The 288,358-nt window shown below is 37.6% G+C and overlaps 1 protein-coding gene across 2 annotated transcripts; it reads left to right on the top strand.

Moving 5' to 3' along the window:
* Nucleotides 1-49,530: 49,530 nt before the first annotated feature.
* LOC131049847 (uncharacterized) lies at nt 49,531-180,360 on the top strand. 2 transcript variants are annotated; one of them, XM_057983940.2, is made up of 6 exons: nt 49,531-49,955; nt 107,857-107,985; nt 108,118-108,238; nt 108,359-108,440; nt 179,021-179,174; nt 179,746-180,360. In XM_057983940.2, exons 1-6 carry the CDS (start codon nt 49,683-49,685, stop codon nt 179,842-179,844), a joined length of 858 nt encoding a protein of 285 aa, XP_057839923.1. In that variant the 5' UTR covers nt 49,531-49,682; the 3' UTR covers nt 179,845-180,360. The 2 variants fall into 2 exon arrangements, with proteins under 2 accessions (XP_057839923.1, XP_057839916.1); XM_057983933.2 differs by having other exon boundaries at nt 49,537-49,955; nt 179,348-180,360.
* Nucleotides 180,361-288,358: the final 107,998 nt, after the last annotated feature.

Consider the following 288,358-nt stretch of genomic DNA (forward strand, 5'->3'; position numbering starts at 1 on the left):
AGATGCTAGAGTTGGGATATGCCACATTACCGACTGTGCTTGCCAGATTTATTAGAGGCTTCCTTTGTCCTAATCACAGGTCAAAGGGATTATCTGTTGGATGGGGTCATCTACTTGAGAAGATGGTGATAGAGGGGACCCGCCTTGCATGGGGGTCATGTATGTTGGTGCATTTGTATCATAACTTGCACCGAGTTGTGTATTAGGGATCAACTGTCTTATCAGCAGGGGTGACCGTGCTTCAGATATGGGCTTGGGAGCATCTACCTATCACACGACCATTGGCTGATAGAGATAGACCTATAGGCAGGCCTTATGCTGAGGGGTATCTAGGTATTATTGTCCAGCGAAAGCTGGGCAAATTAGAGTATTGGTGACGGACCTTGGATGATCTGGATACTGTGATATGGAGACCATATAGGGATTGTGAGATTTGGCCTGAGGATGCAGTGGAGATGTCGTATGTATTCATGACATGATATCTGATTGCATCGACACCCTATGTCATCGAGTGACTCCTTTGTATGAGGGTGTTGAGATATTATGGCAGGATACAGGAGATGTCACAGGGTACAACTCATTATGCTCGTCGGAGATTGGATGTGGCTACTTGGGGGCCTTCTATTTCATATGACCAGGCCTACCCAGAGTATCGATCATTGGAGCCAGTTGATTGGGATCATCTTCCAGGCGTGATGGATAGCGGGATGACACATGAGCATGCCATGCACTGTACTGTACATAGATTTCCAAGGCTGACATGTCCGGATGAACCAGAGCTAATTTTTTATGAGGATGATGAGAGGCTATGATGCAGAGCTCCTAGACGATGGAGGGATGGTGAGGGGAGATATGATAGCGGAGATGGGGATAGATATGGAGGAGATGCAGGAGATCATGGTGCTAGAGATGATGAGGGAGGAGATGATGATGGGGAGGATTGGGGAGATGATGATGGGGGAGATGGTCAAGTAGTGGCAGTGGCAGCGATAGGCACACCAAGAGCTAGTAGTTCTAGATCTGCCTAAGATGTATATACAGATTGGATGGCCCGAGTGGTCAGACGCAGGAGATCAGGTCCAGGGGATCAGGGACATCAGGTTCCAGAGCAGGAGGTACCCCCAGTTGAGCAGGTACCTATGATAGTATCACGAGCTGAGCAACCATAGGCAGAGGTACCTCAACGAATCCTCATTAGGATGTCGTCGCATTAGCAGCGGGCTCAAATTACAGACCTATAGGCTCAGGTTCAGCAGCTAGAGAGTCAACTAGTAGAGAGGGACTCTCAGATGGCCCAGCTAGAGACTCAGATGGCTTCTCTCCTAGTCGAGAGAGATGCAGCTATGGATAGGTGTCGGTAGGCCGAGACATAGGTACAATTGTCAAGAGGGTCTACTTTAGGGAAGAGTGCCTTGAAGATGATGTGCTAGGGGTTCTGAGACGTTGAGTATTATAGGACCTTATACTTTACTGTTGTTCCTCCTGATCAGAGGGCTCCAGGATTTCCACAGCTGAGGAGGAGAGCGGGGCAGAGCCAGACTGGGAGTCGAGGAGTGACAGGGCCTCTTCAGAGAGCTCCCCCAGGTGGAGACTCAGGTACAAGGGTACCAGCTGGTGCTACTCTACCTGCCGCATCAGGACAGAGTTCCGCTCCGTGTCCGAGTGATCACACTGATATGGGACATTGATCTATTTATGTACACACCTTTTTGTGATGAGATATTGATGATTCCTGCGATGTATATTTGTGATGTATCTCATATATTTTGTAATATCATTGTACCTTGGACATTGATCTTGTTTTGATGATATGATATGCAGTTGATTCTATTTGCTCTACATGACCTATGAAATGATGGATGCATTCTATTTAACATATGATTATGATGTGCAGTTACTTTCATGATGTATGCTTGATGTATGCTTTAATTTTTATATGCTTATGAATTCTAGATGATAGATATATGATGATGCAGTATTTACGTGATGTATGCAAATATGTATGATGATGCTTATAATTGTTATGCAATACTTGTGCAATGCAATGCTTTCTATGTTTATGATATTTTATGATTTTCTCATGCATGTTAATATGAGATGGATGCAATGCAATTGAATGGTGTTATTTTATATGATTTGCGATTTGATGAATGCCATGCAATGATCTTACTAAATGAATGAATGATTTGATGCTTTATATGAATAATGTCTTGGTATGCAATGGTTATATGAAATGAACTAACTTATCATGCAGGATGAATGAATTGATTATTTTTGTTATTGTCCAATGTACTCAATCACATAATAAGAGAGATAACACCATGTTAGCTTTGGCTTTGGAAAAAATGAGCATTGTGATCCCATACAAGTTGAAATGAAAATATATCTTAAAATGCAATGCAATGCAGTGATCGGATCGATCATGGATTCATTGCTTTGTTTCATCATTGAGCCTTTAAAATGTGGGAAGTGAGTGCAAACATCAATGGTATAATTGAACCATGATGACCTGAGTACTACTTTCTTGGGTTTTGATATTGCAAGTTAGCACAAGCATCGAGGTATAATTGAACCAAGATGACCAGAGTGTTGCTTGCGTAAAACAGATAGTATTAACCATTTCTATATGCAAGTCTGAAATGTCTTCCATGATACTCTGATGATCATGCCCTTAGATAACTTTGCACAGATTAATGATTAATTTACAGACAGTAGACAAGAAAAATATCATTTTCCTTCCTTGTTCCTCTAGTCAAAGACATCCTGGAGTTACTCAGAAATCATGATAGCAAAAATCAAAATAAAATAGTTGAACCATTATTGCCAAAAAATCATGAGTCAAGATATATCATCCATTGATATGTGTTTTGTCATGTTTAGATTGATATGTGATAGTTAAAGGTTGACAATGTGATCTTATGTTCAATGTTGGATGTATCTCAGTTTTTTGCTTGACAAGTGTTGTCTGACTGTTGTCCTACCTGCTTTGATTAAGCTCAAAATGATTGCAACTTTTTTTTGCCTCCAACCAGGTTCAGGATTTTTCCCCCAGCCTAGAAACAAGCCTTATTATGATATAGTCAATGATCCAAACCACAACGAGAAATCACCTGGGACGCCCGCGTGTGTACAAAGATTTTTTGATGAATATGAACAGCACTGATGGAAAAGAATGCAAGCAGAAGAATGTGCAAACCAATAGATGGCAGAGCTAGCCGACAAATAACGCCTGTTTGCCAGGTTTTCACCATCTGTTTTTATTGCACTTTTTCTCATTTCTGCTTTTTGACTGTTTTTGGATTTTCTGCTTTTTCACTGTTTTGGGATTTTTCTGCTTTTTCACTGTTTTTCGATTTTTTGCTTTTTTACTGTTTTTGGATTTTTTTGCTTTTTCACTGTTTTGGATTTTTCTGTTTTTTCACTGTTTTTGGATTTTTTGCTTTTTCACTATTTTTGGATTTTTTGTTTTTTTCACTGTTTTTGGATTTTTCAGATATAAAACTTCTTTAAATGCATGTTATTGATGGGTTCCTCGAGCTGATCTTTGTCTTGTGTTGATAGTTGATATGCCCCTGACCCAAATACTGTTGTGACCACAAATGGACCTAACCAGTTTGATTCAAATTTTCCTTTCTTTTCTTGATCTGACTAATTTTGTGGATTTTCCTTTAGTACTAGTTCTCTCACTTGAAAGATTCATGGTTTGACCTTGTGATTATAACTTTGGCATATTCTTTGTTGATATACCTTTAGATGATCAAAGGCATTTTGTCTTCTTTCATGGATCAGTTCTAACTCTTGCAGTCTAGATACTCATTCTTCATCTGGGATAAGTTCTTTTAGTGATACACGTAGAGAGGGTATCTCTACTTCGATTGGCAATATGGCTTCTGATCCATATACAAGAGAGAAAGGTGTGGCACCTATTGGTGTGCGGATACTGGTGCGGTAGGCCCAGAGGGCGGGGTTTAATTGAATATGCCAATCTTTCCCAGCATCATTCATTGTCTTTTTGAGGATTTTTAGAATAGTTTTGTTAGATGCTTCTACTTGCTCATTCCCCTGTGGATAATAGGGTGTGGAGAATCTGTGATGGATCTTAAACTTCTCACATAGCTCTTGTACATCCTGATTCTTGAATGGTCGCCCACTATCAGTGATAATAGTCATTGGTATTCCATAACGACAAATGATGTAATTCAAGATAAATGCAGCAATTTGTTTTCCTGTGATATTTGTGAGAGGTACTGCCTTGATCCATTTTGTAAAATATTTTGTAGCTACAAGGATGAATTTGTGACCATTAGATGAAGAATGATTTATTTTTCCTACTAGATCAAGACCCCATTGGCAGAAAGGCCAAGATGTTGCCAAAGCATGAAGTTCTTGTGTTGGTGCATGGATCAAGATCCCATGGATCTGACATTGTTTGCACGTTCTAGCTATCTGAAAAGAATCTCGTTCCGTAGTCGGCCAATAATAGCCCAAGAATATGAGTTTTTTTGAAAGGGTAAGACCACTTGAATGAGTGCCACAAATATCATTATGGACTTCCTTTAAGGCTTTCTCAGATTCTTCTTGTTCGATACATCTTAAAAGAGTATCATCTAGACCTCATTTAAATAGGTTATCCACCACAAGAGTATAATGGGAGGATTGGTGAATAAAGTTTCTCTTTTGATTTTTTGATAAGTCGGGAGGTAAGATGTTATCTTTCAGGTATGTGTAAGTTTGGCCATAGTGGGAGGAATCATGTCCACTAAGTTGACAAATGGTTTGGGAATCAGGACAATTATGAGAAGGGTAAAACAACTCTTCAACCAGGAATTCATAACGCTCTTGATTTTCCTGTGTTTGTAATAGAGAAGCAAGTGTTGCTATGGCATCTGCTGCTTTGTTATCATTTCTTGGAATTTGTTCAAATGTGATTTCAACAAAATATTTCTTGAAGTCATCCACCATATTTTTGTAAGGCTTGAGTTTGTCATCTTTTGTTTGATAGTCATCATTGATTTGATTGCTGATGAGCTGAGAGTCTCCAAAGACCTGAAGTTGTGCAATGTTGCATTCTACAACCATTTTGATACCTGTAACCAAAGCTTCATACTCTACAGTGTTGTTGGTGCATGGGAAGCTTAATTTGTATGCTTTCAGAATTGTATGACCTTGTGGTGTGATGAATAGAATACTTACTCCTGATCCATGTTGTGTATATGAACCATCAAAGTATAGTTGTCATGCTTTTGTTGTGACCGTTAGGATATCAGCGTCAGGAAACTCAATCTGTAGAGGATGATCATCTTGAAGTGGTGCCTCTGCTAGTTGATCTGCAATGACTTGTCCCTTGATAGTTTTTCTGTCTACATACTCAATATCAAAATCACTTAGGATCATGATCCATTTTGCTAGTCGTCCTGTCAATGTTGCCTTGCTGAGCAAATATTTCAATGGATCGATTTTAGCTATCAACTTGATGGAGTGAGACAATAGATAGTGTCTTAATTTTTGAGAAGCAAAAACTACCGCCAAGCATGCGTTTTCTGTTGGGGAATAGTTGAGCTCGTATCCCACTAGTGTTATGCTGATGTAGTAGATGGCTCACTCTTTTCCTTCATTATCCTGTTGTGCGAGCAAAACTCCTAATGATACTTCGGTGGTCGATACATAGAGAAATAATGGCTTGTCTAGAATTGGTGACATTAGAACGGGTGGTTGCATGAGATATGCCTTGATCTTGTTGAATGCATCCTCACATTGATGGTCCCACTTGAAATGAACATTTTTATGCAATAGATGGGTAAATGGTTGACACTTATCTGCTAGTTGAGCCACAAATCTTCCGATTGGCTGCAGTCTTCCTTGTAGTGATTTGAGTTGACTTATATTCTTGGGAGATGCCATTTCCATGATTGCTTTGACCTTAGCTGAATCTACTTCGATACGTCTAGCTGAAACAATGTATCCCAATAGCTTTCCTGAAGTGACACCAAAGGCACATTTCTTAGGATTTAGCCATAGCTTGTACTATTCTAACCAATCAAAGATCTTTTCCAGTATTTCGATATGTTCTTCTTTGTTGTATGATTTTGCCAAGATGTCATCCACATAGTCTTCCATGAATGTATGCATCATGTCATGGAATATCGTAGTCATAGCTCTCTGATATGTGGCACCTATGTTCTTTAGTCCAAAAGGCATGACGTTCCAGCAGAAAGTACCCCACGGACATGTGAAAGGTGTCTTTTCTTGATCTTCAGGTGCTATTTTAATCTGATTGTATCCGGAGAAACCATCCATTAGCGAAAACATGGAGTGTCCAGCTGTTAATTCTACAATGATGTCAATGTTAGGCAAAGGAAAGTCATCCTTTGGACATGCGTTATTAAGATCTCTGAATTCTATGCATACTCTGATACTTTTGTCTGGCTTTGAAATAGGAACAATGTTTGATACCCATTGAGGATATGTTATAGGTCTAATGAATCCTACATCCAATTATTTTTTTAGTTCTTCTTTGACAAAGAGAGCAATATGTGGATGCATCTTTCTTAATTTTCGTTTGACTGGTTTGGCTCCTGGATTGACATTTAAGTGATGCATAATAAGCTCTGGATCTAATCCTGGCATGTCTGCATATGACCAGGTGAAATTGATTTGTCGTCATTTAAAGAATTCCATATATTCTTTCCTTTCTTTTTATAACAGAGAAGTTGCTAGATGTAGGATCTTTGGTTGTTCTGTTGTCCCAATGCTAAGTGCTTATGTTGGTTCGATCAAAATTGATGACCTTTCTTGATAGTACGCAGGTAAAGTGTCAAATCTCCCATCTTTCGGTGCCTCGAGGAGGTTTTCACTATTAGATGCATCCTTTCTTTTTACTTTTTCCTGATCTAATGTTACCAAAAAATGGTTTTCAACATTAGACCTGATATTGTTTTCTTTATTTTCGCTTTTGTGACTAGGAGATTTGGCACCCACTTGACTGGAAGACGCGTTGCTGAAATTCCTAGTGGAAGTTGTTGCAGGTTCGATTGTATTAAGATATACGGATATGGCATAGTCATTTGGAAAGATATCAATGGCAGTTTGCCCTTCATTTTCCCATTCAATAAGTTCAGGGTGGATTAGAGGTAAAGGATCATCAGGTTGAGATGTTTCGAGAGTATTTAGGGTCATGATTGAGTTATCAAAGTTTTTGATATGTATGTCAATGTCTAGAATGGTACCCTCATCAGAATGACCTCGCCCAAGAAGTTCTTGATCGTCCTCAAGTAAGTCCAAGTCAACCGAATGTGATTCTAATTCAGGTGAACTAGTTCCTAACATTTTCCCTGCATACGTGTGAACTACATCGACTCCTACATCTTCTTTAAATAATTTTTCTTCAGCTAATTCTTCAAAATCTGTCTCACTTGCAGCTTGCAATCTATAAATTTGTTCGTATAGCTTTTGATGTGTTTCTTCTATTTGTCTTTCTATAGCTTTCCTTCTTTCATATTCAACTTCTTCTGGACTGAGATTGAGTTCTATCAACTTTACTATCAGCTCTCCTTGATTAGTACTAGGTTCATGCTTGTTTTGATTGAGAGTTAATGCTACTTGGGAGGTATTATTGGTTTGTTTCTCTTGTTGATTTGAGGATTGTTTCTTTTGCCATTTCATTTTTGTTTGTGCTTGTTTCTTAGCAGATGTTTCTTCCCTTTCAATTGCAAGTTGTTCTTATCTGTTTTCATATTCTTCTTTTTGTTGGTTAGAAAATGTGTCTTCTAGTAGAGGAACTTGTCCATACCCTAAGCCTTCTTTGTCTGTAGCTTGCTGAATATGAGGCTGGATAGGTTCTGAGATACCTTCTTTTCTTTTTCCTATAGGACCTGTTCCAGTGTATCCCATCTTTTGAAGAATGTTAAATCCTTTTCCATATTTTTCTGTAGGTATTCTGACATTGTTGACCTTTTGTTGAACTTCTTCATCTTTGTATAGCCACTATAGCACATCTTTGTCTTCTATCTCCTTTGATAAGGTTCCAACACTAATGAATGCTCCATCAAATATCAGAAGATGTTTCACAATTGGTTGTTGTTTAGAGTTTGATGGTTTTCCAAAGGATTTAGGAGAGAGTGGTAATTGTGATATTGAGTATTCTTCGTTTCCTCGATCTCTTAGCTGCATTTGTTTTTCCATACTTGATAAAATAGAGGCAAAGGATTTTTCTTTGGATTGTGTGTTCGAAGATGACGCCTCCCTGTTATGAGGAACAATGACTTCTTGAGCCATTTTTAGATTGCTGCAATATTGGAATGGATTTGAATCTATAGATATTGTGATTTCTTGTCCATTATAGGGAAATTTGACACACTGATGATAGGTTGATGGGACAGCTTGCAAGTCATGTATCCATGGTCTCTCTAGGAGTATATTATATGATAAGTCCAAGTCAAGAACTTGGCATGTTATATTTTTCAGTAAAGGTCCCACTCTGATGGGTAGTATCACAATTCCCTTGGAGGAACGTTCTTCTTCATCATAGGCTTTTATGGTGATCTTTTTGCGGGGATCAACTACATCTTCTAAATATCCTAAGGCACGAACAAGACTCAATGAACAAATATTTAGGCCAGCTCCACCATCTATTAGAACATGTTTAACTCACGTTTTGTGAACGAGGACTTCAATATGCAAAGGAGCGTTGTGGGGATGTTGCAAGGACATGACGTCTTCTTCGGTAAATGATAAGCAATGAGGAGTTGTGAGGTGTCCCACCATGGTTTGGAATTGATCAATATCAAGATCTTTGGACACTATGGTATCTACTAATGCTCATTCCAGAATCTCTTTGTGTGCAAGTGAAAGCTTTAACAGTTCTAAGATGGATATTTGTGCAGGTTTTTTTTGTAATTGATCCACTAGATTGTATTGTTTGGTAGTGGATGACGTGTTTTTTGTATGACCCGGAAAAACCACTTTGGCTTTGCTTCATGTGATAACATGAGCAGGTTCATGATGTTGTTGCTCTTTAACCATGATCACATTTACCACATTGTCATATGTATGAACATAGTTTACCTTTGCTTTACCTTTACCATTTTGCCTCGTTGATGATTCACCCTTCTCATAATTAGGAAGTGGAGTTTTGAAAGTTGTGTGAGATTCATTTTTTGTATGTCCATCGACGGTTATTATGCCATTATCAATCAAATCTTGGATGACATGTTTTAATCATTGACAAGCATCTGTTTGGTGTCCTTTGTTTCGATGGAAATCACAATAATGGTTGTCATTCCACCAAGCAGGTTTTACCTTGGGTTCAAAGTTTCTTTATTCTGGTAAAGTAATCAATTTTTTTGCGATGAGTGTTTTTAATGCGGACCCAAGTGGTTGACCAATGTTTGTAAATTGTCTTCGAAAGAAGTTTTTGATAGTTGCTTTTTAGTGATTGTTGTTTTGTTGAGCTGTTGTTGAGTGATTGGATAAATTAAAAATGGTTGCTTTGGTTTAACATTGTTGTTATCCACTATCCCATCATTGACGATATTATGATTTTTATTCTAAAACTTTGGTTTATCATTGTGATTGTTGTTGTTAGTGTTGTTAGGAGGGTGAACTCCTTCTTTGAATATTTTCAACTCACCTTTCTTTATCATGGCTTCTTCCATTCTGATTCCATTATCAATCATTTTTGCAAAACTTTGATTTCCTTGCATTTTTAAGTAATAACTCATTTGATCATTTGAGTTGTCGATGAATATGTCCATTTTTTCATACTCTGGCACTGTACGAGGATACCTCGAAGCTAATCGCCTCCATCATTGTAAGAATGTCATGAAGGGTTCTCCACTCTTTTGTTTGGTGTTACATAGGTCTAACTTTGTTACTTCATGTTGGATGTTATAAGAGTATTGTGAAACAAACTTATCCACCAATTCTAAGAATGATCTGATTCCAGGTGTAAGTTTGGAGAACCATTCCATAGCTAGTCCAGTTACGATTTTCGGAAATAGTTTCATTATGTATCCTCATGTGCAAACTCCATACTCATTGTGCAAAATTCCCTTATATGATCTTGGGGGTCAATGCTTGCATCATATTTTTCATATCTAGGAGTTTCAAAACCTATAGGAAATGGTCTTATGTTTAGGTTTCTGTCGAATGGATAAGGACATATTTCTCAAAGTGAGTATCTTCTAACATTTCCTCTTTGCATATCTTGAATTTGTGTTTGTAGTGTTTGTATTTGTTGTGCGAGAGTTGTGATAGGATTGTCCACATGATTTGTTCTTGCATAACCATGATTTTGCATTCTAGGAGGATCTTGATCTCTTCTGATATCATCTCTATCCCTTCTTGTATCCTCATTGGATTGAACGTTATTTAGAATTTCTACTTCATCCCTTGTGGGAATGTAAGTTTCCTCATTGTTTCTAGTGTTACTAGGAATTGACGTGTCATTGAGTTTGAGACCAAAAATATCCTCATATTGTTCATTATTAAGGGGTGGGTCATTTCTCTTTTGTGTCAATTTGTTCACATCAAAATCTTGGGGGAGTTTAGCACCAGATTTTGCTAACATTAGGAAATATTTTTCTTTTTCTCCCTCCAAAATTTTCTGCATAAATTTATCGAATTGAGGATCTTTTTTGATATCTCTGACATGTTGTTCTGTTATTTCCTCTTCAACTTGTATTTCATCTTTGTGTTCCATGTTTCTATAGTCTTCAGTTATTTCAAACGTTTCTATTTCTGTTTTTGCAATCTTTCATCTCTGAGCCCTGGTTAGAACGGGCATACACGTGTCTTGAATATTTTTCGAGGTTTAAATCTTGTTTAATGTGTTATAATAAGTGATCAATTATTCAGGTAGAAGTTGTAGATGGATAGACACGAAATGATCTTTTCAAGTATTTGCTTGTTTGCAAGTTTTTCGATCTTAGTTTTGGAGTGCAGATTTTGTGATTTTTGATATGACCAAGTTCAAATAGGAACGATATATCCTATGATAAAGAACGAGGTTATTTTGATCAAGCGTTATAGTTTCGTGATTAAAGGATGATAGATCCTGATGAGAAACTATGTTTGAACGATCACTTTATCAAAGACAATGTGGTGTTTCCCTTTAAGGTGTTTGATCTTTAACTTGTTTGAGGTGAATACTTGAGACTTTTGTGTGTCTTGTTCTTGAATCTGTTTTGACAAAAGATAACTTGATTGAATGACCCCACAAGATGACCTACTCTCTATGTTTGACTGTTTAAGAAATGGGTTGTTTTTGTTTTCTGATTTTGATGCAGTTTACCAGAAATGCTAACAAAATGAGCAGAAACTCTACTATACTCACCAGAAACGCTGACACATTTACTAGAAATGTTGCTAAATAGACTAGAAATGCTGAGAAACAGACCAAGAATGCTAACAAATAGATCTGAAATGCTGATAGACAGACCAGGAATGTTGTTCTGTATACCAGAAATGCTGACAAATAGACTAGAAATGTTGACAGACTGACCAGAAATGCTAACAAACAAACTAGGAATGCTAACAGAGAGACTAGGAATGCTGACAGACAAACCAGAAACGTTGTTTTGTAATACAGTGACTCTAAAGTTCAAATGATAATGTGTAGACTTAGCAAATTAAGTTTTTGAACTTGGGAGGTTTCAATTTTGACCCAAATTTGTGATTTTCAGACTCAGAAAATGGATATGTAGACCTAGCAAGTACAAACTAGGAGATTTGATGCTGCAACATGAGCAATTTGACATGCAACTCACAAGAGTTGTTGATTACACCAAGGGATGTGACCTTTAGACCAAGAGTGCTACTATTTAGACCAGGAACTCTGCTATACTGACCAGAAACACTACTAAACTGACCAGAAATGCTGGCAAATTTACCTAAAACGCTGGAAAACAGACCAAGAATGTTGATGAACGGACCAGAAACTCTAATGTTTAGACCAGAAACTCTGATGTTTAGACTAGAAACTCTAATGTGCTCAACCTTGGAGAGTTAATGTTAAAATATGAGAAATTTGACATTCACACCAAGAGAGCTGACGTTTGGACTGGAAATGTGACTGTTTGGACTGTAGATGCGACTGTTTGAACTGTAGATGCGACTGTTGGAATTGACAATGCTAATGTTTGGACCCAAAAGAGCTAATGTTTGGACTGTGAATGTAACTGTTTGGATTGATAAAGCTAATATTTGGACTAAAAGAGCTAAGGTTTGGACTGTGAATACGACTGTTTGGACCGTAGATGCGACTGTTTTGACTGAAAGAGCTAACCTGCTATGAAACTTGTGAATTTGACAGTTTGAAGTTTGAGTTTTCAATGTTTGTTGTATTTCAATGGATGATGTCTTGACTTTACTTACAAACATAGAATTCAGATTGTATTTTTGTTCCAAAGGACACATAAAGTGTATGTTCAAGAAGCTTTAAAGAAAGCCCAAGTTTTCACAGGTTTTGAACAATTTGAAAACACATCAATCAATCTATCCTAAGGAGATTGGCTTCATTATTAGTTCTTAGCCCACAACTTGGTACCCTGTCAGCTCACACATCCTTGTCACCCCCTAAAGGGCGCTCGTGTTTTTGCCTTTGCGAGAGCTAGTGGAGTCTCGTTATGAGCCTAGCAATAAGGTCTCAAAAGGGGAGTTCACACATACGCTCAAGAGGGACATATGGTGAGTATCTTAAGGAGAGATTCTTCCCCCTCCATGCACTAAGAATTTAATAATGTTTGAAGGTAAATCGGGTAGCTTCTAATTTACTTGGAACTAGTAAGGGATATGTTTGGCGCGTCAGGGTATAAACTCAATTAAGAGGTCTCCCAGCCTTGAAAACCAAGGTTTGATATACCCGAAGGTACGGAGGAGAGCTATTCCCGAGTACTATCGTTGATTTGATTTTCATCAAAAACATATTTATTTTATAGCGGGTTGGAGTACTTGGCGTTAGTCATTCCCACTTAGGTCGTTCCCCTCTCACCGGCCTTAAGGGCTAAGAGTTAATAACTCCTCGGGAGGGCAGGCCTACTAAAGAAATGCACTATTGAAAGCAAAGGATGAGTTTGGTTTTCTAATCACCTAAGAAAGGTGAGAGCATACTCGCCTATCATCAAAACACGTACGACATGTTTGTTCATTTCCATTGTAATTAGTCTATGTGCCTAATTTAACAAATATAAGTGCAAAATCTCGCGGCTGCAAACAAAGTTAGTAGTTTATATTGCATTATTTGGCGGTGAAATAGTTTATGACTCTGGTCTTTCACAGCGAAATAAGTACCTGCAAAACCAACAATCTGCAAATTAGGTTCAGGAAAATGATAGTCCAGAAGCAGAAATGAGGAATGCAACATACAATATTTGTAAAATTAATTAAAAACTGAAAACACCATCAAATTGACCAAGAACGCCATCATATATGCCAAGAACGCTGCTCTGCACATCATAAAGGCTGCTCTGCACACCAAAAATGCTATTCTACACACCAGAAATGTTGTTAAATAGACTAAAAACGCTGACAAATGTGCCAAAAATGCCACCATACATACCAAAAATGCTAAAGTATAGACTGAAAGTGCTAAAGTACAGAAAAGCAAAAAATAGAGTTGAAGAATCTCCCATAAACTCCATTTGAGGTGCCGGAACACCACAATAGAGACCAAGAACATGATTCAGGAGCCCAAGAGAGCTAATCTACACTCTAAAAGAGCTAATCAACCTGTCAATGAAAAATCCTGCAAGCAAACTTGTTAAAGATCAAAGGGGCTAGGCCCCACGATGGGCGCCAATTAATGTGATGCTAAAAATGTGGTATATAAGATGCATACACATATAATGAGACAATAAAAACATAATTGAAAAGCTTAATTGAAAACTAGATTAGAAATGCAAACCATAAGCCTTCCTTGAAATGTCCCATTTTCCTCTACTCTTGAGGACCTTGAAGGTGTTGGATTGATGGGCTCTCAGCGGAGCAATGACCTCCAAAGTGACAACTCAAGAGTTGAGTAGCTATTTGATCATGATTGACTATGGAGATGATATGAAATGCATGATTTAAGAAACTAGATTAACATTCTATGATAAATCCAAAAGCTAAAAGCTAGATAATTGAAATGCAAATTGCCTATAGTAATGATGCCTAAATTGATATGAGATGGGATCCATATGGCTCCAAAATGAGGGATATTTATAGGAATTCTAAGGCCAAAGCTGAGGTGGCAGGAATCGACAGTCTAGATCTGATCTGAAGATATCAAGGGCCAAGATTGAGGAAGTTGGAGAAGAGGATGGAGGAAGAGACACTTGTCATCTCTATGGTGACAAGTGTCAAGGAGCCTTGCTCATGAGAGGGCAAGTGTCAAAGGGAGGAGACATGTGGAAAAAGTGCCATGTGTCTCAAGGAGAGAATATCCACACCATGGGAGGTTAGGATAAGGAGGTTAGAATGTGCAAGATAGGATAGGGTTAGTTAGACCCAAGATTAGATTGAATGGGTTAAGCTAGGGGATGGTTAGGTTAGGTGGTTAAAGTTAGGAGCCATGTGTTCATTTGAATTTAGAAATTCAAATAATTGGAAAATGGTAATTATTCTCAACAAACTTGAGTTTGTTAATCTTAATTAGGGATTAGTAGAATTGATTAATATGGGGAGACATTAATTAATTTAGAATTAATTAATCAAAGGGGGATATGAGATGAACTATATAAATAAATCATTTAGATTTATTTACTAGTAGATGAATAGAGAAATTAATTAAATTGCTTGTGAATTCAATTAATTGGGAAGCGGAATTAATCAAATAATTGCGTATTTAATTAACTATCTTCAGACCATTTTTAGGTGTATACACTTACAACTTGACCATCCTCATTCAATTTATTCCTAAAAACCCATTTAGTTCCAATAACATTCTTATTTTTAGGCCGGGGAACCAAAGTCCATGTGTTATTTATATCAATCTGATCTAATTCTTCTTCCATACCTTTCAACCAATATTCATCTTTACATGCCTCAATTACTGATACTGGTTCAACTTGTGAAATTAAGCATACCTCATTAGTTGTTAGTCTTCTTCTTGTCATTACTCCATTGTTTATGATCTTTTGAATGATTCAATCCCACATACCTAGGAGTCTTCTGACTCACTATTCCTCTTCCAGGTTCTTCAGTTATTGTAGAATTGTCTGATACTGCCAGAGTAACTGGTCCAACACTATGTTTCGGTAAAGGTGCTATCGGTTAAGATATAATCATTTTCACCGATGGTTCCTTTTCATAAACTATGATTTGACCTCTATCAACTCATCCACTTTGACATTAGCACTTTCCACAATTCTTTGTAATCTATTGTTATAACATCTATATGTCTTTCTTTCATTAGAATAACCAAGAAATATGCCTTCATCGCATCTAGGATCAAATTTGCCAATGATATCATCTCTCTTGATATAACATTTACTACTAAATATTTTGAAATACTTAACTATAGGTGTATTGTCAAACCATAATTCATAAGGTGTCTTACCGGTTTCTCCTTTGATATGTACTCTATTGAATGTATAAACCGTTGTTCTCACTACTTCTCTCTAGTAGATATGAGGTAGACTAGCTTCCATCATCATTGTTCTAGTAGCATCCAAGATAGTTTTGTTCTTCCTTTCCACAACTCCATTCTGCTGAGGTGTCCGTGGAGCAGAAAATTGTCTTCTTATACCATGCTTCTTACAAAAGTTATTAAACTCATCGGATGTGAATTCTCCACCATGATATGACCTCAAGCATTTAATCCTCAATCCTATCTCATTTTCCACTTTAGCTTTACAGATTTTAAACTTTTCAAATGCTTCAGACTTTTCCTTTAGAAAAGTAACCCACATCATTCTAGAATAATCATCAATGATTAGCATGAAATATCTATCACCTTGAAAACTTTTAACTCTAGCAAGACCACACAAATCGATATGAATAAGATCAAGAACATCATTAGAGTCATCTTGTATACTCCTAAGAGAGGTTCTGACCTATTTCCCCATTTAACAATCTTTACATACCAGATTATAGGGCTTCATAATCTTAGGTATATCTCTAACTGCCTTAGTTGAACTAATCTTCACAATGCAATCAAAATTCACATGATACAGCCTTTTATGCCATAGCCAACTCTCATCAATTTGTGTAATCAAACATGTCTTCTCACCAGAATTCAAATGAAATATATTACCTTTTGTTAGTGTACTAGTTGCAATCTCCAAACCAGATCTGGTAAAGATTTTGCATTTTCCATCCTTGAATTGTAATTGAAATCCCTTATCCACCAATTGTCCTACACTCAAAATATTATGCCTTAAACCTTCAACATAATAAAAATTGTCAGTATTGTTCTTACCATCCAATGATATAGTTCCTTTTCCTTTGATCATACATGCTTTGCCATCTCCAAATCTAACTAGACCGTCATCAAAATCTTGCAAAGATAGAAACTTCCCTTTATCTCTAGTCATATGATGTGAACAACCACGGTCAATTACCAATTCATCCTTCTCTTCAATTTTAGCAGCAAGTGCCTTCTCTTCAGGTACATTCTCTTCCAGTACCGAAACATCTTCCTTGATAGCCAGGAACACCCATTCCTTCCCATTGTTGGAACCACTAGCAAAGTATTTTGTCGGTTCATCATCAGAATAAATAATACCTTCCTCATCCACTATGTAGCATGATTTGTCTCTGTTTTTCTTGTACTTATACTTGTTCTGATATCTAGGGTTAGGCTTAAAAGATCTTCTAACTCTTTCTTCAAATCTTGAATTCCTTTCACGACATCTAGATGCAAAATGACCAATCTTATTACATGCAAAATATTTAAAAGGTGTTTTTCCTTCATACTTACTTCCTACCGGTCCTTTAGGTACTCTTCTAGCAAATAATGCTTCAAGTTTCTTGAACTCATCATCTTCTCTCTTCATATCATCCAATTCCTTTGCATACAAAGCTTTCCAATCTTGCTTATTGGTTGTTGATGTAGATGCATGAAAAGCAAGTTCAGACTTTACAGCTCCGGAAGGTCCAAATTCTTCAAGCTCAAAAGTAGATAATTTCCAACCAAGGTATCTCTGTTGATAGATGTATTAGCCATGGTTCTCAATTCATTAATAGCAGTAGCCTTAATTTTGTAAGTCGATGGTAGGGCTCTCAAAACTTAAAAAACAATTTCATCTTCGCTCAGAGTTCCACCACAACATTGAATTCCTATAACAATCTCATTTACCCTTTCCATGAATGCAATAATCCTTTTATCTTCTTCCATCTTCAGGTTTTCATATCTCACCCGATAACCATCAAGTTTAGCAATCTTCACTGTAGGGTCACCTTCATTAAGAGTCTCCAACTTATCCCATATAGCCTTTCCAGATGAATTGTCGGTTAATCCCATTATTTGTTGATCAAAAAGTGCACACGTGAGGGCTTCTCTTTCTCTACAATCATTCTCAAGATCCTTATCCAAGTTTTCCAGAGGAGGATTGCTAGATGTCGGATTATGAGGTGTGACACCACTTTGTGTGATCTCCCAAATCTCCTTGCCAAGATATCTCAGATGAGTCTCCATCTGAATCTTCCATACTGTGTAATTTATTCCATCAAGCCTAGGAATATCCCTCTGAAAGATAGCTCTAGAAGAATTGGATGAACTTGAACTGTTAGTCGCCATAGGATCTTCCTCAAGCGGTTAAGCTTTCTGCACAAAGGACCAAGGCTCTAACACCAATTGTTAAACAGTTCAAATAACCGGAAGACAATTGAGGGGGGGGTGAATTAGTTGTCTCAGATTACTGGAACCTTAAGTAATTAAAAATTTAATACCGAAACCCAAAACATTGTCGGAATGCTTAAACCAAATATCGGAATAGAAGTTAAATCAATTAAGCATAAACAATAATCACATAATAAATACCATCCATATGACACCAAGATTTATACGTGGAAAACCCAATAAAGAGAAAAACCACAGTGAGAAGCCTACCCACAGTCAGATAATACTTCTGCAATAAGTATGTGAATTACAATTGAGGTGCCTGCAATTGTAGGAAGGCCAATATCCTAGAGCGCACTACTCATCACAAAAGGAGCCTCACTGACTACATAGAAATCCAGACCAATCCGGAAGAAGTGTTTGAGCTGTAAAGATAGCATCTCCTATGTCTGAGTACAGTTTCGGTTAAGCTCAATATCGGAGGGCTAAATCCTCTTACATAAACCCAATTCGATCTCCAATGATCAACTAAATCCTTTACCTGAATGATATTACATTATTCACACATTACATATCCTCACATATTTCCAGACCTTATACCTATCATAATCTACAATGAGATCATGCATCTATATATACAAACCCTCAACCATAAACAATCATGTCATCCACCAGCCAATAAACCAATTACATAATTACAAAACATGTCGGCCTTAGACCAAACAAATAATATCCAACACATAAGACATCCCAAAAACACATTGAGAGGTCCAATCCACACGATAGATTAAGTCAGTCCATAACCTAGATCAATCGGGACCCAATATAGATCCACACGCTAAAGCAATGATCTCCATCCGCCAAGTCTCGAACATGATCACCAATAGCATCCTGAATCTTCACCAAAAATTGCACCAACACCACTTATGCAATTCATCAAAGATCTTCATAAAAAGCTCTACCGGTGAAACCCTCGCCGGAACCAGAAACCAAGCTTCCAAGCAAGCAGAAGAGCATCTGATCACTAGACCAAAACCAACTAACTGAATATGAACATGAGTATCATGAATAAGCCAATTCCATAACCAAACCATACTGGAGCCTACCAGATCCAAACCAACTAGAAACTACTCAACCTACCAAGACCAGAAGAGTTCCGATAAAGCATCCAAACAACTAGTGTTGACATCAATGACAAAACATCAATGCAACACATAATCAATTCCTCCAAATGGCCAACAAAAAAAACAATGGTTATGATAACATTCCATTTTTTTGTTTCATTCCAAATTTCCTTAGGATACCAAAAGTGCATTGTTTTACATTTCACATTCAAAAAACAATTTTCAAAGAGGTTCTTTCATATTATATATTTTTAATGGACATTTTATTTGTATATTTTATCAATTATTTGAATCAAACAAAGTTACAAAAATATCTAATGACTAGAAAAAAAAATCATAAAAATAGATTTGTGGATATTGCGATTTATTTTGAATGACTAACACTCAAATTAACTAACACATCAAATAAAATTGTGATTACCATAATAAGATACTAAAGTTCATACTAGAGAGGTTGTGGTAGTATCAATCCTTTGCTGACTAGTGCTTTCATTTCTAAGAAATATTTTAGAATGGGTTATCTTTCAAAGTAGGAACAACAATATCTGATGTTGACTTATTTCGAAAGAAACCTAGTCTAGAATAACAGCAAGGGACAGGGTACTGAAATAGTATTGGCTTTATTCTTCTTTTGAAACTAACAGTTAACATAGTGGTTTTGCAGAAGAAAGTATTGAAAAAAAATTTGTAGGAGAAGGTTTTAAAATTTGTTTTGCAGGATAAGTAGAGGGTGACTATGATGACAAAAGGGAACTCGGAAAGCTGGACAGAAATACACCATCTCATGTCAAGCACATATTCTCCATATGAAGGGATTTTCTTACAAGCATGATTGTAGAACCTATAAAAGGTCATTTGTAATTTAAAGATTGCTAGTTTAACTGGACCGATGGTCCTGGGCAAGGCCAGAGGTTTTCTCCTCTCCGCTCTTTCCTACCGGTGCTCGCACTGAGCAGAGATTGTAACGTTTTCTATCAATAAAATACAGCTTAGGCCTTTTTACCAAAAAAAAAAAAAACTAACACATCAATTAAATAGTTTCTTATTATATAAAGCATTTTCTAAATATTTCCACAATATCAAAATGTATAAGACCTCACAACTTAGGAAAGTTAAATAACCAAAATTTTGACCAAGCATTTACCTAAGATTATCGTAAAAACACTCTAAAACTATAAGAATTTCAAAACCCCAATAAAAAATACAAGTTAACTAAAAATAAATAAGCATGCACAAAACAAATATATTATGTGTTTACCCACTACAATATATACCTCTCTCTCCCTTCCTCTTCTTGTATATTTCCATCTCTCTCTTTTGCTTCATCTCCATTTCTATCTCTACCTCTCACTATCTCTCCCAATATCTCTCTTCCTCTCTCCATCGCTATATATTTTCAGCTACTTCTCTATCTTTGTCCCTCTCCCCCTCTCTATGTATCTCCTCACATCTTATCTTTGTATCACTCTATCTCACAATCTATATATATATAGGAAGAGGGATATATATATATCTAAATACTTTTCTAACATCTTTTTCCCTCTCCATCTCTATCTCTCCATATTTCTTCTTCATCTATCTCTCTCTCTACATATCTTTACCTTCCTCTTTAACTATTGGCAGGAACATGACGCATTAGGTCTCTTGTTCAATTCATCCTTAGCTTATTTCGTAGAAATTAAATATTTTTTCATCCAATGTTATGAAACTCATAAGTTATTCTAGAGATGAAGCAATCAATTTAATATTTTTCATGAGAAGTTATTCTTATTTTTTATCACACTATAATCCTTTATGGTTACTCTTTCTTTTTTACTATATCATGTATTTTTCTCATATTCTTTGCAGGGATCTTTGAATATTTAAAAATAGTTAGGAATTAAACCTTTAAATCGTTCCACTCTTTGTTATGTAGAAAGTAATCTTTTATATATCACTTTAATCCTTCAACCTTCAATGTACCAACAAAATCATATAGTTTTATTTGGTTTTCTCTTATTTCTAATCTCCTCCATATGAACTCTAGAACAAACAAGTATTTTTATGTTCATTTGGCTTCCTTCCCAAAGATGGGATGATTATGGTTACAACCCATTTATAGAGAAGTATTTTCTTTTGATGTCTTTTTATTTTTTGAAATTTCCTCTTTATTCTCCTTGTTTTCAGTTGTTTTCCTCTAATTCCCTCTTGTGCTATTTGAAAGCACAAAATACTTTATTGATTGTTTTGAGGTGAGATTACAATGTAATTTGCAAATGCATATAAAGCATTACATTCCCGTTATCAATCATTCATGACCACCTTACAAGGATAACTTCCCAACTAACCTATCTACTACCAACATTTATTTTATTTTATCTAACTAAAAACTAACTATAAAATCCTATCTAATTAATCTAATACTCCAACATCCCCCCCCCCCTCCCTTATTACATTAATCTAAACAAGAATTGAGCATTGCAAGGGTTGAACACAACCCTTTTGGAGACTTTGATGAAGCGCCTTCACCAATCCTTCTCCCTCACCTAAGAAACATCAAACTGACTACATAAGTGGATCTCCCAAATGTAAAACTTGCAACCATCTGCACAACATGAGAAAATGTAAGTGTTCCCACCCTCCATACATAACAAGACACATTTCTTTCAAAATTTCACATCTCTTTTGAGTGTGTCTAATATCTTCTTTAGTATTGCACATGAGACACCTTTCCTCCAAAAGTCCATATCTCCTTCAAGTGTGTCTAATGCCTCCTCAAGTGTTGTGTAAACAATCCCTCCTCTGTTGTACAAATTACCAACAAAAAATCTCCACATGAGACACTATTGGTGTAATTAAGGTGTTTTATCTTGGTCATTTTCCACCTAGGTCTTAATTACACATCACTTGAGATTACTTATGGAACCACATAAGAGTAGTTGGAGCATTTCCACTATAGGTGGCATTATCATGTTGTCTTTTCCACTTTATGTGATGTCTCCACCTTTAGTGCTTTTATCACATAATCATATCCACCTTTAGTGCTTTTATCACATAATCATATCCACCTTTCATGGTTGCACTTTTCCACCATTCATGGGTGATCCACCTTTAGTGGTGTTATCATGTGATCACTTTTCCACTTTAGGTGGGATGATAGGTTGTCACTTTTTGTCTCATATCACAAGATTATGACACCTGCCATAATCTTATGCACTCCTATGTTCTCACCTTGGCTATATAACCAAGGGGTCTCTTATATAATAATATTCCATTTGCATATTCAATCTATTGTAATTCATGGAATTAGTTGATCCATTTGTATTGCATTGTTGATAGGAATACAATTTATTCTTGTTACATTCTTTCTCTCGTGTTTATGTCCTTTCCATTTGGTCTCTAGATCTTGGGTGGCTACCTTCATGGCCAATTTTTACATGGTATAAGAGCATGGAGACACATGTATGAGCATAAACTAGATGCTCAAACTACATACATTCTCAAATGGAGACATGTACCACGTCTCTTAAGATAGACCATAATCTATTGAGTACAAGAGGATTACATCAAATATGTCATCAACTGACAAAGTATAAAGAGGTGTGTCACTTTATATTAGTGTGATACAACATAGATCATGCAAGATAATACAAGAAGACATGACAATGATGCAAATTTAGAAAAATGAAGATGATGCCACCAAAAAGATGCCTTGTAGAAGATTGCAGATGAAGATGCCTTCAATTATTATTTCGCCAAGAAAAATGTAGGAGCAATTGTTCCCCCCTAGTTGTCGGTTGGAGGATGCTACAAGACAAGTATGATAGGTGGACACAAAAAAAATTTCCCATTTTTTCTTATTTATGAAAAAATTGTTTTTAAAAAAATTAAAAAGTTTAATTAAAATATTTATTAAAAAACACATGAGAAAAAACTTTATTAAATTTAATAAAGAAAAATTGTTTTTTTTTTCCAAAAAAAAAATTATTTAGAAAAATAAAGAAAAATACTTATTTAAAAAAAATAATGTTTTTTATTTAAAAAAGAACTTAAATATATATATATATTAAAAAGTAAATAAAACTTTTTAATAAAAAAATTATTTAAAAAACATTTAACAAAAAATATTTTCTTTTTAAAAAAAGGGAGGCCCAACCCTGCACACATAGGTCGATACCTGCATGTGTAAGTCAGTACATGCATCGTATACCTAACTTGTGTGTGAAGACCCAACCTACGTCGTAAGATGGTAGCCACCCACGCAGACTGGTACTTGCATACGTAGGTACTTGTCTGTAAAAAAAATTATTTAAAAAACAAACAGAAAAATCCCCACCCCTCCCAAATGTAAAAATTCAGATTTAATTTGAATTAAAAAAACAAAAAAAAAAAAAAAAACAAATGAATGCCCAAACAAAGATTTTGATTAATTGAAAAAAAATCGTATTAGTCTACAAATTCTACCACCGTCCATATTGCTAAGGGGGGGAGAATCTTTCTCAACTCTAGGTCAATTGTTTAGATTTTGGCAAATGATTAGGTGATCTTGGGGTTTTTGGGCCTTCTAAATGTAATGACTATGTTGAATTTTGCCCAAAGTGCTCCAAAATTGTAGATCACTCCTGGGATAAGTAACCACCCTCCACCTTCAAACAGCTATAAATTTGGCCTCTAGTATCAAGTTTGGACAAAATAAAAGGCGATTTTGACTTTCTCGAACTTCCTTAATCCAATGGTGGCCTTATATTTGACCCAAAAAGCTCCAATATTGACCTACAATGGAAATCCTCAAAATGCAAAACCCCAAATTGCACCAAAATTCTCTCAAATAGCAAACCAATGACACTCTAAAAGCTCTGATACCATGTAAGAATTGGCTATGAAGATAGCCACCCAATATCTAGAAACTAAATGGAAAGCACATAAGCAAGAGAGAAAGAATGTGACAAGAATAAATTGTATTCCTATTAATGATGCAATAGAATAAAATCAACTAGATTCCATACAATCAATATGCAATTAATTTACAATAGGGACCCCCTTGGTTATATAACCAAGGTGAGAACATAGAAGTGCATAAGATCATGACAAGTTTTATAATCTTATGACATGAGACAAAAATGACAACCTATCATCCAACCTAAAGTGGAAAAGTGATCACATGATAACACCACTAAAGGTGATCACCCACCAGAAGTGGATATGATAATGTAATAAAGGTACTAAAGGTGGAGACGCTACATAAAGTAGAAATGATAACATGATAATGCCAATTAAAGTGGAGAGCTCCAACAAATTCCTATGCGGTTCCCTAAGTAAGATTAAGTGACATGTAATTAGGACCTAGGTGGAAAATAACCAAGGTGAAATATCTTAATTACACCAACAAACACATCTCCTCCAAAATTCCACATCTCCTCCAAGTGAGTTTAATGGCCCCTCAAGTGTTGTACAAATCACCAACCAAACATGAATACACCAAGTGTACCCAAAAGAAATCTAGCCCCTCCTTGCTCTTTGAAGGAATACATAATGCCAAGCCCCCTCTTTTCTTTAGGGACACAAATAGAGTGCTTCGCGTGCAATGAATCATCCTTGAGTGAGAAACTAGCTCAAGATAATTAAACACCTCCTACTTCCATTGCCTCCAGTTTCCAAGAGTATTCAATTACACTTTTTCCATTCAATGTCGCATTAATCTCTTTGATAATACAAGCATGTGAGTCTTTGAAGGCCTCATCATGTGTAACAATGATGGCTCCAAAAACACAAGTAATTTTTGAAATATGCATAGTCATAATTAAAAAAAGGAGAATATTGATTTCAACCAATAATGGACCCATCAACTAGTCAATCTTATACCTCCAAAAAATAAAATACACCCTTAAATATGTTGCAAGGTGTGCACCTTTGGTCTCCTTATGTTGTGCATCACAACGCTCAGGTTTGTGACATGGCTTAACCACCTCCTGTGGATTCTATAAGTCTAGTGGTTGTATCGGGCATTAACAGGTCAATCTTTGGTGCAATGACAACCGCACTTGTAACAAGTGGTATCAGAGCTTGGTCACAGGTTTAAAAACCCTCGCTTGCACTGGGGGGATTGTTGCAAGGTGTACACCCTTGGTCTCCTTGTGCTGCAAAACACAAAGCTCAGGTTTGTGACATGGCTTAACTGCCTCCTATGGATTCTATAAGTCTAGTGGTTGTATCGAGAATTAACAGGTCGATATTTGGTGCAACGGAAACCACACTTGTAACAAAATATTCACATCCAAATTTAACATTAGAATAACTTATAACCAATCCTTCCATATGACAAACTTAATTCAATAATTGGCATAAAAGGAAACAACTATCTTAATTACAAAATCCTCTTATAATTGCACTTGGGATGATCATTCCACTTAATAACCCCTAACAAAACTTCTTATGTCTCCCAGAATACAATATTCAAAGTGAAATTAAAGATATGTTATAGTATGTGACTTTACACTTTGATGTCTAAAATATAGTTCAATTACCAATTCTCTATATACCCTTATATCAATTTTTAATGTCCCAGTTAGCTATTCCCAATTCTCACAATAACAATTTGAATTTATTGGCTCGACCTTACCTAGATGCTCAATGTTGGAGTACTTAAGAAAACATTAATAAATTGATAGTATAATTGTTTAACATCATCGTAACTATTCTTTCACACACATTTGCAAATACTATGCAATACTACCTTCTCCTTCATATTTTGATTTCAACTATACGCCAAAATATACACAATAATTTGTATGATTTCAAATACTCTTCCTCACATAATTTACATCCAGACGAGAAAGATAATAGAAGGAGCTAATTGTTCTTCACACCTAGCACAACAAATGAATGAGATGCCTTTATTCTCAAGGCACCCTTCCATTCTTATGCTTCATGATTTTATAATGATTTAGTAAAGGGTTAAATATTCTATTTATGTTCCATTACCATTGCACCTGCATCTACTTCCCTTTTGAAGGCACTCTCTGCATCATACATCTCCAAGTGTGAGATTACATGCATTCATTTCAAATCCAGGAATAACTTCTCCTCTATGTCACTACCAGAAGATCACATCACTCTAGTCTTCTTTTTTAACACCTCCATTTCATGAGGACTCACACCATCTACTCCAATCTTCATTCCATTATATAAACTTCAACACAACAAAACAAACATAATGCAGACACAAGGATAAGTGAAGCTCTGATACCATATGAAAGTGCAAATACTTTATTGATTATTTCAAGGTGAGATTGCAATATATGAGTTACAAATGCTTATAAAGAATTGTATTCCCATTATCAATCATTCACAACCACCTTATAAGAATAACTTCCCAACTAACCTATCTATATACTACTAAAATTTATTTTATTATCTAATCTAAGTAAAAACTAACTATAAAATCCCATCTAATCAATGCAATACTCCAACACTTTCTTTATGAAACTATTTATATTCATAACAACCTCATATTGTATTACAAGATTCCTTTTTCTACCCTTGTCTTTGTGTAATACAAATTCAAAGAATTTTATTTTTTTCAATATATCCTCACACACTCTTACAAATTATTTTCTAATATCCCCTTCATTTATCAAGAAGCCCATCCACTATATATATTCTTTACGGAAACTCTCCACACTTTAATTGGCATAGAGTCACCCTCTCGGTTTGGGTATCTCCTATTCTCATGGGGTCTTCTTGGTCTTGTTTATGTATAGTTTAATTTTTCATTAGTTAATAAATTTTCATCAACCAAAATTAAGTTGTTACATCTGCTTCAAATTCTTTTAATTATTTATATGGTAAATTTAGGATTATCAAAGGTTTCATTTGTTAGGCCCAATATGGAAAGCTAATGTACTGAGAGGGGAGGGGTGAATCAGTACTCCAAAACCTTTCTTGAATAATAACCTTAATGTTATGCATAAACAAAATAGTGCAGTAACATAAAATAAAGTTAAAACAAACAGATAACAATCATACATGATTCACTCTATAACACATATTTTTTGGTTATGTAGAAACTCTTGGTTAGAGAGAAAAACTACGGTGGGGATGGCACCCACAACTTCACTACTTCAATAATAAAGAATGCTTGATTAGAGCTACATTTAGCAATTTCTGATAGCTTACCCTGTTAGGAGTAACAAGATCTGTTAGATCTACCTTGCTAAAGGATTTTACAACATTTATTCTGAGTGTTGCACCTGGTTAGAGGCTTTACAATTTATAGACTTGGTTAGAGTCTTTTACCCTGTTAAAGGTTTCTCTTTCAAATTCACAATATTACAATAAAATCATTACAAACATCTGCAACTTTACATCTGAAATGTTATAGAAAATTCTATGTTCTCAGGATAAGATTACCTTGCTTATAGCATACCTCGGTAACCCATATAGTAACTCGGTAAACCCTTCTGTTTACTCTGTTCTTCGATTGTTCTCTGAAAACCTTCTTGGTGACCTCTGTGTCTCTGTAACAGTCTTCCTTCATGCATACATACACTTCAATAATGCTATTTATATAGATCTCTTAAAACGGTGATCCAATTCATTGCTTCGATCTTACAAACAAGATTCCTCGAATGATTAACTAAACAAAATATTTCATTGGTTAGATTGACCTCGCAATCATACACAATCTTCTAGTGCAATTTCCAATGTAATAACGGTTAGATGTGCCTTGATCTTGTAACACATTTTCATATGCATGTCCAGGTTCAATGTATCTGGTAACACGTTTCACTCGGTGAATATCAACTCGGTGTGTTAACTTTACTACTCGGTAGCCATAAAAAGATACTCGGTAGATAGCTCAGTGTATACTACGTTCTGTGACTACTTTCTTCTGTAACCGACTAGACTATGCATACCGACTTCTCTGTTTATACCGACTTCATGATTCGGTAGTGCTAACTGACTAGAATATATAGTATGACTTTGAATATAAAAAACTAATGGCAACTTGATAAGTAGTAACATCATTATATTTTATTCTTCTTGGAATTGTAAGGTTTTTATTATCTTATCCTTATGTATATCCACATTACTACTCATTACAATCATTCAAATATTCCATATTGAAATTTGAGGTTTTAATTTATAAAAATTATGGTTAGTAATATTTCAAAGCCTCCAGGTGTAATAGATATAGATTATAATTTACTTATATAATCTAGCAATTTTAGTGAGTGACATTCTATTCGTTATTCTGTTTGATTCAAGCCTTTCCAAATCCTTAGTAACAAGCCTCCTAGATAACTTCAATAAGTCTTCATGCACCTTCTCAATCCTCATGTGGTACATTTCATCCATATCTTGGATTGGTTTTAATTGTCTCTCTTCATCAATGTTCATTTCACATACAATCTTAATGTCCTCAACTATCTCACTTAGCTTCTTGATATCTCTTTTTTTTCACATTTAGTGAAGTTTAACCACCCATTATCTCCTCTTATTAATCCCCAATTTTTTAACCTATTTTGACTCAAAATTACATCTTTTAAGGATTCTCCCCATTCTATAGCCACCCCATAGGTACCTAACCCTCTGAGAGCTAATACCTAGTGTGTGATATTGAAAATTGTAATAATTTCCATCATCATATGTATTTAATATCATTGAATATTCTCTCATCGCACCAATACATGTGGGTTCAATCCTCTCTTTAACTCCAATAAATAAGGTCTTGACAATGGAACCAAATGTCGACAAGAAAATATAGACCAATGGTATAAGTTATTTCTATTTTAGAGTTGTGTTTGACCCTATTGTGGTGAATAAGAGATATAATTTTAACATATACACTATGATTATAAAAGAAAAAAAGAAAAATATACATATACACTTATACATCATACAAATGTTAGGCCTCCATAAAAATTTCAAATATTTATTAAATCTTATATTTCCTTAATATGCCCCTCATTACATATCACATTTTAGTATCTCTTCTATTATTTATATCATACACCATATTATATCACTTATTTCATCTATGTGATATCTCATATATTCTAACTCATATCTAAGTGTAGCATACATATGTTATTGATATAGCTTTATTAGGCATGATATGTGCCCCTAGTCTTATTCTTTTATAGTCATATATTGTTAGAGTCGCCCCATAGCAATTTATAGTACCACAATATTGTCTCTTAATCCCATGGCAGATTTTAATTGTTCTTGCCTCTAGGATATGCTCTTCCCAATTTTATGTTTTGGTTCCCTTTTGGGTTTTCAACATTGGGATCCATTAAGCTACTTTATTGGGTTTTCAACAAAATGAGAATAACTTAGTTGCCTTTAATATTTTATTTAAGATATTATGAGTTGATTCTATTCCTTACTAAAAAAATCAACTTGAATGAGTTGAACTCCTTAAAGTCAAACTGAACTTAACCCATTTAAATGAATAGGTATCCTATTATAATGACAACACCAAATTTGATATTTATTAAAGCATACGACTAATTCAACTCAATATAATAAAGATATACCTAAAATAAAACTTGATCAACATAGGTGACATATCTAAATAGATTAATTGACCACACCCTAATAAATTTAAATACCATACATTCTTTTGACCTTCCAAAATTAATAAGCCATCAAAAAATTATCATCATTTGATTAACTATTTTAACAAATTACTAGTCACCTCAAGATTCTAACTTCTACTTACTTTTATGAGGTAAGTGCACAACCGAGTTTAATTGGATAAAAACTAATGCATGTGAGGTTGTATGAATGAAAAAGAGCTTAAATCAAGGTTGGTGCTAAGGTTGACACAAGGGATTATTGATCATGAGATAGGGGTGCTAAAATTAACATCTACTAAAAGCATAGGGTGTGCAAGACACCAAAACTTACCTAGACACAACAAAAGAACACATGCACACAACTTAAGAAAACACATAAATAAACTACAAAAAAACAATGCATATACACAAGTTAGGGTCATGTGAAGAAGAGTACTCAAAGGTAAAACATCATCAATATCATGTATATCACTATCACTAACCTTGGGAAGAGTACAAGAAACATGAAACCCATGGACAAGGAAAATAAGTATGTCTAAAATATAAGGATAAGTGAAAGAAAAGACTATAACAAAGGAATCACACAATTGTGAAACAATACCCCCATAAATTCACATCCCATCCATAGGATAAAAAGGCATGAAGACATAAAGACTGAGGGTATCATATAAAATAAAGTGTATGAACACATCAAAATTGGTACGAATGCATGAATATGATAAAGGAAAGGGTCTATGCAAGACCATCATAACATATATCAATAATACATAAATATGGGTAGGTGGGCAATAATCAAAGAGATATCATGTAATGAATACCTAAAACCTAATATGTTAATCAATATGAAACAAATAGGGTAGATCCAAATCTTAGTTATATTTGAAAGAAAGGTGCAAATATCATCAAAAAATAGATTTGAAACTGATGTAGGAGCATCCTCAGTTCATAGCAATCTTGCATCAGCCAAAAACATTTTCCTTTCTATTTTTCTTTTTGTTTGCAGTCTCAGTTTTCCTTTCTGTGTGTCTTGGTTTTGGCTCATCGGATCCTGTGGAGTTGGATTCTACTTGAAGACTTGATCATCTTTCTTGCTTCCAGACCACATCGCGTTTGGATCATTTTCCAGCAAGATATCGTTATCAGTTTTCATGACAGTATCCTGTTACCGGTTGGTAGTTCTTGTTACCAATTGCCTAGACCTATTTTGGTGATCTACCAAAACCCCTTCTGAAGCTCACGGACCCTTGGGCATTGATTCTGATGTTCCTTGGCGTGTGGTCAACTGACTTGATCCTTTGGATCAATATGTATAATTGTAATTGCACATTAGAATGTAAGCAATCAGAGAATCAAGTAGCTATATTATGCATAGAAGATAGATCTCAAGATTCAAGATCTCAGTTGTGACCTATTTTGTATGTTCTACCAAGCCTGTGAGCTGGTATGTTGTAACTCGGTTGTTATCAGTTAGTTGTAATCAATCTTCATGCAATAAAACAATTTGTTTTGCATTGCCTCCATCATGTCTTAGTGATTTCGTTGTGTTTCCTCTTGTTGACCGATCTGGATTGATCTCTTTGAGGTCCCTCCTCATCGATGACTGATTCAAGTGGTATCAGAGTGAAGTTTTATTTTGCAGGTTGCGTGTCCTGAAATTTTTGTTGTAGGATGGTGGATTGCGGATCCGACCTGTAGCTGCATAGGACTAGCATGAACGATGGCACAAAGAAGAGCTAGGAATGGTGGAGTGCGAAGAGCTAGGAATGGTGGAGTGCGTGGGAGTGCAAACCCTGTTGTGATGGAGATGTTGCGAGGTATAGAAGCTTGATTGGAAGTCGTGGAGACAGCCTAGAGAAGAGGCCGACATATTGAAGATGTAAGTAAAGATGAAGGAGAAGAAGCCCTGACAGAACAAGCAAACCTATCGGTGGTTGATCCGGATGAGGAAAGGTTTTGAGGTTTTTGAGTAGGGTGAAAACTAAACCTCGTTTTACCCCACCGAAATATGATGGGAAGTTAGATTCAGATGAATTGATGAATTGGAACTCGAAGATGGAGAAGTATTTTGATTTTGAAAACACTGCAAAAGAGAGGAAGGTGAAATATGTCTGTCCTCGGTTGAAAGTTCATGCATCTCCTTGGTGGGAGAATTTGCAAGTTGATAGACAAAGAAGAGGTAAAGAGAAGATTAAGACATGGGATCAGATGATTGCTAAGTTGAAATCGAAGTTTATGCCAATTGATTATCAAGTGAATCTGTTCTGGAAGCTGCAGAATTTGAGACAAGAGGAATCTACTGTGAAGAAGTACACCGAAGCATTTTACAAGTTGAATATCAGATCCAGACATGTTGATGATGAAGTTGAACAAGTTACAAGATATTTGAATGGATTGTGGATGTCTATACAAGATGAACTCAGTTTGATCAAATTGGAGAGTGTTGAAGAGGCTTACCAGTATGTCCTAAAGGCATAAGAGAAGTTAAACAAAAGACATGAGCAGAGGCAGAGAGGCAGAGGTGGAAGGTTTACCAGAGGAAGAGAAACCGGTATAAATCGGAGCAAGGACAAGGAAGTGAACAAAGAAGGTAATTCATACCGGAAGGATGATAGAAATTTCTATTGGAGGAGAGAAACGGATGGTTACGAAATGAGAATTTTGGAAGACAATACAAGAGGACATTTAGAGGAACCTGCTTTAAGTGTGGAGGATAAGGACATTGTGCGTATGAGTGTAAGAAGACAGAAACTATCGGAAGAGCAATAGTGGTGGAATAAAAACCCACCGGATCAGACAATAAACTGGAAGATGGAGAATTTTTGGTGATGAGGAGAGCTTTGTGTCATATGAGAGGAGATGAAGAGCCCTTGCAGAGGAAGAATGTGTTCAAGACCAAATGTAAGGTATCTAGTAAGTGTTGTAAAGTTGTTATTGATAGTGGTAGTTAAGATAATCTTGTTTCAGAAGAGATGGTGAATAAGTTAAAATTGGAGAGATTGAAACACCCTAAGCCTTATAAGATAGCATGGATTCAGGATGAACATAAGTTATTAGTAAGTGAACAATGTTTGGTGAAATTGAAAATTGGGAATTATCATGATGAATTATTGTGTGATATTATGCCTATGGATATTTGTCACCTTTTGTTGGGTAGACCTTGGAAGTTTGATAGACATGCAGTACATGATGGGAGAAAGAATGCATACATTATTGTGGGCAATGGGATGAAGCAAACCTTGTTACCCTTGGAGGAACCTTTGAAGAATGAAGTTTGTACGAATGCTAGAATCTATTTGGTAGATGGAAGGAAATTCCTGGATGGATTGAGACATGAGAATGTGTGTTTTTCCTTAATTTCTAAGAAGACTGAGAAACCAGAACCGGAAGGAGAACACCCGGAAGAGATAAAAGATTTGCTGACAGAATATGAGGACATCATTTCAGATAATGTACCTGATGGATTGCCACCTATGAGAAGCATTAGGCATTGCATGGACTTGGTTCCCAGAGCTAGTTTTCCTAACAAAGATGCACACCAGTTGACATCGACAGAGAATGAAGAAATCAATAGACAAGTGCGGGAGCTGTTAAAGAAAGGTTTGATCGGGGAGAGTTTGAGCCCTTGTGCAATACCAACAGTATTAGCACCTAAGAAGAATGGAGAGTAGAGAATTTGTACTGATTCCAGAGCAATAAGATCACAATGAAATACCGATTTTCTTTACCTAGGATGGATGACATAATGGACTGTTTGAGTGGAGAAAAGTACTTAAAAAAGATAGATTTGAAGAGTGGATATCATCATATTAGGATTAGAGAAGGTGATGAGTGGAAGACAACATTTAAGACAAATGAAGGACTGTATGAATGGTTGGTGATGCCTTTTGGATTGACTAATGCACCGAGTACTTTCATGAGGCTGATGAATTGGGTATTGAAGGAATTCTTGGGTAAGTTTGTTATTGTGTATTTGGATGACATTATGATTTTCAGTAGGACAAAAGAGGAGCATTTTGCAGTTAAGACAAGTTTTGCAGAGGTTGAGAGAAGAGAAGTTGTTGATCAATATCAAAAAGTGTACTTCCATGAAGGATGAGTTAGTCTATTTGGGATTTGTGACATCTTAGGATGGTTTGAAGATGGACCCTGAGAAAGTGAAAGCAATTGTTGAATGGCCTACACCAGAAAGCATTAGAGAGGTAAGATCATTTCATGGATTGGCTATTTTTTACCAGAGGTTTATCAGAAATTTCAGTTCACTTTGTAATCCTATGACTGAGACCATGAGAGGAGATTGGAAGGAATTCAAGTGGACCACCGAAGCAAACAAAAGTTTTGAACTATTGAAGCAGAAAGTGATAGAGCAATCTGTGATAGCTTTACCAAATTTCAATAAAGTATTTCAAGTGGATTGTGATGCAAGTGGAACAACAATAGGAGCAGTCTTGAGTCAGGAAGGGAGAGCAACAGCTTATTTCAGTGAGAAATTGAATGATGCTTAGAGGAGATATTTAGTGTATGATCAAGAGTTTTATGCCATAGTTCAAGCCTTGAAGAAGTGGAGACATTACTTGTTGCTTAAGGAGTTTGTGTTGTATATAGATCATCAAGCTTTGCAGTATTTGAATAGTTAGAGTAAGTTGAATCAGAGACATATTAGATGGGTAGAATTGTTGCAGAGTTACACCTTTGTGTTGGAGCATAGAAGTGGGAAATCTAACAAAGTTGTTGATGCATTGAGTCAGAGAAGGAATTTGCTGACAGAGATGAGAGTGACAGTATTAGGATTTGAAGATTTGAAGACCCTGTATGATGATGACCCAAATTTTGCAAAACCTTAGAAAGCATGTAGAGAACCGGTTATGGTAGATAGAAGCAAGTGGTTGTATTACTTCATTCAGGATGGGATGTTAGTCAGAGGAGTTCAGTTGTGTATTCCTAAGAGTTCTATGAGGGAGAATCTAATAAAGGAGAAACACAGTGGAGGACTAGCTAGACATTTTGGCATTGACAAAACAATAGCATTCGTGAGTGAATAATACTTTTGGCCCCAAATTCATAAGGATATTAAGAGATATGTGTAGAGTTGTAGAGTTTTCCAAGTTGCAAAGGGTAGTAGTCAGAATGTGGGACTGTATAAACCTTTGACAATACCGGTAAGACCTTGGGAGGATATAAGCATGGACTTTGTACTTGGATTGCCTAAGACACCGAGAGGGAATGATTCTATTTTTGTGGTAGTGGCTAGATTCTCGAAGATGTCTCATTTCATACCTTGTAAGAATACAATAGATGCATTGCATGTAGCAGACCTATTTTTCAAGGAAGTGGTGAGATTGCATGGATTACCTAAGAGCATAGTTTCAGACAGAGAGACTAAGTTTGTTGGCTATTTTTGGAGAACACTTTGGAAGAAGATGAAGACAGATTTGAAGTTCAATTCTACTTTTCATTCATAGACTGATGGATAGACATAAGTTGTTAACCGAAGTATGGGAAACTTGTTGATATGTTTAGTGGGAGATAAAATCGAAAGTTGAGATTTGATCCTTGCACAAGCAGAATTTGCCTACAACAATTCAGTGAATAGAAGTACCGGAAGAACACCTTTTGAGATTGTTATCGAAGTGCATCCTAGAGGTATATCAGAATTGAGAGACATTAACAGAGAAGATCAGAGAAGTTCAAAAGCAGAAGACTTTGTAGATCACATGGCAGCATTGCATATTTAGGTTAAGCAGCATTTGGAAGACATGAACAACAAATATAAGGAGAAGGAAGATGAGAAGAGGAGACATAAGGAATTTGAAGTTGGTGATGAAGTGATGGTATATCTAAGAAAAGAGAGATTCCTGGTTGGAACTTATAACAAGTTGCAGATGAAGAAGTTTGGACCTTGCAGGATTTTGAGGAAGTTCAGTTCTGGAAATGCATATGAAGTGGAGATACCGAATAGTCTAAGTATTTCACTCGTGTTTAACATTGCAGATCTTCATGAGTATCATGAACCATAATTCAGTGAGGACAATGTTGCAGACTTGGAGAAACAGTTGCCCCAAAAGGAACTGGATCAGATTGAAGAGATTTTGGATAGTAGGATTGGACGTAGTACCCAGAGCAATCAGTATAAGGAATATCTTGTGAAGCGGAAGGACAAACCAGTTGAAGATTCATCTTGGATTTCTTAGGCAGAGGTAGACCGCCTTGGTTTCCCTCTAACCCTAGCAAATTGAGAGGCTCACTTTTTCAATAACCCCGGATGTCTGATGCGGGAACATCCCCGGTTCATAGCAATCTTGCATCAACCAAAAACATTTTGCTTTATATTTTGCTTTCTATTTGTTGTCTCAATTTTCCTTTTTGTGTGTCTCGATTTGGCTCACCGGATCCTGTGGAGTTGGATTCTACTTGAAGACTTGATCATCTTTCTTGTTTTCAGACTGCATCGCATTTGGATCATTTTCCAACAAGATATCGCTATCGGTTTCCTTGATAGTTTTCTATTACCGGTTGGCAGTTCTTGTTATCGGTTGCATGGACCTATTTTGGTGATCTACCAGAACCCCTTACGAAGCTTGTGGAGCCTTGGGCATTGATTCCGATGTTCCTTGGCATGTGGTCAATCAACTAGATCCTTTGGATCGATATATATAATTATAATTGTGCATTAGAATGTAAGCAATCAGATAATCAAGTAGCTAGACTATGTGTAGAAGATAGATCTCAAGATTCAAGGTCCCAGTTGTGACCTATTATGTATGTTCTACCAGGCCTATGAGCTGGTATGTTGTAACCCAGTTGTTGTCGGTTGGTTGTAATCAATCTTCATGCAATAAAACAAGTTGTTCTGCATTGCCTCCATCATGTCTTTGTGTTTCCATTGTGTTTACTCTTGTTGACCAGTCTAGATTGATCTCTTTGAGGTCCCTTGTCACCGGTGACTGCTTCAGAAACCCTAAAGGAAAGAAGGAGAAACCCTAAGGACAAAACCCCAGGGGTGTAGGGAAGTTGAGTTCATCATTTTATATAAGAGAAAATCAAACTCACATAAACAATCTATACTAATTAAATACGTGTAACCAATTAGCAACAATTAGCTTGGAGTTAAGAGCTATGATTGATAATTAAAAAAAATTAAAAAAAATCTTAAATAAACATGAAGTTTGAATAAATTAAATGCATGGGTACTTATGTATGTTTTTAAGGCAAATATATTTGTCTAGGTATCAAGGAACCATTTGCCAAGGTTATGTTTTTTTTTATAATCTATTGCTAATCTATGAATTTTATTACACACTTTCTAGCTTCACTTTCATGAGTGTAGAAGGTGATCTCTATGTGTGTAAAATTGAGCCAATCATGAATTTATATGATATGGTATGATTATATAGGTTGGAACTTATTTATTTTAATTTTGGTGTTTGAATATTCTTAAGGATAGACACTGTTTAAAAATGCATTTGGGAAATTTATCAAATTATGGGTGTTAATTTATCCTCAATCAAACCTTAACAAATTGACTTTACAACTTTAAGTGAAATATCAAAGATAACAAATGAACATGTAATGGACCTATGATGACATGTGCTCATGTGATTCTTTGACAATGCTTCTAGATTTATTTTTGCAAAATGAATTCTAGATGTATCAAAATGAATGAATGAATATCCTTAAATTGAACCAAGCACATAAATAAACACAAATTGCACTAAGTTGGATCACAATGACTAATAGGAGGTGGCCAAGAGGATTTGTTTTGAATTTAATTTTTATAATTTTAAGCTTTAGACTTACAATTATGGAAGTAGCTTGGGTCAATTCTACACTTATAAATTTATAATAGAGTGATGAAAAATATATTTAAGAATTAAGATCAATATATGAAATGAAATCCAAATATAATTACTATAATAATTCACGTAAACAAATCTCACTTACACTTATTAGTTGGTGTTAGAGTTTAGGTAGACCATAGCAATATAGACAATATTAAACAACTGTCTACTTTCTTTTTATTATCCAATGAAGAGAAAATTACAATCTGATGATATTTCACGAGCCAAAATTTAAGTCTAACAACATGATCAATTGCCACATACTAACAACTGGTCACAAATGAGCCAATGTGAGTAAAACTAAAATAATTTGACCAAATTTTCTAATGTGTATTTTTTCTTAAGTTCATTTTAAAATAGCTAAATTACTCTATCTATCATTCTATTGGATAATGATTGTGAACATTCTTATTGGTTTGGTGTAAGTTTGTGGGTTAATAATTAATTCTACTATCGATGTATTTCTTTTAACACTATTTATTTTGACTATAGAAAATCAATAGTGTAGCTAGTTATTTTTATCACTTAAAAAAAACAAAAACTTTGTGGATGACTATAGCTATAAATTTGTGAGGCCACAAACAAATAGACCTCATGATTTAACCATCATATTATGCCATTATCAACTATTTTCATCACTTTTAATTGTATTTGTTGTCTCATTTAATAATGATCATTTTCTATTTAAAAGATTATGACAACATTACAAAATGCAATTTTTTGTATGTTATATGGGAAGAAATTTTAATAAATTATGTTGAAGATGAGAATAAATTATCAATTTTAATTTTATCGTAATTATATTGAAGTCAATTTAAAAAAAATTAACAAATTAGAAAAATAATATTTAATAAAAGATAATGAGTAGTTTTCAAAAACACTATTTTAGGATATTTTGCATTCATTGCTTTTTTTTCAATTAATTTAACCAATGATTGTAAAGAATTAACAATTTTATAAAACATTCTATAGTTTAAATTTAATTTTTATTTTATATGATTAAAAAATATCAATTTTTTGTATTTTTATTGATTTGTGTGAGTAAAAAATTTAATTTTCTAAAAAAATAAAAATTATTATACATAGAAGACATTTATTACTATTATAGTTATTCTCATTAATCATTATTTTTTAGATGACACTTGTTTAATAAACAATTTATTTATAAATAATATTATATTATATATGCTACTTAATCGTACGTTTTGTATATTACATTTATGAAATTTCTTAACTGCTATGATGTTGCTGCCAACTATTCTGAATGACAGCATCCCTCTAATATATTGGAGGGGTTTGGGTTTGGGTTTGGGGAACTTGGTACAAACATTTCCCATTTTATATGAAATCAAATTAAACACTTATTGTGGTAGCCCTCATTTCAATCCGGTTCATACCTATTAAGGAATACAAAGAATAGTTTTTATTTTCAACTAATGATTACGAACTTGTGGAATACTCTCGATAATTAGAATTATATAGATAGAAAAAATTAGTACCTCTAGAACAATTATATAGATATACAATATATAATATATATAATTCTTTTTGCTTTGGACAATTATATAGATAGAGAAAATTAGTATTTTAACATTAAAAAAATATTATATATAATTTTCAAATTTCATCTTTAATTTTAGTATTTGGACATGATTTTCAATTAGTTTTTTAATATTATATTAAATTATTTTGAATTTTGAATTTTTAAGCATTGATGTGAGAGTATTATAAAATTAAATGAATATTAGATTTTTTATTTAAATTTGTTCAAATGTAATAATTATAAATGGATTTGATTTTTTTTACTTTTAAATCTTATGTTTTACAATTTTAATTGGGAAAATGTAATAAAAAGTAATAGTGTATATTTATTAATGTTTATATGTATGGGAGAAAAATAATGGTTGATAAGAAATTAAATTAATTTTTTTTCTTGTGTCTAGAGATATAATGGCAAAATTGATAAGTAATGATGACAATTTAAAATGTAAGCTGATAAATAAAATATCTTAGTATGGAATTACATATTAAAGTTGGTAAAATTGGGAACAAAATAAATATGACTTAGAAAATGGAAATTCTTACAATACAATGAACATGTGATCCCACAAGACAAACAACCATCAAATTACTAGTTTAGTAGAATATGAATAAAGCAATATCGATAATGTTGCAATGACAACACTAGTACTTGGAAGGTCTTGTCCATTAGGTTTATCTTATTTCTCATTAAAAAAACTAGCAAAAGCAACATTACAACCTCTCTCTCTCTCTCTCTCTCTCTCTCTCTCTCTCTCTCTCTCTCTCTCTCTCTCTCTCTCTCTCTCTCTCTCTCTCTCTCTCTCTCTGTATATATATATATATATATATACTAACTATACTATTGGTGAGTTCAAACCCAAGAGATTCAAATATGAACCAAAACAAATTTTGAGATTGCATAGAGCTTGTGTTATCCTCCAAATGGAGACCATCAATTGTATTCTTGCAAATGATTCTAGCTTGAAATTAGTAGTGTCTTTTCATTTATGCCCAAAGGTAAGTGTATTTATCCTACTATTTAATTTTTTAATATTGTTATCACGTATGGACCCCTCTCTCTCTCTCTCTCTCTCTCTCTCTCTCTCTCTCTCTCTCTCTCTCTCTCTCTCTCTCTCTCTCTCTCTCTCTCTCTCTCTCTCTCTCTCTCTCTCTCTCTCTCTCTCCATCTACACATCTCTACTTTCCTCTCTAATTATTGGCAGGAATTTGATGCATTGCATACCTTGTATCTATATGTTTTGTAGCTTAAGAATTGTTGCATTTGTGTAAATTCAAAGGTCTTTAGTCAAATTTAAGTTAAGTGTATTTATGTTCAATTGTAATAATTAATTGAACCATATTTAGAGCTTTAATTCTCATTTGACATTATTTCTCTTTGATTAACATTTATAACATACTTTTATTTTTTTGTTGAGATAGATTGTTTCATTTTATCTTCTAAACATCGTTTACAAGCAAAAGTTTGAAATTTAAATTGGACTATTTCTTTTAAACTTGTAAACACCATTTAGAAGCAAAACTTAAAGTCATTCGACAATTTCATGCTATTATTTTTAGTATTGACAAATCAATTATTCTAACAACTTAATGTTTTAACTAATAAATATAGTACACATCTCATAATAAAAAACTAAAAAGCATAATATAAAATTATATTTATGACACTAATTAAAAGAAACCAAAAAAATAACATAAAAAGATACAATTTTCACCACTACAACCCTATTTTTTATTAATTTTTAATTACAATAATTAAAAAATATTTAAAGAGAATTGAACAAATGAAAATAGGTAGATGGCCTAATGTTGTTCTTGATGATATCTTTAGAAAAGGGAATAGGAATTGAAAGAATCAAAGCAACAAATGGATGAATAAATGGAATATCTACTCGAATGCTTGCCCCACAAACAACAAAGAGATAGAGGCTTTTGTTACAGATAAATTTCGCAAGCATACATGGGGTAAAATGATAGGGAGGAATACAAAATATATATATTGAGGTGTTCAATCACACATATGATCATCATAAATAGTGTATATAGGAGTTAATATTATGTGGAGAGCCAAACTTCTTATTCTCCAATTAAGAATGAGCCCTCATTGACTCCAATGTGAAACATGGCAATGGAAGAGGTCAAAAAAACTTAGGAAGAAAATTTTCTTTTTTTGCACTTTGAATAGTGGAATAAAAAGAACTTCATTTTGGAATAAGAACATCAAGACAAATATGTAAATATCTTGAAACTTGGTTCTTGATATAGTCTATTTAATGAATAAATGAATGAATTAAGGAACTTTAATAACATCCATGAGACAAGAGTTCTAGAATTTATCACTATTTTAGATTTCTCTCTATCTTTTGTTATGTATCTTGATCAAGAAATTTGCAGTTTTGTTATGTTTGGGCTCCTGAAACAACTTGCTAAGATAATCCATCTTTGAATTGTTTTCAAACTGCTTATGAATATCCTTATAAACTGAACACTCTATGATGAAATGTGTAACAAAGGAAATTTGTTACCTCGAGGATGATGAATCCTAGAGAACAAACTCACCCTCCAATACCTCACTCTAACTGGCACTAAGATGAGCCAGGGGATGAAAGTTATCAAACTAAACTAATAAACTGTAGGGAGGACTTTCGTATGGCTCTATTGAGCCTCTGTCCCCAGGATGAGTGCGCAGATCTGGGACCCCAGCATGATGCACTATCGTCCTGTACGAACGAAGTACAAAAACCATACAGAAAGCTCCAAATGCGATTGAAATATAATTAAGGTACAAAAAGCAACAAAACTAAATTAACAGATACAAAATATGAAATAGATAAAGCAAAGTGAATGAGATGAGAAAGTCTCACAACCGGTCCACGATTAAAGCCTCTCGTGAAGTATTGATTCGTCCACAAACAAAAATCTACACAGAAGCGAGAAGGAAAATGTTGGGGATTGTGTTTTGGAGTCTGCCTAAGTTAGACCTCGTATTGGTGTTTCAACCTCCACAGACAACCCAAATGGAAAGACACAAGGAAAAGAGATGATAAAGATAATTGTAAAGTAACAATAAATATAGAGATATGAAAAGTAAAAATGGGAAAGAGAATAAGTAATCTCCCCTTTCCAAAGTGCTCGCGAAGATGATGTTGTAAACTATTTTGGAGAGCTACAACAATGGTGGTCTTGGTATAGGAAGCTATAAATGTTGTCCAAGAAATCACCGAAAGCTCCAACCTGCAAAGAGTGATTTCAAAAATGCCAAAAGATCCCCAAAATGCCTTCAAATTGGGGAGATATAGGCCCTGGATGAAAAATTGACGTCAGTGGGTGCATGCAGGGGCGTTACGATTCCTTCTAGGCACAGGCGTAATGCTCAAACAGTCACCTGCAAACTGTCAAATTTGCGGGATGCTTACGTGTTGTGCGGATGTCTCTGCGCCACGCCCTAGTCCCTGAAGGTGATAGGTTGGCGGAGTTGGCAAAATACCTACTTGGAGCTGACTGGGTGATCCGAGTGGACAAAAGGACAAGGGTGGCGATGCCTGGCCTCCAATGACATGGAGGAAGGCATCATTTGTTGGGTTGAATCTCAAAGGGAGATATTTTTTACATTTTGCCCCCACTTTAGCGAGCATGTCTTTGTCAAGAGATGTGAAGCTAAAGTAGAGAAAGATAGAGAGTCACAGTAGGGAGGCAGATTTTTGTTGATTAGACGAGGTTGCCCCTAGTGAGATGAAGCTTAGATTTGGAATAATTATTTATTAATTGATACATCACAAACATGCTAGTTATAGTCTAGCATATTGGATGGTGAGATAAAGGATAGATTTAAGATTGGTAGGATAGCATAACAGAAACGAGCCTCGCTTTGGAGGAAAGCCCCTAGTTATGAAAAAGGTACAAGATAAACGACTGATGTGATATAAGATGCACGGGTATGGATAGCAAAGCATATTATGCTAGATAGCCATACGATAGGGTGATGAGACATGTCGGTATGGATAACCATATGATAGGGCGAGATATATGCCAATATGGATGACCATATGATAGGGCGATAAGATAGATAGATTTTTGTCGGCATGGGTAGCGATACACTAGATAGCCATGCGATTGGGTGATCAAAGATAGATTTGGTAAGTAGTAGATTGGCCCCTACCAAGACAAACAAAAGAGATAGATCAAATGGTTTGGCCCCCATCTAGGCAAAAAGGATCAAGTGGTTTGGCCTCCACCTAGGCAAGCAAGAGCTGAAAAAGATTAAGTGGTTTGGTCCCCACCTAGGCAAACATGGAAAAGAAAAAGATCAACAAGAAATGCTAATGCAAAAGAATAAATGACAAAGGTAAATTATGCAGATATGATGCCCCCCCTTAGAATGGTATGCATGAAAGGCATGTCATTCTAAGGAGAAGAGCAGTTGTGGCATGTCAACATAGCGAGATGTTTTTGTGGAATGTCACCATTAACTAGTGACACAATGATATCCACAACATTAAAAAGGAAAGGCAATAGGACAAGGGGATCCGATAGTTTGGCATCATAACCCATAGCAGTGAGAATAGATATCCAATATAATTGCAAGATGGGTATATCGTGATAGCGCCAAAGTTCTCGTATCTGAAGAGGAGAACATGAAGACAAAGATAAAATAAATATTTGGGTCAACATGGAAGAAGGGTAAAGATACCCCCAACACTTTGCATCGTCCTCAAATAGCAAAAAAGAAAGATACGACAAATAGAGGAAGTAGAGAAACAAATAGAAGAAGATATACGACATAAAATCTTCCATATCCGAGCACCTACGGAGTAACTCGGGTCCTTTGGGAGAGCACAATAGATAAAGACAGTCAACCTCTCGTATCCAAGTACCTACAGAGTAACTTGGGTCCTCCAAGAGGGAACACATATTTAAAGCAAGTACGGGGGAACACAGTCAAGTACACACACACAAAAAAAAAATGGAGGGAAGAGATAAACACCCTAAAGGTCATCCCGTAGGAAATCATCGTCCTCCCAATCTATATCATAGGGAAAAGGAGGATGATCTCAGAGAAGGACATCAACAAAAGCTTCATCGAACGCCTCACCAACAATGAGGGCAAGGGACGAAGTAGCAGCAACATCAGCATCCACAGGCTCGAAGGAGGTAAGGGTCAACAATCACGTGGAGATCGTAGACAAGGCCAAGATGTCCTCCAAGGAGTCAACCATGCAAGCCTTTGTAGAGGAAGCATGTGAATCACTCGAAAAAGATGAAATCACAACAGGACTGCCAACTTTTGGAAGAGGGGCAGTGACAAACTCAGGAGAAGGCAGGGCCTTCTCAATCACACACACAGAAACAAGCAAACCAACGGGCATTGAAATAGGCATAGAAGAGGGTGAGGAATATACCTACGAGGATTTCTATCTTCGAAACTCTAGAATGAGGCCTTGTTCAAGCTTGCATTTAGGTTAGACAAGAGAAGTAGGTCTCCTATCAACCGGAGCAGGCTGAAGGACTCTAGGAAAGATCTGATGCTGGAATAGTTGCGAGACATGAGGATCAAATAGAGTTGTGCTAGACACAACCTGTGTGTGCAACATATCAATGGGTCGACACAATAGAGGCATGTTCGACAAAGAAGTGATGAGGGGCGGCTTTAGAAAAGGAGCAACGAATATTTGCACCAGTTTAGGGGGAGATTCATCAACGAGCCCCGAAGCAACATGAAGCAAAACCAAAGAGGTTGCAGAGATGAGAACATCTAAAGAAACAGGCTCCGAGACAACAAGATCGGGTGCCTAAGAGGCCCCAACAGACTACAGAGTGACATCACGTTGTCGAGCCATGGCCCATTAAAAGCATTTATGCTCACATGCACACTGATTATGATGGAGATGAGGACCACCGATCGGGGCTCTAGAGGATTAGGCCCGATTGATGAAATAGGAGGTGCATCTAATATTGGTACTACATTCATAGCAATAGCTGCCCTACCTCACTTCGTTCGAGGAGCAGTGGGAGTAATCGAGGATGCTGATGCAGGTTGTGAAGCAGGAGAAAGCAGTGACAAACACACATGGGAAGAATGCCTCTCTCTCTCATATCCAAAGCGTCGAGGGATATCGACCATGATCGGAAGCTCAAAGGGAGAGCGGGCCATAGACTTTGACAACATAGGTGTCTTTCCCTTGTCCGCACTAGGTGTAATCATAGGAATAGAAGACACCACTCCAAAGGCTATGTAGTCCTAGGCGGATGCAGAGGTCTATTCCAAGGAACAGGATTAGCCTCAACCCTCGATGATGAGGGGACATGCGGTACCACCTACTCTAAGACCAGGATAGATGGAGCAAAGGTCGATGTAGGGAGAGGCAACAAAAAACTACGTTGCGTTGATTTAGGAGTCGACTCCCCCGTCTTATATTGATAGTATGCACGGTACATCAAGTCACCATGGGGAAGTATGGGCCCCACTAGAGTAGGCCAAAAGTGATCTAACAAAAAATCTCCACGAGCTACTAAGGGTCGATATCCAGTGTCCTAGATGACATGCATCAAACCCTCATGGGGAAACTTGATACATTTATGAATGAATGAAGGGACCACCTCCATGGTAATCAACCAGGGAATGCCTAGCTTAACTCGAAATAGGTTTGACTCAAGAATGATCACAAATGTGGAAGATACAGCCTTAGGCCCTACAAGGGCTATTAAGGTGATACTACCCAAAGGAGGGATAGAAAACCCATCATGTGTCCTCAGGGTCGCTTGACACTCATTGTGTGTGGGCCTATGCCAACCGTTTACGAATAGAGTCTCCTCTATAATGACATCTACTCTGCAGGTTGGGTCAACCATCACACTTGTGACAGTTTTCCCATTCAACTTGGCAGGGATGTATAGAGGAGTAGGTTCTCCACAATACGGGGCATCCAGAGGGGTGAATGATAAAGATGCGTCAGACACCTTGCCCTTTTGGCTAAGAGGTGAGCAAACGGGAGTGATGGTGGCCATGTTCACGAATGGACCATTATCTGAAGAAGGATCCGATGCAGAGAAGATTTGTTGAATGCAGAGGAAAGAGGTTGGTATAGATTTGCAAGTTATTGTTGGTCTTGTCAACAACCTTGTTCGCCTTGTGTTTCTGTGCATCAACTTTGATTGCACCACTGTCGATGTGGTCCTAGACAATGTGTCGAAGACGATAATATTGCTTCGTGTCATGGCCAAACACATGATGGTAATGACATAATTTGGATCCATCGTACCAACGTGAATAGGGTTGGCTATTGGACAACGGTCTAATCTCAGGAAGGGTGATTAGATTGTCTTTCAACAATCATTGCATTATGCTCGAATAAGAGTCATTCAATTTTGTGAAGACCCTATTTTGATGCGAGCCTTGTCCAGTAGTTGTTGGAGGGACAACCATGACATTATCTACTGCCTTATTCTTCCCAGACCCTTCCGTAGACGTGCCTACAAAGGACCCATCGCGAGGGTTCAAAGTAGAATCTCTGAACTGCGACATGGCGTGTTGGTAGCTTGTAAGCGCAAAACACATGTTAGCAAAGTTTTGATATCGATTGAGAGATAAATTCTCCCTTAATGTTGGCTGCAGATTGTCGATAAACATCCTCTGCAGATCGCTATTTGGCAAGGCAAAGGGGATTCTAGTGGAGATCGACTGATACCTTGAGATGAAATGTGTGATCTTCTCATTGGGCTTCTACTTGAAACGAATGAGGTCAGCGATGGTGAGCCTGCTACCAATGTTAGCTTGACACTGTTTGAGGAAAAGGTCCTTGAGTTGATCAAGGTCCAAATAGAATGATCTGGCAAAGAGTTATACCATTCTAACACGATACCCTTAAGGGACCATGAGAATAGTTTAAGCAACATAAAGTCCAGGCTATGATAGTCGCTGCACATGGTCATGAAAGAATCAATGTGCACATTAGGGTCCCCATCACCATTAAACCTATCGAGTTCAATGACTTAGTGGCGGTAGGAAGGATAGTGTTCAGGATGGTGATGTTGAGGGGACTCTTCCTCTAATATGCAGGCATGAATGGTTGACTAGAGGCGGAAGCCAAGTTCATGACTTGCAATTGCAACTGCCCCATGTTTTGTAAGATAGTGTTCAAGATTGGATTGCTAGGAAGAGGAGGTGAAAGTGGGCTAGATCTGCCACCACCTCCACCAGAACCTTCAGAAGGATCAGTGCCACCGACAGATGTAGTGTTAGTGGTAATCATAGACATATGAGTTGTAGTGGAGGCAAAGGTCGAGCCACTAAACATACCGTATAGCCCATGGGGATAAATGAAGCAGTGATACTAGGAATAATCATAGGCCCGAGATCAACCAAGTGAATTGTCGAACAATGCATAACGACACTCTGAGGTCCATAGGTAATGGATTGACCATCCTAAGGAGGAGCATCAGCCAAAGGTACACGATTCCTAAAAATCATAGATAATGCCCTCAACATCTCCAGGCCTCTCTTGTCTTAGATCAACATGTCTCTCAAAGTGTTGACAACATTTCCAGCCTGGGGGAGGACATTCTCCCAATTTAGGAAACCTTCAAAGTCTCTTAGATTCTACTCAAGCATGTCAATTTGTTCAAAATCAACAGTGAGAGTAGAGTCGTGATCAATAGCAAGAGGGGAAGATAGAGTGGAATTTCTCAGAGAATTAGTCTGAGAGTTGGATTGCGAACCAGGTGGAGAGAGGCCCCCTATCAAAATGGACTTAAGGGGATGATAAGCCAATAAATCATTTGGATTAGGAAGTTGACAGTTAAACATCGTGCTGGACAAAGGAGGACTATAATGGTTAGGAAGAAAGCTCTACCTGGATGATCTCCTGACTACAACTCTCATAGCAGTCTGGGTTGTAAAACTCATAGATGAGTCTTCCGATGCTAAGACTACACTACAGGGACATGAAGGATCTTGTCTAAAGTTTGATATTCAGAAAGATGAAGAAGGTAATATGAATGCTAGAACAACGATGCAAATTATGTTTTTTTTTTTTTTTTTTCTCTCTCTCTTTTTTTTAAAATTAGATTTTGTAGATTTATGAAATACACTTCAATGATAAATGCATAATGTGAAAAAAACAATCGTTCACGTCGGGTTCACTAAAATGCAATGGAGGAAATTTGTTACCTCAAGGATGATGAATCCTAAAGAATAAACTCACCATCTGATACCTCACTCTAACTGGCACTAAGATGAGTCAAGGGATGAAAGTGATCAAACTAAACTAATAATCTACAGGGAGGACTTCCGTATGACTCTACTGAGCCTCTGTCCTCGGAATGAGTGCACAAATTTGGGACCCCAACATGGCGTGCTATCGTCCTGTACAGACGAAGTACAAAAACCATACAAAAAGCTCTAAATGCGACTGAAATATAATTAAGGTATAGAAAGCAACAAAACTAAATTAATAGATACAAAATATGAAATAGCTAAAGCAAAGCAAAGTGAATGAGATGAGAAAGTCTCGCAACTGGTCCACGATTGAAGCCTCCTGCGAAGTATTGATTCGTCCATGAACAAAAATCTACACACAAACAAGAAGGAAAATGTTGGGGGTTGTGTTTTGGAGTCTGCCTAAGTTAGACCCTCGTTTTGGTGTTTCCACCTCCGTAGACAATCCAAATGGAAAGCCATAGGGAAAAGAGATGATAAAGATAATTAAAAAGTAACGATAAATAGAGAGAGACGCAAAGTAAAAATGGGAAAGAGAATAAGTAAACTCCCCTTTCCAAAGTGCTTGTGGAGATGATGCTGTAAATTGTTTTGGAGAGCTACAACAATGGTGGTCTTGGTATAGGAAGCTAAAAATGTTGTCCAAGAAATCGCCGAAAGCTCCAACCTGCAAAGAGTGATTTCAATAATACCAAAAGATCCTCGAAATGCCTTCAAATTGGGGAGATATAGGCCCTGGACGAAAAACCGACGTCGGTGGGCAAATGCAAGGGTGTTACGATTCCTTCTAGGCGCAGACGTAACAGTCAAATAGCCACCTATGAACTATTAGATTCGTGGGACACTAGCACGCCACAGGAAAGTCTTCCCGCTGCACCCTAGTCCCTGAAGGTGACAGGTTGGTAGAGTTGGCGAAATACCTGCTTGGAGTTGACTGGGTGATTTGAGTGGACAAAAGGACAAGGGTGGCGATGCTCGACCTCCGATGACATGGAGGAAGGCGCCATTTGCCACATTAAATCGCAAAGGGAGGGATTTTTGATATTACAAAATGCCATTTGGTTTCAACTGCTCTTTTACTACAAAAGATATAAGTTCTTTCTTCCTGCTCTTCCTTGAGAGTTATCCATCTACCATTTCACATCTAAGATCAAGTGAGACCCGATCCTCAACTGTGCTATTAAGGTTTTAGCTTTTACCTTGATTTCAACCTTCAAATAAGCCTTTTCATTGTACATCCATTTGAAGTTGAATTCTTTGATCGAGTGTATTTTGTTTTTTGCCATTTTGTATAATCCACACGATTCCTAGCACCCAATTTTTTATGTCAATAAAATTTAAATAAAAAATTGAAAGAACGGTCAAGAACTTGAAAAAACTCATCATTACCTTAATCATAAAAACATATTGAAATGCATAAGGTCAATATAATATAACAAAGCTGACTACCCTATAGACTATTTTTAGGGAAGGAACGAGAGAGGAAAACGTGGCTTAACCGCTCTATATTAATACACTGAAAGCGTGGTCAAGTTTGACGACAGACCTTTACAAACGGGAGGAATTTTATGCGCCGATTATCTAGTAAGCATTGCCCTCGTTGCATCTATCACACTTCGACAATTGTCTGAATTACAAGTGTTTGTGAAAATGGCAACAACAGAGATTGAGAGAGAAAGAGAGAAAGAGAATGAAAAGCAACAAGAGCAGAGCAGGGTGTGGGAAACCTGCGGGCAGTGGGTGGCTCTTGTTCTTCAGGCGGTGGCAACATTTATTGAAAATGCAGCGAGCATCTCCATTCTCATCACCCGCTTACTTGCATTCGTTGGCCTCGAACCATTGCTCTGCCACGCTTTATCAATTCCTCGTCACTATGACCACTTACTTCCGCCGCGTAGCGCCCATGACATGGACAAACTCACTGTAAGTCTCAACTTTGAATGAGGCTTCTGATTTTTGAGATTTTCATTTATTCATTTTTTTCATTTTCATCATTTTTGAATCGTGGAGGTTTTCATTCAACATTTTTATTTTGCTCTGTTCTTTTCAAATTTTTTTGGGAAAAATTAAAGGGGAATTTATGTGTTCAAATCTGCATTTTTGATATCAATCTTTATGCTTGCCGTACCTAGGTGATCAACAGTTCCAATACTTCACTGGCTGAAGACCTCCACCATGGAGTTTTTTCCCAGTCAAACACGACCCTCCTAACTTCTGGCTATAAAGAAAGGATGTTCCCTCCTAACTTCTGGCTATAAAGAAAGGATGTTCAACATGACCCTGTATCCAGTCCCAAAATAAGCAAGTGCCATAAGTCAATCTTATTGATCAATTAACTTAACAATAGAGCCTTTTATTTAGGTGAAAAGTATTAAAGGACTCTGAGTAGTATTTATATAAACCCTGCCTGTGGAAGAGTTCAGTGTTGTGGATATAGGCCTTTTCTGATTGCAACGATCGCACAATCCATTGTGACTATATTTTGTCTTGTTCAGTTTTAACCCGTCCAAATGGAGATGGCACACCAAAATTGCAATTTCTTAGGACAATTTGGGTTCCATGCTTTGGTTTTCTACATCCGACACGTGATGATGCCTCTTTTCGCATCTAGGATTCAACTGACTAGATTGTGAACCTCATAGCCCAATCGATAAGGCTTTCTGGATGGTCTTTTGTTCAAGTTGATATTCCAATGGAGTCGCATGGTTTCAATGTCACTCAATGTAGTTATTCGTATATGGAATTGTTCAAGTCAACTGTTTGTTTGAGTTCCTTTTATGTCTTTGTGTTTTGTGTGTCCCATATTTTAGAGTCTATTTAGTGTAAAGTGTCTTATGCCATGCAAAGCTGCTAATTTTAAATTGTAATTGAATAAAGGTGTGTCTGAACGAGTTGGGTTAATGTGGAGTTAGAACAAAGGGTCTAGAGGATAGGTTTTGTTAAGTGTTAGAGGTGGTTAATCAGCCACTTAGACAATGAATAAAAAAAGTGTCAAAATTTTAATGTACATGTCTTTTCTCACTAATTTGGAAGTGAAATCTACTGTTTGAAATAATATTGTACACAGGACCTGTGTAATTGAAGGAAAAGGCTGAAAACACACACGGATTAATATTGATACATTAACCTTTATGTCATTCATTTATAGTGCATTCGGTTACATTTTGTAATGCCCCCTTTTTTATGCCATCCTATTCTGCAAGCGTTGGCTAGTTTGTAGGGTTTCTTGGAGGTTTCCAGTTTTGCTGGGAATGTTCCAATGTTCTTGGTGAGCTTATTTCTCAGTTTAAGTGGGTTTCGAAAACAATTGCTATTTATAGCAAGTTCTTGCATGGTGCTAATCTTTTTGGGTTTTTTTGGTATGTTCTTGGTGAGCTTAGTTCTCAATTTTAGTGGGTTTTGACAGCAGCTGCTATTTATATTGAGTGTTTGCATGGTGCTAATCTTTCTGGGTTTTTTTTGGTTTGTTCTCATTAGTTCTTGGAGAACACTACTATTTGTCGTAAGTGCTTGCATTGCGCTAATCTTTCTTGGCTTTTTTGGGTTTGTTCTCTTTGGTCTTCGGAGAACACTGCTATTTATAGTAAGTGCTTGTATGACACTAATCTTTTTGGTATTTTTTGGTTTTGTTCTCTTTGATCCTTAGTATGAGCTCATGTGGGCTTTAGTTGTCACTTGATAGATTTAGTTGGTTCTCGCAGTGTTACTATTTTGGGATAGTCAGTGATTGCATTAAATGATCTTGGTGACTTATGGTGTTTAGAGACATCATTTTAAATGACGTTAAAATATTAAAATTAATATTTAACTTTACATTAATTAATTTAATAAAATGACTTCATTTTTGCGCCTAGGGAGTAATAAGGTTTTAAATTATCAAATAAAGTGCTACTTTCTTGAGGTGGGTGCCAACATAGGGAGACATAAGGAGTTGATAAAGTTAAATTAAAAGATTGCAAATCCCTAATTAGGGTATTGTACTTGGAGTAAACCCTGTGTGGTTCTGGAGATTGGACTTGGTTCATCTCAGCCTTCTTGAGGACGAAATCCCTCTTGGAGAAGATTGGCTTCGGTAGTGAAAGATCTACTTTGACTAATGTTTGTTGGAAATATCATTCAGTATTTCACCATGCATTCGAGGATTGAGTTTCAAAGTTGCGTGGTCTCTGTTGGAGACGAAATTGTCGGTTGGTGGTTATATTGCAGATCTTTGTGGAGGAGAAATAGGGATGCCATATCTGGTATTTCATAGACAGATTTCCAGAAGTTTGGATATATATGCAGTCAACTGTTGCAAGTATCTTGGATGCCAATCCTGAAGCGATTTGATATTGCTGTTCCCTTTCTTGGCATGAAGTCACTTGAGGTTTATGCTAGCTGTATGAGTGTTTTGCTGGTGGTGTGAGGGATATTTTATATTTGCTGGCCGCTTGGTTGTTCCTTGCAAATCGTGGGTCATTTTAGATTGGGGTTTGATACCACATCGCTGCTAGCTAGACGTTTAACCCTAGCTGTGGTCTTTAATCTATTTATGGCGTGGGGATTCTGGAAAAGCATGGCTCATGTTGTAACCTATTCTGGCATTGACATTACTTCCTTGATCTTTTGGTAGCTGGGTGCACAGATTAGAGGGAAGTTGAGTTCTTTGTCAAAGAAAATATCAAGTATTGGAAGCCTAAAGTTCTGCTGTGCAGTTCTGAGCACATTAGATGTAATTTTCAGAGTGACATGTGCATTTCTTGATCAATTTGTTTGCTGCTGTTTAACTCAGATTTATATCTGCTACTGAGTGTTGCTGTTGTATATTTGTACCTGCACATGGTTGCTGTCCCTTTGTTCTGGTAGAGATTTGCTAGCTGGAAAGTGCAAACAGCTGCATTTTGGGAGGTATATGGTTTGAATATTATGTTCAGAAAAAAGTGACTGAACTCTGCATTCAAGGTTAGTTTTTTTATTGGTTTTTGTTGTAATCTGAAACTTAACGTCAGCAGTCTGTTGAATGGATATTAATGGTATCAATTCTTGATGTAATCATTGATGTTGTTGTTTAAAAATTATCACTGCTTTAATTAATATTCCTGTATGAAATCAAGTTTATGAATGATTTGTGAAAATCAATGCAAACCATCAGCACTGAAACCTGCAAACAGAGAATCAATACATTCACACAAACTGTTTGATATTATGCCCGATTACTAAATCATTGGATAGTGAAAAAGAGAAGTGCAAAAAAATTTGGTTGTAAAAAGGGGTAACATATTACACATTTATTGCACATTCAACCTTGATTGTCACTTAAATGTTGACACATTGCACTATTACACTAAAATTTATTACATGTGTGTTAAATCCACACTGCAATATTAACATTTCGACAGCACCCCTTTATGTCAAATTGGAGATTTTACAACACATTCATTGCAACATAGATAATACATTGACAAGTAAGAGAATATGATGATGACAAGCCTCCTTCATGACAAGCTCTTTGAGACACAAAATGTCTTTGTATCCTTTGTTAGTTTAATACCGAGATCACATAGAGTTTTGACAACTTTTCCGTCCTCCATCCTAAATCTGGTCAACAAATATGTGGCATACTCTGATTGAGAGACAAGAAGCATTTCACGTTCTTGCCAAACATGCAAAGCCAGAATCAGATCATTGACATAGAGAACAATAATGAGAATATTTGGGAATCAGAAGTGCAAAACGGATATAATAAGAAGCGCAGATCTGATTGTGAAAGGTTGTGTCCCTTTCAAAGTGCAGAAATGATGAAGAGTTGCACTCTTCTAAAGGGTGCTAATGGTGAACGGGTGCGTCTCTTGCCAAAGGGCATCTATGATGAAGAGGTGTGACCTCTCCCCACATTGGAATATATAAAGTGGTGAAGTTTTCATTTGAGAAGGAAGGATCCATGGAATAGAACAAAATATCTGAAGCATTAAAAGCAGATTTAGGAGCAAACCTAAATCAGAATTATAATAAAATCTGGAAGAATGATATGAACATTTATCTATGAGATCAGAACACATACAGATCTGCAAACAATAATAAAGCAGACATCAAAGGAAAAGAAGAGGAAACATTAAATCATTAAATAGAGAATGAGACCTGATAGAATAGAAAGGAACACACACACACACACACACACATATAAACAGCACACTTGTGCATTTAAAGAGGGAAACAACATTAAATTGAATTTGTCCAAATTACCATAGCAGACTGAAATTACATAACCTGCAATAATTCTACAAGTATATTGGGCAAGATTTAGTGTCCTCCCAAAAAGGGACATTACATTGCTGCATGAATATCTGTTCCTTTAAATTTTCATGAATGAATAAGCTCTTCTGCAACTGTATGGGTTGCCCTCATCATAGTTTTCAACTGGAGCAAGCACTTTATTGTAGTCAATGCCTCTAGTTTGTGAGTGATGGCAACAAGTTGAGCTTTGTGCTTCTTATCTTGTCCTTCAGAGGTGAACTTGGTCCTACAACCAATGACATTCATACTTTTCAGTAGCTGACAACTCCCAAGTCCGATTCTTCATGAAAGATACTTGTCTTGCATGATTTCTTCCTAAAGCAGATTACTCTTGGCTTCCCTGTATGTCTCTAGATCATGCAAATCTTATCTTACTTATCAAATGCATGGTTTGCAAATGGATATTTTGCCTTTGTAATACCAGACATCAACCTCTACTGAAGCATTATGATGGGTCTGCTTGGTCCAAAGAGGCATTCTGTTGCCACTGCTAAAGGCTCTGTGGTAGAACATGCATTAGAAGAAGGTAGATTCAAAACCAAGTGTAATTATTGTAGAGTCCACTTCTTCCCTTTTTCAAAAACCACATCTCTGTGAATGAGCACCTTTTTCATCATTGGATCCCATAATCTTCAGGCTTTTGATTTTTTGTGAAATATTGGCCATAACATGTTCAATACTTCAATATTGATGCCATGTTAGCAGATGAAGATTAGGCACAACAGCAGATTTTCTATGTTTTGTCATTTTGTAGTTGTAACTTGTAGCCTTTGGGCATTTTTTTATAATTATTATAATATATATGCAGTTTGACAATAAAAACTACGAAACCCGGGGACGCGTCCCCTACCTGAAAACCCCCGTCCCAGTCCCGGGGACGTTTCGGGGACTTTGGGACGGCCAGGGGACGGCCCCCCCCCCCCGGTCCCCAAATTGTCAGAATTTTGAGGGGACGTCCCCGAAACGGGGGGACAGCTTCCCTGGCTGTGGGGGACGTCCGTACGTCCCGGGGACGGCTAGGGACGGATTGGGGATGTCCCGTACCCCACATCTAGGGCTAGGGAAAAATATTAAAAAAAGAAAAGTCGTATTTTCAATTTTTCTAACATGGGCCCTCTATATTGAAAAAATTTAAAAAACGACTATCAATTTTTTTATTATTGAATTTGAATAGTTATGAAATCAAAATACGACTATCTATATTTAATTATTTTTCTAACATGGGCCCTCTATCAAAAATTAAAAGGCAACATTAAGCAATTTTAGTATTTACTTAGTACTATTTTGATTTCCATATCGCAATTGACAATGAAACAATATGGCAGCAGTGTGGCCTTTGGGCATTTTGTATGTTATTTCTTTAATATCTATTATGATATGCATATTGACAATGTGAATGAATTGAAATTCTGAATTATGAGTGCATATTGAGTATTGAGTCTATTGATAATGTTGTATGTTCGATGTTTGCATTCTAAAATGTTTTCATAGTATCATACACATGCTATATCCATGTTTTCATATGAATATAATGTATAGATGCATGCTTTATCCATGTTTTCATATGAACATTTAGAATTTTCCTATATATTTTAAATTTTCCCTATGTTTTATATAGCCGTCCCCTTTGCCGTCCCCCCCGTCCCCAAATTTGGCAAAAAAATTTGCCGTCCCGAAAACTCATCCCCCTGCCCCCCCGTCCCGGAAACTTGGGGTAACGTAGAATAAAAACAATGAAATTTTGTTAATTTGTGTGTTGATTCTCATGTGAATTTTCAATATAGCTCTAATGTTATATAATATGGCTGTATAATGATTTGATGAATGCCTTATATATGAATTATTGAAATTTCCTATTTTTGAAAAATTCTCTTTTTAAATTTTTTTAAATAGCCATCCTCTGTCATCTAAGAATTTTCATTTTCTACCATCTCTGAAATGCATTATACTATCCTTGTCTTGGAAATGATGTCAAACATAGATTTTCTAGCATCTTTGATTCCCTCTAGCTTAATCTTTCATTTCAAGCATTGGAAGTAGATAAAGCATAATTTTGTTATTGCAAATAATTCAGAAGCTTATTCTTGATTATCAGAGATACGATATGGCTAACCTGTTTAGCCTTTGGTGGTTTTTTTGCTGTGCTTGTATGATTCAACAATGGCTGATCACAAACACACACTATCAAGGTTGTTCCATCTACAATTTGGCATATCTTGCAGGATACTCTTAGTTTCTGATCCTTCGTATGAGTGAATTTGTAGGACTTTTCCTATCCATATTTCTTGGTCCTGGGTGCGGGTTTCTTTGTTGCCTTGCAACATCTTTTTGGCCAGGCTGCAGCTTTGTTTGCTGACTAAAGGCTCTATAACACAATCTATGACTTTGGTTGTTAACTTTCGGCTTGACCTTGCTGGATTCTCTTTACACCCTCTTGTTCTTTTTTTAATCCTTTTTGTGCTTTGTTTTGTTGTGTGATTTTTTGTGGAAATCTCAAAAAAAGTTCCCATGTGACTAGTCTTATATTTCTATTTGGAATTATTAAATTATAAGTTAGTGGACGAGTTTAGATATTTAAACCTATTTTTAATTGTTAGTAATGTTGCTGGGTTAAAATAATAGTTTATTACGTATTACTTACGTTTTTTGTATTGTTGTGAGTTTGAAACAATACCTACATAGAATACAAACGGGTTGAAAGAATAATGGGATTGTTTCCTAGAAAATAGGGTGATAAAATTTGTATAAATATTTCTTAAAATTGAACAAAAAGATACTGGTATGTTGGTTTGTATTACAGAAATTTAATATGGTAGAATGGTAGATGAGAGAGGTCAAGAATTTGTGAAGCTTATGAGACTGGTGGAGAAACTATCTTATGATGGAAGAATGGCAGCATTATGTTCGCACTAGACAACCTGATTTTTATTATCCCATCTGATGGCTACTTTGTTTGTTTAATTTGAATATGAGCAATAATTCAAATCTATTAGTTGTTTTTCCTTTCTTTGTTTGTGTGAAAGAGAAAGAATTGCTCTATCTTACTTTGATTTGATCAATAACAACTCTACTCTAAGGGCTTAATCCACTGAAAAATTGCACTCAAGTCTTCTGATTTTGCATTTCTTTTCCTTGCTGCAGATCACTTGGATCATTGCCAACTTCTTTAAGTCTTAGGTGCACTTTCCTAATGGCTGAACCATAGCTTTTGTGTGCCTGATTTATAAAATATGGCTATTACTGCCCTATCGCACACCAAACACCTTTTATCTGTAATATCCCTACATAAATATTGATATATAATCAATTATTTTATTTCTCATTGTAGCTAGGAAATGTGGAAATCATCACAAGCAATAGCAAATTGGACTAGTTCAATCACGAAAACTAAAATGCAGTGATAACAATCCTAAAAACATTCAATGAAAACATGAAAACAAGACATTCAACATGAAATCCAAGCAAACCAAATGCAGATGTCTCCTTCATGTGGCTCCATAGTCCTTCTTTCTCCTTCAAATAACTTTTGTTTGTGGATCTCACCTACTAGTGCATAAGCATGATGTGAAAGCAAGTAGACAAGACGAGACGACAGCATAAGGGTACTAGAAGCGTGATTGATTCGACCAGGGGGTGATGATTGAAGAAATTCATCCAATTTATAGATAAATTGGAGAAAAGACAAGATTAGCAATTGATTTCAAAAATGGCACAATTGAGTGGAAAAAAGAAGGTTATGACACCTTCTATGTCATGAATTATGACATATTGCCAATGCAAAGGTTAGAGGACTAGAAGCTTATGAGATCTTGCTATGCCAAAAGTATGACGCATGAGAAATTCATGCTTCCACCGAAGCACAAAAATAGGGAGAAACTAGAGAGAAATTAATTAGGTGGAAATTGAAATTAGGAAATTAGAAAATGAGGAAATTAGGAATTAGGAAAATTAGAAAATGAGGAAATTAGGAATTAAGTGAATTAATTAACAATTTTTCATTCATCAATTAATTCACACAGAGAGGGAATTAATTAGCCAATTAAATAAATATTTAATTGTGACAAGAAGACTTAGGATAAATAAATAAATTATTTAACCTAGAGGAAAAATGCCAAACAAGATTAAATGAATAAATCATAAAACCTTAGAAGATGAATTAGAAATGCAAGGACGACAATTAGGTCTTGACAAAAGATAATTAATGTCGATTCGATTTGATCATGATTTTGAATTGATAAATGATTTGATTGATAAATGCGCCAATTAACGAGGAACAATGACTAATTGATCCAAATTGACATAATTGAGAAGGACGACGATCGATGTCAAATCGATCGCATAACGACAAGATTGAAAATGACAACGATCGATGACAAATCGATCGCAAAACCACAAGATTGAAAATGACCACGATCAATGAGAAATCGATCGCAAGATGACAAGATTGAAAAGGACAACGATTGATGAGAAATCGATCGCAAGATGACAAGATTGAAAATGACAAGGATCCTAATTCGAAAGCGATAAAAATGAGGAAATGCAGGAGAATGACTTGATGCTCGCAAATGATAAAGACCAAGTGTGCAACATGAAAGAAATGTTAATGCGACGCAAAAACCCTAAAATAAGGCAATGTGCAAATGTTAAAGTACGACTCCGCAAGCGTTGACCATTTTTAGACGTCTACACTCATCTTATTAATTTCTTTCTTATATAACCGATTTCTATCTGATATTCTTATATAATCAATATCTAAATATTAATTTATCAACAATGTTTAAGATTTTAATATTAATTTATAATCAATAATAATTAATATTAAATAATATAATAAATAAATCCCAAGTATTGAAGTGCTGTTTGAAAAGGCACGATTCCATTAATTCTTAACAACAGCTTATTAAGAAACTCATGATGACGGAAGGGGGTGCAAGGAAAGGGTGTTGACTAAGAACCACGTCCTTGCACACAAGACCATTGAAAAAGGTTATAAGGACAGGATTCCCAGGGGGAAGAAGGCATCGAATGATAAGGAAAGAAAATAGAGATCGGTGGATATAAGCAGATTGCTTTATCTTGCTGCCATCTGTATGTTTTATTCATAAATTGTTGTAGTATCGAGGCTTCTTTCTGAGAACTGTTCTGCAGTTATGTATTTATAATAATGTCTGAAATATATACACATATATGTCTTGATTAGAAAAAATAATAAAATTAGATTGTATATCAGAAAGAACTCTTAAGGTAATAAACATTAAGAAGAATATGTATATAGTATTCATTCTTGCTGCTATTATCAGTATTTATGAAGGCGGGGAAACTCTTGGAAATTACAAGTGCAGATCTGATTTAAATAAGAAGTGCATGTATGCCCTCTCCCTCACATTGAGAGATATAAAGAAAAAGGAATCAAAGCATCCAGTAACATCACCATAGATCAGATCAGATCGAAGCTGTTATTAAGTTACAGGCAGTAACATCCTTGTTCTTGGTGGTATGCATGGGATGTGTTTAATGAGTATGCTTAATATATGAAGCCCAATAATGTTCTTATGCGGAATTGATAGTAATATTAATATGGACTGCAATATGTATGACAGTCATATGTAATTTCATATATATATTCATAATACATAAGAAATATTTATACTTATAATCTAAATCATGTTATTACTGTCCGTATTTAAGAAGATGGGAATGAGATGTTCCAAAGAGGGGCAGTCTAAATCCAAGCAATAGGTTAAGTCCCAAAATAGTGTGGGGATCAGCGGCCCATAAGCCTTGAGGGTATAGACCCAAGATAGGTAACGGCTTGGATTTGTAAACTTTGAGGGAACCTGTTGTAGTTGGTCTCTAAGCGCTTTGGTAACATACGTAAACCCTTCTCCCTTAAAATTGAAGTAGTAACAGGGTCTGATATCTATATTAAGAACTATAAATAACGAAATTAATCATCTAATGAGGAAAATAGATAAGCACTTGATAATAACTAATTGAAGAATATCAATCAATTTTAATATATTGAAATAGATCAGGTAGGGGACATTACATTATCCTTATTTGCTCACTATCAGTGGAAAGAACGTGGCAAAGCCACTCAAAAGGTGCGCTCAAGTTTGTTTAGGCAGAAATTTATCTGCTGACTGCTCACTTTACGAGTTTGGCAGAATTTTGTTGTGTCCTAAAAATAACGAAAGATTGCCAGCCTTGAGAAAGGCAGAATATTGTTTGACTTGAGCCAAAAACAGGAACTGTGGGAGGAGTTCACCAGCCATTAAACCTTGAAAATATAATTTTTTGATGGTTTGGCTATAGAGAAAGTGTGCCACCTTTGTATTTTGAGTGTCAGGTGGAGATTTTGGCAGATAATGCCCCTGAATGTTGCCACTTTTCTTACCTTGGCGGAAAAGACCTATGCATTCTCCATTTTTGCTGATATTGGCAGAGAAATTTTATGGCTAGGCCATCCAAAATGTGCACCAATAATTATTCATTTTTTCTCAAGCCTTCAGGCCTTTGTCATTTCATACTTCTTCATTCACACAGTTGTATCAATCAGGAACCTCATCAGAATTTTATCTTAGAATAGCTGCAACCTCAGTCATCCTACAAGAATCAGTAGTTGAAAAACAAGACCATGGCATGACATCCTTGCAATTTGATAGGGGGAAATATGATAACTAGCAACAAACCTGCCAAGAGGTAAGCGTGAACTAAGTTTCACAGGGTTACCAACAATGGGCTCCTTTTGGGGACCGAGGGACAAAGTGATGGTGTTTATTGCATACAGATGATATGAACCTTATTCTTAAGCTGAGGGACTATCTTGATAGAAAGGTTGATCAAAAGAATGTCACAAACTGGAGTACAACTATTATGGATTGCTTGGAAATGATGGGCATGGATGACCAAGTCTACATTGCTCTCTGCAGCCTTTAAGAACTGGTGAAGGAGTTTTGCTCGCTTCTTTTACCAAAGGCTTTTTTCTTGTCACTTCAGAATGTTTGGAATCTAGTTACATTGCCAGTAGGCCCCTTTCATGCGAATGCTGGTTTTGTGCGTGCATACATTGTGATTCCTGTTAGGAAAGACCTCTTAATCTTTTGGGTTAGAATCTATCAAAGAGGTGATTGCCATGGAAATGCATGGAAGGCAGCAGACAACGATAATTCTCTGTTTAAAGATAGAATCGATACCTCTTATTCTAGTGGAGGTGAAACACAAATATGTTGAATGCTTAGAATGCCACAAGTTTTTCTATGCTAATGGTTTTATTGATGTCATTTATCAAAGAGTTGTGAAGAAAATTAGTGCCCAGCAATGGATGTAGATTATGGGCACAACAGTTTTCATTAGGAAAATGATCATGAACTCATAAGAAGTGATGAAGGGTCAGAGACTCCCAAAGTTGCATTGCTCGATGGCGAGCGATTTCGGGAATTGCAGACTGTTTTGTTCCTTTTTCAAAATCAATATAATAGGGGGACCCATAGCCCATTTTTAATATCTAAGTGAGGGAAAAAATAGCAATAATATCTAAGTCCAGTCTTGATAAAAAATAAATAAGTGGATTAACAAAAAGATAAATGGGACCACTTTTAATAAAGCCTCAATTTAGAGTGTTTCCCAATAACAATTGCATGCATTTTAAAGATGGAAACAAATGGAAGGGAAAAGGATGAGCAAAAGCAATTGAGGTGATATATCAACAGCTCCTTTTCGTTGTAACTTGTAAGTATTCCATTTTTTATATTATCGATATATCTCAATTGATTGAGATTGATTGAGCTTTCTTGTTCATCAGTTTACAACATAAGGACAAAAACCCTTATTGTCGGCACAAATTGTGATGGATGAAGACCGTTATTGTTGGCACAATTTATGAGGATCAAAACCCTCTCAACCTTGAGGTAATTTGATCTGGAAATTACAAAGTGGCTACATCAAAATTTACAGCTAGGGTTTCAGCAGTTTCCAGTAGGGTGCTAGGGTTACAAGCCACAAATCATCATTTTGGTGTGGGAATACATATTGCAGGGTATACTATTAGTATTAGGGCATAGCAGATTAGGGTGCAACATTCAATAGTAGTGCCAATCTATTTTTTTAATTAGATTCAACTAGGGTTTCTTTTGATGCAGCTCCTAATTTATGAATTGCTAATATATTTTTGTAATGTCCCCTTAGTTCTAGATTGATGGATGGAGTCTTAGCCTATTTTGGAAACCCGTAGGCTAACCAGAGACTAAATTAGGGTTTCTGTATTCAGGAAGGTTTTGAGAGGGGTGTTTGCAAGAGTTTTATAGTTTGCTCTTTGGATTCTTTTTGAGGTTTTTCATGAGCTTCAGGATGGTATAACATGCATTCCAATCAGAGAGAAGATTTCTGAATTTACTATTTTTAGTAAATTGCGATGACTGTTTGCTCTCTAGATTCTTTCTGGGTTTTTCATGAGCTTTAGGATGGTATAAAATGCATTCCAAATAGAGAAGATTTCTGAATTAACTTTTTTTAGTAAATTGCGACAGGCTGACGACTGTTTGCTTTATAGGGTTTTCTTGGGTTTTTTGAGAGCTTGAGCATGGTTTGCCATGCAAATTCTTCGGAGATGATTTCCTGGACTTACTATTTTTAGTAAGTCACGATTGCTGCTCAGGATAATGTTCAAATGGAGATTGGAGTCACTTACTATTTTTAGTAAGTGCTATTTTTAATAAATGCTATTTTTAGCAGTATAGTTGTGCATCAAAGTAACATTTGGGGTTCTATTCTCAACAATCTTGTTCAACAGTGATCTGTCCAAGATTCTTGGAATCTATTTTTGGTAAATAAATTTGGTTATTTATTTAATATTATTTTCATGACTTTACTTGGGCTATATTTAATATATTCTTGTGTAAAGTCAAAAAAAGGTGTTTTTGGGTGTCCAAGCTAGACTTAGAGATAAGGAAATATTTTATTGAATGAAAATTCATATTTGGCGTCCAACTTTGGGAAAAAATAAAAAGAAGCAAAAGATATAAGTTATATTTCATTTTCCTAATGAGGCGTCCACTTTGGAGGGAAAAGTGAATTCAAATTTCTGGGGCTCAAGCCTATAAATAAGACCCTTCTCTCCTTCATTTGGTTATGCTAGAATTTGATAACGAAGTGCTGCTGAATTGCTTTTAGAGACTTGGCTTCGGGGTTGCCTCCTAGCTCATCTTCAATTTCGAGTTTGAAAGATAACTCCTAGTTGACAAAGTGATCTCATTCAGAGATTACCAGTGGATTTTAAGGTTTTTGGTGTGATAAATTGGTGAAGAAACCCTACAACTGATCTACATTTCTGCTTATTTTGGTTGGAGCTTTCATTCAAATTTTGTAGGTACGGATTCAAAAGTTTTGTATGCTCTTGGCACCCATTTGCTCATACTTTGGTGGTTTTTGGTGGAGTGGTTGAATTCTTTTTCCAAACCAAGTTGCTGCTGTTTGCCGTAGTTCGATTTGCTGATTTTTGGGTTGGTAACTTGGTCATTGCATTTCTGCTTTTAGTTTTATCTTCCTTGCACAGTTAGCGTATGTAATAATTTGTTTAGTAGTACTAAACAATATTTTGTACTCATTTTCTGGAAGCTAACTTTCCCCACTGTGCAAGTGGAAGTGGTTGGTTATACCGCCAAGTCTTTTGTTTTCAAGCTAATTTCAGTATCCTTGTATCACTCGCTGAAAAGTGGAAGTGGCTGGTTATACTGCCAATTCTATTGTTTTATTTCATACTTTGTATTCCCACTATACAAGTGGAAGTGGCTAGTCCAACCGCCATCATGTAGTATTTCAATTGTTAAAGTTTTCCTCCCACTACATAAGTGGTTGAGATGTTATTTTGCTAATGGTAACGGGTGTTGAATGTTGTTGTGTAAAAAATCGAAAAAAATCAAGGGGGACATTTCAGTGGTATTAGAGTTGGTTTTCTTGCTAGCCTCTGAGTTCTGTTGATTAATTTCTCCATGAGTGATAGAGAAATCAGTTATTCCTGCCATCCCGTGCTTTCAGTAGAAATTCAGAATTTAATTATGGGTTCATACGAGCAAAAGATTAGAGAAGCAATTCTTGGCGTGTTTGAGGAATATGATACACTTCCTCCAGTTCTTAGGAAGAATTACCTTTCAATAGTCTCATGAACCACCATCCGAATTATGCTACAAGACTGAGTTTGCAAAGAAAAAATACGATATGATAGCTCTTGCTCTATTTGCTCAAGAAGAGGAAAGAAAAACTTCAAGTGACGAGCTTGAGAATGTTGATGATGATTCCCATGTCATGCATGCACCTACCATTGACGAGGTTGTCATTCAAGAAGAAGAAAAATCAGTAGTTGAGGTTGTGCATGATGAGTTCCTTAATGTGTCTTATGGAGCTAGTGACGATGTTGAATGCACTCATGTGCTTCCAGAGGAAGAGAAGATGAAGATTAAAGAAGGTACTGTCGTTGAGATTATAGAACCAGCTATGATAGATCAGCTAAAAGGAGGTATGATTTCTTTTGGTTCCTCTCTAATTGAGTCTAGCATTGTTTCATCACCTTCACCTCATCTCTGCAAGGAGTCAAACCATAGTTTGGGATTTGTTGAGTATGATGATATTTACCAATTAGCTAAAAATGATGATGAAACAAGCTTTGAAGATGAGGTACATGAGACTTGGGGCAGCCATGGGATCACTGCTGAAAGGTATGACAAAGATTCTGATTTTGGTATTCATCATAGCAGCAGTTCACTTTCTTTGGAAAATAAGTTTGTGGTTTCCAATGATAACCCATTGTTTGAGATGGGTATAGAGAAGACATATGACAATCCACTTTTTGAGTGGGAAGATGGAACATCACTTGGTTCTAGCATTGCTCTTGGTGAGAATAGCAATTTGTGGAAACCAAGAGAAGATTCAAGATCTAAGTTGGATGATAGTTGGAGCTATGGTGAGCACTTCTTAACTGAACAAAGTAATCAACCTTTTAGCATTTGGGATCCAGGTGTAATAGAAACTAAGTATGAAGAGGATCCAACATGGGATGAATTTACTTTTGATCAGAGAAATGGAAATCGCCCAAAATTGCCTAGACTTTGCGAGTCCAAGGGGCTCGGACTCGGACTCGGCCGAGTCTGGGGTCCAGGCTCGCCCAGACTCGCCGAGTCTGGCGAGTCCCGACTCCTAGACTCAACCGACGGCAATGAAATATAAAATTAAAAAAAAAACAACTTACAATATGTTTTCAATTGATTTTTTTTTGTTTATATTATGCTTTTAGCCTAAAAGTGAACTTCATTTCACTCATTTGGCCAAATAGGAGGAGAAAGGTGAGTTGTGAGGAGAAAAAAGAGTTAATTGAAGGGAAAACAACAAGGAGGAAGCTCAAGATTTCGTCCATAAATCACATTGGGGCTGCATTATACTTTCATTTGGTGCACCAACAGTTGGACATGAAGAGTTTGCATCTCATTTCGAGCTTGTTTGTAAGAGGTAAGATTGATTTTTTGAGTTTTTTTTGTTTCTTGTAAGCAAAAATTTTATATTAATTTGTTTGATTAATTTTCTATTCATTTCATTTGAAAGTTTTATATTTTCTTCCAAAATCTAATGTAGGTAAGCCATAAGGTTTGTAAATTTCTTTAAAAAAAAAAGTAGGGCTTGAAATTTTGATCAAACACTACATTTCTTTTTAAAAAAATTTACAAACCCTACCTTAGTACCTACATTAGTTTTTTGAAAAAAATGTACAATTTTTTTGATATTAATTTATGATAATGCACAAATTCTCAAATATTAATTTTTTTGTATTTGTAATAATGTCTTATTGCAGCAACCTTGACTTTTTTATTTGCTTCAATTTTCACATTACAATCATACAATGTCTACTTCTAAACTCCTAGTTAGAAAGGACCCCGCTTGGAAATATCATGAAGATTTTCCTGGACAAAAAAAAGGATAGACAAAGTGTAAATTTTGTAAAACAATATTCCATGGAGGAATATATAGATTAAAATGCCATCTTGTCGGCATACGTGGCCATGATGTTGAACCATGCACATTAGCAACTGTTGAGGCTACACGTGAGTGCTATGTGCAACTTGAAGTACTTGAAGAAAATAAGGAAATGGTGAAGAAGCAAAAGGAGGATTTGGCGGGCATTGGTTGTGTTGGAGGGCCTTCTTCCATGCCTCCATATCATCCCAGTGCTAGTGCTTTTGCTTCTGTTAGTGCTCATGGTCTTAGCACTGCCAGTGGTAGTGGGAGTATTAGCATTGGTCCTAGAATTCGTAAATCTAGGCTGGATTACTATTTTGAGCCTCACACTACTCTTGGCTCCCAACCGTTGCTTGAGAGCATGGGTTGGAACAAGGAAGTCCATGACGCAACTAGATTGGCAGTCGATAGGTTTTGGTACTACTGCACTATTCCATTCTTTGCAGCTAGGTGAATATTTTTTGTTTGATTGTTTAAATAATTATAGTTTGATTCTTTGTTTGATTTTTTGTTGTACATAGTACATACTTATCTCATTTAGTTTATTTGTGACAGGTCTCCTTATTGGCAGGAAATGGTTGATGCCATTACCATATGCGGGGAGGGGTTCAAAGCCCCTTCTGAATCTGATTTAAAGGGACCAATTTTGTCAGATATAGTGCATGATGTGAAGGGTAAATTACATGATCAACGCCAGATATGGAGTAGGACAGGTTGCACCATCATGACTGATGGTTGGATAGATAGGAGAAATAAAACTCTCCTTAATTTTCTTGTTTCTTCTTGTTGGTGTACGTTTTATCATCTACCAAACATTAGAATAAGATGCCCAAAGGTATTCTATCCTCTCCTGAAAAATCACTGTTGATTCCAAGGTCTATATGTGCGAACAAGCGACTTTAGTGGGATAGCTACTTGGGTAGTGTATGCTGAAAATCTCAAGGGGGACTTACGTGTACAAATGTCTTTCAAGCTTTTGGACTTACATAAATTTGTCAATTTCAGGCTCTCTCTTTTTTTGGATTTTCCGGGATTTAGACTTTCAAAAGGGAAAAAGGGGAAAAGGTTTAAGAAAGCTGATCTAAACCTACAAATTTTGGAGACGGTATTAACTAGGTGTGCTTGGGAAACCGCACTTTGCTTCGCCACACTAAGGACAACTACACAAAGCGGGTGCAATCTTCAATGGGTTGTGCTTATGATCGAAGTTTTGGCATACACAGGGGATAGGCTCAGACTAACTTTGCACAGTGAAATGGAAATCATCCATTCACCAAAAGTATGAGCAGAGATACATCGTTAATTAATACAAATCAAATCCTTCATTCAATTTTAACAACTTTGAAAGCAAATCTAAATTAACTTTTTATTAATGTGTTGAGGAAATTGAAACCATGCTAATCACTCAAATAACAGAGATTACAAAACCTTAAGAGAAAGTGCACATGCAATGTATTATTTGAAAAATGACCTTCATGCAACAATATATCAAAAACCTCACTCTCTCCAAATGAGAGGAGGTAGCCTTATATAGTTTTCCAGAAAACAATGAACGACTGAGATCAAACAGTGATCAAGGGCCCAGATTGAAAGATAAAACCCTAATTAGGGTTTCCCAAAACTAACTACCCCTCGACCAATGAGAAAATTACATTTGGGGACATTTCTCCTTCTTGCTAAATATGAACCAACAATGAAAATAGAAGGTTGTTGCATCGTGAAGTGTGCCCTTCTAGAAGCTTCTGGATAAGTCTGGACATGTTGACTTGGCACAATCTGACTGGTTGGAAGAGGACGAGGCGCCACCTCAGCGTGTTGGATGTCTTTTCTGAATTCTCCAAATTGTGTGAAGAAATTGCCTAAGTATGGAAATTTGATTCTTCTTGTCACCATCTGATTCTGATTGGGAGCTTGTTTTTTTTTAACTTCTTCAGGAGATGAAATCCTTCAAGAAGTTGGAAATTTATTTAACTTTTCCATAATTTCACCAAGTCTGAGAACTTTTCTTTCTTGATGCCTTGAGATTCTTTCACGTGCCTTGAATTCGGAGAAGAATTCCTCTAGGCCTTCGTCATGATAGGTTTTCCCATACTTAGCCAAATTTTGGCCATCTTTATGCATGGACGAACCTTGCTCGTGGACTTGTCTTCAATTCTGAATTTGGCTTGAAACTCCATTTGTGCTTTCTGCAATGATCCCGCCTTCAGCTACCAATTTATGTTGCATGGGAGGAGGGTAAAAAGCTCTGGATAACTCTTCACAAATATGAATTGATGTGATCTAAAGTTCAGCTTTTCAGACACTCATCGCGTTCAGCCATCATCCAAAACCTTGATCAAGGGCAGACTTCCTTGATACCATGTTATTCTCATTCACTCGGGCGGACTTCATGAAGGTTGTTTCTGTTTGCACTTGAGGTAGGGCGGACTTCAAAACCTTTCCTAACAGCTCCAAGGTGGACTTTGCCACATTCATGATCTTTTTGTTTGAGCGGGGTTGAGGAGACTCGTGCACCATTCTTGTTATTGCTTCACACCCTAAGGTGGACTTTGTTGGACTTATTTCAACCTTTATCAAAGATAAGGCGTGTTGGCGATAATATTGTACGGGAATCAACACGGGAATAAACAGTAATTAATTAGGTAGTACTTTGTTAGTAATGTAACCGAGGGTTGGTAGTTACGAGTGTGACGGTTGTCCCTTGCACCCCCTCGGTACCTTTATATACCATGTAAGGTAACTTGTAAGGGGACATGATTATGAATGGAAATAGTATCGTTTTTGTTAGCTTGATATTATCATTTGGTATCTATGGCATTATCGTTTCTCGTTAAGCATTCTGTCTGTATGTTTTAAACTGTTCACCTAGAGGGTAAACATTTGGCGTGGTTGCCAAATTGAACTTGGAATGACGGGAACACATTACATGGTACGACGATAATGGGGCAACCAATGAGTGAGGGAACTAGTAGCAATCCCGAGGAAGAGCCAACAGAGTTGTTCGAAGGAGAGGGAGCACTAACAAGGGATTTCACCGACATTCTACAGGCATCCATCGAAACTTACATACGGAGGGAGGCCACGACCGAGGACGTCCCTGAGAGCGCAGTGTGGAGTGCCCTTGGCGTAAGTCCGGCCGTAAATCGGTTGATGAACAACTTGCCAAGCTTGTTGGCACAAGCGTTCCTTGCTCTCCAAACTTGCCGGGAAGAAACCTACTGCGAGACCCGTCAACAACAAATTTTGCAGCAATTTGAAGAAAGGAGTCGACGAGAGGAGGAACGTGACGGAAGCCGTCGACGAACCTTCAACCCGACAGAAAGAAGGAATTGATGCCCGTGACACTAAATAAGGATTGAAACCGTGTGCCGAGGGAGGAAGAAGATGCGCACGAGGCAGCAGCGAGGACGCTGAGGTTAGAACAACAAGCAGAACGTTGGCGACGACTGAAGAAACTTTCGGAAGAAAGCACAACTGGCAATGATGGCTCGGGTACTGAGGGCCAAGTTTCCGTACTAATAGAAACCACCAGGAAACGGTTGGGGGACCTTTCCCTGACATTGGAAGAGATTGGTGACGGGAGTACGGTAGAGCCGTACATGCCATACAGAGGTACTGAGACTAGGAGGGAAGAGGAGACAGAGACCGAGAATAGAGAGGTGGAGGATACCGATGCGACCGAAGGTGTTGGAAGGACACAAGGTCACGGTAGTAGAAACAATATGTTTGGTGCAGGCTCATCACACCCTGGCAGTCAGAGCAACTTGGTGGGACCCAACGGACCAAATCTCGATGGAGTACCTTTGGGAGGACCAGTGTCTGGAGGAGGAGTTCCTGGAGGGTCAAGTTCAAGTTCCAGAGGGTAGACTGGGCCACCGCCAAGGAACATGATGGCAAATCGGCAAAAATTGCCTAAGTTCACTGGAGACGGGAAAGAAGACCCCGTACGACATTGCTGTACATGTGAGACAATCTGGTCGACCAATGGCATGTCCGACAAGGCGGAATGGGTGGTGCAATTCCCCGCCACCCTACGAGTAGCCATCGATTGGACTCGGATGTTGATATAACCAAACTGACAATATGGGATGAATTGCACAAAGCCTTTGAAACAGAGTTACAACTCCTCAGAGACGATAATGAAATCGTGGCAAAAATCCTGAGCACCAAGCAAGGGAAAAGTGAGACCATTCGAGCATATTAGCCGACGCTTGAAGGAATTGCTGGGAAGAATGGACAACCAACCCGGCGATGGATTGAAGAAAAGGTGGTTTGTGGATCGTTTAAAGTCGTCACTCAGAAGGAAAATGAAAATTGTACCCCCCACATCCTATGAAGATGCCTATAAGATGCGTTTAAAGCGTTTAAAATTGTACCTAGAAAGTGAAGGGAAGACATCCGGGAAAAAGAAGAGAGATCCTCTAGAGAGGACTCCTCCGACGGAAGTAGCAGCAACGAGGGGTCGAGTAAAAAGGCGCAAGCCCTTCAGAAGGATATGCATCTCATGATGAAGGAATTCAAGAGCATGAAGGGAAGCACCAACAAAAATGAGGAAGTGTGGTGCGTGGAATGTAAGGAGGAAGGTCACACAAAAGGCTCCTGACCAAAAATGGCCTTTTGTGATATTTGCCAAGTGTTGGGACACTCCACCAAAGAATGTCCCTACAACATGAAGATACGGGGAAATCAGGTGCTCTTCACCTAGGAGCAGCCGTCAGCCTCCACGACAACAGGCACATTGCAGCCTCAGGCCAACACCACGACATCATTTGGCGATTACAAAGGTAACCGAAGGGGATGAAGAGGCAACAGTAATAATAGCAAGAACCAGAGTCGAATGCAGTATGATGCCAAAGGACGGCTGATGATTTAGTGTTGGGCATGCAACCAGTGGGGACACTTTGCGCGGGATTGCCAGAAAGAGGAGACACTGCAGAACTTGTGCAGATGGTGTGGTCTTGGAGACCATGATGAGACAAATTGCCCCAAGCCAGGGGTTAATCTTCTCAATATCGAGAAGACTGGTGATAAAGAAGTACTAGCAATCACCCGTGCTTAGACCAAAAAGGCCACTTATCTTGACCCTCGTACGAAGGAGGAGAGATTACGGGAGGCAAAAGCCAACATTGAGCGCGAGATGACGACAGAACGACGGAACAATGCAAAGGTGGTGAGTACATCATCTCGCACTGAAGCTCAAAAGAACATAATTGGGCAAGTCTTGCAGATGGAGGTGCTGATAAGGGTGAAGGACCTTCTAGACACAATGCCACAACTGAGGACCGCCATTTTCAGTTCCATACAAACCACTGCACATGCACCTTCGGATGTGACCCAGGCGGAAGTTCCGGTCAGCCCTTCGGCTGACCCAATGTTGTTGGCCTTAAACAATGGTCAGCATCCTGTAGTAGTGGAAATGGGAATCCTCGGGGCTATCCTCAAGGACACGATCATGGACGGAGGTTCGGGGGTGAATGTGCTGCCGGAGGATACATGGAAGAAGCTCGGGAAGCCAACACTATGGCCACCCACATATAACTTGGTGGGAGCAGACCAACACGAAATCAAGCCACTCGACACCTTGATGGCCCAGCGGGCAACCATTGGCACACAACCCTTCCTACTGGATTTTGTGGTAATCCCACTTAAGAAGAAGGGGTATGACACCATCTTAGGGAGAGGGTGGTTGGTTATAGCAAAGGTGAACCACAACTAGAAGAAGAACACCCTTTCCATGGAGAAAGGGGGGCGGAAGTACATCATTGACCTAAGGACTCAGGTTGTCGGCGAGGAGCTTGCATCATCCGACTCTGATTTTGAGGACTCAAATAGATGGGAGTGGGATTCCTATGAAGGCAAAGACGAGATGGAACCAAACAATGAAGGAGTGCTTGAACTTGATGGCTGGTCGGAAGATGACATCTGCTCATTGAATGGACTCTTCCACTAGCAAATGGAAGATTATGAAGTGTTTCACCTTGCTTGTCACATGTTGCGAATTGAAGAAGAGCCAAGCGAGAAGGAGGAGTTCCCGCTAGAATACAGGGAATATAAAGAGGGAGACGCCAAGTAAATGATGTTCTGGCGTACGAATTTTCAAAGGACAGACCAATGAGGTACGAAGACCCCACCGTGAAGGAGACGAACTTAGGAGACACTGCCACCCCTCGAAATATATGGGTAGGAGACGATTGGAGCTTGGTGCTGAAGGCCACAAATTCAAAATCTTCATGGAATATAAGGACATGTTCGCTTGGTCCTACAAGGATCTGAAAGGGGTCTCGCCAGAATTGTGCGTCCATCGGATACCATTGGTCTCGAAAGCCCAACCGGTACTTAAGAGGCCGTACCGAATGAATAAGAACTATGCTGCCAAGGTGAACGAAGAGATTGAACGGATGCTGGAGGCCGACATCATATTTCGGGTGGAGACAAGTGAGTGGGTCTCGCCAATTGTGATCTCACTAAAGGAGGCCAACCAGATCCGCATCTGCGTGGATTTTCAGCGCCTCAACGCAGTCACCATCAAGGATCCGTTCCCTATACCTTTCACAGACAACATCCTGGAGGAGGTGGCTAGCCATGAAATGTACTCATTTCTGGACGGCTTTTCCGGATACAATCAAATTTCGATAGCTGAGGAGGACAAGTTGAAGACCACCTTTGTGGTGGAGGACGAAGTCTATGCGTACAACCGGATGCTATTCGGGTTGTGCAATGCTCCGGCAACATTCCAGAGGATAGTCCTTCACATCTTCGATAAGATGTCTGTGGGAAACTTTAAAGCCTTTTTGGATGACTGGCCGATTTTCAGTAGCGAAGACGCTCACTTGGTGGCGCCGAGAAAGTGTATGGAGAGATGTCGAAGGGCCAGGCTCGCCTTGAATCCGCGGAAATGCAGATTTATTCTACCACAAGGAAAGTTGCTGGGCCATATCGTTTGTAAAGATGGACTGAAAACTGACCCGGATAAGGTACGGGTAATTGTAGAGATGGAGTCGCCCATTGATGTGACGGGAGTCAAGTCCTTCTTGGGACATATAGGATACTATAAGAAGTTCATCAATAACTTTGCTCAACTTTCATTCCCACTGGACAAACTGACAAGAAAGGGCGAACTGTACATATGGGGACCGTCACAAGGGGAAGTATTCGAAGAACTCAAGAGGAGATTGGTGGTAGCACCTATTTTGGCATATCCAAGCTGGGACCGAGAATTCCATGTACATGTGGATGCCTCGAACTATGCCATTGGGGCTATGCTAGCACAAGAAGGGGGACATGGGCTGGATCATCCCATCTATTTTGCCAGTCGGTTGATGTCGAAAGTCGAGAAGAACTATAGTACCACCGAGAGGGAAGCCCTCAGAATGGTCTATGTCGTACAAAAATTTCGGCACTACTTGCTAGCGACACCCTTCACTTTCTATGTGGATCACCAGGCATTGATGTACATGGTAAATAAACCCATTATCCAAGGCAGGATAAGCAGGTGGTTACTGCTCCTTTAGGAGTTCACTTTCACAATAATTGTATGGCCAGGCAAGAGCCATGTGATCGCTGATCAGTTGTCTCGGATTAGGTCGGGAGAGCTGCCAGAGGGGGTGAATGATGAATTTCCAGATGCTCACCTGTCCAAGATCGCGGTACTGCCATCGGGGAATATCTCTCCACCTCTGTGTTCCCGCAAGGTATGCCACTTGGAGAACGGAGGAAACTTGTGTTGAGAAGCCGCGCATTTCAGTTGATTAATGGATTGTTGTATAAAATGGGACCCGACCAGGTGTTGCATCGATGTGTGATGGAGGAAGAGGTGCCAAGCGTTCTAAGGGAGGCACATGAGGGGCCCGCGGGAGGCCATATGGGACCGGACACTACGGCAAGAAAGGTACTGCTAGCGGGCCTATGGTGGCCCAAATTGTATAATGATGCCATAGAATGGGTAGTAGGTTGTGATACGTGCCAGAGAGCTGGGAAGCCGTTGAAGAGGGATTTCATGCCCCTCAACCCTTCGCATGCTCAGGAACTATTCAAGCACTAGGGGTTGGATTTTATTGGGCCACTCAAGGCCAGACGTGCCAGGAGGTGCCGCTACATTGTGGTAGCCACAAAATATTTAACTAAATGGGTTGAAGCACGAGCCCTGCCTGATAGATCTTTGCTGTTAACCTGCTGTAATTTTTTATTTTTAATTTTGTTTTCCTGTTTATTTAAGTTTTTCTTACAGAACTAGACAGAAGTGCAGAAAGGGTTGTTTGTTTTTGTGTTTTTGATTGTTTTATAGCATAGGAAGGAATAGATAACAGCAAATATGAAGCAATACTGAAATAAATGAGGTATACAGCAAAAGTCAGAATTATTGCAAATCGTACCAGGCAGATTTGTCTGAATTACAAAGCCAAACAATGAATCCAATGTATTTCCCAAGCTCTCATACAAATTCGAAGTCAAACTGGAAGATGAAGAATGTTCTCCAACCCCACATACACTGGAAGTGAATACAAGCAATACCCTATACACCACGTGGTGTATTTGCTGCAAATGGCATTCCTCCAGCTGCAATGAACCACGTCTCCACTGGAAAGATGGTAGGCTACGCTGAAACCCTACTGTGAATTGATGCCTCTGTCCTTAATCACCACGCACAATGCCTTATAAGTCCGGTGCCAAAGATTGCTGAGGGCTACGTCCCAGCCAATCCTAATCCTGGGGTTTGCGTCCCAGTCTAGAAATCGCTCTCCAGAGCAAATTCATACAAGTTGTCAAATATGCAAAAGATAATCATAGAATGAAGCTCCTATCCCCTTATAACCCCTCTCAATTGCAAATCGAACCCTAATTGTCTCCAAGTGGCGTGGTCTAGTGGAAATGTTATAATTTCTTATTTTAAAGTGGTCATGTTACTAGAAAATGACCTTTTTCCCCATAGACAGAAATCCGCTCACTGAATTGCCCTGAGACCAAAGAGAAAGATTTAAAGAATTTCAAGATCTTTCCAACGAGCTATCACACAATAGGATGCGCATCCAGATGAGGCCAAAAATCCCCTTATTACTCCAAAATGGCTAACAACTTAGCCTTATTTAATTATTAAACGCTAACTTATGAAATATTAAAAATATAACCCAAATAGCCACAAAATGCCCAACTGACATTACAAACCCTAAAATCATCCTGTCACCTGTCTGTGACTGAAGTTGGAAATCAAGGATTCACTGGTAGTCTCATCCCTAAAATCTAGGGATGCTCCTAAAATTTAGGAAACAAGCCCAATCTCTCTGAAACTGAACCCAAAGAGGCATCTCATGGAGACCCAACCTTGGGCATGATCAAACCTCCTAAAAAGTAGGAACTGCCTCCTAAAAACAAGGAATGTCTCCCAACTGATCAATAACTGCTAGAACACCAAGTCTCCAACACTGAATAACCAAACCGGGTCTCTGTCCAACCCTGTCAGCCTACAAGACCCCATAATAAGCTGACTCACATGTCTCTGCTAGACTGAGCTAGAGTGGGGACATGACAGTCCTCCCCTCTCGGAGATGCTTGCCCACAAGCAACTGTAATGCTGGATGCTGTAAAATGCTCTCACCTTCCCAGGTGGCATCCTCTATGGGAAGATCTCTCCATCGAACCAAATACTCTCGAATCACCCGGCTTCTCAGCCGTCGTTCCCTCACCTCAAGAATCTCATCAGGAACCAAAATCAATTTACCCTCCTCATCCATAGGAGGTAACTCGGGTGAAACTGTAATATGCTGTCCAAGTGCCTTTTTCAGGCAAGATACATGAAATACATTATGAATCCTGCTGCCAGGTGGTAACTCAACCTCATATGCAACCTCTCTCACTCGCCTGAGTACCCTGTATGGACCATAAAAACGTGGTTTGAGCTTCTCAGCTCCCCCCCTTTTTAGGGTGCTCTGCCGATATGGTTGTAAGCGCAGAAAGACCATATCATCCACCTCAAATGCTCTCTCAATCCTGTGCCTGTCTGCGTATATCTTTTGCTGATTCTGGGCCTGCTGTAAATTCTCCCTGAGAGATCTCATGACATCCTGGTTCTCCTGTAACCAATCCTGAGCCAAAGGAACTCTACTATCACTAACTGCCAAATCAGTGAAAGATAATGCCTCATATCCATAGAGAGCTCTGAAAGGCGTCATGCCAATGGACATATGGTGAGTGGTATTATAACAATACTCACCCAAATACAACCAACGTACCCATGCTTTTGTTGCCCTGACACATAGTTACGCAAATATCCCTCAACCCACTTGTTGACCCTCGGTCTGTCCATCAGTTTGAGGGTGGTAACTAGTACTAGGTGTCAACTCAGTGCCTGTAAGCCTGAAAAGTTCCTGCCAAAAGGAACTCATGAACCTGCTGTCCCTGTCACTCACAATGGTCTTGGGAAGACCATGGAGTCTAAATACCTCCCTGAAAAATAACTCAGCCACCTGTGATGCTGTGAAATCCAGTGCAATGGGAAAGAAGTGGGCATACTTTGTTAGCCTATCCACAACAACATAAATACAATCTTTCCCCTGAACCCGAGGAAGACCTGTAATGAAATCCATTGAGATCCCTGTCCACTTCTGTTCCGGTATAGGTAAGGGTTGCAACAACCCCGCTGGGTAGGTATGCTCCGACTTGTTCTGCTGACAAGTCATACACTCACGGACATGGCGTAAAACATCATCTTTGAGACCCTTCCAAGAGAATCTCTCACGAACCGCCCTGTAAGTCTTACCATATCCTGGATGTCCTGCTGTAGGAGTATCATGGAGAGCATGCAAAATTTGTTCCTTCAACTGAGAACTCGGAACAAGATAAACCCTACCGTTGTAGTAGATAATATCATCTACCACACTATATCTGTCATCCACTATCAAACCATCCATGATCTCACAAGCATGCTGATCCTTGGAATACTCAACTAAGAGTTGAGCCTTCCAATCTGCTGAAATCTCGCTCAATGAGCAAAGGGCAGCCAATGAAGGTTTCCTAGAGAGTGCATCAGCCACAGTATTATTCTTCCCCTTTATGAATTCGATATCGAAGTCATAAGCCTGAATTTTGCTAATCCATTTTTGTTGTCTATCATTAAGCTCTGTTTGATTTAGGAAGTATTTCAGACTGTTGTGATCAGTTCTTACCACAAATTTGCTGCCAACAAGATACTGTCTGAATTTGGCTAACGCATGCATGATAGCCAACATTTCCTTGTCGTAGGTAGAGTACAACCTCTCATTAGTTTGCAACTTTCTGCTCTCATAGGCAATGGGATGTTTGTTCTGCATCAACACGGCTCCTATACCAAATCCTGAGGCATCACACTCTAGAACAAAGGGCTGCGAGAAATCAGGTAGTGCCAAGACAGGACAAGTGCTCATCACCTCCTTGAGTCTATCAAAGACCCCCTGCGCTTGTTCTGTCCATCTGAAGGCCCCCTTTTTTGTAAGATCTGTCAAAGGTGCTGCCAACTGAGAGAACCCCTTCACAAATCTCCTATAATAAGCACACAATCCAAGGAATCCACGTAACTCCGTAATGTTCTGAGGGACGGGCCAATTCTGAACTGCCTGAATCTTCTCCTCATGCACCTTCACTCCATCAGCACTGATCACATGTCCCAAATATAACACCTCCCTCAATCCAAACTCACATTTGGAAAGCTTAGCAAATAGAGACTGATCCTCCATTATGCCAAGTACCTCCTCAAGATGTCTGAGATGATCCTCCCAAGTACAACTGTAAATCAATATATCATCAAAGAACACTAGAACCGACTTCCTCAGCTGCTTGTTGAAGATATGGTTCATACAGGACTGGAAAGTAGCTGGTGCATTGGTAAGGCCAAAAGGCATTACCAGGAACTCATAATGCCCATAGTGACAACGGAAAGCAGTCTTGTGTACATCCTCAACGCGTACACGAATCTGATGGTAGCCTGAACGAAGATCAATCTTAGAGAAATAAACAGCCCCATGTAACTCATCCAACAACTCATCTATGCGCGGAATAGGATATCTGTTTTTTATTGTCTTCTTGTTCAAGGCTCTGTAATCAATACACATCCGTAGAGTCCCATCCTTCTTCTTAACCAACACTACGGAAGAAGCAAACGGGCTAGAACTCGGCCGAATGAAACCCATATCTAATAGTTCATGAATTGTCTTCTCAATTTCATCCTTATAAGCTCTAGGATGACGATATGGGGTAGTAATCACTGGCTTTGCTCCCTCCTCCAACTCTATACCATGCTCAAAACCTCTATCTGGTGGCACTCCAGGAGGTATATCACCAAATACTCTACCATGACGATCCATCACTGACTGAATGTCCACATGAAACACACGGCCATCCTGGGGTGTGGGTGTTTTGGACTTAACCAAACAATGCGTAGCCCAGAGTACATCATTATGCCTGAGGATAGTCTCCATCCTGCGAGAAGTCACTTCCCTAGGTCCACCATCTGAAGCTGCCCTCAAAATCACTTTCTTCCCTCCAGACAGAAACTCCAACTGCATACGGTGGTGATCAATAATGTAACGCCCAATACCCTGTAACCATTGCATGCCCAAAACCACATCATAATCCTCTATAGGAAGCACATAAAAATCATCAGTCAAAGTATAATTCCCCATCTGAATACTAAGCTGTGGAATCCGTTTGGTGCAACCCAAAACTGCACCATCTGCCACCTTCACTCCAAAACCACCAAACTCCTCATACTGCAAGCCACGCCTCTCAACTAATTTCTGATCAATAAAGTTATGCGTAGCACCTGTGTCTACCAAGCTGGTGACCCGCTTACCCTTAAGTGTACCTTTCAACCGGAAGGCATGAAACTTAGGATAACTGGAGAGAGTAGCCATAGCTACTTTGGCTGACGCCAACGGCTCAGGGATGTCTAGCTCCAACTGTGTCTGAACCTGCTCAACATCCTCTGTATCATCCTCAATATCAGTATCAAGAACCTCCTCATCTCCTAACTCAGAAGTCACCTCAATCAAATGAACCTTTCCTTTACCCATGCAACGGTGTCCTGGTTCCCAAGGTTCCTTGCAGGAAAAACATAACTTTTTCCTCCTCAATTCATTCCTCGTTTCCTGATTCATCCAAGGGGTTTTTGCTGAAGTCCCTTCTTTGTTCTGGGACGTATTGGCCTTCTGTGCAGGCCGTGAATCTCTAAATGGTTTCTTATCTGCCTGATAAGAAGTGGGAACAGTATCTAGTCTCAATGTCACCTCAATAGCCTCCTTAAGAGTTGCTGGTTGGAAAGCACGCACTAGTCCCTTTAGCCTATCCTGCAAGCCCTCAATGAACAACATCACACTACGTCTCTGGGGCATATCCGGTACCATCACTGCAATACGTTGGAACTCATTAATATAGGCTTCTGCATGACCGGTTTGTCTAAGGTGAGCCAACTCCCTGTAATAAAGTTCTGTATCCTTACGGTCAAACCGTGCAATGAGACGCTCAGTGAACTCAGTATAGGAGTGAACTAAGGTGTGATCCTGGGTGACCAATCCATGGTGCCACCAATCATAGGCAATCCCCTCTAAATGCAATACAGCAAACTGAATAGCCTCACGCTCAGGCATGGGCCTCAATGAAAGATATATGTCCAGCTTGTGGACCCACGCCCGTGCGCTAGTGTCTCCTGTGCCATTATATGGGGCCAATGTAATCTTCCCAGTAGCTCTATTCAAATCATAATTCTGCTGCTGCTGGTGTGGTCTATTACCACGATCTCCCCTGAACCTGGTTGTATCTCTATGCTGTGCACAATACTGGGGAAGAGGGAAAACGTCCCTAACCTCAGGGGGTAGAGCTCAACACTCAGCTGTGGCTGCTAAAACTGACTCCTGGAACCCAACCTCCGGTGGTTCCACTTGTGCTGGTTGTTCACCTGGTATGAACTGAGGAAGCAATGGCCTATTCGTAGTAGGTGTACGATGGCGGTGCCTCCTGCTGGAATGACGGGAGCTCCCAACTGAAGATTGGGACTGATGGCTGCGGTGACTAACAGCCACTGAAGGTGACCTACCACGCCTACCTCTGTGTCCATCCATATCCAAACGATCCAAGGTATCTTGTAACCTATCTAATGCCTGGGCGATCCTGGGCTGAGTAGTGATAAGAGTCCTCATCATCTCTCTCTCTTCCTCATCCTGATTTCTTCTGCCGCCCACCTGTTCCTCAGCCATGACTGGATCCTGTTCTATCCCAAACTCACGCTCGTACTGAGCTCTTCTGTGTGTGTAATACCTATTTATATCCGCTCTACCCGAATGCATAGAAATAAAATCTGATTAACCCCACAGGCTGGCAGAATACATAGCTCTGATACCACTGAAAGATCCCCGATAGATCTTTGCTGTTAACCTGTTGTAATTTTTTATTTTTAATTTTGTTTTCCTGTTTATTTAAGTTTTTCTTACAGAACTAGACAGAAGTGCAGAAAGGGTTGTTTGTTTTTGTGTTTTTGATTGTTTTATAGCATAGGAAGAAATAGATAACAGCAAATATGAAGCAATACTGAAATAAATGAGGTATACAGCAAAAGTCAGAATTATTGCAAATCGTACCAGGCAGATTTGTCTGAATTACAAAGCCAAACAATGAATCCAATGTATTTCCCAAGCTCTCATACAAATTCGAAGTCAAACTGGAAGATGAAGAATGTTCTCCAACCCCACATACACTGGAAGTGAATACAAGCAATACCCTATACACCACGTGGTGTATTTGCTGCAAATGGCATTCCTCCAGCTGCAATGAACCACGTCTCCATTGGAAAGATGGTAGGCTACGCTGAAACCCTACTGAGAATTGATGCCTCTGTCCTTAATCACCACGCACAATGCCTTATAAGTCCGGTGCCAAAGATTGCTGAGGGCTACGTCCCAGCCAATCCTAATCCTGGGGTTTGCGTCCCAGTCTAGAAATCGCTCTCCAGAGCAAATTCATACAAGTTGTCAAATATGCAAAAGATAATCATAGAATGAAGCTCCTATCCCCTTATAACCCCTCTCAATTGCAAATCGAACCCTAATTGTCTCCAAGTGGCGTGGTCTAGTGGAAATGTTATAATTTCTTATTTTAAAGTGGTCATGTTACTAGAAAATGACCTTTTTCCCCATAGACAGAAATCCGCTCACTGAATTGCCCTAAGACCAAAGAGAAAGATTTAAAGAATTTCAAGATCTTTCCAACGAGCTATCACACAATAGGATGCGCATCCAGATGAGGCCAAAAATCCCCTTATTACTCCAAAATGGCTAACAACTTAGCCTTATTTAATTATTAAACGCTAACTTATGAAATATTAAAAATATAACCCAAATAGCCAAAAAATGCCCAACTGACATTACAAACCCTAAAATCATCCTGTCACCTGTCTGTGACTGAAGTCGGAAATCAAGGATTCACTGGTAGTCTCATCCCTAAAATCTAGGGATGCTCCTAAAATTTAGGAAACAAGCCCAATCTCTCTGAAACTGAACCCAAAGAGGCATCTCATGGAGACCCAACCTTGGGCATGATCAAACCTCCTAAAAAGTAGGAACTGCCTCCTAAAAACAAGGAATGTCTCCCAACTGATCAATAACTGCTAGAACACCAAGTCTCCAACACTGAATAACCAAACCGGGTCTCTGTCCAACCCTGTCAGCCTACAAGACCCCATAATAAGCTGACTCACATGTCTCTGCTAGACTGAGCTAGAGTGGGGACATGACAGCTGGGAAGCCGCTGAAGAGGGATTTCATGCCCCTCAACCCTTCGCATGCTTAGGAACTATTCAAGCACTAGGGGTTGGATTTTATTGGGCCACTCAAGGCCAGCTGTGCCAGGAGGTGCCGCTACATTGTGGTAGCCACAAAATATTTAACTAAATGGGTTGAAGCACGAGCCCTGCCTGATAAGTCGGTCGTAAGTACAACAAGATTGATTTATGTGTAGATCATTACACGGTATGGTATCCCTATACAGTTGACCAGCGATAGGGGTGGACATTTTGTGAACCATGTCATCAAGCTCCTCACTACTGAATCCAAAATTTTTCATTCATTGTCCAGCCCCTATTACCTGCGAGCCAATGGGCAGGCGGAGGCAACCAACAAGATTCTCGTGGGAGTGATTTACAAGTCTTGCGGTATCGAGGGAGAAGACTAGGAAGAAAAATTACCTTTGGTCTTGTGGGCCTACCGCACAACCTACAAGGTGACCACTGACTAGACTCCATTCCAATTGATGTATGGGCAGGAAGCTGTTGTGCCAACTGAGTTCATGGTGCCAAGCCTTCGCATTGCAATCGAGAACAGACTAGGGGATATGGAGAGCCCGAGGGAGAGGCTTTATGTCCTGAACGAGTTGGATGAGAAAAGAATGATGGCCCAGTGGGCTACTTAGGCAACCCAACAAAGGAGGAAGTTGTGGCACGACAAGCACTTAAAACGAATGAGGTTTGCTCCAGGACAACTGGTACTGAAATATAATGGGTGTAGTGAGATTAAACCGGGCAAATTCAAGGTAAGATGGTTAGGACCATATAAAGTCCGAGAGGTGGCCGAGAACGAGGTAGTCAAGTTGTGGACACTGGATGGACGGGAGGTTACAGGCAGCATTAATGGGTCGAAATTAAAACCATATCATGAGCAGAGACGATTGACTGACCCCGAATCCTCCCGTAGAGGTACTTAGAGAGAAAACATAAAAAAGAAGAAAAAAATTACAAGAAAAAATAAAAAAGAAAAAATCGGTGGAAAAATAAAATCGGCAAATTGAGGGGTAGCGTTTGGAGGAAGGGTCCCACGTTTGGAGGAGATTAAGCACGTGCAAAATTTTGTTACACTAACTCTATTTTTTTAATATTAAAAGGGAACAAAAGACAAAAGCAATATCATTTAATGGACCCCAGCGGTGGAAAGAATTGGCAAAAATAGTTGCGGCAGTTATCTGCTACAATGTCGTCAACCTTTGCGAACAAGAAAGCTGTTCGGATTCTGCCTTCAGGTGTGAAAGTTAGGGGCGGCATGGCTGATAGTAGCAAAAGCAAAGGTAAAAAGGTCTAACCCATGTTAGCGGCATTATTGTACACAAACATAAGACTAGTTAATTATGTGTAATTGTTTTGGTTAGTTGGCAATCAAGGGGTGGTCGTTGCGGTGCGACGGTTGGTGCTTGCACCCCCTTGGTATCTTTATATACTTCGGAATGTAGCTTGCAACACACAATCATGAATGGAATAAGATCTCTTATACTTGTTTGATATCTATGGCGTTATTATTCTGCATTGCGTGCTTTATGTTTTAAGCTATTCACTCGAGAGGGCAAACATTTGGCGCCGTTGCCTAGACGTACTCGGGAACGGAAGATGCGGATGGCGCACAGACACGATGGGCCTACCCGTTGGTGAGATAAACCCAGAGGCCAACGACGCGCGAACAAAACTTTACACAGGAGAAGACACGCAACGCAACGAGAGAATTTTCAATTCTGCTCCAGGTAGCCATCCAGACGTATGTCCGACGAGAGGCGATGGAGGCAGAAATCCCACCAAGTGCCGTGTGGACAGCGTTGGAGGTGAGTCCGACAGTAAATCGGTTGATGAACCATCTTCCCCAGTTGCTTGCACAGGCATCGCTGGGGGAGATTGCCCAGGAAGAGCAACGCCAACAGATCCTTAAATAGTACGAAGATAACAACCGACGGGAAGTGGAACGGGATGGCGCCAGGCGAGGAAGGAATTGAACCTTGAATCTTCTATATTCAAATAAAAGTGTCATTGACACGAGTTGTATTTGAGGAAATGAATTAATAAAGACGTGTTTTGATTTATGTATTGTGAGTTATGGAAATGTGCGGCAATTAATGCCCAACCTATTGAATAAAGATAGAAATAAAAAAGCAGAAACAGACGAGTGAGAGGTCACGCAGAGGGCCTTGATTCTGGAGCAACGAGTAGAATGGAGACGGAGGCTGAGGCAACTTGTTGAAGGACGACTTGCCGAAGGGTGGCCCGAAGGGAACCACGAAGGTGTCACGGAGGGTGCAGAAGCCGACGGAAATTTCTATGCGTCTCCAGAGCACTGTAGGGTGCGGAGCCACGAAGAGTTTCTGGAGGAAACAAGGTTACGATGGAACCTAGTCGAAGAGACTCGGGATTAGTTTAGAAACTTATCCCTTACACTACGGAGTGAGGATCACCAAAGGGAGCCAGGAGTGGGCGAGGGTGAGAACGAAGGGGAGGACAACCGTACGGCTGTAAGTGTGACACACGGCAAGCAGAACACCGTACCCCCAGTCGCCCACGCAGGACACACCACGGGCGCCGGAGGGAGCGGCGCAGGGGCTCAGACACAGCAACAACCACCTCAGGGGAGACGACCCCAATCAATGGCGAGCAAACAGAAACTACTGAAGTTCAATGGCGACGGGAAGGAAGATCCTGTCCGCCATTGTCGAACGTGCGAAACCATATGGTCAGCAAACGGTGTTATCGATCAAGATGAATGGGTAACACAATTCCCAGCAACCTTGAGGGGAGTGGCCATAGACTGGTACTCAGATATGGACAAGGCCAAAGTCGGCACATTGCCCGACCTGAAGAAGGAGTTTGGGATAGAGTTCCGCCTCCTGAGATATGACAACGAAATAGTCGCCGAGATCTATGGAACGAAGGAGAATAAGAACGAGACAGTGTGAGCTTATAGTCGGTGGCTGAAGGAACTACTGGGAAAAATGGACAGTCAACCAGCAGATGGGTTGAAAAAGTGATGGTTCGTGGAGGGACTAAAGCATTCCCTCTGAAAGAAGATGAAAATCGTTCCACCTACATCGTAGGAAGACGCATACAATAGAGCAATGGATCTCGAGAGCGAGACCAAGACATCGAAGAAAAAGAAGGATAACTCGTCCAAGGAGGATGACTCGTCACAGGAAAGCAGCAGCAACAACGAGGTTGGCAAACGGGTGCAAGCGCTCCAAAAAGACATGGAGTGAATGAGGAGGGAATTCAAAACAATGAGAAGCACCGGTTGGACCGAAGGAGACATATGGTGCACTGAGTGCAAAGAGGAGGGGCACACAAAGGGTACTTGCCAGAAGAAGGCATTCTGCGAGATTTGCCAAGTGATGGGACATTCCACCAAGGAGTGCCCATACAACATGAAAACCCGGAATACGCAAATGAACCAGGTGCTGTTCACGGAGAAGGCCACAACGTCCACACCAGCGGGTACGAGCCAACAAACAAACACAACGACATCATCTGGAGGATACCGAGATAACAGACGCGGCGGTGGAAGAAATAATAACAATAACAATAACAATAACAGAAACCGGATCCAGTATGACGCCAAAGGCCGGCCAATGATCCAGTGTAGGGCCTGCAATCAGTGGGGACACTTCGCCTGCGATTGCACAAAGGAAGCCAACCCTCAGCTCCTCTGCTGATGGTGCGGGCCAGGTGACCATGAGGATTGCCCGAAGCTTGGTGTAAACCTTCTAAACATAGAACCCACGAAGGCGGAAGTATTGGCAATCACCAGGGCGCAGGCTTAAAAGAGTGCATACCCAAATCCCCGCACGGAGACCGAGAGGGTTGGGGAAGCAAGAGACGAGATCACAAAGGAAATGGCCGCACAAAGGCAGAACAACCACCAGACCGCAAGTCCGCTACGGACGAGGGGAGAAGAGGAAATCTTACGGCAAATATTGCAGATGGAGGTACCCGTGAGAATTCAAGACCTCCTTGAGACCATGCCGCAGCTAAAAACGGCTATCTTAAACTCTGTACCTTCACAGGTGAAAATGAGGGAGGTCGTGAGCCCCACAGTCGACTCTGCGTTAAGGGAGGTCCTAAGCCCCATGTTCGACCCCATGTTGTTGGTAGTCAACAACGGACACCAACCGACGGTAGTAGAAATGGGCATACTGGGGCCTACCTTGACAGACACTATTGTGGACAGAGGGTCGGGAGTAAATGTGCTCCCAGAAGCGACATGGAAAAAACTGGGAAAGCCTACGTTGTGGCCCCCCACGTTCAACCTACTTGGGGCAGATCAGCATGGGATTAAACTCCTTGGTACCCTCATGGGCCAGCAAGTGATGATTGGCACGCAGCCCTTCGTGTTGGATTTTGTAGTAATTCCCCTGAAGCAGAAAGGGTATGACGCCATCCTCGGGCATTGGTGGCTCATTGCAGCAAAAGCGAACCATAACTGGAAGCGTAATACTCTGTCCTTGGAAAACGTGGGGAGGGAGTACGTGATTGATCTCCGTACGCAGATGGTGAGTGAGGAGTTGGCATCCTCCTCCGACTCGGAATCTGAGGGAGACCAGTTGGCGGAGGGTGGAGACGGACGCCGCATGGAGCCTAGTGACGAAGGGGTGTTAGAACTGGAGGCATGCTCAGGGGACGACGGGGATTCCTTGAATGGCCTCTTCCATTGGCAAATGGGAGATTATGAACTATTTACACCCTCGTGCAACGTATTGAGCATCAAAGAAGAACCAGATATATTTCCCTGCAAGTACAAGGAAGGGGAGGCCTCGGTGAATGAGACGCCGGCACACCAATTCCCGAAGGGGGAGCCCATTAAATATCAGGAAGCCAATTTAAAGGAGACAAATCTCGGGGGGACGAGTGACCCCAAGATCATCCTTGTCGGAGATGACTGGAATCCAGTGCTGAAGGCCGCAGCCTTCAAAATTTTCCTTGAATACAAGGATGTCTTTGCATGGACGCACAAGGACCTGAAGGGTGTGCCCCCAGAGTTATGTGTACACCGAATAACATTGATACCGGGAGCCTAGCCGATGAGGAAGCGGCCTTACCGAATGTACAAAAATTATGCTGCACGGGTGAACGACGAAATTGAGCGGATGTTGGAAGCGGGCATAATCTTCAAAGTGCAGACAAGCGAATGGGTGTCTCCCATTGTGATTTCCCTCAAGAAAGAGGCCAATCAGATCGGGATCTGTGTAGACTTCCGGTGTCTGAACGCTGTCACTATTAAAGACCCGTTTCCCATACCCTTCACCGACAGCATCTTGGAGGAAGTAGCTAGACATGAAATCTATTCCTTCATGGATGGGTTCTCTGGGTATAACGAGATATCTATCATGGAGGAAGATAAGTTGAAAACAACTTTCGTAGTGGAAGACGGTGTGTATGCATACAACCGAATGCCCTTCGGTCTATGCAATGCACCTGCCACCTTTCAGCGCATCATCTTACACATCTTCGACAAGATGTCGATGGGGAACTTCAAAGCCTTCCTGGATGATTGGTCTATTTACAGCGGACAAGACATCCACTTAAAAACCCTCGGGGAGTGCTTAGAGAGATGTCGGAGGGCACGGTTGGCCCTCAACCCGAAGAAATGTAGATTCATGGTACCACAGGGAAGATTGTTGGGACACATTGTGTGTAAAGAAGGATTGAAAACGGACCCGGACAAGATTCGGGTAATAGTAGAAATGGAACCTCCTACGGACGTCACGGGGATAAAGTCCTTCCTTGGTCATGTGGGGTACTACAGGATGTTCATCAAGAACTTCGCTGAGGTGTCCCACTTGTTGGATAAGTTGACACGGAAAGGGGAACCATACATCTGGACAGAGCCACAGAGCAAGGCCTTTGAGGAGCTGAAGACAAGGTTGATGGGAGCACCCATACTGGCATACCCGAATTTGGAAAAGGAATTCCACGTTCACGTGGATGCCTCAAACTATGCCATCGGGGCTACATTAGCCCAAGTAGGAGGACACGGGTTGGACCACCCCGTTTATTTTGCCAGCAGGTTGCTCTTGAAGGCAGAAAAGAACTACAGTACCACAGAACGTGAAGCCCTCGGTATGGTCTATGTCGTATAGAAATTCCGTCATTACCTCCTGGCCACACCATTCACATTTTACGTAGACCACTAGGCACTCTTGTACTTGGTAAACAAGCCTATTATCTAGGGGAGGATAAGCCGTTGGCTATTGCTACTACAGGAGTTCACATTTTTAATTGTGGTAAGACCAGGGCGAAGCCATGTCATAGCCGACCAGTTGTCCCGGATTGTCGGGGGAACCTCCAGTGGGAGTAAATGATGATTTTCCAGATGCACACTTGTTCCAAATAGCCGTACTCCCTTCGTGGTACAGGAAGATTGGAGAGTACCTGTCGATGTCTCGATTTCCGGAGGGTATGCCTCCAGGGGAACGGAGAAAGCTCGTATTAAGGAGCAGGACTTTTTCGCTCATCAACGGGTTACTCTACGAAATGGGGCCGGACCAGGTATTAAGGCGTTGTCATGGAGGAAGAAGTCTTGAGTGTATTAAGGGAGGCACACGAAGGACCTGCAGGTGGACATATGGGCCCAGACACTACAGCCTGCAAGGTGCTTCTGGCAGGACTGTGGTGGCCAATCGTACATCACGACGCCAGGGAGTGGGTCGTGGGGTGCGACACTTGCCAACGGGCGGGCAAACCTCTGAAGTGGGACTTCATGCCCCTCAACCCGTCGCACCCACAGGAACTCTTTGAACGATGGGGACTCGACTTTGTAGGTCCTCTTAAGGCCAACCGCACACGACGGTGCCGGTACATTGTGGTTGCGACAGAATACTTGACCAAGTGGGTGGAGGCGAGGGCTCTCCCGGATAATTCGACAGTAAGCACGGCGAAATTTATTCATGAACAAATCATTACGCGATATGGTATACCTATTCAGTTGACCAGTGACCGGGGGGGCTACTTCGTGAACCATGTCATACGACCGTTGACTTCAGAGTTCAAGATTTTTCACTCATTATCGAGCCCGTACTACCCACGTGCCAGTGGCCAGGCGGAGGCCACAAACAAAATATTGGTATCGGTAATTTACAAGTCCTGCAGGGTAGAAAAGGAAGATTGGGAGGAGAGGTTACCCTCTGTACTATGGGCCTACAGAACGACTTACAAACTGACCATGGGTCAGACTCCGTTCCAACTCATGTATGGGCAGGAAGTGGTGGTGCCAGCGGAATTCATGGTGCCAAGCCTTCGCATTGCAGTAGAGAACAGACTCGGGGATATGGAGAGCCTGAGGGAGAGATTGTATGCCTCAAGTAAGTTGGACGAAAAAAGAATGCCGGCACAATGGGCCACAGAGACAGCCCAGCAAAGACGAAAGGTCTGGCACGACAAGCACCTTCGGCGAATGAAGTTGACTCTTGGACAGCTAGTGTTGAAATTCAACGAGAAGAACGAAATCAAACCAAGAAAATTTAAAGTGCGATGGCTAGGGCCCTTCAAGGTACGCAAGGTCAATGCCAACGGGGCGATGAAGTTGTGGACACTCAATGGGAAGGAGATACTAGATGTCGTCAATGGGTCGAAATTAAAGGTTTATCATGAACGAAGGGAACCTGGACCCTCCAGTCTGGATGTTTGTCAGTCTATTAAAAGATAACGAAAAAAAAAAAAAGAAAAAGAAAAAGAAAAAAGTAAGGTCCGTACGACAACTGTACCATACGGAAGAAAAAAAAGAGAGACGTGGGGCCACTGTACGGTGACCACATCGAAGGTGGAACCACCGTGCGGTGGTCACACCGACGGTGGATGCCACCGTGCGGTGGACAACTGCACACCGCACACAAACCCCCGTGCAACATTAAACGCAACAAGAAATAAATAAAAAGAAAGATGCGCCCGCACAACCCCTCACAGCCCCGCACACACCCTCACGAGCATAAAGAAAACCATGCAGCCCACGCTAGAAGTAACCACACAGCCACGCAAGGGAAAAAGGACCGCCACACACACAAGTAGACCACGTAGCCCACGCAAGGAAAAAAAAGGGAGAAGGAATGCAAGGGAAAAAGGAGGAGAAGGTCGTTACGAAGGTGTCCAACGACCGTACAATAGCAAAAACAGCTGTAGGCTTCCTCCAATAGCAGCCAGAGGGATAGCAATACCAGGGTTTTATCATCAGGCGTACGTGTTGCAGGCAGCACCATGGATGCCAGTGCTCAACATAAGCAAAAGCAGACAGCACCACAGGCTGCCCTACGTGCAAAAAATACATTAACAGCCCAGAACATCACCTTTGAAGGCTTGAATGGGTCGGAATACCGGAAATGGCGGCAGGACACTCCTGACAATGGTCTGGTGAAGCAAAACCTCCATAAGGCGGAAGTAGAGTGGGCTATTCGGATGCTCGTGTTTCCTATCCGCGAGTATGAGGGTGCCCTACGGTTCATGGTGGACACCTTCGACAGACAGACATGCACCAACACTTTTGAATACCTCGGGAGGGATGTTACGATATCCTTCAAAGCGAGGGACTTCACGAGGGTATTCGGCATTCTAGGTAGACAGGGCAAGAAAATAGAATTGAAGGCTAAAAAGATGAAGCGGGAGGAGCGGTGGATCAAATTAATCTCTAGGAACTTGACGACAACAGAGCTGGATAGAGTGGCTAATGCCACGAAGGGTCGGGGAATGCGTAAGACCTTTGTTGCAGATGGCCACTAGCGGTGCATTATGGATGTCATCAAGAGCAGATTGACAGGGTCGGGTAGGGCGTCGGACATCGCCCTCCCTCAAATTATGCTTATGAAGGGGTTGATGAATGACATCGTGTATGATTGAGCCGCGTTACTCGTAGAGCACATGTATGAGTTTTTGACGATGCAACATCGCACATTCTATATGCCGCACTATGTTATAGGGTTGTTCTTGGAGGCCACGCGGGAAGTAGTGCCGGAGGCAGAGTTGGAGGTACAGCCACAGGGATCGTTGGTAGTAGGTGAGCCTCCAATAATGTATTGGAGACACTTGGACATTGGGCACTCTTCCGCGAAGCGGAAATGGGCAGTAGATATGGCCTCAGCTTCAGGGGAGCCTGACAGCGAGAGGGATTCCAGTAGCACAGAGGAATCAGAAGCGGAAGAGGAGGATGATAGCAGAGCAGGGCGACGGAGGAGTAGGTCCTGTTTGCCCCACCCCTGCTACCAATGGGCACGTCGATGCCATCATCTGGAGTAGGCGGCACCTTTATTCCGGCCTTCGGACAGAGCCGCACGCCAGTTACACTTGGCCCCCTACAGCATCGGGTAGCATCACCGGGCCCAACCACGGCGGCACCTACGGAGGACATGGCAGAGTCAGGGACGGAGGAGTCACCGCATCGGGTAGCAGTCGCCGAGGAGCAGGGACTGAGGGAGGTAGTGGATACGGAGCCTCAGGTGCGGTTGGATGTTGTGGGGATTGAGGCTGTGGTGATTGTTTCGGCATCTTTGTTGGAGGAGCCGATGACAGCGGCCCATCCCCCGGTCGTAGAGATGCGTGCCAACCCGTCGGTCGTGGACACAGAGATTTCAGATGACTTTGGCACAACAGGAGGGAGCTGTTGTATTCTCATCGTGTCAGGAGACTAGAGCAAAGGTAGTCGACTTGGACGATTCCTCTAGCGAGACACATGTGCCAGCAGTTGGGCACGCGGCAGGAGAGGTCGTCTCTGCCATCCAGACGCCAGGGGAGGGTACACCATTGGTGGCGGCGGAGGTACCTTCACAGCAGGATGCAGTTGTGTCAGCTCCGCCAGAGACCTCACAGCCTTCGGAGCAGGATGGGGAGGATATTGAGGCCTATCTAGCAGACATGGTGACGAGGGGTAGGCGGGTAGTGGCCACTACCCAGTCGCACGCATTGCAGCAGGTTGTGGTGGAGTTGGAGAGGGCCCTACGGTTTATGCAGGTGGGCTGTTCTGCAGCCTTTACTACATGCTTTGAGTCTCAGGGTTGGCCTACTACTGAGACGGAGGAGATGCTCCAGGCTTGGCGTGTGCGTCAACCCATTGTGGAGAGTTGGGTGACGGCAGTTGTCCGCGAGATGGAGCAGGTCTACTGGGACACCTACTATGCCTTAAGGCGTGCCTAGCATGAGTCGAAGATCCGCGAGGCTGCTAGAGTCGCGTTGGAGAGGGATGTGGCCACTCAGCAGGCCTCCTGGGCTGCAGAGAGGGCCCAGTTGTTGGCTCAGGTAGAGATGACCTGTGCAGAGAAGGCGGAGGTAGAGACTCGCCTGTCGGTAGAGCAGAGTGCGAGGAGCCTCGTGCAGCAGGAGTTAGCGGCAGCCACTACCGAGAGGAGCCTGTTGCAGACTCGGTTGGTCGATATGACAGCGACAACGGATACCAAAGAGGAGCTGCTGGAAGCCGCGCATATGGTGAAGACGGCTTTGGGGAAGGTCTTGGTGGCGGAGTGGGATGTGACTGCCCGTACTCAGCAGGTGTATGAGCTCCGCGCCCGCTTGGCGGCCCAGACACTAGCGTCAAAGCCTTCTACTTTAGGGACGCTTCGCCAACTCCCTCCTTAGTTTTTTTCTGATGTATATATTGTATAGGTTGCATTGTCTCTGTTTTTGTTGTTAGTCGCCTGGAGACGACTTTTCTTTTTGGGGGGATGATGTTAGTGGCATTATTGTACACAAACATAAGACTAGTTAATTATGTGTAATTGTTTTGGTTAGCTGGCAACCGAGGGGTGGTCGTTTCGGTGCGACGGTTGGCGCTCGCACCCCCTCGGTATCTTTATATACTTCAGAATGTAACTTGCAACACACAATTATGAATGGAATAAGATCTCTTATACTTGTCTGATATCTATGGCGTTATTATTTTGCATTACGTGCTTTATGTTTTAAGCTATTCACCCGAGAGGGCAAACAACCCATAGTTCAGCAGCAGATAGCAGGGAAGAATGATGTGACCATGGACACCATTACCTTCGAGGGTTTGAGTGGAGCAGATTGTAGGAAATGGTAGAACGAGACCCCGCATGATGATCCTTTGAAGGAACAACTATGACATGCACAGGTACAGTGGGCCATCCAGATGCCCATCTTTTGCATTAAGGATTTTGAGGTTGTGCTGCGGGCCATGATTGGTGCCTATGACCCACAGGTGACAGTCGGTATTTGATTACGAGCACCACTAGGTTACGGTGTCCTTCGCTTCCACAAAATTTATGAGAGTTTTTGGTATCCCAGGAGCACAGGGAAAGAAAGTGGACAAGGGGCAGAAAATATCCCTAGATTTAAAAGATAAACTCCTCAAGTTGATGTGCCGCGACGACCTCACACAAGCCGAACTGGATAGTCTCCAGCATGCCAGCAAGGGAAGAGGTCTGAAGAAGTTGTTCCTGAGAGAGGGGATATAGCGGTGCCTTCTGGATGTGTTGAAGAGCCGCTTGATGGGAGTGAGTAGGGCTTCAGACATTGCCATGGCGTAGGTGGTGTTGGTGAATGGCATCCGCAATGGTGTGGTATACGACTGGGCATCAGTACTGGTAGATAGGATGGAGGAATTTATGACCCTCCAGCATAGAACCTTCTACATGCCCTACCATGCGATTGGACTCTTCCTGGATGCGGTACGCCTTCAGTGTTCACTTGACACACAACACTTGGCACCACAAGGCCATGTACACCCAGGTCAACCGCCTATATTTTATTGGGTTCACTTGGATATCATGGCACCTAGTGGAGATACACAATCAAGCAAGAAGCGAAAGCGGCGGGTAGTGGTGTTTGAGTCAGAGACAGAGTCGGAGTCCGAGACTAGTGACCCGAGTGAGGAGGCCAGTGCAGAGGAGGACTCCGGTGATACATCACATGCCACCGAGAGTAGTTTCAAAATGGTGGGTAGAGGCGAACAGCAGGTGGAGGACGACACAGGGGCAACATCTTCTGCAGTTGCGTAGACAGCCACACCTCCACCTCTCATAGTTGTGCCAGCAGCAGCCACACGACCCTCGGGTGAGTTATCCCAGCAGACGGCCTCAGCAAGTGCCACTCGGACTTTGCTTGGAGCGACAGTATTGGCAGTGCCAGTTCCTAGTTTTGGGCAGGGCCGGGCACTAGTGATTATGGTTCCTCCACATGTAGCCACGACATTGGTAGCCTTACCAGAGCCTCAGGTGGTCGACGACAGGAGTCCCACGACAACAGTAGAGGCTGGGGCCAGTGGCGGAACAGTTGGTAGGGAGGTTGCGGTACCAACAGAGCATCCTGGAGGGAGTGATACGCCTTCTCAGACAGATATGAGTGTGTGGCTGAGTCGGTACAAAATGACACCAATAGCACCGGTTGGAGCAGCGGTCCTCTCCCCAGGGCATGAGTCGAGCCCTCACGAGATTGTGGACTTGGTTGGAGACAGTTCACCAGAGACTTCACGGATTGTACAGAGAGACCACTCACTCATTCGTGAGTTGGTGCTAAGTCCCAGGCAAGAGGAGGAGTTGATCTAGAGCCCCCCTCATGACGAGCCACTGCAGAGCCCTCATGAGGATGCCCAGGAGCACAGTGTCCTGGCAAATCTGAGAGTGGAGGGTGACAAGGAATTGGAGCAGTTTCTTGCGGATATCGCTGTTGGAGCCTGGAGGATGGTAGCCTCTGCAAGATCTCTAGGAGATGCCCAGACAGATGAAGAGTTGGAGAAGTTGCTGGGGTTTATGAAGGGCAGGTGCACGATACACTTTGCGCAGTGTTTTGAGTCTAGAGGGTGGCCTACTACGGAGACCTTGCAGATGTTGGAGGATTGGGGCCTCCGGGAGTAGGTTGGCCAGACCAACAGACAGTCACTGTTGCGGAGGATAGAGCAGATTTTTCGGGAGACCTACTATGAGTTGCGGAGGACGCAGTATATTGCTGAGGGTACGGAGACCCAGCGCTAGGAGGCTGTGTTGGCATGGGAAGAGTTGGCTGCTCGACTCCAGTAGATGGAGGAGTCGCACAGAGAGCAATTGGCTCGGGAGAAGGCCTCATGGGATGTAGAATGCGCTACCTTGGACACAGTGTTAGCCGAGGAAAGGTCAGCGAGGGATGCCTTGGGGGCACGGTTGGAGGAAGCCCGTGAGGACAAGGCTATGTTGGAAAGCCGCCTAGGTAGTGCCTTAGAGATGGTGGAGTAGAAGGATAAAGAGGTCTTGGAGGCGGCGATGATGGTGAAAACAGCTATGGAGCGCCAAATGGTTGCAGAGCAAGACCTCAAGCTGAGGACTGAGCAGGTCTATGAGTTACGGGCTCGCTTGATAGCCGCACCTCGCGCATCAGCACCCTCCTCACCTGGGACTCTTCCTCCACCCCATTCTCAGTCCTGAATTCTATGTTGTTAATCATCCCATTTTGTTTTTTAGTTGTCAGGAGACGACCTTGTTTTTTTTGGGGGGATGATGTTGGTGGTAATATTGTTGTACAGGAATAAACACGGGAATAAACAGTAATTAATTAGGTAGTACTTTGTTAGCAATGTAACCGAGGGTTGGTAGTTACGGGTGCGATGGTTGTCCCTCGCACCCCCTCAGTACCTTTATATACCATGTAAGGTAACTTGTAAGGGGACACGATTATGAATGGAAATAGTATCTTTTCTATTAGCTTGATATTATCATTTGGTATCTATGGCATTACTGTTTCTCGTTAAGCATTCTGTCTGTATGTTTTAAACTGTTGACCTAGAGGGTAAACAAGGCGGACTTTTGAGTGTTGGGAACCATCATTTATCACCTTGGACGGTCTTTTTTAAAGGTTGGGAACCATCACATGCTGATGTAGGGCAAACTTTTTGAGAGTTGGGCACCATCTTATATTCACCACCTTGGGTGGACTTCATCCATCTTTATGGCTCATTGCTTGAGGGCGGAGTTTGTCATCTTTGAACCTTTCATCTGCAACAGGGCGGACTTTATCATCTTTGAACCTTTCATTTGCAGCAGAGCGGACTTTGCTGAAGTTAAGCACTATAGACCTGCAGGTTAGGCGGACTTTCTTAACTCCAAGAACCAAGGAGGGCAGACTTTGTTCATCTCTTCGTGACCCATTGCCATCACCTTCAAGGTGGACTCTATTCCTCTTATGCACCATATTCCTTGACCAAGGGCGGACTTGAATGGCTTCTCTCCTTCTTGCACATGGCGGACTTTGTGAGTCTTGTCCTCCATCATGGGGCGGACTTTCCTTGCCTTATGCACTTGGTCTTTGTAGGAGGGCGGACTTTCTCATGTTCACACACCACTTACCATCTCCTTAGGCGGACTTTGTGAGACTTATGCACTTTTTACTTGCTTCTTATCTCACCTTAGGGTGGACTTTGGAGGGGTTGACACTTTGCCTCAAGGCGGACTTCAAGAGGAACATGATTATGCTTTTGCTTTGGACTCACCCCTAGGGCAGACTTTGAGAAACTTGAGAAACCTTAATCTTTCATTGCAAGGCAGACCTTATTTGATCCATGATCTTAGGAGGGTGGACTTTTTGTTTCCTTGCACCATGGCTATGACCTCCAAACACTTAGAAACTTCCTTCAACTTTGACAAGGCGGACTTTTTGGAGTTAGGCACCCTCACTCATCACCTTGGGCGGACTTTCTTGCCTCCTTGGACCTTCTTCATGGGCGGAGTTGCTTGGGTGGACTTTGAGAAGGTTTTGGAAACCTTGGAGGGCGGGCTTTACTACCTTCATGCCACATTGCTTGGGCGGACTTTGTAGGGCGGACTTTGTGAGTCTCCATCATGGGGCGAACTTTATCAAACTTGAGAGCCATGGAGGGCGGACTTTGTTGACTTCCTTGCACCATCTCCGTCATCCATAGAGCGGACTTTGTGAGTCTCCATCTCCATAGGGCGGACTTTGTGAGTCATGTTCCAATGTTATCCAGAGTAGGGCGGACTTTGAGAGTCTCCATCATGGGGGCAGAGTTTTGGAGTTCCTGACATAACATTAGACACCAAACATGATTAGCCAGACTTAGAGAAATACTCGAAAAAAACTTCAAAATTTGATAACTTCTCCAATTTTAGCCAGATTAACATGATATTTGAAACCCATACTCAGGTACCCATCTGAAGCACCATGACCCCTAAAATGTAGGAACTTAGCTTTTTGGGTCAAAGCTTGAAAATTTTTGATTGCGATCGATGTAGGCCATTGGTACCAGTGCAAACCCTAGGTCCCTACTCCGAAAAAGCAAAAAGCAGACGTCCCTAAAAAATAGGGAAAACTTTCTAAAAATAGCCATCCTGGAGATCGAGCTAAAAAAGCCAAAAATGAAACTTCCTAAAAAATAGGAAAAAGCAAAAAAGCAAACTTTCCAAAATTAGAAAGTTGTTTGAATTCACTCAAATCAATTGTGTTCTGCATCCTTTGGCGTTTCTGGTCACTTTGACGGTGTCCAGACTCTATGATCACTTTGTTTGCAAAAACAGACTTTCAATCCTTAAGACTCAAACCATTTAAGACTTGACAAAATTGAGCAAAACTGAAGCGGAAGGCCACGTGACACTAACAAAAACTCTAGAAAGCAGGAAAAAGGGAGGGTCCCCATTTGCAATGGGGTGATGTGTGAAAAAGGTCACAACACTTCCGTAGGTGATTGATAAATTCTAATTTCATTTAGTCATTAATTTTTTTGAATTTTTATTTAATGATTTATTGAATGATCATTGATCTTGCTTTATTTTTAATTTCAGGGGGCACTGTTTTCATCAAGTGCATTGATGCCTCCGCACACTGCAAAAATGCCACATTCCTATGTGAGGCAATAGAGGAGGTGATACATGACGTGGGTGAGGAGAACGTGGTGCAGGTAGTCACCGATAATGCAGCAAATTATGTTGTTGCAAGTAGAATTTTGATGGAGAGGCACCCATCTATATTTTGGTCTCCATGTTTTGCCCATTGCATTGACCTAATGTTGGAGGATATTGGGAAACTCCCATGAATTAAGAGACGTGTAGAAAGGGCAAAATATGTTTGCAACTTTGTATATAATCATTCATGGGTGTTATACGAGGCAATACACGAAGCAAAGGGAGTTAGCTTGTCCTAGAATCGCCTGATTTGCCACTAATTTCATTACATTACAGTCCATGCTTCAGTGTAAGGGGGCTTTGAGACGTATGATTGTTAGTGAGGAGTGGGCTTCCGCATCCAATGCTGCTACCGCTGCAGGGATAGATATGCCGAATTGCATTTTCGATGAGAGAGGCTTTTGTACCCCTTATGCTGAGATTGTGAAGTTAAATTTTTTATAAATTCTACAATTTAAGTTTTTGTTTTATAATTTATTCATTATTTTCTCTTATTTGCTCATTTTTATAAATTACACAATATTTGTAATTTTGCAGTTTGTTGAGCCCTTGGTGGTTCTCCTGCGAGTTGCGGATGGGGAAAAGCCCGCAATGGGCTACATATATGAGGGCATGGATAGGGCCAAGGAGGTCATCAGATTCGTGTATAGAGGAGATGAGAGTAGGTATCGTCCCATTTGGGATATCATTGATAAGAGATGGCATAACTGGCTTCACAGGCCCATCCATGCAGCAACATATTATCATTTCTGCCCTACTTTCAAGGCAGATGAGGAGGTTCTTAGTGGGCTGTACTTAGTCATAGAGCAGATGGCACTTGCTGGTTGTACCTTCGAAATTATGCGAGAGATACACTTGTTTTCTAGTGCTCAAGGGGAGAACTTCTCTCGTCCTATCTGCAAAGAAAGTAGGACAACTATGATGCCAGGTAAAAATACATTCTAAGGCATAATTTTAATTTTATTATATATTGTTAAATGAGTGTCGAGAGTGAGTGATTTTTTTTTATTTTTCTCATTTCAGATAATTGGTGGAACCTTTTTGGCCCAAAAACAACAAATATTTAGAAGTTGGCCATTCGCATTTTGAGCCAACCATTCAACACATCTGGTTGTGAGCGCAATTGGAGTATGTTTGAGCATATACACTCCAAGAAGCACAATAGATTATCTATGGAGAAGTTGAATGATCTTGTCTTTGTTCACTACAACCTCCGCCTCAAATAGAAATGGAGTGCACAAAATGACATCTCCCCTATCATTCTAGAGGAGGTTGATCTTGAAGTTGAGTGGACCACTGAGGCTATAGAACCTGTCTTTAGTGACGACGACATTGATTGGGTTGACCAGGCAGATAGAGAGGCTGAGACTGTAGCCATGGCAGAGTACGAGCAGAGCTAGAGGCAGATATAGATATTCATATACCTGATGTTGGTGAGGGTGGCATGGTGTCACAGGTAGAGGCTATGGCTGCCGAATCATCCAGGAACTACCTTAGACGCCTTCGTAGGAGGGATGAAGGCTCCTTTGAGCCATAGGCTTGTAGTTGTTTTTACTTTCGATATTTGTATGGAACATTTGATCATATGATGACATGGATTTTTTATTCCATGAGTTTTGTAGTATTGTATACATTTGACAATATTTATATATCTATTTTTGTTATTTCCTTCAGCTACAATTTGCGTTTATGCTTATGTGATTGATGTATACTTGTGTATGTAATCAAATTAGCTTCAATTTGATGATGTTATTGTGTCTTTAAGGTGTATTTAATAAAGGGTGCATGAAACAAGTTTTAAATCTTTAAAAATCTCTAAATTTTTTTAGTTTTTCACTTTGCCTTGTCCGGTCGAGTCTGAGCTGATTTTTTTTTTGCCGAGTCCGAGTCTCGAGTCGAGTTGGCCTCGCTGAGTCAGAGCCGAGCTGAGTCCGAGTCTCGTTTCTGTGCTTTTGATCCTAATATTATTTTGGTTTTAAGGAACAATCTTTACATGCAAGATGGTGTTGATGGTACTGATGATATGAGTGATTTATCAATGCATGTTGTTGAACTTGAGCATGGACATAGTGGCCTTGTTGATCTAGATTCATAGTTCATTGTTGAGGGTGATAAAGAAGAGGCACATGTGATTTGTGACAGCCTAGAAGACTTTGATGCCAAGTATGATAGTTGTGATTTTGGTATTCATTATAACAGCAGTACATTTACATTGCATGATTATGATTGGAAGAATGAATTGTTGGTTTTTGTTGAAAATGAAATACACACTTTATCTAGATTGGATTACATTAGAAGCCTAGTTGAAAAATTCATCTCCATGACACCAAGAGAGCAATGTGAACAAAATGTTCCCCTTGCTGATTTGCACATGATCAAGAACACAATGGAAGGAATAAAATTGGTTCTCACATGATGCATGATAGAGATGTTGCCACCAAGTTTGCAAATGACACTTTGTCCTTGAATAAGCAATTGAGGGGAAAAGTTAGTGAGCTCACCATTGAGCTTGATTCCACTAGGCTTTCTTTCAAAAGGTGTCCAAGAGACACTTCTTGAAGCAAATGATCAGCTCTATGAGGCCAAACATTTAAGAGAGCAAGAGAATAGAGAAATGGCCAAGGAGATCAATCAGGTAATGGAGGAGTTTGATTGCATCAGGAGGAGTATGATCTTGTTCTTTGTCCCCTAAGATCATAAAAAGTGATTTTGGAGTAGAAGAATGTTTGGGTGGAGCATGACTATGATAGTAATCAGCAGGTTGATAATCTGTTAATTGATACAGATGCTGATTTGACATTTGTTAATCCACTTTTCAAGTTGGATGTGGGAATTCCTTTTGACTTTAGTGATGAGGGTGGATCACATTGCAGAGTTTGGGACCAAGGTGCAATTTGCAACCATGAGATATTATTTCAAAATTGGAGCATTGATCAAATGTATACTCTTGGGCATCTTCTTTGGAAGAGAATGGATCAGATTTTCAGATTTGGGCTTGTTGATTGGTTGCAGATTAGTCACTTCACTTTATGGTTTGCTCTCATTCAAGGGAGTTGGTGCAATTTTTTTGGTCATGCAAGTAATGGTTTTCAATTGGAGATTGCTTGGAGGTGTTTTCCAGCCACTTTTGATTTATTTTCAAGCATTGGAATGCTCAACTTTCATGCTTATACCTGGAAATTTCGCTAGTGCTATTGTTGTCCTCTATGTAGAGCACTTGAATCAGATTGCACTTCGTTGATTTCAATCATTTACAACAGTAGTTATTGTTTATTTCGGACCTTCCAAACTCAAGGAGTTCGCCTTATGAGGGTTTGTGTTGTAAACTTTGACAGCTTACCTCCAAAGTTGGTTGAGGACAGTGAATTTTTTTATGCTATGGCTCATCTTTCAGAGAGCCTTGGAGTTGTGACAATGAGCGTTAGCACTACTGTCTACTTTCTGATCAGCTTACACATGAGTTCAGATTCTGATCAGCAGATGTGTTGGATGGTTCCTGCAGATGAGCTGTTCATGGTTGAAGATTGATGGTAGAGATGGATTGATTAGAGGAGTTGGCTTTCCAACTACTCCCACACTCATGTCTCTTATGCATTAAGTGAGATTTCAGATCGTTTATAGCTGTCCGAGTTGTTCCACATTGTTTATGGTGACCTTTGACTTTGGGCAGTTTGATTTTGAGCACTTGCACACGATTATGCAACTAGCTGCGGGAGATCCTTTGGGTATGGTTCAGTTATTCTCCACTTCCACATGGGAGAGTTTGGGTCATTGCAGCTACTTCATAATGATAGTATGCATACTTCCAGATGATGATTGGTTGACTATAGTGAGTTTGGTTTGTTGGGGTACTCGAGTTTCTTCCAATGAGACATGGAGGTTAAGTGCTAGTGATACAATTTCGAATGGTGACAGTAGAGGCATTCCTTGGTTGGTAGATTTCAAAGTAGTAACAGTGATTGATCTTCTTCATTTTGAGGACTTCATGAGGAGGTATGTGGATGATTATGGTTTCGAGTTGAGCAGATATATCTTTGAGTTTCCCAAGATCATGTTAGTTATTGGGATTGTAGTTATGGATCTTACTGGGTTGCCACAACAAGTGATGTTTCATGTTGTGATCAGAGTGGCACAATGTTAGCATGGTGGGTCCCTTCTGAGATTGATTTGGAATCCTGGGATCACTTGGGTTTGTAGTTCAACAGTTGAGGATGAGAAAGCAAATGTTGGCTTACTTGGGTTTACTCCTATGATGTTCTAGTATAGTTCTTTCAGAGAGCAATTTCTTGAGGAGTTGATGGAGATTGTGAGTAAATGTTTGGAGGGTTATAATAGAAACTATGTTTCAGAGCAGCAGAAGGCTTGGGTGAGATGACTTCATTTGGGAGAGTATTGTTACAACTCTTCCTATCACATGTCAATTAGGATGTCTTCATTCACAACTTTGTATGGATATGAGGCACCTAGCTTTGCGGATTTGACTTTTGGCGAAAGTAGAGCACCTCAAGCGAGGGATTTGTTACAAAAAAGTCAAGATGTCCTGAGATCCCTAAAGCATAATCTTCAACATGCTTAGAATCAACAAAAGATGTATGTTGATCGACATAGAATGGAACACACTTCTGAGTTTGGAGATATGGTCTACTTGAGTCTTCAACCTTACCGATAGTCCACTCTCAAGAAGAGTGGAGCAGAGAAGCTTAAGCCTCGCTTCTATGACCCTTCAGAGGCACCAGGAAGGTTGGTGAAGTGGCTTATGAGCTGGAGTTACCTGAAACCGACAAGATGCATAATGTTTTCCATGTGTCATGCCTCAAGAAGGCACTTGGAAATAATGTGGTAGCTTCATTAGATCTACCTCCCTTGGATGAGGAGGGACAATTGGTGCTGATTCCGGAGGCCATTATTGACTCCAGGGAACGTTCATCGAGGACTCTTATGGAGTATTTGATCAAATGGAAAAACTTGCCAATGGAGGATGCGACTTGGGAGAATGAACAAATTTTGTAACATCCAGCCTTGCTATTGCTTGAGGACAAGCAATTTTGGGGAGGGCGGACTGTAATGTCCCCTTCTCAGTTCTAGACTGATGGATGGAGTCTTAGCCTATTTTGGAAACTCGTAGGCTAACTAGAGACTAAATTAGGGTTTCTGTGTTCAAGAAAGTTTTCAGAGGGGTGTTTACATGAGTTTTATAGTTTGCTCTCTGGATTCTTTTTGGGTTTTTCATGATCTTCAAGATGGTATAACATGCATTCCAATTAGAGAAGATTTCTGAATTTACTATTTTTAGTAAATTGCGACAACTGTTTGCTCTCTAGATTCTTTTTGGGTTTTTCATGAGCTTTAGGATGGTATAACATGCATTCCAATCAGAGAAGGTTTTTGAATTAACTATTTTTAGTAAATTGCGACAGATTGACGACTGTTTGCTTTATAGCTAAGTTACCGGGTTCGCTAGCTGGGTAGCCGGATACTGGTCCGGTTCGCATGGGGTTCGTGCTATTGGTCCAGTTTGCACACTGGTCCGTATACCTGCTATGTCATCCACAAAAAACAATGGCAGTCATCTGTCACTGTAACTAAACAACAACTATTTGTAGCCTGAGAAATAGAAGTTCTGGTAGAATATAGGCACCGAGGGAAATTTTTAATTGTTTAAATTAATTTTCACCCCACGGAAACAATCATTCATCTGTTTATATAGGTTGACTATCACATTTTAAATATACGAATGCACCATGGTCATTGAATTATATTAAATTATATTATATAATAAAAAAATAATATTGCATATTAATATATATAGTATTATATTAATATTATATTATATAATAAAAAAATAATATTGCATATTAATATATATAGTATTATATTAATATTATATTATATAATAAATTAATAATATTATTTAATATATATTATATTATATTAATAATTAATATTATATGATAAATTAATAATATATTATATAATATTATTGTATATTCCTATTATAATATATAATATGATATTATAATATACTATATTTTTAATATATATATATACAATATAATTATAAAAATAATATTGCATCTTAATATATATAGTATTATATTAATATTATATTATATAATAAATTAATAATATTATTTAATATAATATAATATATATTATATTAATAATTAATATTATATGATAAATTAATATATTATATAATATTATTGTATATTCATATTTTAATATATATTATATATTATATGATATTATAATATATTATATTTTTAATTATATATATATATAATTTTTATTACATTGTTTTTGTACTAACAAACCCGAACAAACCCAAACCCCTTATCAAAATTTTGCCGTACTGGCGTACCGGTTCTTCGAACCCGAACCGGTGCCCGAACTTGAACCGACAACTTAGATTTGTAGGGTTTTTCTGGGTTTTTTGAGAGCTCCAACATGGTTTGACATGCAAATTATTCGAAGATGATTTCTAGACTTACTATTTGTAGTAAGTCACGACGGCTGCTCAGAATATGCTCAAATGAAGATTGGAGTCACTTACTATTTTTAGCAGTACAGTTGTGCAACAAAGTAACACTTGGGTTCTATTCTCAACAATCCTGTTCAACAATTATCTGTCCAAGATTCTTGGAATCTATTTTTGGTAAATAAATAACTTTGGTTATTTATTTAATATTATTTTTCGTATGACTTTACTTGGGCGATATTTAATATATTTTTGTGTAAAGTCAAAAAAGGTGTTTTTGGGCATCCAAGCTAGACTTAGAGAATAAGGAAATATTTTATTGAATGGAAATTCATATTTGGCGTCCAACTTTGGGAAAAAATAAAAAGAAACAAAAGATGTAAGTTATATTTTATTTCCCTAATGAGGCATCCACTTTGGAGGGAAAAGTGAATTCAAATTTATGGGGTTCAAGTCTATAAATAAGACCCTTCTCTCCTTCATTTGGTTATGCTAGAATTTGATAACGAAGTGCTGCTGAATTGCTTTCAGAGACTTGGCTTCGGGGTTGCGTGCCCTCCTAGCTCATCTTTAGTTTTGAGTTTGAAAGATAACTCCTAGTTGACAAAGTGATCTCATTCAGAGATTACCAATGGATTTCAAGGAGTTTGGTGTGATAAATTGGTGAAGAAACCCTACAGCTGATCTACATTTCTGCTTATTTTGGTTGGAGCTTTCATTCAAATTTTGTTGGTACGGATTCAAAAGTTGCATATGCTCTTGGTACCCATTTGCTCATACTTTTGTAGTTTTTGGTGGAGTGGCTGAAGTCTTATTCCAAACCGAGTTGCTGCTGTTTGCCCTAGTTTGATCTACTGATTTTTGGGCGGGTAACTTGGTCATTGCATTTCTGATTTTAGTTTTATATTCCTTGCGTAGTTAGCGTATGTATTAATTTGTTTAGTAGTACTAAACAATATTTTGTACTCATTTTCTGGAAGCTAACTTTCCCCATTGTGCAAGTGGAAGTGGCTGGTTATACGGCCAAGTCTTTTGTTTTCAAGCTAATATCAGTATCCTTGTATCACCCGCTGAAAAGTGGAAGTGGCTGGTTATATCGCCAATTCTGGTGATAAATTGGTGAAGAAACCCTACAACTGATCTACATTTCTGCTTATTCTGGTTGGAGCTTTCATTCAAATTTTGTGGGTACGGATTCAAAAGTTGCGTATGCTCTTGGCGCCCATTTGCTCATACTTTGGTGGTTTTTGGTGGAGTGGCTGAAGTCTTATTCCAAACTGAGTTGCTGCTGTTTGCTCTAGTTTGATCTACTGATTTTTGGGCTGGTAACTTGGTCATTGCATTTCTGATTTTAGTTTTATCGTCCTTGCACAGCTAGCGTATGTAATAATTTGTTTAGTAGTACTAAACAATATTTTGTACTCATTTTCTGGAAGCTAACTTTCCCCATTGTTCAAGTGGAAGTGGCTGGTTATACCGCAAGTCTTTTGTTTTCAAGCTAATTTCAGTATCCTTGTATCACCTGCTGAAAAGTGGAAGTGGCTGGTTATACTGCCAATTCTGATGTTTAATTTCAGTACTTTGTATTCCCACTATACAAGTGGAAGTGGCTGGTTATACCGCCAAGTTTTTGTTATTCGAACTTCAATAAATTTGTAGCTCTCCCACTGAACAAGTGAAGTGGCTGGTCCAACTACCATCATGTAGTATTTCAATTGTTCAAGTTTTCCTCCCATTGCATAAGTGGTTGAGATATTATTTTGCTAATGCTAACGGGTGTTGAATGTTGTGCTAAAAATCGAAAAAAAAGCAAGGGGGACGTTTCAATTTTCCAGCAACCTCTGTTTTGGCTGATTATGAGGGAAGAAACAAGCACTAGGGTTTGGAAAATAAAATCTAAAAGTTTCCAAGAGAGAATCAAAGGTCTAAACTGCAAATGAGGCAGAATTATCTGTATAGCATACCATAACTTTCTGGGTATCGCAGATATTCATATTGCAATCAAATGCAGTTTTACTACAAAAATTATAGTTACAGGGCAGTTTTTATAGTTACAGGGCAGTTTTTAGACACCAACACTATTAGCAATAAATCAGAAAAATCTCTTCAGCAAAAGAGTTTTCACCAGGTGCAGAAATTGCTGCTTGTATCAGCCCCAATACAATAATGCTCCTACCACATACAGTCTCAGTAAGGCATAAGACTTTACCAAGGGTTTGCTAAATTTTATCAGCCAATCAGTACAGAGATCGTAGCTCACAATAGGGTTCCCAGATGCTGACCAGGGGTTTTACTTTTGGTTAATTTATTATTGTATTAAATTCCTCTAGCTTATAGCACTTTTTGAGAGATTGTTGTAAGCGAAGTCAAGATGGATAGAAGACCTTAGTAAATTGTAGTTGGGGGCTCCAAAGACTAAGTAAACGTCACTGGTGCAGCTCCTATTCTTGAAATCTTCAAGACCTCTTATGTTGATTTGTCTTCTGCACTCTAAGCTTCTCTACCTTAAATCCTCTCCTTCTGAATAGCAGAGAAAATGATGTGTGTTATTGTTGTTGAGAAATGATAAAATGTGGATCCTATAAATATGAATTTAAACTTTAAAGCTAAATCTTAGCTTTAGCCGATGTCATTTGCTCAATTGATGGCATTCACTAAAACAAAGGTATTGCAAAATTGTAATCCATTGCGTTGATGATGTTGGCTACAAACAGGCCAAAGGGAAAATAGAGGGTCAGAGGGACAATTGGGGCCAGGAGGACAAATCTGTTATATGATGGATGATGGCTGATAAAGCATCTTTCATAGAGTACTGTAAGCTGGCCCACCCTAATTGTAATATATATATGAACATATGCTTAGGATGGTTAATGCACCAATGATTCCTGCATAAGAAGAATGCCAATAATGCAAAAATAAGATGTATACACTAGCAAATCAAAAACCACTATGAACATGTGGTGTGTGTGTCTGTATCCAAAAATTTAATTTATGTATCTATTGCTTAGACATTTTTGTGTTTCTTGTAGCTGTTTCATCATTATATATCAAGGAAAATAGCTTGTTTTGCATTTGTTTCTGTAGACAAGTGTAAGCAGCTTTAGGGAATAAGTCGACAATATTTGTGAATGAAAGCTATTGCACTTGTCAAGGAGTACAATTTTCTACAATTAGATTTGCTCATGTTTGGTAATTAAATACAAAGGAAATGGCCATCTTACATACTCTTAGATTATGAATTAATGTTCTTGCAGTTGTTTTATGCACATCATTACACCTTGCTATGTAAAATATTGGCTTTCTGTGAGCTGCCTCCAGAAAGAATCTATAGCATCTACTCGGATTTACATATTGTCAATTAACTTTTTCAAGGGTTGTAGTTCCTCTTTGTTATTTAATCTGAGAGAACTAAAAAACATATACTAACTGCAGGTAGTTCTTGATTTGGACGAGACATTGGTGTGTGCCTATGAATCTTCAAGTTTGCCTTCGTTTATCCATAATCAAGCCACGCAAGCAGGAATCAAGTGGTTTGAGCTACAATGTGTTTCTGTTGATAAGGTCAATCAGGGATTTGTTGATAGCAATTTTTTACTCCATTTTCTAAGTCATAAGTTAATTGCTATAGTTTGTGGGAGTATTTATTTTATATTCTGTGCTTTACTCATTGTATTTCAATCTCTTCAAAATTAGGAAGATGAAGGAAAACAAAAAGTAAACCATGTGACTGTCTATGAACGACCTGGCCTGCAAGAATTCTTATCAGAGGCCAGCGAGTTTGCAGAACTTGTCCTATTCACCGCCGGACTTGAAGGTTGAAATTTCAACAACTAAATTTGTCTTTGCTGTGCTCTCAGAATTTATTAATATGCAGATGATTTACATATTGTTAATCTTTCCTTGTTTGGGTGGCTATTGAAATTTGACTCTAAAGGTTACGCGAAACCTCTTGTTGACAAGATAGATTCAGAAAACAGGATTGCTGCTCGACTTTATCGGCCTGCAACAGTTACCACGTAAGTCCAAGCATAAGAGCACAAGTCTTCTTTACTTTCTCTTTTTATCTAATTTGTACCTTTCACTGGTTTTGATTGTGCTTAAATTCAATATCTCGGTCATCTCCTATTTCAATTTTTCTTTTAATGTATCTGTAAAATAATCTAGTTTATTTTGGAGCAGGGAGTCCTTAAGAGTGAATGATTCTGTTAATACATCCATTTGTTTATGACATAGTTGAATTATATTATACAACAAATACAATGAAAATTAGGACAAAAATCATTGATGGGAAGAAAAATAAAAAATATGATATGGATACTTGGCTGTTGGAAGACATTTATTTCAACTTTTTTCGTGCACTTGTTTTGCTCAAATTACATAATTGAAAAAATATCAATATAACTTCATTGAGTTCATACGATTCAAGGGCTTATTAATAAAACACTGCACAAGAATCACAGCAATGGTGGAGATTCTAGATATGCCAATAATTGTGGTGGAGCTTGCTTATACTGTGTAAATTTAGAGTTTACTCTTTGGAATATTATATAATTTGGTCAAACTAACTGGACAAAACTTTAACTTCTATGTAAGTGGCACCCTTATTCTTTCGTCTCGAGTCTTTTGTGGCTAGAAACTGGTTTGGTCATGGGGTAGACTCACAATCATGATTTCAGGAACATAGGATTAGCTACAGTAGCCTATTTGTTGAAGGAGTGAAGTGTAAATCAAGGATAGATTTTTCTTACTTTTGCTTAGACCTGCCTCAATTTGAAGAATTGTGAGGCATGTTTCATCCAAGTCTGTTGGAAGAAAGTTAGATCTTATTAGTGTTAAGATACAGATCGTGAACAGTAGATTTGAAAAGCTGCTAGGATTACAAATATGGAATTGGTGCTAAGGCAAACATTTTGAACTTCTTAGAGTTTTTTTTTATGTTGCTAATCATAGCTATTTTGATTCATGTATATTATATGCAGTTAATAGCATCAATTCATGCATGGTGATTTTGTCAAACACTTACGTAAAACTCTTTAAAAACATGCAAGGAGTCAAACATGGTAAAAACAGAAAGGAACCGATAAGGTTTATTACATATATGAAATGATGATTGATCAGCTGTCATCATTATAGAAATTTATAGATTACATATTTCTCCTTTAACTAAAGCTTTTCAATATGGTAGTGCTCTCGAATTGGATGATAGATATTCCTTCTTAGTATAAACATCATTCTCAAAAATATCGTGATCATCATCCCGTGAAACACATTCTGATGCCTACACTCTACTTGCGCTTAAGTTTGATTCGGAAATAGGGTCAAATGTTGTTGGACCAACTATGTCATTGCAAACCAATCAGTCAAAAAGTTATCTTGTGACTTGAAAACATGGAAATGTCGTAAAAATGATGTGTTTTGATGCATGACAGTTTGTGATGATGTTTGGAGGGTAGTTGAGGTGGTCCTGAACGTCTTGGAGAGTATTTGACAAAGTAGCAGATTGTGGAATGTCACGATCCCACCACAAAGAGCCCTTAAATAGACAATATATATCAGAAAATTGTCTTATGAAATAAGACTTCACTATTTTCTGCAATCTAGATAAAAGGAATTACTATATCAGGCAGCAATGATCTTCATAATAGCAACGGTTTTATCACATCAAAGAATAGCAATCTAAAGTCAGCATCAACTTGTCTATATTCAGCGATCCCTGTACGGAGACAACAATACAACGATAAGATTAAGGCACACATTAAAGATTTGTGTTGAAAGAGCATTGATTTGTGTTTATACTAATATGGGTGTTATTAATCATTGATGGGGAGACATACACTTAAGCAAACAGCGGTTAAGTAATAAAGAGGCATGCGATTAGTCTTGAGGAGGTAGCGGTTAGTTTGAAAAGACACCTCTCTTAGGAAGAGGTAAGAGTTGTGACTCATCGTCCTTCCTTGAGGTCTATATAAGGAAGAAATTCATTTAGTTAAAGGCATCAAAGAAGCAGAACAAATTTAATTACTGGCAATCATTATTGTAACAGCAGATTGGTATGCTGTATCTTACTTATGAACTAAGTGCCTATGTACAGTAATGTTACATTTGAATTCTATTAGGAATCATGGGCAAGTATATGGCCTATGATATAAGCTATCTCATTTATCTTTATATATATACATATAACAGAAATAATGTCTATATGAGGAAGAAATTCATTATTAAAAGGCATTGAAGAAGCAGATCAAATTGAATTACTGGCAATCATTATTGTAACAGCAGAGTGGTATGCTGTATCTTACTTATGAACCAAGTGCTTATGTACAGTAATGTTATATTTGAATTCTATTAGGAATAATGGGCAAATATATGGCCTATGATATAAGCTATCTCATTTATCCTTGTATATATACATATAACAGAAATAATGTCAATACGATTTATATTTGTTAATAATAGGGAATTCAGATTTATATGGCAGTTATGCTTAATTTCATTTATTTAAATATACATTCGTAATACATGAGACATTAGTATATTAATGACCTAATTCTTAATCATTCTCTATTGCCCCTCATGAGGATTGGCTGGATTTGTTAGGAAGAGGTGGTATTAATATCTCACAAGGTAGGTGAGCCCCAAGAGGTGGTATGGGCAGGTGTTTCTGAAACCCCTGGGCATACTTGTTGAGAATGGTTTTCTAGTGTCCTAACATAGTTATTCCCCATCCTCCGTTAGGGTTGATGATTAGGAAAGAAGGAAGGATTGGGCTTAAATATAGTAATTTTTAATTGTATTACGAATACTAATTGTTCTCTAGTTTTGATAATCTGATTTAAGGCATAATAAGTATGATGGCGTATGTTTAATTATGGAAAACAGGCATACTCATAGTAAATGGTTTCTACATTGTTTTGCAGGGCTTCAATCAGGTGAAAGATATTTCTAACCCAACTTGTTTAATTGAAATTGAGAATTAGGGCTAAATTAGGGCATTCCCAATTAGGGGACTTTACATGGAACTAAGTAGTAAAGCAAGAATGGTGGAATCACTGCCTTGTATAGGTGGTAAAAACATCACCTACCATGGCAAGTCCACAAAGTACTACACCGAGTGCACAAAATACGAGGACAAATGATTGGATACTATGCTAGACTCGCAAATTATGGGCAAATGTAAGACTATTGGTTTGGCGAAAGTGCAACTGCCAACTGCCAGCACAATGAGTAGACTTCAGAGGGCTTTGGAACGTGAATTGATTCATTTGACATTTGCTCTTCCTTTTTGGTGCCATGGAAGGATAGAGGAAGAATACAACCTACATTTTTGTTGCTCGTTGTGAAACTGCATGTGTAGAAGCGAAGGTTTTTGAATTTTAGGGGTTGTAGAGCAGTTGTGAAGGAGTTTCAAAACATTGTAATGACTCCATTTAGCCCTATTAGCATTGTAATCCTTGTCTGAATGATTGAGATAGTGGTACAAGGAGCAATATGCTTACTCTTGTTGAATTTTTCATCCTTTAGGATCTCCCTAGGTAATGTTGTGTTTTAGTTTTTATGTTTGTGTTTCCTTCGATGCGTATGCTACTAGCATATGCATTTTAAGAAGATTTTAAAACATAATTTTTAAGGTTGTTTGTTGAGTTGGTGTTGGTACTCATAGGAACTTGATTTTTAAATTGCTTTTGATAAATTTGTCATTGTTAATCTGTAATAGGCTGCCCCTATTTGCTACAATTACTTCCCAAATGGTCTTGAAGAATTTTGTCAAACAGTTGCCATGCATTCCTTCTGTGTACTGATTTTTCCTTCTTAAGCAGTGGACTGTTGTTAAGTTGGTACCTGGTGTGTTTAGGTGTGTAATGTCTTCTCAATTCATAAGTAATGTCAACGTACATAAACAATCCATAAGCAAACATATAACTTATTTGCACCAAATTGGAAATGTCATTGAACAATTAATACTGAATAATTTCCAGGTTTCATTACATTGATTCATTCAAGAAACTAAGGAAATCACAGCATGATTTAGAAGCCTAACATTAAGAGGTGAAGTGCCCAGAACATTTAGAACCTGGAAGGTACCCTTTGTGATAATATTTGTCTTCAATGGCTGCATAAATACAATCTACAGCAGTAGTAATAATGTCTGAAATCTCCTCTCAGCAGCAGCTATAACAAGGTAAGTTCAGTTTGCCAAGATTCAGTCCAGTCATCTCCACCAGCTGTACAAACCTTAGCGACTATGTATTACGCCCAGCACAATAATGAACCTGCATAACTCCACGCCAAACCTAGAAGAATATAACCCCAATGTTGCAGGTTTTAATCCATGTTGACAGTGTGTCCAAACAGACCCTTCATATTGCCCAAACGTCGCATATTCCAATCTGCAGCCAAGGATGGTCTGGAAAAATAATACGGTCAGCTGAGTGTGAAGCCTGCTCTTGGTAATAACCTCCACGTTCAGCATCAAATATAATGGCAGCTACAGGTGTGCACTTTCAGTCAGGGAAATCTATTCCAAAAGTGATACTTACGGCAGATATAATGTGCCCATGTCAGCAAGTACGGCCCAGTCAAAACAAAAGCATGGACCAGGGAAGGAAGAACTGCCCAGCAAGATTAGAACTGCAACCAAACTCTAAATACACCTCCAAACGATTTTTCCCAGCCTCAACAATGTTGGCGAATTAGCTTCCAATCAAGCTGTGATATCAATTAAAGCTCAATCTGTGTTGCCTGTATGGAAACACCAGTAACCCTCCAGACTATGTCTTTCAATAGCGTGGAAAGTGTTGTTTATGAGGGTGTACGTCCCCACAAACCATGAAAGAACTCCTGCAATACACAGAAAATCTCTTCAATTCAAAACTGATGCCTGTAAGAAAGCTCTCAACTTCATTTTATAGCTTCATCTTAGAAGTTGCTCAACCGCCCTATGAATGTGTGATAAATAATTTCTTTTTAAAAATATCACTTCTCACTTAAGTGAATAAAGTGTACCTTTTAAAATAAAGTGACTTTATAAATGAATGTACTTTAATTTTTTAGTCACTTTATTAATTTAAACTCCCTTTTTCTTCTGAAAATGGCCCTTTCAATAATATAATAATATTTTGACACTTAAGGTCACTGTTTTATGTGCCCAAGATTTAAAAATTTTCACCCCAGTTCCAACGAGCTATGACACTAAGGTTGGAATTAAATATTTTAATTAAATTTAAGCAACCTTAGTAAAATAATTAAAATAACTCATTAATGCACCAAATTTGCGAAAACTTGTCAAAACACATCGGAATCAAGTTCCGATCGCACCAAAGTGATCTTGATAACGAATAATAGCAAACGAGGTTGATCGGGCGACTTACTAAAAATAGACGGCTTCTCCAAGATTCTTGGAGACCAATCCAAAGGCCAGAAATCACTTTGGAAAATGGCGTATAACTCCACTAAACCAACTAAGCTAACCGGAAACATCAGATTACTCATCTGAACAAGGTGATGTGAACCCAAAGTCTCAGCTACTAAAGCTTGCTAGAGAACCTGGAAAATGGGGACATTACATAATCAGGTTATCCTTGTGTTATTAATGTCAATTGAATTTCTACCTTTGTCAAGTAGTAAAGTTGTTTGTTCATGGTTCAATTTTTCAATTAACCATTCTTGTAGATTGCTTGAGGTTAAACGATTTTGGCAGAGGATGACAAGGTTCCTAATTGATGATAATACCAACAATGGAAAGAAGAGGTAGAGATCGCAGAGGCTTTCATTTGAAAACAACATTGGCAAATGGATAAGTGAAATCCTTTAGCATGACATCTAAGCGGCAATGTTAGCACAATGTTAGCGCAAGGCAAATGAAGACAAGTGAAGAGTGAAGCTCACTTTTCTCAATTACTTAACCATTAGAAAGCTCCATCTAGATAAATTCAAATGTGTCAACTCCATGAATTTTTTTCATCTAATGGTGTCATTTCCAATTCTAAATCCCACCTTAATAGATAATGAGCAAATTGACAAGCTAGACACTATTTCTAGTTGGCAAAGCCTTGATAGGGTCATGCTAGTTTTTGAAAAAGTGGCAAAGACAAGTGGAAATTCTACTAAAGAAAAGGAAGTTAAGTGAAACCATAACTAAGGCACACGTTAATAGTGGCCAATCCAATGTAAGATGGTGCTTGGAGTGGCATGAAACCTAGTGAATCATTCCTTGACAATAAACACATGTAAAACAGTCATGTAAGTGCATTTTTGGTGCGGGAAAGCCACCATAAAGTTCTCCCTTATTCTTAAAAAGTGGCATATTCAATTCAAATTCACGCTTAAGCCTTAAGTCTATAAAAAACAAATTGGCACACTTTTAAGCGCTTATTGCTAGTTGTTCATATCTCAATGTGTTTTTAACATGGCGAGGCTAGTCTAAAGTAGTGCTAAATGAAAATCAATTAAAGGCAAGTCATAAAGAGCCATTTTGGATTGGCTTAGTCATCTAAGAATATTGCTTGACACTAATAAAATAGTAAATTCTATTTATAGTTCTAGTTAGGTCTTAGGGAGCTTCCTCTTATAATTTGAAGAATGTCCCCCTTAGTTTTTTTCCCTCGTAATTCTATTTATTGTTTTAGTTTGAGTTTTTTCATAAGAGACAAATTAGAACACTAAAAATTGACTTTGGATATTTGAAATGTCCCCCTTAGTTTTTTTCCCAATTTCAACACAACAATTTCACCCATTAGCGTTAGCAAAGATGAAACATTGAGAAGCATTACATGTTGGCGGTTGGACCAACCACTTCCACTTTTACAGCGGGATAAGAAAATACTGAAAATTTTAACAACTTGGCAGTATAACCAGCCACTTCCACTTATTCAGTGGGGGAATTACAAACCAAAAGAAAGCTCAACCACTTGTGCAGTGGGAGCAATACATTATTAGCTGAAAAATACAATGCTGGAAAGATAAAATAACTATGCTAGGCGGTAAACCAGCCTCTTCCACTTATGTAGTGGGTAATAAGGAACTAATCAAGGTGACGTTTGCTGTTAGTACTACTAATCAGCGTTACATTATGAAGCATGAATTGCAAATCAAGTAATATTGCTGTCCAACAACTGCAAATGATATCCAATATTTTTTTTCCAGATTTTAAGAGGCTCACAACAATGGAAACCACCCCCCTGTCACGCCCCGCCATGAGGCCCAAAGGACAAAACATCTATGAACATGAAAATGCTAATAATTTTTATTTATTTAATATAGCATATACAAATGCTAAAAGATACATTTAACAAGATACATAATGAATCAACTAACAAATGTCCTCAAGGCCCCATAACAATGCAACATGAGGTTATACATCTTCTCAAATAATTAACAAGGAACTGCTATACAAATTACAATATAAATCATTACATGGGTACAAGATTCTCATTACATTACTTGAGTATTATACATAAGAATTTCAAATACATAATGATGGATCCTTAATATACAAATCTCCAAGAGTCCCATGAAGGGAAGAATACATGAATCTGGTACAACAAAATAGTCTTCAAAACTTCTCCGAGCCATCACGATCATGAAACTGAAGGAGCCAAACCCAATGGATGCGAAAAGCACTCCACCCAACCATGTGCCACCATAAGGTCCACCCCCTGTGCTAGGAGGTATCAGCCAGACCCACTAGGCGGAAGCAAGGCATACAAGGGAACCAACATGTCTCTCAGGAGAATTAACATGACAATACTCACAAAGAACAATTAGTCTAAATGTACAAGAGGCTCACAAGAGATCACCACATAAAACATATAAGAATAACATCCAAACTCCAGAGGCCCCAAACAAATTACAAAAGGTCAACAAACATGAGAAAACCAACCACTTCCGGAAGCTCAACAATACACGGAAGGATAAAGATGCGGGTTACCACTAGGTAGCAAAGGGAGGAGTGTCATCACTAGGATGTCATGAGTTACCAGGTCTTCACTAGGTCTCGACCCCCATCCTGGGTTACCCTAGTGACCTCTCCCGACCCCCATACATTCACTAGTGGACCACACCAACCTTTCGAGTAGACAAGATAGGTGGAAGCCATTCCAAGCCCTTCTCCACTTACCCTCAAACCTATACGAGCGTTTGCGGGCAAGGAGGCATCAAAGAATTATCTTAATTAATGTGAACTAACTACCCACCCAAGTTTATTAATTAGGTTATCACTTGATTACAAAACTTCCATTGAGTTACCTAGGCAACCACTTTGGGTCCCGACCCCCAATGAAAGCCACTCCCCCATACTTGCACCTAGGAAACAAATGATAAAACACAAGGCCATGATATCCAAAACACAAAGAGGCAGGATTCCAACCATAGCATGGCTTAGTACACATGCTAGAAAAGACCCCCCAAAAGGAGTAATAACATCAATAGTCTAGGAATGACCATCTAGCACGCAAAATTCCACTGATTCAAAATATCAAGAGAAACAGTACATCAATGACCAACAATGAAGGCTCGACTAACAAGGAGGTCTAGCATGATGCCAATCCATAACATTCATGGACAATGAGTAACATGCACAAAAGAAACTCTAACACTGTCCAAGCCTCTGGAAGCTAAATACAATTAAAGCATCATAATCCGAGTATCCAACTATGATGGGCAAAGCAAACTAATACCGTGGACTCACAAAACCAAACGTAACGAGTACATTTCTACTATAAAACCAAGGAGTTCAAGATAACACCTATAACTTCATTAATTCAAATTTAACATTAAGTTTTCAATATTCCAAAATTCAAAACATTAAAGTTCACAATAAAACTAACTTTTCAATGATCAATCGTTTATGATAACTAAAAACATTTCTACCAATTCCACAATCATGATTGAATTCAATAACAATAAGAATGAACGCAGAGCTCAAGAATAAAATATACATTTATTTATACAATCATGTTATGACTTGAATAAAACTGGATTTTAAACCCAGTTCTGAAATCTGCTATATTCCAAAATCGAGAGACATGAATGAAAACCTTTTGCATATATATATATACATATATATATGCATATACATGTATATCTATATAAATGCATATACATGTATATCTATATATGTGCATATATATAGATATACTTACATATATATGCAATCACTAAACAAAACTGGATTCACTAAACAAAACTGGATTTTAATCACAGTTACTGAAAACTGTTATATTCCAATATCAGAGAGACATATATATAAAAATCTTTTGTATATAAATACACACACACACACACATATATTTATCATACACTTAAATAAAATTGAATTCGATAAACATATTGATAGAGCAAATATCATAATTATCGCACAACACAACATATTTTTATTGCAAACCAAAATCGTAGCACAACGGCCGTTGGAGGAACACAGGGGGAGGAGGAGGGGGCTTGCAGGGGTTCACGATAGAGATTTCGATATATATATATATATATATATACATGTTTATTTAAATCCAAACTTAAACCAGAGTTCTTGCACATTTCACAGAGATAAATTTTTTTTTTTTAAGAGATCAAAAATCTAAATTCCCAAATTTTATTCTATCTGTAGATGTTAAATGAAAATAAATAATAAAAAGAGCAATTTTAGAACTTGCAAAGACCAATAGCCACAAAAAACATTAAGTCTTTTTGAAAAACAAATTCCCAAAACACAAGATCCAAATAATCCTAATTTTAAATCCACTTTCCTGAGTTCTAACCCAAATTTTTAAAACATGCAAGGAAATAACCAGATTTCTTACCTTTATTCGCTTTCTAGGAAGAAAATAGAGAAGAAGCAGTATTTGCAGGATATCAAACAATGAGCTCCAAACCAGATTTTACAAGCAATTCTTCCAAAATCCCTTCCCAAAAATTCGTTTTTCCAAGAGCCAGAAATATCCCCAAGTTCTTCCTCTCAAAACCCACAAGCCAGAAAACCAGAGAGAAGACAAAAATGGAGAGCCATATTTTGCAAAACTCATTGCTTCCAAAAAGCAAGCCACCAAAATAAAAACACCCTTTTAAAAAAAAATGTAACTCCCAACATGCAAGATTCCTCCATTAAATCCATTAAATTATTTTGTAACCCCCACATGCACATGCAAGTTGTTAATTAAAATAAATAATAATTACTTTCTTTTTAGATTTAAGTTTTTTTTCAAAACAATAAATGGTAATAATATATATATTTTTTAAAGCAATAAGTGATAATAAGATTATTAAAGGAATATTTAAGTAAATGTTTATAATAGATCAAATGAGACAACAATAATAAATTATTAATTTACTAACCTTTAAATAAATAGTTGTTATTTTTTATTTATTTTTAATAAGTAAATAGCTGCATAGGGGTAACACCCTTGTATTAAACAAAAAGGAGAATACAAGGCCTGATTCAAAAAGAGCGGTAGGGGGAAAGAATCAGGAAGAAAACCCCCTACCTTAGCTCCAGTCTAAGACAAGAAAGACAACCCTGAAGGCTGGAAGAGTACAAACATAAACCAACCTCTTACAGATACAAAGGTTTTAAGATAAAATCATACAAACTCAAAAAGTAGAGAGACCAGAGGGCCTAGTGACAACCGGAGTCAGAGAGAGTCTTCATAATCGTCATCCGCTAGCACATTAGCCGCATCCAGAACAATGGGACATTCTGTGCCACAATTCGAATGAGCAGCCGATTCTGCCTTCTCCTTTGGGAGTTGGTAGTTGTTTGGGAACCACTCTTCGCCCAACCCAAAACCCTAGTCATTTCCATCCACCAGATCTCCGTTCTCCAAAATCCCAAAGTCATCGATTCCTGCTATATCTTCATCACAGAGAAATTTTGCCTGCCATTCCGATGTGAAACCGCTTTGTATGCCAGTCGCTTTAAGAAGGAAATCAATGTTCCTGGAGATGCCAGGCAAGGTTGCTTGGAGAGACTCAAAATCTAGAGAATTAACAATCACAAGCTTCTTTACCTCCGCTCCGTTGCCTAGTGACATAGTAATTTTGGGGTAGCGGAATACAAAGATTGACATCAATATTGTCCAATACCGCATCTATTTCCCCCAGCAGGCGATGCTTAAACATCATTTGCGTTAACAATTTTGCTTTTTGCTTACTAGTACCCATGTAAATTATCATTGTAAGAAAAAAAGCTGGGATATCGGCGTTGGCTCTGTACCTATGATACGCCATGAGGAATTCCTTTCCTAGAATCCTCTTAACGCTGTGGAGAATGAGAGGATGCCGAGAGAAGAGGACCTCTTGCAGACGTTTGTCCGTGATTTCACCCAGGAAAGCCATTTGGTGACAAGTAGCTTCAAGGAGGATTGGGGTCTCCATAGCGAATCACCAAGAAAGAAAAGCAACTGTTTAATGGAAAGGGTATACCATTGTTAAATAGCGCGGCATCAAACTAGAGAATACGACACCTTGCAAGCAATTCATACCCAATAAATATCCACACGTGTGAGCTGCCAATATCCAAAAACCATCTGCGCCAAAGCTCCTCAACTTGGTGTCGATCGACTTTAAGCATCAAGTGATCATAAACAAATCTTGAGAGAATCTAGTCGTGACTAGATATTAATAAAGTACACTTATATTTAATTGCCCCGAGGCCAAAACCGACACTAATCAATGATGCCGGCAAAGCGTCACATCACGATGGTAAGAAGAGACCATAACAGGTAAAAAGGGCAAACGGTCGATCTCTCCACCGGAAACCATGACCGGGGGTAAAGCGGCTACTGGGGAGCAAAGCAACAATTTGCTCCACAGCCGGAAGTTGCGGAATGAGCTAGAGAGCGTGCAACCATCAATAGACCCAACCGGAGAGCGACCCCCTAAATGCAGAGTGAGGGTAGCATGTCAACCGGTGGAACCAATGCCATATCACTAACCGGCCCCAAAAAACATCATCGGTGAATATTCAGGTGGGGTCACCTATGGTTATAGCCAATTTAGAAAGTCTATTAGCTTCACCATTACCTTCCCTGTAGATGTGGCTAACCCGAAATTCATCAAAGGTAGCTAGCAGCGCCAAGATCGGTTGAAGCCACTGGTTAAGACGCCAACTAGGGATGTTATTACAGCGGATCGCATTAATAACATTTAATGAGTCTCCCTCCAAATGAATTCTTTGCACCCCTAGCTCCTTCCCTAATTGAAGGCCTCTGAAAGCTGCTCTGAATTCCGCTTCATTATTAGTGGCCACACTAATCTTTTCAGAGATTTCTTTTATATAGAGACCATCAGAGTCCCTCAGAATACAACCAACTCCACTTTGACCCGGATTTCCTGCAAAAGCACCATCAAAGTTTACCTTGCTCCACCCAACCTCTGGCGCATCCCATTTCACCCCCACTCTTGGATTGGTTTGATCCACCGGGGTACCCAGTCCGAAGATCGGAGGGATGAGGAGGTTTGGAAGAACCAGCTTAATCTTACAATCCTAGTCCGTGAACAAAATTTTCTTTAATGATTTGGATTGGGCAGCCTCATTCAGGAGTTCAGTCAGGTGGTTCTCAATTTTCCCGCAAAGAGACAATAGACTCATTTCTTTACCTTGGAAGATTCTGCAGTTCCTTTCTTTCCAGATTTCCCAGATCAGAAGAAATGGGAGTATAAAAAGCAAATCAGCAAAAACAGCCTTACATGCCGGTTTAGGCCATTGCAAAAACCAGTTATCCAGCGCTGCTGGGAAGGGGCCGAAGATTCTCAGTTTACCCATGAAATGCCACCAGCAGTGATTGGAGAATTTGCAGTGGAGAAGAAGATGATCCACAGTCTCTTCCTGTTCCAAACATAAAGGACATCTGTTGGGTCCATTGATACCCATTGACTGGAGCCTTTCTTGAGTCAAGATTTTTCTCTGACATGCCAGCCAGGGAAAGGAGCCCGCTTTGGGAAGGAGATGTTGATGCCAAAAAAGATTACAAGGCCAGTCTTGTTTATCGATAGCAGCTTCTTTCAGTTTGTAACCAAAACATACTTTGTATTTACCATCGGAGGAACCGCACCACCTAATAATGTCCTTATCAGGGGAAGGGAAAATAAACCTTTTGTTGAGAATGTCAGTAAACAGGTCCTTCTGATGCTGATCCAAGTCCAGCTGATCCAAAGAGTTCCATTTCCATATGGCAATGCCATTTTCTTGGATCGGATAACCATAATCACAGATATTGTGCCCCCAAAGGCAATAGGTTTCTGCCATAATAGGTTGCATAGAGGGGTTGTAGCATAGGGCAGCTTCACCAGACCAAGAATCAAACCAAAAGGAGGCATCCCTGCCATTCCTGACATCCCAGGTAACCTGATCACTTATGATTTCCCTGCTGTCCAAAATGAAATTCCAGATAGCCGAGCCTCTGGGAGGATTGTTGATAGTCAGAATCCTTTTAGGCTCCAAGGAATCCAGATATTTATGTTTCAAGAGCCTTACCCATTTTTTCTTCCCGCCGCTACAGATCTCCCAAACCAACTTAGCACCCATTGCTAAATTCATAATCGAGATTTGGCGAATGCCAGCACCTCTTGCCTTTTTTGGTTGGCAGATCTTTTTCCAGGCTATCAAAGGGAATTTACCTTTGTCATCCGAACCATTCCAAAGGAAGTTTCTCATTAGAGAAATCAATGTATCTTCAATTGCCACCGGTAGTCTCAGGTAAGCCATGGAAAAACCCGGTAGCGCTGAAAGAACCGACTTTATCATAGTAAGCTTCCTAGCAGAGGATAACCACTTGCCTTTCCAAGTTGCAAGTTTGGATTTGCACTTATCAACAAGATGCTTCCAGTAGTGAGATCTGTTGCTACCAATGAAGAGGGGAGTACCAAGAAACTTCCCAGGGAAGTTAGCGACTCTGATATTAAGAATCCTTGATAATACAGCTTGTAGATTAAGCGAGGTGTTGACAAAAAACACTTCAGATTTGTGCTAGTTGATTTTCTGCCTAGAAGCCAAACAGTAATCATCAAGGCATGTTTTAATAGTTCTAGCTTCCCTCCTACAAGCCGAACCAAACAAAATGGTGTCATCAGCAAACTGAAGTCGAGTCATTTTTTCAACCCCTGTTGCCACATTAACTCCAACCCAACGATCATCGTGCTGAAGAGCTCTTATAGATTGACCCAGAGCTTCAACCATTATGATAAACAAAAATGGTGATAATGGATTCCTTGTTTGATTCCTCTTGTCGAAGAGAAATAACCATGGGATGAGCCATTGACCAGAACAAAGAATTTGGGGGAAGAGAGACAACTCTTGACCCAAGTGAGCCATTCCTTGCAGAAGCCAAATTTATTAAGAACATCAAAAAAGAAAACCCTGTCCACCATGTCATAAGCTTTCAGGATGTCTAGTTTTAAAATCATACAGGAGTCCATGGTCTTCCTGGCTGTGTGAAGCGTTTCATGAGCAATGATAATGCCTTCCACAATGGATCTTCCAGGGGCAAAACCGCTTTGTTCATCTGATATGATGTGATTAAGGAGGGGCTTCAATCTATTAGCTATGATCTTTGTTACAATCTTATATACATTGTTGCATAGAGCAATGGGCCTAAAGTCACTCGTCTATTGTGGATTTTGCTTCTTTGGAATTAGAGTCAAAAAGGTGTGATTGAAAGCCCCTAACATAGTCATCTTCTTTCTTGTTTCTTCTACTGCAAGATGTAGATCTTGAGCAATGATATCCCATAAATGATCGAAGAAAGCAGCAGGGAAGCCATCTGGGCCATGAGTCTTATCCGGTTTCAGCTGGAAGGTGGTAATCCTTACTTCATCAATTGAAATAGGAGTACAGAGAGCTGTATTTTGATCACTCGATATAACAGTTGGGATTGAGTTCAGAATTCTGGTTCTTGCTTCACGATCGATGTGATGGACCCCGTTCAACAAAGAGTCAAAGAATCTTACAACTTCCTGCGCAATGTCCTCATAATTCCTGACAGTGACTCCGTCCGGTCTCATAATCTCCGATATTCTGTTTCTATTTCGATTGGTAATGGCTGACTGGTGGAAGAATTTGGTGTTTTTATCACCTTCCTTAAGCCACAACTCCCTTGATTTTTGACGCCAGTGAATTTCCTCACACCGAAGGATTTCATTTAGGTCAGACTTGAGAGAATTTTCTTTGATAAATAGATCCTCAGTCATTCCAGAAGTGATAATAGAGCTGGTTAAGTCTGCCAGTTCAGCCTTAATTCTTAATTTCTCCATGTGAATATTCTTGAAATGGCTCTTATTCCATTCTTTGATCTTGACCTTGATATACTTGAGCTTTTTATTGAGAATGAGAAGTCTCGAATAATTCCCAAAAACTGGTTCATTCCACCAAGCGGCTATAAGGTCATATAGCTCAGGCACTCTGAACCACATTTTCTCAAACCGGAACGGGGTACCCCCCTCCGCTTGACCCAAGGCGACCTCCAGACAGATCGGGTAGTGATCTGATCCGATAAGTGGGAGAATTGACGATTCTAAGGCTAAATCTTGTCCTAACCACTCACCAAAGACAAGAAACGGGTCAAGCCGTTCAACAATATTTGTAAAACCTGCTCTCCGATTCGTCCATGTGAAAATACCATTTTTCGGAACAATGTCTAAAAGGTGATTCTGCTCAACAAAATCCAAAATGTCCTTTTGGGACGAACCAGTTCTCTGGATACCCCCACTTTTCTTAGAGCCAGAGATGATCGCATTGAAGTCCTTGGCTACCACACAACTACCATCGGTAATATTGTTTAGTTTGCTGGATAAGAGAGCCCAGAGAGCCCGTTTATCACCAGCAGTAGATGGTTCGTACACATTGAAAAGATTGAAATTCTCATTTCGTCCAAGAATAGTAAGCGAGCAGTGTTGCCAATACTTATCTTCCCCTACAAGTGAGATCTTAACAATCATGGGGTTCCAAATGATTCCCAAGCCACCAGAGGCTCCATCCGATTGCCTAAAAAACCCATTCCACTGTTTCCAAACTCTCATTTTAGCAGCAACCTCAACCTTGCTCTATTTAGTTTACTGAAGTAGCCAAATATCTCCTTTAGTGTCATCAATCTGGCGCTTAATCAAGCGCCATTTGTCAGGAGCATTGATGCCCATTAAGCGCCATTTGTCAGGAGCATTGATGCCCCTGACATTCCAAGATAGGAGTTTCATTGCTCCTGGGGAAGGGTATTTCCCTTCCCTAAATTAAGTTTGGTTTGACCACAGACAACACCAGCCACTGCTAGCATAACTTTTTTGGACTTGCGCCCTTGCACACCTTTTGGCTTAAAATTAGGTTGTCTTCCTCCCCCTCCGAGGCGGAGGTTTCAATTTCACCATCTTCCAGCTCAATGCCTATAGAGGAGCAGATCTGCCCTCCCATCTCCCTCATAGTGCCAGTCTCCATATCGTGAGAGTGAAGATTGCCATCTTCAATTACCAGTTGATTCCTGGGCACAAAGGGGGAGGGTGGAAGTGAATCCACTAACTTGGATTCAATGTCTGCCTGTAGGGTTTTGGTCTTCTCCAAAAGTGTGAGAAGATCTTGTTGACTCTCGCATTGACTAGAGGAGGGAGGAATTATGATCAAAGGGGTTGCTTGCGTTAGTGGAACATTCTCATTGTCAAGAGTATTGTTGCAAAAAGCTTCCTTGGTGTCAAAGGCAATAGGAGGTTCCGGTTGCAGATTTACCTCAATAGGAGATTGCATACATGAATAACTTCGCTGTATTGTAGCCGAAACATCACAACTAATACCGGTATGATCTAAGGAAAAGCATTTAGGACAAATATGTAGTTGATCATCTCTATCAATCTTTTGGATCCAGATCTTCCTTGCCCCAATAGTTCTGACTTCGTTGGGGATCTTGGTGATTTGATCCGTGCTAATACAAATTCTGAGGAAGCTTCCCCATAATTTATCCTCCAAGATATCATCTGCCAATACAAAGGTGCCAAGGTCTTTGCATATATCCTTGATGACATCAATGTGCCAATAATCCGAGGGACAATTATATAGTCTTATCCATACCTTGCTGTCCGGCAAAACATACGTTCGGGGGTTGAAATTGGGCTGTCAATTAATGGTGTGAACTTCAATGCCATTAAGACGTATGGACCTTTATTTTTCGCTTGCCATTTATCCTTATTGCCCATAAATTCAATCATATAAAAATCATTCGGAAGGATATTAATGTTAATATCCTTACCCCACTGCCCTCTACACCAGGACTCAAAGCTGTCCTTAACCCGCTTTCCACCACCCCACTTGATGAAAAGGCAAGACTCAAGCAAATTTGACCTAGCAGAATTAATTTTATTCTCATCCAAAAAGATAGTGGGTCGTGAGGTTTTTCTTACCGGTTTATGAAAACGGGGTCACTGAGGGAGGGAGGCGGCTCTTCGAAAGTCAGGGCGTCTTTCTTGGCTCGACCAAGGGTTTCGATTGTTAGGGCGGAAATTGGATCTCCAAAACCTGGCTTGGTCCGCCCTTGAGTTGTCTTGCCTGAAGCGCCCATTCCGCTTGTGGGGATTACCGTGATCAATCGGGGGAACCAAAAAAGAGTCAGTGTAAGGATTGCCTCTCTCGGGTGCTGCACCGGAAATGCTAGGTTCAAGCGGTGGATACCAGTTTCGAGGAGCCTCGGATGCGAGATGCTTAGCCTTACGAAACCAACCTTTGTTATTCCAAATGAAACCATTCTCCTTCCACTTATGCAGGATAATAGGGCACTGGTTGCCATTTGAGTAAGGGTTTCCATAGTTTAACCGCAGTCTGGAATGTCTATTGCCCTGGACCATATCTGCTTTCCCAGCATTAATTGGTTTCTGAACAGCCTGCAATCTACCTGTCTCGATGGGGAAGGCAATGTCCACTTCATCGCTCCAAGATCCAACCTTCGTAGACTGAGCGCTAGAGTAGCACACATCAGTAACCCTGCTCCTATCGCCAGTGTCGATCCTGCTGCCATCCAGTGCTGCCATCTTGCTCGTAATAGATTATTTTAAATTAATGGTCCAGTTTATTAATCAAATAGTTATTATTTTTAATTCCCTTATAAATTCTCTTTTCGAAATAATTAATTGATTTAAATATTTTAAAGCTTTAAGTACCACAATCACAATTTATTAATTAATTAAACAACCATATCCCAAATACGAAGAGAGATAAAATACTAATCACTCCACAAAAAATATTATACTATAAGCATGAGTAACGAATTACGACAAACTCAAAACACAGTGAGCTAACAAAGGGTGACGACTGATAAACCTGACGAACAAAGAACTAGGGTGCCTGACAGGGGTCTGACTGATATCTCCATTGTCCACTTTACCATTGGGTTGGAGAGCATGCTCAGACCTGAAGATTCAGGTGGAGTCGATGCTCGATACCTGTAGCTGCATAAACAAACTGTCGAACATATATATAATCCACAAAATATCATAACGTGAATAGGGAATGGAAGCGATGTAGCTTGCCCGAAAAAGAGCAGTGCAACGCTTTTCCCTTTCAACCAAGCACATCAAACATAGAAGCAGTGTACATCAAGTTAGTATACATCGAGAATTGTAAAGAAACTCATAAATTAACTAGCACAATAATGATATCGTATATGAATAACATCTAATAATCACATCATAAACTACTTCATATGATTCCATTGAAGACATTGACATATAATTATCAATCGCAACCACATAACTACATCAAAGATAATAAGCAATGTAAGATCAAGGCAGATATACATCTAAGAGCATCAAGATAAAATTCTAACATCACAAAAATATTCCATCTATAATCATCTAACACACACAAAGAGCGAAGATACATCATATAACATCATTATTCTAACCATCCACATATCATGAAATATCATAGTCACATAGAAATCTAGGAAGCATAGACAAGCATCACATTCCAAAACCAAAATCGACCAACATCAAAATAAGGGTCGAACCACATAGAACACAAATCACAAGGTCTAACAAGCCAAAAGAGGGAGGGGCACCACACCCCCAAACACCAAACGCTAAAGTCTGATACACTTACCTAGCAAACTGAAAATACAGACCAACAACACAAGACACACCAAAATGTTCCTATCTCCTCCAAAACACAACGGATTGATTTGGAATAAAATGCTAATGAAGCCTAGAGATGAGGCGACCAAGACAAGATCCAAACCCAGCTGCAAATCTGATCTAACAATTAGCGCATGCTTCCGAAGACAACCACATGCATGGTACGACTTGGGAGGAAGGGGCGATTTTCAATATAAAATTCAAATCTGTGAATTAGAACCTGAAAATCAGCAGGAAGGGGCACCTAGACCATAGGAAAATAATGGGAGATTGCCCAAAAGCAACCAACAATCCCTCTTAGACTTGTGAATGAAAATCACTTTCAGCTCCACAGTAAACCAGCAACCTGGAAACTCACAAAACACCCCGAAAATATCAGAAAACATCAAAAGACACCTTAACAATGAACTCCATCTGTTCTTAGCGTAAAGAACAACCTCACAATCTCAACTAGTTGCTATCTCTCAAGCAAGAAGCCAAGAACAAGCTAGGAGGTATGCATTCCTCGAAGCAAATCGGTCTCCATTTCGGCCACACTTCGTTACAAAATATTCATGGATGCCAAAACAAGAGTCCAACACTCTTATTTATAGCCTTTGTGTCTCCAAATTCAAATTCACATTCTCTCCAAATGGACGTCAAATCCAAATGCACATTCACTTCACATTATTTTGAAATTTACATTTCATTTCTCCTTTTCTCCAAATCGACCTTCACAAAGAGGCAAATATACTTCATAAAAATATCAATAAAGTATATTGTGGCGTCCAAAGGTAATAAAGTCATTATATTATAAAATCAAACTTATTTCTCCTTAGGCGTCCATCATGCCTTAAATATTATTTCATTTTATAAAACATTTTACCTTAATAATGAAGCGCCCAACATAAGCTCTGAATTGCCAAAAATAACTCCAAGAATGCTGGAAGACCATCTACTCAAACTGACTTGCCAAAAATAGCCATCTGAACTGGCCTGCTCAAACCTTGCTAAACATAGCACTGCTAAAAATAACACCTACTAAAAATAGCATATGGCTAAAAATAGTGTGTCCAAATCCATTTTAACCACATTTTGAGCAGCCGTCACAACTTACTAAAAATAGTAAATCCGAAAAAGTCTTCAGATTCATTTGCATGTCACCATCGCGAAGCTCTCTGAAAACCCAGAAGGAATCTAGAATCAAAACTGTAAAACTCCAACATGCAAGCCACCAAAACTGCCAAAGCATCCTCCTAAAAAATAGGAAATCCTAATTATTGCTCGCGACTAGCCTACGAGTCTTCAGAATAGGCTAACAGCCAATTGAATTGATCACTGTTGAGAAGGGGAAATTACAGTCCACCCTCCCCAAGATTGCTTGTCCTCAAGCAATCACAAGCCTAGATGTTGCAAAATCTCCTCTCTCTCCCAAGTAGCATCCTCCATAGGAAAATTCTTTCACTTCACCAAATACTCCTTGATTGTCCTTATCCTCAAAGAGCGCTCTCTGAAATCAATGATCTCCTTTGAAACCAACACCAACTGTCCTTCCTCATCCAAAGCAAGCAAATCAGAAGAGACAACTACATTGTGTCCAAGTGCCTTCTTGAGGCGAGACACGTGGAAGTCATTGTGAACTTTGCTACTCGCTGGTAGCTTCGACTCATAAGCCTTGGCTCCAACTCTCCTGATGACTCTGAACGACCCATAGAAACGTGGCTTGAGTTTCTGCCCTCCACTCTTCTTGAGAGTAGGCTGTCTGAAAGGCTACAGTCTAAGATAGACCATGTCTGCAACCTCAAATGTGCGCTCTATACGTTGCTGGTCAGCGTACAACTTCTTTTGATTTTGTGCAATCTAGAGGTTATTCTTCAAAGACTTCAAAATATCTTGACACTGTTGCACCATATCCTTTGCTTGTGGGGCTTTGCTATCACCAAACATCAAATCAGCAAAGCTAGGAGCCTCGTATCCATAGAGTGCCATGAAGGGAGACATTCTGATGGACATGTGGTAGGATGAATTGTAGCAATACTCCCCTAAGTGAAGCCATCTCACCCAAGCTCGCTGCTGCTCCGATACATAATTCCTGAGATAGCCCTCCAACCACTTGTTTACAAACTCCATTTGCTCATCAGTAGGACGCGAAAATCAAGGTTTAGGAAGAAAATTTCAAAATTCAAAAAATTCCTTCCTCAAGGAAGAAATGCGCCCAAGGTGAAGATTTCAAGGCACCAGAGAAATTGGCTTATGGAAATTTTCGCTCCATGACTTAGGACAAGACAAAATTCCTTGAACATGGAAAAGGTGGTCAGTTGATTGAAAAATCTTCCTTTAGGACGAGGTGTGCACAAGAACACGAGAAAATTCCTTCAGGACAAAAATCTCTCTAAAGAAGATTTCCTCTCTCCAAGAATTCTAGGTGTGCAAAAATCCTTTAGAAGTGGAAAAGATTGTCAAAATTCTTCTAAGGTAGGAAAATCTTCCAAAATGTCTTTTGTGATCCCGGAATGGAAAGATTCTTGCAAAAGATGAGTTGGCGACATGCAAAGAGAATATTTTGTATTAATGAAGCACAACCTGGAAAATTATAAAAGTTCCTATGACGGCAGGGTCCATTTTTGCATCCCGAGAACCTATTGAGTGCATGGCAGCATGATGGCGCATTTATTGCTAGTGGACATCTTGACCAAGTAGTGGCATAATTAATGCATGGCGGCTACTATATTCCAGGAAGTGATGGTGCATTCAATGCACATTGGCTGAATTTGAAAGAAGTGTTGCATTTAATGCACAATAGACACCATTTTTGGCTAGAATGTAATTAATTGATAATGGGCATAATGGATCATTAATGCTTATTCTCACCTTGTTGCATCATGTGTGTGGAATCTTTTCAGTCAAACACTAATTAGGGTTTGCTTATAATCAAGGTTGGAGGCCTATATAAGGGGGTGACCCCTTCATTTGTAAAGCAGGGAGATTTGTATGAAAATGTTACGATAAGTTTTTGAGATAATAACAATGATGCATTGTTCACTAATGGTGTTCACTTAAGTTATTTTTCAAAACTTGCATGGTTTCACCTTCCTCACTTAGAATAGATTTATTTTCAAGTATTTAGATGAATGAGGTTGATTGCAATGCATTAAGGAAAAGATCGTTTACTCATACCTTTTGTTGCTAGCTGATTGTTATCAACAATGCAAGGTTGGAATGGGCCATTTTATGTGTGTATTTAATCCGAATCATTAGATGGATATTGTTCTCTGATGGTATTCATTGATGATTTGAAATCTTTCAAACACACCCCTTGAAGATTGTACTTGCTTCATGTAGTTCTCTCAATGTGGCGAAGTTAAGTTTGGTTGATCCTATCCTAGACATTGCCATCTACTAAGTTCTTAGGTTTAGAGTAGTGTTCCTGAACCCTTCCTCATTTTATTTTTCTGCATATTTCAATCGAGAAAGTCCTAAAAATTGAACCATTTATTGCCAAACCATTCAAGAATATTCTTGAAGTTATAAATTTGCTAAAATCTTCTTTAAGTGTGCATAAGTCCCCTTGGATTACTGGCATATCACATTGTTGTGACGTCTTTACACATTGCCCCATTGCAAATGGGAACCCCCACTTTTCGCTTTTTAGAGTAGAAGTTTTGCCTAATTTCCTAGTGTTTGCCTTTTTCTAATGTGAGGGTTTCTTGAATTATGAATAGAATCATGTGTTTTAAAATGTCAAAATATTAGAGTGATCTCAAGTTTTGTCCAAGTCTAGGGGTTGCCTTAGGGTTTTGATTTATTCTTACTAAGTGTTGAGTTTTAATTTTGCCTTGACATTTGAGTGTAAATGTGTTTAAGTGTAGACCTTTGAGCGTAAACATGTTTTTGAACGTCCTCGTTAGTGATTTTAAGTGCTAAGGTATTTTAGGACTTTTAGGGGTTGTTTTCTCGCTCCTAAGAAGTTATTCAAGTTGATTTTGCACTTTATCCCGATAGGTTTCTTTTTGTTTCGCTCAAATTTTGGTGAATTTGCCTAAGTTCCGATGCGTTTTATTGAAAATTCTAAGTGTCCAGATGATTTTGAGTGGTTAAACTGTTAAATTCCTGATGAAAATCCATGTTCTACGGGTCAAAAAGTCAATTTTCTTGATGGGAGGTGCTTTTCCCCCCACATTTCCGATGACCCATGATTTTCCCCCACTCAAAATCCTGATTGGTGGTGAATTTCCTCTGGATTTCTGATGGACCCAATTATTCCCCTACTCATTATCTAGACATGGGGCGATTTTCCACCAGGATGCTCAAAATTTGACTGTGGGGGAATTTTTCCTGACAACCCACGATTTTCCACTAGGACTGCGGATGACCTTAATGAGGACTAAAATGATGATTCTTGATGCCTATCAATTTTCCACCTGGACTTTTATGACGAGATTTCATGGATTTTTAGGCGGATAGTGATTCCAGACCTTAGGCAAATTTCCACAAGTGATGATTTTAATGATTTTGGGTCCGGATAACTATCCAGACGGGGGTCAATTTTCCCCCAAGAGGATTTTTTGAGCTTAAGTGGCGAAGTAAGTTGGATTTTTGACTCCAGACATGGATCAATTTTCCCCTGGAGACTTTTTCATGCAAATGTGATGAAATTATCATTGGGATTTTTATTCCAATAGGGAGCGATTTCCCCCCAAGGGTCAAAGTTGGTTAAATTTTGAATTTTTAAAAAATAAATGACCCCAAATTTAATTATTTTTGCGATTGCTAATGATTATTTAAAAAAACAAAAATAATTAATAAATGATTTGCAATAAAAATTAAATGATTTCACCTTCTAGAAGCAAATTGACTTTCCCCAGGCAAGTATAAGTATCAAAGTTTAATCCCACATTGCTTTTGTGGTGAAAACTCAAGGCAAAAAGTAAGTTTAAAAGAGGGAGGCCAACATTATAATATCATTATATTTGTTGAGTGTGATTGCTAAGTTGTTGATTTGGGTGATTTTTTCCAGCTGGACGATTTTGGTGAAGAGTCTACTTGACACATTTGGAGCTGAAAGTTAGTTTTGTTGTTCATTTTCTGCCTATTCCCAGCTGGGTGATATTTCTTGGCAGCCATTGGAGCAAGTTTTTGAGAGTAATTTTCAGATTTGGGAGGTGGTGCCACTTCTCCAAGTGGGGCGATTTTATATGGGAGATCATTCTTCCCCATTTTTGGTGCATTTCCTCCATAGTTGTGGGCTGTCATTGTTGCTCCTTCTTGTTATAATTTTCAGACCTGAGTTTTCTTCCATTGCTGAATATGATTTGGACTCCATTGTTGGCTGAGAACACATTTTCAAAATTATTTTTCATTGCCCAGCTCTTCCACTCTTAGGCGATTTTGCTTGGAGGTGATTTTGTGAAGTTTTTAGAGCATTTTCAGACATTATTATCGCTGTTGCAAGTCTGAGACACCATTGCTGCAGGTTGTCCTCACATTTTTTTTCATTTCCAGCCACTTGTCAACTTGGGAAATTTCACTTATCATCCTTATGAGTTTTTGGTGGAGCTTCCATTCCTGATCTAAGTCTGAAACCTCACTTTCAGATTTGCCTTCAGACTTAGATATTCATTACCAGCCCTTTGTTTGTGCCCATATTTGACAAACTTCACTTTGGGAAGGTAAAATACATTAAATACAAGTGTTTCCTATGACTGAAACAAGTTTAAATGACTGATTTATTGAAGTTGCAGGTTCTCTTCAGACATTGGGCAGGGATTGTTGGACCTTGGAAGGGTGTCTTCAGACTTTAAGAACTAAAAATCAGAATTTTCCACACCTTTTTCCAAGCATTTTCAGAATTGTGGTATACTTTCGGGCACCATTTTTGATATTTTTCTGAGTATACCAGGTTGTCTTCAGACTGAAGCTTCATTTCTAGTCACATAGTTGTGCCCAGATGTGATCACTTATGAGTTTTGAGGGTTAAAATAATTCAAATGCAAGCATGTGACATGGCTGTGACCACTTCCAGCCAATGATATTTATCATTTTTAGTGTGTCTTCAGACTTTTTGGAGCCATTTTCAGACTTTTAGAGGGTGTATTTAGACTTAAGAATCAGAAAATCAGACTTTAATACACCATTTTCAGGGTGCATTTAGACCTGGGAATACAATTTTGGGCTCCAAATACTTGATTTTCTGAGTTTACAGGGGCGTCTTTAGACTTATTTATTGCAATCAGACTTATCCTAAGTCTGAAAATCGGGTTTTCTTGAAGAGAATTTTTCAGATTTCCATCCGGACCTTCATATTTTCCAGAATTCTAAGGCTACCTATCACAAGTTAGGACAAATGTCAGGAACAAAGTCCTGATGGTGTCTGGATGTCCACTCCATCAAATGGTGATCAAATCAACACAAAATTTTCAAGGACAATGAGTTTGGATGAGGGTCGGATTTCCATTGAAGGGCGGAATTACAAAGGAAAGAAGTCGTCCAGATAGACATCAATTTTCCACCAAGTTAAAGAATGGACAAGGATAATGCAGATGGTTTTGAGGACTAATCCGTCCATATGCGGATGGATTTCCCACAAAGGTTGAAATAAAGTTTATCATGCTGGTGTTTGATTCAATGTTTGTTTGTTTTGCAAGATTGCTATGAGGAAGGGAAGCGTGATGATCAAGGCTTGAGGAGGATGCATATTGCAAGGGAACTCAAATAATGTGGATAAGGAAGATCAACACTTCAATGATTGGAAGAGGATTTCAGGACAGAGATTTCCAAAGGCGAAGATGCAGAATAGATCAATCATGAAGAAGACTTCACCTTGATGATGAACAAATGAAGGAAAGAAAGTTCAAGACATAAGCACAAAAGGATTTCACATCAATAAATCTGGAACTACATCAAGGGATTTCAGTATCCAAGTGCACCAAGGAAGGAAATATTTCAAGATTCCAAGATTGGGAAAATTTTCCAAACATAAAGAAGAAACAATTCATGGAATTCCTTAACATAGGATGAAATGCAAAGTATCACGAGGAATTCCAAGCATCATGAAGAATGTTCAAAGCAAATTAATCAAGTCTATGGGGCAAGCTGAGGTGGCGTCCTAGTCACCATTCATTCAATCAAAGGGTACCAAGTCAACAATCATTCAAAGAGGGAATAAGTGACACATGACACTACATGAAATATTATTTATTTTACTTACCCTCATTTCTTATTGGCCAATGTAATGGTGGTTGTAACAAACCCTAATTAGGGTTTTATCTTGTAATCTTGGCCGTTGATCTTGAATCAATCAGAGCCATTCATTCCTTCTGAGGCTCTATATATACCCCAGTGCCTCTCATTTGTAAGCGAGAGATTTTTGAGAATTGTTGGTAGATGCTGCAGATTTGAATATAAATCATTGTTCGACTTGATGGTGATTTTTGTTTAAGTGTTGTTTTGCATTCAAGGTTCTCAATTCCTCCAAGTTAGATTAGAATTTTAGATTAGAATTTGCTTTCAATGTTTGTTAGATTGGATTAAAGAATTGTTGAATGTATTTGTGTGGAATCTATTCATCCATACCACTAGCCTCTTGCTGATTGTAAGTGTGCCTTGCGTGGTCAACTAGAAATTTGTGCAAGCTTAACTTTGATTATTATACGTCCATTGTTATGCATCAACTTGGATGGTATCAATGTCTGATGGTAGTAATTTGAAAATCTATGAAATACGCCTTAGATGATTGCACTAAGCTTGTGTCAAAATCTGTTCGACTTGATGGTGAGACCTTGCCTAGTTTGATTCCACTAAATTTGTTCATCACTTCTTACATTCTAGGTTTTAGAATAGAATTCCTAAACACCCTATTCCTTTTCCCCCCTTTTTTTAGAAATTCTTGTTAGAATTGAGTCAAGAGCTTCATTGTTAAATCCTAAGTCATCGGCATACCTATCCTAATCTATGATAAGATTGAGCATTCATGTACAACGTAAGTCCCCTTGTGATTCCAGCATTATCACATCAAACCACTGAACTTATCCACACGTCAAGACCTGACATTTCGTAAGCTTGGAGTTGTCTCATTTGATCGCGAAGCATAGCATATGGGAGACTTTGTTCAAGAGAGGATAAGATACCTGTTAGGCAGTTCAAATAACCAGAGGACAACTGAGAGGGGGGGGGGGTGAATCAGTTGTCACCGGATTATAGAACTTTAAGCATTTAAATCCTTATTACCGGAACACATAAACTTAATACCGGAATGCATAAATCAAATATCAGATTGACTAATAAAGCATTTAAACATAATCATAAATCACAGAACAGTTACCATCCATCCATAACACATGACACCAAGATTTGTATGTGGTAAACCTGGTAAAGGGAAAAACCATGGTGGGAAGGCTACCCACAGTCAGATAATACTTCTGCTGTAAGTATGTGATTACAATATGAGGGGCCTGCACATGCAGGAAGGCCAATAGCCTAGAGCGCACTGCTCATCACAAAAGGAAGCCTCACTGACTACATAAACATCGAACTATAATCCGAAAAGAAGAGTGAACTACAAGTATAGCATCTCCTACGCCTGAGTACAGTTCTGGTTAAGCTCAATACCAGAGGCCTTAAACCTCTCTTACAAACTCAATTTGATCACCTATGATCGACCAAACCTTTTGCATGTGATTACAACATTATTTGCACAGATCATTTCATAACCTTTTCCTATCAACTCATGATCTTCAAAGAGATCTTACATCATATTTATACCAACCCAGGACCTAAACAATTAGGTCGGCCACCTAAAAGATAATACAATAGACTCATAACATAAACCCATAATCCAATGACCAACCAAGTCGTCTTAGGCTGAAAACAATGTAATCCAATCATTAAATCATGCCGATAACGCACTAGAAACATCCTCCAACACATTACGGAAACCAGTCCATAACCTAGATAACACTAGACCCAGAATAGGTCGCCATAAACCAAATCCAACACCACGGATGAACTGGAACACGAACATGATAACCATCAGCATCCTAAAAGCCATCTAGAAGCCACACCAACACCACTTATCACATGCATCAAAAGATCTTCAACAAAGCTCTGTCAGTAAAACCCTTACCGGCGACCAAAAGGCTTACTAGAACAAATGATAGCTCATGAGTCATCAAATCCCAAACCAACTGATCGTGATACACATCTGAATAATATGAATGACAGATCCACAAACCAAAGCATACCGGATCCTACCAGATCAATAACATAAACAACCACTCTACTGGAACCAATCGGAAATTGGTAAACAACCAAAACAACCGGTGTTGCCATCAATGACAAAACATCAATGCAACACATAATGAATTCCTCCAAATTGCCAACAATACCTTGGTATTTTATTCTATGTTTGCATGTGCATAAAAAACACATGTACACACATCAAACCAACTAAGTCACATCCATTGCATAATCAAAACCTTGGAGTCAATTGTTTGAGCTTATCACAATGTTAGCATACAATTGAGCTCTGATCAAGAGAGAGTAATGTGACCGTTGGAAAACTTTATTCTATGTTGCGTGTGGTCACAAAATGCACGTCAACAGGATGGTATATCTGCTCATGGGCCTAGGGTAGAGGATCTTTAAGGCACCTTATTCTAGCTTCCCTATGGTTGAATTTCTCCAATAAATTAAAGATATCTTATGATTGAGTTAATGTTCCTAACCCTTGTAGGATTTTAGGGCAAAAACTAGGTCATTTATAAAAGGGGACATATATTTATTATTAGAATTTGTAGGGATACCAAAAAAGGAAACATTAAGCATGAACCAATCAAGTCTAGAAAAGATCATCTTACAACACTTTCTGAAGATTAGACCATGTAAACCACATAACTTTGCTGTTTATTTTACCTTTCTCCAGAGGATCAATGAAGTCTGCTTCCTTTTAAACTTCTTGTATGAAAATCTTTCATTCCCTTTCCAGTTAAACTTGCAAATCCAAAATTCCTCTTCACTATTTTCAATATCATATTAAAATCCCTTCCACAGGCCCAAGCAAAGTCTCTCAAGTTAATTGACAACCAGTTCCATAACTCAACCCTCTTTTTAGTGACATAAATTGAGCATGAGTAGATGCCAAAAAATTATCCTTATTCAATTCAATTGGGACAACCCTTGTACTTAGAGAACGACAATTATTCAAAACATTAGAGCCCAAGTTAGGGTTTAAAATAAAAGAAAACCTCACCTTTCCTTTTTACACGTGTTGAGGGGAAAACTACAGCATTGGGCGAAATAACCTTTCATGCATTATCAAGCTAATAACCATTTAATTTATTTTTTGTTTGTTTGAACCTTCCTATATCAAAGCCAATAAATATTGTCTTATAGTTTCAAGGAAGGTTTGATAAAAATGACAGGGTACCCATCAAGTCTTGGAAATTCATCTAGTTGAAATGAGACCTTTATGCCTTTTATTAAGAGTAATCTATTGCATATTTTGTAATTTTCTTTGCCATATCAATATGGTTCCCATATTCAATTTGATTCTTGGTAGTGACTTTATGTTTTTGTTTGTTGAGGGCAGATTGATGGAAGAATTTTGTGTTCTTGTCTCCTTGTTTAATCCGTTGATCCCTTAACCTATGTTTCCAATATTTGTTCTTTGTTCTTTTGATTAAGAGCCAATTCACTTATAAGAGATTGTCTTTCAATTACCTAGTTATATATGATCTCTTATTTACTTTTTTCTTTTTGTCACATCCACTCCCCCCCACTAACCCCACTTCATAGAACGTGGCTTGCACTCTACATGAAAACATTGAAAGAGCAGATTAAAATAAAATAAAATGGGTATAAATTGATTGAATAAGTATGGGATGTAGGGATGAGAGAAGTGTGGACTTGGAAATTCCTTTAGTATGGTATGGGCTTGCATTTGTAGCTATTGAAATGGAAGGTTGACATTCAGTGGCAAGCGGTAAAATAGGTGTAGATGCCCATCAAAGCATAAAGGATAGAGGAATTTCGTCAAAGGGAACCAAAGTGGGAAAAAAGAAGAATAGGGTTTGAGGAGTTAGACTTTTTTGAAAAAGAAGCGATGGTAGCTAGTTTGGCCTCGAGCAACCTTCCCTTACGACTTTGTTGAAGACTTTGCTTGACTTCGGTCATGAGATCTCAACCTATTCAAAGATTGGGGTCTGTTACAGGTGAAATACGAATACCATTGCTTGGTGAATTGATGAGGTATGTGTTCTATTTGAAAAAAGAGAGAACCACCATGCTCTTACACTTCCTCCATTAGTGTTACCATCTTTAGGAAACACTTGTTATGTTCAAATGAACTAAGTTCGTCTTGGAGGTGTTATGGTTGGCATCAAAGAAGCAATAATCTACAAAAAATCACAATTATACTCAATTAATCAGGAAGTGTGGAGCCAACCTTCTTTTTCCCAAATAGATCTTGATTCATGAAAAAATTGTTGACCCAATTTACAATGATTTTATGTGTTTAAATCATGTTAAAATCATGTAAAAATCCCCCATAATGGCAAAAAAAGTGAAGAAGCTGTTGCAAAAATCTGCTAAACCCTAAAAAAACTTGTGAAATTACCGAATTGCTCAGAAATCGGGGCGATTCCATCAGTGCAAAATCGACATGGAAGCAGCTATTTGCCCCTTAGTTCTCTTTCTGACCTTTGGAAAACCCTAAATAGAGGAGTGAGAGGAGCAATGGCAGTCACCAACCAAATTTGAAAGGGCCTCAATTATCCTAAATCGTGGAGGGTATGTGAGACATTGTGAAAGCAGCTGACAAATCTTCTCTAGATCATGGCTTTAATATTACCAAAGCTCTCTGCATGCCCCACATGGATTCTGATTCAAACAAGTATATAATTAATATTATACACTAATTTTAAGATTATAACTTTTTGATAGGGAAGGAGTGAACCCCTATGGTTTATTATTAATATTATAAAGTAATTTTAAAATTTAAACTATTATAGACTATTAATATATGTTAATAATAGTTAGATAATAAATTATAAATAAAAAATAATCTAAAATTTATAATGTACATATTTAATTTTCAATATATATATATTATATTATTTTTAATTTATAATTAACATATTTGATTTTCACTCAAACAAAGACATACAATTCATTCTATGAACATAATATCGAATGCGCTCCATGAAATAAATCTGAATGATAACAAACAAGCCTACATACTTGTAATAAAACAGCTTCCAACACAATCATTAACATTTGTCTCCACCTAAAATAGTTGCAAGCTAGGTATTGCCGAAACTAGTGCTGCTAATCTTTTACTAAAACTAAATAAGTGCCTTTTGTGAATTCTACCCCATATAAAGGACTTATCAATTGCCATTATGGAATATATAGCATTACAATTGTGGAATATGATTTGATAAGCTTTCGCAAATATTTAATTAACCCTACAAGATTCCTTGCCTCAATCACAATGAAAGTCTTGGATCACTTCAAAATGGCTTCCACTTTTACTAAATGCCTAATAGCAGCTGGATCGCTGCCTGATAAATTTTGATCTCAGTTACTTCATAGACTTGGCTAATATTTGATCTCAGACTTAGACAACTATTTGGTGTGTTTGGTGTCTGCCTTCTTAAAAAGTTAACTGAATATTTGCCTATGTAATCAGCAATATGAATATAAAGAACAAAAATCTATTTTCTTACAATTCATGGGTTAAACTCTATTTTATTTGCTCTCTATATCTCTATGCCATGGAAATGCCCTTAAGTTCTAAAAAAATAGTTTTTCCCTTTTTCTACAACTTTTTACATTTCTTGTAAATCCAATTTTATCCCAATTTTTTCAAAAAATCTTATAATTTTGGTTTGCCTATTTTTCCCCAAATGATTTTTGCTGCTATGGTTGCCATTATCCTAGTAAGCAAAACACGCACATACACAATTTTGAAGGAGGACGGAGAGAAGGCCACTGCATAAAGAAATAAGAGTATTGGCAATGGTTTATCAATGGAAGAGGATGATGATGGTGGTCCTTCATGCCTCTGGGTTTGTAATGCCCATGTTTGGTCCATTCCTGTAATAGGCCACCCCTGTTGTTTGAATCTGCTTGCAACTCTGTTCCAACACTTAGCTAAAGTAATTTTGTCAAATAGCTTGCTTATTCATACCACTCTAAGAACTTCCTTCAATTTTTCAACCAGCTGTTACTAATCCCTTCCCAATTTTAATGTATTCTTGGATTCCGTGATTGTTGTAGTGTTTATTTGCAGTTTGTTTTCTATCCAATGGTTCAGATTTCATGTAATATTGCACAGTGCATAATAAATAACCAAAGAAATAACGACAGGAAAAGTAACAACAATTTGTATTTATTTTTCCTTGAAAGTCAATACAACTTTGCATGGAAAGCACAAAGACGATGAATTGTTCCTGAACTGATATAAGCTTCAGAGAACTGAAAATCAACAACTCAGTAGATATTTAGATATGAACACTGTGGAATACAAAGTATTGCAGGCTATGTCCACATAGCAGCAAAAGAAGTCTATCACATCTGAAAATATGGTCATTGCATTATTATTCACAAGAGAATGAAATGTACATATAGCAATTACAAGCATGATGTTTCCATAATGAAACAATTGTCAAAATTAGAAACAATCTAATTAAACTAATATCACACCTAATTGACCATTAAATAAATGAACAATACTTATTCTAACACCCTCCCTTAGTGGTCAATCTATCAATATCACCAAGCTGCCCCTTGAATTTTACAAACTTATTCGGGCTCAGAGACTTGGTGAGGATGTCTGCAGTTTGATCCTTAGTTGGAACATACTACAACTGAATTGATTTGTCTTCAACAAGCTGTCTGATGAAATGACAATGAAGCTCAACATGCTTTGTTCTTTTATGGAAGACTGGATTTTTGGCAAGTTTGAGCACCCCTTGATTGTCACAGTAGAGGGGTGAAGACCCCGCTTGAGACATTTGCATGTCATAAAGCATCCTTCAAAGCTAAACTGCCTCACAAACTGCTTTAACAATTCCTCGATACTTTGCTTCAGTCGAGGAGAGAGTTACTACCTGTTGCTTCTTGCTGGTCCATGTGACTGCACTTGTTCCCAAACTGAAGACATACCCAGATGTTGACTTCCTATCGTCAATAGAACCTCCCCAATCTGAGTCTGTGAAACCAATAAGTATGGGATCTTTGCTTCTGCCATATAGAATACCAAAGTCAAAAGTGCCCTTCACATATCTCAACACATGCTTCGTTGCAACCCAGTGTTCAGCTTTAGGAGCTGTCAGGAAGCAAGAGATGTAGCTCACTGGATAATTGATATCAAGTCTAGTGGTGGTGAGGTAGATGAGATTGCCCACTAGTTGCCTGAATGTTGATTCGTCCGCCATAGGTGAATCGGAATTGGTTGACAACTTCAGCCCTTTTTCCACAGGTGTAGAGAAAGGTTTGCAATCTTGCATACGAAACTTATCAAGTAGACTCTTGGCATACTTTGACTAAGAGATAAAGATACCGCCATCAGTTTGCCAAACCTCAATACCTAAACAGTAATGCAAAAGTTCCAAGTTTGTCATGTCAAAGGAGTGGCACAAACTCTGTTTGATCTACTTGATCAAAAGTGCTAAACTACTAGTGATAATTAGATCATCAACATAGATGACAAGAAAAAGAATATCACCACTAGTAGTTTTGACATACAGATTGGAATTGGAAGTGTTGACGGGTGTTTTGACACACTCACCAACAGTCAGGTAGTTTATGTGAACACTCCCCACCTCTCCTAAAAAGCGATAAGTTTTTGGGAACAAACCACTCCAAGGTCTCTATAGTCGGTTCTCGACGGTGATGGGCAGCTCAGTGGTTGATGCGGTCGTACCTGTTAAAGGTGCTTGCTGGTTGAAACAACTTCCAATAGCTTGACTTTTTTTTTTTTTTGTATTTTTATGGTTTAGATTCTCTTTCAAAATAAATTGCAAAAGATGGATCAAGGAAACAAGAAAATAACAATGGAATGAATACAATAACAACTTAAGGAACTACGCAATTAGCACCTTGCAATCTAAATATCATCAATATCATTCAAACCAGCATTTAATAACGAACCTCCAATAAACATGCAAAGTCAGGCAACCTCACAAATCCATCGAAACGAATACCACCGCAATATTGTTCTATCACATTAATTTTCATACACCATTTACGTGCGCAATATGATTCATAAAACAATAAAGCATAAAGTCAAAATAAGTTGCTGATTTCAAACAATAGACATTACCAGATTGCAAAGAACAAATTTATAGCACATATGCATAGATCATGCAATCTATAAGCTGCTTCTTGTATTAACTCTAAAGAATGTATCATAACATCTACTCAAAGTCATAAAATATGCATAAAAATCTCTAAAAGAATATCTAATTGGGCCTCAAATCATCAATTTGTGGACCCTTACAATGAATTAAATTCTCCAATTTATAGAGTTTCTTGTCCTACTTTCTAGGAAATAAACCTATCACTAGAAAAACGAGGAGTTGCAGTTGACTTGTAAGTCTCTGCCTGGAACTCTAGTTAACTACTACGAAATTGTGACTGGGTGAGCATTACGAAAAAGGTGCTGCATGAGCCAACACTTCATAATCATGCAAAACTTGCTCAATAATTCTAGATACATGCTGGAGCGGCAGTTGAAGTCCTAGTCATAGTGACATGCACAATTCTTCAAAATATACCACGCTATCATTAGCAACTGTATGTTCAACTTCTACTTCTTTTTATAACTCTTGCAGTTACTAATGATGCATGCAACTACCTCAGCAGGATGATCAACAACATGCTTGATTCTAAACTTGTACTTCTTCAAAATCTCCTCTGCATTCTTACTTCTATCTTCTAACTTCTCTATTATCTTTGAAGCCTATTGACATTGAGTTATTAAGTACGTATATCTATCCATTAACTCAATATTAAACTCTGCAGAAGTTGTAAAATATCGTGCCACATATGCATCTCACTGATGGAGTACATTATCTTCCTCTAAGCGCCCAACATTAAGGATACCAAGCCCAAAAATACCCAACAACTGCCCTACAAACTTTTCATACTTCTTTATTGCACTAAGGAGAGGAGAACGGGCATCTGTTATGTCCTTCCCATACTGCTGAAGCATCTCATTCTTTAACTCCAAAATGTATATATAAGACTGCAAATTTTCAACACTATCTCCTCCCAAGAGATCTTCACCCATTATGATATCCTCCCCGAGATTCAAAATCTGATATTGTTTATAAAAAATGTGGCGCTTTTGCTCCCACTGCTGAGAACATGAAGCTAGAGCTCCACCTACTTGTGTGGCTCTCCTATATACCTCCATGGTATTCTGCAAAAACAATCTAATCTTAGAAGCATTATTTTGTGTCCATGTTTTTGCAGTTGCTGCCACCTTTCTCACTTCAATGAGTGTCTTTATGTCGCCTTTCGGAAGTGATGAAGTTGAAGGTAAACTATCATCTAGACACATGTCCAGTGGCTTGCCCATCTCCACGAGTAACTGCTTGTACTGTTCCAACTGTGCTTTCACCTCTGAGTGAGAAATGTGTTCTTTCTCTATCCTGCTCCTCACCACACCGGTAGCCAGTTCCAGAGTATCCAATTCTCCCCACTTGGTCTGTTTACCCAATTTTATTTGTGAAACTTGGTATTTCGGGGAGCTCTGGCCTTCAACTTGTGTAAGAACTGCTATATCGACAATCACCTGACCAGAACCGGTTCTAGACAAATGATGCACGTTTTTTGCCTTCTTTGTTTTCCTGGGTTCTTCAGTGATTGCTTGTTGCAAGGTAATCTTCGGTAGTACCACTTTCTTTTTCTTCTCAAAGGTGAAGCTCAACCACTGTGGCGTGTCCTTGTCCTTATCACCTTCATGTGGTATGATTTCTGCAGTTACCTTGTGTACCTTTGATCGCTCTTCTGCTTCATCCTTCTCTTCCTCCTCTTGCTCCGGAAATTGAATACCTTGGGTTGACGTACCCGGTTGAACTTGGCTGGTTTGGAGAGCGATATCAATATTCAACTACTGTTGTTTGTGCAACTCTCCCAACCTATCACTTACTTCCTCTTCAAATCCTTTATTAGTTTTTCCTGTTCCTTCCAATTCCCCCTTAGCTGCTATTTCCTTTAACAAATTTTCTTGATCTTCAGGGGTTAAAAGCAATCTTTCATCATGTTCATCCTCGGGGTCAACTTGTTCTCTTTCTTCTTCAATTGGCTGTTTCTCTGGTAGATCCTGTTCATCTATGTCCATAGGATCCACCAGTGCCTGTTTCCCGAGCCGAACAAACTTCTTTCTTTTCTTCTTCTCAATTTTCTTTTGCACCAATTGTTCAATGGGTTGCTCATCCTCCTGATCAAAATTAGATTCAATGTTATGAATCGTGACCTTTCCAAAGCAGGAGTTAATGTTTGCATTAATGGAGGCAATGTTATTGATGTTGTAGCAAAAATGTCAATTGGTGCAAACACAGGCGTTGTTACAGGGATTGTAGTGGTTGATGATGTCCAAATTGGAGCCTGTGCTGCAACGGTAGGTGGAGGCTGAGTAGATGTTGTTGTTGTATCGGGAGGGGGTTGAGCAGATGTAGATGTTTCTTTATCAGCCTTCTCTTGCTCATCCTTTTCCGTAGTGCATTCTCCTGGTACCTGCCCAATAGCGGCCCTAACGGGATGTACTTCTGCAAGTGGCACAACTCCTAGCCCTTCCCTTATTCCAAAATATGTTGCCTTTTTCAATATCTCAGCCTTTCTCATTTGTACCTTGACCTGTTCCAAAAGCTCTCTTGTGGTTGGCTCAGGTCCAGCAGTCTCATCTGGTTCAGTGGATGTATTCTTCCTTGAACTCGACCTGGTTCTCTTGGCATACTCCCTGTGTACCCTTGATTGGGGATTATCCATGGCCGATTCTTTCTACTTTCCTTTCGAAATGCTTGGTCTAATCCTTGAATTCAGCCATTGTCTAGTCCTCATTATAACATTTTGAGTCACCGATTCTATATTTATATCCTCCTGCCCTGACCATCTTATTGGAGAGTGGGGCTTCTTATTGATTCCTTGTTCCCTATATGCTTGGTCTAATAATTCACCATCATCCCTCAATTCTTTACGGAGATTGGTCTCTATTTCAAAATTCTTTATTTGTGGGACTGAGAGCCTAGAATAATTTTTCTCTCTAACTTCAAAACTATCTTTGAGGTTGGCTCAAAAGTCCTCCAAGCTCATTTTATGCCCGTCATAAGATTTCGGCATGATCAACTTTAGTTTGCCATATGGGTCATAATGCTCCTGAGCATAATTAAACTCCTTCAAATGTAAGTCCTGAAGTTCTTTCTTAGCCGTCTTAGCTACTTGAATTTTTGAACAAGAAAAATAACCAATTGAAACAGAGAAATCCACACCGGTTTTGTGTTTTGAAGACAATAGTGATTGCAACTCGACCATCTGCCTTAACATACTCCAAGAGTATCACCCGATCATTGCAATAGCTAGGCAGCAGCATGTGATTCCCTGTGAAGCCACTAACCCTGATGTATGTGGACCGTTGATTCTGGATGAACCAACATGCCCATTCCCTTATTATTGCCATAGCTTCTGGGCTTATTCGGTAACCTGTATCACCTGTAAGTTTTATAATAACGGGGAAGAGGAAGTTATCATTTATCCTTTTAAAATGTATCTTTGCATTGCCTAGGGGGAGTTGAGTATAATACTCCCACACCTTCTTCTGTCCCTCTTCATCACCTAGTTGGCCCTTTGTCTGTAGTCCTAGAAACTTGCCTACCCGAGCAGCTACCCAGATAACATAGGAAGTAAAGAAGAATTTCTTTGTTTTGTGTACATCAATCAATTGTTTGTGTATGTTATCTGAGAGTATTTGGGCCCAATCAAAATAGTAGTCATGTATTGAAACATCCAGGGGTGAAAATCTCGACAATTTGGCTTGCCGAAGGCCTTGCTCAACATGATAATTAAGTCCCGTTGTGGCTCCTTGAAATCAACCCTTAGGATGTCATTGGCCTTCAACCCTGTCTTTCTCTCCTCTTCGAGCCAGTTTTCATTCATGTCTCTTGCAAGAGGCGGTATCCTTATCCCACACCTCTGCAGCTTCCTCCTTAGTTGTCAACAACACTTCATCCCTTGAAGGAATACCAAAAACAAACCCTAGGATATCTGCTGATAAATCAATTATTGTTCTGCCTTAATCATCTACGCACTTCCTGGTGTCTGCGTTGTAGCACTGTGCGATAGTCATGATAAATTCAGGGGCTTGAACAGATTTTGGAAAGATGGTTGCCTCCACCAGCCTCGATCTCTTAATTCTTCTATAAGGAGCCTCCAACCTTGGCTTGTCTAGTCATGTTTTGATGTCCTCTCGTTCAACATGTCTCACCTTGGTATTTGTCACCCACTTGATCTGGTCATCTAATTTATAAGCGTATGTCTGTCCTTGGTAGTGGTACTTCATGGTTGCAGGTAGCTTTTCCAATTCCTTAACTTTCTTGCTGGAGGTTGGGTCCATTTATTGCTCTAATCTGCAAGAAAGAACCACAAATTAGCCTATCTTATAGTCAAAAATATCAATAATATCACCCACTCCAGGACTCCGGGGTTCCGAGGTGAGAAACTCCTTAAAAAACAACTGACTTCAGAACTCTAGGGATCTGAGGTTCCAAGGTCAGGACAAGCTAAAACAATAAGGCCCGGAACTCCGAGGTTGCATAGTGAGACAAAACAACAGTTCCGGACTTCGGGGTTCCAAAGTCTTGAGGTAATTCGATTGAAGGCCCAAGGGATGGTCTAGAACTCCGGGGTAAAAAAACATAGCCAAAGGGGATCAACCTCAGAACTTCGGGGTTCCGGGGTAAAAAGCATGGCCAAAAGGGGATCAACCTCGGAACTCCGAGATTTCGGGGTAAAAAGCATGGCCAAAACAGCAGAGCCCGGAACTCCGGTGTTCCGGGATAAGGCAGAACATCAGAGCCCGAAACTTTAGGGTTCCGGGGTGGACTGGAAGAATGGCTCGGGACTTCGGGGTCCCGGGGTGCTCAGTCAAATGCCCAAAAGGATGGTTCGGAACTCCAGGGTTCTGTGGCAAAAAAGGGGAACAACCTCGGAACTCCGAGGTTTTGGGGTTCCGTGGTAGGAAACCAAGATAGCGGACAAAACACAAGACTTCAGGATTCCAAGGACCCGAAATCTCAAACTTAGGGCACGAGAATACACCAACGCGAAAAATGAGAAACGAGGAAACAGGAAAGAAAAAAAAAAAACTAAACTAAAAAAACTAGAAAAACTAAACAAGACAACACAAGGAGGAAGAAAATCCACCAACTTGGCGGAAGAAAACTCGCGAAAGCTCGATGACATGGAGGCACGAAGTTGAGAGGTCAGAGCTGGAAAACTGGAAAGCTTGAATGCACAAATGAGCTTAGAAAAGTTCATTCTCCCTATTTATACCCCTCGATAAGCTGTCCGTATGATCGCCTTAAACATGACCTCAGGGGTCCGGGGTTCCGGACTTTCGAGGTGACAAACAAGAAAACCACAAACACACCTTGGAACTCTGGGGTTCCAGACTCCCGAGGTGGAAAACAAGTAGGGCACTTTGGGACTCTGGGGTTCCGGGGTTTCGGGGTGAAAACACAAAACAACTTTAGGATTTCGGGGACCCGAAATTTCGAAGTGACAAACGAATAGACAACAAAACACGAAGAACTCGTAGTTTCGGGATTCTTGGATTCCGAGGCTTAAACGCAAAAGAAAAAGGCAAGACCTTGGGATCCTGGGGATCCGAGGTGAAAGCAGGAAACAAAAGCCTACTGCGGAACTCCGGGGTTCCGGAGTAGGACTTCGAAACAACGAAGAACACCTCAAGACTCAAGGGTTTCAGGGTGCAAAAGGCAAAAACTAAAAAAGGAAAACTACAAAAAAGCAAAAGGGAGGGGACCCATATTTTCAAGACAAGGAAAGTGATGGGGTTAGGTATGCAGGGCATAACAGGATGAAGTCCTCTGAAAGCTTTTATCACTGAGGTACTTATCAATTTTTATGTACCAAGCTCGAGGAGATTGTTTCAGGCCATAGAGTGCTTTCACCAGTTTGCATACCTAGTGTTCTTTATCGACAACCATGAATCTGGAGGATGCGTCATATAGACTTCTTCCTGCAACTCACCATTGAGGATTGCACTCTTGATGTCCATTTGATGGACTTTCCAACCAAACTGGGCAGACATGGCAAGGACTAGCTAAATGGTACTCATTTTGGTTGTAGGAGCAAAAGTCTCTTCGTAGTCAATGCCCTCTTTCTGCGTGAACCCCCGAGCAACTGTGATGCAACAGGGTGGAAACTATCTTTCTCACCATTCACCTATCCTTCTCATAGGGTCTTCTGACTTAACAGACAACTTTAAACTTCCATACCTAGCACATGAGGATGCTAGGTCTATCTTAGTAGGGAGTCAATTCCCTCCACTCTCTGCTGTAGGACACAAAACTACAATTAAAAGTACCCTAACATTACCCATTCCACCTGGTTATATCTTACAGCAAGGTGGAATGGTAGACATTCACATCGTAGACTCTCAATCTCATAGACCACTCGGGTTCAAACACTTCTTGTCGCAGAAATGACAGGAACTCCTATCTTCCTTACCACTTGAACTCCAGACAAATGTAAGAACAGATCAATTCATAACATCACTAACAAAACATGAAATACTTCTACTGAACGAGACCCTACAGGTCGAGCAAACAAGAACAGAAAAGAAAATTCAGGAAACACCTGAGTTGACTTGCGGAAAATGAATCGTTTTTTTTTTAATTCCTCCTTCCTTCAATCTTTCATTCACAAAGTAACATGCACTAACTCCTGCCTCATAGCTTACGAGGCATATAAAAACTACAACTTCTGGACACCAACAGTCATGGTATGACTGTTGGTGTTCTAGTTACAACCGATTGAGCGTCTTTATATTCCAAAACAGACCCTACAAGAAACATATTAGAGATAAATACAAAACGGTCATCATGGACCTTTATTCAAACCAAAAGTAAATCAAAACCCCTAAAACTCTTAAACCACACTTAGACCAAAAATGCCAAGTTGGTGCTCTTGCACCATACACCCATAGAGGAAAAATATTTCATCCTCCTGATGAAATGAGGTCTTCAACTTTGACTCCATGTTGGTTAATGTCCGCTTTAGACATCTAGGTTGCATACTCGTTTGGTAAACCGAGCCACTTGACCAAGTACTCTTTATACTCCTTCCTTCTTGTTCTTTTCACCTCTTTGGAATCTAAGATAGCTTCCAGCTGCACAGGTTGATTAGGTGGAAGATCTTTAATCCAATCCACATCAGCATCCTCTGGTTCACCTGCTTCTTGACTTGCAACAACAGATCCCTTAAAAGGGTATAAATCAACCATATTAAAGATTGGTGAGATGGCAACTCCTTGTGGGAGTTGAATCTCATATGCATTCTGACCGAACTTGTGTACTATTTTGCAAGGACCAATATTTTTCATCATCAACTTGCTGTATTTGCCTTTGGGAAGTCTTTCCTTTTTAAGATAAGCAAACACCATATCCCCAACCTTATCTTGGACATCTTTCTTTCTCAAATCTGCACTTTTCTTATACTTTTCCACATCGTTCTTTAAAGTCTCTTTGACCTGCTCATGGATATCTTTCATGGTTACAACAAAATCTTCAGCATGTGCACTTCTTTTATTCAATCCACTTATGTCTCTCAACTCATAGACTCCCCTTCGATGCATTCCATAAACAATCTCAAATGGACTTTTACCAATACTATGGTTGACTGAGTCATTATAGGCATATTCAGCCTATGACAAGATCAAATCCCAAGCTTCCTTATGTTCTTTTGTTAGACATCTCAATAAATTGCCCAAAGATCTGTTCACAACCTCAATTTGCCCATCTGTTTAAGGATGGCAGGCAGAACTGAAAGTTAAATTTGTCCCTAGTTTCCTCCACAAGGTTCTCCAAAAATGACCAATGAACTTGAGATCTCTGTCTGATACTATAGACAATGGCAAACCATGAATTCTGACAATCTCTCTAAAGAACAAATGTGCAATATGAGAGGCATCATTAGTTGTCTTACATGCAGTGAAATGTGCCATCTTACTAAATCTGTCCACTACTACATAAACACTATCAAACCCCCTTGAAGTCCTTGGTAGTCCCAACACAAAACCATACTTATTGACTCCCATGGTCTGCTTGGTACGGGTAAAGGTTGATACAAACCGGCATTGGAACTCGAACCCTTAGCTCTTTGACATATCATACAACCATCACAAACTTTTTCTCATCCAAGTGCAACTTTGGCCAATAGTAAAACCTCTTGACCTGTTCCAAAGTTTTATCACAACCAAAATGTCTCCCTAAAGTATCAGAGTGCTTCTCCTTCACCAAATTATCCCTCATTGAGCATTTAGGCACACACAACTGGGCCCCCTTGAAGAGTAACCCATATTGTATCACAAAATCCTCATAGTCTTTATGAAATGTACCTTGAAATTGCTGGGATACATTAAAAGCATCATTGAAATCTGCATCAGTAGCATACATACCTTTAAAACTGTCTATTCCCACACTTTGGAGCTGCACTTCTTGTACTAGTCCTGCTCTCCTACTCAATGCATCAGCTACTTTGTTGGCTTGACCTTTCTTATGTTTGATGGTGAATGTATAGGCCTGAAGATATTCTACCCATTTCATGTGTTTATGACTTATCTTCTCTTGGCTGTTAAGAAAACTCAAAGCATGATTATCAGTGAATACTACAAACTCCTTAGGTAGAAAGTAATGTCTCCATTTTTTAAGTGCTTGGACCATGGCATAAAGCTCCAAATCATATGATGAATATCTCTTTTTAGCTTCATTTAGTTTTTCACTAAAGAATGCAATTGGTTTTCCTTCCTTAATACTGCCCCTATTGCAAACCCACTAGTATCACACTCAATAGTAAATACTTTACCAAAATCAAGAAGAGTAAGGATTGGCTGTTGTGATACCTTTTGCTTCAAGACTTCAAAACTCTGATCTGCTTCCTTTGTCCATTGAAACCTGAACTTTTTCTCCCCCTTAATGGTGTCCATCATTGGTGCAACAATATGACTGAAATTTCTGATAATTTTGTAGTAAAAACTTGCCAAACCATGGAAACTCCTAACTTCTCCAACTGTCTTAGGTGTATGCCAACTGATTATTACTTCCACTTTGGTGGGATCCATCTTCAAAGTTCCTTGAGAGACCACAAATCCTAAATAGACAAGTTCCTCTGTCATCCACACACACTTCTTGAGGTTGATCATTAGCCTTTCCTCATTCAATCTCCTTAACACCCTTCCAAGTGTTCTTCTTTTGTCTTGCTGTAGACTAAATGTCACCCAGGTATGCTACTACAAACTTATTGATAAAATCCCTTAAGACCTCATTCACGAGTCTCATGAATGTACTAGGGGCATTAGATAACCCAAAAGGCATTACTAACCATTCATAGAGACCTTCATTGGTTTTAAATGCTATTTTCCACTCATCACCTTCTCTTACCCTTATCTGATGATAACCACTCCTTAAATCTATCTTTGAAAAGTACCTTGCACCTGCTAGGCTGTCCATGAGGTCTTCTATCCAAGGTATAGGAAATCTGTACCTAATTGTGATTTTGTTTATAGCCCTAGAGTCCGTGCAAAGTCTCTACTTCCCATCCTTTTTGGGTGCCAAAACAGTTGGCACAACACATGGACTTAGGCTCTTTCTTACTAAACCTTTATCCAACAACTCCTGCACCTGATTTTTGATCTCCTCATTTTGTTGAGGTGTCATCTTATATGCTGCCTTATGGGGCAGACTTGCACCAGGTATTAAGTCTATGTGATGACTTACATCTCGGACGGGAAGTAAAGCACTTGGCAACTCCTCCACTACTATATTCTCATACTTGTCAAGTAGACCCTACACTTCATTTGAGACTTCTTCCTTGTCACTAGTTGCAGTATTGCAGATTGGCTTAGCTACAATAGCATATCCACATCCTTCCTCCTCAAGATCCTTCAAAAACTCCTCCTTCATCAAGATGACATTAGGTCCCTCATAAGCTGCACCCATATCTTCTTGCAGTGGTTCAAGGGTATAAGACACTCCATCCTTCTCAATAACATAAGTGTTTTTATGCCCATCATGTTGGGCTTTCCTATCAAATTGCCAAGGCCTTCCAAGAAGAAGGTGGCACACATCCATTGGAACAATATCACAAAGAACTTATCCTTATAAGGACCCAAATTAAACTCTACCCATGCCTGCTCATTCACAAGTACCTACTGTCCCTTAATAGGCCATGATATCTTATAAGGATTTTGATGAGGGATTCTCTTCAGCTTAAGTTTTTCTACTATTTCTAAAGACACTATTATCTGTTGAACCTGAATCAACTATAACTTTGCATACGTTGCCTTGAGATTTATAGGCTTTTCGAAACAAAGCTTTCCTTTGAGGAGGCTCCTTGACGGTTTGTACTTTTATTAGAGTCCTTTCAATCATTAGAGATTCTCTTGTCTCCGGAGTGACATGAACAAAAGGAGAGTTCACACTCCCTTCATCTTCCTCCCGCACTAATTGATTCCTCTTCTCTCCATTATAAGAACTAGTACCAGCTTTATCAGGACACTTCCATGCTGGATGTCCAATTTGGTTGCAGTTATAGCACTTTCCTGAGAAAGTATTAGAACCCCTCCTGGTCCATTGAATCTTCCTCTGCCTCCCGGTCTCCTACCTCTAAAACTTCCTACCATTAGACTCTTGGTTTGTATTCTGCTCACCTGGATCCTTTTGTGGTCCTCTTCCACTATGATTTTCTCTGCCTCTAAAATTTCTTCCCCTACCTCTTCCTTGCTGTTCTTGTTTCCTCTTGATCTTTTCTTCTACCTTACAAGCGAGTTGATAGCATTCTTCCAAGCTCAATTCATCCTGTATGTTGAATCTCAGCCCATTGAGATACCTTGCAATCAACCACCTCATCGTCATGGTGTCTGGATCTCAAAGTCAGTTTGTGGAATTCTTCAGTATAGGACATAACATCCATACAGATTTTGAAGTTTCCTAAATGTCTGCACAACATAATCAACTGGTAGGAACTGGGCTTTGAGTTTTGAGACCATTCTGTCCCATGACACTATCTTTGTTTTACCTCCTTTTACCCTCTCTTCTTGAACAAAATTCTACCAAGTGAGTGCTGGACCTTTCAGCTTTGTTTTGGCATACCTTACTTTCTTGGTATCCTTTACCTCCTCAAATTCAAAGAAATTGTAAAGTGCATCTATCCATGCTAGGAGCTCTTCACTATCTCTTTTTCCTCCATACATGGGCACTTCAACCTTCGCCATGGAAACACTATCCCCTTTCACAGCCTTGAGCATCCTTACCATTCTCAACTCTTCAGTGTCCATTGGTGGCTCTGGCACCTGCTAACCCACAACTGGAGGGTTGTTACCGTCACCCCCTTTCTCTTCCTCATCACTTTGGCTACCACTGACCATTCCTCTTCTTTGATTCTTCTCCAAAGCTATTAACCGGGCCAAGGTTGCTTCTTGAGATTCTTTGAAAAGTTTTTCCTTCGAGAGCAGCTGATCTTTCAATTCCCGATTCTCCCTACCTGCAGAATAAATTTTCAGAGGCATCTTGGACTTCAACTTGCTAGCACCTAGTTTCATTCACTTCTTCCTCTTGGTCTACAGCTGTGATTTGATACCACTTGATGGAATATAGGGTGGAAACTATCTTTCTCACCATTCACCTATCCGTCTCATAGGGTCTTCTGACTTAATAGACAACTGTAAACTTCCATACCTAGCACATGAGGATGCTAGGTCTATCTTAGTAGGGAGTCAATGCCCTCTCCACTCTCTACTGCATCACACAAACCTACAATTAAAACTACCCTAACATTACCCATTCCACCTTGTTATATCTTACAACAAGGTGGAATAGTAGACATTCACATCTTAGATCTCAATCTCACAGACCACTCGGGTTCAAACACTTCCTATTGCAGAAATGACAAGAACTCCTATGTTCCTTACCATTCGAACTCCAGACAAATGTAAGAACAGATCAATTCATAACATCACTAACAGAACATGAAATACTTCTACTGAACGAGACCCTATAGGTCGAGCAAACAAGAGCAGAAAAGAAAATTCAGGAAACACCCGAGTTGAGCAGTAGAAAATGAATCGTTTTTTTTTAAAATTCCTCCTTCCTTCAATCTTTCATTCACAAAGTAACAAGCACTAACTCCCGCCTCATAGCTTACGAGGCATATAAAAACTACAACTTTTGGACACCAACAGTCATACCATGACTGTTAGTGTTCCAATTAAAACCAATTAAGCATCTTTATATTCCAAAACAGACCCTACAAGAAACATATTAGAGATAAATACAAAATGGTCATCATGGACCTTTATTCAAACCAAAAATAAATCAAAACCCGTAAAACTCTTAAACCACACTTAGACCAAAAATGCCAAGTCGGTGCTCCTGCACCAAACTAACTGTGCCTTGTACTTACTTATCAAGGGTTCCATCAGCATTATACTTAACTCTACACCCATTTGTAGCTAATGGGCTTCTTCCTGGGTGGTAGATCAGAGAGAACTGTAGCACGAGTCTCTCGATCAACAATACTACATTTGTTCGAACTAAACACCACATCAAGCCGAGGAGAGTGTCTCATAATCTGACTAACAGAGAGAAAGTTAAGTTCCATGCTAGGAACATAGTATATATTGAAGAAAATTAAATTCCTCCCACCAGACTGAATCTGCACGTTGCCCTTACCGACAACAGTTTACTCTTCCCCTCTTCCAAAGATCACAAAATCAGTGAAAGGTTGACATTTTGTGAACCAATCAAGTCGATGAGTGAAGTGTGAAGAAGCACCTGAATCAATATACCAGGTAGAGGACTTCACATGATTCGTAATCGACAATCTTTCTTCATATGACCATACTTGTGGCAATAATTGCATTGAATGTTCTTCTTAGAGCTGTCCTGTGATTGACCCGAGCCTTCATGCTGAGAGGATTGACTTTTCCCTTTATCCTTAGCAAAGGATTTAGCAGAAAAGGCTTGCTCAATGGAGGACGAACTAGCACCGCTTCCAAATTACTGTTTCCAGCAATCTTGCTGCAAAGGTTTGTTGCACAACTCTGGAAACTTCAACTCAACATTAGTTGAAGTAATGTTGAGCATCTCAATAAAGTGCTCATAAGACTTTGGTAGACTTTTCAGGGTGATGACTACCATGCCTTCTTCCTCCATCTCCCGACCAATCGTCTCCAATTGATCACAAATGTCCTTGATGTTTGTGAGATTCTGCATAGGCATCTTTTTAGGCATCATTATGGAGAACAACTAGTTCTTTAGAAAGAATGAACGACTCTTGTCTGATGTTTCATGGAGATTTTTTAGATGAGTCCAGATCTGGAATTGTTTTGTCGGGTGGCACTTGTGACATCTAATCATCAATAAAATAGAGTTTTATATGCATCACGACTTTTCGGTTACGCTCATCAAATTTGTCCTGGTCTTGTCCAATTGTTGTAGGACGAGCTTCTGTACCCAGAACAAGTGTATCAACAACGATATTCAAAGATGGTCATCATTCATTGCTTCCAGGTGTTGTAATTTTTGCCGTTGAACCGTTGACTGTCTTCCAACATTATGTTGGTCAAAGAAGCCATCTTGCATGCTTTGCAAGGCAAGAAAGACAAGGCAAATAGAAGAGGCTGAAAATTTGAATGCATGAAACCTGAGGCACAAATCCTAGTGCACAAAAAACATAGGCAAATTCATGCACAAATTTCAAGACAGAAAGGTCTGCTAGCACAAATCCCAATGCATGAATTTTCTACCTACAGACAATATGAAATCTTCAGAAAATGAGGCCACCACAGAAGCCTGCAAACCCTAGGTTGTAGGTATTCAAGCCGAGATGCACAAAAATATTTTTTGAAACCCTAGGCGGGCTTAAAACGTTTGCAAATCGTGTCCTCCGATTTGCAAAAATCAGAAAAGCTGCCACGAAAATACGAGCAGAGATCGCGGATAATGAGAACAGGGTCGTAGAAGAAAAGATGTCATGAAAAAGGAAGTCATGGGTTGAAAAAAATCTGCAAAGCTGTTGGAAATAAAGCACATGAAATTGCGAAAAATCGCAAGTTTAGCAATTGGTCACGGATGAAATAGGTTGCGTCGCCCTTGTAAAATCGTGCCATTGTAGTCAAAGAATGTGGGCCATCGGAAGAAAAACAGATGCAGAGAATTTTTGTGTCGCAGAAGGCACAAAAATTAGTCGCAAAGAAAACGGTACAGAAGCAAAAAAAAAAAGGCGCGATTTTGTAGAACTGACACACGACACACAGAAACCTGACGCTAAAAATTGTGGTGTAGAAGTCGCGATTCCTTCATGCGGGTAAGACAAAAAATCCACAAAAAAACCCTTTGAAAACCGCACAGGCTGATATGCACGAACCGTAAACTTGACGTGAATGAAGAAGATTTTTTACTAATAGATTTCTTCTTAGGAAATTTTTAGAATTATAAAAAATTTCAAAACAATTTATACCTGCTCTGATACCATGAAAATATGGTAATTGCATTATTATTCACAAAAGAATCAAATGTACATATAGCAATTACAAGCACGATGTTTCCATAATGAAACAATTGTCAAAATTAGAAACAATCTAATTAAACTAATATTACACCTAAATGACCATTAAATAAAGGAATAATACTTATTCTAACAACATCCCGCGAACCTACTGGTGCACAGAGATTTTCCCAGCACTTATCATTTAACAACTCCTTTCTATCATGTGCCCAACATTACCACATACAAGTAGCACTAACAAACTTTCAATACAAATGTTCATCATGAATTACCAGCAGACTTAACATCCAGATAATCATATTGCAAACCTTTGAACATTGCAGAGATCTGAATATATCTCTGTGCACAAAGATACATACCTAACCACTCTGATACAACTGACATATACCTAGAAGGACAGAGCCAACTACAAAGCAAGAAAACCTGAACATTACAATTCCAACATTCTTGCAAAGTTCCAAGATTCTTGTTGAACGCTAACTTTAGTGGAATGAAATTCTGATAGTGGTATTGAGCTCGGGAAATCTAGATAAGTCCAAGGGTACTTTTTGGATGCAATTTCGACATTCTAGGAGCTCTCCACATTTCTTAGAGAAGTTTGCTATTTTTGGAAAGCAACAAGTTTGATATCCTGAGAGCTTAACATTATTTTTGTGTGGTTGAATTCATTTTGGGTCTATTCTAGTATCTTATGCAACTTGGTGGTTGTGTGGAAATATAACTATATTAAAAATAAAGGGACTCTTATAGTTCAAATGTAAATTAAAATAAGTCACTTAATATTATGATTTTTCAAGAAATTTTTTATATGGTCATAAAATATAACTTTTAGAAAGATTCAAAGAATGGGTTATAAAATCTTGTTGAGTGTAGTCATTTCCTCACTCTTGATATTTTGGTTATTGATATTTCTTGAAATCCTTGTTGTAGAGGTTTAGTAGGTTTGTTCAACAATAGCCCTAGGACGAAAACCAAACGGTGAAGGTTGGTTTCAGGAGTGAAAGATCTTCTCTAGTAGATACAGCATGAATCATTTAGGGTCATAGGTTGTGCTACAAGGTTAGAGTTTGAAGTTCGGTTTGTGTTGATGATCCATGTTATTGTGCTGAAACAATGAAATGTCCTTCAATAATTGGTACTTGTTCATGAGGTGTTGAAAGGTAACATTTACTGTGGTTTGTAATACAAATAATAAATTTTGGGAGTCTGTATCTTTTCCATTTGGTTGCATCTTTTTTTAGAAGGGTTTATGGTTGTTTGGTGGCCACCCCATTTCCTCTTATTTCCTTGAGTGCCGTACCCATTGTTGAGGGCATGGGAATGTATGAGGAGAATCACTTTATGTAATAAGGGTTTCTGCTCCCCTACATGCTTGCTGCTTCATGTACAAATCGGGTTCATTGTGTGGGAAGTGAAAAGTGGTTATTTATTCAAGATATAAGGTTGGTAGGGAATATCTTGGACATCTCTGTATTGTTACAGAAGGTCTGCAGCTTATCAGTTGTTTGCCTTTGTAGCTATTTATGCTGTATTGGAACTTGCCACCTTGTGGAATTTATTGCAAGTTGTGTTCTGGATTATTGCAAGCTGTATCAAATCAGAAAGGAAGTTAAGGAGCAAATCAGTTATCAAGAATTGCTGATATAGGCATATTTCAGAGCCAGCTGTTAATGTGCTAATAAGATCAAGATTCTTGTATATGCTGATCAAAATATTCAGTAATATCATTCTAGAATTTTTTTATATCAGCTAACAGAGAGTTATTTTATCTCAGTAAAATTGTCTATGAATTGCCCCATGAATGCAAATTGTTTGTGAATATGCCTATGGTGATTAATAATAGTTACAGCTGTCCTAATCATAGAACTCAGAAATATTGATTGTTTGTAAGTCTGTTGAATAGCTTGGTAGGGTCATTACAAGATTCCAAATGCAATGTACCTTGGTAGTGCATTTATGAGGAGTGTTGAGGGCACATGTGTTAGAAGTAGTGGTGTCAAGGCAAATGTTTTATGTTCTTGTGATGCAACTCGCACCTATTCACCCATTTTTTGCTATTGCAAGTGGTGGGGTATTTGAATCTCTCTAAATAGGTGGTTGTAGATATAGTAACTTATTGGTTTATTATATATTTTTCATCTCCTTTCAAGAATATTAATGTTGATCTATGCTAGACTCAGTCCATAGCTCACTATTGTTGAGTGTTCTAAAACTAAATTTACATATTTTTGTTTCATTAACAAAGAGGGATCTATTTTATGGGCCCCTCAACCAAAGATTAGAAATTCTATAGGAGGAGATTTTCTGATTTGAACATGATTGCCAGCAATATTTAATAATTGGAAGAACGAGGCAGAATCAACTTTTGGTTGCAATTTTTCTTCAACCAAACTACAATAAGGAGGAAATGACAGAATTGATTAGAAAAGAAAGTGTAGTTTAATTTCGAAAAGAAAAGAGAGGCAGCAACTTTCACTTTTAGACAGATTATCCCTTCGTATGAATTATGAATTGCATGTGTTACCTCTGCAGAGGACATGAAACTATCCGGATGACTATGAAAATTTCCAATTATTGAGAGTTATCTTGAGCGACACTACTTGTAAACTCGCTAAGAGATTACATGCATAAATTAAAAGATACTACAAAAATAAAAACTAGAAAATCCCGAAAAAATCACTAAAAGCCAATTTTGAGGCTTTATATAAAGGATTTGGGCCCTGAAAAATGCATTGATCCGAGGTCCAACCGAACTAGGCTCAATTGGCAATCCAAACAACTCCTCACGATACACCTCCATGTCAAATCTCAGCCCAAATGGACAATCGAGTCAAAAGTTATGACCGTTGGAAGTCCCTGCATCATTCTCCTATTGTTGAAAAGAACGCAACTTCTGCAAGTTCTTGTCCTCAAACTGCTGCCACTGAGATTGATCCAGCTTCTTCAATTCCCACTCTATAATCCATGTGCTCTCTGTTGGTGCTAAGCCTTCCCACTGTACCGAATATCTGTGGTATTCTCCCTGTCAAGTATGAACAGTCTTCTTATCTAAAACCTGTGCAATCTTTTCCTTTTTCTTGCTCGGAAGTGCCTGCTGCCAATTTACTTCTTCCTCACTGTCATTAGCATGATCTTCACCATGGAAAGTATATAAATAAAAAGTATTAAACACAAGTGAAATAGCCAAACCAACTAGCAAATCCACCTCATAAGCATTGTCATTAATTTTCTTGAGAATCCTGCATGGACCAATTTTCTTATATTTTAGTTTGTGGTATGTTTCCGTCGGAAACCTCTCTCTTCTCAAATAGACCATCACTAGATCACCTACAGTAAATACTTGATGTTGTCGACCAACATCTGTTGAGGTTTTGTACTTATCATTGCTCTCCTGTAAGTTTTGTCTGACTTTTTTTTGCAATTGTTGAAGGTGTTCTACAAATGCTTCCCCATCATCACTGATTCTATCACTTAGTGGTAGCTGCACCAAATCTAGGACACCCTTAGGATTCCTGCCGTAAACAATTTGAAAGGGTGATTTACCTGTTGATCTATTCATTGAACTGTTGTAGGCAAATTCTGCTTGGGGTAATGCCAAATCCCATTGTTTGGGCTTCTCTCCAACAATGCACCTTAACAAATTTCCAAAACTCTGATTGACCACCTCTGTTTTCTCATCTGTTTGAGGGTGATAGGCACTACTAAACTATAACTTTGTTCCCATCCTTTTCCATAGAGTCTTCCATAAATGACTCAAGAACTTGACATCTCTATCAGAGGTGGTAGTTTTTGGAACACCATGCAGTCGAACTATTTCGCTGAAAAATAATTCTGCCACCCTAGTTGCATCATTGGTTTTCTTGCAAGCAATGAAACAACAACAAAGATGGAATCATTATCTCTCTGTGTGTTTGGTAACCCCAATACAAAGTCCATGCTCAAATTTGTCCATTGTTTTGTGGGTATAGGCAATGGCATATACAACCTTGTATTATGTGTGTCCTTTAGCTACTTGACAAATCCTACACATTGCCACATACCTGGTTATGTCTCTTTTCATCTACAGCCAATAATATTTTACTTTTATTAAGGCTATTGTCTTATCCTTTCCAAAATGTCCAGCCATACCAGAGCTATGAAATTCTTGGATAATATTTTCTCTCATAGAGCCAACTGGAATGCATAATTGTTTTCCTTTGAAGAGATAGCCATCCTGCATAAGATATTCACCTTGAATGTTATCCATAGTTCCAAGTTTTGGATTTGTCAATTGGTCCACAATCTCCCAAAAATCATTGTCAGATTCATACAAATCTTTGATCGTATCAAAACCAACTACCTTAGTTTCCATGGTGGTCAAAAGCACTACACGCCTACTTAAAGCGTCTGCAACCTGGTTTTGCTTCCCTGATCCGTGCTTCAAAACAAAATTGTAGCCTTGGAGAAAGGAGACTCATTTTGCATGTCTGCTATTCAATTTCTTTTGTGTGTCAAGTATTTCAATGCAATATGATATGTAAACAACACAAACTGCTTGGACACTAGATAATGTCTGCAATGTCTCAAAACTTGTACAACTGCATAGAATTTTACATCATAAGTTGAATAATTCTTTCTCACATCATTCAACTTTTCACTAAAAAAGGCTATGGGTTTACCTTCTTGGCTAAGTATAGCTCCAATGCCCACATGTGAAGCATCGCACTCCACCTCAAATACCTTACCAAAATTTGGTAATGCTTGTATAGGAGCTTTTGTGACCCTCTTCTTTAAATACCTAAAACTTTCCTCAGCTTCTTTAGTCCACACAAATTCTCTGCCTTTGGTGCAATCTGTTATGGATGCTACAATACTACTGAAATTGCGAATTAATTTTTGATAGAAAGTAGCTAACCTATGAAAACTCCTTACCTCTCTTATGCTATGTGGACTAGGCCACTCTAGAATTGCTCTAACTTTTTTTTGCATCCATTTTGACACCATCTCTAGAGATGACAAAACCCAAAAACACCATACTGTCTTGGATTAACCTGCACTTCTTCAAGTTTGCATAGAGTTTCTCTACCCCGAACACCTCCAATATGATTGTCAAGTGTTGCAGGTGCTCCTCCTTACTTTTACGAAAAATCAAAATATCATCAAAGTAAACCACTACAAACTTACCAATGTAAGATTGCACACAGTATTCATTAGCCTCATGAAGGTACTAGGTGCATTATTGCATCACCATCCACTCATACAACCCATTTCTAGTCTTGAAGGCTGTTTTATTTGAATTTGGTGGTAGCCACTTCGGAGATCAATTTTGCTAAAATATTTAGCTCCTGCAAGCACATCCATCATGGCATCTAGGCGAGGTATAGGGAATCGGTATTTGATGGTGATTTTATTGATGGCCTTGCTATCTTTGCACATCCTCCATGTGCCATCTTTTTTTGGAGTTAACAATGCAGTCACAACACACAGATTCATGCTCTCCCTCACGACACCTTTCTTTATAAGTTCTGTTACTTGCTTATTGAGTTCTGCATGTTGTGTAGGACTCATCCTGTAAGCTGCCTGATTAGGTAGAGATGCCCCTGGAATTAGATCAATATGATGCTGAATATCCCTTTTTGGCGGTAACCTATCAAGTAACTCTTCTGGTATAACATCAACAAACTCATCTAGTACTTTTGCTACTTTTGTAGGTATTGTCACTTCTTCATATGCTCTACTTTGGGCCAACAATGCATAGCAACTTTGGGCCAACAATGCATAGCAAAACCCTGTTACCTTCATTTCTTTAATAAGCTCTTTTGCAGTCAGCATACTCTCAGTTTTCCCTTCATCCTTGAGAGGCAGCAATATTACTTTAGAACCATCCTTCGAGAAAGTATATGTATTTTTCTGCCCATCGTGCATAACTTGTTTGTCATATTGCCATGGTCTTCCCAGTAACACATGGCATGCATCCATTAGAGTGACATCACACCATATTTCATCTTTATAAGTCTTCCCTATTGAAAACTTGATTAAGCATCTCTTATCAACTATGACTTCATTGCCCTTTTTAAACCATGCAATACGGTAAGGATGGGGATGCTTTTCATATTGTAAGTTTAACTTTTCTACCATTTCCTTGGAAACCATATTTTCTCAACTACCACTATCAACAATAACTTGGCATACCTTTCCTCTTGAGGTGCATCTGGTTCGAAATATATTTGTTCGAAGCCACGAGTCTCAACTATCACTTATCTGAATTTGATCCCTTTTAGGAATCACCATTGCTCTTCTCATCATGAGATTCTCTCCAACATCTGGTGGAACTTGAGATTCAGCCCCTTCTCCCTTAGCTTGGGCTAGGTTCAATCTGGGTAGCTCTCTTTGTTTTTGCTCTTGCGTGTTATTGTTCGAGCATTCAAATGCTCTATGATCCTCTTCTCCACATCTAAAGCAAACGAAGGGCTTGCATTGCGTTTCCCATCCTCTACCAATATTGTATCCTTGATCCTTCTGGAATCCTTTTCCCTTATGTTGATTTGATTGATTCTGGTGGGTATCTTCTTTTTTCTCTGTTCCTTGGGAGGATTCTCTCGGAGTGTAATTAGAACCACCACACAATGGGGATGACATACCCCTCCTCGCTCCTCTATTCCTTTGAAAATACTGCCGATTTTGTTTTTCTTTTGCCTTTAAGGAAAGTTGATATGCCTCTTCCATGCTACTAACCCTATGCATGCTCAATTCATCTTGGATTGAAAACTTTAAACCATTAACATACCTTGCAGCCATTTGTTCATCAGTTTCTTGGTGCTCCACACGAATGGACAATTTGTAGAATTCGCTTGTATAGTCTTCTACAGTAGACAAATTTTGTTTTAGGTTCTGAAATCTTTGAAAAAGAGTTTGTGCATAGTCTACTGGTAGAAACTTCTCTCTCATTTTCTTCTCCATCTTGTCCCAAGTTCTTATCTTCTCCTTTCCTTTTCGAATTCTCTCTTTTTGCAAATGATCCCACCAGATCATTGCATGTCCCTCTAGCTTGTTGCATGTGTTTCTTTTCTTCTGTCATAGGTTTCCATTTGAAGAGTTTCCCCATGCTGTCAAGCCAGTCTATTAGCTCCTCTAGTTTAAGACTACCTGCATAATCTGATACTTCGATCTTGATCCCATCATTTCTCCCCTCTAGTGCCTTAATCATCCTTTCCTCCAAGGGTAGTGTTGTGACGTTTTCACACATTGACCCATTGCAAATAGGGACCCCTCTTTGCTTTATAGATGTCGTTGAATAAAGTGTTAAGTTAAGCGTAGTGTAGAATAAGAGTCATTTTAAATCAAAAACTCAAAAAATGCAAAAAAATTGAAAATCAAGAAAATTTGGTCAAGTCATGAAAACGATCCTGTCATTGCTCTCAACGACTTTGTCATTGCTAGCAATCACCCTATTATTGCCTTGGACGGCCTCTTGTCATTGCTCCCAATCACTTTTTCAATGCTAGCAACCACTTTGTCATTGCTAGCAATCACTGTGTCATTGCTTTCAATCACTTTGTCATTGCTAGCAATCACCTTGTCAATGCTCTCAATGATCGAGTCATTGCTTTCGATGCTCTTATTATTGCTTAGAACGTCTTGCTTTGACCAAACCCTTGTCATTGACTACGATGAGGTATCAAGGAAAGCAAAATTGGATCAAGTCAAGTTCCGTCATCTATTGAAAGGTGGCAAACACATAGATTCGATGAGCAAGGATGAAAGCAAAATGCATGCATTCAATGACACTAAGCTTGCATGATGAAATCTTATGCTAAGATTAATGCAAGTTGTAAGCACGATGAAAGATTCAAATGATGATCAAAAACCATTAAATGAGAATGGTCGCACAAATGCAAATATTTAAAATCGATGCCTTGTGATATTGTAAAGTTCGATGTGAATCATTCAATCTAAGGCGACCAGCACTATCACAATCAAAGTTTTAAAAGCTCTAAGCTGGCGATTAGATATTTGGAGGCAAAATTCGTTGTATTTCACTAATGATCGATCAGGAGATATTCAATGAATGTGGCGGGTTTAGCAACAATATATATTTGCTAACTCGATGAATGTGAAGGGTTGCATTCAATGATGTGATGTTAACTGCACTAAGTGTTTCGATTTGTAAAATAGAAGCCTTACATATAGGCATCATTGGATTGCATTTAATTGTGGACCTCTAACTCCATGGATTGATTACAAGAGGATCTAATTCAGGGAGCAAAGTTAGATGTTTTGATGCAATGCATGTAATAGACGATGCCTTACCTTTGAAAATTGATGTGTTGGAATCCCCTAAGCACCACAATCTGCAATTATCTTTTGTAATGGACACCAATGCATTAAATGAAGTTCGCCAATAGCTGTGATGAGGTATTGACCTCCTTGAACCACTATAAGCTTCAATTTGATCATTTCATTTGATCAAATTGAGATCGACTTGCTTTTACATCTGCAATTTCATCCTTTGATTATCAGCGAATTATCTGACAGTGATTTTGATATACATTAGGCAGCGAATTCATCTCTGTATTTTGATCATCAGCGACTCTACTTTGTTCAGCGAATTGGCTAGAGAGCAGTGCGGTTTTGATGAATTCATGATAACGATTTTGATTATACCCCAGCGATTCAACCTTCAAATGCAACATCAGCGAAAAGAACAGCGAACTCATTTCATTCACCGCAAATGAGCATCATTTGGTTAGCAAATCTGTTATTGGAGATAGCAAAGGTAGAAATTTCTTGATGGCAATGAGTTAAGTCCCATCGAATACACTCATCAACAGCAAGTTTGGGAGCAAGATTATCAATTTTACATCAGCATTGGAAGGCAGTCTATTCTAAAAATTGATTGCCAGTGCATTTTGATTAATTCGCAAGTTTGGGACAAATCAGATTTGTCACATCAGATCTTATTTCAAGTGCTGGTGTATCTTGTCATTTGTCAATCTCAGTCATAAGTGACTCTCTCAACGAAGTCTGATCATCTTTAATCATTTACAACGATTCATCATTAGTGAGGATGATCATTTTCATGATTAAGGATTGGGGCTGCGATATAGGGTTTGAACTTATATTTTAAAGGGTACCATTCTAAGGTTATGAATCCTAGTTTAGGTATTGATTCTTAAGTTTGTTTTATAAATCATATCATAAAATTAACTTAGCCAATTCTCACAGGTGCAAGATGGTGGGAGCAAGGCGAGCTCTTATCAAGGAGGGCATTGCGCTTCAAGTCCCTACAAGGCAGCTGATGGGATCGTCAAGTCGCAAACTCATGCAAGGCAGGAATAGGAGTGATATACATCAAAGGGAATACAAGAAGACTCCAGGCGCAATGTGCATTTCAAAGCGTCCTAGGCAATGACACCATCTGTCCTAAGCAAAGACAAGAACCAAGAATGTGATCAGCATGATGATACAAGGAAGCTGCTTGAAGAAAAGGATTTCACAAAGAACGCCCAAGGAGTACGATCAATGCACTTCAAGGCACAATGAGGATCAAGCATAGACAAGATAAGGTCTACATCGAAAGCAACATCAAGGCAAGGAAGTAGCAATCAACGTCAAGCACTTAAGATGGAAATCTTTCACAATCTTGAATTTCCTTCGGAAATCCAAGAATCATTGTTAGTATAGTCAAGAATGCAAGTGATTAAGACGAGAAAGTTTCAGAAGAGTTAATCAAAGTTAGAAGATCAACTTGAGCAAAGTCATCATCACATCGAGAACTTGGAATTGTTGAGTATCAAGAGATATGCCTCATTCATTCACACACTTGTGATGAGTTACAAGGATCGAAGCTGAGGTGGCACCTAGTCATCTTTAACCAATCACATCATTTCAAGATAAGGCGTTCAGATTCAATGAACATGACTCATCCTATGAAGAAGATAACTACCACATGGGCACAAAGTTCGAAGTACCTACCCTTGTCATTTATTGGTTGAATTTTCAAAGGACATCTGTCCCATCAAATGTAATTGTATCATTGGTCAAGCATTAAATGCTTTGCAATGGGTTCAACAAACCCTAATTAGGGTTTCTATCTTTTGATCTTGTCCATTGATCTCAAATCAATCTGAGCCACTAAATTGTAATAAGAGCACTATAAAAGGCTCCACTTCTTCACTTGTAAAGGATAATAGTAGCAGTTCAAGAGTAGATAATAGCAGATAGCAAGTAGAGTAGAGTAGGAAGAGAAGGCAAAGATTGTTGCCAAGATATTGTTGCAAAATGCATGTAAACTTCATTGAAGGTATGGTGAATTCTATATGTTGATTCAACAATTCGCATGGTCTCTACTCAATTTGATTTCATGTTGTTTAGATGAATGGAAGACTTTGTGTATGATCAATGCTGAAATTCGTATGTCCATACTACTAACACCTTGCCAATGGTAAAGTGCCTTGCGTGGTCTACTAGAAACATTTAGCTTAAGCTTAACTTCAATTATCGGCATCGCTTCTTCATTGATATGCATCAACTTGATGATGTCTATGCTTGTGGTGATGATTTGAAAATCATAAAACCATCCTTAGGAGATCGCACTAGCCTTGTGGAGATGTTCATAGCATGTCAAAGCAAGACTTAGTTGAATTCCACCAAAGATTGTCCTTTGCTCTTACATTCAAAGAGTTAGAGTAGCCTTCCTAAACCCTATCCTTTTTTTTTTTTTTATTTTTTAAATCAAGCAAAATCCTACGTTCCATCATCATTCGAGCATTCAGGCGTTCAACGTAAGTCCACCTTGTGAAACCAGCAATATCACATCATATACAACTGAGTCTATCCAAGAGCTCGTCAAGACCTGACATACAAGAACCTTGGAGTTGTCCCACTTGATCACACAACTTAGCATTTGGGAGTCTTTATTCAAGAGAGGATAGAATACTTAGTATTTTATTTTGTGTTGCGTAGTGCGTGAAAACACCATCAACAGGTAGTTCATTTAATTGTTCTTCCTCTTCTTCGGCATCTACATGTTGGTCTTCACCTCTTTGTTGATCTACTTCATCATCAGAACCTCCTCTTCTTCACCTTATTCTTTGATTCGCCATTATTTCCGTAAGGTCTGCTATCTGCCTTTGGAGGTTTTACAAATCGTGCAAGACCTCCCCTTCCTCTTCCTCTTTCTCTCCCAGCCATCTTGTTGCTTTGATACCGGATGATGTAAGCAAATTACAACCAGACATTCACCATTAACAAAATCATAAGAAAAGAGACAGAATGAGAACAAAGATCAGACTAATTGCTCTTCATTATTCACCAACCACTCTGCTGCCACGATGAAAGGAAAACACTATTTTAGCTACAATTCGAAAATTACCATTTTTGGCAGATTTTCACAAAATCATTTTTTTTGCCATTTTTGGTAATTTCTAAATCTATTCGGATGACTACGAAAATTTCCAATTATTGAGAGTTATCTTGAGCGACACTACTCGTCAACTTGCTAAGAGATTACATGCATAAATTAAAAGATACTACTAAAATAAAAATTAGAAAATCCCGAAAAAATCACTAAAAGCCAATTTTGAGGCTTTATATGAAGGAATTTGGCCCTAAAAAATGCATTGATCCAAGGTCCAACTGAACTAGGTTCTGTCGGCAATCCAAACAACTCTTCACGATACACCTCCATGTCAAATCTCGGCCCAAACGGACAACCGAGTCAAAAGTTATGACTGTCGGAAGTCCCGACATCACTTATGCTATTAGTGAAAAGCAGTGATTTAAGATATACAAAGTCAGAAATTTAATTTATATATTTAAATGAAGCATTGATTAGTAAAGGGCAAAGAAAGATAAATGAGGAGTGATCAAATATTACGATGAACATGTTATAAATGGTGGCAAAAAGTAAGAATCAATGTGTTAAGGCAATGACTTGGTAACTTTTCAATGGGCAAAGTGATTATGTGAAGAAATATACATATATCAATGAGCATCAAATAACTTAATTACAATTAAGATGCGACTGTAATGTCGCCTTTTCCGCTCTAGTTGGTTTTGGGGGCTGTTGGCCAATTCCGAGATCCGTTGGTCAATCAGAGGCAGGAATTAGGGTTTCCTATTTTCTAGGAGGATGCTTTGGCAGTTTTGGTGGCTTGCATGTTGGAATTTTAGAGTTCTTATTTTGGATTCCTTCTGGATTTTTAGAAAGCTTCGCAAGGAGGGTATATGCATAGCAAGCAATGGAGTTTGACTGACTTACTATTTTTAGTAAGTGGTGGCAGAAGCAGCTTATTTCTTTGAGTTTTTTTTGGTTTTCTGAGAGCTTTGCGATGGTGTGACATGCAAACAAATCTGAAGACTTTTCCGAACTTAACTATTTTCAGTAAGTTGTGATGGCTGCTTAATATGTGGTTAAATTGAATTTGGACACACTATTTTTCGCAGTATGCTAGTTTTAGTAAGTGCTATTTTTAGTAAGTGACAGTTGCTTCCCAGTTTTTGCCCTAACGGAGTTTGGAGACACTTACTATTTTTAGGGTTTTGGGTTGAGCCAGTGCAACACAGGCTATTTATGGCAGTCCAACTTGGCATGATGATCCGGAGATTTAGTTCTATTTTTGGCAGGTTCCTATGTTCCAGCTCAGATGGCTATTTTTAGCAATGCAGTTCAGTACTTTGGCCTCAGCTCAACATTGGCAGTTGTCAGTAATTGAAGGTATATTTTAATGGTTAAGCCTTATATTTATTTTATTTAGATTTGGACGACTTGGAGAGGAGAAATAATATTTTTATCCTAAGTCTATTTGGCGAAATATTTTACCTTCATAATGGGGTGCCAAAATGCAGTATAATTTTATAACTTATGGTTGGACACCTTTGGAGGAAATTCTCATTAAAAAGGATTATACCTAGTGTTATTTTAACATTGGCTAAAGTTGACCTCCACTTGAGGGAATAATGTATTTGTTGCCAAATAAAATATTATTATTCCTTGGGCGATTTATTGTTGAAGAAAAATACTATAAAGTGAAATGTTAATAAGGCAAGATGGACGCCTTATGGAGAAATAAGTTAATTTTATAATATATTTCACTTATCTACCTTGCCTTGGATGCTATTTTATGATTTTATTGTCATTTTTATAAAGTATATTTGCTCCTATGAGAAGGTCAATTTGGAGAAAGGAGAAATGAAATGTAATTTCAAAATAATGGGAAGTGAATGTGCATTTGGGTTTGGCGTTCATTTGGAGGGAATTTGAATTTGAATTTGGAGACACAAAGTCTATAAATAAGAGTGTTGGGCTCTTGTTTTTGGTATCCTTGAAAATTTGTATAACGAAGTGCTACCAGAATGGTGCCAGATTTGTGCTTCAAAGTTGCGAGCTTGCTAGCCTATGCCAGTTTTGTGCTTGAGATATAGCACCTAGTTGCTGAGAGACTATTTCTCACTCGGAGGAATAGATAGAGCTTATTGGGAATGGATGATTCAGATGGTTTTCTGTTTTTGGTGTGAGTTGTGTGTTTTCCTGGTTGCTGGTTGGCGTCATGGCTGAAGCGGATTTTCACTCCTATTTTCCTTGTCGGGCTTTTGTTGATTTTGGGTATTGGCTCTAAAGATTTCTATGCTCCCAGCGATGAGATTTGTAAGTTTATAGATCCTAGTATTGAGTTTCCAAATTTTAATTGCAAATCAAACTTTTCAGCTTAGACGTTTTGGTTAGGGAGTGCATTGGGATGCATGCTGAGTGTTTGGGGTTATATTGCTGCTGTTTTCCTGTTGGTTCTTAGTCGCTCTATGCTATTTATCCGTTTGGGTGTGTTATAGGGTGATTTGAGTGGGTTTTGAAAGAGTTAGGAGCATTTTGGTGTTGCTGGTTATGCATTTCTAGCTTGCTGTCATAAATATCAGATTTTCGAAAGTTGGTCATTGGGTGTGCTTTTGAGAGTGAGTAGGTTGGGTGGTTAGATGATGATTGGAGGTATTGTTGCAGTTGTCAGCTCATAATCAGCACTTGGCTATCAAATTTCACATTTATCGTAATGCTAGTTAGTAGTACTAACATCAACATTTTGGCTTTCTGCTGTCGCACTGCATAAGTGGAAGAGGCTGGCTCAGCTGCCTATCTTAGATTAGTAATATGTCTTATATTCAGAAATCTTGTAATAAATTTGTAAAGTTGATTAGTGGTACTAACAATTATCTTTCAGATTTCTTAGTTGGTTCCCACTGCATAAGTGGAAGAGGCTGGTTTGGCCGCCTATATTGAGTTTGTAATTCTGTCCTCCCGTTGAATAAGCGGTGGAATTGATATTAATTTCTATTTCTAGTCCTCCCGCTGCACAAGCGGTTGAGTGATTGCATTCTTCAGTTCTTTGGCTTGTCCTTGGTTGGTTTACCGCTAGGTGATTGCATAGTTTTCAATATCCCGTCGTATAAGCGAAAGGGGCTGGCTTGCCACTCGGAGATTGTAATCATTTTCAGTTATTGGCATCTAACGATCCCCTTGACACTGTATGCTCTCACCCTTCTAGATTGGGCTCTTGGTGAACATAAAGTGGAGGGTTACTTTTAGCAACATTTGACTTTCATTTCCTAACCATAACAAGTGTTGTGTTGAATGTAATTGTGGAAAAATTGGGAAAAAATTAAAAGGGATATTATAGTGACTTATCAAAGACAGTGTCCAAACACGATCATAAGATGCTTTCAAAAAGTGTGATTAAGCTAGTGGGATTGGGAGATAGGAATGGAGGTTGTCATTCTGTGCTCTTGGGCCGAGTGGAATGACTCAAGGCACCTTGTATGGTCTCCCAACCGGTGCTCCCTGATGATGATTTGGTTGGATAGAACTGCAAAGGGAATTCCCATATATAAATCTGGGATGTTACAACAGTAATTCTGAATTATATTTGTACAATATTGTTATTATGTGTTTATTTATTTTGTAATACTAACCTGGTTGCAGGCCCATTAGAATACTGAGATACAATTTCCATTACAAGCATTATTCAAATCTTAATTGAAGAAACTGGGCAGATTGGGCTAAGTCCCAGTAGGGGGCATTACAGTTATCCATCTTTCACCAATAGCATATAGGTGATAAATGCTAGGTGCAACTCGATTTAATAGGGCTAGCCAACTTCCATTAGTAGCATTTAGGTGATAAATGCCAAGCTACTCGTTTTACGAGTTTAGTATTCGCATTTGCATATTAGAAGAAATGTGTGCGCTTCTAGTGTGGTGTATGCTTGAGGTGGTTCTAAAGGTTTTGATTGTTAAATCTGTCTAAGTGATTGATAGTACGGACGCTAGTTTTTGGTGAGGTAAAACCATATGACATCCTTATTATATTTATTCATTATAAGATTAATTGGAAGCTTAGTGGGCTATGGAAATCTTATTAATGGCCTTATATGGTGTGTGTTATTTTACTTCTGGCCTTGTCAGTGATGACAAGTAGTATAAGATGCTTGTTTCATCATCATAGCTGGCATTGATCTTGGAAAGAGGATGGGACCCATGATGTAGTATGAAATGGTTTGACCTACCTCTTTCCAACTTAGATGTACTTGAGCATATGTGTTAGTGAATTACATAAAGGGGGAAGATGCTTGGAGTAAGGTTGCGAATGCTCCTTTTTTTCTAGCTAATCTATGTATGTATGTGATGTCCATATAAGTTGGTCCCTATGTGGATTGTGTGGATAAAGTCTTCTAGTTTAGCATGTGAATTATGGAGCATTTGATTCCTATAAAGGGATAGTAGGTAGGGCCATCTCGAATGAACCCTTGAGGATTAGGGGCCATCTCGAATGAACCCTTGAGGATTAGGTTTGGGTTAAGAGGTATGTCTTGTTATATAAGCTTCTCTTATTCAGTGCAACATTGCGCAATTGTTGTCTAGAGCAACCACCATTGCTATGGTATAGGTAAGGTAAAAAATAAATAAAACTTTTGGTAGTAACCAGGGATGGTTATCACACTTTCGAATGTGCTTAAGTTGATATCCATTTTTCTCTAATGGGAAATATATTTCCAAATTCTTCTGTGATCAATCTCGTTAGCTTCATTTTCTGTTATTTCATATTTTTTGTGAACTTGAACACATGATGTCTTATTAGAAGGCAGAGAGTTTTAGAGTACTATATTTTCAACTATTATGTCTAAATTTAGGATGAAATAGCCACACATTTTCAAATTTCAACAGGCTGCTCAATATTTCTCGATTAGAGATGTCAAGCAAAAGTGACTACTGACTAGTGGTCTGACAGATTGATGTCATTTATTCTAGCTATTGTTTGTCTCTTTGGTTTGATCCAATTCTGTGTTACGAATGCTATCTTTTTTTCTGCCATGTAGCTCCTCCTATTATTTTAGGTGAAGATTCAGCATGCATATTGTAATACTGCAATCTGTGAGTTTGGTTCAAAACTATGAGTATCTTTGTTGCTTTGTGATAGACGTCCATTTTATCATTTTTCTATGTTGTGGTTCTGATGTATTGAAATCCCTCATCCTAATAAAATTTTTGTGCATTCTTGAGGACCTATGCTAGAATTTACTCAATCAATATATGATATTTTGTGGCTCCCATTTGGGAGAATACGTGCATTTACCACATTAAAATTTTTCTTTTTATTCGCGAGAAAAGTAATCAGATCATACCTCAGTGAAGGTTTTGTTTGTTGTTTGTTACCCCATGATCTTGTGAAAGTGGGGAATTCTATATATGCATATGAGGATCTGCAATATGGAGTTGATGGAGGAGGAACATACTTTCTGCCTGAGCTGCATTCTAATGTGAGATCTTAGAAGTCCAAATTTGCATAATTTTATCAATGGATTTGTTCAAGTTTGGCTTTTCTCATCCCATTTAGTCTTTTTCTTGTTTCCTTTCTTCTAGTGATCACTGTTTCTTTTCCTTAACGGATTTGTAGATTCACTGGGATCAAGTCCTCTTGAGAACTCACATTTTAACAAGATCCTAGTTTCCATTTTATCATTAAAAAAAGAGATTCCTGGAGCCTTTTCAATCTTGAGATACCAGTCATTTTCCTCCTTATTAGGGAATTTGGGCATTGAATTTAAATAACGTGCATGTTGTTAAAGGAAACAATGCATGTCTTCCTTGGAAGTCTTTCATTTTCTTTGCAGAGCTGTAGGCATGAGGTTTGGGAGGAGGTCATGGCCTTTCTGGCACTTGTGATGCTCGTAACCAACTCATGGCCGATTCAAGTAGTCGATCGCTGATTGAATGTGAAGGAACACAATGGACCATTGAGAGGGGGGGGGGGTGAATCAGTGGTAATCAATAAAAACTTTTACCTTCTAAAGATCTAAGCAACAATAACTTTAATCACATAACCATGAGCAGAGATATTTATCAGATCAACACACACATAAAAGGCACATCACATAACACCAGATGTATGAAGAAAACCCAATGTGAGAAAAACCTCAGTGAGAATAGCTGTTGGAGTCTACTGCTCCAATCTAGCCTCACAAGTAAAACATATTACAACATTTAGGGCACCAACCCAAGGAGCACCAACCCCTAGCTCTGAGCACCCACTCAGAGATTACAATAAGTATAGATTACAAATACAAGCTACCTTGTTGCAAATGAGGTTTTGCAACACCTTACTGATCTGCTCTCTTTTTGATCTTTGCACTTGATCTCTACTCTTTTTTCTTTGTCTTCTGCTCGGATCACTTCTTCTCTTCTGCCTTTCTGCCTTGGCTCTACACACTCTGGCTTCTGCTACTCTCTCACTTGGTCTCTGTTGCTTTCTCTCTTTTCTGCTCTCTGCATTTTCACTCTGTTCTGCTCTCTGCACTTTCACTCTGCAACCACTCTGCACCACTCTTTGTTCTCTCCTGAGCTTCTTTTCTTCTCCACAACAGCACACACTTGTCCAACTTTTCATCTCCTCAAAACTATACCGACAAGTCTGTTTTTGTATTCAGCATCAACTTCCAGGAGGTCGGTTGGATCATAACTCATCACATGCAGGACAACTGTTGTTCTTCCTTGTTGTCATGCCACATAGTCTGTACAATTTCCTATGCACCATGCAGATTGTTCATTATGTCGGTCCAGTTGGCAATCTGAGTCCCCGGACACACAAATAGCTAACCTGTGTTCATGATCAACTTTGAATCTGAGCCGTTGATCCAGGAGGATTTGGTCATCATTGTCATCGTAGCGGTTCCACGCACCACATCATCCCTGTGTTCTACTCTGCCTGCTTTGCCACTTGTCCACAAAGCTTTCCCATCTCAGCTGCCTCAACTACTCTTGTCGAATTGCATCGAATGCCTCTCCATTCGGTCAGCTCTATATCTGCAAGATTTCCCTCCAAATAGAATTTAAAAATTAATTCATTCTTGTCCTCAGAGATCTGGCATGAATACGATTTGATCTCCCTTCTTGGATCGAACACCTGCAATGAATGACTCTGTATTGAGTTGCCGATGATCTCCACTGTATCAGATTGGATTACTTGTACTGAACACATCTCCTCTGTTCACACACTGTTTGCTGTACCTGGTTTACTATTTTTAGCAAGCTTGATCTGTCCAACAGATCTGATTTCCTGCATGTTGATCATCTTGAGCCGCGCACCTGTTTGCTATCGGATCGCCATTAATGAAATCACCACCCTCTGTCGACCTACCCTGAAAGAATCAACAACAATCTCCATCGTCACTGACTTCTGCATCGATTGGATCGACCAACTGCCTTATTCAGCATCCCAACATATTTGCTTGATCACCTGGAGCACACATGTCATCATATTCTTCGTCCAAGTCGCTCTATCAATCCTAATCAGCATCCTTGTGGACCTCTGAGTCTATTGGATTGCAGACATGGCCACAAAGTCGATCACAAGCTTCAATTTTGTCGGCAAAGTAACCATTCATCTTTTCAATAGGTGTCCTCTGATTTGCTCCGTACATGCCACGTTGTCGAGTCAAGCTTGGTCAATGCCCAGGTGGAATATCGAGCTCTTCAGATTGTGGTTGATCTTCGTGTTATACGCCTCGTAGCATGCAGACATCTTCTTATTCAGCGTCCAAGTCACTTGGTCAATCCTGGTCAATCATCCACGTGGATCTCTGAGACTATCAGCAGGCATTCGTGGCATCAAAAGTCTTCTTAATCGTCATCCAGGTCGTCTGGTCAAACTTGGTTGACCGCCATGTGGATCTCTGCATCTCGAGGGCCACTATCTTCTTGCCCCGCAAGACTATTTGCATGTCCAAGTTACCCGTGCGGGATAAGCCTACGCGGGATAAGCCTTCATTATCTTTGTGTGGTGTGCCTTTGCTTTTGTTAGCCCGCGCAACATTTTGGTAGCCTCTTAACTCACGCGGGATAAGCCTTTGTTTCTTTTGCCTTCGCTTTTTCTTATCCCGCGCTATATTCCTTTACCCTGTTTCACCTCGCGGGACAACCTTTCTTCATTGTAGCAAAGCATTCTTCCTTGTTCCGGGTTGCTTGTGTTTCATTGCTCCTTTGATTCGGGATAAGCTTTGTCTTCCCTTGACAAGCTTCTTCTTATCTCGCGGCCCTTTCCTTATCCCTGCGGAGACGCGTGGGATAAGGAAACCTTTCCTCTTCCTTTATACTCTTATCCCATGACACCTTTCTTGCTGTTATAAACCCTCGCGGGATAAGGGTTTCCTTAATGTCCTTCGCTTTACATTGTTATCCTGCGTCACCTGTGTGTAGCTTCTTAACCTAAGCGGGATAAGCCGAGCAACATAACCTACGTATTATTGACATCTCCGTCACACTTTAGCGACTAGCCTGCTGAGGTTTTGCCTTAGGTGTTTATTGTTGCGGGATAGCGGGGGGCACATAACTGACGTGTTATTGACATCATTTGCCACAATGCAACGTTATTTGGCATGGTCACTATCTTCAACTGTTCATGCTACGGGATAGCAGGGGTCACATAACCTGTGTGTTATTGACATCCTCTGTCGCGAGACCAGTACGATCAACCAGTCGTGTTATTGACAACCCCAGTCACATAACCAACGTGTTATTGACACTTGCAAACACATAACCATTGTGTTATTGACACTTTCTGTCACAATACACAACAACCCTTTGGTCATAGCGATAGCGATAACCTGCGTATTATTGACAACTCAGTTACGTGTTATTGACATCTGCAGTTACACCTTTCCTAATTCAAACCGGTTTGCTTGATGCCTTCACCACTGCATTGCCCTTTGTCATCTTCATCCAATTACTTGTCCTCTTAGAACATTCCAGGCTTGCCTTCTGTATCTCCTTGTGCGTATAACATTTCGTGTTATATGATGCTGCAGTAGTACTTATGCCCTTGGTCCTCTATCCACCTTTATCAACCTCCATGTATACTGATTTAACCTGCACAACTCTGCTACCCAAATACAACTGTATATCAGCTACTCTGATCTTCCTCTAGGATGTTCATCATTGCTGCATCACTGTACTTGCCATCCTGATGTCTCTTCATGCCTTTGCATTTCTCTGCCTCTCCTTCCAGTGGGTGTCTTGCATGTCTCCGCATTCCAGTGAGTGGTGGAGCTATCACTTGCACTTTCTTCTTCAAGCTGCTCATGGCATTTATGGCACTTATCATCTCTACATCTTTGTCCATTGCAACATCTCCACTATTTACATCAATCAACTCTGCATGCCTACTACATCTTCATCCAGTGAATGTCCTATATCTATCTCTGCAACTTCATCAACTCAGCTTTGCACACACACATGTTGACATCAATGACAATTCAATGCCAACAGAATGGAGGTGGAGTGGAACGATAGAACAAAGATGCTATGCTCTATCATTTTTTGTAATATTATCTAAAGAAATCAGATAAATGTTACTTTCAGCTGCACGTAACATTTCTGCAATAATGTAATTGCATAATATTATTTCCTCATAATTGTGGTCTTTCACATGTATGTCAAGTGATTCTTCTTTCTGTGTATGCTAACCTAGCTTAGACCAAAAAATGAATTACATCATCTGGACGATTATATTAGCTGATTTAAAAATGAGGTTGGATTATGTTATGTGCCATACAGCTGCAGTCTGAGTTTGCAGTAGTTTTCTGGAATGTCGACATTTCTGACCATATACAGATGGGTAGTTTTCTGTAATGTGCAAATTTCTGACCATATACAGATGAGCATGGATTGCACACATCATCTTTTATTCATGCTTAAAACAGTTTTTAATGTTTCTTTCACCAATTTTTTTTTTTGCATGAGGCATTCTTCAGTCTCCTATAAGAAAGGCAATAAGATCCCTCCATTGTACCCATTTTGTTTCACTTTTGAATGCTAGTTGGTTATGGTCTTCTTATTTATCTGTTTTTCTCTTTTCTGTAAGCCTACTTCTTATTCATCTGTTTTCCTCTGCAAGGCCACTTCTTATTTATCTGACTACCTCTACAAGGTTACTTTTGGTATCCTTAAAGGCAATAAATAAATGTTATTTGTCTAGTATCTTGCTTTGTAAAGATGGGAATGTTGGATATTACTGACACACAGATTGTTTTCCAAAAGAAATTGGTTGGATATATCTGCTACACAGCTTTTGTTATTAATTTATTTGTGTACTGCACCAAATCAATGTTTTGTTTAATCAAAACCATGTGCAGCTTTTTTTTTAATTATATATTGTAGCAAAATAATTAATATTTTAATCAAAACCATTTATTGATTTAAACAGAAAATACCGAGACCATGTAAAAGATTTATCTTGTCTTGCACGTGATCTTCGTCGGACAGTCATTATTGACAACAATCCTTTCAGTTTTTTGCTGCAACCTATGAATGGCATACCATGCGTTCCTTTTACTGGAGCACACACAGATGACCAACAGGTATGGTTTATTTGAGTACGTCTTTGAGTGGTTGCCTTGCCACTCACTGCCTTGGTGCATTTAGTGATGTAATAGAACTCTTTATATAATGAAAAAATCTTATGTCGGTTGGACTCAATGTTTGCTATGTTGTCTGACATAATCTGCTTTGTGATTTGAATGATTTGATTCAGCTTTTGCAAGTACTTTTACCACTATTAAAGCATCTTGCTGTACAGAAAGATGTGCGCCCCGTGTTATATGAAAGATTCCACATGCCTGCTTGGTTTCAAAAGAGGGGTTTTCCAGCATCTGATCGGCTATCATGATTTGATATCTTTAGCTATGGATTTTATTGGCCAGTTGGTTTACAGTTGAAAGTGTCCTAATTCTAGTGATGCAAGTTTATGCTGTACAGGAAATTTGAAATTAATTCTGGGCATTGCTTCTTTTCCTACTGATGTGTATATCAAAATTTAAGGCTAAGAGGATAAAAATGGATACACTCTAGATGGAATCTGTATGAGATCTCATTTAGCATGGGCTCGTTCTTGCATAAGTCATTCAATGCACAGAGTTGGCTCTTTTCCAGGTTTTGGACAAAAAAAAGGTGCACTTACCTCTGGGCGGTTACAAGTTACAACTGTCATCTATCATGTTGCTCACCCGGCCGTGGAAGTATATCCAGTAAACTTGCCTGGGACACCTCCATGTAGAGGAATGAATTGCACTTACAAGGCTAAGAGTTTTAAGGCTGCCCCATAACATGAAAATGTTTATATTGTTTATTGTTTACTACCTTTTACCCTTCAAATTATATTTTGATACCCAACATTTTACCTTTCATTGACATGGGATATAACATTATGCTTAACGTGGCATGCTATTCCATCTATTTTTAACCGAATGTACCATGTCTGGTAACGAAGGGTTTCCATATTCAGGGGTTGTATGGTACTAGAAATAATGAGCATGAATTCTGTTTTTTGAGAAATATTTTGTTAGAATAAAAAGCTTGGCAAATAACAAATGATGTGGAGTCTGATAACCCACTCTCATGAAAGTGTTTTTCAACATTTATGAGTTTTGACTCTATGGCTTTGCAGCTTCTGTGATTTGATTATTCGGAAAATATTTATTGTTTTGGTGGAAAAGCATGTGTCTTTGTTCTGTAAGGAAACATATAAGATGTGCATATTCAAATTTCTTCCTTCTTTTAGATTGTTATTGCCATGACATGTATTTGACTATTGTTAGTGTGTTCATTCTTAATCATAGTTTGCAAACTTTGTGAGTACTCTATTTTTTTTGCTCTGCATTTTACAAGTTTAAGTTGTGAGGTTTTATAAATACAGGAAAAACACGATAAAACCACCAATGGGGTTAAAATGTTGGTTAAAACACATTTTTCACATGCTTTTTTGGCTATAAAACCATGCATTTTCCCTTTTGAGATGCCAATTTTTAAATTAATACATTTTGTAATTGAATTTTGCTAAAAAATGTGCTTTTTTAAGAAATTTTAATTTTTTGTACTCAGTTGTCAAATTTTTGCTAAGTTTTTGTTGAGCATTTGCCAAGTTGAAAATTTCGGGTTTGCTGAGAACTCTCCCGATCGGACTCTGCGAACTATGTTCTAAATTCTTCAGGATGCAATGCCGAATCATGATAAACTAGATATATAGGACATTCAGTTACATATTTGACTGGGTATATGATGATGTTTTTATATTTACATTGGTTATCAAAGTCCATTCACATTGCCAAATGATGGTTACTATATGTATTCCATAGTCGAGGCTGTTACAAGCGTTGATCTCAACCATGTAAGTCACTTGGTGCTTAAAGTACTTTATCTATCTTTGAACACTGGTTCTCAATCTTCAAATACTTCCAGTCATACTAAGAGACATATCAGTTTTGAAAATCATATCAAGGCACACAATATTTCCACTGCCCATGATATTGGTTGAGATTGCTTTTGGATGTAATTGGTGATTTTTTTAGCATCAATGATCTGGATCACACTTCTGATTATAGATTTCTTCAGAATGAGGACAAAATCTATGATAAATTTCAGGCTATGCTCCTTAAAAAGATGGAGAGGAGTGGAAAATGAGACAAAGGGATTGGAAACACTTAAAAGGGTTCAACACCAATAAATCACAGAACAATGTGAATCTTATGAGTAAAATGTTATTAAATATCATTTGGCAGGGCCAAATTAAAATGGTCAAACTATTAAAATATGATAATTTGTTAGAACACAATGTCATTAAGGTCATACCTTTATAATGACATTTATATATTGTTCTAGTATAAAATAATAATATTTAATTATTATTACATATTTTATAAAAATGTATGCAGTTTAATAATTCATGATTAAATAGTTTGATATATAAATACTAAATTTGAATACCTTTTCTTTATTTAATGGTCTCCTCTCTCATGGTCTCCTCTCTCATTGGGAGGTAAAAGTATTTAGAGATTTATAGTGAATCCTACCATTATGCAGATCAAGTGTTTTGTAATGGAATGATTTTTTATGTTTAAAAAAAAATAAAAAAAAAAAAAATTGGAAGGGTTTTCTTTGTGTACATAGTGGTGTTTTGTTTATGCTTTCTACATTTATATTTTAGTTATCTTTATTTATATGCAATGAATAGTTCTTTATTGAACCTATTTTTTGTAATGGTATCATATTCAAGTTATGCAATAGTTAAATTTTTTTACAAATATCTAACCTAGTTTCAAGAATTTCATAAGCCTACCATTCAAATTTATTATTCTTATTGAGTACATCTCCTGTCCTTCCCCATAATCACCCAGCCTTGTGAATAGTAAAATTTAAATAGTTTGTCTGTGTACAATTAGAAAGTTTTATCAAGTGCATATCTCAAATGTTAAAAATAATAAGCATTGAAATAATCTAAATTACAATTTAAAAATGGTAAGTTAAAATTAAAAATAATTGGGACAATGATTATATTTTGCTTAGCTTTATGCTCAATTTCATTGATAACAAGGCTAAGGTCTCAAAATTAGGACCTTTTCAAACTTTATCTTGAAAAAATATTCTAACAAACAATGTTTACAATTTATTTATATAAGCTAGATAGTTTTTACTCAATTTCATTAATAACAAAAGACCAAGGTCTCAAAATCAGGACTTTTTCAACCTTGATCTTGATTTTTTTTTTTTTTTTGGCTAAAAACATTTACAATTGATCTATAAACTAGATGTTTTGAATGTGTAATTTTTTAGACATTGTTATTTATGTTAATAATTCTTTGTAAGACTTCTTATTTCAATAGGTTCTATAAACTTTAGTACAAAATGGTTAAAAAAAATCACATTAAAAGATGTTAAAACAATTTTCCAAATCTATGTAAACGTTAAGGGGCTCAATGTAAACGCTTGTACTAGTTTGGAGTAATAGTTCTTTCTAATTTTAGTTTATTAATATTATTATGCTTAAGCACTTAATTTCATGATTTACAAGTTAGATTATGATACCATGCCATATACTTTATTCCTGTCCATGTCTTCAATAGGAGAAGAATGTTTTTTTTTTTTTATCGTTATGCCATTTTGTTTCGTTGATGTTATTCAAAAGATCCACTCATGATTTCTCAATAAGAATGTATTATAATCTCTCTTTTTTTGGATTGCGTTGGACAACTTTTTGTAAAATTGCTCATGTGCCTTGCTTGTGCTTCCTTGTTTGGTATGCACATCTCCAATATAATTGGAGGGTGCAATGTTGATGAAATTCTTGTACCTTTTATGCTTTGATGGATTCCCATACCCCATTTCCACTTCTCTTATCCTTTTATGAATATTTATATTTTATATTATTACAAGAGAACATTTGATTTTGAAATTTGTGCAGTTAACATAATTAGCATTTAAGCATGGCTATTATAAACCTTGGTTTAGATTTGTAAGTGAGGATAATATCTTAAAATTGGATGTATTGTTGGATATACAAATATGTGACTTGCTACAAAAGTATAATAAATCATACAAGCATGTCCTAATGGTTAGTACACGATTGTTACAAAACTTGTAATTATGATTGCAACCAAGAAGATTGATCTTAAATAATCCTTATAACAAACCTAAAAGACAACTTTTGGGGCTTTCTTAAGTTCATTTATGTCACTATAAAATAATTGACACTCTTGAACACAAAGATAAGAAATTCAACATGGTGTCATCTTTAATAACCAACCATGCAAATTATGATTTTCTATCCTCCACTTTTGAAATCTTGACAAAATAATGTGTAAAAATTGGGAAATATTCTTTGTTTTACTCTTAATTTGTATGTAAGTACATTGAATTGCCACTCTATTTCTACTTTTGATTGTTACCTACTATTGATTTTGATATCCTCCCATGAAGTCAAAGGGGATGCTTTTCCATGGCTTTGGAGGGATTATTGGTGGAAGCAACAATTTTAACTTGTAATCTTTAATGAAACCTAAAAACACCATATCACATGCTTGGCCAATACAAATATCTTTGTGAACTAGTCACTATATTTCCTATGCCAAGATGATTTGAAACTTTTGAAGTATGTTCTTTTTTAAGAAAGGTTATTCCACTTTTTCTCTTGCACTAGATTGGGTTATTTGCTTATCATAGAATGCAACCCACTTTATGTATCGTGCAACCTCTACAATACAGTGCTTTCAAATCACTATTTTGCACTCTTAAGAAGAAACATGGTCCAATCCACCATTCAAGCACACAATGATAAAATTCTTTGCCATCATTGTAATAACCCACTTAACTAAATCCAAAAATTCAACTGATTTTTTTTTTTTTTTTTTTATATATAAAAATATTGTTTTCTTATTCTTATTTATTTTTGATTCAATCACATACTCGGGTACATCTATCCAAACGAGATAGGCATCCATCCAACCGGGATGGGCATCTAACCATATGGGTTAGGCATCTATCCATACGGGACTAGGCATCTAACCATATGGGTTAGGCATCTAACCATACGGGTTAGGCATTTGTCCATACGGGACAGGAGGTTTCATCTATCCAATCCAGAATAGGCATCTACCCAAACAGGGTAGGCATCTATTCATAAGAATAGGATATGCTTTGGCCAGGGACTTTAGACTCATTAGGACCATCCGGGTCCTGAGCCACTCTCTAAAGACTACACTCCCCTACTAGGAGTGCACCGAGGTCGCCGTCCTTAGGAGTATTAAAATAATTACATAAACAAGCTTGAGTTCTGCCTTGGAATTCGGCCTAAAGCCTCGGGAAGTCAAGCGAATCCATACGGGATTCCTTTTGAGTATGCATTGAAATAATTTTAACCTTTCAATTATTATTTGCACCATTTGATTAAAAGACCAAGGAGCTTCAAGAACCAACTACTCACCCATAACCAATCCTAATCCCCATCCCCAAATGCCTGAGTACAAGGGACAACTTCGTCCCTAGACTGCCTACATACCCGTTTCAGCACGAGATCAAGGCGTAAAGTATGTAGTTCTGGTTTCTAACTATGGTTTAATGTAAACTGTTTGGTGGGTATGCAACCCTTTCTAGGGTCAATGTCCTAGACAGTTCCTCTGCGGTTGCTACCCACGATGGTAGCTCTATAGAAAAAAGGCTCAAGGTGGCCTTCCGCTTGTGGCCTAAAATAACTAAGACCTAATTCCTATTAAAAACGTTACCCTTAAATCATTATCATCCTTTGAAAACCATCAAGATAGATAAATTCCAAATCATCACACACCACCAAGCCCTGATGGGGTTTTCTAAGGTTTAACTGAGCGGATCTAAATTCATTTTAAAAGATTATCTTTTTAGATTATCGATCCAAGGGGGATTACCCACCCCTTGGATTTTTAACTTCCATATGATCCTTATTTCTCCTCGGCGATTTATAGGGACGATGCCACAAACGCCGTTAGTGCAACTTTATTAGGTGTTAAGTGCAGTAGTTCAACATGACGACATTACCCGTAAGCGTGACCCAGAGGCACCATAGATACCGAACACTGCTAAGGTTTTGCTTTCGTCTCCTCTTGTTTAGTTGTCTAACTAAGAATTCTAATTTTGAAATCATGAATCTTATGTAAAGCAATATACTAATACAATCATGAAAAATAACTATACTATACAAAGAATTTTTGCTTGAAAACTTGTAAAATTATAACACGAAAAACTTCTTGGAAGGTACTAAATTGCTTAAAGAAAATCCAATGCCTAGGTAGAAGGCCTTAGAAATGAATTTTAACACTTACTTGATTGAAGGAAAAACTTAATATTAATAAGCTTGAAAGTAACTGCATTATTCATAACCATCTAATTCTTCTACTTGAAGCAACATAAATTCTATCTTTAATTATTTCCCACAAATGATAACCTTACTTTAATATGAATCTTAATGCTTGAAAGGCACTAATTTTCTTAAAGAAGATTAAATTATCTAATAATAATACTTTGAAAATTTAATATTCACTTGTTTGAAGGAAAAAGAAAAGAACTATTAACGATAAGTTTTAATAATCGCAATATTTTAATCACTAATTGTTCGAAAATAAGATTAGAAGAGAGTCTAATACTTGCTAATCAACTAACATAAATAGAGACCCTAAGAAAATTTGAATCAATCTTCTTCTAGTTGTTTTACAACTAGTGTCAATTCCTTTGCAATATTATAAGAGATAACTAACTAATTATTCCACTTGAAGTATCGTTTTACCCTTAGATATTTTCTACAAAAAAATAACCTTATAATTTCCATTTTCTTTACTTCAATTTAATTCTCTAAGTGATCATAGGATACGTTTCTTGAAAACTCATTTTCTCAATAAGGATAAGGATCCAATAATCTAGAACAATTAATTCTAACTTAATTAAAACTAAGTTCGTTAGACATATACAAAGAATATGTTTACTTGATTTGAGATTCACAAGATAAGTCAAGTCTTAAATTAAAAGATTTCAGGTTTGATTCTCTTTTGTTTTTCAAGTACAGTTTCTCCACTTCCCAATTAATATTAATGTTCTAACAAAATAGATTTTACTTTGAAGCTTGACTATGAAAATCACCTCTACCTGAAATGTAACTCTTCTTTTTACTAGTCTTATGTTCCCTTAAAGTTAGGAGATAAATTTGACTACTATTAGATTTAAGTATTATAAATGCCTTGATTATTTAAAAATTCAACCTACTACTACTAGATAAGACTACTATCCAAATTGAGAAAGGCCATATTATCCAACTTCTTGTAACTTGTATAATAACATCAGTTATGTCACTTGCATGATGCTTGAAGTAAACAATTGGTCAAGGACTATGAACATATTAAATTTAAACTGACGATCATAGCGATATATACTAATAATTCATATTAAATTGAAATGCCAACTAACAATCCCAATAAATCTCATCTAACTGAATGTTTCCGAATTACAAGTGGCTTGTAACCAAATAAAAGTTTACCAACCCAAAATTTGCTTAGAAAGTAGTTTTTAAATTAATAATTAATAGGTAGTTCTAAAATAAATTGAAATATTATTTATCGATAACTCCAAACTATGAAATTTTAATTGAAAGCATTGATTATCAAATATAAACCCTTATGATCATTCGTTAGCAATATAATTAATTGTCAACTATAAAAATAATCAAATCAATTTCATATTATAATTTCTTAAGGTTACTAAGCCAAATTATAACTTAATCAAATGAAATTTATAACAAACTTTATTTAAATCCACTTATAAATTATAAATAAGTCATCTAATCCAAATTATAGTTTATGTATTTACTAGGTAAATTTATTATTATTATTTATTTATTTTCTTTGAACTAACTTATGGGTACCACTTATAACCATATACTTTATTGATTATTTTAAATTTGTAAACAAATTAATATAATCAAATTTTACTATATTATTAGAGTTATAGCATTATTTTCTTAATGACAAACAAATTCAAAAAAAAGATAAAAGAGTTAATAAATGACAACTCATCTACAATTACATTTATTAAATTGCATGGCTCTGTAAATGGAGAATGAGAGGGAAGTGGGGAGTGGGGAATGGGCCCGCGGCCCCCCCCAACTACCCACATAAAAATGTTTTCTTTAAATAATAATAATAATAAAAAAGAACTCCCTTAATAAAACAACAAGAACATAGCACCCATTAAATAAAATAAAATAAATAAATGACATATTTCATGACACCAACTCAAATTGATGTCTTTTCCAATAATCTTCAATAAAGCAAGATATATATGTGATTTGTGTTATGTTTTTTTTTTTTTACAAGAGATAAGAAGAGAATTGGATCAAATATTTTGAGTTTTTTGTTTTAATATGTAGAGAGATGAACGGGTACATTCGTAGAGGAAATCTTTTTGATCTCCTGTAGAAACATATTCTCAGAGAGTCCATTTTATTTCATAGAGGTTGATTTTTTACAAGAGAAATTCACTGAGAAACCAGAGAAATAAATTTTCATAGGAAAAGAAAACATATTCTCAGGGAGCTCATTTTATTTGACAGAAGAGGAATTCACCGAGAAAATGGAGAAATAAATTTTCACAGAGATTTTATTTCACAGAGGTGGATTTTTACAAGAGGAATTCACAGAGAAACAGAGAAATAAATTATAATTCCACATAAAAGTAATTTTACACATAATGCTTGATATATTTCCACCGAGAATTAAATTATCTCATATATATATTTATTCTGATTTCATAGTGTTAGATTACAACAGGAAATTAAATTGTTATATATATATATATATATATATATATATATATATATATATATATATATATATATATATATATATATATTGATTTCACAAAGAATCAAATTATCAGAGAGGATTATATATATTTTGAAATGAAATTATATGTATTTTCGGAAATAAGATTTCACAAAGAAGGAGTTTTAGGAAAATTATCTATCTTTATGTTTGAGATAAATTGAAACAAAAAGTTGAGTTCCAGAGGGTTTGAAAAGCAAGATCTTCTTTTTCCACAAAGCATGAGATTTAAAAAAAAAAAAGGCATCTACTTATATCATTCTACTTCTAAGAATCTGTTTTTTCCTTTTTAAGAAAAGATAAAGTTAAAAAAAGAAAGAAAAAGAAAATTGCTTATGCATATTGAAAGAAAACTTTTGGTAAATCTTCTACATATATTTTCCATTATCAAAGAATTTTGGAAAGAATAAAAAAGGATATATTTAACTTAATCTATCTAAATAATTGAGAGAGGGTTATTTGAAAGAAAATTTATATTTAATTTAATCTATCTAAATAATTGAGAGAGGTTTATTTGAAAGATAATTTTCATATAAATAAAATCTAAAAGGAAGATAAGAATGATAATTCAAGATTCAAACTTGCAAATAAGCAAATGAAGTAGGAGAACCTGGATTGGACAAAGCACCTGCTGTCGAATTCATCCCAATCTTCTTGCTAACCTACTTCAATCCTTACTGGAGCTTCATGAGAATTCTTCATCTAAACTTAAAAATCCTTCTATCCAACATGACTAATAAAATTCTTCTACTACTAACAAGAATAATCAAGAGCTTCAGAAAACTACTTTTCCATCCAAGGCTATGAACTCTCCCTTTTCGAAAATTTAGAACTCAATATATAGAAGAGAGAGTCATTTTCTCACTACAAAGGAATTAATTGATTTCCATATTCTTTTTCCCAAAATAATTTCATGCAAAATGATTAATTATCATAGTGGGGTTACATGCAAAAAAATTGAATTTGAGATTCTCTTCTAGAACCCTCTTATTTCCTCCTACAACATGTGCTAAATAACATATTGAGAAAATAAATAATTTCTAAATTAATTTATTGGAAAAAAGATTGTTGTCATAGTGGGGGTTACATTTGATCATGCATTTAAAATTCACATTTGAATTCTCCTCCATTTTATCAAAAATAAATTTTGTAACTCCTTTGTCATAAAAAGAACTATGAATAGAATTATTCTTGTCATAGAATAATTTATAACTCCCATGTCATATATTTGCTAAATATAATCTTTATTCCTTGATATTTTGAATTTGAAAATTGCTTTTCTAGAATTTCTCCTACACCATGTGCTCAATTAGAATATTGAGGAAATAAATAATTTCCAAGTAAATTATGACCTCACGAGTTTGTCACCACTATTTAATTCTTCTTTTTATTTAAAAACTTCAACCTCATTTCAATTTATCTTTTCTTTCTAACATTACTCATAAAATTAGTAGTAGTAGTAGTAGTAGTAGTAGTAGTAGTAGTAGTAGTAGCAAGTCATATCAAGTTCCAAAAAGAGGGTTATGACAATCATAAAAATGAGGAAAAAGGAAGGAAATTTTGTTATCTACAAACAACACAAACTCTAAACTTTGGATTAAGAATCTCCACAAGAAAAACACAAAAGATACCAAAAGCGCTAAATGGGGAATGTATGTACATATATTTTCTCCATTGCTATAGAAACTAGAATTGCTATTGTAACTACTCAAAGATGAAATTTTAATTTTTAATTTCCCCTTGTCATTGTGTGACTGCTAATCTAGATTGCAATCTTGGCAAAAAAGTAAGAGTTTTTGTTAGACTATTTTTTCAATGATTGTCTAATTTTTTGGGGGACTAGGGACTACATATACATAGATTGATAGTCTTACATTCTTGTCATTTTTATACAAGAATCTGTTGGTGTGAGAACATCTATGATGAATGCTTTTGCAACATTTGAAGAAGCATCACAAGATGTATATATATTTTTATATTATAGATAATATGATTATATATACATGTACATTTATAGTCTTAAATTCTTGTCATTTTCTATACAAGAAACTATCATAGTTGGTTTATGCATGACGAGTCCTACAAAAATAGAAGAAGCATCAAAGTAGATAATGTTTACATAGAAGTAGATATATGGTTAGTTTATGATTCATTGTCAACAATTATGCATTAATTTCTATCAATTTTATTCTACCTGTTATGATCTTCTACACGATTTAGCTTTGTGGATTCTCTACCAATGACGTATGCTAGGACTCTTGATAGTCCTAGGAGACCATCACATGTAGAATGTTGTTGGATATTGGCTGATATGTTGTCATTGATGTCAACATATGTGGAGATTGCTGATGAGGAGATTGTTGGAAAGTTTTTTGTGTATTCCAGTGTTGTAGTTTGACTGGATGAGTTGGTTTAGCCTGTGTATTGCAGATGAGCTGATGCAGTTTAAAGGGTTTCTGGTATATTGTCTATAGATGGTTTATTCCTATTTATAGAGGTCTACATGATGATTTGATCGAGTTATGAGATCCGGTATTAGGATGTTATGCAGTTGTTTGGTATTTTGGTTTGTGCTTTGTGTTGCTTTGGGATTGCTATATCTTTGGTTGCGGATGTGTAGATTGTGTTTTGGACATTGATGTGTGTCCTTGGTTAGTTTACTTCATGATCTGAATATCCACAAGTGAATCTTTTAGGTTGACAGTTAGCTATGCTAATATTCTTGAGCTTCGGTAGAGAGATGATGATGATTCTGGTGATCTGGGTTATTGCAGTTGTTGTGATGCAATTCATGTTGCTTGTGAATGTCTTTAGATCGTGTTCTATGCGTATTGGTGGTCCACATTGATTATTGTGCGTGTTATTGAAGATTTTCCTTGTTCGGTGATGTTCTTCGTGTTATGTGATATTCTCAGTGATTGTAGCGTTTTGCGGATGATCAAGGCGTAATTGGTGGTGTTGCATGTTTTCGGTATTGATTTGGGTCTAGACTATGTCTTAGCCAACATTGTTTTGGTTTGCATGCATTGTTGTAGCGTGTGATAATATTATTTTGTAATTTGTATTTAGGGTTTAGCCGACCTATATTTCAAAGGTTGAAGGGTTTGTATAAATATATGTAATAATCATGTAAGAGGTATGTCTACAAGTGTCTGCATTGTATATGCAACGAGTTGGATGTGTGAACAAGTGATTTGATCTTTCGAAAGTGTGGTGAAGAGAAGTGTTGTAGAGCAGACTGTGTGCTTAACCGAAACTGTACTCAAGCATATGGAGATGCTATTTTCATAGTTCATATGATGCAGATTGTAGTCTGAATGCTTTTGTAAGTCAGTGAGACTTCGTGTAAGGCAGTGAGCCTTCCCTTAAGGTTGTAGCCTTTCTGGGTTTCTTTTTTTGAGTAGTGAGCTCTAGGAAGTGTGCCTAAATGCATGTGCATTCCCATTGTAATATTCACATTTACTCCTAACAGGGTATTATCTCATTGTGGGTAGGTTCCCGCCGTGGTTTTTCCCTTAATCGAGTTTTCCACGTCAAATTTTTTGGTGTTATGCGTGTCATTGATGTGATGTTGTTTCATGCTTTAACTGTTAATTATTAGATCTGTTTGTGGTTTAAGTTGCAGTAAGATTTTGTGCAAACGATTCACTCCCCCTGCCCCCACCCCCCCACCTCTCCCCCTCCCTGTTGCATTGTTGCCAACAAATGTTTGTCGATAAAAAGACACGAAGACTTGAGGTAATCAAGAATTAAAGTTTAGATAAATTATAGTTTAATATAGTAATTTTGATGTTAATTTGAGAGTTCTAAATTATAGTATATAAGTTTATGTTTAGTAGTATAACTTATCTACCATTGAAATAATTAACCTAATTTATGGTTGGAATTATTATTGTACACCCAACTTCACATCCAACTAGTTGTTCAAAGAAGCTAGATTTTGATGATCCACCACAAGTTTAGGATATGATTGAGACATTGAGGGTCACTTGTGGGAATTTAGGAATTGATGCATAACTATTGAATATGTATATTGTATATAGATCTTGAAATGACATAATTTTTTTTTCTAAAACTTGTTTTGAGTTGGCATATATACAGATTTTGTATTTGTGTACACAATTATTCTACAATTTGATATATAAACATCAATAGTTAGTCTAGTGTGTATGTTTTACTACGTTGAAACTTAAAATGTGAATGTATAATCAAATTTAGAATGATTATTATATGAACAATAACATGTTATAAATATATTTCTTGCAATGTTGCACTTTTAGTTTATGAATTACATATCATTTTGAGCCCTAAATGATATTGCACTTTAGTAGTTTTTGAATTAAATTTGATAATCCACCTATATTAATGTTGAATTTGGTTGCCTTGGGAAACTTCACCAAATTTAATGACCATTTTTCCGATGTGATTATAGTATTAAAATGATTGTACAATACATTTCTCTCTTAGATGTCTAATTAGATATGACTATTATCTATTTGTGAGAAGAATAAATAGATTTGATGAGTGGCCATTGCATATCAAATATTGAAACATCTTATGTAATCTTCACAAAACATTGGCAAGTGGTACTATCGTTAGGTTAAATTTATCAATCATAACACGAATGCTTAGTAATGATGGATAACATCATAAATAAAGGGTTTTTTTCATTAGTTTGAGACTATCATAATCCACATAACAATACAGTCATGTTGGGATAGTCATAATAGCCCATAAGATCATCAAATTCCATAGATTAATGCTGAAAAATGAAAGATATTGGCTGCCCAAGGTAGTACACACTACTATCTAGGTATTAGGTTTCATTTTGTCCTCCTAAGAAAACCTTAGGTTGCCAATGGGAAACGATTGTTCAAACAAAAGTTGCCAAATTATAAAAATATAAAATCATTAGTAGCATTCACAAATGGACAACACAAACACATCAAGGTGGATAATTAAATGGTAGGGAAGGTCTATTTTCATTGCCCAAGTTACCCAATCAATAAGGAGTGCATTATTCCAAAGTATTCTCTAAAAAAATGACTAAGGTAGTACACACTAGTATCTAGTTATGGGGTTTCATTATGTCCTCCTAAGACAACCCTAGGTTGCCCATGAGAAAATGAATGTTCAAACAAAAGTTGCCAAATTATAAAATTGTTAGTAGCATTCACAAACAAACAACAAAAACACGTCAAGGTGGATAATTAAATGGTAGGGAAGGTCTATTTTCATTGCCCAAGTCACTCGATCAATAAGGAATACATTATTCTAGAGTAGTCTCTAAAGAGTTGTAAGAGCAAAAAATTGTCAAACTATGACAAATTAGTTTTCTTAAGCTCGTGGTATGTAGTAATGTTTCATCTAGACCTAAAAGTGCATATGAAATCCCTCTAAACCAACCTCTCTTAGTTTTTATCAACTCAAACCCAATTGATTATGCCAACATCAAATGAATATCTGTAAAAACAGTTAGTGGAAAGTAGTGCAATGTTATCCCCAATTTGGACTTAGGAAAAATTGGGATAACCCTACAAATTTTTGGCACATTTATAGTTTAAATGCTCCATGCATGCATTTTGAGATGATTTTGTCACCTAACCTGCATGATTGTCATTTAGGAATCCTTTGAAATTCCTTACTGTTTTTATTTTGTCAACTTTTAGGTCTATTTCGGGTTCACAGACCCGATCTACACCATTTTGGTCTTTAGGTGCAGATCGGATTTGTAGACCCGATTTACACCTTCCCTTTGCACATTTAGGTGCAATTCAGGTCCATAAACCTGAAATACACCTTGGTCGTGCATTTTCAAGTGCAAACCGGGTTTATGGATTTGATTTGCACCTATTTATTGCACTTTTAGTTTGAAGTAAATGTCGAGCCTTTATCATTTTGATTTAGGAGTCTTTTAATTCATTTTTATCTCTTAATCTCTTTGCATTATCTCTTGTTGGTTTTTTCATTTTACTTGAAGGCAAGGTCATTTTGACTCAAGTTTCTTCCAAATTGTAGTGACTCCAAATATTTTTGGTTAAGTTTCATTTTTCATGGCTTTCTTTGTCGTTTTTGTTCTTTTTCTCATCTTTTCATTTTTGTTTTGTTTTCATGCCCTAGTTGGGCCATCTTACCCTTGATTTTGAATCTCTCCTTTCATAGTGTGGTTCAGGGTTTACAAAATCGAACTACATTTCCATTTGTATAGTGTGATTCGGGTTTTGTAAATCCCGAACATACCAAACTCTCTCACTGTTTTATCTCTATTTACCTTGGTGTGCTTGGGTTGTTGAATCCGAATCACACCAATGTATAAATGTTATTGGTGTAATTCAGGTTCATCAACCTGAACACCACATTTGTTCTATCATCATCATTAAGCATTATCCTCTTGGTGTTGTTCGGGTTTACTGACCCAAACAACACCATTGTAATGGTGGTGTTTGGGCCTGTTAACCTAAACAACACCATGTTTCGATCCATGCAATATATTTCACATGGTAGTGTTCAGGTTTCTAAACCTGAACCACACCATATCACAAGTGTTTCGGTTTATAGACCCAAACACCACCATGTTGCATTACCAACATTTTATTTGGTGTTGGTCAGTTTTGTAGATCCGACCTACACCACAATCATATTCTTGGTGTAGTTTGGACCTACCAACCTAACCTACACCTATCCCGCCTTTACAATTTTTAAATGTAATTTGGGTCTACTGACCTGACCGACATTGCCACTTTGTTTTACCCATGTGTAGTTCGGGATTGTAGGTCTGAAATACACCTAATATTTTCCTCCCTAGTTTTAATTTGCAGTTCGGACTTACAAATCCAAACTAAACATATGATCTACACTTATCCTTTTAGTGTAAATTGGGTCTACAAACCCGAATTACACCAAATGCACACGCATGTAAATAGGGGTTGTAGACCCGATTTACACTTGCTCAACTATGATACAATGAGGGTTTTAGAAACCCTAATAGCATCAAATTCAGTACATACATGATCCCGTTTAGTTAAAATGATTAGGATGGTTGGTGATTATTCTTCACAAGTATTGATGTTTTCTCTATGCTACAGTGCCATTCTTATGCAAAAAATAAGATCCACATCAAGTCTTTGCGCTTTCTTCATTATCTTCGAATATTGATAATATAAGGGATATTGAAATAGGTCATGTGGAACTAGAAAAATTCCTCAAAAGGATCGAGCAGACAACTTCATACTATAAGATGGAGCCTACCATCAATAGTAGTATTCATCTGGTCTCAACATTCCAATGTCTACTCAGAACCCTAGATTTGTTTTTGCAGTGACAAACCATTTTGATCATGTTAGTAGAAGTGTGAAAGATGCTAGCATGGAAAAAAGCTTAATAGACTTGACAAGGACTTTTTCGACACTATATTAAAGTGTCCAAACATTGAAAAGTATGCTGATATCACCATGCAATCATCACATAGTTATTATGATAGGAATTATGATAAGTTTATAAGAAACATGAATAATAATTGGTTGAAGTCTTCAAGACCTTCAATTTCTAGGTGAACAGAAACCTTTCACGAGAGTGATCTTATTGAGGAAGTTAATGATTTGGTTACTCTTCTAAGTAGGGTTAAGAGACTTCCTACTTCAGATACCTATTATGAATGGATGTATCAATACATCCATATAATTAGGCAAAACAAGGAGAAAATATATTGGGGTATGCAAATAAGTGATGCTTGTGTGAGTAACTCACCAAGGTACTAGCTACCCTTAAGTTATATATAAGATCCTATTTGGTATATGCAATAGCTTCTATGAGACACTTCCTAGGTTTGTCTACATCAAGAGACTTCGATAGATTGTTGTGTATGAATAATATTCCCAATTGGTATTTAGGAATAGTTTCCATAATTTTTTAAGAGTGAATGATGCATTTTTTGGCTACTATATGTGCATGCTAAACAAAGATTTATACAACAAAAGAGCATCTGATGGCACATGGGATGTGGTGAACCAATCTGGATGTATGTTCCTACAATTCCCTACCTTCACCTACCTTACAGTGGGATGCTTTAATGGTGAACCTTTCATGCTCCCAAGGTACCCATCGGATAAAATTGTCTTGATGGAATTGGCTCGTCAAATGGTGGTACTGCATGAGGTACAATTTGGTTCACATAAGGAAAGTTTCAAGTTCTCATTGGCTATCGACGAATACTTCATCAATTCAAATTTGAAGGCAAGGGCAATGGAAGAGAAAATGAGAAGAATGACCATGAAATTATTCAAGTGAAGGAGAGACTTTGATTATAGGGGGACGAGGAATAAATTGAAGAAAACATATGTCCATGTACATCGCATTGAATACATCTGGATTGATTATAGTATAGATCATGATATCAAGAAACTAGATTATTGTCTACTCATAGTGGATCAAATTCGAGAGCTTGATCTTGCAGATACTCCTGATGATCTTGAAGATGATGAAGATGTCCTACATCACATGTATGTAGAAAAGAAAGTTTCAGGAACACCCAAGTACTACTTATTCAGTGGTCACAAAAAAAGCAACCTCCATTAGGGATATATTCCAAAGTATTTCTGTGTATACTAATGTTTGGCTTACTAGAAAAGGGATTTGGTTGAAGCTCTTTTCCACTGGTTCTAAAGATGATACTATTGGACCTGTTGGGAAAAGATCAGAGATTAGGACAAAAAACAAACAAGATCTTGTTGCTCCCCAGAAAGCTCTGTAGTTGAAATTTATAATTAGGATTAATAAAGGAAAAGCCCAGGGAGAGTCATCCACTCCAAATACCCAGGAGGCAAAGGAGCCTGCGGTACAAGGTGAGAATTCAGATTATGAACCTCTTGATCTAGAGCCTACTGATGTGGAGCAACTTGAAGGTATGAGGAAGATAATGAAGAACATGATGATGAATATGATAAAGAGGGATTACCAAAATCCTCCAAGATTTTTTAGTCAGATAAGTCTCATGAGTCTCATCCTCAGGTATCTCAATCTTTTTCAACCATGGTTCCTATCCCTGCTTCAACAGTTGGGTCAAAACCTTTTGGATCTACTATCACTTGTATTACTCCTAGTAAAATTGTTCATGTTCCTTCCACTAGTACCAATGAGTCTTCTTTGGATACCCCTCATGATAACATTGAGAATGTTTTCTCTACTTTTCCAAATTTGTTTTAAGTGTCAACAACAATGTTAGATGGCTTTGATAAATTCATGATAGAAATCAGTCCCACACCTAATGAGTCATCTCTCAAAAATATTCTTGTTATTGTTACTACAACTTCACCTATTATGGCTATTACTACTCAAGAATAAGAAAATCCATCTCAAGTCTTAGTTGCAAGTGTTGATGATGATTCTTCCCTACCACCACGGTTGTTTTCTAATGCTCCTAAAAGGAAGAAACAAGTTGTCTCCCTATATGACTTTGATTTCAATCAACTTATCTCTACTAAGCCAAAGGACACCAAGAAAGCTAAGGCCTTTTCAATAATTAAGGTAGATAAAGCAAGGAACAAATATGTAGAGATTGTTGTCCCTCCTGCTAATAAGGACATTGACCAAATTCATGACACAAATTATACTATTAGAAGAGTTTATTTGGGCAAACAATCTCATGACACTATCAAGGGAGATGCTCAAATGGCCTTAGATGCTCTCATTTCTAGATATGATGAGGACAAAATCAAGAAAGATAAGCTTAAAGCACAATTTTAATAGCTTACTATTGTTCTAATCAAGGTAACTAAATCCTCAGAGGCAATTGAACTAGTGACTTCCTCATTAGATGAACATGTCATGAAACTACCCGAGTAAGTAGCGTCATGGAGTAGGGCAGTGGGTGAATGGATGGACATGATGCTCAGTTAGGGAATACGAAAACTGAGTTTATCTGTCACTATAGTCAAGAATATTGAAGCTGTGAAAACTGAGGTGGATAATACTATAGAGATTTTCTCTCAAGAGTTGGAAACAAGAGAGAAGGATTTTGATACTTGGTTGAAACTTGAAGATTTTGACTTAAATGTTCTTGTAGATAATGGAGTTATTTCTTCTCAAGATATGTATGTTGAACAACATGAAGCATTGAAGCATCAAATGAATACTCTAGAGCGGCTTATCAAGGACATGAGAAAGGCTCAAAAGGAGTTTATGGATAAAAGGAAAGAAATCGTGGATAAAGTATCAGAAAATCCCTGCACTTTGTTAGATGAAAATAAAAAAGCTCTTGATGTGGATGTGATCATCAAATATTTTAGTTTGTTGCTAACTACTGAAATTAAGAAAGAGGACTTCTCTTTGTCCTCTATTGACAAATTGGTAGATCTTCAATTCATTCTGGATTTTCTGGATTCTCTCTTAAAGAAACATAAGAAGTGTTGCATTGATTTGGGAGATTCTATTACATGGGTCAATATCATCACTATTAATACTCAAGGACCCGATGATGCCCAAATGAAAATTGCTCTACAAATGATTGAAGAAAACTAGAAACAAGACCAGTTTGAAGAATTCTAGAAACAAGACCAGTGTGAAGATGAGGAAATATACTTAGATTATTTTATGTTTTCTTAGTGTATTTTTGTAATAAGGTATCGATATCTCAGGTGCCATTCCATATATGCACATGTCCTAAGTCAAATAGGTTTCTAATTTTGAATTAGTCAAAATAAGTTGCAACTTCTCCCTATTTTGGTGCATTGTCCCTCTTCTATATATACAAGGGATCTTTTTGTAATGGATAGGACTGCACGTGTCCTAAGTCAAATAGGTTTTTGACACAATCAAAATTAGTTGCAACTTCTCCCTATTTTTGTGCATTGTCCCTCTTCTATATATACAAGGGATATTTTTGTAATGGATATCTTTTGGATAATGCATCGAAACTCTACAGGATTGAAAAACAATCTAAGACTTTAAGCTTGTAGTGTATTCAAGAAGTTTAATTAAAGAAGAAAAATAAGTTGCATCCAATCTTTGTCTTGGGAGTCATTTATTGTGTGAGGGAATTGTGACAACCCACCATAATTAATTCAACAAAATTGAGTATTCCCTTTTTTTTGTGTGTGTTTAATTTAATCATTATGTTTTATTCAATTGCATACTCTAGGCATCCATCCATTAGGATTAGGCATTCATCCATCCAGGATGAGCATCTAACCATACGGGTTAGGCAATTGTCCATACGGGACATAAGATTTCATCTATACAATATAGGATAGGCATCTACCCATATGGGGTAGGCATATATCCAAACGGGATAGGAGATGCTCCGGCCAGAGACTTAGACTCATCGGGACCATTCGGGTCCTGAGTCACTCACTAAGTACTACACTCTTTTAACAGAAGTGCACTGAGGTTGCCGTCCTTAGGAGTAATTAATAACATAATACAAGCTTGAATTCCGCCTCAAAATTTGGCATAAAGCCTTGGGAAGTCAAGCGAATCCATACGAGATCCCTTCCGAGTATGCATTGAATTACTTTTTTTCCAATATAATTATCTTATCTTTCAAAATAGGATTCTTACTCAACCTTTCTATACCAAGCCTAGACCCCACCCACGAACGCCTGAGTACGAGGGGCAACTCCATCCCAAGACTGCCTACATACCCGCTTCGACACGGGATCAAGGCGTAAATTATGTAGTTCTATTTTCTATTCTATGGTTTGATGTAAACTGATTTGTGGGTACGCAACCCTTTCTAGGGTCAATGTCCCAAACAGTTTCTTTGCAGTTGCTACCCACGATGGTAGCACTTAAACAAAGGCTCAAGATGGCCTATTGCTTGTGGCCTAACAACTACATCCTAACACCTATCATGAGCGTCACCCTTGGCCAAATTGCTAATCGACAACAATATCTCTTCGAAAATTAATCCCATATAAACATTTCACTCATCATCCCTATAGGGGTTTACTATAGTTTAACTCAGCGGATGAAAGTTTTTTTTAAAGTTATCTTATTAAATTATCGATCCAAGGGGGATTACCCACCCCTTGGATTTTATCTTCCAAGTGACCCTTATTACTCCTCGACGATTTATAGGGACGATGCCACAGATGTCGTTGATGTAGCTTTATTAGGCACTAAGTGCAGTAGTTCAACACGACGACATTACCCGTAAGCGTGACCTAGAGGCACTGTATATACCAAACGCTACTTGGTTTTGGTTTTCCAACTTCCTTTATTTAATTTTTCTTCTAACCTATGATAACATCATGGTTGGAAAATAATTATAAATTGAATGAGTATATTTAGACATTGCAAGCTCAATTAATTGAAAAAACTACTTAATGAATGACAGGAAATAAAAACCATAACTAGAATTATTTATTATTCAAAACTTGAATATAACTTGCATAATAATGGTAGCTAGGTAACTTGCACACTAACAATTTGACGTATAATTTGCATGAAGGAGGGAACACCAATAATTGAATTCAATGTAAAGACATTTGCATGAAGCGAAGGTAAGGTAAATTACATGCGAGAATATTGCTATAAAACCACTAATCCCAACATAGAATTTGGCTTCAAGTCATTTAATTTCTAAGTGGATCTAAAAAAAAAGATCTAAGTTTCATTTAATATAAATTGGTTAAACTAGATTATAAAATCTAAAATTTACCTAAGTTTTAAAAATGAAATTTATTAACTAAAATTTATATATAAATGCATAGAAGAAGGAATTTAAATAAACTTAAATTTTAAACATACAAAAAAAAGGATTTCTTTTTTTTTTTTTTTAGAGAAGAAAAAAAATAAAAAAATAAAATAACATTACATTGCCATCGTAGTGTTTGGCACTAATATGGGTGAATGGGAGTGGGACCCCACGGGTCCCCTCCACTACCCTACGGCCACTACCACAACAGTGACCACAGGCTAGTGGGGGGGGGGGGGGGGGGTTTACCGTTACGGTACCACTCCCTGCGGAGCAATAACTCCTACCTACGAGCCAGTACGCATTGTATCGTGCGGACAAAACACTTTGCATAAACGTTTAAATTAATCACTTCGTATAATATATATATTTATCAATCCAGAATATTAATTTGAATAAAAAGGAAATACATAAATAGGTATGTATTCATAAGAAAGTATTAATTCAAGGGAGAAGATCATTTTAATCCCAGGGACGAAATATAATAGAGAAATAAGATAACCAGAGAAGGATTATTTATTCTTTCACAGAGAGATTTGTTCTTTACATAGGGAGATTTATTCACAGAGAAGGGAGATTAATTTATTCATACACACAGAGAGATTTATTCACAGAGAAAGAAATATTAATTTATTCACAGAGAATTTATATAACCAGATAATGAAATCAAATGAGATTATCACAGAGGAAATAATCACAGTGAAAATCTATCCTTTCATTTCAACTAATTTTTACAGAGAAATATTCACAGCGAGATCTATGAGATTCAGATTTTTTAATCAAAAAATCAGAGAGATGAATTAGAGGGAGAAAATCTAGTTCTTCAAGAAGAAACTGAAATAAAATGATCTAATCTAATTTTTTTTCAACAAGAAACTGAAATAAATCGATCTAAACTAATTCTTCAACAAGAATTGAAATAGATTGATCAATCTAATTCTTCAACAAGAAACTGAAATAAATAGATCTAATCTAATTCTTCAACAAGAACTGAAATAAATTGATCAAATCTAATTCTTCAACAAGAAACTAAAATAAATTGATCAAATCTAATTCTTCAACAAAAAACTGAATAAATTGATCTAATCTAATTCGCGGCAAGAATAAGATGCATGATTCAAAATAAAATAAACTAAATAAGAAGAACCTGGATACTTGCAATTGATGTAGAATCCCCTATGAATCCTTCAATTAGCCTCCCTTGATCCTTCAAACTTGAAAGAAATCCTCCAAAGCAATCTTAGCTATTTTCAAAAGAATGAAATATGACTACAAAAATAATTTCTTGAGAGAAGAATTTCTCTATGGACTAACCAACTCCTATCTTTGAAAACTTGCATATAATTTATAGGAAAAATCCCTCTATTCCACTATTTATAATTTTAATTAAAAAGAGAGATTCTTTCCCAATTTTGGATTTCATGCAAATTGATTAGACTTAGTGGGAGGAGTTACATGCAAGGTGGTGGAGAATCCTCTAGAAGCTTCTTATTCTTCCTACAACATGTGCCATAATTGGATGAGGAAAACTAAATAAATAATTAAGAAAAATGTATATTTTCCATGTGTGTGTGTGTGTTTTATTATTTTATCCCTTTATAATATTCATTCATTCATTTAAATAGTTTATCAAAAAAAAATATAATAGAGTTTGTATTTTAAACCCAAAGGTGATAAGGGAGGGTTGTGACATCCTCCCCCACTTAATTTGTGCATCGTCCCGATGCACTTATTGAATGCATCAAAAAGAGTCTATAGTTCATGATTAAAACAAAAAAGGAAACAACTGCCGCATCTCCTTAGTATCTTCCCACGTGGCATTCTTTTCATCATACTGGTCCCATTGTACTTTGCACTGATCAACCTCTCTGTTGCGCGACTGGCACTGGTGCCTCTCCAAGATTCTGAATGGCTCTATCATTATTCCTCCCATTTCTTGGACCTGTAAAGCATCCCAATTCAAAATGTGTTTCTCATCAGGTACATACTTTTTAAGAAGAGATACATGGAAGACATCATGGATTCGGCTCAATTGGGGAGGTAAGGCCAACTGGTATGCAACTGGATTAATCCTTCCCAATATTTGAAAAGGTCCAACATAACGAGGTGCAAGCTTAGTCTTCTTCCCAAATCTTATGGAACTCTTGTGTGGCCTAACCCTTAGGAAGACTTTCTCTCCTACCTCAAACTCCCTTGGTGTTCTGTTTTTGTCTGCATAACTTTTCTGCCTATCTGAGACTTCCTTCGATCTTTGCCTAATTTGCTTAGTTTTCCTCTCCATCTCTTTCAACATATCTGGTCCAATAATCACTCTATCTTCAAGACTATCCCAACTCAAAGGTGTTCGACATGGTCTACCATACAATGCTTCGAAGGGTGCCATTCCCAAAGATGTTTGATATGTATTATTGTAAGCAAATTCTACTAGAGGTAGATATTCTTCCCATTTCCTCTGTTAGTCCATGCAATACATGTAAAGTAGGTCTTCCATAATTTGATTTGTCCTTTCTGTCTGACCGTCGGTTTCAGCTAGAGGTAGATATTCTTCCCATTTCCTCTGTTGGTCCATGCAATTCATGCGAAGTAGGTCTTCCATAATTTGATTTGTCCTTTCTGTCTGACTGTCGGTTTCAGGATGGTATGCTGTGCTAAAATTTAGTTGAGTTCCTAGAGCCAATTGAAGAGTGGTCCAAAACCTTGAAGTAAATCTAGCATCTCTATCTGATATGATTTTCTCTGGTATTCCATGCAACCTAAATATTTCCTTAACAAAGTGCCTAGCCAAGGGAGGTGCATCATCCATCAGATTCCCTGGTATAAAGTGTGCCACCTTAGTGAGTTTGTCAATTACCACCATTATTGCATCATGCCTAGAAGGTGGCATGGGCAACCCTTGCACAAAATCCATGCTAATAACTTGCCACTTGTGTTGAGGTACATCGTGCAATTGTAACAATCCAGCTGGATGTCTATGTTCTGCCTTTACTCTTTGACACTCCAAACATTTAGCCACATACTTGACAATGTCATTCTTCATCCCTTGCCAAAAGTATAACTTCTTTAGATCTGCATAAAGTTTGTTAACTCCTGGGTGTCCTGAATAAGGGGCATAGTGAGCCTCTGACAAGGCTACTTCCCTTAAGTTTCCTGAATTAGGAATATAGATTCTATTATTGTATTTGAACAACCCATCTTCGTCTAATGTATACCCTTCAATCTTAGGATCGGTTGGATCGTATTCTAAAGTCAATTTGACTTGTTCATACCATGGGTCATGTCCTTGTTCCTCCATTACCTGCCCTTTGAAAGAAGTTTTGAATGTTGCTATAGTCATCAAGTGTCTCCTCCTACTTAAGGCATCTGCCACCCTATTTTCCTTCCCCTTAATATATTCAATTTCAAAATCATATTCACTTAGAAACTCTAACCACCTTCTTTGTCTGGCATTTAAGTGGGGCTGGGTAAAGATGTACTTTAGTCCTTGGTTATCTGACTTCAATTCAAAGGGCTTCCCTAGCAAGAAGTGTTTCTATTTTTGTAGGGCATGCACAATCGTTGCCAACTCTAAGTCATGGGGTGCATAATTGACATCATGAGTCTTTAGCTTTCTAGATTCGTAAGCTACTACCCCTTCATCTTGGACAAGTACTCCTCCTAAACCTTCAATAGAAGCATCAGTTACGACTGTGAAGTGTCCATTCAGATCTGGTACCTTTGGAATGGGTGCTGAAGTTAGTTTCCCCTTCAAAATTTGGAATGCCTTATCACTTTGTTCTGTCCACACAAACCTTTTACCCTTCCTTTGCAATGAGGTGATGGGGTTTTCTATCTTAGAGAATCCTTCCACAAACCTCCTATAGTAACCTGCTAGCCCCATAAAGCTTCTTCCCTCTGAAACATTTTTAGGGATTGGCCATTCTACTATTGCCTTTATTTTATCTGGATCAACTGCTATTCCTTCCCTTGATATTATATGCCCAAGGTAGTGAATATTTTCCTCGAAGAAGGTGCATTTTGACAATTTCCCATATAACTTATGTTCTCTCAACCTTTGCAAAACAAGTAGGTGCACTAAATGTTCCTCCTCATTCCTAGAGTAAATCAATATGTCATCCAGAAATACCAAAATGAATTTATCCAGGTAGTCATGGAGTACACTATTCATTAGGTTCATAAATGTAGCTGGGGCGTTGGTTACACCAAAATGAACTACTGTGAATTCATAATGCCCATATCTAGTCCTGAAAGCTATTTTTAGAATGTCTTCCTCCTTAATTCTGAGTTGATGGTACCTTGATTGGAGGTCTATCTTTGAGAAAACTACTGCTCCTTTCATTTGGTCAAAAAGATCCTCTATGCGAGGTAAGGGATACGTATTCTTTATTGTGACCTTGTTCAACATCCTATAGTCGATGCATAGCCTTAAGGTTCCATCCTTCTTCTTAGCAAATAAGACTGGCGCTCCCCATGGTGATACACTTGGCCTTGTTAATCCCTTAGCTAAGAGTTCCTCTAGTTGCATTTTGAGCTCTTGTAATTCAGTTGTGTTCATTCGGTAAGGTGCCCTTGATACTGGTTCAGCTCCTGGGAGTACTTCGATAGAAAAGTCAAACTTCCTTTTAGGGGGTAAGCCGAGTAATTCTTCTGGAAAAACATCCTTGAATTCCTTTAAGAAGGGGGTATTTTCAAAGGTGGGTGTATTTTCCTCTTTTCCTTCATCAATTTCAACCATATAGATTAAGCCTCCTCTTCTCCTTTCCTTCTTTAATTGCATGGCTGAGATGGTTTCTATATTAATGGGTTTAAACTTTCCTTGGATTTTGACTCTTTCCCCCCCATCATCCAAACATTCAACAACTTTGCTATAGAAATCTACATTAGCTTGATGGTTTGTTAACCAACTCATTCCAATAATTATATCATATAATCCTAAGGGTGCCACATAGAGATCTACCCTTGTTTCAAACTCAGGAAATTGTACCCTTTCCCTCGGCAAACACTTAGTTACTTCCCTAGTTGCCTTATCCCCATATTGAACTGTCCATGATGACTCCATTTGATTAACTTTTAATGCATATTTGCTTACTAATTCAGGTGAGATGAAACATTCAAATGATCCAGTGTCAATTAGAATTGATATTGGTTGTTCAAATAGTGTACCTGTAGTTTCCACGGGAACATTCTGGTATCTTCCTCTTCAGTTCCTAGCCACTGCATGAATCCTTTGTTAGGGCCCTTGTTGGGGTTGATTGTCCCTAATTTGTCCTTGCATCCTGGGGCACTCTCTAGCAAAATGGTTTCCCCCACACATGAAGCATCCACCTGGAGGACCCCTCCTACCTTGATTTCTAGGGGGACCATTCCTTGTTTCATTGACCCTGGGTGGATAAGTTACCCTGTTCTGTTGGTCATTCCTATTGTAGTTGCCTCTATTATTATTGCCCCTATTGTTATTATTATTTCCATTTCTCTGATATTGATTAGGAGGTGGCCTTCTTTCGGAAGAATTATTCCTTTGACCCTTGTTGAAATTAGTGTTCCCATTGAATTCCTGCTTCCTTTTAAATGAGTGGTTCCCATTATAGTTGCGCCCTGCTAGTGTTTGAATCTTCCTCTCTTGCCTTAGGGACTTTTCAAGTACTTCATTCATGTTTCTGGGTCCATGCATGTCAACCTTTGCCCCTATGTTGGTATTTTGCCCCAAAATGAACTTCCTTGCTTGACCTTCTTCATCTTTCTGGTACATAGGTACATATTTAAGCAACTTGGTGAACTTATCCCAATATTATTGAATAGATAGGGACCCTTGACGTAGATTATGGAATTCTATCACCTTCTCATCAAAGAACAATTGAGGGAGCCACCTATCTCAGAAGTGGTGAACAAATTGATCCCATGTGACCGTATCCCTGCTATACCCATTATGTTCCTTGGTGTTGGTCCACCAACTGGCTACCTCCCCTGTGAGTTGATAGGAACCCCATAAGGCCTTGGTTGTTTCGCTAAAATCTCTTAGCTCAAAATAATTTTCCATCTCATTTAGCCAATTCTCAGCCCCTTCACCAATTTGCCTCCCATCGAACTTAGGAGGGGTGATTTTCTTTAAGTCCTTGGAGAGTTCCAATATGTTATTTTCCTTTCTATTACCCACCATATTCCCTTGATTGCTACCAGGGTTTCCATTTTTGGTACCACTTCTATTTTCAAAGTCATTCTACCTTTCCCTAAGGTCCTGCATTGATTGTTCCAGGAAGTTGATTTTATCTCTTTGTTCGGTTAGAAGGTCGATTATAGCTTGGACCCCATCTTCGTTATTTCTTGGATTGTGTTGATCCTCTTCATGGTCTTCCTCATGGTTTTCTTCATGGTTTTCCTCATGGTTTTCCTCATGGATTTCCTCATGGTTTTCTTCCCTTTGACTCCTAGTACGTCTTCCATTACCCCTTTCTCTTCCTCTTCCTCTTCCTCTTCCTCTTCCTCTTCCTCTTCCTCTTGCCATTCTAGGTTTTTACCTGAAAGTTAAATTATGTAGTTAGTTCTTGATTTAGGATTTTAAAATTTAATTTCTACCATTGCAAAACATTCCCTTAGTTGAATAATTTGAAGTGAGCACAAGGCCTAGATTTAAACCTTTGCTCTGATACCACATGTGACAACCCACCATAATTAATTCAACAAAATTGAGTATTCTTTTTTTTTTGTGTGTGTTTAATTTAATCATTATGTTTTATTCAATTGCATACTCTGGGCATCCATCCATTAGGATTAGGCATTCATCCATCCGGGATGAGCATCTAACCATACGGGTTAGGCAATTGTCCATACGGGACATAAGATTTCATCTATCCAATACAGGATAGGCATCTACCCATACGGGGTAGGCATCTATCCAAACGGGATAGGAAATGCTCCGGCCAGAGACTTAGACTCATTGGGACCATTCGGGTCCCGAGTCACTCACTAAGTACTACACTCTTTTAACAGAAGTGCATTGAGGTCGCCGTCCTTAGGAGTAATTAATAACATAATACAAGCTTGAATTCCGCCTCAAAATTTGGCTTAAATCCTCGGGAAGTCAAGCGAATCCATACGAGATCCCTTCCAAGTATGCATTGAATTACTTTTTTTCCAATTTAATAATCTTATCTTTCAAAATAGGATTCTTACTCAACCTTTCTATACCAAGCCTAGACCCCACCCACGAATGCCTGAGTACAAGGGGCAACTCCGTCCCAAGACTGACTACATACCCGCTTCGACACGGGATCAAGGCGTAAAGTATGTAGTTCTATTTTCTATTCTATGGTTTGATGTAAACTGATTTGTGGGTACGCAACCCTTTCTAGGGTCAATGTCCTTGACAGTTTCTCTACGGTTGCTACCCACGATGGTAGCACTTAAACAAAGGCTCAAGATGGCCTATTGCTTGTGGCCTAACAGCTACATCCTAACACCTATCATGAGAGTCACCCTTGGCCAAATTGCCAATCGACAACAATAGCTCTTCGAAAATTAATCCCATATAAACATTTCACTCATCATCCCTATAGGGGTTTACTATAGTTTAACTCAGCGGATGAAAGTTCATTTTAAAGTTATCTTATTAAATTATCGATCCAAGGGGGATTACCCGCCCCTTTGATTTTATCTTCCAAGCAACCCTTATTACTCCTTGACGATTTATAGGGACGATGCCACAAACGTCATTGATGTAGCTTTATTAGGCGTTAAGTGCAGCAGTTCAACATGACAACATTACCCGTAAGCGTGACCCAGAGGCACCGTATATACTGAATGCTACTTGGTTTTGGTTTTCCAACTTCCTTTATTTAATTTTTCTTCTAACCTATGATAACATCATGGTTGGAAAATAATTATAAATTGAATGAGTATATTTAGACATTGCAAGCTCAATTAATTGAAATAACTACTTAATGAATGACATGAAATAAAAACCATAACTAGAGTTATTTATTATTCAAAACTTGAATATAACTTGCATAATAATGGTAGTTAGGTAACTTGCATACTAACAATTTAACGTATAATTTGCATGAAGGAGGGAACACCAATAATTGAAATCAATGTAAAGACATTTGTATGAAGCAAAGGTAAGGTAAATTGCATGTGAGAATATTGCTATAAAACCACTAATCCCAACATAGAATTTGGCTTCAAGTCATTTAATTTCTAAGTGGATCTAAAAAAAAAGATCTAAGTTTCATTTAATATAAATTGGTTAAACTAGATTATAAAATCTAAAATTTACCTAAGTTTTAAAAAAGAAATTTATTAACTAAAATTTATATATAAATGCATAGAAGAAGGAATTTAAATAAACTTAAATTTTAAACATACAAAAAATAGGATTTCCTTTTTTTTTTTTTTAGAGAAGAAAAATAAAATAAAATAAAATAACATTACATTGCCATCGTAGTGTTTGGCATTAACATGGGTGAATGGGAGTGGGACCCCACGGGTCCCCTCCACTACCCTATGGCCACTACAACAGCAATGATCGCAGGCTAGTGGTGGAGGGGGGGGGTACCGTTACGGTACCACTCCCTGTGGAGCAATAACTCCTACCTGCGAGCCAGTACGCATTGTATCATGTGGACAAAACACTTTGCATAAACGTTTAAATTAATCACTTTGTATAATATATATATATATCTATATATATATATATATATATATATATATATATCAATCCAGAATATTAATTTGAATAAAAAGGAAATACATAAACAGGTTTGTATTCATAAGAAAGTATTAATTCAAGGGAGAAGATCATTTTAATCCCAGGGACGAAATATAATATAGAAATAAGATAACCAGAGAAGGATTATTTATTCTTTCACAGAGAGATTTGATCTTTACACAGGGAGATTTATTCACAGAGAAGGGAGATTAATTTATTCATACACACAGAGAGATTTATTCACAGAGAAAGAAATATTAATTTATTCACAGAGAATTTATATAACCAGATAATGAAATCAAATGAGATTATCACAGAGGAAATAATCACAGCGAAAATCTATCCTTTCATTTCAACTAATTTTTACAGAGAAAATATATAGATACAAGATAATGGAAAATATGTATAGAATCAAATGAGAAACACAGAGAAATATTCACAGCGAGATCTATGAGATTCAGATTTTTTATTTGAAAAATCAGAGAGATGAATTAGAGGGAGAAAATCTAGTTCTTCAACAAGAAACTGAAATAAAATGATCTAATCTAATTTTTTTTCAACAAGAAACTGAAATAAATTGATCTAAACTAATTCTTCAACAAGAATTGAAATAGATTGATCAATCTAATTCTTCAACAAGAAACTGAAATAAATCGATCTAATCTAATTTTTTTTCAACAAGAAACTGAAATAAATTGATCTAATCTAATTCTTCAACAAGAACTGAAATAGATTGATCAAATCTAATTCTTCAACAAGAAACTGAAATAAATTGATCAAATCTAATTCTTCAACAAAAAACTGAATAAATTGATCTAATCTAATTCACAGCAAGAATAAGATGCATGATTCAAAATAAAATAAACTAAATAAGAAGAACCTGGATACTTGCAATTGATGTAGAATCCCCTATGAATCCTTCAATTAGCCTCCCTTGATCCTTCAAACTTGAAAGAAATCCTCCAAAGCAATCTTAGCTATTTTCAAAAGAATGAAATATGACTACAAAAATAATTTCTTGAGAGAAGAATTTCTCTATGGACTAACCAACTCCTATCTTTGAAAACTTGCATATAATTTATAGGAAAAATCCCTCTATTCCACTATCTATAATTTTAATTAAAAAGAGAGATTCTCTCCCAATTTTGGATTTCATGCAAATTGATTAGACTTAGTGGGAGGAGTTACATGCAAGGTGGTGGAGAATCCTCTAGAAGCTTCTTATTCTTCCTACAACATGTGCCATAATTGGATGAGGAAAACTAAATAAATAATTAAGAAAAATGTATATTTTCCATGTGTGTGTGTGTGTTTTATTATTTTATCCCTTTATAATATTCATTCATTCATTTAAATAGTTTATCAAAAAAACAATAATAGAGTTTGTATTTTAAACCCAAAGGTGATAAGGGAGGGTTGTGACAGGAATGTTCTTATGCCATTCTTTTCTACTTTCTTTGAGGTTAAATCTTGCTTTGTGAGAAGTATTTGAGTTGAAAAGAGATAAAGTAAAATATTGTAGACTTTGTTTTATGATATCTTACTTAAAAAATTGTATTAAGGGAATAATAAGGCCAAGACTTTGTGCTTTGTTGAGTTATCTTGTTAAGGTAGAAAGTTTTGTGATTTATTTGGAAGACTTTGTGCTTATGATATATTGTGAATCTTATTTCAATGTCAACAATAATCATTATTTGGGTTGCAATGGTTGATAGGTTTTAAGTATTTGAAGGATACTTTGAGCTTATTATATACAACAAACCCATCCCTTAAGTCATTTTCAAAAAAAGAAAGCAACATAAGGCTTTGTACTTTCACGGACACTTTAATTCCAATTAGTATAATATTTTGAGTTATTGCAAGTTAGAATTATTTTGTTGTGAAAACAAAAAATTCATTCTAGATAGAGAATTGGATAAACACTTGTTCTAAAAAATGATAACTAAGTTATTGTATCATTCTGAAATTAGTGTAAAGTTAGTAGGTAGATTAAGAGTATATATAAATTGCAGTAAAAAGGGGGAGCCTTCCCTTATAAATAGGAGAGACTGTATCTTGCCTTCTGAGAGATATTGTCTTGCATACTATGGTAAAAACTATCTTTGGTAAACCTTCTCGAGTTTACAAAATTTTCACCCAACATGCAACAATGACAAGATTGAGAAATGTATTATTTCATGTGTCATGGAGAAAAAATGACTATACCAACATGTCAACGTGGATGGGTATACACTAGAGAAGGAATCCTTTCATTGCTTGAGTCCCCAAATAATTCCATATTGAACTAATCTAGGGTAGTCTCTAAAGGGCCCCAAGAGCAAAAAACCCTAAAATTGAAAAGTGAAAAAAATTGTAAAATTGTTAATGGTTTTGACAAATGGGTATCATGTAACACATCAAGGTAGGTAGTTAAATGCTAGGGAAGGCCTCTTTTTGTTGCCCAAGTCACTTGATAATTTTGGAGTGCACTATCTTGGGTAGTCTCTAAAGGACCCTAAGAGCAAAAAATATAAAATTGTTAATGGTTTTAACAAATTGGTAGTGTGAACACGTCAAGGTATGCAAATAAATGATAGGTAATGCCTCTTCTTGTTTCCTAGGTCACTTGATCATTCCTCAAGGTTATGTCTAAAGAGATTTGAGACAAAAATTCTACCAAACTATGACAAAGTCATTCTAAGAGCTCGTTACATGTGCAAATGTTTGGTTTGTACATGTAAGTGTATATTGAATCCCTTGAAACAAACCTATCTCAAATTTGGTCAACTCAACACTGTTTGAGCATTCCAACATCAAATGCATTTTTGCACAAATTGGTAGTGAAAAGTGTAGACACTCAAAATTGTCATGTCTAATTAAATAAATATTTTATTTATTTAATTATCTAAGCCTAATTCTTCTATTAATTAAATAAATTTTTATTTATTTAATTAATTCATTTATCCTCTTCTAGCCTTATTTCTCATTTAAATAAATACATTTATTTATTTAAATTATCCCTTTCCTAAATTAAATAAATATTTTATTTATTTAATTGTCCTATTTCTTCTATTAATTAAATAAATCTTTATTTATTTAATTAATTCATTATCTTTTTCTACACATGACACATGTCATTCATCTCTTAATTCATACACTACCTACCCCTTTCATTATTTTATTATTTCTTTTACCTACCCTCTAATCCTAGCCGATCTCTCTTTTTACACCTCTCAATCTTATCCCTCCATTTCATATTGTGTCTTCTATTTAAGGAGATGCTTTCTTCATTGTCGAACCCTAATGACTAATGACTAATGACTGATTTTGGAGTACTTGGCTACACTACAATTCCACTTACAACCACATTCCGTTCTTTGTTGAGCTCTTGTGCATATAAAAATCTGAGAGCAAATATATCAAGCAAGATCAATGGAGATAGGAAGAATGGAGATCAAAACCCTATTGGACATGTGATGGTATAATCTTTGTGATTTTGAGTTATTTGCATTGTCTTAGGTAATCTTCATATGTTATGGTGGATCTTTGTTCATTGTTAGGCTAGGGTTTAGTGGTTGGATTCATTTTAGCCTTTCAATATTGTTGTTATTGTTATCCATTTTCACCATACACATTTTGGCACGCCCAGTGGGACTCTTGTCCCTTTGCATTTAACAATTTTGTTGCAGATTTTGCATATTTGAAGTTGCAGATCGGACAATTTCGACGATATTTTAGGTTTTTTTCGCGTCTGCGAGTGTTCAGATCGCGTTTTTGTGTTTCAGAAGCGTCTGCGATAGAGGGAATCGCGTCTGTGTTTCTGTCAATTTTTATTTTTGCAGGTTTCCGAAAGGTGCGTCTGTGATTCCTAACCGCGTCTGAGCTGCATCGGACCGCGTCTGCGTCATTTAACAGCGTCTGTGATCTCTGAGCACGTCTGTGAATAACATAACCACGTCTGTGTCATACAGACACGTCTGTGTCTGGTATAGAGGCGTCTGTGCTTTCTGTTTTGCAATTTCAATTTTTCTGAGATTCGGGTTTTCGGATTTTGTACTTAGGGTTTCAGATCTGGTTTATTTTCGGGTAACCCTTGCAGATCTAGCTAACCTGGTTTGTGCAGCTTGGTTTGGAGGCAAAAAAACGTTTTTGTTGAAGGCCCCTTTTCACAAAGTCTTTTGGGTTTTAAAATTTACCTAACTTGTGTGCTTGCAAGAAGGGGTGATCATTTGAAAACAACCCAAACTACTAACAAATCTTTGGTGCAGGACCTTGGCAAGGTTTTTTTTGGATTTTTATTGTGTGCCTTGTTTTCATAGACTAGCAAACACTTCAATTGGTGCACTAAAATTGAATCATTGTCTTTTGTGTCTTGAGCAATAGGCTCTTTTTGTTTAATCTTTAGAGGGCCTGTCTTCCCGTGTGGTCATTAGGACTACTAGTGAGAAGAGAACGACCCAAGTGGTAGCGAGGAAAACCCACCTCATCCAAACCACTATAATCAAATGTATTCATGGTGAAAACTATGAATAACGTGTGCTGATTAGTTCATACCGACACTATGTCTCCCCATAAACCCGTTTGATCAAATTTATTTGATCATTTGTAGGGCGTAACCCCTACCGGCTGGGAGCCTTTTGTATTTACAGAGCTGAAAGTGCCGCATGTATGGCCACACGAGCGGATGCCCTTACTAGAACCTTTTTGTTTTAGAAGCCCAAATCCTTCTAGTTGTTGGGGCAGGAGGTCAGACCTCTGGTAGCGGCCCACACACATACGGTTCTTAGTAGAGATACAAAGTTCGCCATGGGGAGTTTTCATGGGGACTGATGCTTGGCTGACCCGAGAAGTGAGTGCCGAGGGTGGAGCCAGTGAGGTCAAGCATCTAAGTATCCGCTCTGAATAGCATAGCCTCGGGGGTAAAACCCCATGTGGGATCAACAACTATTGTCTTGGCTAGCCATAAGAATTATGCTTGACTTATGTTAAACATTCAAACAATCAAGACCAAACAGCAAAACATTGTGTCTTTTGTGTCTTCAAGTGTATGCAAAACAATTTTACATCAAACAACACACTTTTCTTGGAGTCATTGTCAGTCTAAACACTTGCAAACATTGAGTCCTCATCAACATTGTGTCCTCTTGTCACGAAAAATAGTCAAACATTCAGATTTGGTCACAACCAAAAACTTCACAAATTGGAAAAATTTCACAGTCCAGCAAACAAAAGAAATCAGTTTCGGAATACTTGAGCTTCCTAGGTTGTTTCTTCAGGTTTCATCTAGCATTCAACCTGTCCTTGGGTCTCACATAGTCCATCATTGCTTCACATCTCATTTTACATTCATACTTGTCTAAACTTGAGTCAAAAGGTCACTTGCTTGTCCTCATCATACTTTGTCAACACACTACATACAACTACACTTTGCTAAGTGGTCCCTCATCAAGGTTTTTTACCTTTGGGTCTCATTTGGTCTTACTTAGGGTCAAGGTCGGCTTACCTCATCAAGAGAAATGATCATCTCTTTGGAAGTCACACCTACTCTACTACTTACATACTTGGTCTTACACTTTGGACATTGCAAGTACACCTCAAGATTCATTTACACTTCATACAACTCTTGGTCTTCCATACTGTTGTCATTTTTTTCATCTAGTCTCTCACATATTGGTCAAATACCTAGTTCATGGTTGAAACACGCCTTCAAAAATCTAGGAGAATAGCTAAAGAAGCTCAAGAATCTGCAAACATGAGTTCTTATGAGTATGACAATGATTTATTCTTCAATCCTGAGCACACTACATTACCAGACATGGATGTTTATAGAAACAATCCAAATGTGGAAAGCGCAAACACTATAAACAACAATACTACACACAATGACAATGTGGACAACTCTTCAATACTATCAGCAGACATAGAAGAATCCATAATGAATCCTCATTTCAATAGATTGGTTGAAGAGATAATGAGGAGAGATCGACAGTACTTTTTACACATGATGGCACAAAGGGGAGTTAAAATACCTCATGACTTTGACATGTCTCAACTTATGGAAAGTCGACCCTCACAACAAACTCAATCCAACATGGATCAAAGGAGACCAAATAGTGGAGGAAATAGAGGACCGAATATGATGCCTGAGTCACCATCAGTTTTGCTTCAAAAACCAGAGATCCCACATACACAAGCTCAAACATATGATACTTACCTTTGAAGACCATCATGGAAGCCTTATGCAGACAGATATGCTCAATCACATGCTCAAGGTATGGATCAATCAAAACAAGTGGATACTCAAAGGCATCCCCAAAATTTTGACACAAGGAGACCTCATGTCAAAATTGGGGGCAACACAATGGAAAATGAAATGCCTATTGAATATGGTATATATGCACAAAATAGATATGGGGTCCCTCAACATGAAGTTATGCCAAGTGCTCCATATATGCCACATCAATATAGACCTCCATATGGACATGTCTACGATCAGTATCATCCATACATGCAACAAGCTCCTCCTCAAATGGGTGTTTCAAACATGGGGTATGCTACAAGAAATCAATCTCCTCCCAAAAATAATTTGGAGCAACAAATAAGAGATTTACAAAAGAAAATGGAGGACATGAGTACATCAAAACCAACATACACTATGAGAGATATATGTCCTTATCCCTTTGATAAGAGTATTCCAATGCCTCCGTTTCCTGCACACTTTGTGACACCAAAATTCGACAAATATAGAGGGAGAGGAGACCCCAAGGCACACATAAGACAATTCTTCACAGCTTGCATTGAGGTAGCGGTAGAAGAAACATAGTTGATGAGGTTGTTCCCACAGAGCTTAGGAGATCAAGCTATGGAATGGTTTTCTCAATTGCCTCCTGGTATTAAGTCATGGGGCGACTTAGCGGAGGCATTCATTCAGCATTTCTCTTACAACATTGAAACAGATGTCTCAGTTATTACCTTGTGCAATACTAAACAAAAGGAAGGAGAATCTTTCGCAACATTTTTACAGAGATGGAGAAACTTAGCTAGCAGATGCTCTTGCAAAATCCCACAGAAACAAATGGTAGAAATGTTCACTCAAAACGTTAATAAGGCTATTGGCTATGATCTCAGGAAAGCTTGTTTGTCTACATTCAAGGATGTTATTGAAAAGGGCCTAGCAATAGAAAGAGTCTTAATTGAACAAGGAGTTATCAAGCTATTCAAAGAAAACAAAGAGAACTTTAAAGGAAAGGACAAACCAAAATTTTGGAACAAGAACAAGAATACAGTCAATGATGGCGTTGTTGATGCCAATATAGTGAGACCAAAGTTCGTCTTTTCTGGATCAAGTTCTACCAACAATCAAGTGAACAATCAAACAACTTCTAAACCACGAAGGAAGTACACTCCATTGGGAGAACCACTTGAATTAGTATTCAAAAAGCTAGTGGCAAACAAAGTGATCACAGTTCCAGATTTTCCTCCATATGAACCAAAGGTCAAACCAAATTGGTGGAATGATGATGAGTTTTGTGAATTTCATAAGAGCAAGGGTCATAAGACAAGTAATTGCCATCGATTGAAAAACATTGTGCAAGATCTCATTGATAGAGGCGACATCGAGATTGAGGGACATTCATCTAATCAAGAGCATGAGATGTTTAAGGAACCATTCCCAAAACATGACAAAGGAAAAGGAAAAGTCACAGATGATCAAGCTAATTACACTAGAGCACCTTACAATTATGATTCCACTATCAATCACATCTCAATGGACAATCATATTTGTACTATTACTATCAAGAACAAAAATCTTGAGAATCCTTCTCAGTGACCTAAGATTGTCCTAAGAGGTGTTGGATCTTCGTCTGAATCTACCTCTGAATGTCATGTTACAACCCGTCGAGGTAAGATCACGTTGCCAGGTGCCTCCACTAAGAACACCAATCCTTTATCAATCAAGCCTGAGTACGACCTTGTAGAACAATTAGGGAAGACACCCGCGCTCATCTCCATTCTTGAGCTCTTACGTATATCCCCTGCACATAAAGCCATCCTTGACAAAATCTTGAGAGACACTGCTGTCCCTACTGATCTGAACGTGGACCAGTTTCAAGCCATGGTGGGATACCTATCCATTCCAAACTCCCTCACATTCACAGAAGCCGATGACGCCTCCATAAGTCAGCCTCATAATGCACCTTTACACGTTGAAGCCTTCATACACAAACATCGAATAAAGCGAGTCCTGATAGATGGAGGAGCAGGTCTAAATATTTGTACATTGAGCACCATCAGACAATTGGGATATTCTGACAAAGCTGTGAATTCTACAAATCAAATCACCATCAAGGCTTATGATGATGAAGAGCGCTCATCCAAGGGCACAGTTACCTTACCGCTAAGAATCGGGCCAGTCACAAAGGATGTGGTTTGTCAAGTCCTTGATCTTGATCTCACATACAACATATTACTAGGACGTCCTTGGATTCATGAAATGAGAGCAATACCATCTACATATCATTGATGTATCAAGTTCCCACACAATGGAGTTGAAGTGACCATCAAAGCAGATCCAAATCCATTTATTTATTGCAATAATCTGTGACCTAGATCAGAAATAACAATTCCAGCCAATTGAGAAGCTGTTCCATCTTCAGCATATGTGGATCCAGAATCATTAAAAGCTTCTACATCCAAACAAGCAGAGCTAAAAGAAAAGTTCAACATTAAAGACCTAGGATGTGGAGAGTATATATTTCATGTTGACCAACTCCCGCTATCTGCTAAGGTATTCAGTCAACAAGAACAATCTACAAACAATTTACAAGGAATTGGGTGTGAACCACCTAGTGTTGTGTCTACTAAGTCTGAATGCAAATCTCCTCTAGTGGTGCAAGCATCTCTTGATATCAATAGTCCTAAGAGTGGTTCCAACAAAGAATCTATTGAGCATATCACCAACCCTCTTGAGAACTCACATAGCCTTACCATATCATCCACTCATTCCATTTCCACTCCACTTCCAAACTTGGATCAAAAAGAATTACAAAAGCCCTTACTCATTGGGGATAAAAAATCAAGCTTTGAAAAGAAAAATCTAAAAGTCAAAAATAAAGAAAATTCCTTTAGTCCAAATCAAAATCAAAAGCTATTGGACTCTGCAAAAATCAAATTCAAGGATAAAAATCCTATGAAAGAAAAAGAGCAAGAGTTGATCTCCCCTAATATCAAAATAACTGGGGGCAAAAGTTCTAAAATTTCAAGTCAAAAAGCATACTTGTTGATCCTAAGTCTCCATCATGCTATCCTACTTTCACTTCTTTTTGCAATCATAAGCCTTCATAACTCATCCACTTGTTCCACACATCCTTTTCCTTCTAGTGATACATCATGGACCTTTAATGGAGCTTCCTCAAAGGACTTTGCTATCAGTGATGCCCAAACTTCTTTAGGTGACACGCATACGGGCCTGTGTAGTCCACATGCTAGTAATTCTATCTCAGTTCCTTCATCAAGGAAGACAGTCACTCAAGCTACACATCATTCAATCAAGGAACAATGCAGCTACAATCACAAGGTCAAGCCTCGCACATTTGAGGTAGGTGACTTGGTTCTCAAAGAAAATCCCAAACATCAGCAAGACAAAGAGAAGAAGGGCAAGTTCGAACCAAACTGGCTGGGTCCTTACAGCATCACAGCAGTATATGGCTCTGGGGCATATCAACTCTCAACTACAGAAGGTGAACCTTTGGAGGATCCTATCAATAGCATGCACCTTCGCAGGTTCTACACATAGCTCTTCAGAATATCCAAAAAATTCAAAAATACAAAAAAAATAAAAAAAAATAAAAAAATACAAAAAAAAATTATAAAACAAAAAAATCGTCACTTGGTGAAAACCTGGCAAACAGGCGCCTTGTGACAACAAAAAAATTGAAAAATCGAAAAAAAGTAAAGAGAAATAATTTCGTCCAATGGTGAAAACCACTTCGGTGGCGCCCTGGGCAAGTACCATGGTGAAAACTGGGCCACCAGCACCATGTGTAGAGACATTGCTCCTCCCTCCTTCAGGATTCGCTTTCATCCTTCACTTTGCACACAATCACAACCTATTCGTTCATAATAAACTTACCCATTCCCATCATGGCTTGTTATTGATCTACCCAAGATTGGTTAGCCATTCATAATAAACATTCCTTTTCATCCCTTTCCATCCATAATAAATCAGATCCTATCTATGGCTAAGGCAAAATCCTACGTCTAGTGATGGGTGTGGAACTGAGAACATCACATGTTTCAAGGAGTACAGTTTCTTCCAGCTTCCTTCAGTCTATCTGCGCACAATTCGCAATAAAGCAACATTTGCATCACAGATCCGCAATAAAGTTTCATCTTCTCCGCAATAAAGTATCAGTTTCATGGATTCAGTCAGTTTTAGATGAGACACAACAGCAACAATGAGCTTCAACAAATCAAATCTTTCAACAGACTCAGACAACATTATGGTTCAGTGCTATCTATCCTTTCTGTGAAAGTAAACATTGTGACCACAATCAAATAAGACTTATACAAGTGACAAGAGACACTAAACTTGAGGACTACAGTGGGTGTTGGTGTCGAGTCTTGGTTTTCTTTTGATTTTATCTTTCTGGTGACATGTCTTTTAGCTTTTCTGGGATGTCTTTGACTAGAGATTCTATCTCTAGGATGTCTTTGACTAGAAAGGCGAGGATGGGGTATCGTCACCTATTTGTATTTTCTGTCTGTGGATTGTCTCTTAGTAATGCTATGACTTGTCCAAGGATATGAGGACACTGTGAGTCTAGTGTGAACTGGGGCATTCCTTGTTTGTGACTGTCTTATCTCCATGCAAACAGGTACAATGACTTTCTTGGTCAAACATATGCCTCGATTGTCATAACCTATTTTTCCATAATAAGCTCAATGATGATAACGCACAAGAAGCTCTTTCACATTCATATCTTCTGTCTTCCATCCCCCTTTCTTGATTGACTTCCATCATCCTTCTCAAGTCCGCGTAGCCCGCCATCACATGACTGAGTATGATGACACACCAAAAACATTTGCATTTCATATAGTTACACCTGCATCACCACATATAAGCATTTCAGATATCACAATTGCATCACATCCTGCATACAACACATGTTAGCACATCTCATATTTTCATCATGTAAATAATCATTTGCATTATCATATTCATTTGCATTACATACATTCACATTTGCATCATGCATCACATATAAAACATAAAAGAACAAAAATATATTGCATTGCATCATATAAGCATCCATATCATAAAACATGCATCACATAAGAACATCTCATCACATAAGGTACACATGCATATAGCTGCCGCAAAAATGGATCATCTCTCATATATAATCAAAAGTGTCATGATACAATGATGTCAAAAGAATCATATGGCTACAAAATCACCCGCAGGTGTCTACAATACAAAAATGGTACATATACTGATACAAAGGGGAGCCCTCTATGGCTATGATGAACTCCCTCCCTCGGAGCCGCCTGGCCTCGATGGAGTCTGAGCTCTAGATGGTCCCACTCCAAGATCCCTCTGCCTGTCTGGTGGTGGTGGAGGACCCATGAACCCACCGCTGGATGCCTGCCTCCTACGACTCCCTCTCGTAGCCGTCACTGTGCGCGACGATCTATGGAAGCTCCTCGCCCGCTGATCCGCTGGCACGACACCATAGTACAGATCCCTCTAGTAGGCGATCTCCTCTCCGGCTCGTAGCACATATGCATAGCCTGCCCCTGCATCCTCTGCTGCCCGCCTCCCTACCCTCAGAGCTGTCTCGGCCTCAATATATCGCTGGATGGCCTGGTCTCTCTCCCGCTCTGTGTCCCTGAGCCTGATCCTGAGGCGATCTCTCTCCCGCACCAAATCTGCAATCTCGTCTGCCTGGCCCTAGCAGATCTCTCTCAGCTCTAGCAGCTCATCCTCCTCAGGATCTCCACCCTCAGCCTCTTCCTGTGGCTCCTCCTCTGCAGGTGCCTGTACCTGTGCCTCTCCCTGCACCTGCTCCTGTCCCTGCACCTGTCTAGGTCCCTGTGCTCTAGGACCCTGTGCTGCTGGTACCTGTAGGGGCAATCCACCTCGACCCCTCACCACCTGGGCTGCTCTCTCCTATCCTCCCTCCCTCTGAGGTGCCACCCGCCTCTCCCCCACTACTCCCCTCCGCCTCCGCCGGCCCCTACCTCCATCTCCTCCACCATCATCATCATCATCCCCTCCCACCTCTCCCTCCAGCAACTCTCCTGGATCTGTCAACCTCGGAAATGGATGCTCTGCCCAATATGCAGAATACTCTGCGTCCATCCTTACATCCTCTACCTCCGGCCACATGTCCCACGGTAATGGCATCATCTCGACCATCTGTGTCACGGCCTGATCATATGATAGAAGTGGCCCAAACTGTACCTGATCTCTGACTGTACGGGCATACATGCCCGAGCCTCGCGGCATCCTCTGGATCCGGCCGAATTGTCTGCATACCCTGTCAACAAGCTGCCTCTCCAGAATATAGGGCATCCGCCCAATAAGATACCTACTCCTGAATGCATAGGGTAGCTCCACTGCATCGTCATTCCACTCCTCGCACCCCAGGTACGACCTCCAGATAACCATATCAATGTCATCTATGACGCATCTCCAATGCTCCAATCGACCAATCCGAGGCTGTGATGTAATCATATCATACAAATGTACAAAACTCCGTCCATGCCCTCTGCCTCTGAAGTGGATAGGTCGTGTGATAGGAAGGTGCTCATATGCCCACACCTGTAGGAGAGTCACTCCGCAGCCCAAGCCCACTGATCCGTGGTAAACAAACTGATGCAGCTCATAGTATAAATGTGCCAGGACACATGGCCCCCATGCATATCTGGTGTGCTCTGTCATCAGTGTCTCCAATGCTCCTCCCCAGCCAACTGCCAATCCCCGTGTAGCCCTGTCTAGACATAAGAAACCACTGATGGCTCCTCCAATAACAACCGGCAACGCTAGCCCTGTCGCGGTCATGGTATCCCATGCCACGTGACCTGCTCTCATCTCCAACCCGGGATCCTAAAATACCCGTCTCAGTGCCTCTCTGTCTCCGTCTCAATCGTATGGAATCAACTCTCCATCGATCAGAATATGCAAAGTCCTGTAGACATCCTCGAGCGTCACTGTCATCTCCCCCATAGGCAAGTGAAACGTGCAAGTCTCGGAGTGCCATCTCTCCGCCAGTGCAGTCAGCAAACCCATGTTTGCCCGAAACTCGGGCACATATAGCACATGTCTAAGGCCCATCTCCTCAATTGCAATCCTATCCTGAATCGACAACTCTGGTCGCAACCTCTGAGTCGATGGGAATCTCTCCTGTGACTCCAGCATAGGCAGATACTCCTGCAGTCAACCAATCAATCATGTCAGTTATCGTGGCATTCACTGTTTATCACAAAATGCTACTTGCTATCTAAATGCATATGGCTATCTATCCTAGTGACACTCACTGTTCATCACAAAGTGTTGCTATCTATCCTAGTAGTACTCCCTGTTCATCACAAAGTACTACGTGTTTGACATTCCCTGTTCATCACAAAGTGTTACTCACATTCGCACTCCCTGTTCATCACAAAGTGCTGCCTATCTTGGTGCTCCCTGTTCATCACAAAGTGCCTTGATCTATCCTAGTCTTCCTAGAGGACCTGCTTGAGTGTATCCTCTCAGCAGCTTATCCAATCGACAATGTATGTTCATCACAAAACTGTCGATTTGACCTAAAAAGACTCAACTTATGCATTTTGACACACAAACGCACTTTACACTCCTAAACGTGCTTATAGACTGTACAAATGCGCTTCTGCAACACAGACGCGCTTCCTGAACACATACGTGCCTATATCATGCACAAATGCGGCCAGGGAACACAGACGTCCCTACATGACATAAACGCCCCTACAATTCTCAAACGCGTCCGCATTCAGCATAAACGCGGTCCCAGGCATAGACGCGCCTGGACCCGACACAGACGCGCCTGGCACTGACACAGACGCGGTTGCGCGTTTTTGCATTTTTTAACTATCCTATTCCTAGTGCATTTATTGCTACCTAGCATGCATTAATGACAAAACTTGAAATGCGTGAAAGTACGAGGAGGTTTTGCGGTACTTACCGGCTCTCCTGCATCTGCTGGTCGCTGGAATCGGCGAACGCGGTCAAATCTATGAACCAAAGCCATCGCTGCTGATTGCTGCTGCTCTATTTTCGCTCTGCACTCTGCTCTCGTGGATGTGTAGATGACAATGAGGATGTCTTTTGCCTGTGGTCTATCTTATAGCCTACCCTAGCCTTTGCCCTCATTTCCCGAGTCAGTATTCTTTATCCCGTGACTCTGTCACCTTATCCGGTCAGTCCATTCTAGCCTTTCTTTCTTATCGAGAGATTGTCTGCAATCTTTTCAGACATTTTCATCCAATCTCTCGAGGGGGCATATCATTCCCATTCTGGGGCAACTCTGTATCAGTTCATCTTATCTTCTTTGAAACAACGCGACAAGCCGCATTGTCTCAAAGAGGGGCAAAATGTAGACACTCAAAATTGTCATGTCTAATTAAATAAATATTTTATTTATTTAATTATCTAAGCCTAATTCTTCTATTAATTAAGTAAATTTTTATTTATTTAATTAATTCATTTATCCTCTTCTAGCCTTATTTCTCATTTAAATAAATACATTTATTTATTTAAATTATCCCTTTCCTAAATTAAATAAATATTTTATTTATTTAATTGTCCTATTTCTTCTATTAATTAAATAAATCTTTATTTATTTAATTAATTCATTATCTTTTTCTACACATGACACATGTCATTCATCTCTTAATTCATACACTACCTACCCCTTTCATTATTTTATTATTTCTTTTACCTACCCTCTAATCCTAGCCGACCTCTCTTTTTACACCTCTCAATCTTATCCCTCCATTTCATATTGTGTCTTCTATTTAAGGAGATGCTTTCTTCATTGTTGAACCCTAATGACTAATGACTAATGACTGATTTTGGAGTACTTGGCTACACTACAATTCCACTTACAACCACATTCCGTTCTTTGTTGAGCTCTTGTGCATATAAAAATCTGAGAGCAAATATATCAAGCAAGATTAATGGAGATAGGAAGAATGGAGATCAAAACCCTATTGGACATGTGATGGTATAATCTTTGTGATTTTGAGTTATTTGCATTGTCTTAGGTAATCTTCATATGTTATGGTGGATCTTTGTTCATTGTTAGGCTAGGGTTTAGTGGTTGGATTCATTTTAGCCTTTCAATATTGTTGTTATTGTTATCCATTTTCACAATACACAAAAAGCAATGAAAAAATGAAAATAAGCACATATTTTGTTTCATGCATCATGGAGAAAAACTGACTATACCAACACGTCAAGGTGGGCATGAAAATTATAAGGAAGGTCTCCTTTCATTTCTCAATTTACTAGATTATTCAAGAGTGCACTAATTTCAGGTAGTCTCTAAAGGGTCCTAAGAACAAAAAATGCAAAATTGTAAAATTATTCAGGTTTTTGAAAAATGGGCAGCATTTACAAATCAATGTAGTTAGGTAATTGCTAGGGAAGGCATACTTTTATTTCTAATTAAGACCATCATTCCAAAGTGCACTATCCATTGTAGTCTCTAAAGATCTAAGAGGAAAATACACAAAAAATATAAAATTGTTAATGGTTTTGACAAATGGGTAGCATGAGCATATGAAGGTAGCTAGGTAAATGCTAGGAAATGCTTCCTTTTTTTGCCCAAGTCACTTGATTATTCCAAAGTACACTAGAGAAGACATCATTTCATTGCTTGAGTCCCCAAATAATTTCAAAGTGAACTAATCAAGGGTAGTCTCTAAAGGGGCCTAAGAGCAAAAAAACATAAAATTGTTAAATTGTTAATGGTTTTGATAAAGAGGTAGCATGAACATGTACGAATAGGTAGGTAAATTATAGGGAAGGCCTCTTTTCACTTCCCAAATCAACCGATCATTTTGGAGTGCACTATCTCAGGTAGTCTCTAAAGAACTCTAATAAAAAAATGCCAAACTATGACGAAGTCATTCTGGGAGCTTGTGGAACATAGGAATGTTTTTCTTAGACCTACAAGTCAATATCAAATCCATTCAAACCAAACTCTCTCAATTTTAGTCAACTCAATACCATTTGAGTGTTATGACATAAAACACATTCTTGCAAAAATTGTTAGTGGAAAGTAGTGCAAAAATGGAAAGAAGCATATTTTTTTGTTTTGTGCATCATGGAGCATAGTTGACTATACAACACATCAAGGTGGAAAAGTAAACACTATGGGAGACCTCTATTTTCTATCCAAGTCCCCCGATCAATTCAAAGTTCACAAATCCAAGATAGTCTATAAATTGACTTCATATAAAAAATGCAAAAAATGTAAAACTGTTAATGGTTTTAACAAATCAGAAGTGAAAAAAATTGTAAATTTGTTAATGGTTTTGATAAATGGGCATCATGTAACACATAAAGGTTGGTAGTTAAATTCTAGGGAATGCCTCTTTTTCTTGTCCAAGTCACTTGATCATTCTAGAGTGCACTATCTTGGGTAGTCTCTAAAGGGCCCTAACAGAAAAACTTATAAAAAATGTTATTGGCTTTAACAAATAGGTAGCATGAACACATCAAGGTATGCAAATAAATGATGGGTAATAATCCTTTTTGTTTCCCAGGTTACTTGACCATTCCTCCGAGGTTGTGTCTAAAGAGCCTTGAGACAAACAATCTACCAAACTATGACAAAGTCATTGTAGGAGCTTGTGGCATGGACAAATGTTTTTTTTGCACATGTAAGTATATATCAAATCCCTTCAAACCAACCTATCTCAAATTTTCTCAACTCAACACTATTTGAGCATTCCAACATCAAATGCATTCTTGCGAAAATTGGTAGTGAAAAGCAATGCAAAAATGAAAATAAGCACATATTTTGTTTCATGCATCATGGAACAGAACTGGCTATATCAACACATCAAGGTGGGCATGCAATTTATAGGGAAGGGCTCCTTTAATTTCTCAATATCCTCAATTATTCAAGAGTGCACTAAGTTCAGGTAGTCTCTAAAGCATCCTAAGAACAAAAAATGCAAAAAAGGTAAAATTGTTCATGGTTTTGAAAAATGCACAGTGTGAACAAATCAATGTGGGTAGGTAATAGGGAAGGAATCTTTTTGTTTCTAAGTCACATCATCATTCCAAACTTCACTATCCATTGTAGTCTCTAAAGAGCTCTAGGGGGAAAATATGCAAAAAAGTATAAACTTGTTAATGGTTTTTATAAATGGGTAGTATGAGCATGTGAATACTACGAAATGCCTCCTTTTGTTTCCCAAGTCACTTTATTATTCTGAAGTACACTATCCAGGGTAGTCTCTAAAAGAGCCCTAAGAGAAAACAATTCCCAAACTATGATGAAGTCATTCTAAGAGCTTGTGAATTGTAGGCATATTTTTTATTGACCTACACATCAAGGTGGGCAAATAAACACTAGGGAATGCCTTTTCTCATTGAGGGTATCCCTTGATCATTCTAGAGTGCACTGCTTGGGGTAATCTCTAAAGATCCCTAAGAGGAAAAATGTGCCAAAGTATGATGAAGTTGTTGTTGAACTTTGTGACATGTAGGATTGTTTCATATTCTCCTATAAGTGGATATTACATCCCTCAAAATTAACCTCCCTCAATTTTGGTCAACTCAACACCATTTGACCATAAAAATATCAAATGCATTCTTTCAAAAAGTGTCAATGGAGAGAAGTGCAAAAAGTGGCAAGCAAATAAATATGCTCCAGGATTCATAATTAACATTAGACACACATGAAATATTCATGAACATACATATGGATGCACATTTGAATAAGATTTATTAGTCTTTGCATCTTTTTATTATAATAATCATAATTGGCAAACATTCTAAATACAAAATCAACATTACACATACACATAACATTCATGAACATACATAACTAGGTTCATACACAATATTTGTTGGTCTATGCATCTTTTAATCATAATCATTACTATTTACATATGTTTCATACACATAATTAGCATTAGAGTTACATGTGACATTGATGAACATACATAAGTAGGTGCATGCACCTAAGATTTTTTAGTCTATGCATCCTTTTATTATTATCATCATGCATTCATTCCACACACTTAAAAGTAATTACACATACATGTGACATATTTGAGTTTACATGTGACATTCATAATTATCATAATTGCATACATTCCACTATCAATATAACCAATAATGCCCAAATAATATTTTTCATATCCTCACGTACAAATATATCATATCATTGTGTAGCCATCAAAATCATTATTACAACTAATAATTCCCATATAATTTTGCCCATCTCCTCATGTATAAATACGTCAATGCATCCTACTATCAACCTATCCTCTAAACAACTAATATGTGCCACTTATATCCTCACTAAGTAACACATAGATCAAACATCAACTATGAAAAATATCTGCATTGCAATATTATAAAAAATGTTAAAATCCACAAAAAACATTGACTAAAATTAATTGAACAATGAAAGAAATATGAACTCTAATGGATATTAATAAAGAGTGAGATAGAGAGAGGGGGAGAGAGGGATTGAGGGCTGAATGTATTTTGTGTTCGACTTCATATAGATTTTGGAAGTGACATTTTTATTGGTCTTATAATTATTTAACTACTTTTGAAGTTGAGAAAATTATTGTTGAACACATTTCATACACCTTTGTATGTGTTTATAAGGTTGAATTTCAAATCCTTTCATTATTGCGAGCGATAGGAAATTCATATTTGTTGATTTTGTATTGTACATGATATCTAGGATATGATTGATGAGATAAATTTCTTCATGATTATGAGAAAACACATCATTGTTGCCTACACTCTCTTTTGATCACATAATTATTGGGAAATATAACCAATAATGTATATTTCTTGATTTTGTGCCTTGAATTAGGAAAAGAAAAAGAGAGAGAAAAAGAGAGAGATAAGTAAGGTGGGAGGTGTAGAGGGAGGGAGAGAGTGAGTGAGAGATATGGTAGGAGGAATAAAGTTGGGGGGAGAGAGAGAGAGAGAGTGATCTATGTAGGGTGGGAGGTATAGAGGGAAGTAGAGAGGGAGAGACAAAAATCTAGGTAGGTTGGGAGGGACAAAGGGAGGGAGTGATATGATTGATGAGATAGCTTACATGTGTGTGAGAGAGAGGAAGGGAAAGATATATATAAGTAGGTTAGGAGGGATAAAGGGAGGGAGAGAGAGAGTGATATGATTGATGAGATATCCTACGTGAGAGATATTGAAGAGGGGGAAATGGAATAAAGGGTTAAATGATAAAAAACACAATGAAATAAGCAAGAAAACACTAAAACATCAAAAGATCATTTATACCTTACTATTTTACCTTCTCCTTCAGATTGAGCTTGATGAAGTGGATGATGAGGATGCACCCTTGATGCTCCACTTGATGTTCTCCTTGCTTGGTTTGGATGTGGATCGATCTCCCTTGCTCAACAAGATTAATGGATTATTGGATTGGATTTGGATGATGGATAGAAGGATTTGATAATGGAGGATTATGAGGACATGATAGAGGGATGATTAGAAGAGAAAAGAGCAGCATAAGAATGCCATAGAAGATGTTGATGATTTGTGAGGAGAAGAGGCTCCAATTTATAGATTGGAGGAGGCCAAGGAAGGGAAAAGATTGATTTCCTTATGGAGGGTTGAGATTGATTTGAGATAGAAGGCATGGATCAAGGGTGCATTGGGAAAATAAATGGGAATATAAAATTCCTTGGGAAAAGGGGGGAGATATTTGATTTTCAAACATGAGGAATTAAAAATTCCAAAATAAGGATGCATTGAGGGATTCAAAGAAATTTGAATTTCTTTGAGAGACTCAATGTTGATGTGATATGAGTGGGAATTAAAAAATTGAGGGATAATGATAAACATGATTATGAGAGATTATAGAAGGATTAATTAGGCTACGTGGGATTAGATATAGTGATTTGTAGGAATCACATGACTAGGTTAATTAATTAGTTAACTGAGTGGGTTTAGAGGGAATACTTATTGGAGGGGACTTTAGAAGAATAGGGGAATAATTAATTTATTTGATAAATTAATTACTGGACAATAGTGATAGAATTAATTAAATTAGATTTAGTTAAAACTGAGAAGAATAAGGATAACACAATTAAGTCAATTAATAATATCAACAGACTTAAATTAATTAAATATTAATTTTAGGTGTCTACAGATATGATTGATGAAACAACTTACCCGAGGAAGAGAGAGAGAGAGAGATTTGGGTAGTCTCTAAAGGGACTTAAGAGAAAAACACAAAAATGTAAAATTGTTAATGGTTTTTGAAAATGAGAAGCATGAACACATCAAGGTAGGTAGGTAAATGGCAAGGAAGGCCTCTTTTTGTATCCCAAATCTCCCAATGATTCTAAAGTGCAATATCTAGAGCAGTCACTGAAGGGCCTTAAGAAGAAAAAGTGTAAAAAAATATTAAATTATTAATGGTTTTGACTAATGGATAACATGAATACAACAAGGTAGGTAGGTAAATGTAGTGAAGGCCTCTCTTTTTTTCCCAAGTCACTCGATCATTCTGGATTCTCTAAATGGACTTAAGAGCAAAAATTGCAAAATTGTTAATGTTTTTGTCAAATGGCTAGTGAAAACACATCAAGGTAGGACGATAAATGATAGATAATGCCTCTTTTTGTTCCTCATGTCACATGATTATTCTAGAGTGCACTATCTAATGTGATCTCTAAAGAGCCTCGAGAGCAAAAATCTACCAAACTATGACAAAGTCATTTTGGGAGATCTTTTCGGGGTAGTCTCTAAAGAGTCTTGAGAGAAAAATTCTACCAAACTATGATGAAGTCATTCTGGAAGCTCATGGTATGTAGGAATGTTTCATTTGGACATGAAAGTGGATATTGAATCCCTTAAAACCAACCTCTCTCAATCTTGGTCAACTCAACATCATTTGAGCATTCCAACATCAAATGCATTCTTGCAAAACATGATAGTGTAGACACTAAAAAATGGCCAACACCTACATCTCCTATTTTTAACATGTATTCTCATTGTGCATTTTATATTTAATATTATTCGATGCTATGTCACTCTTCTATCTTCTAATTTAATCATTTTTTATCAATTTCTTGTCATTTTGACTTAAAATCAATCTTCTTGATGTCTTGATTAATTTTTTTTTCAATTACGCAATTTCTTGTCCATTGGTATCAATTTGTCTCATTTTCATGTTTGTTGATGTCAATTTATCTTATTTATAGCCTAGTGACATCATTTTGTCCCAATTCTTGTCCTATGATGTCAATTTGTCTCAATTTTAGCTCTAATGATATCAAATTGTCCCCATTTCAGTCCCACGACATCATTTTGTCCCAAAATCTGTCCTAATCATATCAAATTTTCCATATTTCAGTTATCTTATATCAAATTATCTCAAATCTTATATTAATGGCATCAATTTATCCCAGAACTTGTCCCATGACATGATTTTGTCCCAGTTTCATGTCCTTTTGTATCAATTCAGTCCCATTTCGGTTCTATGACATCAATTTGACCTAAACTCTAACCTTTTATGTCGGTTTGACCTATTCCCCTTTTAGGGTTAATTAGTCATTTAATTAATTAAACATCTTTCATGCTAACATATCCCTCTGAGATAAATAAATTTATTATTTATTTATCCTAATTTCCCTCTTGACAATTAAATGAAGTATTTAGTTTGCTAATTATGAGTGTTGAATGAATTGATAAATTAATATTTAGTAATTTCTCACATTTCTAACTTTTCTTATAACTCACCTTATCTCTTCCACTTTCCCGATTTCTTTCACTTAACTGCACTAACCTTCTATTTCGCTATCCACTTGGAAATGACACATTTCCATTTTTATTACACTTAACTTAACCTCTCCCTCAATCTTGTCCATCAATTTGAATTAATCTCGTCCATCCATTTGGCCTTCGAATGCTATAAGTTGAGCTTTTTTTGCTCATTCTTGGAACCACGCTTTTCAAATATCCTCACGATCATGCCGCCTAATTACTTTTATTAAACTTATATGGACTCATCTAATTGAGAGCTACACACCATTAGAGGAGAAAGAAAGAATAAAGAAGCCATGTCAAAGGAATGCAACTTGGTGATATTGTTTTATGTTTATTTTGCATTTCATTATGATGTCTTTATTGGTTTGATTAGGATTAGTTTGTTCATGATATTTTCTTTGTGTTTGGCTTATTATATCATGCTTGTAGCCACATAAATTTTTCCATTAAACTATCCTTGGATTCAGGGTATGTGCAAGCTAATGAGTCACAAATTCACGGAAGTTTGTGTGTTGGAAAACGCGCTCTGCAAAACGGGCCCCCGTTTTCAAAAAATGGGGGCCCGTTATAAAAAATGGGGGCTCGTTAATGGTTCGGCCTCCCGAGCCGAAAGGTCACGAGGTGCCGAAGCTAAATAAAATGGGCCCCCGTTTATTAAAAAACGGGCCCCCGTTTATAAACAAAACGGGGGCCCGGGCCCATTTTTAAAAAACGGGCCCTCGTTTTTAAATTCTATTTTTACCATTTTTTTGGACAATTTTTCATTTTCACTGTGACAGTGAGTTGACAAGAAGAGATCAAAAACAGGCCCCCGTGCTGTGGTTTCCACTTCAAGCCTCCACCACTATCCCAGGTACACATTCAGTCATCTATTTTCACATTTCATAATTTTCTTGTATATTTTTCTTGTTTTTTTATGTATTATTTAGTTTTTTTTTAATTATTTTAGTTTTTTTTTTATAGTAGCATATAAATAAATTATTTTTTATATTTGTAAATTCTTGATTTTGATCTAAAATATTTTTGAACAGTTAACCCTAAACCGTAATCAACAAATTTAGAAACCAAAACCAAACCTAGATAATTAACAAAACGAAATCGACACAAACAAAAAATCGAAAATGAAATGGAAACAAAAACAAAAACGTTCAAAAATGAAATTGAAATAAAACCGAACATATGTACCTAAATTGTTCTTAATCCTCATTAGGCAATACAAAAGTTACCACTAAATTAGTATAACCTTAAAAGTAATTAACATTACTCTTCAAATTTTAGATATGAAAGTTTAGGCTTAGGTTTATGCCATGTCATGGCATAAAGGTCCTATTATGGTTCTATTATGTCATGTGATGGTATAAAAGGATCAATTATATTAGTTGAAGCTATTTGAGAACGTGAGATAGTCCTAATGAACACACGAATTAAATTAATGAACCTAGGACAATCACAATGAACATATGATAGTCCCAATGAGCCTCAAATGATCCTAATGAATGTAGGGCAGTCTTAATGAACCTAAGAAAGTCCTAATGAGCCTAAGAAAGCCATAATGAACTTGGGACAATCCTAATGAACCTAGGATAGTCCTAATGAACCTACAATAGTGTAAACAAGCCTAGGATAGTGTAATAAAAAATCACTACAAAAAAGACCTCAAATGTGTTAAATGAATTTCCCAATAACGCACTCGTGTTTATCTTTTTTTGGTCATTTGGCTACCTTTTTTTACAACATCTTGGTGTATACGCCCCTAAGAAGACCTTTTCCTCAAAAATTTCTTGGATCATGAACTCCTCATGTGCACCAAACATAAGTTGCCACTTGGAAGGTTCTAGTGCACACAATCCTTTCAATCAATCTACTCCATTGATCTCTCAAAACAATCTTAGTCTTTAATCCTCTATCCTTCATGACTATAAATAAATCATTATATGAGCTATTTTCAAGAACTCTTGTAATGCAATGTTATGTTGCCAATTTAAGCACCTTACATCCTATCTTGGTCACAAATCCATCTTGAAGCCATCAACCTTTAGCTACAACAAGAGTTTTCTTTCTGAGATACTATTGTCTTTCATCTTTTATACATTATCCTTTAACTCGATCTAAAGGTGGTACTTATGCATAGCATAATGGTTTGAAATTCATAGTTTAAGTCCTTTATTGATTTTTTATGCTTGCTTGCATACACATATATTGCTAGAATTTAGCAATTCTTTATAGCTTCTATTCTAGTTTATTTATGAAAGAGTTTAAATGAAGCTATATTTAAAGTCAAAATTGTAAGATCCCCTCAATCATTGAGGTAGAATTCAAAATTGATTTCACCTCTAATTATATGAAAAATTTAATTTGTCTGTACATATCAAAATCTTTCAAAATTTTGCATATTAAACAATAAAATATTGTGATGAACGAGTCTCTAGAGTCTTAAAAACCTTTATTTTCATAAAGTGCCAACACTGCATTTTTCCCCTAAAATATTCTCTTTGATTAATACAAAATTTTAAAATGGTTGCCACTAAAAGTATTAGGTCAGCGAAAGGAATTGGGATATTTAAAAATAGGCTTGCATCACTTTTTTAGCTTCATTGAGTTGTAGTTTGTTCATTGACTTAATAATTAAGTGCTTGCAAGTATGATAGTGGAATTTAGGAATGAGGATCATATAGTATGTTAGGAATTTTATTTGGAATGTTAGTCAAAATAATATTCTAGTTGATAATTATAAATGCATGTGTAAAATAATGTTGAAATTGATTATTTTAAAAGTAAATATTGCAAGGTTAATTTTGTTTTTAATTGTTGGCATGTTGTGTTGATTTTTATGTAAGAGTTTCATTTCTTATTCAACTTTGTAAGAGAATTTGTGTATGAATTGATATCTTAAATTTTATAGAAATATTATATATGAAAACAAATGATTGCGGAGTTTTATAATAAATGATTTATAGAAAATAATATTTTTTGAAGGTTTTGTAAATTATAATCTTGTGTAGATTTGATTATGGGAGAAATTTAATGGTGAAATATGCTTAACTCTTCAAAAGTTTTGATGTTTTGTCTTTACATGACAACCACTTAGAATATAATATGTTTTAAGTATGTCATTTATAGTCATGGGAGATTAGTTTTTTTTTAAGATTGTCTGAAGACTAATCAATGTAATATGAATTGATGGCAATTATCTCAAAACTATGTAATTGAATTCTAATAAATTATCATGTACACTAAAACACTAGAAATATGGAGCATCCAAACACACACGTGCATTTTTCAAAATAACTTTAAGTTAAAGTTAACAAAATATTATGTTGTCTTAGTAATATTGTTTCCATGCTATATATTCTTACACTAGAAGGAGGATCATCTTATTTCTCACTTCTTTATTGATCTTATGTATGAAATATTTTATATTGATTTTAATAGTTGATGCATTTTACAAGAAATGAATTTATTAAATTGAATATATAATAGATTTATGATGTTTCATTGAAAGTTTTTATTAAGTTTTGTGCGCAAATTTTATATTTCAAGATTCAATAGTATGTAAATGTATATTTTTTTAAGTTCAATATTATATTATATATTTCATGTGTATCTCATTCAACAACATAGAAATGTTACTATTTATAAATGTTTTTTTTTAATTTAGTAAAATAGATTCTTCTTTGACATAGAGTTGTATATAATTCATGTATATCTTTATATATGCAGGAGTTCTTTGTTATCATGGATGTCTTTGACATAGATGAACTATTAGGTGAAAATCCCCCACCACAACCCCCTCCTCCTCCTTCTCCACCTCCACCACCACCACCACCACCACCACCACCACCACCACCACCACCACCCCCTAGATTGGATGAAATTCGTTTAAGATAATGAATTAATGAGAACCTACAAGTGATTGAACAAAACATTGCTGCTATCCAAAATGAGCAAGTCACGCCACCCCATCTTGTAGACTTTGCAAAATCAATGCAAACTGTTGTCGAGTCAGTTAGATCTGTTGATTCTCAATTAGATCAATTTCATAGACGACGACAAGAGTTGCGTGATTTTTATGCTGATGGTTTAACTTATAGGCAAATCACTGATTTGAAAATAACCAAAGCTCATTTATGTCCATATTTTACCAACCCAAAAACAAGAGAACCAATGCAACCTAACCAGAAAAGAATTTCAATTAGGTGGTGTGTGCATCCAGAAATGGCTAGATACTTTTGGGATAGATGGTGGATGGTTTTTGATTATCCACCACATCGTAATTATGAGGTCCCTTTTTATTTTTTGCAGAAATTATACTGAGTTTGTAATGAACCAAAAACCAAATTATTTTGATATTAAGTCATTCCAGGGTGTTGGTCGTGGAATGCCACAACATAGATTAGGGGCACAGAGTAATAATCCCCTACCGGATCCACCCATAGTTCCACTTGTTGCTCCATCGATTCCTGCAGATGTCCAAAATACATCATTCATTTCGACATTAGATGCTTTGACTTCCCTCACAGGTAACCTGAGTGAGCAAGTTGCTCACATGGCATCTGCTCCTCGATGGATGCCACATATGTGTTCGAGTTGTCATGAGACGTGTGTAGGTCCTACTACTACTGCAGGATCTACTTCAGTTCCAGATGAGCATGATGCAACAGATGATAGTATGATGACATCTTATATGGATTTTCTTTGCTCGGATGTTCATCTTGACCAGGTATAGATATATATACATGTACACATGTCAATCTTTTTATACTTCATTAAATATAGGTATAAACTAAGTGCATCTCTTTTTTTATACAATCTAATACTTCATTAAATAAATTTTGTTTATGTAGATAAGGACTACACCTAATATTAGAGTCAATATTGCATCTACTGGAACACAACTCGGCACACCTTATGGGGTATAGTATAAATTTCTATCTAGACATTGTACTAGATCTTTTTAAGTTAATATGTTATCATCGTATACTATATAAATTTTCATGTTGATACATTGAATGCTTCTTTCTCCAGGATTCAAGTCATGAGGGACCCTCTACATCACATCGAGAAGAGGGTCTGACTATTGTGACACCATCTATGGTATGTATCTTATAATTCTTAAATTAAATATGAACTCTTACAATATTGTAACTTAACTTGAAATTATTTAGTACACATATATATTTTCATTAAATATGATTTCATTAAATGCATGTATGCAGGTGGACACTACCATTAGGATAGGTTATCCTCATAATTTTGATCAGAGCCAATTTGAATGCACATCAACATCCTTTGAGGTATTAATATGTAATACTTAATTTGATCTTATTTTGACTCTTAATTTAAGATTTAATTGGACACTTTGAATTTGACCTTGTACAGGAGTTAGCTAGCACTACATTTGGTGTTGATACTGCACAAGATACTGCTAGAGGAGATATTGCTAGAGGATCTGATGAGCATATGGTAAGTTTGTAACTTAATTTATGAATTCTACTATATTTGATAAATGATTCTTTTAATAGTTAATTTCAAGTAATATTTTAATATTATTTTTTTATTGTACAGCATGAGACAGGTGGATCTGGACCACGTCCCGGGGACAAGAGAGATACTGCTAGAGGATCAAATGAGCATATGGTAAGTTTGTAACTTAATTTATGAATTCTACTATATTTGATAAATGATTCTTTTAATAGTTAATTTCAAGTAATATTTTAATATTTTTTTTTTATTGTACAGCATGAGACAGGTGGATCTGGACCACGTCCCGAGGACAAGAGAGATACTGCTAGAGGATCTGATGAGCATATGGTAAGTTTGTAACTTAATTTATGAATTCTACTATATTTGATAAATGATTCTTTTAATAGTTAATTTCAAGTAATATTTTAATATTATTTTTTTATTGTACAGCATGAGATAGGTGGATCTGGACCACGTCCCGGGGACAAGAGACCACGAGATGTTATTGATGATAGCACTTAGATTTTACTGTTTATTTGGCTTTGATATGTACTTTTTTATGGACTTTACACATTTGTTTACACATGCACATACTTTATATATATGGATAGTTGCATAATAGGATTAGATCATATATATTTTGTGCATACTTTATATATTTTGTGCACATTAGATATTATGTGGAGTGAACATCATGTTGCCATCTAGACATATATATGGATTAGATATTATATGGATTATGTGGACTTGAAATTTTACTATTTATTTTACGGGCTTTACATATTTGTTTACACGTGCACACACATACTTTATATATATGGATAGTTTCATAATAGGATTAGATCATATATATTATGTGCATACTTTATGTGTATTGTGCCCATTAGATATTATGTGGACTTGAAATTATGTGCACATTAGATCATATATATTGACTTGAAATTATGTGGACTTGAAATTTTGTGCATACTTTATATATTATGTGGACTTGAAATTTTATTTATGGAAGTTGTGCTTAAACAACTTTATAGGCATTATGTGGACTTGTAATTTTATTTTTGGAATTTCATTTAAATAGTTCTTGTGATTAGATAAACTAAATGTGCATACATCATGAACTAAGTATTGAAACATATCTTATAATTATAACATATTCTAAATTAAAAAGTATCATTTAACAAATATAATGAATAGAAATTGATTAAAACATAATTATCTCATTCATAAATTTGACCAATAGTCTCTCATTTATGTATATTGTACACAAAATGTAATCAAGAAGACATATCTAAAATAAAATAAACAATCTATTTAAATAACTTTGTTTTCATTGATGCCTTCTACTTGTGGTAGACCTGAAACAAAATTTTACTAGATTCATTCCGTTATACCATCTGCATCCTCTCTCTTTTGCAAAGCATCTATAATTGTCTCGCGCTCTTCCATAGAGAGAGTCCATAATTGTTTATTAGCAGGCCTGCCATGATATCTATCCAATTTTATATTAGTTGCCACTACCAAATGCGAGTAATGTATAATCTTCTTCTCTAATTCATAATCTTCAAATGCGGGCAATCCATTCTTTCTTGTTAGATATTTGCGTAGCCAAGTGCCAACAACAACCACAGATCCTATTGGATAGTCATAACCATCATCATCTACTCGAGGAGTAGTTAGCTTATGTTTTGGCTCTACACATCGAGCCAACCAATACTCTGTCCCCTCTTCATTGTCCTCTGGTGCAACAACAGCATAGACATGTCCTGTGCACAAAACAATTTTATTTTAATATTTAATGAGAAATAAAAACAAAAATATACACTGTAAGATTTCATAAATTTATGTACTATTTAATAAATCAAAACAAATTTCAAAAATAATTTTACCTTGTTGTATAAGATCTGAAATGCGATCATAGTCATTTGATGCAAACATTTGATCCATATCTTCATCAGTTCTTTCATGCGGATCATTTGCATCTATGGGTGTCAATGATCTTTGTTGCCATTCTTCAACCCATTCTTTATTCTCACAAAATTCCCAATCTCCGGAAACACAAAATTGACAAAAGTAAGCAAGTTGCCTTGTGAATATAGTCCATGTGTTTGAATTAGAACTCTTAAATGAATGCCATTTAGCTGATCCAATGATGGTATTACAATCATGCCGAATAGGAATACTATCTTCCTCTATCAACCAGAAGAAACGTTGAATTGCAGAGTTTTCAGTTGATCCTTTTGACAAATTTGAATTGCACCAATCTACAACTGCACGAGCATCTCTGAATTTCACTGCATCCTCGAATTTCAATTGTTCTCTAGCAAGAGCTCTTTTTATATAGGTACCGGCTCCATCGTGTTCCCCCTTACCATGTCTCACTTCAAAAAAACTCCATAAATGTTGGACATTGGTTATCTTGTGAACTTTGCATAGCCAATAAAACATTCTTGCATTTTTGAATTGTCCAGTGCAGTTATCTGACCATATCATATGTTGTTTCATGTCAATTTCTCTTTCCTTAAGATTATCATAAAATACATCGAAGCAATGTTGGACAAACTCTGAAGAGTGTAATTGATTATCGCTAACATAGAAATGATACTCCCTCAAAAAATTTCTGTTATCTTCTGTACTGTCATGGTCATGTCTATATATAATGTGCACAAATATGGCCACTTGCACTGAGTTGTAGTATTGTGATTGAGTTTCCTCTTGTGGTTTTAGAGTATAATTTTCTGCAAAATCCACAACTGATACTATTGTTCCAACTGGAAATGTGTTCTTGCATATGCGAAACTGTCCATCAAGCCATCGGGCATGTTGGGAATGTTTCACATATTTTGGAACAATATGAGTTTTAAACTCACTAATAAATGCATTCACACTATTCTGTTCTGTAATCAATTCTAAAGGTTTCCCCATCTTTCCATCCTTTAGAGGGTATTCTATATTTTTAAATCTCCTAACATCAACCATTTTTTGTCCAAACTCAGATGAAACATGTTCATGCAAACATTCACCTATCGAAGAATAGTTCCCACATAAATTGCAAAGACCATAAATGCATGAACTGGAAAGAAATAATTGTTCATTAGGTGGTTTACAAAATAAATTTCCAATAAAATCTTTTATAGTTTCAGGTGGAACATAAACACCACAATCCTGCACAAGATCATTACCATGCAACATACAACGAATATATCGAAAAATATCATAATAGTAACGAAACTGGACATGAGTTTTACAACAACAAGATATTCTTTGTTTATTGATTTTAACATACCAGGGTTTGCATTTTTCAAATGATCTTTGACTAATTCGTAAATTCATTAACATAGATTCATCACTAAATTTTTTAAAGAATTCAGTTTGAGTCATGTCAAGAAGATGTTTTGGATGAGGACCATGAATTTTTGATCCCACCCTTAACTTTAAAACATCTCTAGCATTTGATGAAACTCTAGTGTTATCACGCCAAAATTTTGCAACATTTAATTTCATGTCCGACCTTTGAAGTCTACCACTAAAACTCCAACAATGGTTTAGTGGATCAATTTCTATTGTGTCTCTTCTTTTGGCCGCTCTTGACAAGGTTCTATGATGTAAGTTCAAATAGCCACTTATATCACTTAACATTCTTTTACTAACAATCATTTTGTCAACTATAGCAGTCGTTATAACTCTACGTGCTGCATTCTTATCTTTAGATTGACTTGTTTTTCCTATAGAATCGATGGCACTGACAACAGTAGATACAACTTGCTTATATGATTCATCTTTTCTTTTTGGTTTTGCATAAATACCTATTTTTTTCATGACTTTATGCATTTTTAACATTTTTATTAATTGTAGCATTAATTGACATTGGAATCCTAACTTTTTATTATAGAAAAATTGTTTATATAATCTGTTTGCATGTGTTCTGATTTGTCTCCAAGAAACTAACCCATTAAGATTATCTAGCACATTGCTATCAATAGTAAACAAATTACATTCATTTTCTTTTAGAGAGGGTGGTGTAATATTTTCAATTTTTATTTCTTTTCGTATTGGTGTATGAAATTTATATCCAGCTTCATTTAAATCAGCAATTTGATTGGCATCATAGTCATCGGGATTTAAAAACATACTAGGATTCGCATCCACATCAACATTTGCATCAACAGTCATACCCGTGTGTGGTTCTACATTTCTTGCATCCATCATGATGTCTTCAATGGTCTCATCTACAATGGGCACTGAACTAGATGCTTCAGAAGTGTTATTCAATTGTCGTTGTTGTGATCTTCGATCTCTTTGGCGTTTTGCCTCCTTCTCTCTTTGTGCTTGAATTTCGTCCACTGTCATTGTCCTCTTTTTTTTCTTTTGACGTTGCTTAGAACCCATTTTTACAAACTCCTCTTCAAAAAATAATATCTTTTTACTGAGTTCTTAAAAAAATAGTGTAAAAAATATTAAAAAGTACTGCCAAATGATGTAAAAAATCTTTGTCAGTACGGATTTCAATGATAGTGTCGTAAATCGATGCAATCTATCATTTTTTTTTACAGTAACGGTTATTTAGAAATGGGGGCCCGTTAGTTTTAATAACGGGGGCCCGTTATTTAAATATCGGGCCCCCGTTTTTAAAACAGGGGCTCGTTGTTAAATCTAACGGGCAAAAAATGAAACCGGCCCCCGTTTATAAAACGGGGGCCCGTTATGCAAAATTTGAATTCACAACCAGCCTCTTGCCTCAGGATTAGGCCCCGGATAGGCCTGGGATGGCCACACCTGAGACATGAACCTGCAAATTCAAAGCTCCATGAATGAAAGCACAAATATGATGAAATGAAATAGTTTACGTGCCTCTAATCAGAGAATTTTTATACGAAATTGAAACCCATTTCAGATTATACTGTCTAGATTCTAAATATGTAAATTAATTTAAAAATTGATTATTTTAACTATTTTTCATTTAATTTATACTAAACCAGGTTCATAAATTTGAAATATTAACTAATTTTCTTAATTTAATAACTTTTTTATTTTCATGAATTTTGAAAAAAAAATTATATGTCATCAATCTACACAAAATTCTTTTCAATTTTAAAAAAATAAAATTCAAAAAATGCTAAGTTTACGTCAAATTATTGGGTTGTACACGTCAAATTTTTAAAAAGATAATTACGGCCATTAAAAAATTAATTAAAAAAAAAATATTTGAAAAAAAAATACAAAAAAATATGCTCATCAATCTTCAGTGTGTTACAAACCATTTCCCAAAACGGTTTGAGAAAATAATTTTAATTGTGTCAAAAAGTGTGGGTCGTACACATGCATGGTATGGTCCTGAAACAGGCATTTTTAAAACATAGTTTTTAGAACTCCATTCAAAAAGTTATTTTTTATTATGTGGGTATTAAAATAAATTATATATTTGAAAAGTACACTCAGAGAGCTATCTTTTATATTACTGACTTTTTCCAAGATTCAATCTCTAAGTGTTTCAAAATTTAAGCTCAAGTGAGACAAAATCTGAAAAACAGGGAAAACACTTCCACTTTTTGGCCAAAAAGTGGACTCATCTTCTTGCACTGACCCTTCAATCTTAAAGTTTTTAATCATCAGGTAGATATTTATAATATAATATTTTTCTTATCCATAACACCACATCATTATTCAATTATTTTCATTATCTATTATTCATATTATTCACTATATTATAATATATTCATTCTCCATTATATATAAATTTTTTGCTCGGTAAATATACATTTTATTAATACTTCTTAAAAGTCATACATTAACATCATAAATTCTTCCATCAAAATCACAAATAGTCCAAAAAAGACAACCCCCAACTCAAAAAGAATCACTACAAAAAGCTTCCATATCTAAACTACATCAACGTTATCAAAAATAGCTACCTGAAACCCTCTTTAATCTGCCAATCTAGACATATAACATAAAGTCAACTCACTACAGATAAAACACCCCAAATTAACTACAGTGTAACCAACTCACTGTCTTTGTCTTCATTTCATGCCAGAATCCTCCTTGGATTTCCTCGCTTCTGTCTATCTGCATTTCCTCGGACGAAGCACTCTCCTTGCAGAACCCTCTGCTTCGACTTTGGCAATTGCTATCGCAATATCCAGTTCTTTAATTTCCACCACCAACTTTAAAGCATCCCATCCTCGCCTCACCTCTAAACTATGGTGCACCTTACACAGACCTCTCGGACACCTTAGAAATGAAATTAAGCCAGTCTGCTGACAACACTCCTTTATCAATCCTTCTCGCACATCGAAACCCACACTTGACACCACCCACTCCAGAAACGTTTCCATCTCAACTAAGAAATCATCATGGATAATCATTTGCATAATCCACCTCACCGTTACTATGTTTTTTCCCACGCCATTATTAGCGAGTAAATGGCCATTCGGGTTTTATACCTATGCTAAACCAGGTTGAATGCATCCCCAACAATGATGGCCACACATTGTGGCAACAATTCATCTAAAAAATTGAACATTTTGCTGAGCCTTCTGATAGTTAAGTCCCCATAGAAAAGACAAAGTTGTTTCCTACTCTTCAAGGTGAAATTAGCTTCCATTTGTCACCTTGAACTGCTCCACCACTGCACTCATTTCCATTCAAAACTATCCTGTTGAAACCCTATGTCAAAGGCTCAACAATGTTCACCCTCAAGCTTCAAAGAATGATGGGATAATTACTTGATAATTTATGTAATCCTCTCTGCAACCGAAATAAATGCATCTCCATGATTTAATTGCCCGCCGCCTTTGAACACCACCTCTTTTCTCTTCGTACTTGACCTATGTGCATGATTATTGAATGCAAAGTGCTTACTCCTCATCGAAAAAAGCCCATCGAAAGTCTTCAATTTTTAAATCTCCTTTATCATCAAAGGACAACACCCATTTAGAGAGAATTCCCGCTTCCACATTCCCTTTTTTCCTTACATGACTGGTTTGGTAATCATCAAAACTTCTAAGTTCTTCAATTATATTGTTAATCCAATTCTGCAAGTGTCACGCCTCTATCCTACCCTTCATAATGGCTTGAATGACAATCAAGGAGTCCCCTTCTAGATGTAATTTCCTTACACCCAACATATTACCCAATCTAACCGTTAACAATGTTGCTGACGCTTATGCTATATTATTTGTGCCTTCATTCAACTTTTGAGCACCTAAGGCTATCACCTTACCCTTCCAATCCTAGACAATAACCCCTGCCCCAGATGGTCCAAGATTTCCCTTAGAGGCACCATGAAAATTAAATTTCAACCACCCCTCACTGGGTCTCTTCCACTCCTCACTAGATAGACATACCTTGCTAGTTTGAACCCAACTATGCCCCTTAACGGGCATTCTCCATTATATTATTAATATTAATATCATTAATTCATTAAATCCATTAAATAAATATATATTCCATAATTATCATTTTTCCATTCCATTTATTTAAAATAAAACAACTTTAATAAGCACTCCTTACCACTTACCATTTCCCATTACCACCTATCTTCTCTCCTTACAACTCATCCTTCCTATACCACTAATATCCTATTATCCCATATTCATCCCAATGCATGATTTCTTCTCGAGGATAACTATTTAAATGCAACACCTCTCTCTTTCAATCATCTAGAATTTGAGTTCACTTTTGAACTCTTGCATTCTTATTTCACAATTTGGCTTTGTCTAGCTTTCATAATTTAAATCACTCAAATATCCATTTCCTCATAGCCTTTTGTGCATGTGCTTCTGAGAGCAATATTGTTAAAACATGAAATCTTGAGGAATATGAGTGCAATGGAGTAGTTTTTTTATAGCATGCATGTGTGTTTTAGTTTGAATTTTTGGTTTGCATATGTGTTTATTGTAGGTACTTCATTGATGAATAATTAATGTATTTGAATATTCTTCCATAAGATCTCAGATCATATTTTTGCATCCACAATTAGCATGCCTAATGAGACCTTTCATTTGTCTTGTTTTCACTTGATGGAGTTTTGATATCTTGATTTCTTTCATTGCAGGTCTTGAAAATCCTTAACATTTTCTTTTGCAGGGTGTTCAAAGGTTTTTATCATCTTGTTTACAATTCGTTTTCCGACTGTTTTGTTTTTTCAGGTTTGCAGTTTGTTTTCAGGTTCTTTACATCTCCCTGCAACTTTTGCTTATCACTCCCCCCATCATGCACCCACACCTCTCTCAAACTCCCTTTCCCTTGCCGCTCCCTTTCTCCCATCACCTACGCAGCCTCCCTGCTATTTCCCACACTCACACCCCTGTGCATCCGCTCACACCCCTACTGGTCTCTTATCCCACCTCTCTCTGCCATATTCCCTCATGCCTCCTCCTTTCCCTACACACTTCTCTCTTTTCTCTCCCACATAACCCTTCCCGCTCGTTACACACCACACACTCTTTTCTACCTCACTCCCTCTCCACTCACAACTCCTCTTCCTCCCCACACCATGCACCTGCACCTCCTCTCCCTCCCACTCTGCACTCTGCACTCTGCACTCCCCCCTTCTCTGCTCCACCTTCCTCGTGCACCCTCCTCTCTCCCTATGCCTCACCACCTCCCTTTCTCCCACATCTGAGACCACGTTTCTTTGAGGCAGTCCTTTCAAACAGCTACACGTGCCTTGTGCATGTTTCATTTGGCCAAACAAGTCTACATGGTTCAACAAATTTATTTTGTTTGTATCTTGCAATCATAATGGTCCTTGTCTATGCATGCACATTTCACAATCTATAAAAATAATTCGCATTGCCTTGTCTAGGCTTCAAATTTTGCAAGCATATCTACCACGTACTTGTTGAAAGAACCAACTACAACTTAAGCACCTTCCTAGAATAGCTCAACGTCCATATAACTTTCATATTTTACGTGCATGTCTGACAGGTTAAAAAGAAATAAAAACAATTAATGTTCTTGTCCATAACTTCATTCGCATTTCTTCAAAATAGTTTTTCAAGCCTGCTGCGGTGATAGATTTAGGGAGTGTGTTGTTTAAATTAGCTTAATTTTTGTTTTTCTTTTAATTAATTTGACTTTGTTAGTGCTTTATTTTGTTCAAGTCTTAACTAGTTTAATTCGTTCTTAGCTTTAATTAGTAAGTTTGTTTTAAGTTTGATTAAGTAGTTTTTGTTATTTATAATTTGTTAGTTGTTAAGTAGATTTAGAATTTTGTTAATTAGATTTTTTATTTTCTTAGTTTTTTATTTTTATTAATTAGATTTTTGTTTTGATTAATTAGATTTTTGTTTTTGTTATTTCGATTAGATTTAATTTCTTTGGGTAATTAGATTAGATTTCGTTATTTATTAATTAGATTTAAATTTGTTAAATTATTTTTTAACTAGATTTTGTTAGTTTTTGTTAATTAGATCTTAGTTTAAATTTCTTTCTTTAATTAGCTTAAATTAGACTAATTTTGCTTACATTAGTTGAGTAACATATTAGATAGGTTTTTTTTTCACTTTCTTTTTTCTATTATTTAGTTTAGGAAGCTTGTTTTCCAAAAGATTTCTTTGTTATTAGTTACGACTTTTTTGTTAGCTATAGGGTTTGACTTGCTTATTGTGTTTGTTTCAAAACTTCGAGGCTAATATTTTGAATGTTGTCTTGTGTAGGGCATCCATTCTCTCTTGTCGAAGATAATATATTGAAACTACTAATGACATTTGGTGCAAGATGTTTGACGAAGAATTGATTTTGAAATCGATTGTCCTTTAGTATACCAAACACTTCAATTGGTGCTTTAAAATTAACGTATTTTGTGTCTTGAGCAATAGGCTCTTTGTGTTTTACCTTTTAGAGGACTTGCCTCCCGAGAAGCCCTTAAGGTCGTGTGACAGGGAATGAACCAAGTGGTAACGAGGCTAAGGCCAAGCCCATCCAATCCACTCTAAATCAATGTGTTTGTGAGGAAACTTGCAGGCAACAGGTGCCGATGTGTCATACCAACACATGTCTCCCTCACCATCCATGTGATGCATAAAATCCCGCAAGGGTTGGGAGGCCTCATTAATTTGAGTGAAATGCCACATGTATGGCCACCTGAATGGATGCCCTTACTAGAAACTCATTGTTTTAGCAGCCAAAAACCTTCTATTTGTTAGTGCAGGAGGTCAAACCTCTGGCCGTTCCACACTTTCGTGGTTCTTAGTAGAGACGGAAAATTTCTTGAGATCCTTGTGGTCTTAGGGAATTCGAAACTTGGTATGCCCAAGTAGTGAGTGTCGTGGAGGGGAGCTGGTGTTACCAGGTTCCTAGGTCATCTGCTCTGAATAGGTGCGGCTATGAGAAATCCCAAGTGGGAACCAACAAATATTGTCCTTGCCAGCCTAGGATTATGCTTGAATGTGATTTTATTTCATTTTAAAGATCAAGAAAACATTATATTTGTTGTGTTTTGCATGTGTGTTCAAAACAAACATTTCCAATCAACACCACACTTGAAACTGAAACATTTGTTGGTCCATCTAGTAGCACACCTATGCTCCACATCCAAAAATCCCACAAGTTCATAAAGAATTCCATATACCAGCATCCTAGGAAAAAGCAGTGCAACCCTAAGGTTATTCAGAAGAGGAGACACTTCTTATACAAAAAATGTAAACTTTTGTTGAAACATCGTACATTTCTACATCATTATCGAGACTTCCAAAATGGTCTTAGAACAAAATTTGAATTGGAACCCTTGAGATCACAACCTTTGTTTTTTAGAAGAGCCTTAACACAAACACATAACTAATGATAATACATTTGACCATCTTATCTCCCAACACCAGTAATCTTGTAGAGACTGTAGACACCTAAAATTGTCATAGCTTAATTATTTTATCTTAAGCCTTCTATTAATTAAATAGATTTTTTTAATTTAATTAATTCATTAATCTTCTTCTAGCATTTCCTTATTTAAATAAATATTTTTATTTATTTAAATTATCTTTTCCCTAAATTAAATAAATATTTTATTTATTTAATTGGTCTCACTTCCTCTATTAATTAAATGAATTTTTATTTATTTAATTAATTCATTAGTTTTTCTCTTCATGACACATGTCATTTATCTCTTAATTTTCCTCCACCTACCCTCTTAATTATTTTATTATTTATTTTACCTACCCTTTAATCCTAGCCGACCATTTATTTCTTTCATCTCTTAATCTTATCCCTCCATTTTCTAAAGTGTCTTCTATATAAGAGGATTCCTTTATCCTTTCACAATCCTAATCTAATCCAACAATCTTTATGCAATCAAGCCACTTTACAACCACAATTCATTCTTTTTTGAGCTCTAGTGCACAATACAAAAATCTGAGAGCAAATATATCAAACAATATCAATGGAGATAGGAGACAATGGAGATCAAACCCTACTTGGCATGTGAATGATATTATTGTTTCAATTTGTTGATTTGCATGTTGTTAGGTTTCTTCATTGGTGTATGGTGAATGATTTTGTTGTAGAGCTAGGGTTTGTTTTGGTTGGATCTTTTGTGTTTTTGCAATAGTTTATCATCATTTTTTTCACCATATATAGAGACATCTCTTCCATGTGTCTTGGGATACGATTTTTAGTTCTATTATTTTTTAGGTCCTTGCATAGTCACATCATTCTAGCTTGCCACACCTTTTAGGTCCTTGCATAGTCACATCATTCCACCTAGTCACACCTTTAATCCTTGCATAGTTTTTGTCATCTTACTTAGTCATACCTAGTCATTTACATCTTTAAGATCATCCTATTCAATCATACATTCAGACCTTGCACTCATTCATTGGTCAAACAAAACTTAGCCTTGCATTTAGGCCGCTCTTAAAAGGTCTTGAAACAAACATTGGCTATCAATCATCCCATATCACTTGAGGCACATAATCCTTGAGTTAGGGAACATTTTTGCATATTTGAGTTAAGTGATCCACTTGGAGTTCATCATCTCCTACTTAGCACACCCTCTCTTGATCACTTGTCCTTGTGCCTATCCATCATAACACAAGTAACACCTTGCATCATAATTTCCTTCAGACCTAGAGTTGCCTTGAATCCTTTCTTTTTATCTTACTAGGCTCACCATTGGTTGTCGATACCTCATTTAGAGCCTCATTTCATAAGTATCCTATCATATAGTTGAGTTTGAATTTTTAGGGTTTACATTCCATCTTGTCTCATACATTGTCATAGCTTGTAATGCCCACCAAAATACCCTAGAGAAATAAATAAAAATCTACAACAAAAGAGGATAATTTAAAAAAAAATAAAATTAATCCTCACTTCAATGCTAACACTAACATCTAGAAATGCCACAACACCACCAAAACTCATCAATACATAATTAACTATTCACATTATTACATAAACCAACATGAACATAGCCATTGTAACATATTATGCAAGCGGAACAACTAATTAATCATCAGCATATCTTCATAATGAAACCATACAATGCATCTCCATTCCCTAAGGTATCTCAACGTCACTATTTGACATTAAGCTAACACATCACATATCCGATTAGAACATCATAAGCTATCATCTAACTAAACAAATACTTCTCATGCAATTATGATAAACATTAACACATATGCATGCATAACTCTATTCCCTCTCATACTCTTTAGATTCATTTTAAAGTACCAATCAAATGTTCCTAATATCCATCTTTTATTCATCAATCACTTAACACTTCATAAATTTGAATGCATTTAACCTTCTCCTACATATGGAACTAGATTATTTCTTTAGGCACAACCCATCAAGAATACTATCCATAGTCATATGCAAGATCATAATAGTAAGTACTTATCTACTTCCAAATAGGTATCCAAGCTATTAAATAGATTTCAAGATCATATGATTCTACAAGAATAGATACAATTTAATGTCTCAATCTCCTAATTTCAACACAGGGATTCATACTCAACATGATAGACATATATATATCATGAACTACATACCAATACATCATCTTATTACAATAGCACAATTCTTCTACATCAGTCCTATTACATAAGAGCACATGGAGCAAGCACATAATCTCTTTTGCTACATCCCATCCTAATGCTTAATAATACAAGTTACATAGACATATATTCATATTCCTCATTTACAAGACATTGTAATTTGGTAACATCTCTAATACATTGAAATCAACACTATAAGACAATCAAATGTTGAAAAGTCATCCAATCCATACAAGTTACATCCATTCATTTATTCCTTATAACCACAACTACTCGCTTAACATACATATCTTGAGATATCTAACATTGGAGATTATCATTCTTCAAATCAAAGCATTAAACACTACCACCCACAAGATATACACAAGACATAGCCTTCATATCTCCAAAGCATTTAATTCCTCTCTAATCGGGAATAACATCTACAATAGTATATCCATTAACAACAATTTTACTCAATACATTTCATTCAGAATTCATCCTACTATATTTTATATAACACATGTTCTCAATAGGCTGATTACATATTCTTCCTTACATGAATATCTTTCATATCACATGATTTCAAATTCAAATTACATAGATATACACCAAGAATCCAAGCACATGATAAAATATTGAAGATCCAAATCAACACATGCTAATATCTGATAAGAATATCCCAATGGTAGAAGGCATAAAACCATGGGCACAATGTGGAACCAAATAGGAACCACCCCCCTGTGCTAGGAGATGACAAAGGGTACAACTCACACTCAAGACTTAAGCTGACACCTAACAACCATAGGATACAACATGGCACCACAAGACTCCAATACAAACATAATCTGCAAATCACACCACGAGGCTAAATTAAATCAATAAAGATCCAAAGGCATATTCCACAACATAGGCATATGGATAATGGACACATGTAGGGCAAGACTATCATCACATGCTATCCTCACAATAGAAGGGGCCATACCACACCCTGATAGACATGTGGAACCATCTCAACCTCAGAGCCATTCAAGGGAGATCAGTTTACCACTCTAACAGTCTTCCCAAGCTCATCCCGAGCATGCACGCTTCTAGGGCTATGAGGTGGGGCACAAAACCAGTTTTTATGTTGTTTAGTGAATTCCTAAATACCCAAACCTACTAATAAATTATTAAGGCTATCACTTACAATTACAAATAAACTCTTCATGTGGTCCATCAAGTCTAGACCCCCTCCTATAGGCCTAATGCTCAAGACCCTGGTCCACACATGGAAGAGCCCACTCTCCCTACCATGGACCAAAACCATAGGGTGGCATATAACAAGTACATCATGATAAAAACATAAATCTCAACACACAACTGATGCAACTAAAATTCAAGATGAACATTAACATATAATCCAAGAGCTAATCATCAAAAAATAAGCCATAGACTCTAATACCATATTGCAACAATAAGGAAGTCACCAAGAATGTCAAATACATATAAACATGGGAAACACATGAATCCAATAATATAGAATACTCCTCTACAACGAGGCACAATATATCATCTCGCTGGAGCTACACATAAACCTCCTCAACAACAAGGATACACTCAACTTGCTGGAGCAACATAGAAATCCCTCAACGAACAAGCAAAAAACCACTTGCCAGAGCCAAAATGGATTCATAAAAAATCTGAAAGGAATAGCATAGTGCCCAAAAAACATAAAAATTATCAAGATATACCCTCTGGAGTCAAAATCCATCAAAACTGACAAAACCCAGAAAGTAGAAATAGTTCAGCGCATGCAAACTGTAGAATGGTGCATTGGGGGTGCTAAATGGAGCGTATGACCCAAAGTTTAGCACATCTACCCCACACTTTAGCGCATCGAAGGAAACAATTAGCGCATATAAGATAAAGGCAAAAAAAAGAGTTTTGAGTAGTTTGGGACTAACAGGTGTACCTAGGTCCGGGTAAAGGCACAATCAGGGTCTGAGATCGACCCAGGACTCATAAAAATACACAAAGAGAGCATAATGGGGCTTCCAAAAATCAAATAGAGCCAAACACAAAAATAAAAACTCCCATTGACAAAGACATTGCATAGGAAGAGTTGCAGACACAACCACTTCCTTATAACCGATCCAAGAGGGACAAGAGCACAATAGAAACTAAAATAGGATACACAAGGCAAATAAATCTCATCAAAAACTAATTCCAAGCCATTAAACATCATGACAGTCCTCAAAATGATTGTGCAAAAATATTTCATGCCTTAGTCAAAATTTTGGTCATTTTGAGTGTTTAATGTTCTTTGTTCTCGCCCTCATGCTTAGGGTTTAGTGTTTTATGCATTTTTTATTAAGTCTTGGTTAAAACTACAAAACCTATTCTAATTATTCATTATGTTTTTTCACTTAAGTCTGAGGGTTGTTGTAGTAATGTTGGTGGGGCCATTTTATTCCCTAGGCATTAATTTTTTTGTTAGTCCCTTATATTTCCTAAGTCTACGTTTTATTTTTCCCTAGACGGGTCCCCTTTTATTTTTTATCGTGCGCATGAATTTTCCTAAAGTCCAACATTAATATTTATGCCTATGTCTTTGTTTAACAATCAAGTTACTAAAAGTTTATACAATCTGGACATGTTTTGATGGACAAAGATCTTTTAATCTTGGTCAATAAGATGATCAGTCATTAATTGGCTAAAGAAGGCGGACACCGTGGCCAGGAGATAAAGCTCGAACAAATCTAACGGTTCTCGCAACCCCGTGGTCGAAGATGCTCAAAGGTTATGGATCGCGACATCATGAGATGGTGCCATGTGTCTAATACGGGCCGAGGTAAGCCGAAAGGTGGTAGTCGCTGACCAAGGTGAGGTGGAAGGTGAGTTGGAGATGCCGCGTCATACCTTTGATGAGCCCGCTTGCCACATGTGATGGTCAATGCCAAATGGACCACTATTGTTCATGCAATTTTCTAGCAAGGAATTAATTGACGGTGGAGATTCAAAATTAAGTCAAATACAATTTCGAATCATTTCTTCACTCACACGAACATTAATGGCGGATGAAATGACAACTCTTTGCTCCAGAACGGTAATAAAAGCATTTCCAGAGCCATTTCCGACTCACAAAGAAATTCAAAGGCGATCATAAGGTGACTCATGAGAAGAAAAAGATTGGTGTGAGTCCTCACAGTGCAAAATTGGGTTTCATCTGGTGCGTATGAAGTTGTAAGTTGCTAAATCGTTCTTTTGTGTTTTCAGAGCTTTTGAAAGTGCAAATTGTATGAAATTATAGTGAAAAGATTGTGAATTGTTCTTGGGTTTTGAAATTTGGTAAAAAGGGGTGAGAATGCACTCATGCTGTTTTGAATTTGATAGTCTCATGTTAAGCCCTAGTTTCTATTTTCCTTCTATGGGTAATTGTAAGAAGCCCTAGTCAAATAGGATGGCTCCCTTGCGAAACCACTCATGAAAGACATAGTATCTAAAGGGAAATCTGTTTGATGATTTTATTGATCAATTGAAGCCCTCGACAAATGATAAATATCAGGGGAAAAGACTTGTACAAGGAAAAAACCTAGGAGAAGGGTTATCTGATAAGGCATGTAACATCTTGGATGCTAGGGTGCTAATGATTGGTGTGGAATTGTTTAAGTTATGGTATGGATAGAGAAATTTGCAATCCCCATTTTCAAGTGCCTGGCAATATGACTTGGTAGGTTAGTAGTGCACAATGTATTCATGGATGTTGACCTCCTCAAAGTTTTTGTAGATAGATATGACCCAGTTTCTAGAGTTATAAAGGGAAATGAGGGAGAAGTTTTGTTAACAATCAGGAGGGAGGAATTTCAAGAGATTTTTGATTTGTATGAACCTTCTGCTACCTTGTTTCAGATAAATTTGAATGAACTAAAGGCAGAGTATTATAAAATAAAAGGTTTTATTAGAGATAGCCTCCTTCCAGCTCATTTGGCAAAAGTAGGAGATACAAATTATCATATTAACCTTAGTTCAAAAGAGCCTTTCCTTATTGGTGCTTTTGCCAAATATTTGCAAGCCACTTTCTTTAATCTGTACCAGATTATAGGGTTCAACCCTATTATAGTCATGCCACCTGATTTTATGTCTATGGCTATACAAATTCAATATCCAGATTTTATAGTGGTTTTTGACTTTGCCCTGTACCTTGAAGAGAAGATTCATGAGGGGTTGCAAGATATTAAGAATGGTGTATTTATCACTCATTTCTATTGGTTTTCATTGTTAATGCACACATTTTTATATATAAATGAAGATTATTTTGAGGATACCATGAATCTCAAGAGAATAGTTGACAATATTGAGGTGTCACTGAAGCTTTGGAGTATGAACATGTCTTGGGACATGCAGGAAGAAAATTTTGTCAGGTTTGATAATAGTTTTGCTTCTAGACTAAGGTAGAGATTAATAGTGAATCCACCAAGGATTCCCACGCATTGGCATGATTTTTTAAGACCAAAGGAAAGGATGCCACTTTTGAAAATTGAGCACAACTGGGGGGACATTATCCCTTATCCTGTTAGTACAATTATCAGAGTTTATGGTTTCCCTAGCCAACCATATGTATTACCTTTTAATGTTCCTTTGAGGCTATGTTTTGTTGAAGTACTATGGCAAATAGGTTGTATACATGATAAGGAGTTGAAGGGTAGAGGAAAAGGGACTATTTTCCCTGATTATACTGTCATCCCATACTTTGTGATTATAAAAGGGGGATATGTGCATTTTGACAAACTTTTTACACCAGATAATTTAGGTATTAGCACAGTTAGACATGGTGACCCAGAGGGGTTTTACAATGTTTTCAGGGCAAGAATAAGAGGAAGCCCATTGCCCCATGAGCACAATTTCCCTCAGGATATAATAAGAAATAAATTTGATTTCATGACTCAGGATTGGAGGAAGGAGAAATGGATAGCTTTTAGGAAGCTATGGGATATAGTACTGAAAATGGATCCCAGTTATGATCTAGTAAAAAAATTCATTCCATTTTGTGCCAAAGTAGATTTTGTCATGAACAATTTTGATGAACTAATTCTTGCATTAAAGGAAAAGAGAACCAGACTCGAGGAAGTTCATGGGTGGCAAGTTGAGAGAAGAAATGTGCAGTGGCCTACACCCATCACACTGGAAGAAGCAACCCTGATTCATCAGATGAGAATGAAAGAACCAGGTTCACCTCCTCCTCTACCTCACAAAACAGATGGGCTAGCAGAAAACCACACCCAAAAACATAAGCACAACCTTTGAAAGGGGTCAAGATCATTGATCTTGAAGAATCAAACAAAAGTCCTTCACCAACCCATGTGCCTTTTTCACCTCCAAGGTAGGTTGAAGAACAAAGAGAGGAGAAACACATGGAAGAACAACAAGAGGAAGATACCATTGTAGTGACAAATGCAGAAATGTAGATTGGTATTCCTCCTGTGCCACCCACTTTAGAATTGGACCTCACTCCTTTGGATATTCAGGGTAGAGATTTTAGAGATGCTAGGAAGGAGGCATGTGATAGATTTCTTGAAGATGAAGCTTTTGTAAGAGGTTCGATGTTCTTGCAATTTGTATGGAAAATGAAGATAGAATAATACAAGAGGAGAAGTGTTGAGAGAAAGGCCGAAAGCCTAGATAGATCTGATCAGGAAAATCAAGAGGAGGTAAAAAATGAAATGATGGAAGAATTTAAAGGAATTATTGCAGATGAAGGCAGAATGATTATAAATCAAGCAAAAGTCTTAATTTTTAAAGATTGGGATATAGTTGATGCAGTGGCCTTTGATGCAATCAGAAAATGAAAATATCAACAATTCAGTTTAGAGGAAGAAGCAAGGTTGGCACTGAAAAGGACATAATTTTTTAGATGATTATGCAACCTTGGAAATATGGATAGTAGAATGGGGGTCTAGGAGGCCTAATATCAATGATATAAATCCAAACTTGAGGGAAAGCCTCATTATAAAAGGAGCCTCTGATACATCAAATGTTGAGGCCTCAAAGTTAGCTAATGATGTGGCCAAATTGGCCCATAAAACTTCAAAGAGGGAGGCTAAAGAAAAATAGGAGCTAATGAAGAAGTTTGAAAATATTTTCAGTGATTATAATGCAGTTCAACAAAGGTGTGTGGAGCTGCAAACTAAAGTTCAACTTCTTGAGAAGAGACAAATAGGAGCATCTTCTTCAGTTCCTACAATAGCATCTGTCCCATCAAAGTCTAGGTATCCACCTGTCTCACATGTAGATGCAACAGTTTAGTTCGACAATGAGACTGATGTTCCAAGAACACCATTAGTGCCATATGTTGATGAAGAGTTGGAACCCACTAGCTCAACTGACTCGACAAGAGCCCAAATTTTGGAGAAAGTCAATGAGTTGGAAAATAAGCTAAAGGAGTCAAAGAACCAGTCTGGTTGTATGCAGAAAGAGATAGTTAGCTCAGTGGTAACTCATTTGAATGAGAAGGTGGATAGTAGATTAAATAGCATTCATTCTTTATATTCTTTATTGTTTAATTATATTCAAAGTTTTGACAATGATAAGGAAGTGGCAGTCCCTTTGTTTACAAAATGGTTACAAAGGGGAAATGAACTTAGAATAATGTCAATGGTTTCCAAATACCATGCTGAGAGGCCACCCACACTTCAACCAACCTATTTGTTGGTAAAATCAATGTAGGAAGCTCACATGCTACCAAAAAATATAGAAAGGAAGATAAGAGAGTTGATGAGAAGCTTCAATGAGTTGAATGAAACACTTCTGCCAGGTATTGAAGATGAGAGTGGGGCAATTAAGCCTTTACAATTTTGGAAGGAAGAGGCGGAAAGAGTCATCAACCCTCAAGTGGACTTGATTTGTGAGGAGCTAGATACTGGCATGCTAGAGGACAACATGGACAAGATAATATGTACAAGAACATTCTTTGAATCTTTTGAAAGGGAGGTGAATCAAGTGGCAGTTAAGTATACTCCATACAGAGAAAAAATTGATGAGATTATGAATTTCAAATGGCCATCAGATGAAGAATATGGAAAATGGAATAATACTTACTTAAAGGAGGAATAAGGACTACAAATAGTTAGTTAGTTAATTATTTGATGTAACAGTCTGGCAGACGATTTTGTCTTCTTGCAGCAGTTATCTTTTTGAACATGAACAACAACAAGGTGGGCCCGTCTCAGATCTTCATCGACAACAACACAAAGGGATAAAGTGCATAAAGTGTCAAGACGAATCGGCTGCAGATATTTTGGTCTTGGTTGTGACATTCCTTAAGGGGAATATTTGGTAACAAAATTATGGGAAATCAGTCATTTTTGAGTGACAGGTGTCTCCTCTAGCTGGTAGCATGTTTTCTTCCTTATTTTTTATAAAAGTGAATTCAAGGCCAAGAGACAGGGTTCCAAAATTGATCTCTGTACTTAGTTTTACTAAAATTCAAAGTCTTAGGTTCTTGTAGAAGGTTTTAGGTGAAAATGAGAAAATTGTAAAGATATTGTAGAGCAATAGATAAGAGTCTCGTGTCTTGTTTTTGTAGGTTCTTGAAGGAGTTATATGTAAATTGTTTTATGACAAAAATAGCAAATGTATTCAAATAGAAATACAATTCTGATCTATTTCTCTCCATTGTACAATCCTATCATCTTTTGAATGAAATATAATCTAGTATTTCTTTCATTCAATGCATGGTTGTGATGTATGTAGTTTTTTTTATGCTTTGATCTAAGGGATCAATTAAATGCTAAAAAAAATTTGTAAGGTGATAGGGCCTTTTTCAGGGATTTTATAATTAGTGTGGGTTGGGATTGCAGATAAGAAATATTGTAAGGCAATATTATCCTAGATCTGGATGCTATTAGATAATTTCTATTATAATTAATTTATGTCTTTTGAACTCAATCGCCCAATGGAGTTGTTGGTTCCCAAAATAAACAGGCTTACACCACCACAAGGCAAAGGACAAGTTGATTCCTCCAAGATATCCATGGAAAGCCACTTGCAACTATTAATATCCTTCAAGCTTGGACCAACTTTAACAAGGATACAATATCCTTCTATACTTCGGGCTCTGCAAAACCTGGGAGGGTAATCCCTTCAGTGAACTTCTTGATCTTTGCAACTACACTCATGAATTTACTGAAAAAAAAAGCAGATTATGTCATAAAAGGCTTAACAAAAAGGAAGAATGCTCAAGGATGGCAAATCCTTCAGTGATCCTCGACCTCAAATTGGAGCATGAGATGGGTGGGATAACTTTCAACAAATAAATGAAAAATTTAACAATGATGCTATGATATTTAGAAGACTGTTTTAGGAGTTACAAAGAAAATAGATAAGAAACCAAAAATCTAATGACATTTGCTAGCAAATACCAGTTCCTTATCCATTGGGCTATAGAGTCTTTGAAACGTTACTCAAATCTGATAAAAAATTATCTAATAGTTGATTTAGTCTTAAACAATACTGCCTTACAATATCATTCCATCTACAATCCCTTACTCGAACTACTTATCAAATCCTAGTACAAGTCTTATCTCTCTGTAATTTTATTCAAGCATTTTTAATTAACCCTTTGGATTAAAGCATAGAATGGAAAACTACATACATCATAACAATGCAATAAGTAAATGAAACCCTTGATCCCATTAACTCAAAAGAAAATAAAATTGTATTTAAGAGAGTAAAGATTTGAGAATATATTTGTATTTATCTCATAAGCTATCTTTTATCAGATAACAAACAACAATTTCATTTACAGAATAACCCATTTGAAAATGAAATTGGTAACTACTTCATTACTTCTGCTTTGCAGAATGACATTATATTTCCTTCTTTTTCCATGACTCCCTAAAACTATATAGAACCTAATCTTGTAGATTGTACCTACTTTACAGAGACCCTTCTCAAAATTTTCGGAACCCTAACTTATGGCCTTGATTTCCCTTTTATAGAAAACAAGGGAGCAACAAGCTTCAGGCCAAAAGACACATGTCACCAAAAACCAAGCCCAAGAGGCTTTACACAGTTCTATTATAAAATATTCCTTATCCACATGCTAGTGCCTGTGATGAGGTGGAACCAAAATTTTCAACTAATTATCAGTAGAAAAAAAATCACTTAAGCCATGCCTATATCACCTTGACACTTCCGGATGGACCTTGAGATGCTCAATCTGCTCTACACATCATTTCCCATCCTGAAAAGGAAAATAGATCCCAGCTAGAAATAAGATTTCCCATGAATTAGAGGAAAATCTCAAAACTTTATGCCCCATATCAGAGGAAGTGGAAAGAGGAGCTTGGGGGTAAATATAATTTGTTAACAAGGCATTGTAACTTCCATGTCATTGTAGAGACGACTGGCTTCCACTTCTTACTAAAAAAAATCCTTCTTTTAGTTCCCTACGAGCTCCCTCTTGAAATACTCTGCCAACAATTTGTAGAGTAAGAATAGAGGATATGTCATGGGTGTCTTTTCCTGATAAGAAAAGGTTTTCACTCCCCCTCTAACAATCCTCTGAACTTTCACAACCCCTCTGACAATGAGAAACCTCATACCAGAGAAAAACCATCCATCCAGTGTATGCAACGAGTCCATGCATAATTCTGTTCAAACACCATCCTTTTACTGATAAAAAACCATTCTAAAAAAAATGAAGAAGTTTATATCTGTTTCTACCCATTCCATCACCATCCTAGAAAAATATATAACCAGAATTCAACTCAAAATGGCAGTGGTAATCTACATGAAGAATCATCATCCTAATATTTTATACTCATCTTGCCAGCTATGGATTCCAACAATCATGCCTACAACTCAGGTCACCATCATTTTTAGGACACCACTCCATTGCCACCTGCATATGTTCACCTTGCATGAACCATTTTGTTTTGATCTTATTCCTTATTGAGTGTATAGTCTTGTACTGCAAGATCCCTATCAACATGCAATCTTTGAATTCATCAAAGAACCCGTGATCCATCATATCTAAACCTTAAGAAAATCCCAATTTTTTCACATCTTTGAGATATCATCCTTACTTGTCTAATTGATCCTTTACCCAACTAAGACCTCCCATAAGCTTCCTTAGGGGTGAGTCAACATTCAAAACCTCAAACTCAGCGCCATCTATCTTAATTCGACAAGTTTTCTTCCTATTCATCCTACCTTTCCCTCGCGGGCCATGACCAATACCTTTAATGATCCCTTTTATTCAAATTTGAAACTTAGCCATAGATCTTACCCAACTTGGCAAATAAAATGATCACTATTGATCGATGTGGCATTTGACCTTCCATCTATATTTGTGGACCCATAAAATCATGACAAATCAGTGCCATATCATCTCTTAACCCAACTCTATCAGCTGCCCCACCGTAAATCTTCTTGGTCAGCCCAAGACACGTGGCACCATCTCATGATGCTGCAGTCCATAACCTTATTGCAACTTCTATCATGAGGATACGAGGGCCATCGAATATGTTCACACTTTATCACTTCAACATAGTGCCCGTTAACCTTTTTCAGAATTAAAAGTTGAACACCTTTTATCTCAGAACATAACATCACCGTTCATTTTGAACATGTGCCAATTGATAGGACTATTAGTAAACCAATCTTTACTTCTTGAGAACCAGTAACACAAGGTTTGAGCAAGTTACACCGTGAGCTCACCCTTTTCCACTGAAGACATGTGGCATCATTTTATTATGCCGCGGTCTTTATCTTCACTGCATTTTCAATCACGGGGAAGCATAAACCGTTAGATCTGTTATGCTTTTATCAATCGATCGAAACACTTAGGAATTTTAAAATTAGGGAAAAAAAATGCGGGCATGGGCACAAATATTAAATGAGACCGACTATAGGGAAATTTTTATGTGACTTAGGAAAATCATTTCATAGACCGGTCTAACACAACTTAGTGCTTAGGAAATAAAAAAGGCCCCGCCCATGGAAAACACCCTTGGCCTTTAAGTGAGAAAAAGAAACAATGAGATATAATATGGTTAGGGTTTTTACTTCACAAGACATAGGAAAATTTGATAAATCCTAAACCCTAGACATTGAACCTTGTCAGAGGATACAAATAAAATCGGAAAGATCAATATTTAAGCTCAAAACTGAAAATTCTCATGCAATCAATTTTCAGGGCTATCGTGGCTCTAGTTGGGGATGTCCATTTCTCAGAAATGAGGTGAGAAACTAGAATCTTTGGTGGAGCAGACCAATTTTAGAGCAGACCAAAAGAAAACTACCTGGACAGGGCAACTTCAACAGAAAAGGAATCTACTTTACCAAAGAAACCTAACTAATGCTCATGGATAATAGCTACTTTAAGAAAAGTAGAGCCTCAAAAATTGTCCATGAACATGCAATTCAAGAGGGAATTATTAATCATTCCATTGGGAATAGAGTTAGAAAAATACTCTACGCCAAATTTGCTTGTGGTCTGCAAGGTCAAACCACATGTGATGGCCCAATGCCATCTGTCAATATCAACCATTGTTTTCCTCTATCAAAAATGTAATTATGATCACATTTCATCTTGAACAATCTAGAGATATCACTGCTATATAACTGTTCATTCCTCAACATGTCATAAAAAACCTTTATCTGAGTACACTCTCCATTAATTTGAACCTTGTATTGCTTGAAATAAACAAAACCCATACTCAATATCTGAAACTGAGATATGTTGATAACAACATTCAACAATTTTCATGATTGCCCCATCAAGCTGAAAAGGGAAGTAAAACACTTCATACTCTGTTATGCAACTGTCATCATGAAAATTAGTTTCCTCATCTATTTTCACCTCCATTACATGTTCATCATTAAAGCACTCTTACCAACATATTACAAATTCATTACAAATATCAAAGGAAAATCTCTCATATGCTGGTTCATCCAACACAACAACAGTCGATATTTGTAAACCATTCTAATTCACTTATGTTTTCCATTTTTGTAGCCAGTAGTTCCTTATCAACATTGTGTACATTTAGATCACTGTATGATGAAGAAACATCATCATTCATCTAACAAAATTATCCTCATGTACAATAAAACATTCCAATTCTGGTTTCAAAATGTCATGTGGAGTAACAAAGCATCAATCTGCTTCATCTATTTCATGGCCTTGGTCAATATCAATGAGCTCCACACTTTCATATTAAATGTCAGCACTTGTAACAACTAAAAGAAAAACACCCTCACATTCACTAATCATGAATGTTTCTAAATCAATCTCAGAGAAATCCTCAAAATTATCAGGACAAACTCTTTGCATAGAGCCAATTCACTATATTATTGATCCCTAAACTGGTCTGATAGAATTTTTTCATTATTTATTAATTCCTGTGTCCTTTCATACACAACTGTTTGTAATGGAACAATTAGTTTATAGCTATTTAAAACATTATTTTCAAGGACACACAACTCAACCAACTTTTCATGCATATTAATCTGGATGGATCCCTGTGGCATAGACACAAGTTGCAACCTACTCTCATCATTTGAACACACCACACAACTATCTATCTCACAAACATTATCAGCAAGAAATAATGACATCTCATCATCTGAATTTTTGTTATCATATATAATTAATTCTTGAGAAATTGAATTCATATCACCAAAATCTTGCCTACTTGCATCTGCTTCAGACATAAAACTTTCCACTTCTTCATACTCACTCTTGGATCCATTTGAAACACAAGACTACAGATGAATCTCCTATGGGATCTTCTTCCTGGAACAACTACTGTTGCTGTCATTTGGTGGAGTGACTAACATCATCTCCATCTCTATATCCAATATGTCATATAATTTCTCATTAACCTTTTCTTCATTAATATGAGGAGTAACCACTGTCTGGGACAAGTTCTCTTCACTCACATTTATGTTCAAATCATAATCAATAATAGGGTAATGTGATTATAAGGGATGTAGATGCTCAGACACTGATATTTATCTTCTATCTCATGCCTCTCTTTAACATCTAATGTCTTAGGATATCATACCCTTGTAGATAGATAACCCCTAGGGATTACATACTTCAAATTGTTCTCAATATCCATTGCTATCCTATAAGCCCAATGTAAGGTTTTTGGATCCTTATCTCTCAGCAGATAAATTTCTTCCTCATCAAATGCAACCAAGTAAACAACTAAACATGCTACATCATTTGGTCTATAACTGCTAGGAATGTCATCTAATGTTCTAGCAAACCTGAGATTAAAAACATGAACCAACTCATCCTTTTCCTTTTGAATACCCATGAATCTCTTCTTAACTTAGCTTGGATTAATTATTTCACCAAACTGCTCCATGAATGCTACCTTTAGTTCATCCCATGAAGAGATAGAACATGTTGGTAGATAAGAAAACCAATCTCTAGCATTTTCCTTCAAAGATTGAACAAAAAACTTCATGAAAATTTCTTCTTGATTTATCTCAAAATCTCCCATTAATTCAGAGAAGTCCTGCAAACGCTGACATGGTGATTTTGATATTTTCCCACTGAATTCTGGTAGGTATTCCCTAACCTTAGTAGAAACAGGGTTTGGGAAGCCTTGGATATCATTGAAACTCAATGGTTTATATCTTTCCATAAAGAAATCTCTATGGTGATTTGGCAGAGGTTGTACATTCACACTACATTTCATAGGTTAGTACAGGCATATAATACATATTTTCATTTATTTCCCTACTTTCCTTTGCGATAAATCTTAAACTATTACAATGCATAGCTCAAAGCATACTCCATCTAATCTCATACAGAATGTGAAAATTGTGTTACAAAAGTATGTAATATAATCACTACCATTCCCTTAGTGCTTTACTCACTCTCTAGGGAACATTTTTACACAATTTTCATGAAAATATACTTGACTCATGAAAATAAAAATACCTGGAAATGCTAAAGGTGTTGCTACCTTCTTTAACTGCGGATTCAAAAAATCACCTTCAATTCTTTAAATCTTTAACACTGATCTTTGACAGATTCACCACCTTCTTGCAGAGGACAAATATTCAAACAACTGGAATTTCTTCATAGGTCAGATTTGTTTCAACACAAGATTGCAACACTTCCTTATCATCATATTGCATCATATGGATCTGTCCTTAGCTTGTTGGGATACTTCATCATAAGAGCTCAAATATGTTTCATCTCTTCTGCAAGTTCTTTAGTTCTTCTTCAAACAAATGCACATTGGTACATAGATCTCAGAGTCTCAGAATCGCCACTCACAATTTGTGAGGAGCTATAAAATAATCTTGCAACATGAATAGATCTAGACAAAACTTACGACAAAAGATGAATTACAGTAGATTCTCCAACAATGTTATGAGAATTGACTCAAAACGACAAGGGATAGATTAAGATACACTTCACTCTAAGAGGAAAATATTTGGGTCCTATGATGTGGGAGCAACGCTCAACCATCAAATCACAAAAAACCCAGACAACTTTATACAACATTTCCCCAACAAAGTCACCATTTTTTTTGGTGACTCGAACGGGATAATATCAACTATATATTCAACAAATGTTTTCTAATTAGAGATTCTCAACAGTTCATTTCCCTAGCAGAGTCACCATTTTTGTTGGTTCCCAAAATAAACGGGTTTACACTACCACAAGGCAGAGACCAAGTTGATTCCTCTGAGATACCTATGGAAAGCCACTTCCAACTATCAATATCCTTTAGGCTTGGACCAATTTCAATAAGGATACAAGATCCTTCTATACTTCGAGCTCTGCAAAACCCCAGAGGGTAATCCCTTCAGTGAACTTCCTGGTCTCTGTAACTACACTCAGGAATTTACAGAAAAATAAAGCAGATTATCTCATAAAAGGCTCAACAGAAGGGGAGAATGCTCAAGGATGGCAAATCCTTCAGTGATCCTTGACCTCAAGCTGGAGCATGGGATGCGTGGGATAACATTCAACAAATACATGAAAACATTAACAATGGTGCTCTGATATTTAAAAGACTATTTTAGGAGTTACAAAGAAAATAGATAAGAAACTGAAAAACCTAATGAAATTTGCTAGAAAATACTAGTGCCTTATCCATTGGGCTACAGAGTCTTTGAAACGTTACTGAAATCTGATAAAAATTTATCTAATATCTGATTTAGTCTTAAACAATACTGCCTTACAATATCATTACAATATCGTTCCATCTACAATCCCTTACTTGAACTACTTATCAAATCCTAGTACAAATCTTATCTCTCTGTAATTTCATTCAAGCATTTTTAATTAACCCCTTGGATTAAAGAATAGAATGGAAAACTACATACATCATAACAATGCAATAAGTAAATGAAACCCTTGATCCCATTAACTCAAAAGAAAATAAAAATGTACACAGGAGAGTGAAGATTTGAGAATATATCTGTATTTATCTCATAAGCTATCTTTTATCAGATAACAAACAACAATTTCATTTACAAAATAACCCATTTGAAAATGAAATTGGTAACTACTTCATTACTTCTGCTCTGCAAAATGACATTACAGTTCCTTCTTTTTCCATGACTCCCTAAAACTATATGGAGCCTAATCTCGTAGTCTGGACCTACTTTACAGAGACCCTTTTCAGAATTTTTAGAACCCTAGCTTATGGCCTTGATTTCTCTTTTATAGAAAATGAGGGAGCGACAAGCTTCAGGCCAAAAGACACATGCCACCAAAAACCAAGCCCAAGAGGCTGTACACAATTTTGTTACAAAATATTCCTTATCCACATGCTGGTGCCCATGATGAGGTGAAACTAAAATCTTCAACCAATTATCAGTAGAAACAAAATCACTTGAGTGGTGCTGATATCACCCTGACACTTTCGGATGGACCCTGAGATGCCTAGTCTGCTCTACACAACATTTCCCTTCCTAAAAAGAAAAACAGATCCCCGCTAGAAATAAGATTTCTCATGAATTAGAGGAAAATCTCAAACCTTTATGCCCCAGATTAGAGGAAGTGGAAGGAGGATCTTGGGGGTAAATATAATTTTTTGAGAAGGCATTGCAACTTCCACGTCATTGCAGAGATGACTAGCTTCCACTCCTTACTCGAACAAATCATTCATTTAAGTTCCCTATGAGCTCCCTCTTGAAACACTCTGCCAACAATTTACAGAGTAAGAACAAATGATATGTCATGGGTGGCTTTTCCCGATAAGAAAAGTCTTTCATGCCCCCTCTAAACTTTCACAACCCATCTAACAATGAGAAACCTCATACTAGAGAAAAAACATCCATCCAGTGTCAAAAAACATGCAATGACTCCATGTATAATTATGTTTGTACACCATCCTTTTACTGATGAAAAACTATTCTTAGAAAAATGAAGAAGTTTTATCCATTTCTACCCATTCTATCTCTTGGTAAATTTATAACCAGAATTCAACTCAAAATGGCGGTGTTAATCCATGTGAAGAATCATCATCCTGATATTTTCTGCTCATCTTGCCAGCTATGGATTCCAACAATCATGCCTGCAACTCAGGTCACCATCATTTTTAGACCATCACTCCATTGTCACCTGCATATGTTCACCTTGTGTGAATGATTTTTTTCTGATCTTATTCCTTATTGAGTGTACTATCTTTTGCTTCAGGATGCCTATCGACAGGCAATCTCTGAATTCATCAAAGAACCCATATCCATCATATCTAAACCTGAAGTAAATTCCAATCCTTTCACATCTCTGAGATATCATCCTTACTTGTCTAATCAGTCCTTTACCCAGCTAAGACCTCCCACAAGCTTCCTTGGGGGTGAGTCAACATTCAAAACTTCACTCATCACCATCTATCTTAAGTCGACAAGTCTGCGTCTTATTCATCCTATCTTTCCCTCGCGGGCCATGACCAATACCTTTAATGATCCCTTTTAATTTCAAATTTGAAACTTAGCTGCAGATCTTACCCAACTTGGCAAATCAAATGATCACTATTGATCGATGTGGCATTTGACCTTCCATTTGTATTTGTGGACCCATAAAATCATGACAAATCACCGCTATATCATCTCTTAACCCAACTCTGTCAGCGGCCCCACATTAGGTCTTTCCTGGTTAGCCCAGGACACGTGGTATCATCTCGCAATGCCGCGGTTCATAACCTTCTTGCAACTTCTATCATGGGGATATAAGGGCCATCAGATATGTTTGCACTTTATCACTTCAACATAGTGCCCGTTAACCTTTTTAGAATTAAAAGTCAGACACCTTTTATCTTAGAACATAACATCACCATTTATTTTGAACACATGCTAATTGATAGGATTGTTAGTAAACCGGTCTTTACCGCCTGAGAACCGGTAACACAAGGTTTCAGCAAGTTACACCGCCAGATCACCATTTTCCACTGAAGACACATGGCATCATCTCATGATGCCACAGTCTTTATCTTCACTGCACTTTCAATCATAGGGAAGCAAAGACTTTTAGATCTGTTATGCTCTTATCAATCGACCGAAACACTTAGGAATTTTAGATTTAAGGAAAAAAAATGCTTGCACGAGGACAAATATTAAATGAGACTGACTATAGGGAAATTTTTGTGCGACTTAGGAAAATCATTTCATAGATTGGTCTAACACAACTTAGCACTTAGGAAATAAAGAAGGCCCCACCCATGGAAAACACCCTTGGCCTTTAAGTGAGAAAAAGCAACGACGAGATATAACATTGTTAGGGTTTTTTGTTCACAAGACATAGGAAAATTTGATAAATCCTAAACCCTAGACATTGAACCTTGTTATAGGATACAAATAAAACCAGAAAGATCAATATTTAAGCTCAAAACTGAAAATTCTCATGCAATCAATTTTTAGGGCTATGAGGAGTAAGGCACTGGCCCTAGCTGGTCTTAAGTTTTTACAGTCCGTTTTATCCATCTCATGGTCCAATAGGTCGAGGATCACTGAAGAACTTGCCATTTTTGAGCATTCTCCCTCTTTGTTGAGCCTTTATATGAGATTATCGGCTTAGTTTTGGTGTAATTTTTTAGTATGGCGTAGAGATTATAGATTCACCAAGGGATCACCCTCTTGGGTCTTGTAGAGCCCAAAGTGTAGAAGGATTAGCAGAATCCTTTTCATAGTTGGTCCAAGTTCTTGAAGATATTGATAGTTGGAGTTGGCTTCTCCATAGATAATATGAAGAATCAACTTGGTTTTTGCCTCTCATAGTGTAAACCCCATTTGGGGAACCAACAAAAATGGCGACTTTGTTGGGGATAGTTGTCTAGAATCTCTAGCTAGAAAATATTGAATCATCATATTGGTTGAGATTACCCCATTTGAGTCACCAACAAAAATGGTGACTTTGCTGGGGAGTTTGCAGTATCTCTGGTAAATAATTAAGCTGTAATTGGTTTCCACATTGACCCATCTGAGTCACCAAAAAAAATGGTGACTCTGCTGGGGAGTAATGCATAATTGCAGTCAATTGTGTCATCCATTTGGGAAATTGCATTGAGTTTGTATCATGCTTCTATGATTTGACAGTTGAGCCCATTTTTTGTGTTTCTGGTTTATGTTCTCTATTGAAAAGGGTTTTCTATATTTTCGTGAGAAAGGCATTCCTAATTATGAACAAGGTTCACGAATCTCTTTCAAAGATTACTGAATACTATTTTATTTGGTGTCCCAAAATAATTTGGGTGGCGACTCTGAAGTCTATGCGCCAGTGTTTATATTGTTAAAGATTTTTAATAAATATTTGAGAGATTCTGTCACTATGAGAAAATCTAAGAATACCGGAGATTACATGAGGTTGCATCCTGAAGAAAGATTGGAAGAGCTTCCTGGAGCTCCGCAAAGTAGTGGAATAAGAAGAAACGCAGAAAAAGGCCCTGCTCCCTCGTCACAGAAACAAAAGCATAAGAATGCAAGTAAGTCATCTTTGAATCCTGTTCCTGAAGTTCATGAAAATTATTCTAAGAGTTCCGAGTCAAATAACAGGATTTTTTGACTCTTTGTTTAACACACCTATACAAGAAGAAGTAGAACAATAGAATAAGGAAGTTACTCAAGTTCAATATTCCAAAAAGAGAAGAGGTCGAAGTAGAAGTAGAAGTGATTAAAGTAGTACTATTGGTGTACCTCCTCCTCTTGGCCTCACAACAAAATTTCCTTATAATATTGAGTCAACTAAGGAACAAGGAGATGCAAACCTAATATATTTAGGTGATACTTCTGGATCTAAAATAACTTTTCCAGATCTTGAAGAGGTTTTTGGAGACGTAGATACATTAAAAAGGGAACTCCAAGAACAAATGGATTTAAGAAAGAAAAAGGAAAAGGAGAAGGAATCCAAGGTTATAAATGTTGTGACTGAGAGGGATAGTTTAACGAGGTAGTTGGCTACACTCAAAGCTTTGAATCAAGAAAAAAATAAGCCTAATGTTGAGGGTCCTGTTATAAGAGAAATCTTAGATAGGAACTCTGAACATGTTATAAAATAAAAGTCTAAGAGCCATGTTGATAGCCAAAAGTTTGTAGATCTCAGTCATCCAAGTGCTCATATCCCCAAATTAGACTAGGACAAAGGAAAGAAAAGGGTATCCAGTGTTAAAATAAATGATAAAAAATCCTCAACTATCCAAGATATAAATCATGGATTGTCTCAAGCTGACATTGAATTAGAAAAAGATAGGATAGAGAGTGAAACTCTTGCAAAAGAGTTAAAAAGAATTGAGATGGAAGCTTCAATAGCAGAAATGAAGAGGAAAATTGATTTCATTAAAATGTCATCATTAAATAATGCTTCATTCACTATTGGCCCATCTAATAGTCAAGCTATTTTTAGTTTAGTCCCTACAACAATACAAAATGTCAATACAAGTACTTCGGCTCAAAATGTTCAAGGTACTCAGAGTACTGGAGTTGCACTCACTAGGCAGGGAGGTCAAATAACCACTCAAAATAGTAGTCAGTCCCAAGCTTCTAAGGTACCTATTGGAGTTACTGCTAGGGGTAACACTAGAACAAAAACCATTGGAACTAGTGCTACAACCAATGTTGGAGGACAAGTTGTTGCTGGGCAATTCCAGAGAAGACCTATCCATTTAGAAAGGTATAGAAAATTATGTTTTGATGGGATACCAAGACATCCTAACATAGTCCCAAATGAATTAAAGGACAAGATCAGTAAGTTTGCAGGAAATAATGCTATCACTAGTGAAGAACATCTGAGAGCTTTCACAGATAATTTAAATGACTATGAATTAGAACACGAGGATGTTGTCATAAAATGTTTTTTACAATCTCTGACTGAAGATGCTAAGGATTGTTACAGACTATTACCGACTGCAAGCATAAATTCCTAGGAAGAATTTGAAAGGAGTTTCAAAGAGCAGTATGGTTACAAAACTAATGCAAGATTTATGGTGAATGAGTTCAACAACATCAAGAAGTCACCAAATCAAGTTGTCATTGATTTTAATATCAAATTTCAAAAGGCTATGCATAAATTATTTCAAGTTCTAAGGTTAGATGACAATGTTTGTCTAACTACATATGTAAACGCATTTGATGCAAAGATGACATATATCCTTAGGGATAAAGATCCTCAAAATCTAAGAGATGCATTTAGGATAGCCATAAATGTTGAAGGAAATAGGAGAGCTTCAGGTAAGCTTGGGAGAAGAGAGGATCCCAAGTTCTCTAAAAGTGCAAAAGATAAGATGGAGAAACCTTTATGATCAAAACCAAAAGAAGAAGACAAATGGGACAAGGTGCTCAGTACCTTCAAATATCTCAAATTAACTATTGCAAAGAATGACAAGGGTGTTGCACTAGAAAAGAAACAATTTAATAAATTTAACAAACCTCCAAGGCTGCATGATTATCCTTACAACACAAATTGGAAGGATGGAAAGCCAGTTCAACAACAAGAAAAGAATAAGAAGGAGCAACAGAATCTGGATCCATTACAAAAACACATAGTGAATGTTGATGAGGATACACCTTGGTATATTGCTTGTCAATCACCTCAATCATCTGAGTATTGTGTTCTTGCACAATTTATTTCTACTAAGGATGAAGTGTAAGAAGAAGAAAATTTTGAGGATGACAAGGTTGATTGTCTCATGACTACTTCTTACATGGGAGGAGCGGAATACTTTTTTGATATTAAGACTCGGGACTTTGGTGTAGATCATTAGAGGCAAAGGAATGAATCATATCACTAGCAAGTTTTTTTTGATGATGAGTTATGTGTTGATGATTAAGTGTGTAACACTGAACAAGGAGAATATGTTGTTTCCTTGAGAAGACCTTCAGATCAAGAGATTGCTAGAATAACAACTGCTATGGTGGCTCAAGTCAAAAGTAATTACCAATTAAGAAACATAACAATTGGTAAAGATCAAGGCAAGCCTTCTAGCTTGTTTATAAAAGAATCAAAAAATAAAGGTAAGGAGGTCAAAGATGACAAACCAAGGAAGGATGTAGTCAAGATCAAGGAGGTCAAGAAAAAAGAGTGGGGTAAGAAGGCTGAAATAATAAATCCCAATGAGGAAGTTGCTTGACCTAAAGTGAAGACAAAGATAATTGAAAAGTCTGTTGCGCCTATTAGAGAGAACTTGAAGCAGAAATAGAATATTGAATGCAACAAGTTAAAGAAACATGAAGAGAAATCAGTTCAATGGAGGTATCCTTCTTCCAACTCTTTTATCAAAATCCTTTGGTCCCTATTGTTTCCCTATGTCTCCTGGTATGTTTGGAAGGAAAGGAACAACAAAATTTTTAGGGAGTCATCTTACACAACAAAGATTGTTTTTGACAAGGTGTGTAGGTCCATCAGAGAGAATACAAAGTTAATTGGCAGTTGCATCTGCTACCTTCCTTCCACTTCTATTTTTGAGGAGGATAAGAGGATCTCTATAGAGTGGGGGTTAGAGGACGATATTAACAAGTCCAAAGCAAAGAAATCTAGAGAAGATGTTGTTTGGAATTACCCTCCAGAGGGATGGGTGAAAGTTAATTTCGATGGGGTGGCTAAGGGGAACCCCATACCCACTGGGGGGGGGGGGAGTAGTAAAAGATTCAAATGAGCATTGTTTGATTGCGGTGGCCTTTCCTCTAGGTTCCCAGACCAATCACATAGCTAAAACTATGGAAGCTATGGAAAGCCTTAAAATTATTGACAATTTGCATTTGAAAAAAGTTTGGATAGAGGCGGACTCCTTAAATATTATCAATTGTCTAAAAGGTTTGGCTAAGCCCTCTTGGAAAACTAAGAACAATATTATAAAGTCCTTTAAAATTATTGAATATTTGGATAGGTGTGTCATAACCCACACCTATAGGGAAGAAAATATAGTGGCAAACACATTTTCCAACATAGGAGTTAAGTTATTGGCCCCTATCAAGTGGCAAGGTGAAAGCAATTTGTCTTTGCTAAGGAGAAATTATTTTTTTATCACATTTATGGAAAAGGTTATTCTCGTATTATATCATGATGGCACTTAAATCGAGTTGTAAAATAAATGATTGTTGAGTTGATGGGAAGTTTCTAGATTAAATGAGGTGGACTATCTCGCACACTTTGTGGGTGATTATTTGCATTTTGTGCCTTAGTTATGTGTTTCTTTGTTGTTATTAAAGAGCTTATTTTTTCTCAGGTGAAGGAGGGGTTGATTGGACTGCAGATACAATGGGGGGCAATATTAATAGGAATGAGCTGACAAGCTGTGAAGGCTGGAAGAAAGAATAGAAAGTGTGGAGTAGATTGCAGAAGGGAGGGCTTACAGGGTATATGGAGAAATTACATGGCAAAAAGGACCATGTTTTCAAACTCTTTGTTAAGGAATGGAACAAAAATAAAGTCACTCTGTTTGGGCAGATGGTGAAGTTGGACAAGAATTTGTTTGCAGAGGTTACACTGATATCTATGGAAGGGGCGAAGTTCTTTAGGGACAGAAAATTTTCTGACAATGCAGTGAAAATGTTTCCTAAGGATGATGATGAAAAGGAGAGGCTTGTCAAGCAGGACAAAACTTACTTCATTCCTGACCAGCTAAATAGTTTCTGGCATAAAATGCTGAAAGTGATAATGGAATTTGTTAAGGTTGATGGGAGGTTTACTAAAGTCTATAGCTACCATTTTGTGTTTCTAAATCATTTTAGATATGGGAATAAGGTTTCCTTTCCTTATTATCTAGTTTCTTCCCTAAATAAATTTTTTGGCTGAGCACATTAAGAACCCTAAGTTGAGCCCTTTGGCTCATCAAGGATTAATCCTTTTAATTTATGAGCATTTGGAAGCTAGGGTTAACAAGGTGAAGTCTAGTATGGTAGATAAAGAGGAGGATTATACCCCTAGTGATGGCTCCGATGACTCTGAGTCTAAGGTTAAGACTGTCACTTCTACCCCCCCTAAGAAGAGGGTTAGAATCATCAAGAAGAACAATGATGTTTCATCGGGGGAGGATACTTCTAGTTACAAGGTGAAGCCCAAGGGGAAGGGTAATAAGATAATTTTATCTCATTCTGATATGGTGGGTGAGCTGCCTCCTCAAAACTCTGATAACTAGTACTTGGAACCGATGGACTTGGACTCCCAAGATTTACAAGACAAGCCTAATCAATGCTCAATATTTTGGGTACTTCTAGAAGCACCTCAATTGATCTGTATCACTTCCAATGCTGGGTGTTCCATGAATTTAAGACTTTGCATCTTAAGCAAAGAACTACCTTAGCTAAGTTGGAAGGGGTTGAAAGGGTTGTGGAGAAAGAGGGTTAGGTGAAAATTAAGGATAAGGGGAAGGTTTGCGCTTTTGAGAACAATAAGTGTGACCTATGGAAAGAAGATGAAAAAAAGAATGATGTTGGAGTGCCTTAAGAAAAATGGGGAGGCTATTGAGATTTTTAAAAAAATATATGATGAAAAGTTTGGGGAGTTCAACTTGAAAATGCAGAAAATTGAGGTTGCACTCAAGAAGATAATGGAGAATAGTGCAGCTATGCTGAGAGTGTCTGCTACCAACATGTCGGAAATGGTGGCTAGATTGGAGAAGATTCATAATGAAAAAAATTTATGGATCTAGAGATGGATGCTGGGGTTTCTAGCTCCAAGGATTTCCCTCACAATATGAGAAGGACCAGACAAAGCACCAAGGCTGTGGAGGTACCTTTACCTCAGGAATTTCTTGACCTCAAGGAAGCTGCAAAGACCATGATGATGTTGGAGAAAGAGGCTACTGATGGCCTCAATATTTTCATGTAATTGAACTTGGTTTCTTTTTGTTGTTATTCTCTCCAGCACCTCATTGGATTTTTGCTGTTCTTTTCTTTGGCTATTGTGCTTGCCAGCACCTCGCTGGCTTTTTGTTGTTCTTTTCTTTGGCTGTTGTGTCTCTACTTTCCCTTTCTATAGTAGAATATTCTGTTTCTTTGTTATTAGTCTTAGTCTAGTTACTTCAATGCTCTATCTTTGGATTTTGATGTAAGGGGTTTCGGGTCCCCTCAAAACCTGTTTTTGCTTAATAAAAAATATGAACATAAATTAGGTATGTTTTTATTGTTGTGCTCTCCAGCACCTCATTGGATTTTTGCTCTTCTTTTCTTTGGCTATTGTGCTTGCCAACACCTCACTGGCTTTTTGTTGTTCTTTTCTTTGACTATTGTGTCTCTTCTTTCCCTTTCTATAGCAGCTTATTCTGTTTCTTTGTTATTAGTCTCAATCTAGTTTCTTTAATGCTCTATCTTTGGATTTTGATGTAAGGGGTTTCGGGTCCCCTCAAACTTGTTTTTCCTTAATCAAAAATATGTTTGCACTTCTGAGAACAATAAGTGTGCCCTATGGAAAGAAGATGAAAAAAAGAATGATGTTGGAGTGCCTTAAGAAAAATGGGGAGGCTATTGAGATTTTAAAAAATATATATGATGAAAAGTTTGGAGAGTTCAACTTGAAAATGCAGAAAATTGAGGTTGCACTCAAGAAGATATTGGAGAATAGTGAGGCTATGCTGAGAGTGTCTACTACCAACATGTCAGCTAGATTGGAGAAGATGCATAATGGAAAAACTTTGTGGATCTGGAGATGGATGCTGGGGTTTCTAGCTCCAAGGATTTCCCTCGCACTATGAGGAGGACCAGAGAAAGAACCAAGGTTGTGGAGGTACCTTTACCTCAGAAATTTCTTGACCTCGAGGAAGCTGCAAAGACCATGGTGATGTTGGAGAAAGAGGCTACTGATGGCCTCAATATTTTCATATAACCGGTCTTGGTTTCTTTTTGTTGTTGTTCTCTCTAGCACCTTGTTGGCTTTTTGTTGTTCCTTTCTTTGGTTGTTGTGTCTCTGCTTTCCCTTTTTGTAGCAGCCTATTCTGTTTCTTTGTTATTAGTCTCAGTCTAGTTGCTTTAATGCTCTATCTTTGGATTTTAATGTAAGGGGTTTCGGGTCCCCTCAAAAGTTGTTTTTGCTTAATAAAAATATGAAGAGAAATTAGGTATGTCTCTTGAATTCCTAGATTACACACCTGTTGATATGCTTTAGTTGCTTTCTCAAATTACAGTCAAAGTTCCTTTACAAGAAATGTTAAGAATAGATGAACAGAAGGGGAAAGCTATGGCCTGGGTCAGGGATGTTTCTTCTTCTGCTAAGATGGAACACAAAAGCGTTTCTCATAATGTAAAGGAACAATTGAGTAAGAATGAGACAAAGGATAAACAACTAGAGGGAATGGTTTCTCAGATTCCCCAAATTTATCTTAAAGATACAGTAGATGAGTGCCTAGAGAATGTATATCCCTTCTTTTTGAGTGTTATCATAAATGGAGGGGTGCTAAAAAATTGTATGATTGATTCTGGAGCCTCAAATAATGTCATGCCAGTGAGGATAATGCAAGCGATAGGTTTAAATGTAGATACCCCTCAGGGTAGATGTAGTGCTATGGATTCAAGAGAGGTACCTATGATAGATACTATAAGGGCACTACCTTATAAACTTTCAGCCTTCCTGAAGAAGGATTTAACCATGAGTGTCCTAGTTGTAGACATCCCACCCCATTATGGGATGTTGTTTTCAAGAAATTGGAGTGCTTCCATGGGGGGAAGTTTGTAATGTGATTTACCTTTTTTATTGATGGTGAGAATGTAAAAAATTGAAAGAGTCAAGGGTTCCATTTTTGATGGTGCTTGAAAAGGAATCTGATGAAGGCATGACATGTTTTGTAGACACATACATCAATGCATTAAGGATTGAGGACTCCCCAAGAGAAGAGAAAGAACAAATTGCACCACTAGAAAAATAAAGTAGAGAAGTCATCAGGTGATGATAATTTATGGATAATGTATTTTGATGGAGCTAGCTCTAAGGAAGGCTCTGGTGTAGGTGTATTATTCATCTCACCTAATGGAAAAACTTTTAAGTTTTCTTTTACATTGTCTTTTGCATGTACAAATAATGTGGCAGAATATGAGGCATTACTATTAGGTTTGAGATTAGCGGAAAGATATGGGATAAAGAGTCTCAAAGTCATTGGAGATTCTGAATTAGTCATCTCCCAAATCGGGTTAAAGTATGCATCAAAAAATAAAAGGTTGAAGTAGTACATGAATGTTGTGTGGGATAAGATTGAGAATTTTGATGCATTTAACATTGATTGGAAAGAAAGAAGCCATAACAAGATGACAGACTTGTTGGCTAACATTTCTTTAAGGCCAAAATATAGAAGTTTTACAGGAATCTCAAAAGTTGAGGTTCAAACTAGACCTTTAGTCCCTGACAACATTAAGAGCTGGCAACACAGTATGCGGGTCAAGAGATTAGTTTTGGTGCCTTTGTACAAACAAAGGATGGAAAGGAAACAATCTTTGGGAATGAGGTAACTCAAATAAAGACAAATAAGATTCCCGAAGGATTGGTTGTATTAGAAAAGGTGTTTGATAATTAGGATAAGGCAAAGATTGCTACTATTTCCCCACACCCTGAGGATTTAGAAGAGATTAACCTTGGAACAGAAGGAGCCCCAAAAAAGGTGTACATTGGAAAGAAGATGTTACCCAAGGTAAGGAAAATGTTGATTGATTTGTTAAGGAAATATAGAAATGTCTTTTCTTTGTCATATGATGACTTAAAAGCTTATAGGGAAGACTTGTTTCAACATGGAATCCTTTTGAAGAAAGGTGTGAAGCCTTTCAGACAAAAGCAAAGGCTAATTAATCCAACCTTAGCACCCAAAATGCATGAAGAATTGGTCAAGCTAAGGGATGCAAGAATCATTAAGCCTATCAGACATTCATCATGGGTGTTTAACTTGGTACCTGTAAGAAAGAAGAATGGTGATATTAGACTATGTGTTGATTTTAGAAATATGAATATCTCTTCATTGAAAGACAACTATCCATTGCCTAATATGGAAGAAATGTTGGAGAGGGTCACATGGTGTGAGATTTTGTGTATGATGGATGTGTTTTTAGGTTATAAACAAGTAATGGTTAAAGAATCAGAGCAATTCAAGACATCATTTACTATGACTTGGGGGACTTATGTTTATGTAAGAATGCCACTTGGGTTAACAAATGCAAGAGTGACATTTCAAAGAGCTATGGATGTTGTATTTTCTGACATTATAAATATATTCTTAGTTGTATATCAGGATGATCTAAGAGCATATTCTAAGAAGGAAGGTGATCACTGTGATCATCTTGAAATAATTTTTAATAGGGCTATTGAGTATGGAATATCTTTAAACCCAAAGAAATGTGCTTTTGGGGTGACTGAGGGTAGGCTGTTGGGCCACATTGTTTCGAAAGATGGTGTGAAAATTGACCTAGAAAGGGTAGCAACAATTGATGAAATTCCTCAACCCAAGACAATGAAAGGTATCTAGTCTTTCTTTTGGTAGATTAATTTCCTTAGAAGGTTTGTTACTAACTTTGCAGAAATTAGTAGACCTATTTCTAAGTTGTTAAAAAAGGGTGCAAAGTTAGAATGGGAAGGAGAGCCAAGCAAGGCATTCCAAGAAATCAAACAAGCTATTAAGAATGCACCTATTTTGAAGATACCTGATTATGGAAAACCTATGCAAATATTTTTGTTTGCATCTTTTCATATTGTTGCTGCAGTCCTACTACAAAAGAACTCGAAGGGTTTTGAACAACCCATAGTAGTTTTTTGTAAATATTTGCAAGTTGTAGAGTTGAAGTATGACTTAAATGAAAAAAAGGCTTATGCACTAGTAAAGGCAGTGAAGGATTTTAGGAGTTATCTGATGGGAGAAACAGTGGTTGCATATGTGCCTAATGTTGCAGTCAAAGACATTTTCACATAGCAAAAAGTATCCGGGAAGAGATGTAGATGGATCAACAGGATCCAAGAGTTCAATATCGACATCCAGATCACTAAGTTGGTGAGAGGACAAGGATTGGCCAAATTAATGGCTCAAAGCAACTTGGATGCCAATCAGATAAATGTTACAAAAGAAGAACACAAAGCTTATCTCTGTGACATGGACAACGGTGAATGGTATGTGGACATAATATGCTACTTACAAAAGATGAAATGTCCTGAAGGTATGAGTGATAACAAAAAGAGGACACTAAAGTTACCCATAAAATATGTTATTGTAAATGGTAAAATCTGGTGGAGAAGCAATGATGGTGTCATGTTAAAATGTGTGAACCAAGATCAGGCTCATAAATTACTAACATAGATACATAGTGGGGTTTGTGGAGGACATTATATGGCCAAAACAACTTCACATAAAATATTGAGAGCTAGGCTTTGGTGGCCAACAATATTCAAGGATGCACATAAATTAGTTAGAAAATGTGATCCATGCCAGAGGTTTTCAGGAAAGTTGAAATTTATAGGAAATTTGCCATTGAAACTTGTAAATGTGCAGGCTCCATTTCAACAGTGGGGTATAGACTTTATTGGAGAAATAGCGTGTAAATCCAGTGGTGGTCACTCTTGGATCTTAGTGGCCACAGATTATTTTACCAAGTAGGTTGAAGCTATACCAACTAGAAAAGCAACGAGTAAGGTGGTGATTGATTTTCTCACTAATAAAATATTGACCAGATTTGGATGTCCGGAAAGAATAGTGTTTGATAATGCCATGAGTTTTAGGTCAGAGGAATATGAAGATTTTTGTAGTAAGTATGGTATCTAGATCTCATATTCATCACCCTACCACCCACAAGGAAATGGACAAGTTGAATCAAGCAATAAGATCTTGATGAAAATCATTAAAAGAATCTTGGAGAAAAAACAAGAAAGCTTGGGATTCAAAGCTAAAGTTGGCGATTTGGGAAGATAGGGTAATAGTTAAAAAGGCAATAGGATGTGCTCCTTTTGACTTGGTGTATGGTATACATGAAAAGTTTCCTCAAAATAATCTGATACAGATGTATAAATTTGTCCAAACTTATGATGATGATATGCAGTTGAGGGTTGAAGCTCAGATAGAGTTAGATGAAACTAGTAGAGAAGCTAATACCAGAAATGCAAAATTGTAGATGCAAGTAAAGAACTTGTATGATAAAAGAACAACTACAAGAAACTTTCAGGTTGATGATTTGGTTCTGATGTGGAATGCTAGGATAGAAGATAAAGGAAAACATGCCAAGTTTGATGCCATTTGGCTTGGCCCATATCTGATCCATCGTAATTGGGGAGATGACTCATATTTTCTCCAATATATAAATGGTGATACTCTTGAATTGCATGTTCATGGATAATTTTTGAAGCTCTACTTTTCTTAAAGTAGCTATTTTCCATGAGCATTAGATTTGGTCATGTATATAAATAGAGTAGTTTCCTTTTCTGTTTGAGTTGCCCTGTCCAGGTAACTTCTTTTTTGATCTGCTTTGCAATGGCCTGCTCCACTTGAGATTTTGGATTCTTGCATCATTCCTGAGTAATGACCATCCCCAACTAGAGCTACTGATAGTCCTCAAAATGTCTGTGCAAAAATGTTTCATGCCTTAAGCAAAATTTTGGTCATTTTGAGCATTTAATGTTCTTTGTTCTCGCCCTCATGCTTAGGGTTTAGGGTTTTATGTATTTTTTATTAAGTCTTGGTTAAAACCCCTAAACCTATTTTAATTCTTCATTACCTTTTTTCACTTAAGTCTGAGGGTTGTAGTAATGTTTGTGGGGCCATTTTATTCCCTAGGAATTAATTTGTTTGACGGTCCCTTATATTTTCCTAAGTCCGTGTTTTAATTTTTCCTAGGTGGGTCCCTTGTTATTTTTCATTGGGCGCGTGAATTTTCCTAAAGTCCAACATTAATATTTTTACCCGTGTCTTTGTTTAATGATTGAGTTACTAAAATTTTATACTATCTACATGTATTTTGATGGATAGAGATCTTTTAATCTTGGTCAAGAAGATGCTTGGTCGTTAATTGACTAAAGAAGGCAGACACTGTGGCCAGGAGATAAAGCTCGAATAGATCTAACGGTTCTCACAACCCCGCGGTAAAAAATGCTCAGAGGTTATGGATCACGACATCACAAGATGGTGCCACATGTCCAATGCGGTCCGAGGTAAGCCAAAAGGTGGTAGACGCTAACCAAAGTGAGGGGAAAGGTGAGTTGGAGATGCCACACCATACATTTGATGGGCCCACTTGCCACATGTGATGGTCAATGTTAGATGGACCACTGTTCTTCATGCAATTTTCCAACAAGGAATTAATCGATGGTGGAGATTCAAACTTAACTCAAATACACTTTCGAGCCATTTCTTCACTCGCATGAACATTAATGGCAGATGAAATGGTGATGCTTCACTCCATAATGGTAATAAAAGCATTTTGAGAGCAATTTCTGACTCGCAAATAGATTTAGAGGCGATCAGAAGGTGATTCTTGAGCAGAAAAAGATTGGTGCGAGTCCTTGCAGTGCAAAATTGGGTTTCATCTAGTGCGTATGAAGTTGTAAGTTTCTAAATCCTTCTTTGTGTTTTTAGAGCTGTTGAAAGTGCACATTGTATGAAATTATAGTGAAAAGATTGCGAATTGCATAGGGTTTTGAAATTTGGTAAAAAGGGGTGAGAATTCACACCTAATGTGTTGAATTTGATAGTCTCATGTTAAGCCCTAGTTTCTATTTTCCTTATGTGGGTAATTATAAGAAATCCTAGTCAAATAGGATGGATAACCTAAGAAACCACTTAGGACAGACAAAGTAGCTAAAGGAAAATCTGTTTGATGATTTTATTGATCAATTGAAGCCCTCGACAAATGATAATTATCAGGGGTAAAGACTTGTATAAGGAAAAACCCTAGGAGAAGGGTTAACTAATAAGGCATATATCATCTCGGATGCTAGGGTGCCAATTACTGGTGTGGAATTATTTAAGTTGTGGTATGGAAAGAGAAATTTGCAATCCCTGTTTTCAATTGCCTGGCAATATGACTTGGGCAAGTTAGTGGTATGAAATGTATTCATGGATGTCAGCCTCTTCAAAGGTTTTATAGACATATATGACCTCGTTTCTTGATTTATAAGGAAAAATGAGGGAGAAATTTTTTTGACAATCAGGAGGGAGGAATTTCAAGAGATTTTTTATTTCTGTGAAACTTTTGCTACCTTGGTTCAGATAGATTTGAATGAACTAAAGGCAGAGTATTACATAATGAAAGGTTTATTAGAGCTAGCCTCCTTCTAGCTCATTTGGCAAAATCAGGAGATACAACTTATCATATTAACCCTAGTTCAGAAGAGCCTTTCCCTATTGGTTCTTTTGCAAAATATTTGCAGGCCACTTTCTTTTCTCTATGCGAGATTTTAGGGTTCAACCCTATTAAATTTATGCCACCCGATTTTATGTATATGGCTATACAAATTCAACATCCAGATTTTACAGTGGTTTGACTTTTCCCCGTACCTTGAAGAGAAGATTCATTAGGGGTTGCAAGATATTAAGAATGGTGTATTTAACACTCATTTCTATTGGTATTCATTGTTAATGCACATGTTTTTATATATAAATGAAGATTATTTTGAGGGTACCATGAGTCGTAAGAGAAAAATTGGCAATATTGAGGTGTCAGTGCAACTTTGGAGTATGGACATATTTTGGGACATACATGAAGCAAGTTTTGTCAGGTTTTATAATAGTTTTACTTTTATACTGAGACAGAGATTAATAATGAATCCACCAAGGATTCCCACATAATTGCATGATTTTTAAAGACCAAAGGAAAGGCTGCCACTTTTGAAAATTGAGCACAACTGGGGGGACATTATCCCTTATCCTGTTAGTACAGTTATCAGAGTTTATGGTTTCCCTGGCCAACCACATGTATTACCTTTTAATATTCCTTAGAGGTTAGGTTTTGTTGAAGTACTGTGGCAAATAGGTTGTACACATGATAAGGAGTTGAAGGGTAGAGGAAAAGGGACTACTTTCTCTGATATACTATCATCCCATACTTTGTGATTGTAAAAGGGGGATATGTGCATTTTGACAAGCTTGTTGCACCATATCATTTAGGGGTTAGCACAATCAGACATAGTGACCTAGAGGGGTTTTACAATGCTTTGAGGGAAAGAATAAAAGGAAGCTCATTGCCCCATGAGCACAATTTACCTTAGGATATAATAAGAAATAAATTTGATTTCATGACTCAGGATTGGAGGAAGGAGAAATGGATAGCTTTTAGGAAGCTATGGGCTATAGTACAGAAAATGGATCCTAGTTATGATCCAGTAAGAAACTTCACTCCATTTTGTGCAAATGTAGATTTTGTCATGAACAATTTTGATGAACTAATTCTTTCATTATAGGAAAAGAGAACCAGACTTGAGTAAGTTCATGGCTTACAAGTTGAGAGAAGAAATGTGCAATGGCCTACACCCATCACATTAGAAGAAGCATCCCTAATTCATCAAATGAGAATGAAACAATTGGGTTCACCTCCTCCTCCACCTCACAAAACATATAAGCTAGTAGAAGGTAGACCTAGCTATGTGCCTCCTCCAAAGGGTGGTGTTGTAATAAAAAGGGTAAGAGAAGAAACAAGTAGTGAAGATGAGAGTATCAATGATAGTGGAAGGTTGGTGAGAAGAAAAGGAAAGAAAATAATAAAGACAAAACGAACCCAAAAAACACAAGTACAACCTTTTAAAGGAGTCAAGATCATTGATCTTGAAGAATCAGACAAAAGTCATTCACCACCTCATGTGCCTTTTTCACCTCCAAGGCAGGTTGAAGAATAAAGAGAGGAGCAACACATGGAAGAACAACACGAGGCAGATACCATTGTAGTGACAAATGGAGAAATGCAGATTGGTATTACTCCTGTGCCACCCACTTTAGAATTGGACCACACTCCTTTGGATATTCAGGGTAGTGATTTTAGAGATGCCAGGAAGGAGACATGTGATAGATTTCTTGAAGATTAAGCCTTTGTAAGAAGCCCGAACTTCCTACAATTTATATGGAAAATGAAGATAGAAGAATACAAGAGGAAAAGTGCTAAGACAAAGGCCCAAAGGCTAGACAGATCTAATTAGGAAAATTAGGAGGAGGTCAAAAATGAAATGATGAAAGAATTTAAAGGAATCACTGCAAATGAAGGCAGGATGATTATAAATCAGTCTAGATTCTTAATTTTGCCAAAGTGGGATATAGCTAACGCAGTGGCCTTTGATGTAATCAGAGAATCAAAAGATCAACAATTTAGTTCAGAGGAAGAAGCAAGGTTGGCATTGAAAGGGTCAAAATTTGTAGATGATTATGCAACCTTGGTAATATGGGTACTAGAACAAGGGCCTAGGAGGCCTAATATCAGTGATATAAATCCAAACTTGAGGGGAAGCCTCATTATAAAAAGGACCTCTAATACATCAAATGTTGAGGCCTCAAAGTTAGCTATTGATGTGGCCAAATTGGCCCATGAAGCTTCAAAGAGGGAGGCTAAAGAAAAAGAGGAGCTAATGAAGAAGTTTGGAAAGCTTTTCAATGACTGTAATGCAGTTCAACAGAGGTGTGTGGAGCTTCAAACTAAAGTTCAACTTATTGAGCAGAGTTATACATGAGCATCTTCTTTAGTTCCTACAATGGCATCAGTCCCATCAATGTCTAGGTCTCCACCTGTCTCACATGTAGATGCAGCAGTTCAATTTGATAGTGAGACTAATGTTCCAAGAACACCATTAGTGCCATATGTTGATGAAGAGTCTGAATCCACTAGATCAACTGACTCGACAAAAGCCCAAATTGTGGAGAAAGTCAATGAGTTGGAAAATAAGCTAAAGGAATCAAAGGATCAGTCTTCCTGTAAGCAAAGAGAGATAGTTAGCTCAGTGCTAACTCATTTGAATGAGAAGGTAAATAGTAGATTAAATAGAATTCATTCTTTATATTCTTTATTGTTTAATGCTATTCAAATTTTTGACAAAGATAAGGAAGTGGCAACCCCTTTGTTTACAAAATGGTTACAAAGGGGAAATGAACTCAGAATAATGTCAATGGCTTCCAAATACCATGCTAAGAGACCACCCACACATCAACCAACCTATTTGTTGGTAAAATCAATGCAGGAAGCTTAGATATTGCCAGAAAATATAGAAAGGAAGATAGGGGAGTTGATGAGAAGCTTCAGTGAGCTGAATGAAACACTTTTGCTAGGTATTGAAGATGAGAGTGGGGCAATTAAGCCTTTACAATTTTGGAAGGAACAAGAGGAAAGAGTCATCAACACTCAAGTGGACTTGATTTGTGAGGAGCTAGATACTGACATGCTAAAGGACAACATGGACAAGATAATATGTACTAGAACATTCTTTGAATCTTTTGAAAGAGAGGCAAATCAAGTGGTAGTTCCATATACTCCATATAGAGAAAAAGCTAATGAGATTTTGAATTTCAAATGGCCATAAGATGAAGAATATGGAAAATGAAGTTATACTTACTTAAAGGAGGAATAAGGACTTCAAATGGTTAGTTAGTTAACTGTTTGATGTAACAGTTTGGCAGATGGTTTTGTCTTCTTGTAGCAGTTACCTTTTTGAACGTGAGCAACAACAAGGTGGGCCCATCTCAAATCTTCATCAACAACAACAGAAAGGGATAAAGTGCATAAAGTGTCAAGATGAATCAGTTGCAGATATTTTGGTCTTGGTTGTGACATTCCTTAAGGGGAATATTTTGTAACAGAATTATGGGTAACTAGTCATTTTTGAGTGACAGGTGTCTCCTTTGGCTGGTAGCTTGTTTGCTCCCTTATTTTCTATAAAAGGGAATTCAAGGACAAGAGAAAGGGTTCTAAAATTGATCTTTGTACTTAGTTTTTTGTAAAATTCAGAGTCATAGGTTCTTGTAGCAGGTTTTAGGTGAAAACAAGCAAATTGTAAAGATTTTGTAGAGCAATAGATAAGACTCTTGTGTTTAATTTTTTTAGTTCTTGAAATAGTTATATGTAAATTTTTTTATGATAGAAATATCAAATTTATTTAAATATAAATATACTTCTAATCTATTTCTCTCCATTGTACAATCCTATCATCTTTTGAATGAAATATAATCATGGATTTGTTTCATTCAGTGCATTATTGTGGTGTATGTAGTTTTTGCTTATGCTTTGATCTAAGAGACCAATTAAATGCTAAAACAAAATTACAGGGTGATAGGGCTTGTTCAGGGATTTGATAAGTAGTCTGGGTTGGGATTGCAGATAAGAAATATTGTAAGGAAATATTATCCTAGATCTGGATGCTATTAGATAAATTATGTTATAATTCATTTATGTCTCTTGAACTCAAGCGCCCAATGGAGTAAGGCACTGACCCTAGTTGGTCTTAACTTTTTACAGTCTATTTTATGCTCTGTTCATCTGTACTTGTTACAAACTGTTGATTACCAGAATACATTTCAGTATTATGTATGTTATTTCATGTTTTATCCATTTCATGCTCCAATAGGTTGAGGATCATTGAAGAACTTGCCATTTTTGAGAATTCTCCCTCTTTGTTGAGCCTTTATATGAGATTATCTGCTTAGTTTTGGTGTAATTTGTGAGTACAACACAAAGATTATAGATTCACTAAGGGATCACCCTCGTGGGTCTTGCAGAGCCCAAAGTGTAGAATGATTAGTAGAATCCTTGTCATAGTTGTTCCAAGTTCTTTATTGATTGATGGAGTTGGCTTCTCCATAGATAATTTGAAGAATCAACTTGAATTCTGCCTCTTGCAGTGTAAACCCCATTTAGGGAACCAACACATCACACAAAGTCTCAGACAAATACAGGAACAATCTCATCTTGTTAATGCACCAACTCAAATATTTTTCCCAAACAAATGCAAATCAAATCCAATCCCTTTCCTTACAAATTTCTGATAGCAAAAATCAAATGAAAACTATTTGAACCCCCAAAACAATCTTTTTGAAAACACCATTGAAGACTGATGAAGTTGAGAAATACAACTTCATAGATCCCAAGAACACTTGCAAGCAAAATACCTGTCACAACAGAAGATTGGAGGCAAAAAAGCAATAATGGCTTTGAAGAAAAATATTATCATTTAGAGAGGGAATGAAAAAGAAATATAGTACAATCCTTATAAAAGGAGATTATGCAACCCTAATAAATACTAAAGGGATAATGTGTATTTAATAATTAGAATAATTATTAAATACCTACAATATTATTAAATGCCTAAGTTTAGCTTAAGTGTAGAGGATAATAAAATAATAATTAAATAAATAATTATTAGCTAATGCATGATAACTCTAACACCCCCCCTTAAGATGAACTTAGGGAGTAGCTAAAAACAACTAAGGACTAAAAATGCATGAAAGTAACAATGGCTCCTGACAAATAGGCTTGATGAGGTACCCAAGTACAAAATATCTCTCACAACTGGAGAAAAGGAGAAAATGTCATGGGAAAAACTCCTCTCCTAAGAGAAAAATATAAGTGAAGGAATGTAGAAGCCTCCAAACAAGAGAAAATCCCTAAAAAAAGGAACAAAGGATGGACATGAAGAACACCACTACAACATGAAGCTGCAAACACTGTCGAAGAATAATTGTCAATCTGAAGAACCTCCACTGAAATAGAAGATGATCAGGTAGAGAAGATTGTAATCTGCATGAGTGCCCTCAAATAACACTACTCAAATCAGATGGAAAACAAAGGCAAACAACTAAACTCAAAGATACAGATGGCAAAAAAGACCAAAGTTTGAAGAGCCGATCAATCGAAGATGGAAGGTTGCCTCCAAAAAAAGGAATGAAAGAGTGTCCATATGGTAAATGATCCATCTCACCAAAATGCATAGGTAACCAGCCACTGCATCCACCTAGTACATAGGAAAAAATACTTAATACAAGGCTCACTCCAATGAACCAACGAAGCATTATAACCAAAAACCAATAAGTGAAACCCCCCATAATGATGAGAAGGGAGAGATGATAGGTACACTGAAACTGAATGCCAAAAAAATTGCATGACGAAGAACCAGGAACATCGAGAGTGCAACAGAAAGTACAAACACATATAAAGGCTAGTGTCATGGAAGGAACACTCACTTGACACACATCATGAGGCTAATATCGTGAAAGGAACACTCATGTGACAAAGGTAGATGGTAAAAAAAGGCAAACATCAAACTCCCCATGGTACTTTATATTTGAGTGCGAGTACAATAAGGCACAAGATGTGCAAGATCCCAAGCATGCAAGGCATAGTGGCACTTTATCTCGGTGCATTCGCAAAAAGGAAAATGCTTACAATGAAAGCTCAGAATGTCAAAAAAAGACATAAGACCGGAAATGCATGAAGAACAACCAAAAACAAGTCATCCCATGCAAATGAGAAGTTTCCATGACATCATATGTCCAAGTAATTTAAATACCAGAGTGTGAAAACACAAAAAATTGAATAAAATGTACCTGGAGTAAAATATGAAAAAAAGTGCCTAGATGGATGTGAAGAGCTTTGAAACACCGTCCCAATGCCACTGGAATCATGAAAAATGGAGAAATTGGTAAAAAGATACGAGCTCGGGATTGAAAATAGAACCTCTAACTTCAAATGGCTATAGAATGTACCAACAGAAAAACTAGGTGATGAAATCCACAAATCTGGAAAGTAGACAAAACCAGATTTGCAACGATATCTCGTTTGCCAAAAAATGACATCATATGCCCAACTTATGGCCAAAAGAAAAAAAAAACACCTCTTTTAGGGCACAAAGAGGGTCTCAGGGGCCATGAAGTGCTTTTGTACTGCTGACGTTAGCATGACATCATGCTAATGTCAGTGAAATATTCTAAGAATATTCCCCTATGCCTAAAAAAAATCCTCCCTGCCAGAAAAAATCACCTTTCGACAAAATACACCTCAAAAAATCTCGCCAAAAAAATTACCACCGGCCAGGAAAGGAAAGCGGTGCCGGAAAAATAGGGTCGGGTCGGAAAAAAAAATCCGATGGCGGTAGGGTTGCCAGTGGTGGGCTTGGCAGGGGCAGTGGCATCAGAAAAACAACGCCTGTCGGAAAAAACCTCGGTGACGGGTTGCATGAGG

This window comes from Cryptomeria japonica, chromosome 5 (genome assembly GCF_030272615.1).
Source record: "Cryptomeria japonica chromosome 5, Sugi_1.0, whole genome shotgun sequence".
NCBI lineage: Eukaryota > Viridiplantae > Streptophyta > Pinopsida > Cupressales > Cupressaceae > Cryptomeria > Cryptomeria japonica.

Excerpts from the sequence above, each read along its gene's own strand:
- LOC131049847 (XM_057983933.2), top strand. The coding sequence starts at position 49,683 with ATGGCAACAACAGAGATTGAGAGAGAAAGAGAGAAAGAGAATGAAAAG. Across the intron at positions 108,239-108,358 it reads ATTCACCGCCGGACTTGAAG|GTTACGCGAAACCTCTTGTT; the intron begins GTTGAAATTTCA and ends TTGACTCTAAAG. Across the intron at positions 179,175-179,347 it reads CACACACAGATGACCAACAG|CTTTTGCAAGTACTTTTACC; the intron begins GTATGGTTTATT and ends GATTTGATTCAG.